The sequence below is a fragment of the Catharus ustulatus genome, chromosome 2 (assembly GCF_009819885.2).
Source record: "Catharus ustulatus isolate bCatUst1 chromosome 2, bCatUst1.pri.v2, whole genome shotgun sequence".
Lineage (NCBI taxonomy): Eukaryota > Metazoa > Chordata > Aves > Passeriformes > Turdidae > Catharus > Catharus ustulatus.
In genome coordinates this window covers 84,018,984-84,268,018 of record NC_046222.1, presented here as the reverse complement: position 1 = coordinate 84,268,018, position 249,035 = coordinate 84,018,984, and the positions used below count along the sequence as shown (strand labels likewise).

At 40.1% G+C, this 249,035-nt stretch overlaps 5 protein-coding genes across 9 annotated transcripts in view; 4 read left to right on the top strand and 1 right to left on the bottom strand.

Annotated features, from left to right (window-relative positions):
- Nucleotides 1–26,627: 26,627 nt before the first annotated feature.
- Nucleotides 26,628–27,879, top strand: LOC116992945 (G-protein coupled receptor 183-like). The gene has a single exon (XM_033053095.1). It carries the CDS (start codon nt 26,654–26,656, stop codon nt 27,716–27,718), a length of 1,065 nt encoding a protein of 354 aa, XP_032908986.1. The 5' UTR covers nt 26,628–26,653; the 3' UTR covers nt 27,719–27,879.
- A 5,542-nt stretch (nt 27,880–33,421) lies between these two features.
- Nucleotides 33,422–150,495, bottom strand: UBAC2 (UBA domain containing 2). 4 transcript variants are annotated; one of them, XM_033051307.2, is made up of 9 exons: nt 127,193–127,275; nt 117,510–117,637; nt 114,337–114,456; nt 113,819–113,925; nt 68,554–68,677; nt 67,055–67,102; nt 56,189–56,433; nt 41,308–41,443; nt 33,422–36,961 (listed from the first exon to the last, which is right to left on the bottom strand). In XM_033051307.2, the coding sequence occupies exons 1-9, from the start codon at nt 127,221–127,223 to the stop codon at nt 36,854–36,856; spliced, it is 1,047 nt and encodes a 348-aa protein (XP_032907198.1). In that variant the 5' UTR covers nt 127,224–127,275; the 3' UTR covers nt 33,422–36,853. The 4 variants fall into 4 exon arrangements, with proteins under 4 accessions (XP_032907198.1, XP_032907197.1, XP_042634919.1 ...); XM_033051306.2 differs by lacking the exons at nt 56,189–56,433; nt 127,193–127,275 and adding an exon at nt 125,768–125,987 and having other exon boundaries at nt 41,308–41,430; XM_042778985.1 differs by lacking the exons at nt 33,422–36,961; nt 127,193–127,275 and adding an exon at nt 150,116–150,495 and having other exon boundaries at nt 41,381–41,430.
- LOC116992100 (G-protein coupled receptor 183-like) lies at nt 76,176–85,648 on the top strand. Its single transcript, XM_033051305.1, has 2 exons — nt 76,176–76,352; nt 84,086–85,648. Exons 1-2 carry the CDS (start codon nt 76,312–76,314, stop codon nt 85,188–85,190), a joined length of 1,146 nt encoding a protein of 381 aa, XP_032907196.1. The 5' UTR covers nt 76,176–76,311; the 3' UTR covers nt 85,191–85,648.
- On the top strand, nt 108,468–112,486 carry GPR18 (G protein-coupled receptor 18). Of its 2 annotated transcripts, none has more exons than XM_033051308.1 (3): nt 108,468–108,550; nt 110,187–110,456; nt 111,203–112,486. In XM_033051308.1, exon 3 carries the CDS (start codon nt 111,247–111,249, stop codon nt 112,210–112,212), a length of 966 nt encoding a protein of 321 aa, XP_032907199.1. In that variant the 5' UTR covers nt 108,468–108,550; nt 110,187–110,456; nt 111,203–111,246; the 3' UTR covers nt 112,213–112,486. The 2 variants fall into 2 exon arrangements, with proteins under 2 accessions (XP_032907199.1, XP_032907200.1); XM_033051309.1 differs by having other exon boundaries at nt 108,520–108,550; nt 110,367–110,456.
- Nucleotides 150,496–158,487: 7,992 nt separating the features above from the next.
- LOC116992265 (dedicator of cytokinesis protein 9-like) overlaps nt 158,488–249,035 on the top strand; it is a 114,970-nt gene continuing 24,422 nt past the window's right edge. The window contains 35 exon segments of the mRNA XM_033051720.1: nt 158,488–158,667; nt 196,286–196,402; nt 207,776–207,865; nt 209,568–209,650; nt 210,746–210,815; nt 214,787–214,882; nt 215,481–215,615; nt 219,174–219,348; nt 220,612–220,679; nt 224,577–224,651; nt 224,744–224,884; nt 225,245–225,445; nt 225,562–225,684; nt 228,050–228,132; nt 228,585–228,707; nt 230,456–230,535; nt 230,621–230,808; nt 230,931–230,996; nt 231,530–231,622; nt 231,880–232,003; nt 232,391–232,512; nt 233,861–233,947; nt 234,543–234,632; nt 235,905–236,020; nt 236,155–236,224; nt 236,364–236,489; nt 236,610–236,681; nt 238,923–239,069; nt 239,768–239,851; nt 240,460–240,571; nt 242,901–243,079; nt 243,858–243,974; nt 244,677–244,797; nt 245,287–245,420; nt 248,572–248,686. Of these exon segments, the coding sequence (XP_032907611.1) occupies nt 158,554–158,667; nt 196,286–196,402; nt 207,776–207,865; nt 209,568–209,650; nt 210,746–210,815; nt 214,787–214,882; nt 215,481–215,615; nt 219,174–219,348; nt 220,612–220,679; nt 224,577–224,651; nt 224,744–224,884; nt 225,245–225,445; nt 225,562–225,684; nt 228,050–228,132; nt 228,585–228,707; nt 230,456–230,535; nt 230,621–230,808; nt 230,931–230,996; nt 231,530–231,622; nt 231,880–232,003; nt 232,391–232,512; nt 233,861–233,947; nt 234,543–234,632; nt 235,905–236,020; nt 236,155–236,224; nt 236,364–236,489; nt 236,610–236,681; nt 238,923–239,069; nt 239,768–239,851; nt 240,460–240,571; nt 242,901–243,079; nt 243,858–243,974; nt 244,677–244,797; nt 245,287–245,420; nt 248,572–248,686 (3,937 nt within the window). The 5' untranslated portion in view covers nt 158,488–158,553.

Genomic DNA, 249,035 nt, shown 5'->3' with positions numbered 1-249,035 from the left:
AAATGAAAGGACATTCCAATTAGAAGTGAAAAATTATTGTGAATAATATTATGTTTAAAATACCATGTAAGATGATGTGGGTAGAACTAAAAGATAATTTTCTTGATCATCAGACTAATGGAGAATTTTTGTGGCTGTTTCTGGGAGAAATCCAGGCCAAAAAAAAATCTTTTTTCTTGTTTTTGTGAATTCTGCATTTCAGATTTATATGCCTTGGGTTTTTTTGTGGATTTTGTTGATTGGGTTTTTTTTGCCCTTTCTTAAGACAACTTTAAGTGTTGCTGGTTCCCTGATGCCACTTTCCTTGGCTTAGGAGAGAAATTCAGCAGCCAAGATGAGAACTACAAAATCAGTATCTGCCTCTGAACACCTGATTGCCTGTTACTGGGGAAGGAAGTGCATTGGTTCAGGGACAGGAGTGCCAACACAGCTTTGAAGTTCCCAGACTCATCTCTTTCCAGTCAGTTACATCACAGGGCTTACTGGGAGCGGGGGACAACACAGAGCCCAAGTGTTTGAGCTGGTTCCTGGCTCCTTGTGGAATTGATTGCATGGGGACAAGGAGTCTGATTGCAGAGCCACAAGCATCCTTCTTTAACTGCAGCGAGCTTATACTTTGAATCCTACGTGCAGGAGGGAATGTGGGAAAGTGATGCCTGTAGGATACACCCCATAGCACTAGAAACTCTGTCCTAGATATGTGTTCAGGAGGCAATTACAATGTGTAGCCCATCCCTGAAGTTTTGTGGATAAAGAGCAGCTTTTTGCTGCAGTGACATGAAGCATGTGCAGCTGTACCTGGTGGCTTGTGGTTTGCTGCTGGTTATAATGTGGGAAAACTGGATGAGAGGCTGCTGCTGCTGAGGAAGGTGATCTGAGTGGAAAAGATCACAAATCAGCAGAGCTCTTGAGTTTCAGGAGAGAAGAGAGCAGAAGCAGTGGACTAATGAACTTAAACCAGACTTCAACACACTCAATGAATTGGTAAATGCAGTCTTGTGGAAAGGAATTTTAATGGGAAAGGGAGCCCTGGAGAGCTTTCAGCTCCTAAAAGAGGCGCTGAAGATGGGATGAGAAGCCACTCTGATGCAGGAGGCTCCCAGCAGGAATGGGGAGAGGCCACCTAGGAAGATGACCTGACAGCCAAAAAGGTGGCATAAAAGGTGGCTTGCAGCAGACAGGCAGTACAAGGAAGGCTCCTGACATTGTCCCACATAACACTGATGGGTAAACTAGGGGCATGTGGTCTTCACTAAACTACTGCAGAGTTGGGCAAAAAGGAGGCAAGGGATCAACCAAGTATGTGGAAGACAGAATTGGAAGAAGAGTGTGGAGAGAGAAGGTGGCACAAAATACCTCCTCTAAGAATAACAAAATAATGTCCAGACTGAAAACTTAGCACAAGATTACAAATCTAGTGTTGTAGTTCCATGCAAATTCCTTTACCTTCTTAGCAATGGTATGTGACTGTAAACAGAACAGGATTTGCTGGATCACGCAATACAAACCTTCCACAACCAGACAAAAATATTAAGATCCTTTGCATGAGGCTTTTTTGTTTTCCCAAGTGAGGGAGAAAAACAAGCAAACCTACTGCAACTCCTCCCATAATTAATTGCCTTTTATATTTTAAAGGGTGGGGTCTCTAAGCACCCAAATTTGAATGATTAGAAACAATCAAGAGGTGCATTTTTCTACTGGGTAGACTGCAAGAGGTGGTTTTGCCAGCTCCTACACACAAACTGGTTTAATAAGGTTATGTGACCTCATTTGCAAATAAACTTCTTTCTTAGGTGCCCTCATTGCCCTTTTCAAAGTGACTTTAGGAGTGCTTAGATATTTCAGGGGAAAGAGTGCACCAGGAGAGGTAGGTCCTCCTATAGACTTTTGTATAAGTTCTCTGCCAAGATAATTTTTAAAGTAACACATGCTTTAAAATTTTTTTGTAAATACGTCCCAGTCAATAACAGGAGGGAGGTTAGTGTAAAACCTAATTAAATTAGCAATCAATGGGATTAGGATGTCAAAAATGGATGTAAGACACCAGGTAGGGGAATTATTCTCTCTGGTATTCTGTATTCTGAATTCATTGTAAACCAGAGGAATGCTGAAAATTTTAAATTACATGCTGATTTATGTCTTCAATATCTCACCAAAGATAATAAGATTATTAAAATACAGATAAGTGCAAAATTGCCTCTCTAATTTATGAGTGGTGGGAAGAACATTGATCAGATGTGAAAAAGTCCATGCATGTTATTTACATAGGAGAGAGACAGAAATGCTAGGGAAGTTTTGGTGAAATGAAGATGGCTCTCTCAGTGACCTTTTCTCTCTGGAAATTACAGCACGTCCCCTGGGAATTTTATTTACCATGCAATGTATGGATCACTGTGCAAATAGGGAGAAGCAGGAAATAGAGGCTGTAATGAAAAGGAACTACACCTGACATGTGAATTTGCTAACAAGGCAAATCTCAGTATACCTGCAATGAAAATCATCTCTAAACACTCCTGCATGGTGGGTAGGACTGAAAAGGTTACGTGGCACTGCTCAGAAAGAGGTGTTTTTCTGCCATTGTTGGCTTTGCATGAGCAGGAATGCAGTGCAGTGCTGCAGAGAAAATGCAAAGTAACACAACCCAAAATCTGTCAACACCAAGAATTTTGCAAGTCAGCTTTCTTAGTTTCAGTAGTCTCCTAAATAGCATGACTTTGCAATATGCAGAACAGTTAGACTCCTAGATTAAAATAATAGAAAATTTAAGTGTGGAAAGGGTAATTACTATTGAAATTACTATTGTAATTACTATTACATGAGGCTGCAGCTGTGTTCATAGATACTGAAACTGGGTGCACTGGCCAGTATGTTGGATGTTGGATGCTTGACAATGCTGTTTCAGCAAGGATTGGCTTCTCTACTGTTCCTCCTTCACATAAATGAGTAAGTGCTGAATGGTAGTCTGGCAGACTGATAATGCATTTGACACAGCAATCTATGGATTAATGTGGATTTTAGGACCTCTTAGTACTATATTTGTGTCTGAAGCATGTCGAGTGCTTCAGGAGTTTTGCAAGCCAAGAAAAAAAAAAGAGCAATCTGAGCTGACTTGGCCTGCCAAAAATGGTGAATCTGGAAGCAATTACAGAACATCAACAGCTGAGTCTGCTAGTGCCTCAGCACCTTGGGTGTGGTGGGAAAAGCTTCATGAAGGACACAATTGTATTTGTGTGATCTGGCTGAATGGAAAAAAACATGCAGCTGAGTATGCAGCCTGTGCATTCATTGATTCAGATGACATGTTTGGATTGCAGCAAGTTGTCTACGCAGTGTTGCGTTGGTTGTTTGCAACTTCTAAAATCCCACCCATGTAGTGAAGTGGGCAGTACCTACACTGATAACTTTTACGTCAAGAAATGAGATCGTAGAAATGTTGGTTGGATGGCACCCTGAAGACCACCCCACTCGCAGCAGGACTACCACCACTGTTAGGTCAACTGTGCCTTTATCCAGCCAAGCTGTGGAAACTCTCCAAGGTAGGAACTGCTACCACTTCCCTGGAGGATCTGGTGAGGAAAGCTTTCCTAATAACAAGCCTGAGCCTCCCCACCTGCCATGTGTGCCTGTTGCCCCTTGTTATATTATCTGAAACTACCAAGAATCTGGATCTGTCATTTTTGTACCTTCTTTTCAGGCAGACATAGGCTGTTGTTCCATCACCATTTGGGCTTCCCTTCGCTGGGAGAAACAAGCCCAGTTCTCTCCCCCTCTCTCATGCTGCATCTGCAGTCCAGACACTGGATAGTGGCACCCCTTAGCTGGACCTTTCCAGTTTATTTCCCATCCCCCTTGAGACAGGAGTCCCAAAACTGGATGCAGACTCCACCTGCAGACTTACCAGGGCCGTGCAGATATCCAGTTCAATCTGCTGGCCACCCTCCTCCCAGCACTCTGATCATGCAATCTGCAGTTAGTTATTTGCAGTAAGATCACATTCTCATACTCCTTTTGTCACCCACCATAGCCCCCAGGTCCTTTCCAGCACAACTCTTACTTCACAGCTTGAGGTTATTCTGTCCCACATGCAGAACTTCCCAATGTCTCCTTGTTGAACTTCATAAGATTGCTGAGATTGCTGCTGTGATAGAGGTACATAGTTCTTGCACTCGCTCTTCTAATTTTTCACATTTTTAGAGAATACTGGTGACACAGCAACTTAGCTCTAGGCACTACCAACACTTTCAGTTGCTCAGAGCCCCCAGAAATCTCCTAGCTCCTACCTTGATCTCACAGGGACACTGAAAATCTCTTTACTTTCTTGATCTCCCAAACCCACCTTTGTTTTTCTTAAGCCTCACCTATTCATCTCCATTCATTTACTTTTTATCCAGATGCTTTGTTTTTTTCCTGAATGGTGCCCACTTCTCTCTGTCACCAGCATGGAGTATTAGTGCTGAAGGTCCCTGGCAAGAGCGGCTCCTGTGGGTGGGGGAGTGCCTGTGGGAGGTCATGGCCATGGCCCACTGTCCTCTGTCCTGCTCTTTGCTCTCTCACCCAGCCAAATAACAAAGCATTTGTTCCTGACAAGCAGATGGGGATGTATTGGCAAGGAGCCCGGATTCCTTATAACTTAATCTCTGTCTACTCAGCTGTAAGTAAAGAGAATTTTGTCTCAAAAGAACATTATTACTTTGGCTTTGCCACCAAATATTTGCTCACTGACATATTTTGATTCTCACACTGTTTTCCTGAGAGAAGAAAAGGGTAGTTAGATTTCCAGCTACTGTGAAAAATGATCTGTGGGTAAGAGAATGGATGAGAGACCATTCAAGAAAAGGCAGGTTACTTCTGATGAGCATATTGTGCCAAGGGTTTTTTTCACTCTATGAAATGCTATCCTACCTCAAATTTTATAACAGAAGGAATTCAAGGCATAGAGAAGCATGGTCTTCCATTTGCTCCAAGGAAATCATGTTGACCTAGACGAGTTGAGGAATTCACACAAAACAATTATGAAGTTTCATGGTAAGCTGCTCTGAGGAGTTTTAGAGGCTACCTAGAATTTTTACTGTATTGTAAAGCCCATTTTGTTAAGAATGGACAAAAAATTAAATTAAGATGTCAAGTGACATCATATTTCAACGTGCAAGAAGTCAAAATCATATTCCTTCACTTAGAATATAGCAACAAACCTTTAAACATCCATAACCTCTTTGTCAGAAAAAGTGCAAACGGTCATTTAGTTTTTCTCCCTTGACTGTCTTTTTTAATTCTTACAGAACTGGGAGAAAGAATGGACACATGTAACTCCTGTAGAAGCTGTGGGTGGGATGTAGCCCAAAATCCACATAGGAGCATGAGATGTCTTCCCTCTTCCCCAGTTGCCCCCTTTTTTAATAAATTGCTGAGTGAAGGGGTAAGCATTGGCTGGCAGTGAGTAATTGGCACTTCCTGCCATCAAGCCAAGGCTGAAGTCAGGAGCCTAATCATACAAGTATATCCGATATTGCCAACATGTCCTGCAAGTTTCCCAGCAAAGGCGATAGTTTTTATTTTACCTGCTTGATAAGATTCAATCCTCCCCTGCCAGGAGCGGAGAGCTCCCAACAGACCCATCCTAGGTAATAAGTGAGAACAACTGCAAAATGAGTCAGGCTTTGAACTCATGGGTTTTACCCATGTTGGCTTCACCAGGAGCCTGGTTTCTCCCAGAAAGGAGTGAGATTTTTTGATCAGGAGTTGATTCAGGAATGAAGGGGAGGACTGCACAGGGCACTGAGGGCTGGCAGGAGCACGGGAGAAACTGGCTCCATTCCTGGGACTACATGTTTTTCCTCTGTGTAGCAGGAAACATGAGATGTAAATTATCTGTGTGTCCCAGGGCTGAGAGCAGAGAGCACCTGGCAAAGTGAAGATCAGGTGCTGGTGCTGCAGGTAGGCAAAGACTCGATCACAGAGGGCACCCACCATCTCTTGCTACTGCTAGTCGGGGCTATATTTAGAAGCTTTGGTTAATGAGTAAAAGATATATGAGGAAATAGCTGCTGCTGCTGTGCACAGAAATGGTGCTTGGTGGCACTCCCGAGGCCTGGGAGCTGCACCTGAGGCTGTCATGCGAGCACCTTGAGCACTGTGCCATGGCTGTTCCCTGCTCCAGCACTGCTCTCCTCCACAGCCCAGCAGAAGGAGAAGGCTTCACCAGCCACCACCCTGCTCTAACCTCGGCAGTGCCCGCTCGGAGCGGAGCAGCCGTGCATGTCCACCCCATGCTACCAGACAAAAGGCTGCCAACTCCCTCCAGACCTTGTCTGGCCCCTGAAGTGGCAGCTGAATGCTCCCTCACTGCCAGTTGATAAGCTTTGGTGCTTTGCAATTCCCCTTTCCAATTACTAGCCCTGCTCCCAGCGCTGGCTGGGCCTGGAGTGTGCCAACAGCCAGGCAGTGATGCAGGGACTGCGGGGCTTAGGGTGGAAAGAGATGGGAGAAACAGTGAACCAGAGCAGGGACTTGCATCAGTCACTGGGAGGGCATCATCTCACAGCTGCCGTCTGCATAAACCCTTGGAGGTGCCTGCTTGACTGAGCATGGATGCAGCCCTTGTCTGGGGGCAGGGAGTCGGTGAGTATCTAGGCAAGGGATGTCGTGGCATGTGAATGTTGAGGCCAGGTGACACACAAATATCTTTCTGAAGTGGCTTGGGTATAATTGATTATTTTGGTGGCATGGAAACAGAGAGGGTGGGCCCTGCTACCCTTTTTTCTTTACCTGCATTGCCATATTGCTAAAAGAAGCTTGGGGGGAATTGTCCACATAAATCTAAACATTCAACAGTTAAATACCAACACTACCATTCTACATATTGTGAGTTTGATGTTTTCCCTTATCATAGGCACATTTTAATTTCTATAACATCCATGTAAAGTGACCTGAAGCTCCAGAACTGACCTGTGACTCTGAGTTAACAGTGATCCTGCAGTCATCAGCTATCTGCTGGCTCACTTCAAAGAGCCACTGACACAGAGCAGTGTTCCCAGTGTGGATGTCTGATGGAAATTCCAGCTGGCATTAGACTGGACCCCCCTCTCATCTCCTCCTGAAGCAGGTAGAGCAATGCTTTTTGCCAGACATCCCTGTGGCATGTTTTGTACCTGAGACTGATTTGCAAGTAGGACAAATCATAGTGCAGTTTGTGCAGACAGAGTTTCTCACGGGGGATGGATGAGCAACCTGTGGAATGCAGAGGGCAAAAGTGGGGAGTTAGCATCTTCATTTCCTCACTTCTCCAAATTCCCTTTGCCTGGGAACTGGGCTCTTCACCTAGGCTGGCACTAGGTTTTATTGGAGTGAGACTGGAATCCAGCTCAGACTGCCACTGCAGGGATTGCTCTTTACAATTAGCTGAGAAGACTGGGCTCCAGAGGGACAAAGGGCTTCTCACCAGGAGAAAGAGCTCTCAAAGTGTCAGCTCAAAAGCAAATCCTATCTAAGTTGAGAACAAAGAGACAGCTGAGACTGCTGGATGGGTTATGATTTTTAATACTCTAAAGAGATACTTTCTGAAAAGATTTTTTTATTAAAAAAAGTTTAAAAAATAAACACAAGTGTGAGCAAATCATGAAGACCCAGTCTTGGCCTAGAAAGAAAAGAGGTAACATGCACAGCCCAGCAACTATCTTAAAACCCCTGTGGCAAGCAATAATCTTGAAAAAGCCAGTGCAAGCTATGTTTTCAATTTATAAATTAAATGTGTTTAAAATTTATGAACTTTGACTGCACGAGTAACTACTTCATTAGACTTTAGGGCTGCATGTTTCCTTGGCTTTTTTCACGGTAAAGTAAAACACATTTCTAATAAACATGGAAAGAGATTCCAAGCTAGAGTCACTACTTTTATGTAAAGGACCCTCCAGACTCATTAAAAAAGTTTACCACCTAAATAAAGCAAGCACATTGTAATTCTTGAACTCATAAAGTTGGTAATATACACAGAATATTAGCCTACTCTTACATGTACACCGCTTGGTGTCCATGAATGACATACAGTAAGGGGTTTACTGTGAGGAAATTAGCATATAAAACTATGTTTTGGTAAGCCTTAGACTGAAAGACGAACTCGAGGACCAAGAGGACGTAAGTTGGGCTCTGCTCTGATTTGCTGAGTAAGCATGGAAAGTTATGCACAGATACTGAGCCAAAGCTGTAGCTGTAACCAAAATCACTCTGTTTCTCCATTTAGTCCCCTTTGACAGTCAGCAGTGGAAATAGGGATGGAGGTACAGTGGTGTCTGCACCATGCATTGGCCCACAACTCGAGGCTGTGGCTCAAACATCTGGCACCATGCACTTCCCTTTCCCATCGCTGGTGCATCCACAGCTGGAGTTCTGGGACTTCTTCCTCGAGGGGAATGTGAAATAACTGGAAAGATCCAGCTAAGGGCTGTCACCATCGTCCAGCATCTGGAGTGCAGATGCAGTGAGAGAGAGATGGAACGAGCTGGGCTTATTTTTCCCAGGGAAAGGAAACTCAGAGCAGATCTGCTTGAAGAGCAGGTACAAAAAGAACAAATCCAAACCCTTCTTAGTCATGTCAGGGGACTTAACAAGGGGCAACAGGCACACGTGGCAGATGGAGATGTTCAGCTTAGCTTTTTCTATCAGATGCTCCAGAGAGGTGATGGTAGCTTAGAGGCTTGAGGTTGCTTGGAGGCTTTTTATGACTTAGCTAGATAAGGCTAATTTAATGGTATGGTGATAGTGGTAGTCCTGTTCTGACAGAAGATTAGGCTAGGTGAGCTCCAGCAGTCTCATGCAGCCAACATTTCTGTGATTCTGCAGTTCTTTTTCCCAGAAAACAGAGAAGCATGTCCCAAACCATCAGCCAGCTCACCTAGTGAGGAGACTGCAGGTCTGCCAGATGCCATCTCCTGAGGGCTGGTCTCAGCCTAGCACTTACAAGGGTGCATTAGTCTATGCTGGGGTTCAGAACCAAGATTGCAAACGAACCTGTCAGCCTTAGCTAGCCAGTGTTTTAAAGTCATTGATATCTGACTTCCATGTGGTTGTGCCTTGCAGTAGTCACAGCTCAATGTATTTGTGCATGTTAAAGTAGAACACTGGCAGAATCTTGGGTCTTCAAAACTCATCTTTCAGCAAAAAGTCACTATATTTTCTAGTCCACTGATGAAAAATCCCTCATCAACTTTTACTCTGCATTAGCAGACACTTTGGCCTTTATGTAAAGCCTTGTATGTGTAATTTGCATTCAGTTCTTCTCCTGCATTGGAATTAGTCAAATGAGAATCACAGGCTTAGCTTTTTCTGGTTGAAACTCTCCTCTGCAGAAGCCTTTTCCTGGCTGTCCTTAGGAAAGTGTCCCTGACCCTTCCATGGTCTCAAAGCCGCCACAGCCAGTTCTCTCCCTGCCTCACAGCTTCTTTCCTTTTAGGCTGCAGGGGCATTGAAAATCACACTGGAAATCTCACTTCACAGTTTCTTGCATGACAGCAAGCAACAGAAACCACCCAAAAGAGCACCTTTTCCTGAACCAGCTCTCACATGTTTGCAAAAAGGGTGGAGTTGCTGAGCAAACAGACCTGTTCCCCCTCTCTGATAACTGTGATACTAAGACCATATGGGCCTCTGAGCTGGTCCCCACTCCCTGGAGCTTTTGTTTGTGGATATTGCATGTTCCTTTGGGGAAAAAAAAAACCAACAAAAACAAGCCTCAATGGTTTTACTAAGTGAAACAAGCAGGTACGGTAGTGCTGCATATGGTGCTAGTAAAATTGTAATAGTGAAAGTTGGCAAGAGTCAAACAGCCTTTGTATTAATTCTCTGGAGCTTCAGGTAGAGCCTAATGTAATTACTTGTTTTACTTTGTAGCATTTTAAGAGAGAAGCGTGTGCTTTAAAAATTATATTTCCAAATAAAGTGGTCAGGTCTGGAGAAGACAAAGTGACTGATTCTGGTGCCTCTGAATTCAATAGCAAAACTGTTGACTTAAATCAGAGAAGGATTATGTCCCAAGTCTAACAGCAAACAGACCTGTGCAATTTTTAAATTCACTGTCCAGGCTACCAGTTTGTAACTTTTCCCTATTTTTTATCCACTTAAGATCCAGAAGGTTTGTCTGTCTTCAGCTCCACTGTCTGCATCTGAATGTTAGAGCTGATTTTTTTTTCACAGGAAGGCAGCTGCTTTGCAGACATCTCAGTGTAAGTGGGTGAGTCCAGAGATCCTGAATCTTACCCACACAAACACAGTGATTTCATTCGAGAAACAATTGTGTCATGCTTTTCATAGAATAATAGAATATCCTGAGTTGGACAGGACTCACAAGGATCATTGAGTCCAACTCCTGGCCCTGCACAGGACAACCCCAAGAATCACACCATGTGCCTGAGAGCACTGTCCAAATGCTTCTTGGGCTCTTCTCAGGCTGGTGCTGTGACCACTGCCCTAGAGAGCCCATTCTGGTGTTCAACCACTCTCTGGATGAAAAATCTTCCTAAACCCCAACCTGAACCTGCCCTGATACAGCTTAATTCCATTCTCCTGAGTTCTGTCCCTGGTCATCAGGGGGAAGAGATCAAAGCCTGCCCCTCTCTTTCCCCTGTTGAAGAAGTTGTAGACTACAAAATGTCAATTATTTCAAAATTCCCCATTTTGTCAAAGTCCCACAAATTTAATTCTCCTGGGTAAATTCAAAAACCCTAAACATTGAAGTCATTGACATTGCTCCAAGAAAATACAATGTTTGAGTGGTTGCTGGGAGGAGCTTTTGATTTTTTCTGTTTATTTTTGTGATCGATTAACTAGGATTACTAGGCATTAACTGGGATTAACTTTCTTATTGACAGCAAGCCTGTGATCTTTAGAACCTAACTCTAATTAATCGAATTCTGTCAACATTTGTTGCTCGCAAACTCTCATCAATAGTTAGGCAAGGCTGAAATAGGTCTTACCAGCAGCCTAACCCAAGCTGCAATTCATAGTATTAGTGAAGACTGACCATTTGATCACCAAATTAGAAAATAACATGAATCTATTGCTTTTATTTCTTGGGTTTGGTATGTAACATATAAAGACAGCACTGGTGGGAGCCATTTTTAACTTGGATATCCAAAATCATCTTATTGTACATTTTTTTCTTTAACTAGCTTGTCATTTAAAACTTTTTCCACAGTGCCTGCTTTCTGGGTACATGTATGTCTTCCTGATTTTCACCTGGTGCCTGAATAGCAAGGCTGAAATGCACCAAGATCCTTGCTTTGCCTAAATGTTGGCTTAAGAATTAGTCCCCAGATCCCCCTCTACAATAAATGGTACATAGAAGGACCCTTCCATGGCCATATGGTGCCAAACAGAGGCTTCTATCAGCTGCAGTTCACCTTCTCCTATGGTTCCTACGAGGAATGGATTTTCCAGCACCTGTGTTTTCTATTCAAGTGTTTATGGTCTCTAATCAGCACCTAACTTGCCTGTACTGGAGTTTATCCCATACCTACAGTGGGGTTGTCCTTAGGGTTTCTCCTGGCCTGCTTTCAATCTCTGGGGTCATGTGTTTCCAGAGATGGAAAGCACATTTTATTAAATGGACAAAATCCCCAGTAAAGCTGCACTGGCTTTTGGTAATTTCAGTCCAGTGAACCACAGGGCTTACAAGTTGAAGGAAATTGTCCTGGACTTGAGGTGGGACCTGTTCCAGCTGAACCTTCACCTGCCTTGCCTTTGTGTGCCCTATCTACTGAGACCTCCTCCACACCTTAGGAAATGCATCAGCATTGACTCTGGCTGTGACATCTGGGGCTCTCCCACATCACATGGGCTCTAATGACAGGAGACCCCCTTAAAAGCCAAACACCCTTAGGTGTCCTCCAGGAACCAGGGCCTCACTGCTCTCAGGGTGTTTTGCTTCCTCCCATTGGTTTCTTTCCTCCCTCCTCCACACCTGGCCTTGTGTAAGGAGAATCATCTCTGAAAACAAATTAAACTGCAGCATGTACACCAGTGCCCTTGTTTTTACTAGGAGCAATATTCACTCCCCTGACGTGTGCCAAGGAGCTGCTGGCAAGCTGGAAGGCTGCACAAGTCCTTGGGAGTGCCTGTACAAACACAAGTTATGATGTGCCTGCAAAACCTTGTGAAATATGTTTTGGGAACATGGAAATGCCTGCTGGTCCCTGGGGTTCAGACAAGAGGAATAGAGGAACATGAGTCCTAAAATATCCTGCAGCAGCATTGTCCCACCCAATCCTTTCACACTGCAGGGCCCTGAACCTCTTTCTCCCTCTCCTGAAAGCCCTGACAGCTGAGTGTCTTGGAAATAGGAGCTTGGTGACTTTTTTACAAGTATATGTAGTGATAGGACAAGGAGCAGAACTGAGGGAGGGCAGGTTTGGATTAAGTATCAGGAAGTAATTCTTCACTGTGGGGGTGGTGAGACCCTGGAACTGTCCCCAGAAAAGCTGTGGGTGCCCCATCGCTAGAAGTGTTCAAGACCAGGTTGGATGGGGCTTTGAGTAACCTGGTGTAGCAGAAGATGGCCCTTCCCGTGGCAAGGGGTGGGAATAAGATGACCTTTAAAGTTCTTTTCATCCCAAACCATTGTGATTCATTCGGTGCTATTTTACAGGCTGCAAAGGATTTGCCTCCACCCAAAGTGCCCACCAGAATTATGGCATCTGCATACAGTGGCAACATCGAGGTAAAACAATTCTGTAAAACCCTTACATCACAAGGAAAATGCATTTTTCGATGGAAAATTTCATGGGAAGAGCTCCTGAGGGCATCACCCTGACAGCCCTGTAGGATGTTGTCATTCATGAGGAAAGATGTTTTATAGTGGCTGCACTGTATTGACCAGGTATTGTTCCCTGACATCGCACACCCATCACTGGCCAAAAATCCTCAGTTCTCCTTCTTGTCTGGTATTTCCCAGTCCAGTGCAGGGCTTTAGGTCCAGGTCCTCCCCAAAAGCCGTGGCACCAGAGCAGCAGCTTGGCGGAGGGTGCGAGCGTGGAAAGTGAGAGTGAGTTTGCTTAATGTCAGTGGTGATTGCTGGCGGCATTTCCGCCAGCTAAATATGGGGGTAGCCACTAAAAACAAATCCTGAAACCGCTGAAATCGAGGGGGTTTTGTCTGGTTTCTAGCAGGAGCAATAGTTGCCAGCATCAGCTCTGAATAATTTCACACTCAGTAAAGACGTGCAACAGTCCAAGGTTTGAGAACATCAGAGTTAGCCCAGAACTTTTTCTCAGTTTTGCTTTGAGGTAGGTTGGTGAATCAGAGCGAAACCTGGCTAAAACCATGATGGTTACTTTTAAACGTTACCCTAGCCAGGAGCTTTTGAGGCACATAAGAGAGCTCTCTGTTCCCAAAGAGGCTGAAATTCAGATCGGGCAGGAGAGCCTGAAGGAATCCAAGGAAGGACATGGAGGAAGCTCTAGGGGAATAGTAGATATTTTACGATACCCTCAGGCAACTTTAACACCTCATTTTCTTAAACGTCTTTAATTCAAACACACTAAGAAGCAAGGATTTTGGTGCAGCAACTCCCATAAAGCCTGGCCGTGGCTGAGACCCCACTTTTGCCCACATCCTCGCTGTTGGGTGAGGTGAGGAAATGTGGAGACGTGTTTGATGGAGGTGCCAGTGTGGGAGACACTTGGCAGTGAAGCTTTTGGGGAAGAACCCCTTCGCGGCGCTGCGGTGGGGAAGGGATGCCGAGGGATGCGCGGGGCCGCCCTCGGTTCGGTCCCTGTTGTGACGGTGACCTCTAGTGGCACCGGGAGCCGCTCCGGGCACCGGGCCCGGCGCTGCCGGCAGCCACCGCTGCAGCTGAGGAAACCGGGGGGAGCGAGATGGACTCGGGGTCTCGACTCTCTGCATCCTGCAGGTGCGCGGACGGCCGGTCCCTGTCATTTGTGCTCGGTGTTCAGTGAGGATTTTCCCCGATATTAAGCCTGCTGCCCCAGGACAGTGGGCAGCCAGATTGCACCTCTGGGTATCCTAAAAAGTAGCATCTGAGGATTAAAATCTATTTTTGCTGTCTCTCCTTTTTCCTTGGTGATTTCTTGTCGTAAATCAACATTTCTTTGGCATCTGTGACTATGGAGAGGATGTGGTTTAGGGCTCAGAAGTTCAGTTTCCCTCCCTGCTCCACACAGGCCCAAAAAGAAGAGTCACGTCCTTGTCCTGCACTTCCCACTTCTTTCCAGCACTCTGCTGGTGCTTTCACACAAGACCAGACCTCTGGGCAAAACCAAGCCTCTGGGCCAAAGTGGGCTGATGTACTCAGCCTCATCTTCTCTCTGGGCATCCTGGGGTAAGAAACCAGTCCCATGTGCCCCTGTCCCATCAACATCTTTCACACAGGGCAAGGAGGCTTCCCACCACCCAGGCCAGCTGCCATCACCTCAGCAGCCCCTGTGGCTGCCTGCTGCATGGAGGAATGCCTGAGCTGGCCTTTGCCGTGCTCCATCTGCACCAAGCAGGACTCTGCAGACTTGTCTCAAGCCCACTGGTGATGTAGGATGACACATTTCCCTGCCTTAGAAAAATCACTTTTCTTCCCTTATATGTGGGGTTTTTCACCAACTCATCCTGCCTTGCCTGCGCAGGGCAGGCTCTGTCATGAGCCCCATACAAGGCTTCACAACTGGTGTGCAGCAGCAATCATGCAGAGATGAGAGCAACCACTTCCTCCCTCCACCACCTCTGTGAACCTGCAGCAGGACCTGCAGACAGCTCTGCACACCCTCCTCAGCTCAAGTCTGGAGAAATGTCCACCATCAGAAATTCAAAAGTCTCTCTCAGCACTTCTTTCCTGCTGCACTATGCACACACAGGAGTGACAGCAAAGTGATTTATCCCCCGTGGTCTCTGGAGCATCTTATATTGTGAGCAGCAGCATCACTGTGGCTTTGGTAGGCTGTGGTTCCTTCCTGTGCCTCCTGGAAGCCCTGGAGGTGTTAACACATCAGCCTGCTCAACCCCGACATCACCCTGCTCAGGGCTGAGTGCCAAGACCCTGCAGGCACCCTGCACCCTCAGGAGGGCAGAGGAAGTTCAGCACCGCCTGAGAAAGGGGGGATTTGCACCTTGGCAAGCTCTCTTCCTCCAGGAGGGCTGTCCCATCCCACTGTGGCATTGCCCATGCCACCTGGCTCCTTGCCTGTGGGCAGGACAGCTGTCTCACCGGCTGCACAGAGCCATGTTACAGAATGTTTGCTTGGAGGAAACAATTCTTAAGTAAACATTTAGGTTGGTCTAAAGACATGGTTTGCCACCTCTTGAGCTAGGCGGCTCAACAGACATCCATTTAACCTGCCCTCTGGTCAGGTTTAACCAGACATTTAACCAGTCTCCAGTGGCCCAGCAGAGAACATGATCTGTCTGCTCAGGGTTATTTCTCTCAGAGAAGCCCACACTCCTTGCATGAATTTGCACTTAATTAGCATTTGTTTAGTGGACCTTACTCAAGGGCCACAATGTTGTGCCTTTCTTTTACCTCGGGACTGGTTTCTGATAAAAACTGGGTCATCCAAGTGTTAAGCACTGTCAAGCTTAGTACATTTTACAAGACCTTCTCCTTCCACGAGAACTCCATGTGAAGGTACGTGAGTCCTGGCCCCAGCCAGCCATGGAGAATCTACCCACAGATATGCTCCACCTCAAAGAGCAGGATGAAGACACTCACATCTCAAGAAGAAAACGTTTTCCTGAGCATAAAACCACCTTCCCCCTCATCCTCACTTCAGTCAGCCGCTACAAACATTACAACTGTTAATCACATTGCCAATACATATCACACCAGAAAAAGTGTCTGTGGTCAGTCATACAAGTCAAATATTGGGAACAAGTGTCTGCAAAATAAAAAGCATGCAAAGCAGTGAAATTAAGAATGATTTGGGTGTTGGGTGATCCAGCAGCACAACACCAGTGGGCAAATGCCCACCTGTGCTGGTGAATCTGGCTTCAGACCTGGCTGCTGAGGGTTTGATGAGTCACCCGTGCCTACAGAGCCTGGAAGTGATCACAGCTTTGGCTGGTGACACGTGGTGAGGCAGTGGGAGCTGAGTGTTGGGAAGCACTGGGAGCCCTGTCTGTCTTTGGGACGATGGCAGGACTGGCTTCCAATGGGCCTCCCTCTGGCAGCCAGGGTGGCATGGCTGGGACCAGACTTTTTGTTCCCTGTTCCGAGAAAGAGCTGGAGACAGAAACTGCTTTTTCACCTCGAGGCATTCTGTCTGCCAGCCGTGGCAAGGCTATTAATTCATGAACCAAGTGTGGGTGGAGAGACTGTGCATATCCTTATCTACACCTTCCAAGGAGTATCAAAGTCAGGCAAGTGAAACTACACTGTCTCCATTTCTAGTAAATAACTAATTGTATTCTTGTCCCTTGGCTGGCATTTAAATCAAATTAGAATGATCACTCTGTTGTCCCAGAGCATTTGAATGTATTAAAAAAAAACACAACCAAAAAACCCCACAACCAAAAAGAAAACCCAAGCAAACACCAACCAAACAGAAAACCCCACTAATAAGACCACAGCAAAGAGGTGACTTTGCTGTTTGTGAACTGTGCAATTAATGGTCAAACCCAACAGAAGTTATCAGATGACTACCACACTGGAGAGATGGGAAATTACTGGTCTCTCTCAAATTTCCCGCAGCTCTTGAAAAAAAAAAAAAATCCCCTTTGTTACTTGGCCTTTTAGAAATATTCTTCCTTATTCCCATTTTCTATCAGCCAAGCTCTAACTCATTCTGACACCAACTATTTGCAACCACTGCAGTCACTTCCCCTCCCAAGCAGGACACTCACGTGATTATAGGGAGCCAGGGACTGAAGACACATTTAAGAAGCAAGCTGAATTCCTGCTCGCCTGAGGGTAACCAGCGGTAGATGATGTGATACCAGGTGTGCAACTAATGTGTGGTGGTACTAAAGAACCAGCAGCACTGCTGTAAGAGCTGGGTAAGGAAGGAGACCTCTTCCTGCACTTGAAAATTATTTCAAAGTAGTAGGATTTTAGACACCTTGGAGCTCAGATTTTGATCGTGGGTGTGAAGAACAAAACACTTCTCTGTGACTGCACATCTCAAGATTACATGTTTTAACAACACCAAAGTACCTGGACTGCTGCAGACAATTAATGCTAGTGGAGAGCCAAACAACAACAAGAAATTGAAAAATAATAATCAGAAACTTGTTTCCACAACATGCAAACATTGCAAGCAAAATACTAGAGGAATAATGAATGAATTATTACAACGCCCCTAAATGTTTCCATCATGGCTCACAGGCAAGGTCCCTCCTTGGGATTTCTGGTTTCATGGTGCTAAACCATACAACTGCAATTTGTAAAGAAACCAGTCTATACCACTTAATTCCCTTCCTTAGATCCCTTCCACAAGTTGCAAATCATTCCTCTGTGTCTCATGGCAGAGGTAAAATCTGTGCAAACCTCGGGTGCTGAGCAGTGGGGATGCTTGGCCCCTGATGGAGGGGAATTATCCCTGCCTCTGCAAGTCCCTGCCTTGGATGTGCTGGGGCTTCCCACTTGTGCAAAGCCTTCTCTATAAGAAGGAGCTTAGAGCCACAGGGCCTTAAAAGCCAATTTCTTTTCCCTCTGTGCTGAGGTCAGGCAGGGGCCTCTTTTGGCCTGGCTGAGCTGTGGTTCACGGCTTTGTGGGGTGGCTGAATGTGGTGCTGAGCAGGCTCTACTTTTATGTGTAAAGGAGGGGGTTGTTTCTTCTCGGAAGCATCTTCTCTTAAGCTAAGATCTGAGCTTCCTTTTTCCTAAAAAAAGCTTTGTTTTGAGGCCAGTTTTCGCTATCTCCCATGTACATAAAAACTCCCCGAACATGCAAAAAAAGCTTGTACCATTTTTTCCTAGTTTTTGCAGAGTGCTTAGAAGTCTCTCCACTTGCAATTATGCTGACAGACCAAACTCTTCATGGTGAAAAATCATTTAAAGCATTAAGCATCACATGAAGCTACAGTACAGCCCAGAGATTCAAGTGTTTTCAATACGCATTAGCAGCTAAAATATTGCAGTCTCCATGAATACATTACAAGTGAGTGAAACCCCAAGAAGCAAAATTTCCTCTATACAGAAATAATTTGGAAAATATATTCCCAGGCAGGTAAGGGAGGAGACCAACCTCAACTTCGACTCAGAAGACAAGACTGGAGAAGCAAAGGGATGTAATAAACACATTAAAACAGTATTTAGCCAACAAACCTTGAAAACTACTATTTAAGGTGGAAAGGATCTGTCTGGTCTTACAAGTATGCCCTAAAAGGTAAAATTTGATGACTGCAAAATAAATTCTTCCGTATAATCCAGACCTTTGAATTTTGGATATGATTTAATGTCATTCAATACTTAGGTTTAAGTCAATCTGCTTTAAGCAGTACATTTTCTTATGCAGACACAAAGAGTTGCAACACAGCAAAGAGAAAAGGAGCAGAAGGTGTGGAGGGTTTGGTGAAGTCCCTTGTCCATTGCAAGTGGAATTCAGGGGAGGAGATCTGCTAGGGAGGGTTGCTGCAGAGCAGTGTAAACCCAGGCCCTATGCAGGGACAAAAGCAACACCGAACATCCTCGTAGAAGTTCTATAAATGAAGGCCTTCCTGCACGAGGAGTGTGTGTCCCAGCAACCCAGGTCCCGTGCAGACATGCTGCACGTGCAGGGTGTGTGACAGCCTTTGGCTGGGTGACTGCTGGCTGCTTCCTCCCGGGACTGCGCCCTGCTCGCTCCACGCCGCGTGGGCCACGCTCTGTGGGTGAATCGTTGCTGTGGTGCCAACAGATTTGTCTCTTTGCTGTGCACTCACCGAGTCCAGGCAGCAACAGACACAAAAGCCAGACTTCACTGTGGACACCACTGCTAAGGGAGGTCTTGGTTAAGAAAGGTTTTCATTAGCAAATGTCTTTATTCCGCAGCAAGCTGGTCCTACCCTTTCCCAAAAGCCACAGGATTCTGCAGGATTAGTGTAGGGTAGAAGAAGGGACAACAGGTGACCTTTTTCCTGAGAAGTCACAGTTGTATGAACTACCGAAGAGGAACGCCTTGCCCTTAATGAGTTGCAGCTTGACTAATAAGGATAAGTGTGAGAAAAGGGCTGAGTTGACTGGTCAGGGGATCTTGGAGGAAGAGGACCTTGAGGAGCCCTGAGGAAGAAGGACTGATTCAGAGAGACACAAAGAACAAAACAAGGAAGAGAGTTGCTGCAGTAAAAGATCTGCTGTGAGGACAGTCTGGGTCTGATGGAGTCAGAGCTGCTGCTGGAGCCTGCAGTCACAGCTGAGCTGGGTGAAAGCTGTGCTCAGAGTCTGCAAACCAGCACTGGGAATCACAGTCCAGCAGGAAATAGCCACGGTCAGAGTCTGCAGTTGGGCCCTACAGCAGGAGCTTCCTGCAGTCAGTCAGGATGGCAAAGCTGTAAAGGAGAATAAACTGGGAAACCCTTTCCATGCTGTTGAATGAGAGTCTGTGTCTTGGCTCATTTCTACCCCTAATGAGAGGTCTGCAACAGATAAATGGTTGAGGAGGTGGAAATACACAGAGGTGCTGAGTGCTTGGGGCTGGCTCTGAACCTATTACAGGCACCCTTTGAGCAAGGTAGAACATACCACTCTGAAAGAAGTGTAGTGCTGAGATCTCCAACTATTCACTGCTCACGTGGCTTCTCTGAGGTTTCCTTTCCCACAATAAAGCACAGAGCACCCTGCCTTCTGTCATGCAAGTGCTGGGTAGATAAATCAGCAGACAAAGCTGAGCCATTGAGGTGGTTTGAAAAGTGCATAGGCAGTCCCAGAGGGTGATGATCAGCAGGACAGGTTCTAACTAGAAGCCAGGGACTCATTGTATGCCCCAGGGGTCAATAACGGGTCCAGTCCTTTACAATATTCTCATTAATGACATGGACAGAGTGGCAGAGGGAACCCTTAGGGGTTTTGCTGGTGACACCAAGCTGGGCAGAGTGGTTGATATGCCCCAGAGTCATGCTGCCATCCAGAGGGGCCCTCACAGGCTGGAGAAATGGGCTGGCAGGAATTTCATAAAGTTTGCCAAGGAGAACTGAGAAATCCTGTGCCTACAGAAGAACACCCCCAGGCAGCAGTACAGGCTGGGGGCCAACCAGCTGGAAAGCAGGTCTGCAGAGGAAAGGACCTCAGGATCCTGGTGGACATCAAGCTGAGCACGAGGCACCAATGTGCCCTTGTGGCAAAGAAGGCCGATGGCATCCTGGAGCCCCTTAGGCAAAGTGTTGCCTGCAGGCTTGAGGAGATGATCCTTGCTTTCTGCTCAGCCCTGGTGAGGCCACACTTGGAGTCCTGGGTTTGGTTCTGGTCCCCTCTGTGCAGGCAAACAGACATGCTGGAGAGAGTCCAGCAAAGAGACACAAAGATTAAGAGACTGGAGCATGACTCCTGAGAGGAAAGGCTGAGATTTGTGACTGTTCAGCCTGAAGAAGAGAAGGCTCAGGGGGATCTCAGTGATATGTATAATTTCCTGCAGGAAGAATGCAAGCAGGACAGAGCCAGGCTCTGCGTAGTGGTGTCCAACGACAGGATCAAAGGCAACAGGCACAACCTGAAACACAGGAGGATCTGTCTGAACATCAAGAAACACTTTTTCACAGAGAGTGCAGCTGAGCACTGGCACATGTTGCCCAGATAGGGTGTGTCTTGAAGATACTCACAAAGTGTCTCGACACAGTCCTGGCTAGTCAGGTCTGGGTGTCTGCTTTAGCAGTGTGGTTGGACCATCTGCCCCCCAGGGGTCCCATCCAGCCTTCCACTCTGTGGTTCTCTGAGGCATTGGTGCATGGAACAGAGGATCCCATGGAAACGCTCATGAGGATGATAGTTTTTGCCATAGGATTTACCTGGTATGTGTGTTAAACATGGCCAAAACCTGGTCATAACATGGCCTAAACATTGACTGCAAAGAATAAATGGAGAAGACTCACAAGTCACAAAATATGAAGGTGCCCTGCCAAAATAAATTGTTATATAGGATTGTAGAGATCTGGACTAAATTAAGATGTACATTTTTGGCACTTTATCACAAACACTCATTTCTGTGTTTTGTGATCATCTTCTGCGTCAATTGTTTTTGCTCACATTGTAACTGTGCGTTACAAATTCGTGCATGCACAAATAGCATTTGTGGCCCTGCCATAAGAAAAAAACAGATAAAAATAGGACCTCAGTTCTCCAAACTTGCCTTATGGTTGTTTTTTTTGAATAAGAGCTTAAACATTGTTTTTAACCACAGAAATCAGATATCAAGAAAACTTTCATCTTATTCCTGCAAAAGCAGAATGGAGTTTCTAAGTCATAGCACAGCGTGGGAGAAGGTGTGTTTCGTGTTCGCTGGAGGAAGTTATTTCAGAATGTGAATTTCATTGGTATTTCTCCTGCTAAGGTGCCCTGACCCTCTTGACTAAGAGCACAGCTACCCCCTCTCTGCAGCCAGGCTTAATGAAGCCCATAGGCACATGGAAATCATGGTGGTTGTGTGGCCCACACACAGGGCTTCATGCCCACATTTTGGGACTGCAGTCAAGGGAATGTGGAAGGAAGCAGCTCCCAAAGCTGCTGCCATGTTGTGCTCCACTGCTCAGGATGTTGAAATGAGCTGTGCCACCCCTCTGACTGTCGGGACTTGGTGCTGCACCATCATTTCCAGAGCTGGTGCTACATGTGCAAAACAAAATCACTCATATAATGCAGAAGCAAATTTCAGATGCTTTGTTGTTCAGTATTTCCGACTTAGATTTAGAGCCAGATCAAGTTTCAAACATATCAAAACTCCAATAATTGTTTTCTTCAGATTTTTATCACAAATTGGAAGGAATCTTTAGATTTTTATTCCTCTACAATCTCCATAATATCAAGTTAAAGCCTCTAAAATATTGTCCTCCCCATGTAGATGCTGTTATTGAATGGACAGATGAATGTCAAAATCAGGGATTCTCCTAATTTCTGCTGTACTGCCAGATGAGTAATGATGACCTAGGATGCAGGGGCTGAGCTGTGGAAAATCCCTTCCTGTTGCATTGAAACTGAAAGCACCTGGAGATTTTTGTGTGTACACCCAAAGCTTCCTGAAAATGTTTTGCACTAGAAGAGAGAAAAGGTAACCAAAGCCAATGGGGAAAGCAAAAAGGGAGAGGCGATGATGATACAATGGAAAGAGGAGGCACAAACTTCCTGCTGTGTCTCTGTGAAGGGGCTGTTACCTCATTTGTTATGCTGCCTAGCCCTCAGAAAGTCCAGCTCCAAATCATCTCTCAACTCTGGGAAATCCCACCAGATGTAAACAGCTACCTGAGGGTGGCTTTGCACCCGAGGAAGCAGCCCTGGAGGAAGCACAGTGATGGATTTCCCAGCACGGGCACGTGCCTGCAGGTGTGGCTCTTTCTGAGCTTTCCTCACCAGCTGCAGCCACCATCATGGCTGGGCTCAGCTGGTGGCCTCAAGGACCTGGTCCCAGAGGAGCTGCAGCCTGGCTTTTCTGCTGGGCTGGGAAGCAGCATCCAGGGCAAGGTCTCCAGCAGCAAAAGGAAGCTGCAGGGAGCCTTCATGGGGTGGCAGAGAGCGGTATGCTCTGAGGATGATGTGAGAAGAGCCACAGTGACTCTGAGGTGCACATCTGTTGTGAAATACCCAACATCTGGCTCTGAAAGTAGCATGTGGTGGCTGCCAGGCAGGGACCTGGCTGGAGACATGCTGTGATTGAGGACCATGATGCACATTTCAAGAGAGAGACCCTCCACGGCAAGTGCTTGCACAGGTCTCCCCCAGAAGGTGTCCCCTGTGCCCTGGCAGCAGGGACACCCCGGGACAGCAGGTCCTGCTCACCCTGGGATGGATACCTGGGCTCTGGGGCTCTGCTTGCTCCCTGCCAGGCCCAAGGAAGTGTCTTTATGCAAACATGAACACAATAGAAGAAAGCCTAGACCCAGTTTTGAGGTTGAACCTCAGTCCTCAGATCCCACATACATTCCACTGGGTTCAGTAAAAGGCAGTGTCTCTTAAATGAGATGGCTGAAAACTGGGGTGGACAGGTCTTCTCTACCCCGTCTGAGGGGAGATCCCATTTCAGCTCATCCAGTGTTGCAGAGGCAGGGAGGGGATCCCCAGAGCTGGGAAGTGGATCCCCTCAGTCCCCAGTCCCATCCAAAGGGGCCTTGCCTGCAGTGCACTGTGCAGCCGTGCTGGGCTTGCTGGAGCCGTGCAAGCGGGTGGAGCTGGGCTGCACTCCTGTAGCACAGCACCTGCTGCACACAGGGCAGGAGCGTGTTTTGCACAAAAGAACCCACTTCCTTTGTTCTGCACTGCAAAAAGAAAAATAAATTCAGGTGGAGAGCATTGCTTTCCCTCTGTCTTATTCCCAAGACACAGTTGTCACCCTGGACACGGCTGTCACCCAGAACTTTGGGCTCTTCCATCTGTTTTCGAGGGTGGTGATGCCACTTGGGCCATCTCCCTCCTCTGCCCACTCTCCTCTATCCAGGCCCCCTCTGACACAGGGACGGCACTGCCCGCTCCCCTGGGCTCCCACGGGAAGTCCTCCGTGCTCCATCCCCAGGCAGGTGGCATCTGCTGGGCCATCAGGACGTGATTCCCCTTCTGGGACCTGCAGCTCTCTTCTCAGTGTCTGTGTGAGCGCAGAGCCCAGGGGACCAGAGGGGCTGTACAGAGGTCTGACTGGTCGGAAAAGTCCCGGGCATGAATTTGCATCACAAACCTCCCCGTCCATCCCTGCCAAGCGCTGGTGATTCTGGTCCGAGGCGCTGCGGGCCCCTGGGTGGAAGCCGATGGCATTTTGCTGATCTTCATCCAGATTTATTCCCTCGACGGCGGTAATTTGTGGAGATAAAACTCCCCTGTGAGAAGCTGCAATGAGGGTGGGCAGGAGCTTTGCACCGCCGGTGCTACAGTGAGCCCCGGACCGATGTGAGCAGAATTTGTTCCAGCTGCTGCTGTTTGTCGTGCAGTGCTTTACGGAGATGAAAGGATCCTGCATCCACTCGCTGGTGTGGGCTCAGGATTTCTGCAGAGGTAACACTTCTCCATTAAATCCATTGGCTGTTTTCACCATCGCAATGAAACAGCTCAACAACATTTGACCCCACACAAGTCTGATTAGCTTAACTCTTGACAGATGAGCAAGTAGACAATCTCTATTTTACTAGGGAATATTTTAAATAATTTACTCAGCAGTTACTCTCTTATTAGCAGACCTTTCCCTTTGTGTAATATAAACCCTCGAGCAACAAAAGTATCTTCATTAACAGATGCTTGTTAGCCAATTTTCACTATTGTTCTTGCTGGGTATCTTCAACTTCTAGTAAATTCATGACAATAATGTGTAATTTCTGTACAGATGACTCACAGTACACGAGTACACAGATTAGTACTGAGTTTAATGTCGCTGTTTTAAAACATCAGAAATGTTATGCAATTAAATAATTAGTTGAGCTTTACAGACCCAGAGGGAAATATATAAGTTTAGCTTCACTGTAATCTTAACCTTTGTATTTCTTGGCTTTCTTGGCTTTTTCAGTAGTATCCCGAACACCCCATGATGGGAATTCCCTGGTTTATTAGGAATTTCTTTGAGGGATGAAACCAGACACCAGCAAGAGCATCACCACCACCACAAAAAAACCCCTGAACCCTAGAACCACTTAAAGAAGCATAAAAATTCCTCTTGGGATTTGAAAACCCTAGTGCTCTCCCGTAAAAAAAGCCACCATGGGGAACACCACCCTGCTGGTCACAGGGCAGGCTGCCCCTCTGCAAACATTTTGGGAAGTGCTGGGAAATAAAGCACTCGGTGCTCTAAGACACAGACATGCAGGGCAGAGGGATAAATCACAGCCCTCCACTGCTCAGCTCGCTGTGGGGACAGAGCCTGCCATGAGAGTTCCAGCTGGGACAAGCGGCTTTGCCCCACGTTCCCCACACAATGCATCTTCTTAATAACAAAAAAATTTAACTGCTGAGGATAAATCGCTTCATTCAACTCAGTCTCTGCCCTGAGGAGCCGTGCCTGGTGATGTCTCTATGTGTGTGTGAAAGGCAAATCTGGGTTTCACCACAGGCACAGTGTGGCTTGCACTGGCCTCAGGCTCAATAAGCTTCCCTGAAGATTTGCCACAAGTTTATTGTAAAGGCTGCCGTGGCCGTGTGTGTGTGCCCGGCGTGAGCACTCTGGACCGCACGTGAACCAGAGCTGAAGCTGTTTTCATTCTTCGGTTGCATTTTGCATCCTTACAGAAGTTTTCAGAGTAAAACCCGAAGTCGATTCAGATGTCGGGAGCGATTGCCGCGCAGGTTACAGTCATTTATCTTCCCCAACGCAGCCACTACTGAGAATATCCCCCGCGGCGGCAGCGTGCCTCTCACATACTGAAAGAAAAAAAAAAAAAAAAAAAAAAAAAAAAAAAGCCCCACCCAGACAGAACACTGCTTTACTAAACCTAAGGAAAAAAAAAAAGCAAAACCAAAAAAACCAACAAACAAAAAAGCCCCAGACCTCATGGGGCTTTTATAACGTGAGCGATTCTCGCGAGGTGCTCACACGGCCGGGAGCCCGCGGGCAGGAGACTCCGCGCCCGGCATCCCCAAAAGTCGGGCGGGAGGAGAAGGACGAGGAAGAGGAGGAGGAGGAGGAGAAGACGGCGGCACCGCCACTCGCAGGTTGGAGACCCTGACCTCCCTTTCGTGCGTGTGGGATTGAGCATCCCAGCCCCTCGGGGGGACAGAGGCAGCGCTGCGCCCGTCCCGTCCCGGTGCCGGGAGCGGGTCCCGGCGGCGGGAGGCGGCATTGTGCGGTGGGGGCGGGCGGGGGGCGCGCCCCGCAGCCCCGCAGCCCCGCAGCCCCGCAGCCCCCAGCCCCGCAGCCCCGCAGCCCCGCAGCCCCCCAGCCCCGGCTGTGCCGTGAGCGCGGAGCCGTGCCCAAAGCGAGTGCCGGGAGGGCGTGCGGGGAGCGCGGATTCGGTGCCGGGGTGCTCGCAACTCCCTGATCGGACGAGCATGTGGCACGGGATTTTTGGGGAAGTTTGGGGTTTTTTCTTGAGGAAGGCTAGGTTTTTTCCTTTCAATTTGTCCGTTTTGTTCCTGCTTTGGTCCTGCCCGAGGGTTGCGGAGGTGCTCCTCAGCACTTCTCTGCCTGGATGACCTCCCGGTCCCCAGCCCCTCCAGTTTTTGGGCATTTTGTCAATGAACCTCCCCATTCCCCTCGCAGTAATGAGTAAATGACATCATTGCCACCAGCTGAGTTTGGGACCTTCCTTGTGTGACAGGCAATTCCCCCTCCCAGCAACTCTAGTCCTTTCTCATATGGATTGGACTTGCAAAAAACCGAGCTCATGCTAAGAAAAGGAGAATGAGTCACAGCCACTGTTAAGATGCTCTCACCAAAATCACAAGAGAGGCATTTTTCCAAATGACTGGAGGTGTGTGCTGCTGTGGGGGGTGGCTAGAGCAGTGGACAGGGCTTTTGCTTTCTGATGAGGGCCAGCTCTAAGGGTGACACTCGTGTTATCAATAAGCTGCAAGTTTCATGTCTGTTCTTATTCCAAGGGAGGGAACAAGAGCTTGTGAAGCACCGTGGAAATGGCTCTTGTGGAGGACGTGTTCCTGCCCACCAACCTCACCTCCAGCAACCAGAGCAGCTGCAACGTGCACAACCACCAGTTCTCAACCAAAGTCACCTTCTCCCTTTTCTACATCATCCTGCTGCTGTTCGGTGCCTGCGGGAATGTCCTGGCCCTCTGTATCACCTTCCAGCGCAGGAAGAAGAAACTCAACTCCACTGACCTCTACCTGGTGAACCTGGCCCTCTCCGACGCCCTCTTCACCCTGGCACTGCCAGGCAGGATCGCCTACTACATCCTGGAGTCTGACTGGCCCTTTGGGGACTGGTTCTGCAGAATCACAGCTTTCATTTTCTACATGAACACTTATGTGAGCATCTACTTCATGACCTGTGTGAGCGTGGACCGCTACGTTGCCGTGGTGCGCACCAGGCACCCCGGCAGGATTCGGAAGATGAGCCGGGCCAGGGGCATCTGTGTCCTCATCTGGTCCTTGGTGTTCCTGCAGACGGCTCCGCTGCTCCTGCGGCCCATGACGCGGAGGATGGGAGACAAGCTGACGTGCATGGAGTACTTCAACTTCGAGGAGATTCCCAATCTGCCCTACCTGCTCCTGGTGGCCTGCACAGTTGGCTTCTTCCTGCCTGTGGGCATCATCTTGGTGTGCTATGTGAGAATCAACCTCAAGCTCTGCCAGACAGCCAAGGAGAACCCGCTGACAGTGAGGAACGGGCACCACCACCGAGCCTTCACAGTCATCCTGGTGGTGCTGCTGGCTGTCCTGCTCTGCTTCAGTCCCTACCACCTCAACATTGTCCAGTTCATGGTCAGGAAGATCCTCTACCAGCCATCCTGCCGTGAGCAGCAAGCCTTTAAGATGTCCCTGCAAGTCACTGTGGCGTTCATGAACCTCAACTGCTGCATCGACCCCATCATCTACTTCTTCGCCTTCCGGGGCTACAAGCGCAGGCTGCTCCGCATCTTCAGGAACAGTGGCTCCCTGGCCACCTCCTCCACTGCCAAGACCCCCTCAGAGAGCAACAGCAACAGCCACAGCCAGCCACCCGGCTCCATCTCCATCTAGCAGCACAAGCCCTCCCTTTTGCCCTGGCCTGTGACTTATGGACCATCCCTGATGGTAGGAGGCAGAGTTGAGCTGCAGGACCAGCGCCTTCAACAGGCTCCATCGCTCCCCTGCCTGGAGCCAGGGGCTCTCACAAAGCCAACCCGGCAGGGACAAAGCCCTGCCTGGCTCTGCATGCCTGGCTCTGCATGCCTGGCTCTGTGCTCAGCGCTGCTGCACCTGCCAGCCTGGAGCATAGAGAGGCAGCACAGAGAGGCACCTTTTCCTCCCAGCCCCAGAGGAGGCAGCTCGTGCAGATGCTCTGACTGGAGGTTTCCCAGCTGGAGGTTTCCCAGCATTGCACTGCACCTCTCTCCCATGCCTGTCCGCATCCCCTGTGGGGCTGGGGCGTGCTGGTAACCACCATGGATGTCCCTCTGCCCCATTCCCTTGCACTACTACAGCAGCATCCCTGCAGGCCTGAGCGCAGACAGCACGGAGGAGATGGACTCAGGGCATTTCAGAGAAAGGCTGGGATATTATTTGCATGCAGAAGATGGCCTACAGCTCCTTCTCCACACTGACAAACAGCAGCTCTGCTCTCTGCCTGCCCAGCATCCTGCTCCTGCACCTGGGCCTTGCATGGGACAAGCAGTAAGTGTGGGGCTTGTGCGAGATGCTGGAAAAGCCCTCGCCCAAGGATGAGCTGTGAGGATGTGAATTTGTAGAGCTCCTGGATGTGCTGCTGCCTCCATTCACCGTTTGGGTGACTGCTTCTTCCCCAGGGTGCCTTTCCTCACACCTGATGGCACTGCAGTCACCCTGGGACCCACTGCTAAGAAGGGAATCGTGGGGATGACCTGGGTCCAAGCCCAGCTCTAGGGCTGTAAACCTTCCCTGGATGTACTCATGGGGCAAACCTTCCCATTAGTCCTTAATTTGAAGGGAGTAGAGAAATAGGGACAAGAGCTGAGGGTGGCCCTATGTGACCTTCACTGACCTTGAAGCTGGTCCCCTGAGGAGTCTGAGAGCCTTGCAAAGGGAGGTTACTCGTGACTATTGCCAGAGCAAGAGGAGGAGCCCTGGGACATCAGGTTCCTGCTCAGATTTGTGCCTCTCAGACGAGGAGAAAGTTGGCAGGAGCCTCCTCACCTCTTTGCTGAAATCACTAGACTATGATAAAAAACCCACCCACAGGATTTCACAGTTCCTGGCATGTCTAGCATTTTGTTTGAAGTTGGAAGGGACAGACATACACAGAGACACGAAAAGGAAAAAAAAAGCTGCTGCATTTTACTGAAAAGGTTTCATAAACAGACACTTTTGATTAATACAAATAATTCTTTAAGATAATAGCCTCTTTTATACCTAGAAAGCTAATAATAGTCACATGCAGCTCTTCATTATTTTAAATGCACTTGAATGAAGTTTTGGACAGCGATGATTTTACTGATGGTATGGGTCTGAAGGCTGAAGGCTGACCTAAGAGGGATGCCTAAAATAACTCAGGTGAGAAAAAGACTCCAGTAGGTCCTTTGTGGAGGCTGAGTCCTTCTCAAAGCAGGTTTAACCTCAGTGCTGACCTGCAGAGAGCCTTTGTCCTGAAAATGATATTGCAATGGACAAGAAAGAGCTGGGATGCAATAATATGAGGATATCAGTGGTCTAGACACCCTTGAAGAAATCTGGCTAGGCTGGTACAGTTATGTTGCCTATTAATATGTCTGGGAAGTGATGGCTGGAAGGGAATCTCTTTATCACCTCATCCAACAGCCCACCCAAAGCACTACTGTGGTTGGCACAATGGCTTCATGCAGACAAGGCTTGGAAACTCCAGGCAAGGAGGGTCCCCTTGTGAGGGGACAGTTCCCACTCTGCACTGCCCTCTGGATAAAAACATTTTTCCCACTGTCATGTCTGAACCTTTCCATCCACAGCTGGTGGTTGCCCCTAGCATCACCTACTCATGCTAATGAAGAGCTTGGCTCTGCTGCCTTTGTAACTCAAATTCCACAGGACTGTGTTGGGGGCTGCCAGTAGTTCCTAGCTATTGGTTTCCATGTGAACACCAGAGCAGGGGTCTGCATCAGCAGCCAACCCTCCTATTCAAGATCAAGACATTGAGATGTTTTGCCAAGCTGCAGCCCACAGCTGAGAAAAAGCCAATCTATGACCAAGCCTTTTCTGGAAAAGGTGGAGTATAAATATAACCTTGTTTGCTCCTTGTTGGACTCTGTTTTTTTCAGAAGTACTTTACTAAAAAAGGTACCTCCACCTCTTGCCACCAGTAGGAGCCTTTGGAGTAGGAAATAGCTGAAGAGTTGGGTGTAGTGCTGCAAAATGCAGGGGGGATCTGGCCTTCCTTCTCTGGATGGACACCAGCCTGGGCTACTTTGCTTCTGAAAGAACCAGTCTGGGAACAGCAGGCAATTAGCTGGAGGTGAGGGAACATCCATGAGATGAAGAAGGAAGGGACTTGGGCAGAGTGGGTAATCCAGGCAAAGGAGAGCTCTAAAGAACCCTGACCAGCTTGCCTACCTGTGGATGCTTCCTGTGTGCTTGAAAAAGGAGCAATTCCCTAAAATTGAAGAGAAACCATGCACTGTCTAGAGGCACAGTAACAGTAACATTTTCCTACACTTCGCCGTTCACTCATTCAGTCCAAGCTCCTCTCATGATTCTCACTGTACCGCACTGGCCCAGCAGCCACTGCCCGCTGCCACGCTTTGACCCACCAGCGATCCCTTGGAATCACAGAAACATAGGAGCACAGAACCATTCAGGTTGGAAAAGACCTCTGAGATCATTGAGACCAGCCATTGACCCAGCACTGCCGAGGCCACCGCTAAACCACGTCCACCCCAAGTGCAGCACCTGCATGTCCTTTAAACACCTCTCCAGCGGCCTTGCGGTGCCTTTGCTCCTGCCTCGCCCCGGGGTCAGAGCCCCGACCCCGGCCGGGTACCCGTGGCGGGGGAGCCCCGGGGGCACCGCGCCCGCCCCGACGGTGCCGCAGGGACCGGGACAGCGCTGGCTCCCGCCGAAAGAGGGAGTCGGAACCTTTGCTCGGCGCTAAAAACACGCCCACGAATGTAAGGAGACGGTGGCAGACGGGGCTGGTGCTTCCCCCACGCGTCTGCTGGCACGCAGGGATGTGGTGCCTTTCGTAAGGCGGGTGCTTGTGGCGTGTTTGGGGAGCGCACGGGGACCGTGCAGAGCTGGAACTGTACAGCATGCGGGTAATTCTTGCTTTTCTGCAGCCTACTGCTGCTGTACTGTCTTTTAAGAAAAGAAGATTGCACTTTTATCTGAGGGCAGAGAGTACACTTTGTGGACACACAACAATAGGTAATTCACGCACAGATATAAAATATGGTATACACTGTCTGCATCAGAAGAATATCCTGGGCTGTGTCAAAGGCAGGTCAAGGGAGATGGTTTTGTCTCCTATACTCAACTTTGGTGAGGTCCCACCTGGAATACCGCATTTGGGGTCCCCAGCACAGGAACAACACAGACCTGTTGGTGCAATTCCAGAAGAGGGCCACCAAGATAATCCAGGTTGTGGAGGAGCACCTCTCCTTCGAAGACAGGATGAGGGACTTGGGGCTGTTCAGTCCAGAGAAGGATCCAGGGACACCTTAGAGCACTGAAAAACGAAGTACCTGAAGGCTGCAAGGCAGCTGGAGAGGGACTTTTGACAAGGGCCTGTAGTAACAGGACAAACTGAAAGAGGGCAGGTTTAGATGAGTTATTAGGACAAAGTTCTTTACTTGGGGGTGGCGAGACACTGGAACAGGTTGCCCAGAGAAGCTGTAGATGGCCCATCCCTGCAAGTGTTCAAGGGCTGGCTTGGATGGAGCTTTGAGCAACCTGGTCTAGTGAAAGGTGTCCTTGTCCATGGCAGGGGGGGCAGGACAGAGCTCAAACAGAACAGCTTTTTTTCCCTTAGCAGTGGTTCCCAACTTACACACCTCTTCAGTCTGTGCTTCAAATTGTTCTGAACTGAAAATATTGCATGTCATACATAGTATTTGTAAGCCATCTTTGTAAGCCAGTAAAATGTTGTAATTTAATAGCGCACATATCTACTAAAAATAAAAGCTTCTCATGGCCAAGTAACAAGCCATAGTGTGATTGATGAGGCCAGCAGATGTGGGCAACTGTTTTCTTCTCAGAGGTGCACATGGGCCTCTGCCCCACTCCCCCTCTCCATCCCAAGCAAATGACCAAAGCAGTGAGGGGCGAGCACAAGCTCTCAATCCACTTCCCTTACACAGCTGGTGTGCTCTCATAGAACAGGGAATTATAAATCACCTTTCACGGGAAAAGTGGCAGGATGTGCGAGGAGCTGTGTCCTTTCTGGAGGAGATCTCCCCACAGCTGGGGTGGAGAGATGCCAGGAGAAGTCAGGTGGGCAGGACTAACTGCATCGGATGCCAGAAGCATCTGCATTCTCACGTATGAGTGGCTCCAGGGTTTGCTGCACTGCCCAGCTGCTGGGAGGGATTACACTGCTTTCTCACTTACCACATGTACCACCTCCTGCAAAACTGACCAAATAAAATGTGAGGATTCCCCTATCAACACCCCTAAAAGAAAAGGAGTGGATTTTCAGTACAAGATTAGCCATAACCTTGCATATTTTCATTTTCCACATGAAATCCTGCAAATCTTTTAAAACTGAACTAAGTGCAATGCAACACTCTATCCCCTTTCTCTCAGCAGATCTTCTTTTTCTGTCATCAGTTCTACTTTGTTCCTCCTTCCTAAACTGTCTGGGTTTGTTCAGTTCCACCTGCCTCATCTCTCTCAACTCCTTTCTTTTGCTAATCTTATGCGACACTTACAGTCCCTACTTATCCTCAGTCAAAAGGTCAGATCCTGCTTTCCTGCCATGACCCTGGAATTTTTCACCCATTTTTAAAGTATGTATATTCCTGCTTTCTCCACTGCAACCATTCAGGCTTAGAAACAGCCCCCTACAAACAGGTATGAGTCAAACTAACTTCTTCTTCCTCTTAAAACTCTGCTTTGGAAAACAAATGATGACAGCTGAACTACCAATGTGTTGAGACTCTCAACAGTCACACCCATTTGGTTGTACCATTCCACTGCTCCCACCACTGGTGTCTCACCTTGTATTAGCACCAAACACTGCTGTAAGCACACACCCTCTCTCAGTTCCAGAGTGGACTTTTTCTGTGGTGAAAGAATCCCTTTATATATGGAAACAAGAGGAATGTAATCCCACTAAAAATTAAACCAGTATTTTTTAGGAAAATGCACACACATTTTACACACACACACACACACACACACACACACATATAAATAAACAAACAAATAAATAAATAAATAATGAATGCATGTGTGAATTCTCATGTAAGTCTCCTATAGTGTTTGTGTGTTCATGTAAGTCTTCTAGTAAAACAGTTCATTTACTCAAAACATGCTCATTTACATAAAATACTGATTACTGTGGCCACACAGTAAAGAAAGCTAATCTCATGTAGGTTTTTCTTGTGGAAGAATCCACAAGAATTTAATTGCACTTTTGTATCAAATCCTTCTATTAGTTCAAATGAATGCTGTGCATTTATTTATCCTCAAATAGATGCAGTCCCCCTCACAGCATGGGAGTTGTAGTTCAGAGTGTTTCCAAAACTTGGTGCCTTTGCAACTGCACAGATAGCCCAAATACACACGTTTGAGAGAGGGGAGTCTTTGAATACAGACTTTAATTTTCTTTAAACATACTCTTAGCTCCACTTAAAGTCATTGAACCAATACATAAATATTCTCACTCACTCTCTGTATATATACACATACATACACACATATATGCATATATATAATCATATATATACATATACATACAAACAGGAGAGCCAGAAATGTTACCTTTTGCCCTCAAAATAAGTTTTTCTGGCTCGTTCTTCTGTTCCAGACAAAAATAACAAGACCTTTTCTCCACCAAGTATTCCAAAAGGCACTGGTAAGTGCTAGACAGAGCAGGCTGGTGAATGAACCAGCTGTGACGGTCCCTGTGCTTGCTCAGTAACAGGCAGCCTTTAACGCTTGTTTTGAGGGAAGAAAACGGTTTTGGTAGTCTTGAGACCAATCAATCTCCATCTTGGCAAAAAGTTAAGGCTTGAGAACCTGAGCCTGGTAGGCGTATCAGGTAGATTTACACAAATATCAACCTCACTGTGGGTGTATATCAAAGTGGCACATAACTGTCTAGGAAAGTCCCCCAGTAAGTTACTCCTTTGCTGTCTCACAAGATGATATTCCCAGTCTAGTAGGGAAATTTTAACACCAGTAACTACTTTTATTTCAAAATATTAAATCTTGGCTTTACTAGAACTAGAGTGAATTTTCTAGGGACTTGAAACTCAGTATGTCGGAAAGTATTCTGCCTTCTTCATGCTGCCCAAAAGATATGGCTTGTGTCACACAAAGATTAGAAACTGTGTGATGAGACATTCAAAACTGTACTAGACAAACTCAGTGTAGGCTGTGAAGAACATGCTCCTCACATTCCCAGAAACAGTTCATAAAAATTTCACCAAGTGGAAACTGAGTTGTTTTCCAGCTCTAGCATGTGAATCTTTCTTCTATGGTTTTTGCATGAAACAGGAACTGTTTTCAGATCCCTTCTTTTACCACTTCTTTTTTCTCTTTTTCTTTTAATTTTTTTTTAAACTGGAAATCATAATCCTGGAAGCATTTTGAACACAAACTTTTCTCACAATCAAGTGGAGTTTTCAACTGACATCAGCAAGACCTGCATTTTACTCTTAGGTTTAACCACGTTTTGCAGAATGCCCAGCAGAATGGGATTTTCCATGGAACCATGACATTTGAATACTCCCTGTACAGGCAACAGTAAGAAAGTATTTAGACACTTACTTACCCCATATGCCACTCAACATGTGTTAAAATTCCAAGGAATGGATACTCTTTGTGCTTGTCTCTATAGCAGACTAATGTCTGAAAAGGGTATGTTTATTTACTCTGGGATAGGTGGACTTTTATTTCCTACAGACAAAATTTGATTTCTGAAGTAATTTACCAGTCTTTATTGCTACTTTTGGATAAAATATCTGCGAAAGAAGAATTAGTGTATTTCAAAATTAAAACCTGTACTTGTTTCAAAACATTTAAGTAGTCTGCTTATACAAATTATGGTAGGACTTCTTTTCCTTATATGTATCCTTTGCTTTCCAAGACAGCAGGTTTCCAGAGTTCCCTGGGTACAGAAGTGTCTGTGTTCTACACACACATAGATTCAGCTTCACACAAACAAAACCTTTCAATTAAAAAGCAAATCCTCCCTAAGTAACATGATCATAGAAACAAGCCAAACCCTGAAGGAGATTGATCAAAGCCCAAGAAAACACATTGTCATTCCAAAACCCCCTTACTTCACCCAATGCAAAATACCAAAGAAATACATACAGAACACTGACTTAATTAAAAATTCTGTCATGTGCTGAAAGCTGAACAAATTTGATGCAATTTCTAGATAAGGACTTGCATGGCTGAAATTATTTTTTCAATTTTATCAGTCAATTAAAAAAGGAAAAGAGAAGTATCTCTAGTATCTCTTTCCCCCCGCAAATCTAGTCCTGTAATTTCCTGGTATGTTTTCCAGGCCAAGTGAGACTGCAAATATCTGTGCTGTTGTACACAGTGTTCATCTGGATTTCCAAAACATCCCCTATGCACCTGTTATTGCCTCTATTACATTTCTTATGACCTATACTTTATTCTAAATGTATGTATGTATTAAATATGTGTGTATATAAATAGACACCTATGCACATGCTATACACACACAAGTACATACAGACACATACATGAAATGCTTAAGATATGTGTGTAGATTTGTTTCATGGAGTTGCACTTTGGAATCTTGTATTCCTTCAGGTAGCTTTTATAGAGATGTTCCCCTCTCTGCACCCCACCTCCTGCAACTCCTGAGGTGCTAATACTGAGCACTTTGGAGAGTCAAGCCAAACAAGCTGACTTGGGAATCAGTCTAAACTTCAAACACAGCATGGCACAAACTTGGCACTTCTGAACTGTTGCCTCCTGTGCCAGCCTGGATTAACCCTAATATTAATGTTCCAGCCTGTGGTCAACACTGAGCTGCTTCAGACAGTGAGGATTCATCAAATGCAGGGCCATCCTCATCTCTGACACTAGAAAACTAGAATTATATGTAGAAAAGTTAGCTTTTTGTAATTTCCTTTTAAGACAGCATGTAGCCATCTGAAAAAAAATGAAAGCAGCACATAGGACACTGCATACATCCACTGTTACAGAAGTCATCTCTGAGTTAGCCATGGAAGTCATTCACATCATTCCAGTTCTGATCTTATTGCATCATTCAATTCACCTTTATTGCTTCCAGTGAGTGTCTTCATGACCCGTATTTGAACAGCAATTCACTCAGTTTGTAAAAATTCAAATTTACAGTGGTCACTTGCCATAGCTCACCATACACACATGAATTTTCTCTTATCCTATCTGTCTATTATGTGCTGAATGACAACTTTTATTTAAAAAGAAATTTGAGAAATAAAATATGACAGGCATTAATAAAACTTTGCAAAGAATGACATAATAGTCCCATAACCCTTTATTGAGTTGAAAATTAAGTGATCTTTAAACCTCTTATTACTGTAATAAAAAATCAAGTACTGTAAAATAAGATTTAAGCTAGAGAAATTAGACTTGTAAATGAAGAAAATATTATTTTTCTTGACAGGTAAATCTAGCTGTTGTAGTTGTTGAAGCCTTTTTTTCCCCCCTAATAATTAATTCTGATAATGTCTAACAAGGATTTACAAGAAAAAACCCACTTATTTTATTTAAAAATAAATTTAGGTGATATCCAGTAACAAGTAGAAACTAAAGTTACTTTGAAAAGGATAACCAGACTAGAAACCACCAAGTGATCCAAAGGCTTGGGAACAGTTCACATCATTTCTTAACATTACTCTGAGTCACTCATCACGCGGAGCCGTTTCTCTCTTCTGACGCTCTTGCGGGGACGACCTTGGTGAGTCTGCCCAGCAGGTGGCTTTGATCCTCTCCCAGGCATGTACAAACCCAGCGGGTGAAGTTCCTTCACACAGAAAACCATCAGTGCTGCAGTAGAAAATTAGTGGCTACATTTAAGTCATTATTTGAAGCCCTCAGAGCTTCTAGAGCATCTCCTCTGGAAAACCCCATTTCCATAAGTCGTGCGACCTGGAAAAGAAATGAAGTAACATCACTTTAAAACCAGAGTTTTATTCACACTGTGTGCACATTAGTCAATAATGTCAGAAATCACTTTTACACTGATCAAAGACCTATCTGGTGCTTCAAAACGTTGCCACAGAGATGACCATGTTCCACCACGTAATTCAAAGCTGACTGCAGAAAATGCCACACCTCTATTCTCCTGGCTGGTCCAGTTTTGAAAGAAGAGTGAAATCCAAAGTCTGGTACCCCACATAACAACTACAGTCTGACCTGGGGGCTTGCTGCTTGAGAACAAGATCTCAAGAAACCAACACAGATCAAGACACAGAATTACAGAGCAGATTGATGCCTTGAGAGGCTAACCTAGAACAGAGGTTGGACAGTGTTAAAGGATTAAAGTAGGTATTTATTAAAAGGCCTTCAAAGGACACACCTTGGGCAGTACAAGAACGTGGCTGTGGCTGCACCCAAGATGGACAGCGTGTCACCAGTTTTCACACTTTTATAAGTTTTGGTCCATTTACATATTGGGGTTAATTGTCCAATTACAGCTTCAGGTTATGAAGTCCCATCCTCCCAGATTACTCTCCTGAATTTGCTGTTGTTTACACTTTTTAGGCCCGAAGCTGCAATGGTATCCTTGGTTCTCAGGCTGAAAAAGGATTGTTTTGTCTAACCAAACTGTGAGGAGAACTTGCTAACACTTTTTATGAAGTTCAGAGTTACATACTAAGGCAGTACAGAATCTGGAAAATATGAAAGCTAAAACGTAAGGCATCAAGATGAGAAAACCTATCCAGAATCAATCTTCAGCTCTTTTCCTTAAAAAGATCTACTTCTCCAGAGGGCATAAATACTCCCCTCAGAAGAACTATTCATTCCAGGCGTTGGGGGTTTTTAAATAAACCTTAAAGTTAGTCCTAAAGTAGAGGCAGTACAATACTTAAATTGGTTTAGTAAAATTCTTGGAGGGCTTCTATATATATATTCAAAAAAGCACTTTTTTTGCTAAAAACTACCGCAAAGCAAAAATCAATGACATCTGATGGAAGAATTGCATGGAAAAAGGCACATTAAGATAGTGATTTTTTAAAATCAATAACCACTGAACCAGTTCTCTTTATAATATCACGCACTTGACACCTAACCTTTGTGCTCTATGTTAACAGATATTCAAAGCACCATGTGTAAAAAGGCAATGCTTACATAGCCAAATACAAGCCGCACCATTTTCACCAAAATTCTGGTGGAAACCCGGAAGTGCGGCTAGTACTCCGGGGCAGCTAATATATTAACAATAGTCTAAAAGCTGCCAACATGGAAGTGAGAGCCCGCGGCAATTCCAAGCCAAGCTGGAGCCCGGCTGGCCCCGGCAGAGGTGGGAAAGCCTGGCAGAGGTGGGGCCAGCGGTGCGGGGGGCGGGTGGCAAAGCCCAAGCCAGCAGGTCGGGGGAGCCCAGCAGAACCGGGGTTAGCAGTGCAGGGGAGCCCAGCAGAACTGGGGCCAGCAGCGTGGGGGAGCCCGGCAGCGCGGGGGCCGGCAGTGCTGGCCAGGGCGAGCAAATGCGGCGGCAGCGGTGCAGGTGGCAGGGGGGAGCGAGCGAGCCCGGCAGCGGCAGCACCGCCCGGCCAGCCCCGAGCGGCCCCGCCGAGCCATGGCGCTGAGCTGGGCCACCCGGCCCCGTCGGCAACCATGAGCGGGCCGAGCCTGCCTGGCCCCGCCCCGAGCCAGTAAACCCCGCTATGCCACGATCCTGTTACTAATTGGCAAATTTGTGAAAGTTGCACACGGATCCTTGCTACGAACGAAAGTGCGGCTGATATTCGGGTGCGGCTTTTTTATTGACAAAGACATAAACATTGTCGATGCACCAGAAGTGCGGCTTATACTCCGTGCGGCTTGTATTCGTGAAATTACTGTACATTTAAAATCTACAGGTCTCACTTTGTCACAATATAACTCATTCACTTTTATAATTAATCTTCCAGAAGTGGAAAAACAAGGTGTGGGAGAGCAGGGTAAAAGTAACTGTGGCCACTGGCAGCATAAAGCATTCCTCATCCTGCTTCAGACGACTTTATGATCAGACATCACAACTCCTGAACCTGAAAGTCCTGGGCTACAGAAGCTGCCAGACAGCTTCTGCTACCCTGCCTGCGTGAGCCTGCAGCAGCAGAGTGAAGCAGGAACACAGAAGAGGCTGCACACATCTCAAGAGTAATCTTCCCAGGGTGCAAGACCAATGTGCAGTAACCAGCACTGAAAGTATTTTTAAAAGAAAGTTGCTACCAGAAGCAGCTTTTCTTTCCTCTAAGACACCTCCAGAACTTTCAGTATTTTTAGTCATCTCTGCTTTGGTGATTTACAGAGAAGTATACAACTGCCAGGTTTGCCCAGAGGCGTGGGTCCTCCTTTTCTTAATATAAATACACCACCACAACACATTTGAGAACAGCTACCTTGGTTGTCAGAATATCAACCTTACAATCCAAGGCTACATTTTTTCACATTCTCGTAGGGAGAGAAATGAATTGTTACTTTCAACACTTCTGTAACAGTAGTTTTAGTCCAAACTCGATTTCATAACCTATAACTCTTATTTTTCATCTAAGATTGTGGTTTTTTATGAGAAAAAGGGCAGGCAGTGGAATAAAAGCTAACCACAGAGACACACTTCTGAAGTAAAGTTTTTATTGCAGTTGCCATGAATTCTAACTTTAAGAAATGGTGGATGGAATTGCAATGTTCCTATTTGCAGAAATATTCATCAAGCATCACTGCGAATAGTAACAACAAAAACCTCTTTTCATCGGAGTGTATTTTAACCACAGAAAATGAACCCAGCTCCAGGAAACAGGGCGTGTAACTGGCGACTACGTAAAGGTGCTAAAACCCCATAAGAAATGCAGAGATTTTTGCACCCTAAGCATTACAAATGCTGACAAACATTACTGTGTCAGTAATATGACCACTTGTGTCATTATTAGTACAGTCTTGAAAAACCAAAGGTACTTCAACGATTTCTTCTTGCAGGGTAACCAGAGAGCCTTGCATATGACAGCAATCAAGTGAGCACTACATCCTCAATGCATCAGAAAATGTAAGTGTACATTGCTTTCATAAATCTGGGCCTAAAGGCCTTGGGTAAGAATCCAGCATAAGTCAGGCTAGTAACTATTTCATCAGTTTCAGCCCCATAAGCAGAATTCCTCAATAAAACAAATAAGTAAGCCAACCCAGCAGGGAAGTCTTTTGGTCCATCCCATACTGGTGCTGAGTAGGCTTTCACAACAGCCAAAACGAAGTTTCTGGGTTTTGTCTCAGAAGGTGCTTTTTGGTGTGGGGTTTTTATTTTTATTTTCTTTTTGTTTGTTTGTTGGGGTTTTTTTTTTTGTTTTGTTTTTTGTTTTTTGTTTTTTTCCCTTTCTAGATGTAGCCCAGGAGGTTTGCAGTCAAAAGTGCAGTTAGAAATTTTCAACATTTTGAATGTAATCTAACATCCACTCAAAGATAAAAATCAGATCATAGGAAAGACTTCTGTTTGGGACAAGTTCAAGTTAAACTGAAAATTACAGTGCTGCTACCAAGTGTTGACTTAAAAAGGGAAAAGGGAAAGAAACATACTCTTGTTCAAGGGCAGCAGAGACCTTACACTATCAAAATGGCCAATACAGCTAACTGCAAGTAGGCTACAACCTGGAGAACTTGACTGTATGCAATAAATCCTGAATGCAGGAACAAGACTAATCTTAAATTCTTAAATTTCTGAGTAAATTATTGTCTCTTTTAAGAATAAAACTATCAACAAAAGTCTAGAAGTCTAAATCTATACTTGATGGAAAGGACATAAACTTCTTCTGTTGCATCAGTATAAGGAATCAGATGACCACAATATTATGGAAAACATCCAAGTTTTAACCCAAGTGTGTTTTGCACTCCACAGATGACATAACACTCTTATATAAAAAACCCCAAAATTACTGCATTGGAAACTTAACCTGGAGACTTCAGCAAAGATGATGTCTACACGACAAATAATGAAATTTATTTATCATTCTTCTTTCCTTAAAACATTTATTTTATCAGATTTGAATAGTTCCCACTACTGAAAACATCAACATTTAAATACAAAATACATGCAGTAATACATAAAAGAAGAAACTCCCAAGTAGCTCTGTAACTCTGGGTGGTAATGACAATACGCTCTCACTGTATTGCGACCATTACCTTATATCCTAATTTTTGCTGCTATATAAACCATTAGAGAAACTGGGTAAGCAGATGATAAAAAATTACTACAGATTAATTCCTAACCATTTTAATGCCATTTTAAAATAGAAAGTGTTTACCTGCTCTTCAGAAACTTCTGTAGGTGGAGGTATGCCTTGTTCAGATGGGCGATGATCTTGATAATTTGCATTATGTCTATGACGTAAAGGAGGAAACAGTCTATTCCAGTTAATCATCCCACCCTGAAAGCAGATACTACTGTCAGTCTTTGCAAAAAGAACTACAAATATTTTAAACAAAACCATCATCTGTACTACATAATATGAAAGCAGATGTTTAAGTAAAATACTTTATTTTAAACAACAAAAACTGCTGTAGTCTGCTATGAAGCAAACATTGGACTGGTTACTACTTTACTAGTTAATTGAAGTAATCACAGCAAACTAAGGAAAATTGCTAACAGAAGGAGGAAAGGATGTTTCAGATCCATTGGGATAGATCTGGTTAAGTGCAATGCTAGATTTCTGAGGCTGAAAGACAGCTGCCTTTACTAACAGGGGTTCGCCTGGCAAAGAGGTGCAACAGCAGGTCCTGCAAGTACTTTACAAAATTGTTGCTGAAGTTAATGAGGGAAAAATAGTACAAGAAATAAGCGAGGGAGAAAAAGCAAAAGGGGCTTCTTAGTGCATCAGTAAAATCACATCAGGAAACTCAGAATAAACACAACCTTCAGGACACCTGGGACTTCAATGCAAGTGACTACTTCTGTGACACTGGTGTGACTTGCAGACCCACCACATTTACCTAACTTCCGTGTATTAAATATTGTTGCAAAACCTGGCCATGTTCCAGTGCCAAAACATCTTGTAACTACATAGCAATAATGCAAATACACAGCAGTAACATAGGTATGGTGCAAATCACAGAACTGAAACTTTCTCTTAACAAACAAGCTTCGACTCTTTTAATAGTAAGACATTTGGAACATACAGAAGCTTTATCATTACAAAAATACAGGCCATTTTATAACTAAAATGCAACCTTTATAATTTTCCAGAAAAAATGAATCATCATTTCATTAACTTAAACGGGCATTTTTGAAGGGATTTTGTATCACACGAAGCCCATAGATCTTGCGAACAGGTAAAAGCAAACCCCAATCTCTCTTTTCTATGGTTTGTTGAAGCATCTTTTGCAAACTGCAAAACTTTCCCTCCTCCCCCTGATCTCCCTGTTACTATGGAGAAGATCCCCCTCCCTTTCTGTTTATATAGGACATGGCCTTCCTTCCTCTAGTTGCTCTATTTTAGTTCTATAACGTTGTTTCTCAGAAGACCTTCCTCTTACGAGAGTTTTTTCTTTTCTTCTCTCAGAGTGCTCTTCCTGCCTTTATGTACCCTTAGAGCATTAAATCCCCTCAGCTCAATCAGATCAGCAACAGCTAAATGTGCTCCTAGACCACAAAAAAACGCATTCCTGGCCTTTCCTTTGTTTCCTTCCTTGCTGTCTAGAGGACACCCAACCAGCCCAGACACCACAGGGGGCAGTACAATGGCACATTTTAAAAAGCATCTGTAGAGTCATGAGGCTTGAAACATCAGCTTGAAAAATAATCTAGTCCCTTCTATACTAGAGTACCTTTTTCCTTGTGAAGATATGAAATAGCCAAAAGCTATAACCCATTTTCAAGACATAGATTCCATTGTTAATGAATTTGAATTTGAAAAATTATGTGTCTACATTTCCCATACAGTATAAAATATTTGCTTAAAATTCATGAGGTTTTGACCAAAGGATTCTGTGTAAGTCTCATGTTAGTCAAATGCACAGCATAGCAAAAAGGAGAACTGGTTTGGAGCATAAGGCTAAGAAGAAAGAGGGATCTCAGAAGTTCCACTGACACCACTGCACTACCTCGTGGTCTTGGGAAATGGAGTCCTGTACTTCCCCACCTATAATTTCCCGTAACTCAGAATTATGTTGAGTTTTAATTCATGAATTTGAATTTCTCACAGTCTACCAAGTTCTACAGTTCAGTGAGGGCACTGCACTAATGCTACTTTACCTGTTTTTATTATTTAGAGATGACTTGAGGAGGAGAAGGTAATGCTGCCACAAGTCATTCACATTGAATTGGTAAAAATAGCAACAGGACACATTCCTTTGAAGCACCATAAGTCATACACAATAACGTATATAAAATATAAAATCTACAACATATATTAATTTACCTTTATCTCAGTGTCTCTGAAGACCAAAATAAATGTACAGTAATTTCACGACCATAAGGCGCACCGGACTATAAGGCGCACCCCCCGGGAGCCGGCACATTTTGCAACTTTGTAGATCAGATAAGGCGCACCGGTCTATAAGGTGCACCGGGTTTTTTTTTGCAGCGAGGCTCCGCCCCCAGCTCCTCCCACGCGCTTGCTGGCCGAGGCCCCGCCTCAATCCGGCAGCCATTGGCTCCCGGGCCTGCCTGTACCCGGCAGGGCCGGGCTATGCCCACCGCCGCTCCGTGCAGCATCCCCAGGGCCCCGCTGTTCCGGGAGTTCCCTGGCGCTCCGGGTGACCCAATGCCGGCAGGCTTGCCCCGTGCCGCCGCTGCCCCGATTCCAGCTGCTTGCCCCCTCCCCGCGTGGCAGCCGCTCCGATTCTGGCGGTTTTCCCCCTCTCCGCATGGCGGCCGCCGTGCTTCCGGCGGTTTTTCGCCCCCCCCGCGCGGCGGCCGCGGTGCTTCTGGCGGCTTTTGCCCCCCACGCGGCGGCCGCGGTGATTCCGGGGGCTTTCGCCCCCCCCCCCCGCGCGGCGGCCACCGTGTTTCCGGGGGCTTTCGCCCCCCCCCGCGCGGCAGCCGCCGTGCTTCTGGGGGTTTTCGCCCCGCCCGCGCGGCGACCGCCGTGATTCCGGGGGCTTTCGCCCCACCCGCGCGGCGGCCGCCGTGATTCCGGGGGCTTTCGCCCCGCCCGCGCGGCGGCCGTCGTGCTTCCGGGGGCTTTCGCCCCGCCCGCACGGCGACCGCCGTGATTCCGGGGGCTTTCGCCCCGCCCGCGTGGCAACCGCCGTGATTCCGGGGGCTTTCGCCCCCCCCCGCGCGGCGGCCGCCGTGATTCCGGGGGCTTTCGCCCCGCCCGCGCAGCAGCCGATCCGATCCCTGCGGCTTTCGCCCCCCCCGCGCAGCAGCCGATCCGATCCCTGCGGCTTTCACCCCCCCCGCGCAGCAGCCGATCCGATCCCTGCGGCTTTCGCCCCCCCCGCGCAGCAGCCGATCCGATCCCTGCGGCTTTAACACCCCCCGCAAGGGAGCCGTCCCAATGTCGGCGGGCCGGCCCCGCGCGGGGGTGGCCCCGAAGCCGGCGGGACGGCCCTGCGCGGGGGAGGCCCCGATGCCGGTGGGGAGGCCCCGAAGCCGGCGGGTCCGCCCCGCGCGGGGGTGGCCCCGAAGCCGGCGGGTCCGCCCCGCGCAGGGGCGGCCCCGAAGCCGGCGGGACGGCCCCGCGCAGGGGAGGCCCCGATGCCGGCGGGGAGGCCCCGATGCCGGCGGGTCCGCCCCGCGCGGGGGCGGCCCCGAAGCCGGCGGGTCCGCCCCGCGTGGGGGCGGCCCCGATGCCGGCAGGGAGGCCCCGATGCCGGCGGGGAGGCCCCGATGCCGGCGGGTCCGCCCCGCGCAGGGGCGGCCCCGATGCCGGCGGGATGGCCCCGCGCGGGGGAGGCCCCGATGCCGGCGGGGAGGCCCCGATGCCGGTGGGTCCGCCCCGCGCGGGGGAGGCCCCGAAGCCGGCGGGCTCTCACTTCCGGGGTGGCAAATGTCGCAACTTTGTAGATCAGATAAGGCGCACCGGACTATAAGGCGCACTTCTGGTTTTGGGGGGAGATTTTAGTCAAAAGGGTGCGCCTTATAGTCGTGAAATTACTGTACCTTTCCAGCAGTGCCCTGAGCTTCAATACTGAGCTGCCTATTCCAGTTTGGTTTTGCATCCTCTCTGTCCTGTGCTCTCTCACTACTACAGACAGACTTGTCTACTTCCTTACCTTAAGCTTACAATACACTTTGCATTAACATACACAGAATTCATTATTTTCAATAAGAATTGCAGTTTCCTTACAAATATAACTATTTAGTTTTGAATGTTTACAGTTGACACCTTAATAAACTACAGATGTTGACTAAAGCACTCCGCAGAGTTTCACGTGAACACTCCTTCCCAGAGAAAACAGATTAGACAAATTAGGTCAAGTAGAGTATTTCAATTACCTTTGGAAACTGTGATAAACATAATCTATCAGTTCTTAAATATATTAATGAGAGGAATATCCAACATTTAATGGCATGTGAACACTGATGGTTAGGATTAATCCCATCATTGTGGTACTCCTTTCATCTGTGTAGTACTCTTAAACTGCAGCAAAACCAGGTGGATTAGGATCAAGCAAGATCAAGAAGATCGTTTCCCTTCACACTCTTGCTTCTAATGAGATGACACACATCCACAAGGTCAGGCTCAAATGAGCAGAGATTCAAGGAATAGCAGTAGGAACTATGGGACTGCTAATGTGGTCAGTCTCATAAAGGTAAGGAAAAACTGGGAAGTGCCGCTAATGTCTTAAAGAAGATGGAGATCAAGGCTACAGACATACAGTATGGATGGTGACTGTGCAAAGATCTTCAGACAACCTTAACTATCACAGCAGAAATACATGAAGATCTGTTTTAAATTGAGCCATACCTAGCACCAAATGATGTCTTAACATTAAGTAAATATAATGTCTTAACATTAAGGAAATATCACAAATTCCAGTTTAAAAAATGCACAGAAGATTTCCAGACCAATATTCATTCTTGCCTCACAGAAATTATTTTTCAGACCTCCCCTTCATAATTTTATGATCATTTCTGTACTGCAGTGGTTTTACATGGTGCTACCAGACTTACTGTGAGAAGTCAGGAAGATTTCACATGAAGATACCCAGTCTGATTAATTTATGTAAGTGTTGCTTCTAAACCATCTGAGACTTCCTCCTGGGCAATCAGCAAACCATATTTAAGCATTTCACATTATACTTGACCCTCACCACCAGCACCCAACAGCACAGAGGAGTTCACATCAATCTCCTCACTCTCCACAGAAGTTTTGTCTCAGATAACAGAGCTCTCTGAAGGGATCCAAAACAATAAGCAGTGGGGATGCTCCAGGATCCACTATGTAAGTTCCTTTCCCGAGCAGCACTTTCAGTGACAAGTGTGTGCCAGTCTAATGCATTTAGTGAAATCAGGCAGTTCTTCTGTGATTCCAGTTGACAGTTTGTTAGAAAAAGTTCAACACTACATGGTTTGGGGGCTGAGACTTAACATGACCCAGGACTAGGTAAGGAGGATGCCTTAAAACTCTTACATCCAGAGCTAGATTCCACAACTGATAGATTTGAGATATCTTGCACTGGGATTATCTCAGGCAATATTTTTTTTTTGGTGTTGGGGAGCAGCCAGTGCAGGTGTACTGCTAGAGAATGAATAGCACTGAAAAATTCTAGACTATGATTCATAAAAATGCTGCACACAATTTGGCGCCTGGGCCCTTATCTCTGCTGACAACTTAGTCTTCAACAAGTCATCAGGAAAAAGATTTGACAAAAGCACTGCTTCATTAATCATCTGACTAGAAGGCTGACAAAACAAACTGAAGAAAGGCCTATAAACCTTTCTCCCCCCTTTATTAGTATGCTGAAATTTTTTAGAAAACGTTTGAAGTTTCCTTTGGTTTAGCAGCACAGACTGGGTAAATCAGTTGATTTTAAGTTCTTTGTTGCTTCCTGATAGGAGACAAACATACCAAGGAAGTAATTTTACTGGTCTCTAATAAATCACTATTGGAAACGGATTATGAGAACACTGGTGATGTTGGAACTTCCGTTTTGGGAAGAATACAAATTCGTCAGAAGTTTAGATGACCAAAGAATGAGATTTAAGAATGGAGCGGACTGAAGAAATGGGAAAATAGCAGCTCCTCATTAAAGGTTTTAAGGAAATGCCACATTGATGATTTACTCCTGGACAGCTGCCAAGGCTTTACGTACAGAAGCTGTGCCTTCTGAGGTCACATCCTTGATTTTTTTTTTAAATTTAGGTTGGTTTTTTTTTCTTTTAGTGGTGCCTGGGACAACTCTGTTTACAAGAAAGAATAAGGAAGAAATATCTAGAGCTAGCAAATGTCTCTGATTGTACAGCCTGCTAAAACCCTAGTTATGCCATTTCTTTTCAGATAATCTCCTTCTCTGTTTTGAAAAACAGCTCAACATGTTTCCCACATACATACCTGCATGGCATATTTTGTAAAAGCACTTATCCAAAGCTTGACAAATACAAGTGTTGTATTACAAACAATTAACAAATATCCAGTTATGTAGCCTTCAGATATGCATACATTTTAATTAGATGAATTTTAAAAGAAATTAAAGAAAAGGCTTTATAAAAATCCTCTTGAAAGTGATGCATGAGGCTAAGATATTTTGATAATGTTATCTCCTGTAGATGGTTAATGCCAACTTGTCATCTGTTTGCACAAACAGGAAGCACCTCCTGATATGTCCTGTTCACCTTTTTTTAACATAGTAACCACAGTGAAAAAAAAGAAAAAGGAAATTGCTTTGCATTTCACCTTTTAAAGTTCCATTTGTAAAACATTCCACTCTGTATTCAAGCCTTTACTTGAGAAAGACATACTGTCCTACTTTTTTCATATAAAGCTTCATAAAAAAAATTACTGAAAACAAAAAACATTGACTTGCTTTTCTGACATAAATTTTTCAACAATGTATTGACTCCAAATTCCACATACTGATAATATAAACAAACAAACAAAAAAGCATAGTCTTGGGTGATATGATATCTGCTGCCCTAAACATTCCATTAGAGAGAAAAATGGTGAAATTTCCAGTACACTTACTCAAAGTCTAGCCTGCCTCTTTTTTTGAGGATAAATTCTTCTGGTTTTTTGGTTCTTTGAGGGGATTTTTTTTTGTGTTTTGTTTTTCTCTTACTTTAATAACTTCCCTCTTTTAAAGAGGGGTAGAAACATAACGGTATTAATGTTGTAAGCATTGTTCTTAACAACAAGAAAGAATTTTTCACCAAGTAAAGCACTCCAGCAATTTCTAATGATATTCTAATTTCCTGGAAATTTATCCTACAGACAAGTCTATTCAGCCAAAAGACTCTGTCTCCAGCTCTCAGTTTCTGCATCCTGAACTTTGATGCCTGCATTGTCCCTGAGGAGCTCATGTGTCACACACGTTCAGAAATCCACATGTGGTCTTTTCTGAAGCCTGATCAGCTATTTCCTTTGAAATCTAGAAGGAACACCTTAATCTGACTTCTGAAGTTGCCTGAGAGACAATGTAAGGGATTTCAACACTGGCATGACACTGGGGGTGTCCAGTGTTGTGAATGCTGAAGGCAGGTCCACCAGCATGACCATGGAGTCTGTACTTGAGGAAATAACTTCAGCTCTGTTTTAGACATTTTGCACAAAACAGAGTCAGTTTTAATCCTTACCCCATGGCTCTTTGGATGTGGACTGGTGACACTGAACTGGTATTAAAGCATGATGATTAGACAGTTCTTCACTCACCTCCTATGCAAACCTTTTCAAAGAGTAGTAAGGAATAAGCAGAGACTAGAACCAAAGTGAAAAACCAGAGTTTTAACATTGTTTTGATCTGACAAGCCGAGATAATAAACTCTTGGCACAAAGGAAACTCAAACCTAAATCCTCCAAAATACTACATAAGAACATTCTTTAGTATATAAAAGGCTAGTCTGTGATGACATAGGGAAAAAAAGAGAGTAGCACGCCATTCTGGGATGTGAAGGTTCAAGTTCTGTCTTGGGCTGCAAATAGGATTATCTTCCATTTATTAACATCTCAAAGTCAATATACAAGGTGTCATATGCAACACTTTGCACCTGTAGCACCTCTGAAGGTATCTGTCCTGATTTCAGCTGGGATAGAGTTAATTTCTTCTCAGTAGCTGCTGCTAGTGCTGTGTTTTGGATGCAGTATAATGTTGGTAACACACTGATATTTTGGGGTTTGCTAAGCTGTATTTATCTTAAGTCAAGGACTATTTTTTGTGTGTCTCATGCTCTGCCAGTGAGGAGGAACACAAAAAAAAAAGGCTGGAAAGTTGCATAGCTGGGACAGGTGACCGGTGAACTGGAAAAAAGGACATTCCATACCACTGAACACCATGCCCAGTATATAAACTGTGAGTTAACCAATAAGAAGGCTGATCTAGGTTAGGGAATGGGATGTGGCCTCTGACAGCCAGTGGTGAGAAATTGTATTGTGCATCACATGCTTGTGGGTTTGTAAAAATTTATTATTATTATTACTACTGCTACTACTATATTTTACTTTGTTTCAATTATTACACTGATCTTATCTCAACCTAGTTTTGATTCACCTCACCACTTCACCAGGGTGGCAGGGGGAGGTGAGAGTGGCTGTGTGGTGCTTAGCTGCTGGCTGGGCTTAAGCCACCACAGCAGCACAATAAGGAACAAAGGGTGGAACCAGCTCACAGTTGTTATGTGCGAGAACCGGAGTTCAAACCAGAAAACCTGAATATTAAGGAGGCCCATGTACTATCTGAACAACAGGCTTCTTTTTTTTACTACATTCTATGGAGAATGGCACTCTAGAAGAAAAATGGTCTGTTTAAGACTCTCCCAGTGCAGACTGGAAGGACAATAGATGCAGACCTGGAATCCAGTAACTGACTGCCCCCAAAACAGATGCCTTATTTGCTCCAAGTTCATTAGAAATGAAGGGACAGGTACACCTAAACCCCCCCCTGCCTTCTGTAAACAGGACTTGATCCAACATCAGGGAATTAAATACTCTGGAAATGTCTCGGGTGATTTATGTCATAAGTTTTTTTATAAGAAATTGCCTCTGGTTAAATTGCCAGAGTAAGGGGATATAGACCAATCACATAGGAGAATAAAAATATTCTATTTCCCAAACAATTTATTCGCTTTGAAATAAAACAGTGTTTTGCTTTAGAAAGCTGTCCAAGCACTGCTTCTCTAGGGAAGATGATTACAAATATTAAACCAAATTCAAAGGCTATAGCTTGAAAGCCAAGTCAAAATGAAAGAGAATTTTGTAATTCCAGTCCAAGAGAAAAAAGGATTGTTCTATATATGAGCAGGGTGCTACCATCGAGTAGGAGATAGAGAAAGTCAATCTTGTGATTGTGACAGCTGGCTGTTAATGAGACACACTCAGCTTATTCTAATTGTACTAGTGTTTGTTGGCTCTAGTTTCTGTCAGCCTGTGGAATTTCCAACTTCTATAAAAAAGACATAAATCTGAAGTTTCTGTGGTAGTCTGCAGAGGAAATAGTCATAAATTGTTCATTACCTGGATCAGGACTCTGGAAATTCAACATTTTTAATTTCACACCTAGGATCTATGAAAGAAGTTATACAGCAAAATAATCCACAATGTCTAAATAGCAGTGGGTTATCAGTTGCTGCAAATACATTATTGAAATGAAACAGTTAAAAAACAGAGTTCAGGCATGCCAGCAGCATAGGCAGTTTTTATACCCAATAACTTCTTTAAATAAATCCAAGTTCATTTTCAACACAAAGAAAATAGTATTAAACAATTACAGAGAATAACCAAGGCCTGAAATGCCAGAAGAGCACAAAAAAAAGCAAAGTTCAAGACAGGTCTGAAGGAAAAGATACTGTTTTCTCTACAAAAACTGAAGTTGTCTTATTTCAAAATGTGTCCACACGTGTACATTGGCATGCAGAGGAAAGGAAGAGTGATGGAATTCTGACTCTAAATTTAGCCACAGTGATTACTGCTGCAGCATACAAGCTTCATGCATGGGCTGAAATGAATCTGTAAATCACTCACTGGTTAACACAATTCTTTAAAAATATGATGTCAAGTCCTGTGCACACATATCCCATGAATCTAGGCACAAAAGATCTTTTATCCTATTATTACCCTATGTATCACTGTCTTTAGAGTTTATGGAATTGTTGCTCAAGGCCGTTTCTATTTAAATAATGTCACAAAAACCCAAAGAAGCTTTAGTAACACAGACTGACTGGAATGGAAACCTAATTAGAGAAAAGGCTTGGTGTGACATTTGTCTGAAAATCTCACCCATTTATTTAGGTAAAGCAGTCTGGTAGTTTCCTTCCCGGCAATTATACATACATTTGTGGAACAAAACTGAAAAGTTGATTCCATCCAAAGTCCTGGCTGTGAGAGCAAGGAGTTTTGTGGATTTGGCAATGTACAAAGGTTGCAGAAGGTCTTCATGGTTCAAAACATCTGTTTGAAGGACTTCTTGTTGGTACTCAAACTTGTGATGTTATTCAAGAAGACTTCACTGAAGTGCCACCTCAGTACCAGTAGGAGAGCTCAAGAATACGCCTGGGTCTAGCTCTTCACTTTGAAAAAGTGGAATTGAACTGTCTAGGAGTATATTCACCAGGGATTTATTTTCTACTATCATGAATGAGGATAACATTCCTGAGGAAGAATTCTTGAGCCAGGAAAATCTTTGCTCCATTAATCTATTTTTTTCCAAGGTCAGAAGTTTATTGCTTAGATATAACCAGAAGGTAAATTACCAACCTGGTCTCACAGTCCTTAGTTAACAAAATATGAAACCTGCAAATTGCTCAGGATATGAGGCTCCCCATAACAATAAAGACACTCAGTGTGCCTACCCAGAGAACATCTCTTCTGTGTCCCAGGAGAAGAATATCTAATGAATGAACAATTAGAGGAAGTCCCTTTGTTAGATAACTCTGGTCTTTGCAAACAGCAGAATCTGATATATCATGAAGATGCGATACACATATGAGATACCATGTGGTATGAATCTAAGGAGAGTCTGGCCTCAGTGAAAATTAATGGCAGTTGGAAGAGAAGAACAAAAAGACAGGAGGGAAAAGACAATATAAGCTTGAAGTGGCCAATAGGATAGAATGACAGGTCATGAAAGGAAGATTTTCATATATGGCTGTAGGCTTGTTACAGTCTGAAGTAAACTGATGGAAGCTCTTCCCTGATCCAATACACTTAAGAGAAGCCAAGAAGAAGGCAATATGATGTCTTTAACATGCTCAGCAAAAATGTTCTGTAGATACGTAACCCATGTTTTCAAGATGAAGGGACTGAGGTTGATACACCATCCATCACAATTGGGCACAGGGAGGAGTGCTCCAAGAAGTTGTATTTAATGCCAACAGAAGGTGCTTCCCACCTTTATGCAACCTTCCACCATCTCCCACATAACAGTCTCTAGTGACATCAGAGTAGCCAATACCACCTAGGCACCGAATCTACCCTATCTATTTGCAATTTGGTTCTCTGCCAGCCTCCCTCCACGTTTCTCAATGGGAAGTGAAAGTCAAGTCGACTCCCTGATACCCACACTGGTGCACAGATGCAGCAGTTGTTTCCCTTTTCCCACCAGAGTTTTATTTTTACAGAAAGATAAACTTTAGAAAAATGCTGAGAAATAAAAGAGATCTGGAAATAGAAACATCAGGAGAGGAAGACCAAAATTTTTATCAATATTACAGTATCGAAAGGATAAAATAGCAAATGATTACTGGTGGTCAGACATAATGGGAGAGAACGTCCCCAAAAGTGAAGAAGCATTTTTTATAGGAGCAAATACAAAGTATGGAAACAAGAGAGATGAACATAAAGAGGTGACAAAAATGTGGGAGGAAAATGGCACAGTGGGGAATGAAAATGTGACAGTGATACAAAGGGGGAAAGAAGATCAGATAATGGTAAATAAAAGAAAAACAGGACTACTATTTACAAAACAGGATAAACAAAAGAATGAAAGAAAAGAACTAAGAAAGTGAAGTTTTAACACCAGTAACAAAATGGGGTATTTTTAGGGAATGAGTACATACGGCACACATTTTATTCTACTGCCTTTAAAGGTAAAGGAAGGTGAGCCTAAGTAATTCATTTGGGACAAGATAATAATTTCTCAGCAATATCCACAGGAGAATATAAAGAACACAGTAAGATCCAGAAAGTTTTCTAGATGAACACTACCATGTGTTTAAGGTATCCACAGCAACTAGAAACCAACACAAAACCAGTCACCATTTAACCACACTCCCCTGAGAAACTACCAACATAACAGTTTCAGACACAGTGCCGACTAAATATTTAGGAACTAAAATGAGGTACATAGAGTAATGAACCTAGTGGGTTTATTTTTAAGTTCTACTACACACTCAATTTACTCATTAACAACCCAGCACACACACACACACACACACACAATTCCATGCTTCAGATTCCTCCGGACCAGAAGATTTCAGCTAGAAAAAGATTGAGAAAGGTAAAGCTCAAAGAATTGCCAGCAATGAAATTCTGGGGTCATTGTTCCTTGCTTTTTCTTTTTTGTAGAAAGCATCCAAAGTAAATTCTGATTTGGATAAACGGGCTTAGTGAACAGTAGGGGGGAGAAAAACCATAAATTTACATCTCAGTATCATAGAGGTACACTATAAAACTTTTGAGAAAGGCTTGTCGCCCCAGTTACTTTCCCCCAGTTTCTTCCCCCCCACCCCTTTTTTTTTTAAATTAATTTTTATATGTTGGTTTGCATAACCTGTCAGGCTCACGTTCTTCAGAATTTCTTCTGAAGACTCAAAGAATAAACTTACTACAAAAATAATCTATTTAAGAGAGGGGCCTCCCTTATGAGTCTGCAAACATTGCCCAGACAATAGAGCCCCATTAAAAGCACTGATCTCCTTCCATAATTCTACCAACATTCAGGGAAACTGCATTGTCTCATTTCTCTAATGGATGAACTGAAGCATAAAGGAGTGGGAGGAATGAACAGAGCACCTTCTAAAGGAGCAGCTGAATGAAATTGTTGCATTATGGCATAAAGAAGAAAGTTAAAGCTCACTTCCCTCACCAAGCAAAGTGGAAAGTGTGAGAGAAAATGTTAATTTATCTCACCTATGGCACACTACTTACAGACAGCATATTGGGACTTCAGAAATCCACACAACATTTCCCCAGAATATAATTCAAAGTCCTATCTGATGACTGAAATGTACTTACAACTTTTATTATTTTCTAATTCACAAAAAAAACTGTCTAAGAAACTGATCTGCATTCTTTATAGCTTCACTCCCACAGGTAAAATTATCATCTAAATTCTTTTCATCTCTAGCATGATCTGTTCTACTCCAGTCTTCAAATTACACCTTGTCAAATTTCTAAAGCCAAAAGAATTGCCCAAGTACAGCAATCCAGAAAATGGCTTTCAACTTTTCAAACATTATTTTGAGATTGAAAACAGTCTGTTTTTCATTTTTACCACTACAAAGGAACATTTGTGAGTGATGCTTTTTCCAATTTAGCTGCTGACCAGTAAATTCTGTGAGTGAGTCATTAAAAAACACCAGGTGGGTCAAAAGCTTTCCGGACACACCTTTTCTGAAGAGCCTCTATGAAACATTAATACATTGATCCTTTTGCCTTCTGATCACTGGTTTCACAGATTAGCACAACCAGTTAAATAAATGCTGTGTTCAAGTTAAAGGCTAAACATGAAGGTAACTTGAAAGTGTTTCAGCAACTTGTAAAGGGAGGCATCTTACTGATGTTCAAACGGTGTTCCTGCATTTTAGTTAAACCCCTCCACCTTTTTAAAAAATTCTATTTGAAGTCAAACATGAAAAGACATTTTTCCACTTTCATTGTTCACAGCCTAGGGGAAGGACAAGATGAGAAGAAAATGTTATCAACAGTTCTTTTATCATTTCTCATTCTGAACTTATTTACCACTTTTTGTAATTAAAGATATATTAGAAAGACTGTCCTTCATAACTGGAAATGGCTTCTTTCTCATGTCTGAAGAAGCTTGGCTTCTTGTAGTCCAACATACGGTTTCAATTCATTTTCTATTACAATGGCAACATTCAAGAATTGACTAATTTCTAGTTCAGTTCTTACGTTAAAACTGATTAGTTTTAACAGGAATAGAGAAAAGTAGATTAGAAGTCTCTGCATGAAGAATAATTTCATCATATTGCAATGTTTAGGAAACAAGAAAAACAGAACGATGTTATCAGGGACTGGAAACAAAGATTCATACTCCAGCTGCAGGCCAAAGCTTTGTGCCATCACACCTCTAATTGTGGGACTGCATTAAGGGTAACACATCTATACCTGTTTGCACTACACCATCCCAACACAAGAAGTAGTGTATCAGTGCAGCGCTGTGTTTCAGGCAAGGAAAACTCAATGGAGACAGAGAACAGACCTAAGATACAGAAATTGAGACACCACCTGCCTTGTTTTGCTGCCCTACAACACAAAGTCTGAGAATATCTGGATTTGTTAGTTTGTATAAAACAGAGAAAATAAAAAGACTCTGCTATTCTGTCCAATAAGGAAATAAATCAAGACGATGAAACATGGCAAACAGAAAGTCACTGGTGGTTTACTTCTGTAAGTTAGAGAATTTAATTTCTGCCCTTAAGAAGCAACCTATACACCTACAAACAAAAGAATTCCATAGAAAATTTTCTACCTTTCTGAAAAGGCTGCTAAACAGCCAGATACTCAGAAGAGTGAGGAGCATTTTGATTTCCTAACTTTACACAATGGCTTTCATGAAAAACCACCAAGAAGCAATCACTTTACCTTTCAGCCTCATTTTTGGTGACACAATGCCAGGAGTACTGACATTCCCACAAGACTGTCTGACATCCTGCTCATACCTTGTGAAGCAGTTTTAACATATAAAGCTATATAAACCCCTTAAATGGCTATCAGCATCAGTGTATGCAAGACTGATGGAGAACAATTAAAAAATACATTACTTTTAAGAAACAGGAATAATGCGAGATCTACGAACCGAAAAAGTGTATTTCCTATAACAACAGAATCCTTAAAGAATGTATAGCAATACCTGCTGCTGTCTTGCCGCCTCATTTGGGCAACCTGAGACATCATGATTTGACGATCCAGTAACTCCATTCTCTGCTGCCTCTGGATGTCAACTGTTGCTCCCATTCCCACTCGAACTTCATTCGTTGGCTCCGCAGATGAGAAGACTGGTTCAAGAGTCCAAGAAAATATCTTTGCTACCCATCTGGGTACACAAAGGATTCGATGAACTTTTAAGATACTGCTATTGTAGCAAATCCCAGAAATCTAGAATCAAAAACGAAATGTTAAAAAACCCCTGAAAACCAAAAAACTTAAATACACCACATTTGCTTTGAATTTGGCTGCAGGTAACAGTTGGTGTTTCTGGTTTTTAAAGCACTATTACTGTATTTACTCACAGTTCTCAGTCAAGAATCAGAGAATGAACAGGGGATTTCTTTACTTCCCTGCAACTACAAACTATTGGTTTTTTAAATCTGTGTGTGCATTGCCTGTGACTCATAAAGTTGCTTGGAGTTTTTTGTTTGTTTGGAATTTGAGCCCAAGCCAAGTGACCTTCCTAAAACTGGTCAAAATTTACTAGAATTTTAATTTCTAGTAAAAAAAAGCTGGTCAGCGTATGCTGCATACTGACCTGAGAAGATTAAGACTGCTCTTGAGGATGCTGAAGCACTCTAAACACTCCTTCAAAAACCCCCAAATCCCCTTAAGGCTTCTGTCCCTACCACCCAAGTATCTCTTTCTAGTAAAAGTAAAAGCAAACCAGTGGAACTGAAGTTAAATCTAAGGACTATGCACATGTTCATTCCAAAATAAACCCATCTACCTTACAGGAGGGAAAAAAAAAACATTTAAAAACCAATTCATTAAAAACTATGACACTGAAAAAGGCAGTTTTTGTGAGGCCCTTCTACCCATAATAAAAAACCACATTCCTTGTGTTCATGCTTGCCTTGGGGCTTTATTTAATTTCATACTCTGCAGGATAAAGAGAAATTCATGTGCCACATAAATGGATTTACAGTCATCACTCAGTCATTATTTTGAATGCCATTGTGAAGCCACAGCACTTGAGCCCAAAGCAGTCCCATCTGGATTCTGCTTTATGCCAAATTTCAGCGTTTGTGATCCTTTATTGTCTGTTTTGCCACAAGAAATATGCTGTCACAGCACAGTGAAATGAACAGGAAGAGATCTGAACTTCAAAAAATCTGTAAATATACCCCAGAAATGAATTATGCTAAAAGCAATGTAGAAATTCTGCATCTGAAGTAATTTATTTATTTATATGGGGCCATTTGTCGTATCTCACTGATCTTTGTACAAAGATACTCAAGCATTGCTGAGTATACCAAGGGAGACAATATAGGAAAAAGCAACATTCTTTAGGAGGGGGGATATTGTTCAGATTATTAACAAGGTTATTGTTAAATATCCAATGAGGTAGTGAGACTTGTAGCAAAAACATTCTGCTTTTGGAAACAATGATTTTTGTTTTATTCTACTTTCATTTTATGACTCGGGGCTGGATGTAACACCAAGCACAGGCTGTCATTCTAAAACAGTTTTAGACTACTATTAACCTTTTCAGTCTTTCAGTTGTGCTGTGAGAAAGGAGGTAAATTATATAAAGGCCATAATCACATCAGAGTGAAGGTTGCCTTTAATAAAAATTTTCTGTACTCAAAGGAAGGTCCTAACCAGACACGGCACTATAACAGAAGCCTTTTCATGACCTTAGATATTCTTTCCTCAGCTCTAGTGAAACTGTTCCAGATGACTGTAAACTCATGACTAAAACCTATGCACATCAACTGGAAACTAAGATATAGTTATAATCGCCAAAGAGTAAGAGGAAGAAAATTCGTACCACTTCTGCAATTCTCCTGGTTTTTTGGTATGTACTACTTGAGATGTCTGCCCAGAAGAAGGTCCCTCAGAAGCTAACACCCTGGTCCTGAGGGAGTTAGGTAGATAGGCCCCTCAATCAAGAAAATCTAGATTGCACAGTAACTAAGAGAACAGTTCTTGGTGAGCGAGAATTACCAATCTGGTTCAAATATTACAAATATTACATACACATTTAATCTGAAGTTTTCTTCAATGCAAAATGCACAAGCAGCACCAGAGGCTACAAATTATCTTCCTTCCTTCCTTCTTCTACACCTTGTTAGGTGTAGGTATAGGTAATATCATTAGGCTGCACAGGCAGGACCCCTCTTTCGTTCCAGGGATTCTGCACACCTGATAGTACAGGTATTAACTAGGCAGGGAAAGAAGTCCCACTCAAAATACTTTGTTCAACATCACACCAACATTCCTTCCCTTCTTTCAAATGTCTCTCCTAGATACTGATCTCTGCTCTCTCTTACCGCCTTTGAAAAGGTCTAATGTTTTCAAAAAACTTGAACAGGTTCAAAAAGTCACAAGAACAAAACAAAGCAAGTGGTGATAGGAAAATCTACGCCTCCTTGAATGTATGACAAATCTTGACACGTGCCTGAACATATTAACCACAAACAGAATCATTATGTATCAAATCAAGATAGAAAATAGAGCAATAACAGCAGCCTATCTTTGGTGTCAGTACTTTGGAACTTGTTTGTCTCAGAAGGGAAGGCATACTGCAAGCACCAATTAGCAGCTTGCATCTAGTTAAAGTAATCTTGCATTTTTCTTAGCAGAGATGGCAGGACATAGAATCATTTAGGTTGGAAACAACCTTTCAGATCATCAAGTCCAATTGTTAACCCTGTACTGCCAAGTTTACCACGTCCTTAAGTGCCACATCTACGTGTCTTTTAAACACCTATAGAGATGGTGACTCAACCTCTTTCTGCCCTGGGTAGCCTGCTCCAGGGCTTGATGAACCTTTTGGTGAGTAATTTTTCCTAACATTCAATCTAAACCTTCCTTTACACAACTTAAAGGACATTTCCATTTATCTTACCTGGAAAAAGAGATTGACCCTAACCTCATCACAATCTCCTTTTAGGTAGTTGTAGAGAGCAAGTCATTCCAGAGCACTAAACCAGAAGAAAAGGCTTTATAAGGCTAAAAGTTTATGGACATCCTAAAATGAAGAGGTATTATATGTAACTTTAAAATGCTGTGGTCAGTTATAACGAATTTTCAATAAGTTTCAATTAGTGAGGACAAGATAGCTTTTTCCATATTTCCAATAAACCCAGCATGGAGACATTTGCAGTTTAAAAAGGTCTTGTGATTCAGTCTGGCTCAGTGTCATACTCTCATCTTAATGTCAAGTATTTCCAAAGAACTTCCTCTATAGCTGGCTCATATGCAGAACTTGATAGATATAATTTAAAAAAACATAAACTTTGACAAAATATAAAGCAACTTTTTACGTTGTTTTTGTTACTGACATTGAGTGAATTTCTAGTGTTTAAGAATGCAAAACAACATTTTTTATTCAATGAGGATAAGGTGATCTGGTTATATTCTAACTTCAGCACTGTACATCAGATTAAAGGGCTACTTCCCCCAACAGAGGAGCCTCCACTGTATTTTAGCCTCCAATAGTCACCACAAAAAGACGTTGTGGTTATGTTCACACTGTTAAAATGGAGAATTTGTGGCTGGCAACATAAGGTGCATCTGAATTTCGGTTAGTCACAGCATCATCCACCATATTCTGAGGCACAGTGCTAAGAAGAGGAAATGGAGGATGCTGGAAACTCTCTGGCACACTACAAAATAAAAGTATGTTTACATATTTTCAGTATCTTAACACTGTTGTTTACTACTGGTTCTTCACATGAAGTTTCCTAACCTCTCCTGCCCCTGTATAAAGCCTAACTTCCCCTTCCCTTCCCTCACGTCCTTCCAAATTTGAACATTTTTAAGAAAAAGGAAGTAGATGTAGTAGTTTCTCCATACATTAGGTAAACCAAACATGGAAGCTCTCCAGTATTCTCCACTGCAGAAACACATATGCTCCACAAGTAGCCAGAGTAATATTTCAAATTTAAATGTTTAAATTCACTGTACTTGATTAACACCAAAAAAAGGAAATCAAACAGAAAAATAGTACACAGACTGGCGTAGTAAATGATGTTGAAAATTATTTTAACTAACAGAACTTCACATCATATACTCAATTATTGTGTTCTGAAAAATGTAAGCACATTCATCATATGTACTCAAGACTTGACTATTTTCAGATACCAACAAATAAAGAACAAATAGTTTTCTTAAGGTGAAGTGACAATTTTATGCCTGTCTAATCCTTAGTATGTTCTGAATTCTATACAACTAGAATCAAAACATGGGTTAAAGTTTGTGTCAGGATTCTGTATTTATCTTCATTAGAGAAATCATTATTCAAACCAAGAGGGATTGTGTGAAAACCACCCAAGAAACAAAACTACCCAACAAATAAACCCACTACATATGTATTTTCAACTTCTGTTACAACTCTAACAGGTTATTCTGTTTGGGTTTCCTTTTTGGAAATTGTTGCAAATACCATAAACAGGGTTTTGCAAGAGTTACCTTGAGAGAAAAATAAGATTATAGTGAAAATAAAATATTTTTCTTCAATTTTGTTTCCAGTTGATTTGGCTTATAAATTTTCCAGACACCTTGAAGCTTTTTTCTTCAGAGTTCACCAATGCTTCACTGGTCAGATGGAAACATTACCAGCTAAAAAATATTGTGTATGTGCAAGCATGACTGTACTGCCATTTCAGCACAGTACAGCTATTCTTAACTTTTACTTGTGTCCTAAGCACAGGTTCCCTTAGTCTCTGCCAGCATTCTGCAGGTGATGATTATCATGTTGTTAATCAAATCTCTTTAATTAAAAGATCAGGATTTGATTAATCTGACCCAACATAGATATCTGTAATTTAAAAGCCTACTTAAGAACTGGCTGTTTAAAGTGGGTGTCACAGTTAACAGAGAGAAATGGGCATTCTTAGGATGTAACTCATCCTTTGGCAGATGTCTCCGAAGTACACACACAGCTAAATTACTCTGATGGATTGTCTCTCTGAAAAAGGGTAACACTGCTGTCAAAAAAACATATGTTTACAGAACAATCTAATTCCTAACGAACCAGTTGGTATAGTTGACCAAATAGACCACATTTTGGACACAGAAACTCTTCCTCAGATCTAAGAGAGAAATTTAGATGTTACATACAAACGGAAAACAATATCCATTTTTCTACAGAAGCCACAGATATCAAAGAGAAAGTACCTTATGATACATTATTACCTTTTCCTGTCCTTTCTCAATACTTTCTCCGTCTTCCAGAGTTGGAAATATCTGCATTTGCCTCCTCCTCAGACAATTACAACTTCACTTCGAAACCAACACTCCTTATATTCCAGATGAACCACCCCTTTGTTTTCTCAGATGCATTAATTGATGCAAGAATAAGTGCTGGTAGCTTAGTCAGTTGTTATGTGTTCATATCTTGATGTGGGCAAGGCATCAAAGCTCCCACCACAGGGGGTATTAAGTCAATAAAGTCAGTAGAATGTAGTGAGACTCATCTCTGACCAAGTCACTTACAATCACTCAGCTTAACACTGAGCATTGTCCACACACAAATACCTCATGTTAATTTTGGGCAGGATTCAGCACACAGGTTAATGTACATATGGGTATCTGCACCTGTCCTGAAGTTAGCATACACACAGACCATGTTTCTTCTTAATTTTCTAATATTTGTTCCTCTATTTCCTTTCCATTTCTTATTTCAGGCTATGACTTCACAAGCTATGCACTGCTGAGGTTGTAGCTGGAGTACTTAGTTCATTTCTGCACTCCCTGGCACGGGATACATGGACTTGCTCGACAAAGTCCAGTGCAAGGCCACAAAGATGATCAAAGGACTGGGAGCATGAGGAGAAGCTGAAAAAAAGTGGGACTGGCCTGGAGAAGGCCAGGGGATTTTTATTAAAGAAATGCCTGAAGGGAAATGAAGAGGATGAAACCAGGCTTTTCTCAGTGGTTCCCAGCAACAGGAAAAGAAGCAATGGGCACAAACTGAAACATGGAAGGCTCCCTCTGAGGATCAGGAAACACTTTTTCACTGTGAGGTTGATTGAACACTAACACAGGTTGCCCAGGAAAGTGGTAGAGTCTCCATCCTTGGCGGTACTCAAAAGCCATCAGAATATGGTCCTGGGGCAAGCTGCTCTGGGCACCCTACCCGAGTGGGGAGGCTGGACCTGATGTTACCTTCAGTGATTCTGTGAACTGAGTACTTGCTCTTTGGTAGGTAGTTCTATCAGCAAAGGGAAATCACATCAGTTACACACAAAACAAATAGTTTTACTTAGGTAAGTACTTAAGCACAGGCAGAATTTTTAATAAGTGAGTAGTCTCACTGATATTAGCAATACTACTGATATTTATACTGTAACACCGATGTCAAATACTTCAGAAATTAACTAAATCTAACATTTAACTAACATTTATCTGAATTCACAAACAATCAGTTACAAAGAGTTAAAAAAAAAAATCACACTTTGACTAAAGTCCTACATGAGACTAAACATGGATGACTGAAGGATATCCCAACTAACTGGAGGATGAAGGACAACGCACAGCAGGACATGAATGTGGAGGTAATTGCATACATTAACAGACTCTGACCAAACATTCTCTTTCAGAAAGCACATATTTAATACTAATTCTAAGTATGTAGGAGGGATGATATTTTAAATGTAAACACTATACTGTGGGGTGAAAAAAATGCTTCTGCACTCCCTTCAAAACATTTTTTACAACAACAAAGAATTCAGCATTAATTGTTCAAAATCACTTAAAAAAATGTGAAAGAGGAAGAAAAACAACAAGAAAACCAATGATTCCTAGGTCTGATCAGATATTAACTACATAATGCTATTTTTAAGACAAGAACTAAACCAATCAATGTCTGGTTTAATTATTTTGCTCCCCAGAGGAATCACATTTTATCCTATAAATGCCAATTCCAAAGGACATGAATTCACTATACAATAACACCTCAGCTGAAGGAATAGCTAACAGAAAGAATGGATAAAGTTCTTAACAAATAGAACTCAAAAATACAATCCAAGTACACTTGGGATCATTTAACAGCAGATAACTGTAGTCTGAAGAAAACTAAGTTATCCACTTCAAAATTATGAATAGTAACTAATGTACTCAAAAAACCAGAACTGAAATTAAACATGCACTCAACACTGTCTGAACTTTCTATCTTAATCTTACGCTATTAAAATACAAGCTCTAAATTACAGTTTCGGTACATCTTCTAATATCTAGATATAAAAAGCACAACTTTTCGTACACTCTGAGAAAAGCAAGTTCCAGTGTAGCACAGTAACAATGCAGAAAATTGTTGTTCAGCTTAGTGAAATTTCCAAGTCAAGCAGGGTTTTAGAAACTTCTCAATTCCAGTTTCCTAAGGTTTGAACTGAACTTTACACAAATTCAAGGCAGCTCAGGAGAGACTTGGTGGGTTCCAGATCTTGAACTTTATGCAGTGCAGGTCATCTTGCAAACAAATAAAAAACCAACACAAGGTAAGAAGAAAGGCTACAACACTAAAATCACAGAAAGGGCCTGAAAGACACTTTCCCCCCATGAAATATTGCCCTAAGCTACTCAGAAAAACCCATGACGTGATCTGTCTGATGACAACACTATTCTAGAAAGTGGAGGGAACTGCATGTCTTCTGCTGGTCACCAACCTCAGTTTACTTCTTTAAGTAGGTGAGCTCTAGCAAGGTAAAATGTAAAGTGGGAATCCAAGAGATTTTAAAGGGGTGGTAAAAAAAGGGAGAGATGTATACATCCAATGAAACATGAATACCACTTCCTAAGGTGTTTTAAATATTTTAAAGAAAAAAATAGTGAAGAAACTGTGTCAAGCCCTCACTAAATGGAGTGATATGCACTACATGGAAGCACTTCTGTAAATAATTACTGAAAGAATTTTGGGCACCTCTAATATGTTTCCTAATTTTATGACACAAACCCCAAAAAACTCTTGTGATAAGAAACAAATTTGGTCTGCATGTGCTAGACAACATATATTCCTGGCAAAATAAATCACAAGAAACTGAATTAGTCTTATCAATCATAAGAACATTACAAATTACTGATTACATCAGATTTGTGAATTTCTCTACAGTCTACTTCTTAAATTCTCTATTCCTTATACATAAGCATCATGTATTTAAACAACGTTTTATACCAGCAACTGACATACCAAAAGTACAATAAATGATTGTCCAGTTTCATGTGGACAGTAAAGAAACTGCCTTTAAGAGTGTATTCCTGCGCTTGTTCAAAATTAGATCTAGCAAGATATACCTTATTACAAAGACAGACCTTTTGTATTCCAATAACAAAACACGAGTTGCAATTTCTGCACCTGAGAAAAAATTCACCATCAAAACTACAAATTGTCAAAAATTCCCTATCACCAGGCACATTACATCAATAACTACCTGTGCACATAGACTCATACACGTCTGTAATGTTTACATCACTCAAAACCACTGAAAAGAAGAACTCAAGTCAGTACAGTTCTCAGTACCTCTACACCCTACCTAGAATTCACAAGAAAGTCTAATGATACTTGCAAGGATGTAACTGGAAAGTCAGATCTCATGTAGTCATGTTCAAATATAGACTGTGAGAATTCAAATAAACCTAAACCAGGAACACAGTGAAGACAAAGGGGAAACTGACAACAACTCAGAAATTGTGCCAGCACCAACCATTTTAATATTCAACATAAGAAGAAGAGCAACAAAAGCTAAATTACAGAACAGCATCATAATACACTCAATATGAGTGTTTAAGTGATCTTCAGTGATAAAAATACAGTAAAGTGTCTACCAGGCAATGAACTAGTGACTAAATATTGCACCTATCTGCCTTGGTGTTCATGCACTTACTCATCCTTTTTGTACGAATACCTGAAAAATTGAGTCCACAAAGACTAAGGTAGGAAGTTAGAAAAATATCAAGAGTAGTAAGAATAGTAAGTGGTAAGAATTACGTAACAGGTTGTCAGAATTACTTAACATTAATTTTATTCCTGTAATTGTACATATACATGTTATTGACTAACTATACTTGTAGTGTAGCTGGCTGAAAGGCACCTTTACAGTGTTGCATATCCTTCTTCAGATCATTCTATGTACTGTGAAACTTTATTCCTTTATCAAGTTTTCTCAAAAGATGCTGAATTATAATTTCTAACAGAGGAGAAAAAGAGAGTGTCTTAATCACAGAAGCATGGCAGATATGCTATGCAAAAAAAGTGGCTGAAAATCTTAACATGAATTTCTATTCAAATTGCAGAATTTATTACAAAGTAGTGGAATGTAGCCCTCTGCTTGCTGCAGAAAAAAATTGAGACTGAAAACACATCATCATTGATAAGACTTAATTCCTGTTGACTGAAGCAATATGAAAACTTGAAATAATTCTTTAGCCTCTCTGTGATACAGAGGTAACTCAATTTAATTCTACAGATTTATACCCAAGTAAAACATACTGTCAACCTGAAATTAAAAAGAAAAGCTAATTTATAAAAAAGGTTATTAAGAAAGTTGAGCAAGTTCCATTACATAGAAGAATAAAAGTTTATATTAAGAAGGAATTAAAATATGAACTGCATAATGTATTATGAAAAAAAGAAGAGCTACTCCTTATATGTCTGTATAATCAAGTATACACAGAGCTTCTGCCATCAGGAAAGAGGGAGATAAAATGCCTTTCCATTTCTTTCTTTTCCTTCCCTCTCTAATGAACACCTGTTTGAAAGGAAGGGCTATTAAAAGAGACAGCAGTGTAACAGGAAGGGTAGTGCATTTGGAGGAAGTCACGATCCTTCAGTGGGCACAGAGGCTTGGGCTGATTTCCAGGGCAGACAGATTCTGGTTTGTTAGTTGCACTGCTTTCACCGGTATTTATAGCAAGATCAAATCATGAACAGACGTCACTGTTTGCCGCTCCACCACCCCTGTTATTAGTTATCCTAGAAACTCACAGAATATTTTGCAACAGTCAATGCAAACGGTAAGAGACCAAACTACTGAGTTGTAGCAGCATTGCCCTCTGAGCTCAACCCAAACTTGAATTAGTAGGTTTTATACAGCAAGGGCATAATTTGACTTCTTGAGACTGCATCAATTTAGTAATGGCTCGCTTGGAAGTGGTGGCACTCCCACTGTTGAAAAAGGTTACAATGTTTTGTAGCTCAGTCTGAGCTCCTAATTTCTAAGTTTGTAAAATTTTAAAATAAGCTTATTAGTATCTAACAATCTGAAAGATTTAGCACAATCTGTTTCAGCACTAAGTGCCCTAGTATCAAGAACAGTTAGAAAGGAAAAAGACAGATCACACCTCCTTTATCTGACTGGTGCGATGAACGTGATTTTGTGCTCTTTCTGCCATTGTCATAGTGAGAAACAGCTTTATTACAGATCTCCTAGGAGAATAGCAAAGCATGAAAAACCCTCACAGCAAAGTTATTAAAACCTGTGAATCAAAGCTTGAGGTTTGCTGCAAACTGAAAAAACAAACCCCAACCTGAGATACACATTTCTACCATTTCCTCAATAATCTCATTTATAGTTGTGGGTGTACAGCTATATCCATGGCAACAAAATTTATCTTATGCAGGGAACAGTGGCACCCTGAAAATATTAACCACCAATTTTGTCGTCTGTCACTTTATCACCCGCTAGTCAGTGCTTTATATATTTGGAAGTTGAAGAGGAAAACTTTCTAGTTACCAACACAAAATGTTACTTAGTAATTTCTGTTCAACTCTAAATATACTGTGCTTATCACATACATAACAGTGTTTAAAGCAACACATGATTTTTATAACAGTAAGACTTACCAATCCACTTAAGGCTAAAATCCAGATGTAGGAACCAGAGGTTAAGAGCTAGAAGACAAAAGCAGTGTTTTACATTTTTATTTTGCAAAATTGTTGCTCTATGAACCACTAAGTTGCAATTTGATATGGGTTATGCACTCATCATGACAATGGGAGACATCAGACTTTTACCTCTGTTAAAATTCAGTTTCACATTAAAAAAAAAAAAGTATTCCAGAAGTAGCAAGTGGAAAAAACACAGGGATCCAACAATTGTTCTCCTTGTACAGAACAATACATTTTATTTTCATATAGCTTACTAAGTATAACAGGATGTCAGTTATAGGCTGCACCAGAAAAACAGGTCTGAAAGACAGACTGAAGCAAAGGAAATGACTCAGCAGCAACAGGAGAAGAGTTCCAAGCAGGCAGGCACTCCAAGTGAAGCTCTCAGACATGCAGTCACAGAAAAAGCATGAGCACCAAAATTAAAGAGATAAAGTTCTTACCTACTGATATATTTGCTGACATGAAATCACAGAAATAAGTTGGAGCAAATTTAAAAAAAAATCCTGATAATCCAACATGGCATCCCATAATTTCTAGCAAAGTATGTGACTAATCACCTGGAGAAGGTTATTACCAACTGGAAAAATGGACTGAAAATGGTTACTAAAATCTTTCGCATGATGCTGACTGAATTATGAGAACACCTTCCCTCTAGAGGTTCTGACTACGGAAAGAGTGACTTGAGATAAGGGCAGAATTTACAAAGCAGAAGGCAAATGAGTCTTTCCCCAGCTTCTATGATGGCAGCAACTGTGAGTGCTCAGCAGGGAGAGATCCTGCAGATATGCAGGGGTCAGTGACAGCACTGATCTGCACTGGAGGTGCTGCACGTACAAAAGCAAAAGGTGAAAGCCACGATGGAAAACAGGCCACACGATATCATGGCTTTCCCAAAGACTGTAATAATAGCGAAATTAATGGGTTCAGAAGAGGGGAAACAAGATTTCTGAAAGATCAAGAAAATAAGGTGCTGAAGCAGAAAGTGATGAAAACCAAACACTGAACAGGAAAGAGGATGAATGAAATGTTCATGTGAAGCACAAGTCAATATTCTGAAATGGACTACTTATTCTAAAATACTCTTTACCACATTTCAAATAACTATGGTGTTTTCCCCATTGCTAATGCCAGAGCTACTTTTAACCCCTAGAACATATAGAAGTGAACCTAATTTTCATAAATTTGCACCTCTCCTATTTCATAATTTCAGGTTGTGACATAAGTGTCCATTCATTTCTAGGTTGTTGGGTTTTGGGGTTTTTTAAATTGTTTTTTTGAATAATTACTGGCTTTCTATACCAAGATATTTTTCCAGTCATATTTCACAGAATACTACATGATGTTGCTGTGCTCTGTGTTATGTGTAAGAATCAAAATTCATAGACAAACAGAAGTACTAACTACTACACTATTAGTTTATTAAAAGATGAACAAGCAAGTACATACCATACCTGTAAACCCAGTATGTAGACCAGAGACTTGTTTGTGATAGAAAAATGGCCCAATACTTGTGTCACCTGCACTCTTGGAATGGAGGAATAAAACGGAACAAACAGCGCAAACACAGGACCCAAGCTGCAAAAAGAAAGACACTGATGGTTATAAGAATCATACTAGCAATAGTAGTGTCAAACTATCAAAGGAGTTAATTTTAAGTACATAACAATCAAAATGCTACACCACCTTGCAAATAAAGGTCTTCCTTGGGAACCAACACTAGATAACTTGCGACATTCTAGGTAACAGATTCATTAGCAAACAAGAACAAGTGACAAAAATTATTTTATTTCCAAACGTGTAGGACTGGAGGCAGAAGACAAGGCAGGATATTTAACCTTATAGCAGATTCTTTCCATAAAGCACAGCATACACAAGAACATCAGTAATCTCCTGCATCAGAACAAAGTAAGATTCAAATGGACAAATGGTAAGGATTTTACCTTTCCCAAAAGATTAAGAAAACCACTTCACTTATGAAGGTAAGCTCCTGCTATTTACCCAGACTTAAGGTGTTGGAGGATTGCCAATAGAATACAGTATCTAAGATGGGAATACTGACAGTTTGACTTAACTTCACTTTGCCAGTGACTCCCATGGCCCTACAAATAAAAATTCCTTCTGGGTCCCCATCTTGATCACAACACAAGATGTTTTTTAAGTTTTTAAACCATCACTGGAAGGATGTTCATAGAACCTAAGACTTCAAGCACTTTTTACAGAGACCGGATGCATAGATTGATGTTGTGAAAATGAACTAATGTACTTCATTCAGACTCTCAATTTTGCATATAATCCTTTTTACACAAACAAAATACACCTGTATAAACACACACAACACATTCTTGGAATAAACTGAAATTATTTAAGTTGTAAGAGTTAAAGAGCTAAAAGAAAGCAACATACAAAAATTATTCTTCATCTGAACCTATTCCATTATAGACAATATTCACTGAATAAATCAGGTTTTATAAATGAAGATAGAAGAAAAACAAAGAAAAAATATATTTTCTCTTCTTAGAAGAGTAATTTTAAATTATTTCCTTGTAACCTGACCAAATTGACTGAGAGAATACCACAATCATGGCATGCTTTTCAGGTTTTATTGATCCTGTGATAAACTGTGACTCAAACACAGATTTCACATGCAAGAGTGCATTCAATCATAAGATGGGAAAGTACAAAAAGGAATTTCCCAAGATTGCAAGTGCATTTTTAAAAGAGATTAGAGAATGCTAAAAAGTTCCCTAAATGTTAGTATTCACCATTTATGTCAACAGAGACCACAGAAATCACCACCCCAGTCCAGAGTACTGATCAGCTTAATTCAAAGCCCAGTGTCTGACACTGCTCAGTACCTAACAACCTAGAGGAGCTGGAGGAAACTTAGTGATGAGCCTGTTCTCCTAAAACAGTAAGTTCATAGGCACCACAGAGGTATGCTCCTAAAGGCACCAGTGTTTGTTTTTTAGACAGAGTTCACATCTAACATAAATAGGTATTACCCAAATATCCATTCAGGTATCTTTTTTTAAAATGTCCAAACTGGCGCCCTTCAAAATGCTGTGTGAAATTCATTTGTACAGGCAACTCCCCAGTGTGAAAATTCATTCCAATTATTTTAAACTTTCACCCTCAACTTTCTTTATATAATTCTGTACTTTGAAATCTTCCCTTAATATTTTTTTTGTTGCCTTCACTATTTTCAACAGTTTACTTATGCCTTTTTTAAGAATATCTATATGGGGATGCTGCTTATCTACAGCAGGTCTGTCAGGGAAGCTATTCACATAATAGCCTAAAATATGGCTGACACAGTAAAGTACAACAAAAGGATGGTTAAGGAAAATGTGGACCCACTGGTGAAAAAAGGAACCCAGTGACAAAAGACAAGAAAAAAGCCAGGGCACTGAATGTCTTTTTTGGGTCAGTTTTCATTGGTTAGTTTTGCCCTCAAACCTTGCAGTTCCTGACCCTCCTGTGGGACTGGAGCATCACCTGCTGCAAAGGAAGACATTTTGGAGGCTCTTGAGCCCACCTGATCGTACAGGAGGCAAAAGGACCAAATTGGTTGGACCCCAGGGTTCTGAGGGAGGTGGCCAATGCTACATCACTGAAAGATCTTGGGCAGGCTCTTCATGACTGGGTAATTGCAAATGTCACACCTATCTTAAAGGAGGGCAAGAGGATGATCCAGGTAGCTACAAGCCTTGCCTCTATCTTTGGGAAAGTTACAGAGCAAATTTTCTAGAAGCCATTGCCAGCTACATGGTGGACAAGGCAGCTGCTAATATCCCACGTGGATTTACGAAGAGTGACTCTGGTGCTGTGGATAAGGAAGGGGAAGATGGCAAATGTACACTCCCACTTTAGGATGGCCTTTGACCTGGTTTCCTCTTCAGCCCTAAAGAAAAGCAGGTAAGATATTCACTGTATAAGCAGATCTGAGGGAATCTGGCTGCACTCTTGGACTCAAAGGGCTCTGATCAACAGCACTAACTTTAATGGCAACCACTTACTAGCAGTTTCCCTTAGGGATCCACACTGGGATGAACATTTTATTGTCTTTATTAAACAACCTGGATGACAGGACAGAGTGCACTCCCAACAAGTGAGTGAAATCAAATCGGAGGAAGCAGTCAATACTTTGGAGAGCAGGACCACATTCAGCTATTCTTTGACGGACTTAAGAAATGGGCTGACATTAGGAATGTTATGGACTTCAACAGAAGCAACTCTGGAGTCTTCCATCTGGGTTGGAACAACTTTGTGCAGTGGCATGGAGTGGCTAAAAAACAGATTTGCAGACAAGGAGCTGGAAGATCCTTTGAGTATTAGTCAGCCTTTGAGTATCTCTTTATCCTTGCGGGACAGGTCCATCACATACAGGGCAGCACTAGCAATGTGTTATAATCAGGCCAAGAGAAGTTATTGCTCAGCACTTCTGAGCCTGAACCTAAATCATTGTGTCCATTTTTGGGCTTCATGGTTCAAGAAAGATATTAATGTGGAGCAAGTTCAGCTGGGATAATGATGGTCTAGTATTTTACCAGGTTGCCCAGAGCTACAGTCTCCATCCTTAGAGATACAGACTGGACACACAGCCCAAAAGAACCCATTCTCGTTGGACAAGTTTCAAACCCACGATTGCCAGAGATCATGTCAAACCTCAGCTACCCTATAGTTCCATAAATAATCAAAGCCTTACTCCTGAAGCTCATGATCACTGGAGGAGTTTCTGTTCCTGAATTTCACTGGACAGGTACAAACACCCATCCATATACTGTAAAAAAAAAGGAACTGGCTCTTAACTCTTTTAGTTATGCTAATTAGTTGTTTGGTAGCACGTATCACATTCAATATCTACAAGGGGAAAATATATTCTTATTGAAGGACTACTTCAGTGTTTTCTTTTCCTTCACTTCTTTCGTATCCTCTTGTTTTTGCTTTCCCTCTCATCTCCTTTCCTGTGCTTTCTCTCCTTTGCCCCAGTCCTTTGCTCATTTAACTATGAGAATATCATGAACATCTTTTCATGCGCCATGATTAATTTCTACTAGAAATCTGTGATGTCTGTGTGCAAAGGGCTATAGACTCAAGCATATTCTGACTCTGAACTGAGTTTTTGCCCACTTCATGTTTAGGAAGTTAATTTTAGTCATGTGGGTTAGAAAATGATTTTTTCCAACACACCAGAAAACTCTAAAACCTGAAAACTGAATTCTGGAGTTTGAACATTACACATGGATACCATGTCCAATGTACTGTAGTAACTGTCTCTGCAGTAATTATCCTCATTTTGAAGAGTATCTTAAATTTCAACATTTGAAGTGCAACAGAAACACAGTTACCAGATGGAAACATTCTACATCATATGAATTGATGAGATTGGTTTTGTACAAAGAAAAAAAAAAGACATACAGAAACAATGCCCTTTAAAAAAGTAAATCAGAGATGCAAAAATTACTGTCAGAGAAGAAAAAATCAGGGGTGGGTACATCTTATAAGAGAAATGCACTACTAAAAGTCTAAAATAGTGACTATTAAATGCAGATTAAAATAAAACATTAGCACTAGCAAATATATGCACAAAACAGAGGAAAAAAGGTTCTAAAATGCATGAACAAAGGGTTAGAAAACTAAATAAGTGTAGCTTCTGCAAAAATACTTGCTGTTGTCAATAAAAGTTCTGTGGGATTAAGTTTGCAGAAATAACCTATTTTATTCAGAGTGACTCACTACACTTACTAACTGCGGTGCTGTGTTTTTCTTCATTTAAGTTCTTCAAAAAACCATTAAACTGACAAATTCCCAACCACGTATTTTTGAGGGGACTAAAAATATCATGCATAAAAAACAGCTGCAGATAATACAAGCACGCAAACAGTGCACTTGCAATTCAAGTTACTAAGTTATTTCAGCGACCTGTGTTCCTACAGTCAGTCCAAACACTGCCATATTACACTTAAGGAGCCACCCTTTATTCTGGACATGCTAAATATTCACAGTAACATTCCTTAAAATTAAGTAACTCTGTGGAACGTGACCACCCTTGATGATGGTGTTGCTCTACCTGCTGGAGCTCTGGACTTAAAGGATCCACCTACTGTATCCAACCCTTTCACTACACATGAGCAGGACACCCCATTGCCTGAGATCTCTCAATAGCAGCAAAAGCATTAGGCTCTGTTACCCATTAGGCTCTGTTACTCTGTTACTAGCTAAGACCAATATTTCACAGGAAAGTAGCAAGAATGCAGAGAAAAATTTTAAAATGTATCTGGAGGTGAAAAGAAAGGTTCCTCCTGTCCATGGATATCTCTGCAGAATCTGTGCAACGTGCAGCTCTTTAAAATTTGAGACTAACCATCTAATCAACACTTTACAATGCCCTCATGAAGGCAGAAGTTAGACACCTATCCTCAAGCAAGTTTTAGTTGTTTATGCCAAGACTATCCAACAATATATTTTGTAACCTCCTTGGTTCCATGTTACTCACCTTGCCTGCCAAAAGCTGAACAGTATTTGCTCATATATGGTAAACACAAATGTATGTCTGCACATATATGGTAAACACAAACACCTTCTGACATCACACAGCAATTTTTAAATTTACATGTTCAAATACTGGAACAGTCAAACAGATATTGGATCAATAGCAGCTGTATCAGAACAGAAAACAAACAGCTAGAAGGCTAAACATTGAAAGAATGCAACTTGTACCATTTAGCTCAAGCAATTAGCATCACATCATGCTAGGCTGGATTGGTAGCTAATATACCAGTGTGACTCAAAGGGTACAATCTAGTACTGTATCTTAATCAAAGGAAGGCAATATTTTATCAGATCAAAGCAGGAAATACATACTGGTGTTATTTTACAATGGTAACACAATTCTGAAACAAATATTTTCTTTAGTAAGAAGCTAGGATACTAATGTCAGCCCTTGAGCAAAGACATGTCTGCTATCTCAAAATTTCCTATTTCTATGACATATTTTGTGTGCTGGACAGGGAACCACGTTGTGGTATTACTTTGCGTACATATGAGCAAGTTCCCCATGCAATTTCCCTTTAAACAGTCCTGAATTCTCATTACTTCATTTAAAGTGATTTTACCCTCTGATGAAGCTGAATAATAAAAATAAATATTCAAAAACAAGTAAGGAAAAAATGCAGAATAAGACTGGTAAGTTTTTCCAAAGACTTTATGAATGTGATGTTAGAAGATGAATGCTCCATTAAGACTGAGGAGCTGAAAGCCCCGACAGAGCCCTTCAGCTCTTTGGCATCTAAGAGGAATCAAGTCATGTGTACAGTGGGAGTTCAACACCGGAAAAATCAGTGCACAGTGTCAACCAAGTGCTCCAAGTAGGTACAAAAGTAGTTCAAAAGGTTCTATGCTCTGCTATAGCAAAAACATTTCCTACAATACAAAGTACAGTAATTTCATGACCATAAGGCGCACCGGACTATAAGGCGCACCCCCTGCGAGTCGGAAAAATTTGCAACTTTGCAGATCAGATTAGGCGCACCCGACTATAAGGTGCACTTTTTTTTTGCAGCGAGTCTCCGCCCCCAGCCCCCTCCGCACGGTTGCTGGCTGAGGCCCCACCTCAATCCGGCAGCCATTGGCCCCCGGGCCCGCCTGTACCTCGCAGGGGCGGCGCCACGAGCCACCGGGCCCGCCTGGACCCGGCAGCCATGGGTCCCCGGGCCTGCCTGGACCCAACAGGGGTGGCTCGCAGGCCCTCAGGCCCACCTCCACCTGGCAGGAGCGGTGCCGCGGGCCTGCCTGGCCTGCCTCCACCCGGCTGCCGCGGCACTGCCGGCTCCCCCCGCGGCTCACGGTTCACACTTCCGGGGTGGCAAATGTTGCAACTTTGTACATCATATAAGGCGCACCAGACTATAAGGTGCACTTCCAGTTTTGGGGGAAAATTTTAGTCAAAAGGGTGTGCCTTATAGTCGTGAAATTACTGTAACTTTACCATTTGAACTGCATTTACTTGAGGCTTTCTGATGAGACGGATGTGCTAGTAGAGATCCTATCTCTCTGCACACCTTCACCACTACAACGTCAACTAACACCTGTACTGTGAACACAGCCCCAACATTTCCAAAGAGGCATCCTACACTCTCCATGGGTTGGAACTGCCAAAAATAGCCTTATCGGGCCTTGTTGGTTGTTTAAAATCATGCCACTAAATGAGATCATGAAATAGTCCTTTGCAGTCATGAATGATTTGTATCAGTTTTTGGGGAAAATCCCAGGTAATTCTTAACCACAGCCTCTAACAGCATATGAAAGGATTTTCCATCTGTCTCTGATCGCCAAAATCCTCTTAACAAACACACAATTTAACTCTTACATTTAAAGTTCTTCACTCAGAAACAAAGTTATTTCAGGTACAAATGGGTTAACGCACAATTTGACACCACACGCCTTTCCTACTCCCTAGCCACTCATTCTTGTCAATATTATTTTAGGGGAATCAGATTTGTGTTTTAGAATATTTTTATCCTTCATCTATTTACATTATTATTATTATTACTGCTTAAAATGTAATAAACAGCTTACAAAGGCAGACATTCTTACTAATTTCTCAAAGTCCCAGAGTTCTTTAACTCCCTCATGTATTTTTGAAAGGCATTTTTGTAAATCCTCATCATTACAGTACTAAAACTGTGCTGGGAAATGTCCACAGGCGTTTGAGACATCTGCTTTAATGCTGCATCTCAGTATGTCTCAGTTTTGAGGTTTCCTTGTGCTGTATCAGATCTCGTCGGTAAGAAGAAGTTCTAAAGCATGTACTGATTACAGAGCTCTTTGCTGGAAATTAAGGTATTTTTAAATGAGATGTATATAAACAAAGTTTTTCACATATGAGAGGGATTTTAGTTGGTCAACAGTTAGTCAAGTAAACCTCTGGGTAAAGTCCCTTCTGCGAAAGTCAGTAGTGCGTAACTTCAGGGGGAGGTAGAAGCGTTGTTTCTAATTACTCTCTTTGAGCAGACTAATTGCAAAAGGATCAAAAATAGATGCTTTCACATCCCATAAAACAGTAGGCAGCAAATCAAGACCGACATACAGTCAGGGCTGGTTTTTTTTAAGCACTTGAAAAAAACCCTACCCCTCCCACAAAAGACTCACGTAATCACTCTTGAGAACAATGTGCAAGAGTAAACCTCCACAGTCAAGCCATCCTGTTAATGCCCTTAACTGCTCAGAGGAGCCAAGAAGCTACAGAGATGTAAGTACAGAAAATAACTAACTTTTTACTTTTTTTTTTGCCACTGAGCAATAGCAAACAATTCCAGAAATATTTCCTTTTTGCATTATACTAGATATTTTCATGTGGTAGTAAGGATAAATGGTCTTTGTATGGGAAAGGCCCATGGAAGATATTCTTTGCTATTTTATATTCTCCTATTAATATGCTGCTAGTTAGTTTCCACTTAAAGAATCTGTTGATCTACAGCATCAACAAGTTATTACAACTCCTTTCTTATAGTACAGCCTTCTGACAATCACAGGGAAACACTTAATACTGCCTTAACTTAGACAATTTTTTAGTAACACTAATTAAATTATACTAATACAGAAAAAACTACTGGGGAAGTAGTAAGGGAAGCATTGAAGCTCTAAAGTCACTGAACCTCACAGAATAATAGTAAGAGAGAGCCTTAAAACAAACCCATAATGTGGTTGTGAATGCATAGCTCGCCTCTATCATATGAGTTCCTTGTCTATGAAAACAGCCTTTATTATCAGCTTGAAAATCCCTCCCTCTTCTCATGTCTGAACATTGCAACAGAGCATTTTAAGAATTCAAAGCTTTATGAGCTAATTCCTCTTTTAACTTCTAGTGCACATTTCTTTCAAGGTTTTTAGAAGGCATTCTTCTTCTGAATTACCATGACCAAACATCTTTTTTCTTATTACTGACCCTTGTGCCACAAAACTGAAGAAATATTACAAGTGGTATGATTTTTATACACCTTGCCAATTTAAAAGGATACATTTTTCCTATTATACTGGTAAAACAAGATAGACTGTTCAACAGACAATAATTCAACTCCCATTTATCTTAAAAAATAAGACAGAGCATGTTCTGTACCTTTGAGCACAGAATAGAAGAGATCTGTCTTACATTTTCATGGCTGTTCCCAAAGAGACAAGGGGATTGAAAATTTACCTGACAATTAGTCTTTAAGAGCTCAAATCTCATTCCTTTCTGGTCAAAGGAAGCATGCATAATAATAAACAATACAGAAGATGTAGTCTGAAGCTGTAAACCCTAACATTAAATACTATACCTGTACGGGTTTCATATAACTCAGAAAAAACCTCCCAAACTCAAAAAGGTGTGCATGTTTTCTAGTACTAAAATACAAATCCTCATTTGACTACTTTTTTTCTTCTGTTAGCAAGAAGGCAATTTGCATTGACTCACAATTTTATTTTGCTTGTTTGCTCTAGTTTTAGGCTCTCTCCTTATTATATTCAGTATACTTAAGCAATAAACTGAAGGGAAGTTAATCACCTTAGAATCAGCACAGTTCTTCATATTATCATGTGTTTTTGGCAGAGATTATTTATATTAGATAGCTCTTACACTTCTTGTAGAACAGACCATCCTTGTAAAGACAGATTCAACAGATAAGAGCAGGGTGTACCCTTCAAATTACTTTCACATTTTCTTTAACTAGTTATGCAGCCCTTCAACTCAACTTCTTTTATTTCCATCTCACTTAGTGTAGTTTCTATTATGTTTTAGCACCAAATATAACTGTCATACAAGAACTGTCATGCAAAATCTATAGTAACAGACAAAAGCGGGACCATAAAGATCCCACAGTCCTGTTCACTTGTATATTCAGAATATTCTAATTCTTTAGAGCCACTGTTAAGACAATTTAATTAATGAAATACATATTTGGGATTCTCTGATGTATGCATTACAAATTTGGGTTGACTATGCCAACAAATTTGGATCTATACCAAAAAGCAATAAAAGCACTAGCCTGGAAACCCTCTCATCAAAATTAGCTGTAGGTTGTGACCTGAGGACTCAATCTTCAGGTCATTGGGCTGACTCACCGGCCTTTAGAACACAAAACTCAATAGCTCATGAAAAAAAATTTTAAAAAGCATTAGAAGTATATGAGTGTTAAAGTGTTAGAAAGAAAGAAGAAGCTTTAGGACATGCCTGTCTCTTGCCTCAGTTTTTATTAAGCTACATGTAGTCTCCAGCTGCCAGTCCACACACCCTATTATGTACCTTATGCATATGTTCTTTGTATTTTAACAAAGCGTTCTACTATGCAACTTAGCACACACAATTTTTAATACACATAACTTAGTTGAATCAAGCCTTTTTCTCAGAGGAAACACTCTATAATAAAGATTATTCATATGGTAAAATAGAAATATAAACAGTAAATATGACTGGTCAACAGAAAAAAAATATTGAGATTAAGGAAAAAATTGAACCTACAAAAACACAGCACTGCATATTTCCCATCTTCTAATGTTTTAAAACAATGAAAGACCTACACAGATTGTGTCTATAGAGGACTGTAAGATCAGGGAACCTTTCAGGAAAGAGAAGTCTCTTTCCTGACCATTCCTTTAAAATAATTTATAAACTTTATGCAAAGAAAAACAACATTAACCCACAAAATTATTTGTTAAAGAAATATTGTCCATCCCACAGTGATTAAACCATACTATGTATACAGAGCCAGGAGAGATCTTTCTAATGAACTGCTGTGCCTTTCCAAGAATATAATTAGTATCCTTAAATTAGCAACTGGACCAGGGACAAATGGACCAGGGATTCATCTTCAAAGAATGAAAACTATGAAGAGACATAGAGAAATTACACATTAAATTACAATACACAGTAAAAGTGTTCTACATGTCCCCTGTTCTGCCAAAAAGACAGATGGTGCTCCTCAGCAAAAGCAGAAAATGAGAACAAGAAGAAATTTCATTTAACATACAGAGAGGGCTTTGTACCACTGCTTGCACACAATCCCAACCCAGGTAATCTAAGATGTAACACAGCAACTGCTGGCTCATGGTTTAGGTCTATGCTTCTTAAATGTATATTACGTAATGTATGTTAAATGTATGTTAAATGTATGTAATATTATGATACTACACGCAAAGCTCATCACACATGAACATGTCTATGAACCAGAGCTTTGGATTATACAGTACTTCCAAATTGTTCATCAAACACCTTTTGCTGTAGGATTAAACACAAAACAAATGTATAAACATAAAACAAATTACTAATGCAAATCAAATGTTCTCACACAACATGAATCTCCTACACAAGCTATTTTTCTTTCTTTAATAAGATGAGAATATTGGTTTAGAAAGACACCTGCACAGATTTCAGACATGCTATATTTTGTAAGCAGCTTGCCATCGTGCTGCAAACTTTTTCCCCAGATGGATGCTATTGCTGTGAAACATCAAGAAGCACAGAGAACAGACGAGCAGCTGCCTAGGTAACAAATCTCATAAGGTAATTGACTGAAGAAATTTGCTGGTCAGAAAGCAAACACAGTGCTAAGCCTTGAAAATGGCAAGAGAAAGAATAATATAGAACAACTTGCACTGGTTGCAAACCTGGGCATAATATATAACAGTAAAATCAATTTTAAACTCTCCCAGGCATAAGGTCCTCACAAGTCAAAGCAGAGAGCAATGGTCATGCCCTTACACTGGCGATATCCTATGACAGAATGAATCAGAGAAATACTCCTGATCACAGTGAACTTCACAAACTCTCAGTGCAATGCTACACAACTCTATCTTGCATACGTAATCCACTGAGCAAAAAAAGAAGGGATTTAGTGGTGAGTTTGCCTCCAGGCACACTAATACCAAGGGGCACCTGGAACCCCAAGTTCTGTGTGGGACACATCTGGGGTTAGAACAGACATCACAGGATTATTTCACCTTGTGGTGAAATACTTGTGAAGCTTACCTCGAATTGCCCAAACCACGAGATTGCGTAAAGAGCCTCAAGGAAAACAACAATTGCAAATTGATTTTAGAGACATTTAAGTAAGAGACACACGATTTTTTTTTAACAGGGAGGTTGACTGACCAAAGACTAGAGTACAAATGGCTGATTTACTTTCTCTTCAGTTCTCCAAGACAAACTTTGAAACTATGCTTTAAATGAAAAGTTACTAGAATTCATACCCAGTAACTAAGATAATATAATCTGAACTATACAGAAGATTACACTAAGTGAGTAAGTGGTCTGTGTCACCAAGTGTTTAGAGACTCAGAAAATGTGAAAACCTGAACAACCTTCTTTACAATACAGATACACATACAGGAATTTTCAATACTTTATACCTTAACATTTTGGCATGTATCTCTAAGCCAAAAACCTCTGGTACTGTTTCCTAAAATTATTTAATTGGTAAAGGAAATTAATATTATCTTTCTTCCAAGTATACATTTCAAAGTAGTATCATTAATAAACCTGGAAAGCCACTGGAAAGGTATTTAATCCAACAATCTAGAAGAGCAAAAGTTTTAGCAGTGCTTCTAGAGGGCAAATTCATTGTTGTGTCTGGGTTTGGGACAGTAGATGGTCATGTTCTCATGAGTTATTCAGGCATATAGCTCACTAAAACAGAGTCATGTCCAGCTTGAGGTTTGCAGCAGTAAGGATGTAACATTCTCCATTTATTCTCCAATAATACAAAACTCACAAAACATATTCAAAATGTTCTTTTTTTAGACAGACATCTGTAGAGGATGTCATATACTGTATGTATAATAAGTGGATCACTCAGGATTGCTGCCAAGAAATAAACAGTAACCTGACACAAGGAATAGGGTTTAAAAAAAACCCCAACATATCTTAATAGTCCAGACACATTTCAGGAAGAAAATATTCTTTTTAATGAAGCCCTCTCCAAGACTGCCAAGAAAATGTGAAATACCTGCTGAGGTGGAGTTCATCCAACAACAATTAGAGTTCAGAGGTGTAAAGAAGTTACCATAGCTTGGGTGATGCACATTAGGGTGGATGGTATCAACTTTATCATCTGTTTGGGCCACAAACCAGATAAAATCTCTCTCTCTCTCTTTTTTATTTTAAATAAATATATTCAGGTACTGTAGCCCTTAGGCACCTTGGTGACTCTCAAAAATGCCCATACACACCTACAGGTAGAGAAAACATTAATACTCATCTACAGCATTGTAAAAAGTGTAAAATAGTTAAAATATTTTGGGGATAACAGAGGATCAAAAAGCTTATTTTCTGCCCCTAGGGCTGACTCCAAAAGCAGGCAGAAGAGCCTGTCAAGGAGCATAGCTTGGCTACTGCACACTGCTCTGGAAGATCCATGAGCTGTGCTCCTCCAGCTTTCTCCTCATCCATTTGTGGCCAGTTTGTCCTGCCGTAGAACTTCTCCCAATATATATCCATGCTAGCCTCATGGATAGACACAAACACTGCCTCAGCGAGGACTCCTCCTCAATATAGCCACAGTTACATGTGAGGATGAACATCCCATTTTGAACAAGTTCTAAATTTATTTATTACATTAAAGATACAAGTTCATAGCACAAAATTAGGCAACATGCAATTTATGAAATTCTATTCTTGATGTAAAAAACGATATATTTTACTGAATATACAGGTTTTTCCTAAACTATAGTTCGATTTGTTTGTATAATAGATATTCTACATTTTACAACTGTTTATAGAAAGACATATGAATGGATGTGACAATTATGTGCATTATTTTTGAACCAAAACTATTACAACTTTAAAGCAAAAATAAAATTATGCACTTAATATGCTGTAGCTAGTTACTGCAATTGAACTGTTTATCACAAATCTTAGATTATCCTTTCCTAAATATGTTGACAAAATTATTTTACCTAAATTTCAAGAAAGACATTAGTAGACGAGAGACATGATGAGTGTGAACAAGAATTAGAAGCATTAAAATATGAGAAACAAAACAAAATACCTCACTGGCTCATATACAGGTTTACACAAACCCACACCATTTTATGCAAAAAGCAGTTGTCACACTTACGTAAAACAAAAGCCATCCTAAACACTTCTACATGGGAAAAGATGGAAGGAAATCACACCAGAACTATCCTCAGGGTAATAACTATTCCATTAATCAATCACCAAACACACTAACATCAAGACACCAAACACACTAACACCAAGACAGCATGAACAATACAGAATTAACTAATATCAAATTACTGACATTTTTAAATCTGCACTAGAGCCGGAGTTGTTATTTACCAGAGTAGTTCCTTTATTTGAGGCACAGGACTCCCACTTCAGATTTGACATACACTCCTGAATGCAGTACTCCCGCCTCTTGACAGACAGTACTTACCTCACTAATATCTAAGAATCAGAACACTGTACATCTTATCAGTCAAAAGTCACTCACCTGGTCTTCCCTCCTGTCTATGGAATGCAGCAAACACAGACTTAATGTATTACCTAGAAGTCAAGTTTCTTCCTTAAACAAGTAATGCAACTAATTGATATATTTTAATACACATCATCCATTGTCTGCAGGTTTACCGTTTACACAGAACCATTAATTGTGAACACCCAGAAACAAATAGAACAATCTCTTCAAATCATGAAAGAAAATACTAACCTTTTAAGGCTTTTACAAGTTAATAAAAGGATAATGAATGCTTTCTAAAATGTGGGGTTTAAGGCCCTTAAAACTGAGGCATATTTCTCAGAAAGACTTTTTGGAAGTGCGACAGGCTACAATTGCTTGTAAATATCGTGTGTTGGATGACAGATCCTCAGAAATAATACAGACATGTTAATTAAGGGTACAAAACAGACTTAAAACTCCAATTGCAACAGCTTTTATCTTCAGGCAGTATTCTTTGTTAAAACAAAAGCAATCTTGTTTTGATTGCTGTATAAATTCATATATGGTGCCTCTAAGAGGCACCCTTTTGTAGAACACCTGCCTGAGGAGTAACATGAGATGTCCCATTCTTTCTCACTTTCATGCTCACACCATACAACTGTTGGGTAACAGCAGACCTAGGAAATGTTTGCACTGCAAGCAGTATCAACAGGACAGGATTCTTTCCATTTCTGAGATTCTGCTGGATCATTTAAAAATATTTTTAAGCCCCCAAAATCACCGCCACTTTGCAATTCTTCTGTGCTACTTATGACTGTATAGAGGAAATAATTTCTAAAATCTGCCAAACTGACAAAGTGTAAAATAGCTCACCTGCACTATCTCTCTTTAGAGTCACTAAAGAGTGATTAAGGTAATAGTCTGAAGAATTTATGTATGTAACAGCTAAAGTCAATTCTTAAAACTAGAATTAAACAAGTTATTATGGATAGAAATCTATGATCTTAAAGGTCTTTTCCCATCTAAATTAATCTATAATTCTATTATCATGTCAATATGGTAAGAACGCCAAGAAAAAAAATGTTTCTCTAAACAGGTTAAAGCATCACAATGTGACCTGTTAGGAACAAAAAATCCCTTAAAATTAACTGAAACACCTTTAAAACATTTTGTCTGCTTGTCTGATCCTGAGGGATTTCATTTGATGTTTTATCATGTGGTTTCTTCAGACTCTTTTTTTACCCTCTCAGGTTGCTTTAAACAGTCTCCCACCTCCTGAGCATCTACAGGCTTCACTTTCCAAACATATTACACCACTGGTTTATTACATTGCCCCATCTGATTTTCTTTATAAGAGAAGCAGTAGGGATCAAAACAAAGACCTCAAAAGAAGGCATCTGTTGGTTTGTTTTCAGATAGAGTCTTGAAAAGTATTTCACAGCAATGAAGTTTCATTTCATTTTTTCAGTCTTATTTTGCAACAGAAGCTGTCCATTGTTACGTAGAAGCAGTTTATCTACATTTCTTACAAAATGTTCCCTTTTGCTGTTTTTTTTTCCCCTCGTGTTAGGTCTACTGAGCTTCCCGCAACAACAGTAGCTGCAGAAATGGACTCTCACACAACCTCTGAGACCAACATTTCCACCTGTGACTTATATGAGCACAAAGACACGGCACGGATATTACTGTCTGTCTTCTACGGCTCCATCTTGATTCTCGGGGTGCTTGGAAACACCATTGCCCTCACCGTCATTTTTAAAAACAGAAAGAAGATCAACTCCACTACCCTCTATTCAACAAATCTCGTCTTCTCTGATCTGCTGTTCTGCATTGCCTTGCCCACCAGGATAGCCTACTATGCCATGGGATTTCACTGGCCGTTTGGAGAAGCGTTGTGCAGAATCACCGCGCTCTTGTTCTACATCAACACCTACGCAGGTGTAAACTTCATGACGTGCCTGAGCATTGACAGGTTCTTCGCTGTCGTCCACCCCTTCCGATACAAGATCAGAAGGATTAAATATGCCAAGGCCATTTGTGTCTTTGTCTGGTTTCTTGTATTTAGTCAAACTTTCCCATTACTTATACAATCCATGTCACACGAAGAAAACGAAAGGACTACATGTATGGAATATCCAAACTTTGAGAAAATAGAACATCTACCATTTATACTTCTTGCTGCCTGTTTAATAGGGTACCTTATTCCCCTGGGGATTATTCTATTTTGCTATTCCCAAATCAGTTGCAAACTTTTTCAAACAGCCAAGGAAAATCCACTGACTGAAAAATCAGGGATAAACAAAAAAGCCATCAATACAATCATATTTGTAATTATAGTGTTCATCATCTGCTTTACTCCTTATCATGTTGCAATCATACAACACATGATTAAGAAACTTCAGCATGAACCCTTGTGCACTGAAAAGAAAATTTTCCAGAAGTCACTCCATTATACTGTATTTCTGATGAATTTTAACTGCTGCCTAGATCCTTTCATCTATTTCTTTGCATGCAAAGGATACAAGAGAACTGTACTGAAAATACTGAGACGACAAGTGAGTGTATCAATTTCAAGTGCTGCCAGGTCACATCATGAAGAAAGCTCACGTGATGCAGGAGAAACACAAATGACGGTACTTCCTAAATCTTCCAATGGAAAACTACCTGAAAAATAAAGTTTGTAGTACAACATAGTGGACCAAGACTAAAAATCCAGGGTCCATAGCAAAAACGGTCAGTGCTCTCCTACAGCAGTTTAAGTAAAATTCTGTTTTCTCAGGATGTCAGGGAATCAAGGAGAGATGGACTGAAAAAGATTTGTCACAGGACAGCAGGAAAACTCAGCAGTATAATCTTTTTGCTGTATCCTTTTGACTGATCTCTTATCTTTTTCAGGAAATATGCACCATTGCGAACATTCAGATTCCATGCTGCACATACATATACCTGGGTGTTACTAACTCAAACAGAGTCAAATCACAGTTTGGGAGGAGCACAAATAAAGCTTACAATTCAGATCAACTACAACCAGAACATCTGAAAATTTCAAGGCCTCTAGCTGAGCTCCAATTACAGCAACAGGTTTTGTTGGCACAGTCACACAAACAGATGAAAAATTTTGAGATAAAATGGATACAACTTCTTTGCTCATTTGACTATGACAAGCAGTCTATAGCTCTTTGGAGATGAAACTGCATTTTACAGTATTTGGAGCACAAATAACGGTTTATTGGACAATGCACATAGAAAACATTGTCAAATATAACACGTGAAAAGCTAATGAACTGTTTGGTTCTCCCCAACACTGAATATCTCCTGTATGTTAAATCACTCATCTTCACATGGTGTATTATTGCTTTACTCCTTTTCCTAAAGGACCACCTTCCTTTCTAGTGTGTATTGTAAAATGTTGCTCTCTACTCCTGTTGTATATAGATTATTTATAAACACAAATTGAAGCAAGAGACTGTAATATGAAAACTGCACAATTTCAGTTAAAAGAACAGTGATATAGTGTTCTTCAGAACTTCTGCTGAAGTCAGACATGGACACAAGACAAACCATTTTGAAACCTGAATAAATGTTCATAGTTGAAACCACCAAAAAGTAAATTAACGGATTAATTCTGATGGTGTGAGATGGCTACCTCTCTTTAAGCACTGTTTACCTGAGAGATCAATAAAATGAGAACAGCAGAATTGGCTGGGAAAGAACAATTTTTCCCATCGTGCCTTCATACAGCATATCTGGGATCCCTTTAGGCGTGCTGAAATTGGCTCAGGAAATAGACCAAATGACTTAAACACATCCTGCTGGAATCAGCTCAATACCAGCTGAGAATCCAGGATGTAAGCCCTGGGTTCCTGCTGATGTGCCCTTCCGTCACGTTTCAGTTTCCTTCCCTACTTTATTCCTGGCCCCCCTATCTTTTCTTTAGTGTTCTATCTTATGCCTTCACTGGCCAACATAACTTGATAACTCAACCAGGAGGTTGTGATGGAAAATTAAGTATTGCCTGATAATCATCAGTAAAAGATATGCCAGATGGCAGAACAAATATTATTTATTTCAGCTGTATCTCTCTGACATTGAGGTTGCACTGAAAGTCAAACAAACATATTACATTGGTCGTCTTTGCAATTCCTTCCTTCCTCACATATTGACCTCTGCCTGCCTGCAAACACGGAAGGGTCATACCTGAAGAGCAGTACGGAAACATTAAATTAACAATTACTTTTTTATGGCAAAGAAAATACAAAACCCCCTATATTTCCTACCACTTAGCCTGCCAAAATTGAGTTTCTAATTCTAAAATACTAATCCTCTCTTTTCTAATTCTAAAAGACACTATGCAGCTTCAGAAAAGCAGTGTAGGAAGAATAACTTTTATCAGAAGTTCTACTAAATTCTGTATGTTCTAATGGTTCTGTTCTTGTCAGCTTTTTAAATAAACTATTTTAAAATATTATTTAAGAATGTGTTCCTATTGAATTAAGCAAATGGTAATCAGATAAAATCACAAACAGATCACTCATGAATACCTAGAAGTGGCAGAAATAAATTATATGTATTGTTAACATCTCACTAGTACAAGTTTATTTTATTCTACTAATGTCTAGGTTTTTTTGGGTTTTAGTATGCATTTCATCTAACTCTGATTATAAAATCTTAAAGACAAGCTTTTTTTATATTTGCCTGTAAAATATAACTTAAATGTATATTAAAACACCACATACTGCAGGTAACTACACTCATCTAAGTGGAAGCAAAGTGAAGATTTCTACTGAACATCTTTCTCTATCCCCATTTTCTCACATTAGCAATTCTGTTATTTTCAATATTGGATTTTGTTTCTAAATCACATCAGCATTCCCAAACAGCTAACTTTACGTAAAAAAATTGCTCTAGTATGAGTCCAGTTAGATACAGGTTTGAGAAAGGCTACTTTATCTCATTATTTAAATGTTTTGCAAATGCTGAAGAAACCAACAAAATAAAAACCTTTAAAAGGTAAGCTCGGTTTCCTGACAAAAGTTCTACAAGCACCAACATACTGATGGACAATGACAATTCACATCTGGGGCAGCTGATGCCACTGCTCCTCCTCACTCCTTGTTAGGATGCACTCTCAGCTCAAGTACACTTGTGTCAATGAGGGGACTTTTCTGTCATCTGCCAAAAGCAGCAGTGGGGGATTCACTTGGCTTGGGACACTGCACTGAAGCAAAACATTTAGAAAGCATCTGTCCTGCTCCTCATACAAGCTGTGGTATGGGGCTGGCAGCCATCACCAGAGAGATGGCAACAACCTCCTGCGTGGGACCAAATGAGAACAGTGAGAGTGAAAAGTTACAGCTATTCTCAAACAACTGGTTTTCTCCATGATGCCCTTATCCATCTTGTGGCTCGAAGTAGAGTGAGCTTTGCAAGAAAAAATAAGTTTTCTCTTTGGGGAAAGCTTTTCATACATTCTAAGCAATGTTCATTTCTGTACGAAAGGCTGGTAAATGCTCACATAGACCTGGGACTCTTTCATGCTTCTCACATACAAATAAAACAGCAATAAATAGCAGTAGGTTCAAATGGCTTGCTCATTGTGAGGATCTGACTGGAGCATTTCAGAAATGCTGGGTCTCTATTTGGAGGGTGAAGTCTAGTCAGGATCTTGAAATGCATGTTCTTGAAGAAACAACAGAATATCTTTTATCTCTACACTGGAGTGTCAGGCTAAGTGGTTGCTAAGAGGACTCCAGCTATGTGGAGTCCCAGTTCTAGTACTAACACTGCATGTCCACTGCTGACATATCTCTCAAGTCTTACCAGATAGGGAATGTGACAGAGCACATAGGAAGTAAAAATTATGATAGTGGTCAAATTACATTTTGTCTGTCTCTCTCCAAGTCCAGAAAAGAAAGTTGGATAGACATCTACTGTCAAACACATGACAAGTAAAAGTGCACCACGTGAAAAATCCTGAAACACACACACTTCCAGCAGAAGAGCATCTAGTACCTTCATCTTTTCTTTCACTGAGAACAGAAAACTAAACACAATAGTGCAAGTACCCTCAGCTGTCTTGCACTTTAAGGTCTTGAAGACTAACTGCAACTACAAAGAATAAAGAAGGCAGTCTCCTGTGGTTTACAGTCCCAGCAGAAGAGGACAGGTATTTCCCAGGGGATTGCTCTCTGACTGTGTGGTCGGTGGCTCTGCAAGCTATATAGATGAGGAACCTGTACGCAGCATGGTCATCTAGCAAAAGACAGTGACAGCAATCGTCTGAAGTTGTAAACATGCCACCACAAATAACACAGTTCTTGGAAGTGGTTAGTGACTCCTCTAAAATCAGCAAACTCGTTAAAAAAAAGTGTAAAAAAAAGGAAGGTTTTGAGCTCTTTTAAACAGATATTCCTTTTAAGAGTAACATTGCTCTGAAATTTAAAAGCTTTTATTTTTAATAAAATGATGAGACAGCCTACAATGTAGGAAAAATAAATTGCATGCAGCTGAAGAGAAAGAGAAGAAAAGCTTTGCCTTATATGACCACTTTTGGAGGAACTGAAAAGCAGTGACACACTGTTCTCTTCTATCACCATTTCTGTGGTACAGAGCAGGGGAACAACTGAAGATAAACTAAGGTTTGTATTCAGCAGTATCCCACTGTGCTGGCTCAATACAGAGCTAGTGTGTCAACAGACACACGAATTACTTGAAAAACAACAAATTCATCTGAGTGCAATATTTCCTAATACAGTCTTGGCTAATCTGCAGCCTGAAGACTAAGACTGTGGTACAAAATAAATACAGAAAACTCTCCAAGCTGCAACCCTTCTCTGAAGAAAAATAGGAATTACTGTTTCTGTAGTAAATGCTAAGATATATTTCCTCAATTTTTTCCCCTCCGAATACTCCCTTTGGCTTCCTGCAATGTCTAACTTTGGACTTCCTGAGGCAGATGTCTCATCTTTGCACATGACAGCCCTCAAATCAATGTTTTCTTCCATCAGCCTGTCTGGTCCCTTTTTGAACTCAAATAAAACGTCTGTGACTGCAGCATTTTGCAGTAAGAAGTTGTACAGGATAACTACCCATGGCATCTGGAGCCATTTTTGTTCACTTGTGACACCTGTTAGTTTCATCTGTCCCTTGCTTCTAATACCAAAAATGAGTGAACATGGTGACTCCCTGTTTACCCTGCCCACAGTATTTGTAATTTTACAGACCTGCATCAAATCCCCTTCCTTCAAGTCATCTTGTCTCTTCTCCTGTGAACAGTCAGATAAAAGCTGTTCACCAGTTCATTCAAACTCTAAAGGAAGGAAAGAAGGTAAGTGTAAATAAAGAATAGGAATCCAGCTGTGTTTGAGCTGCGTGGCAGAAGAGAACAGGGTATCTCTATATACAAGAAATCAACAGCATACTGATCTACTTTTCCTACCATATTAGCATGAAGATTCTCTAAACTAGGAACTTGCCACATGACTTACAAATTTGGATAACCTTGCTTCAATGAAGAACTGGACCTCAATGGGTTGGAAAAACGGACTCACATGAAACTCATGAAGTTCAGCAAGCCAAGCTAGCCAATCAAGCTAGAATAACCCCACACAATAGTGGAGGCTGGGCATGACCTGGTGAGAAAGTAGACTGGCAAAAAAGTGGTGTCCTGGTGGACAAGTTAGAGAGGAGTAAATAGTGTGACCTCATAGGTAAATGTGTTTGTGTTCAAAACTGTGTTCAAAAAGAATCTTTCCCCTCCATTCAGTACTTGTGAAATCATGCCTTGAATTCTGTACCAAGTTTTGGGTTTCCCAGTACAAGAAAGATATTTGGCATACTGGAACAAGCCCAGAAGACTGCCACCAAAAATGTGGAAGGAGCTTGCAGCACAAGTTACCAGAGGAGAGTCAGACGGAAGTGAGATGGTTCAGACTGAGAGATGTTACTCTGATCTGCAACTGCCTAATGGGGAGGGATACAGAAAGGATGGTAACACCCAGTAAGAGGCAAAAGTTGCAATCAAGGAACAATTAAAGATTAAGAAACATTTTTTTCATCATGAGGTTAGTCAGACATTAGGAAAGGTTGCACAGAAAGCCCTGGAAATATGTCCTTAGAGATACTCCAAACTTGATTTGACACAGCCCTGGTGAAATTGGTACTTCCCAGGGCTGGGCAATATAATCCCCAGCAGCTCCTTTCAACCTGCACTCTTTAATGACTAGCAAATTGGTCCAAGTTAGACAGGAAAGCAACATGAAACTCAATGGCCTTGCAGTTAAACCAGCAAATTACATAACTTTAAAATCCTCTGGTCATGTCCTCTACTTATGCCCTTATCAAAATGCTGTCATTAGCATCCTCCTAAAATAAAAGAAAGGTCAAGACATGGCATAGATTTCTTTTCACAAAACTGCATTCATTTTTCCACGCTGCAAAAGTATGAATTTCTCCTCTTCCTCTTTTGTTTCCCTCAGTTGTGACAGATGTTGTGCAAAGGGCTAAACCATAAAAAGAAAGTTTTGCACCTGTTGGAAGGCAGCAACATTGTGGTTGTCCTATCCCCTCCAGAAAAGTATGCATTGTCTTATACCATGCAAAAGCTGTGTTCCTCCCTCTAATCAGCTAAGCTTAGCAGTTTCATCTTTCCTGTGGCATGTAACTTTCAAGGGAAGTTGTGGTTGGTTTAACTCCAAGACAGCCTACTTTAAATATAGAGATGCTGAAGACTGATTATTCTCAACTCACCAGCCTGAAGAGCAGCCAGATAATGTTTCATTGACAGCTACTAATACTAAGACACTAAGTACTAGATACCTTAGTATCACAACTCTGAAGCATGGAAAGTTACAGCAACTCTGTCTAGAAGTAACAATGACAGATCATTGCACCCAGTGGGACAGAGAGAGATGAAGGTCCCCAGCCAGTTGCATATGTGAGGCATTTTTGACAAAAAGGACAACTGAAGATTCCTCAGAAGTTACCAGACTATAAAGACAACTCTGGGTCAATTGTTTTTTTGTCCTTTAAAAAATCAATACAGTATATTCTCAATGCCAGCAATTCAAAACAGCCTGAAAACCCACCAGAACTTTACTTCATTCACTCAGATGGGGGCAAACCAACTATTTTAAATGCAGAAGGAGTAGCTATCAGGATAACCCAGTCATCTGAAATTACTGACATAATAGATTATATTGTATCAATTTAATTAAGCAAAGGTGTTTTGCACTTTAACTCCTTTTAAACCAAAAGCTAGAAGAGAAGCTCTAAAAGTAACATACTTAGATGCCAGCACCAAAACTAATGCCCAAAAAAATCAGGCGTGACTGCAGGATTAACAGCTCACAACCCCAAGTACAGCCAGGGCACCTCTGCCCCTCCTTGCTGTTCTCCTGCTCCATTTCAGCTGTTCAGCCAGCACCCACATCCCAGGCCCTTGGTCATACCCGAGACCACAGGGAGAGCTGCAAACAGCTGGCAAACCTAGAGGCCAAGTTCATGCCTAAGAGCAACCAGCTGAGGACCACTGCAGATGGAGAGAGAGCCTAGGGATATTGAAATGCCTCCTCATGTCTGACCTGGTTTCACTGCCTCCACAAAAGGTCTCTCTATTCCACTGCATGAGGAAGCTGAACTCGGAAAAATTAATTCCTCTGGCTACAGCCCTGCCTTCCTATTAGTATGACTGCTGGTGGTGTGGAGGCACTTAACTGTACAGCTCAGCATCTCTATTCAAGCAGTCAAGCATGACTGCCATCACAATCCCCTTGCAGTGCTTTCTTGGTGCTGCAGCTTGCAAATTCCTGCTGAAATTAAGCCATTAATGATCGGATTTGTAATTTTAAAATGCTCACAAAAAAGATTTTTGGAACAGACATGAATAAAGAGTTAGTACCAAAACATATTTTAACTACACATGAAGTCTCATTTTCATATAGTCCAGATAAGGTCTTCGTTACACAAAAAAAAAAAAAAAAAAAATTTCTCAGAAATCTGATTCTTATGCTATTTCACAACGTGCCACTTTCTAATCCCAAACAAAAACAGGAAGTAAGTGTGCCTCACTGGTCACAGACCCACGAGTAGAAAAAGGTTTTGCTACTCTTTTCAGAGTGTTACTCAACTTTGTAAACATGTCAAAAAAAGGTCTAAGCAACTAAGAACTACGACTAATACTCCATTTCATCTGATGATACAATACAACTGCTCACAGCAGAATTCCTCCATACATAAAATGCTGACAGCACTGGCCTGGGAAGAATGTCAGGGTGTACCAGCAAGACACACCAAGAATTGCAGAGCACCTTAGAACAATAAAGAAAATTTTCTTTTAGTTAAGTGACCTCTGCTTAGAACAGCAATACTTCTTCAATTGAAAAGAAAATATAAAATCAGTTGTATTTTGAATCAAAATGTTGGCAGTTGCAGAAATAACCTTACAAATAATGATTTACCTACTGTAGCAGACAGCAGTGGATGACTATTTTGTGAAGAGGCAGTGACCCACATAACTAGTAGTGGAAGTGCAGGCCTCTGTATCATGCAATCACTACTTAATCAAGATGCACCTAATCAATAGTATAATCAATCACTATATGCACAGTCAGTACATAATTACCCAATGTATAGTCAATACACACTTAAAATTAAGTATATGTGTATAATGCAATGTCTCATGCATATGAACAATTACATGCAACAGTTTTGTTACTACAGCTTTATTAATGAGTGTATATTGCTCAAGGGGGTCTTGAAAGTTATGTCCTTACTCCCTGTTGGGTTCTGTCAGTGACTAATCAATCAGTACTGTGAGAAGACCCTGGAGGCATATAAGTGATGTCAAAGTTGGTGAACCTCACCACAGATAGGATCTGCACTGTGTGCTGCTCCTGATCCGAGGTCGAGCCAGTGCTGTAACATCTTGTGATTCCCAGCATTGGAAAAGCTTTTCTAGGATATTAATGAATGTTATCTGCCTTGCAAGTGCTTGTGCCTTTCTTACAGGGATCCACTCCCTCCTTGGTGCAAAAGACCTCTTCAGTATTTTATTTATCACCTTTCCAACTGCGAATACCAGGAAGATAAGGGAATACTTCTATCAAATCAAAAAGACTAAAGCCACTAAGTTAAAAAACTTGAATTAATTTTTGTTGTGAGCAAAAGGGAAAAAAAACCCCAAATGATAAGGCTTTGTGGGGAATAAAAAAGGAATGAAAACATAAGCAAATTACTAGTTATGGATAACCAAACAGTGAGTGATCTGAAAATCCACGAGAGAGAATTAAGCAGTGCTCCCTCTGAAAAAAACTGTAATCAAGGAGTGGTTGTAAGAAAACAAGAAATTATAATAAGAATTTGAAAAAATTCCCACCTTTTATGGCATAGGGATGGTAAAATCACAAAATTGAAACCACCAATTAATGCTACACAAATTAGGGAAAAAATGGTTAAAATTTTAACGATTCCTGTGTTTCCTACATAAGAGCTTAAATATCAAAAAAATTCACAAACATCTCAGAAGCTAAATAAACATGTGTTTTATTTGTTAAAAAGAAACTGGTGAAACAAAAGGCTCCCTAAATATAAAAATTTAGATCTTACTATTTGAGAACTCTTATCTGTGCGTCTCAAAAACCCCCACCTGCTGGTCTTTGGTAAATAACACCAAGCAAATTAAATACTTTGGGCAACATACTTTCCTCTCCCCATTTGGTTTCAGTTTTAAGCTTTTAATACTTTTCAATAAGCAAAGATTGCCAGCAGAGTGGTTAAAATCCTCTTCAAACTAATGTTTTCCACTCTTAATATATACCTACATCTTACAAAAACTGTCTCTATGGAGAAACAGTTTCTGACTAAAATTTTGGGTTTTTCTTTTAGGAATATTATTGCAGAAAAAGTAATGTCTACTTTTATTTTTTAAGGTTTTGTTAAAATACAAAAGATAGCAATTTATCTTTTCCTTTCTTTCAATTTTTTTTAATAAGTTCACAATGGTGGGACACTGTACAACTCTCAGTAGCAGCACCCTTCCCACAAGCCAACTCAACCCAAACTTCATTACCATTTGTTTGCTCACACATAACAAGAAAAAAATCAAAATTGCCTCACCAAAGCACATTTCCCTCTAATTTGCTACCCTGATTTTAACAGACAAATACTAAATTGCTCAGAGATGCAAAATCATAATATGCTTATTGTGGAGTTTCTTCATAACAACTACTGCTTCTAAAAGCCCTTGTTTAAAATTATCCAGTGCAGAAATCCAATTACAGCTCATTTAACTTCAAAAAGAGTTAAGACAGTTGGCATTATTTAGCCAGGTTGGCAGAGACACATGTAATGCTTACCTTCATAAGATGCTTGTAGAGTACTGACCACAGAGATTAATCCAGCTACAAGGCATACAAGGCAGACCAGTTTCCAATCTCAGATCTCTAACAATGCTTGGTACTTTCCATTTAACAAAAGCAACTAAACAGTAAGTGTGAAAGTGGTGAGTGCCTGCAATTACAAATGCCACTCAATACTCCGAATTTTAAAAGCACAGCTCATTCAGGGAAGCCCTTCGAAGATATATCACCTTGCTTCCAGACATATTCAATCATTGGTAAAATATTTTGATTTTTTGTCAAATTACCTCTCACTGCTTTCATCCTCTAAATACTGTCACTGAACATGAGCGTGCCTGAGAGGTGCAATAGCAGATAGACTTCACATCCCAGCTGCAAGGCAGAGGTAAGTATCCTAATTAATGTGAAAATGGAGCACTGCCACATTTCAAGACCACCCTCAAAATCTTCAGCAAATCTTGACACCACTTTAAAAAACACCTGATTATGCACTTGTTATTATATCTGATATCTTGAAGGCACAACTTGATATACAGCAAAGCTTTTGGATGATAATGACTCCTCTTAAAATTACTAAAATCAAGGTTTGTGATAGATCACAGAGAACCCCAGGTTAGAGGTTATGATCTTCTGCCTCATCTACCCTCATCCTCTGTCAGAGGTGACTGACTCTGCAGCAATGCATGTCTTAACCTCAGACACTCGAAGGTGTAGTGATGTCATCAACTGTGAATCTTGTGGTACAGAGCAATAGAAATAGAAAGTCCTGTTCCACCTTCCAGCTACATGTTTCCATTACTTTCCTTGCTCTGGTGTTGGTATGCATCCACCTCAGAAATGAGCAGGTTTAAAAATCTAAGCTGATGGGAAATGATCCCTGATAAAACTTAAGTGCATATGTGTTTCATTTTCAAACAATTATCTCTTGATAACCACTGCCTGTAAGAAGTCAGATGACTCGTGCTGCAGTGGTAGATAGGAAAGTACAGGAAAGAGCCAACTGGTTGCTTTGTAAGCAGCAGCCTACACTTCAACCAGCTCAGCCCTGCTACAAAACTGCACCTTCAGCAGGTGAAACCAAACCACATGTGCTTGTTCTTGCTGCCTCCTGTGCAAGGCATTGGCAGAGAAGTGGAGAACATGGCTGGGAGCCATGGTTATGGTTTGAACGAACATCACTTTTCCATCAGCTGAATGTGAGTCAGAGCCCTCGGCTCAGGTGCCTCAGACTTCCTTACACTGACCAAGTGTCACTTTGCATTTGATATGGGTTTTTTTTGTCTACCATTGCTCTGTCTTTTCCACCCCACATGTTAAGATCTTCCTATTTCCCTCAAGAGTCGAAATACATTTGGTCTCGTTTTCTGGACCTGTCTCCTTACTTTTTCAGCTCTTTTCACAATCACTCCTGTATTAAGTAGCAATTACACTAATTTCACGATTACAAGCTGTACTGACTATAAGCCGCATTTCTAGGTGGTGGCAAACATTTCGTTCTTTGTCCATACATAAGCCTCACCCAATTACAAGCCGCTTTGTCGTTCGCAGCGAGGACCGGCGTGCAACAAAGTTGCCAAATAGTTACAGAATCGCTGCATGGCAGGGTTTACTGGTTCGGCTCGGGCTGTGAGGGTTCGACCCACTCAGGGCTGCCGACAAGGCCAGGTGGCCCGGTTTGGCGCTGCCGCTCAGCGGGGCCACTCGGGGCCGGCTGCCGCTGCCGCTGGGCTTGCTCGCCCTGGCCCAGCGCTGCGCCACGGTGGCAGGGGGGCACGGAGCCCGCTGGCACCCACGGTGATGATGGGAGGCGGGGATGGAGCCCCCCCGTTCCCATGGCGGTGGTACATGGGGACGGGAGTCCCCTGCCTCCCCCCAAGCCGCGGGGCCAGCAGGAGGGAGGCCCCATCTACTCCCCCGGGCTGCGTTGCCTGAAGGAGGGAGCCCCCCTGCCTCCCCACCCCGTGCTGCCTGCATGGAGCCCGGCTCCACCTGCCGCAAAACAGAGTAACCAATTTGCAATAATCGCGTAAATGCCGGATTTTACTGGCTGGTGCTCGACTTGGCACCTCGGTTTGCACTTCCGGGATTGGAAATGTCAGAAAATTATTCACATATAAGCCGCTCCTGAGTGTAAGCCGCATTTCTGGTGTGGGAGTAAAATTTTGGTCAAAACGGTGCGGCTTGTAATCGTGAAATTACTGTACTTTAAATGAGTCCCTGTTACACATATTTGGTGCAAGTTTTTTTTTTTGATGGGATAAATCAGTCACAGTCTGGAAGTGCATTACCTAAGCACTTAAGGACAAAGATATTTCAGCTTAATGCCAGAAAGGTGGACTCTTGTCTTCTCCCTTTTTTGGTTGACAAGGGACGCAAGTAAAACACACCCTATCTTTTCCATTTTCTTATCTCAAACTTCTGACACACAGAAGGAGCTCACAAGTAGATGTGAAGATAGAGATATGCATACAGATAGTATATCCCTGTCTCCAGTTACAAGCAAGAAGTCCGTTTATTCCTTTGAATGAATATTTGCAGGAACATTTACTGGGATTATTGCAAACACTCACTTCTCTTAACCACAGCCCAAAAAAAAGTTACTTGAAGAAGGAACACAGTGATTCTACTGTGGGGCCCCAGCCCTGTGTTTGCTTCGAGTTTCCTTGTCACTTCACATTCTGCTTTTTACTACAATGGTCTATACAGAGACAGTTATTGCACTGAAGAAGCAAGAAACACTCCTGAACAACCTTCAGAAATATAAAAAGAAGAAAGTACATGATGTCCAGGCAGTAAAGAAATGCCCCAGTTCTAAAAAAAGGAGGGTTTAAATGAAACACCAGCAGGTTGATTTTCTGACAAGTGAAACAAGAATGTGGGATGAATTCCTGAGGAGAATCTTAAAAAAAAGAATAGAGGAAAAGCACAGGATGTTCTACTGTTTCAGCCACACAGGCTTCAGTCTTCTTTCAAACTTGTGGCAGAGCACACAATGACCAAAACACTATCAATGGCTGAAAAATGTTGGTGACCACCAGCTCAAAGAGCTGTAGTGTGACGAAAGACTGCAACAAAGAAACATCTCACTAAGAAAAAGGATCATTAAACGAAGCAAAACAAACCAAAACCACCTGTCATCAAGCCCTTGCTAAAACCCCTGGTGACAAGAAATAGAAAAACTCTCCACAGAAAAGCACAAAGATTACTGCTGAATATCCCTTCATGGTACTGATTTTATTTTCTTGTGTCTTGTACAAGACACAGAAATAAAAAGTCATAAAAACAGAACAAAAGTTTTAAAATTGAGAAACATATTTTGTCTCATACCAATGGGAAATCAGCTCATTTATGAACCGCAAGGGTGTAAGTGCTTCTTCTTGACTGTTTCTCACTTAAGGATTTAGTGGACATACTTTACCAAGCCCAAAAGCTATCCCCAGGCTAGGAAAAAAAGACAAAAAGCAAAGAAGTAGATGTGGTGTGGCTGCATTGTTAGCTCAGATAGTCCTGAACAAAAGTTCCCTCTCAGAGGGAATGCTGTCATCACTAACTCATCTACATCTTGATCAATCTCTCTGTATCGTCAGAAAACTGGAAAAGGTGTCCATATGTCTGACAGGCTGCAGAACAGAGGAAAACATTTTAAAAACAGCTCTGAGAAACTGTCTCAGATTTCCTGCTCATTACACACCCAACTTAAGCACTCAAAATCCCACTCAATAATTTGTCAACACATAAAGTCAGTTCCACCAAATGATCGATATCCCTAACCAGAGCAGGGATAAATGCCTGTGTAATACACCATGGTACTGTCAGCTTTGAGTAAGCTGAACCTGGATGGACAAAGGGGCCACCCAGCCTGAAGCTGCTGCCTAGCTGATAGACAGACAGGGAAATTAAAGACACAAGGTCTCTGTTTCTCAAAAGATGTCAGAGGAGGTTCTTGATTTAGGCCATAGAAATCTGTGACTACATACCTGGTAATGATGACAATAGACTATAATCCCAAGGGCACAGGTGTTACCACCACTGTACACTCTCTCTCTCAAACTATGCCTATGTGCAAGGTAAGCAATGAGCAAAGCATCATGTATGGATACACTGCCAAGGGGCTCACTGAAGGTACTCGCTGTCTTGGGGTGATGTTATGGTGCTTGTATCCCCCAGTTGTGTGTTCTGTTTAAGTGAAGGTTTGTTTTGTCTACTTATCAGTTGGCTCCCCTCCCCCATCGTCTGTGCTTCGGGGAGGCTAGGTTTGCTGGCTCGGGCTGGCTTTTGCTTGCTTGCTTGGTTTGCTGGCTTTAGCTTTGCTGGCTTTTGCTTATTAGACAGTTTAGTTCTGCAGTCTAATCTCTTTCCCTGGACTGTTTTTTTTTTTTTTTGTTCTTTCTTTCTTTCCCTTTCTGTATACCATCTGAACCTGTTCCAGACCGGGACCTGGGAAACACCAAGGAACACCGGGAGTCTGCAATTTGTGATCTGCAGCAGTCATCCCCGGCACCAGAGACTAATACCACTCGCAGGAGAGATTTTCTGAGTTTGTCATCCTCTCAGAGCGGTGTTGTTCATTTTCTTTTCTTGTGTTGGGGAGTGTTTTGTTTGTTAAATAAACAGGTTTTTTCCATTTTTCCTCTGAGGAAATTCTTCCTGAACTCAGTGGTGGGGGGAGGAGTCGTGGGGGTTTTGTTTTCTGGGGGTTCCTTCTGGAGGTTTTCCCCCAAATTTGCCCTGAACTAGAATACTCACATACAGAGGGATGTGAGGCTACACAGCCCAGCCTGAGTGCTTGCCCTGCAGGCCTGGACACGGAGATCTGGAAGCAAACTCATGCTTCTATGGGGGACAGCCAAGCCTTTTATAATTTTTCTGAACCTCAAGTGAGCTGCCTAGCAGATCTTAAGGATCTTGACACTTACTCTGGTAAACTGCCATTTGTGAAGCACTCTACTGAATCAAGAAGAGTGGTAACTTCATTTAAGATAAGCATCTACTTCAAGAGGCCCTTCAGACACATATAACCTCAGAAGTGGAACCTTAGATTGGAAATGATCCAACTTGTAATGGAGATTAGCTTTTAACTCTGAATCTAATATATATTTTTTATTCTGCAAACTTCTTGCCTTAGAGAAAACAGAATTTGTAAGTAGTGATCCAAGATGTGATCCATGTTACACACCTGAATTTCAAGGGTTATGATTTCATCAACTTGCTTTTCGACATTATTAGCTTCATAGTTGTTCTTCACCTGAGAAATATTTTCAAAACATGCAGATGCTACCTGAACTTATGGTTCCCATAACTTCGCCTGTTTAATGTTTCTGGAGGAAAGGAAGTGCAGAGGAGCACCTGGGTAGCATCAGTCTTCCAGAATCCTTTGCACCAACAAATCTGGTTGCATGACAACTGCTTGTGCTGGGGAGGGAGAGGTGGGCACCACACATGAATGAGAGCTGTAGCCTTTTCTACCATCTCTTGATATCTGATCCTCTATTGTACTATAAGCTCCAACATTTCAGCACAGAAACCCTGCTTCTCTCCACGCTACTGATCCCACAAATCACCCAGATCAACCAGCCTACATCTCAGTATGTGATGGGATGAAGAGGGTCTTCACCCCCAGCTGCCATCTGACACAAGCATTAAATTATCTTATCAGGATCTGTATTTAGCATAATGTTTGGGCAGAGTGGAGCCAAAGGATGGCAATTAATGTTGACCTACATGGCAAAGCACACAATCTATTTTTGCCTCATTTATTATGACCTATTTTCATGGTAGAGACAATAAGCTGGAGCTAAATACAGAATGTGACTCATATATCCCCTGTTCAATATTTTAAGCATAATTCTGTACAACAGTTGAGTTACTGGCTCAGTCCTCTTTTACTGTAAATATTATTGGTAAATGTTGTGCTATTTTTTTGGCTGAGCCATTTTTTTAACTACTTTTGTATTGTTGGTAAAAAAATCAAATTTCTTCTAACCACATTATGATGAGGATATTGTAACAGACATCATAACGTATCTTCAAAGGCTGAAGACTAGTAAAGGGAGGTTTTAACGTTTCTCTTATTCACACAGTTTGGCTTACTTCACAATACTTGAACATTAAAATGCTTCCCACCATTTTAGAGCTTTTTGGTCATGAGACCATTCACACCTCCTTGTGATTCATGGTTGTAGCTCGACTTTTCCAATGAGTAAGTATTGTAAGGCACAAATTGCAGGCAGGAAACTCTTCAGCTTGTTCATGATAAAACAGAAACAAAAAAGAAAAGCTGTAGCAGAGAAGTGATTTCTTTGCAAAACAAACTTCCCCATTAAGACCACCATATAACCCTTTTTCTCAACTAGAGACCAAGGTATTTGAAACAAAGTGCTGGCTAAACAAAAGGAGAGTATGCAGTAAGCATAAAATAAAAGCAAAGAGGAAATTTTAAAATATCTTGTTACTTATACAGAAAGTCTTCAAGGTCATTTAACTTTGAAAAAGAGGCATTTTTATTTCTAAGTTCTTTAGCAAAACAATTGCAGTACTTTTTTTACTAATTGTACACACTGTCTTCTGTTTCAGGCACATCTGTTTTTGTGAAGTTTTCATTACCTCCTCATCAGTCCTAGGAGAGCAATCATACACTCTGTTTTGCAAAGGCTACAACAGGCAGAGTATCTCCTCACACTAATGATGTCTCCAATTGCTCTGAAGAACTACTCATTCATTTTTCTTCCTTCTTCCTCCACTGCAGTCAAATAATTAACTGCCCTACAAATACAGAGGGAGGGAAGAGATACATAGAACATCACTGAAATGGAAGCAGTTCGTTCTGTGATGGAGGAGGATATAATTTATATGCAAAGATATCAGATCCTTAAAACAAAAACGTAGCAATCAATGCTGGTAGCAGAACTTCTACAGATAGGAGACAAGTGATGTTTCTAGGATGCAATGACTCCTTTAAGCTTGTTTCCCTTCAGATCAAATGATAGAGGGCACTGCAGTGAGCCAACTTGCAAACAATAGCTGAAATGATTGTACAGAATTGTTTGGCACAGACATCTACAATTAGACACAGGATTTCCTTTTAAATTCCACAGGGACTTCCACATCCCTGTCTTTCTTTACTATGGTTGAACACGAGGAACAAACAAGGTGTTCCTAACTCCGGAAAGAGGAAGAGAGGGGAAAAAAACCCCAAGCTGCCAGTAAAGACATAAAGAAAACTTGATCATGCCCACGTGGACTGAAAATAACCTTCAAGGGTCAACTGCTAAGCTAAAAAGGAGACCCCTATTCCCACATAGGAAAGAAGACATTGTTTATTCTCATGAAATAATTTAATCATTTAACTTTCAGAACACTCCTTCTGAGAAACGGAATGCTGTGCAAAGAAAGTCGTTGTTATTCTGTCTGATAAAGACATATCAGACAAATAAAACAACAAAATCAGGAAGAGGGTTGCTTAAAAAACAGAGTTGCTGAATTTCTATTACAAGTTTTTATCCTTGTGCTATATAACAAAGCCAAAAGAAGAACGGTAAATGTTGTTTCCAGTCTTTCTTCTCTTCCTCCACTAGGTGTCTTCTAATTCTTCACTTTTTCAAGGTAAATTCAGACTATGCACAGTAAGAAAGTCTTTGCTTACAACTCATTCTCAGAATTGTATCTTAATGTACAAACAGAAATGTGAAGGGGAGACCTGTATGAAAAGTAACTATTTGAGCAGTAACAGAATTTGAAGTTCCATAACTTCAGGAACAATCACAGCTTCCATGTCACATGGTATGTCCCTTCCATAGGAGAGACAAAGTGGCTTTCACTCTTTATAATCAGTTTTCCTGAAAAACTGGCTGAGCAGTACTGGTATAAAGGAATGAAGCCATCAACCATTTCTGCTGTTCCAGAGATGAGTTGTTATGCTTGCTAAAGATCCACAGATGGCAGCATTGATGCAGTAATTAGTCCTCACCATAGCAGAGGTCAAAACCATTTCATTCAACTGTTTCTTATTTGAGACTAAACCCCATTTTCCAGAGTCAGAGATCTTAGCAGCAGGCAGTACTAGCACTGGGTCAGGAATTGTCGGGCAGTAAAGAGAAGCCAGATCCAGGATCACTACTACAAGACACTGTGTCAATCACTGACTCAATAACAATGACAGGTTAGGCCCAGTTATTTTGGAAATAAACTAGACAGTAATGAGTGCTGTGAGCCATGGGCTGCTGGTACAGTTCTTATGGTTACCTTCACATGCTGCCAAATTTGAAAGAAGAAGGAATACAGAGATGTCCAACATCCTGGCACTTTTATTGCCCTTTCTTCTCTCACTGCTCCTTGTTTGCACAAGCTTTGCACTCCCTCTCATTTCCGCTGTTTGGGTAAGTGATGTGAATTTGGTGGTTCCGATCATCACATAGCATATGGCTCAGTTACAAGCAAACGAAGGCAATGTCCCAGATGTTCAAAGACTAAAATAAGAAATTATTGACAGGCAGTATGATTTGGAGGCAAAGGATTAAAGTGGCAGAGTATACAGAATACCCAAGTCCCAGTTCAGTTTTCACCAATCCTTCCTATCTTAAACCCAACTTAACCAATACAATGTCTGCAGAAGGAAAACAGCTGCTTAAATTATTGAACTTCAGATCTATGCCTGACTTACTCTCCTAGGCTTCTTCTCATGACAAAGCTCAGGATTTTCAGCTCCTTCCCTTTAATGTGACTCTGTGTGTGTCTGTGTGTGTGTGTAAAATAGATACAATTTTTGTAGTGCACAGTTGGTTGGGAAATACAGAGTCCACTGACTGGACCCAGCTCCACACCTGAATCTGAAACCACCTGCTTGCAGCCAGCTCTGCTGTCCACCATAGCCAGCTCAGAGCACAAACTGGCCTAGTCCTGTGCTCTGGTGCACTGAGCACACTCATACTCAGCTGCTCTTTCATTTCCCTCCAAGGACAATGCTGAGCCTGCCCAGCAGAGCTTCTAACCAGTCAGATTCACTGCCACGCAGCAGGCACCAGGCTGCTTTGTCCCAGTCTGGATTATGCCAGCCCCTTTATCATCCTGATGCTCCCTCTCATGTCACCTCAACTCCACCATAGCACACCAAGCTCCACAACCCCAATGCACTGCTGCTTGCTCATCTGCGCCAGGGACAGGTGGCACAGACAGAACAGCTTTAGAAGATGTCACTTCCACAAAGCAAGCCACCTGCCAGGGCTGGGCAACACACTGCAAGGCACCCTTGAATCTCAAGTGCTTATTCTAATTTCACATAGCCCACTCTCACTTCAGGCACTTTTGATTAAACCCTTCACTAGTCTGCTAAAGCCTATGTAGCAATTTTTAATTGTTTAATTTCTGACAACATATACCTGGCCTAGGTACTGACAGATCTTGTCCAAACTCCTGAACTCTGGAGGAGTCAGAACAATTTTTCCCTACTCGTGCACTTGACTTCAAAGGAATCTGAGTACACGCAGCTCCAAATAAAGACATTTCTTTTGAAACACTATTCCTGGGAGGCATATCAAGTTTCAGAAAAATACTTCTTATGCACCTGAGACTTTTAAGAGCAGTTTAATAGTAAAAACATCACATACCTAGTAAGGAAAAAGTATTGGAAAAAAACTCTCCTAGACACTTCCAAACTGGAACAACTAACTAGATCCTGACAATGCAGATTTTAAAAAAAGAAAATAAGGAAGTTGATGCTCAACTCATGCAGGTTTTAAAAATCTATGAAATATCTGTCATGATAAATGTGTACTTTTTGCATTAAAAAAGCTGCTTCCTAACAAAACAGAACACAGGAACGCAGAGCAGACCCAGAAGTTTAAGAAATTTGCCAAAGGCAATGTGGGTTAATCAACAAGCATAGAGCTGTGTTGGTATTTGCCATGAACTAATATTAGACTCCGGAGACTCTTGAGATTGTTGGTGTGTAAAAGACCACTGTTTCTAGACCACTAGCCCACTGTCATAGCCATCTCAGAAATGCAACTTTCATTTTAATTAATTTTTGAAATATTGTTTCTTTCAAAGGCTGACTGACAGTGATAAACAGAAGAACTACAGGCCAGATGCATTGTATATTTTTTAGGCTATTTAGTGACACAGGGTGTGTCCTGGCTGTTTTGAGAGATGATGCAGGGGGGTAGGGGAAGGGAGGAGGGGTAGGAAAAAAACCCAAATGAACCCAGGAGAAACATGGAATGTAGTGGGTTTTTTTAAAGGGAAAAAACAAGAGCTCCTTCCTCAAACCATACCACGTACTAGCAAAACAGGGAAGAGAAAGCAAAATATGACAGTAAATAAGACATATCAGGTACAGCTAACTAGCTCTCTTAAGCTGCTCCCTTTTCCATCCTTTCATCTGCCGCACACCGCATTTATAACCTCTCAGACAGACAAGAGGGAGAAGAGGGACAGCTATGCCTTGACACAGCGTCTAACAACCCATGGCAAAACTGGAAACCGAAATAACTTTATGCATTCAGTACCATGACAACTTTTAACCAGTAGTTTATTCTTAAGTATTCGCTATGGTGAACACAGTATGGGAATAAAAATGAAGCCAGTTTTCATCAAGGTTGAGAACAGTGACCCAAAACTGCATGTGAACTCACCCACAACAGTAAGCTGGTAAGGTAACAAACTGACATGGGAGAGTTGCTTCCTGCACCACTGATGCAGTGAACCATGCAAGAAGCTTCAGTTCTTTCTTTTCAATAGATCCAAAAGGTGAAAAGTTGGAAAGAAGAAGACCTCAAGACAGCTCCCTACCAAACTGAGGCAGAGAGCAATCCTTCTGTCGCACTGTGTGCAGAACTTCTCTGTATCCGCTGGACAAAGCTTATATTACACAGTAAATGAACAGGAAAAACAGACTTTTCTGTACCATGACTAAACCACTGAAAGACCCAGCAGTATATTAATTCTGCAAAAGCAACAGCACGAAGGCAATCTCTTCAGTGCTGCACTTCGAGGTTGTTGCAAGCTCATTTCTTCCGAGGCTTACTGCCAGTTGGTGAAGGCACCATAAGAGACCACATGCACTTTGCCTTATCCTCAGACAGGAAATACATTGGCTTAGCTTTTAACTACTTAAAACCAGCTTAAGCACAACATAATACAACTACAATTACCTTGTCTACTGCTCAAACTTCAGAATAGCAGAACACCCCAGATGGAAACTGAGCATTTAATTCAGTAGAAGCTGGAGCAGAGGAAGTACTCACGCATCTGAGGGAAACCAATGCAAGGCACTCATTTCTAGCTGATAAAACAGCAAATGAAATAAAAATAGAGCCAGGTGCTTCCTACAGCAGAAACCAAAGTAACAGGGGAATGTGGCACTGCAGAGCAGCCCATTGCCTCTCACAAACCACAGGCAGTGCAACTTCTGACTTGGGTGTTCACCTCCAAATGCTTATCACCCTGCAGCTGCAGCCAGCTGAGCACCTAGACAAAGAGTGTGCAACTGCTGGTACTTCGAATACCTCTTTTCAGCATACTGCTGCCAAACAGAGCTACCCCCTTCAAGCCTGGGGGAAGGCCTGCCAGCCTACAAGCAGCAGAAAGGTTTGGCTGCCTCCTCTCCACCACGAAAGCTGTGAAAAGCCTGAGTGAAAGCACAACACAGACTGACATGTTGCAGCAAACCAGATGGATGCGTAACCTGCCAGCAAACTCAACTGGGCTGCTGTTAGTCACCTGTGCAAACTGTGGGATTTATTCCAGCTGCCCTCACAAGGCATGACTTCCCTTGCAGGCCACCCTCCAGACAAAATGACAGCTAGAAGACGTCACACTTCCCACCCTCCCTCAAAAAGACAAGTCAAGAGACAACTCACAGCATATTGGTTCTCTGATCCCAAACTCAACATCTGCCTGTTTTCCATTTAACCCACAAAATCACTTTAGCACTTTCTCTTTTGCTAAGGGAGGTACTAGCTGTCCACTTGCCTGTTTTGGCACATTCACAGTGCACTTCAGCTTGGAAGGTGCCTCCACACTTCTGTATGTTTTCCCAAAATAAAGTACTCTTGCCTAGGAGAGTTCAAAAGTCCAGTTCTTCCCTTCCAGAAGATATACATATGGCACTGAATTTCACTGAACTTTTACTGAACAGCTGAAAACAGCACTTTGTTCTGTTGAAGCATGCTCTGGACTTGCTTTACTAATGATAAAGCCACTGAAGAGTTTTCAGCACTGGTTAGTCCTTTTAAGACACTCCTCAGCCTTAAAATATTAAGTACTATATTTTTCAAGGGTGACCTGGGTAGGATTTGCAGCTCACTGCATTCAAAAGGCCTTTGGAATGATGAAAAAAAAGCAAGTTTCATATTAGTTTACCTAAACAGGAAAAAATGAAATATTTAAAGGTAATCTACATACCAAAAATCATCTCCAGGTCCCTCCCTCTAATTACTTTAACCATCACACTGACTTAGGCAGACACCTACATGCTAACACAAACCCATTTAGCTGAGATAAATTACATGACTCCAGTAGAGAGGGGCTTCTTTCACCAGAAGTTATCTTGAGCACTAAGTGAGGATCACCTACCTACACTAGTTTTACAGTCAGTGAAGAAAGATGTTCTCACAAACCTGCTTCTGGCTATTTCTGAACTGCAGGTCTTTGCTGTTTCTGGCACCAAGTGAACACCCTGGCAAATTCCCGATGACATGTCAGGAGGAGATGAAAACATTATTGCTCCACGCTCAACACAGAGCTCTCTGCTACCCCCTCCCAAAATTTGCCAACCAGAGACCTGAAACCACAAGCACTCTACAGAGAATACGGAATGAGCTCCTTCTCTGAATGGCTTTTCTAAAGGGTTGATCTTTTTTCAAGCTGACAAAGAGGAAACACAGGAAGTTAGTCTTCTTTACCTACAATCCTTTGTGAATACTCCCATCCCTCTAAGATGTCTGTTGCAATGACACAGCTGAGAGATTTTACTCCGTTTTTACACAGGCTAAAACCTCTTTTCATACAGCATTTTTCAACAAAGCTCTTGAATAAGCATGTTATTAATTTAGACAGCAAATAAAATACAGAAATATTGGTGCTGTGTTAATGAAATGTTCTAAGTACAGGCATAAACACAGTTGTGTATTCAAGTGAATCAAACTTCTCATTTCAAATGCAGTGACTTTCTGTCACTTTCAGACTGACTACTATCCAAGGCAATATAAATAAAATGGGGATTTCCACAAAAATCCATCAGACTATGCTCTACTGAAAACACATTTACACTGTGCTTGTTAGAAACTTATGCATAACCAACATGTGTACTCTTGCAGATACCTTTTTACGGAAACTTTAACATAAAATATGCTTTTATTATATCACAAACATTTAAAAGTTGAAAAGATATGTAGTACAACAGCCCAACCCAGTCTGACCACACTGGAAATATTATAAAAGTTTGACTGTTGAAAGGTAATAGAAATACCAGCTCACACACACCACACCTATGTAAAATAGTAACTTTTAAGTATGACCAATAAAAAAGCTCAAAACTAGCGAGATTACGTCATTGTTTCCTGCCTGTGAAGAAAAGCTATTTTAGCTAAGTGAAGCTGAGAAAAGAAGAGGAAGTCTAAATCTTCTACAGATTTGGGGCCATGAAAGAAGCATCTCTGAAGAGGTTTTGTAGAGCACAAAAGGTAAGTAATGATCCCTTATACCATGCTAACAAAGTAACTTGGATGTTCATACATGTTGCTAAGTGACTTCTTTGTTCAGAAGCCAAACACAGCCATTAATGTTAGAACTAATGAAAAGATTTAATTTTTTAATGCATTTTCAAAATATCAGTAGCATTCTATAAATAATATTTAAAGAAAAAATAATCACATTTGTAAAAGTATAGTACTATAAATACTGTTGTTCAGGATTTTAAGAAATATTTTAGAAGTATGCAATAAATGAAAACATTAGTAAGTAAATTTATCACTATAAGAAAAATGTTTGTTTTCATGAAACTAAAACCAGGAGATTGTGTTACTTGGTATCTCTGTGCTTCACTGAAAGCCATGGTCTCCTTGGGGAAATGCAAGCAAATATAAGGGATAGATAAAGTAAAAAGGGGGAATGGAAAGAGAGACATACACATGGGCCTTTAAAGGAAGCACTGGATCACACCAGATTCAGCTTCCTCTCTTCCCATCAACATCAGGCTACTGGTTATTTCGAAAACATGACCTGATCAGAAACAATTACAGTCATTGCAAGTCCAAAGGAGACAAGAGCAAAACCAAAATTAAAATCTATGATGTTTCTTAATAGTCAAGTGAATTTTTCCACCTGTCTTATACATCACTAATCAATTCACCTGCCAAATCACTCAGGATATTAAGCTTGGTAGTTCTGCACTGTCATACACAATCACTAGCAAGAGAGAAAAAAAACAGAACAAAAAGAGAAAAAAACCCCACTTAAAATGTGCAAGGGCAGGGGGGAGGTATTAAGCAACATTTGGACAACTTTGCGCAGCAGTAGTGAAAGTGGAACAGTGTGCCAATAATATTTTAACTGTGCTGCCAGCACATGCACAACATTTTTTAGCATATGCTATTTAACTTTCAATAAGGTTTTCTAGCATTAATTCTTTTATTTTTCTTATTTTTAAAGTTCTCAACACAATGAGGAATTTGAGAGGTATTCATACAGATGTCCTCCAAACCTGTTTTGCATTACATACACAGCTTTTCCCATACAAAACATAAATTCTGTTTTATGTTCTAATGTCCCTATCTGTGGCAGAAAAACACACCTTTTTTTTGTTTTGTACAGCTGAAAAAAAAGACCTTGAGTTAAGGACTAAATATTTCTATGCATAACTTTTTTATAGATCTGTAAACTGGAGAACTGTAAGAAAATTAGAAGCCCAAACTTCATACTTCAAGGCAGAAACATAACTGTATAAAGATTTAACAGATCATATTTAAGTTAGTTACTCCATGGATACTCTTCTCAAAAGCAGCTGGTATTTGCCAGTGTCAAACCAGGATGCCAGATTAATGAACACTGGTTCAATCCCCTATGCATTCCAGTAGCACTGAGAAAGTCTTTGGCAACATTACAGAGAAAGCATTAACCACATGGGCAGTAACAATAAACCTGGTTTTCAATGCATTCTTCATTTCTGGAGATAAAACACAGAGGAACTATGTACCCTTCTGCTCTTGAGAACAATTCTGGTGCCTAACAGATACTGTAGAACTTCGTTGGCTGTTTGTCACAAGTGGGAGGATCAGACAAACAAGTAATTTGTTCCTTCTCCTCCTCCTCTTCACAAAGCTGCCACAGGCTGTGTAAAAGGCCAGACAAGAGGAACCCTCCCACATAAAGTCATGAAACTGTGACCACAGCAAGAGCCGGGAAAGTGCTGGGGGTGAGGGTTAAACAAAGCACACAAATACCAGGTAAGGTCTGCCATCCTCATGGGCTTCACAGCAAACTAGGTATCCTCTCCTTCAGCTCTCATCACCTGAGCCTGCACAGTGACACTTCAGATGTCCAACTCCTATGACCAAGAAGCTGGATGAAGGAACATAATTGTGTTCCGGGGTAGGTGGCTACTAGACAGCAACTTTTCCCCCCAAACAAATACTGTTCCCCTATGGCCTGGCTGGAGACTGTGCTGCTTCCGTTCTTTTTACTATTTTAAACGGGAAGTCTATTAATCTATTCATTTTATTCATATGTTGGGTGGGTGGTTCTGATGTCCTGGGATTCAACACTGTATTAGAATCTATGTAGATACTCAAACAGTTTTTTTGGTGTCTTTTATGAACAAGCACCTGTTCTTTTGGGAGTTAGGTCCTACACAGATAAAAGGCAAAGTCAATACTCTTTGCATATCCAAATGTCACTACATGCTGTGCTAACTTGTTTCTATTCATAATTAGTTTTAGTCAAGATTTTTTAATAGAGACAGCTCGAAGAAAGAGTTTCTTCAGAAAATAGCTCTGGTAGCTCAAAACCAAGTATTTCAATCTAATTATCAGCTATTGATGCACACCTGAAATGTCAATATTGACTTTTTGATCCCTTATATCAAAAGGTCCCTTAGGTAATTAAAGTACTTTATTAAAACATGCTTATAAACACTATTTTCACAAGTCCGACAATATGCGTATTTCCCTCAGAGGATGATAATGTATTTGCAGTTAGAAAAAGCAACAAGCTAGGACATTTCAGAGCTAAACAATAGTTTTATCACTAAACACCATCCTAAAACAATCTTCCTGTTTGATTTTAAAGACAGATTTTACTTGACTGAGAATAACTTCCCATATTTTATCTAATTTTAGGGTATTTATGGAGTGCAACAACTATTCCTAAATTCAATTAAACTATGACGCCAGAAAATCCCCACCCAGAAGAATACAGGATTGCATCACTGGTATTCTACAGCTTTGTGTTCACAGTGGGATTGTTGGTGAATGCCACTGCACTATGGGTGTTCAGCTGCACTACCAAGAAGAGAACAACTATAACTGTATATATGATGAATGTCGCATTACTTGACCTAGTTTTCATATTTTCTTTGCCTTTTCGGATAGTCTACCACGGGACAGAAATGTGGCCTTTTGGAGATACATTCTGCCGGATCCTCGGGGCTTTCACTGTGTTTTATCCAGCCATTGCTCTGTGGCTGCTCGCTTTTATCAGCGTAGACAGATTTATGGCTATTGTTCAGCCCAAACATGTCAAAGAGCTAAAAAATACAAAAAAAGCTGTGCTGGCTTGCACCGGAATCTGGATAATGACCCTCTCAACAACATCCCCCTTGGTGTTTTTACGATCTGATCCAGACCAAGCCTCAAATTTCACCACCTGCATGAAAATGCTTGATATCATCCATCTAAAGGAAGTAAATACCTTGAATTTTTGTCGCTTGATTTTTTTCTTTCTGATCCCCTTGTTCATTATGATGGGGTGTTACCTAGTCATTATTTATAATTTTATTCACGGCAAGACTTCCAAACTGAAGCCTAAGGCCAAGGAGAGATCCATAAGAATTATAGTCACTCTGATTGCTCAGGTACTCATCTGCTTTGTACCTTTCCACATTTGCTTTGCCTTCCTGATGCTGCAAGATGAAAATACAAGTTACAATCCCTGGGCAGCCTTTACCACCTTTCTCATGAATCTCAGTACATGCTTGGATGTTATACTGTACTACATTGTTTCCAAACAATTCCAGGCAAGAGTCATCAGTGTAATCCTTTATCGCAATTACCTTCGAAGTGTGCGCAGGAAAACTTTTCGAACTGGAAGTGTAAGATCACTCAATAATATGAACAGTGAAATGATATAAAAAGAGAAATAATGTCAGGGGACTTTTACAATGTAAGCAAGTCTTTTTTTTTTTCCAAATTCTAGCACTTGGTTACACAGAAAAATGTTCTATAACCAAAGGTAACATATATATTTGTTGCATTGTAAATATGACATAAGCAGAATAATAATTTTTCTCTCTTTTTATTTGCTCAACATCTTTTGTTGTTTCACCTGAAATGAACTAAAACCTAGCATCAGTGTTAAACTTTCCAATGCTTTTATCACCTCAAATGACTGACTAGCGTCAGATGTGAACGCGACTATTAATATAATAAAGTAGACAACACTGAAGAATTATGACGCAATGCATATATTAATTTTTTATATTTGCATAATCAAATGCTCCTGAAACTACTGTATATCCCATACTTCCAAAATTACCTTCATTCTCTCAAGATGAAATTCATTATGACTTAATGAGAAGGTATATGTAGGTAAAATTCATATTTTACTTAATTAAAAACTTCTTTGATGCAGATTTCTTATAACTGACTACATTATGCAGTCATAAAAATACCATCAAAGGGTACAATAGTAAAACTGTTAATTACCTACCTGTGGGTATGATGTGCACATTTATGACACCTTACTTTCGCAAAAAGTACCTTTTCACACATAGGAAAATACTAATTTCTCCAGACATATTAGCAGCCTATGTCCTAGCAGCAAACTCTAGATAACAAACACAAGAAACTGCAGTAGCTACTCAAGCTTTCAACTTCATTTGAATACTCACACGCTACAAAAAATGTGTCTTTATAATATCAAACACATGCTTTTTGTCCCTTATAAATCAGTCTTTAGATACTTTCACCATATGCTCTGAAAAAGTAGAAATAAAAATAGCCTAATATGGTATTTAATATTAAAAAGTCATACTCCAAGAGCTTTTATTAATTACCTCAGTTTGTGCGACACATGGAAACTCAAGTCTCTGTGATCTCACCTGCCAAAAGCTTAACCACAAAGGGTTGCAAGCTCTGTATATGTAATATGCATATCTTTTATTACACGCAGAAATCTCAAACAGAGGTCATGTAAAACCGAAGCACTGAACACCTTAAAGCTGTAAGAATTTCAGGTGCAACCATGAAATGGAGCAACAAGCTCTGGCACTCAATTTTTGAAAAACATACAAAATACCAATATGAAATGCATATGCATTTAAAAGTGAACATAAAGCACGACTTACAGTACTGTTGCATTTCTGATTTATGGCAGAAATCAGCACAACCTGATTCTAGTTTTTACAAATTGAATGGATCCAAACAATTTAGACAAACAAATACAGCAATAATTTGTGCGCTGCAAGCCATGTTGTAATAATGTTAACAGAGAAAATGAGACTAATAGATTGGCAACTAATCATTGTATGGATAAATAATAAATTAAACACCAAACACAGCTAAAATATACATGTTGGAAATTACAATCGTTGTGCCGAGAGCCTTTACACTTCAGTGCAAAAGAGGACTAAATTAATTTGAAGTATTACATGAAGAAAGGTTTTTTAAAATAAAATCTTCAGAAAACATTCCCTTGAAACCATATCTAAAATAACCAATTCATTAGAAGCTACTTACAAACCAGAAGGCAAGCTGTTGATGGTGATGCCAAATATATACTGAGTGATTTCTACAAGGAGAAGATCAAACAAAGCTGACAGCATCCAAGCGCCCAGTAAAAAAGACTGGAAAGAAAAAAGTTAATTTGAATGAATTCAACAGTTTCAAAATAAGGTTTTAATATACCTATAAATATAAGAAAAAATAAGAAAACCTCTACACTAATTCAATTAAGACGTAATTAATAACGTAATTCCAGGTTTGATTGAAGAATCAAGAGTAAGATTGTTTCCAAAATTAAATTCAATGGGTCTGATATCTTACAACTGATACAGCTGCAAGCTAATAAAAAAAATCCACTGACTGCAAGATATTATCAATATAAATTTATATTTATTAAAACCACATTATCTCTAAGACACTTTAACATGCATTTCTATACAACATGCTAGAAACAAAACTGCAGTATTCAGGAGTACAAAAGTAAACTGTACAGAAAAGTTTCTATTAAAAAAACCCTCAAAACTGGAACTTACTGAAAATTTTCTGCTGCCATATCTTCTTTCAAATATTCTGAAGTTGTAAATGAGCAGACTGCTGCAGAATGTGTCTTTCAAATCAAGACATATTGTTCTTCCACATACAAGTCTCCAAATCTGGAAGATTAATGATAATCATGTTAAGCAACTCCTCCTTCAAGGAAATTCTTTACAGAATTTGTGCTCAGAGGGAATGCAATACTAGAGTCAGATAACACAAATGCAGTTGAGGAGGGAAATAGAGTAGAATGTTATGAAGAATTCAAGAGATCTCTTTAAAATATTTTCAAGGCAGATGTCTAACTGTTGAAATACATAAACAATTGAAATTAACTCAAACACACTTTCAGGTTACTAGTTTACATTTACAAATAAAAATCTAAATCACAACCCTAGTGAATTTAGAATTATAAAAAAATAATTTTGAAGCAACCTCAAGATACAAACTATTACAGTGTAACTTTTCTAAGAAGGTCTAATCAGATCAGCTTGCTCAGGGCCATGTGGAGTCTTGAATATCTCTAAGGATGGAAACTGTTCCTCTATTCCATCAGTCTTACAGTAAAAACGTTTCTCTTTAAATGGAATTTCATGTATTTCAATTCATGCCCATTGCCTCTAGTCCTTTCACTGCGCCTGGCTCCACCTTTTTTGCTCCCTCACATTAGGTATTTACACACACTGGTAAGATCCACCCTAAACTTTCTCTTTCCCACGTTAAACAATCAGCCTTTCCTCATAACACCAAATGCTCCAGCCCCTGATCAGCCTGGTGGCCTTCCACTGAACTCTCTGCAATATGTCAAGGTCAATTTTGTACTCAGGAGCCAAGCACAAGGGACAATACTTCAGACTGCTCTTACTGAGACTGAGATGATCACCATCCAGGCCTCCTTGTGAGGTTCTTCCTAATGCAGCCCAGGATGCTGTTGGGCCTCTTAGTCACAAATGTTGCATTGCTGGCTCATGTTCAATTTAAGCATCCATTAGCACCCTCAGAGCTTTTCTTGTAAAGTGATTTCCAGCTGCTCACCCTGTACTGGTGCATGGTGTTACTCCTCTCTGATGCAGGAGTTTGCATTTGCCTTTGCTGAACTAAGGATCCTACTGACCCTTGTCTCCCCCTCTCAATGGCTGCAGAACTAACAGATGCAACAACTACAAGTTTTACATCACCCACAGGCTTGTTGAGAGAATGCTCTGTCCTACTGTCCAAGTTATAATGAAGACACTAAACAGTGTTGGCCCCAATCCAGTTCACTCACCATTCTCAATATCCCATGTCAACACACCCAATTTTAAATGGTAGCCTGATTACCACCCCTCCTGAAGTCCAGACTGGCAGGGCTATGACCTTGCAGCTGAATATTGCATGACACACACTAACTGAGCAGCCCTCCCACAGACTATGAAAGGCTTCTAGACTTACTGCTCTTTGCTTTAGAGCTGGTTTAAAAAATACATAGATACGATGTAATAAAGATCTGTCACGCACAGCATCTTCCCTGCTCTTAGGGGCCTTCCAAATGAAATGTACTCATCTTCAACTGTAAACTAATTTGTGTGCTCTCTACCAGTTTTAAGAAGTGTTAAAATCCAAAATCCAAAATGTTTGTTCAGCTCCTGAAAAGATTCCTTTCCATTAAACACATCCTTGCAGGTGAATTTTTTCTAAACAAATTCTTTTAAGAGTTCTCATTTCAATATTAGCACCAGATAGGAGTCAAACAATCTGCTTTCTCTGATCTCAGAGGTACACGATATAGTATATAGCTTGCTCCAAAGGCTGTGGCAATAAGTGAAACAACCTAATGAAATAAAAAAATCCAAACTTACAAAGCACCACAATAAAAATGTCATAGTTTTCACAGATACTTGCAAGTGTTTATAATTAAGACACAGCAGAGATGTTTTCTTTGAATAAAATGCAGCTACTACTGTTTTTCAGCAGATCAAACACATGAAAAGACAGAATTCTTCTGAAGACAAATCACAAAACAAACAAATAAACAAATCCCAAACCCACACAATTTCCATTTAAAACTTGAATAGTTTCTCAGACTTTTTCATTCCCTTCCCCAAACACTCGCCTGTAACTTTTTAAAAGGCAGACATCATTCATGTATTTTCACTGCACAGCATCAGCAAGACACTTTGAAAATATGAGTAGTCCTCTTGCAGAGTTGTAATTTATTATTACAATAAAGCTCTTGTTCTTGACAGGAAAGATTACAGAGAGTGCAATAGCACAAAGCATCACTGGCTAGGTCTAATAATCTTCTAAAGCTTACAGGCTACAGCTGGCATCCTCAAATACATTAATTTGATTACATACCTTTTGTTTGATGCAATTGTAAAATCTGTGGGGTAAGATAAACACAAACGCATTTGCTGACCCTTCTCAATTGAGCAGTAGTTTGCCACTTCCAAAATTTAAAAACATCCAAAAACAAATACCCGCAAAATTCATCTAATCTTTTTTAAGTGCATTGTTTCAACATTTAGAGCTGATACTGTAGGATCCTCAATTAAATTTAAAATAAAACCTTACCAGATACAATACCTAAAAGATAGAGCATCTTAGTTTGAAACAGGAATGACTAAGAAATTAACCAATTCAACCAATTACTGATGAGCAGGACAAAACTCCCCCATCACCTGGAATTTTCAATTTAGAAGCAGCAGTTCTATTCAACAGGCAAAGTTTAGTTTTCCACAACTAACTACAACAGTTAGTTAGAGAATGCAAGTTGTGGCCTCCATTGTTAAAATAAATAATTTATAATCAGCATGCCTAATCAAAATAGCCCTCTTCAGCCTCAAAAATTAGGCACAATAGGACACTGACATTCATATCAAAATACTTGTATTATTGAATGTGCTAAGTCACACTTCATTCACAGCAAGCTTCCAAATGCCAATACGTGAAAGGAAAAACGACACAAACCAATTAATTTCCTAAACAAGAAAAAGAAGTGAAAAGCTATGTTGATTGTTTCAGAGCAGTTTTTCTCATGTTTTCCAAAAAGTAGCATACCGGAGTGACATAAAAAAGGTATGACCAAGCTGGTCTACAGCAGTGAACAAAGGGAAAGAACCAGAGGACAAACAGACTGTGGGGAAAAATTGCATAGGAAATCACAATTTGCACAAAGTGAGCACACTCTTACCTGAAAATCCTCTTTTACAGCTTGTAGGTTATACGCAAAGAACTTCTGATAGTGTTGGAAGAGCAGAGTCAATAGAATCGAGATGGCACTTGGGACTAGTAACAAACTCTTTGACAAAGGCGCTTTATCTTAAAGACAAAACAAATAAACAATCAAACCACTTTAGAGAAAAGTCTTTCACATTCAAAAAGTGACATATTTAAACAGGTGACTGGAAGACATAATAGCAGTGACATCGCCTTGACTTTTTAGCTCAACAACTTCCCAAGTTCTCAAAAACTTCTGAATAGATAGGAAGAACACGCTAATCAAAGGAAATGTTTAGAGATACTACTGACAGTTAAATATTAACCAGACATTTTGTTTCCAACATTGTCTCATGAAATTGGCTACAATTAATCCTAAATTCTTTGCACCTACAGAGGTCACGTCCTCCTATCTAAGGCTCAATCGCACTTCAGGAAATAAAATAATCACTCTTTTTTCTTGCAAAATATGCACACACATCTAGTTAAACACTTCTGTTTCCTTTGCATTAGGGATTAAGATCAGCTTTTTCTTAGAGGCTATGAAGCAAGAACCATTTGAATAAACAGACTTTCTCATCACTCCACTTAGATCCACCATTCAAGGAAACATACCTAAGTCAATTTACATGATATTCATCTTCCTTCTATTCAATCATTACAATTATTCATAAATAAATTACTAGATGAGGATGTTTGTGAAATCAGAACTTCTTTCCCTCTAGGGGCATGACTTTCAGAAAGGACACTCAGAAGACAGCAAGCAAAAACCAACAAAATCTGCAATATACATTTCATATTTACTAAAACCTGCCAAGTAGAATATCCAGCAGGAGCATAGCCAGCAATTCACTCTAACCTGTTTGTGCAGCTGATGCAAAAAAACACAAACTCTTGCCCAACAACTCAAGCCAACACAGAGACTGTGAAATATTGTTTATTCTATGACTTTTTTTCCTTTTCACATATGCAACCTGAATCACATTTAATTCCTTTCCAAACACCTCAGCTATGGCACAGAATCCATTCATTTTCAGACAACTCTTTTTGCAGGGTATTACAAAAATCCATAGTTCTGTTGTCAGTCTTCTTAACATAATAAAAGGAACAATCAGATTACTTTAAAAGTACTAATGGGGAGTAAAGAGCAGGAGCACAGAAGGAACAAAACTGCATGAAACAGTGTAATACAATAAACGTTTACTACCTGTCCAGATTAAAGTGAATACCATGGAGGATTTTTTCAACATCTGCTGCACACTAGAACAGTGAACTGCTAGAAAAAGCAGACAGCACCAAAGAAAATATTTTAATTATGGCACAATCCCACTGCCATTGAAAATATGGCTCATAGTTTAGGCATGATCCTCATCCAAGTATTAATTGATGACTTCAAGAACAACTTTGATGGGCACTGTTAGTTATTCACCACCTTGAAGTCTGCAGTCTTCTGATGTTCATCATGGGAAGAAAACATCTCTGTGTCTATCATAATGAAAACTTCTACTTAAAACTATTAATTCAGTCCACACCCATACCTTTTTGAGTTAATTATTTAAACAAGCAGTTTCATTTAAGCAAGTATAGCCTTGAAGAACTATCCTTTTATAGAAAGGCAGTGACTTGGATTGACATAGGTTGATGATACTGGGCTAAATATAAGCTCTACTTTTATGATTGTATGAGACACCCAGGCGGAAAGTCTGGCTGATTCTTTTTTTTTTAATGCAAGAAAACTGCCCGCATTCCAATCTAAGCACCTTTCTTTGGGTTTTGGTGTTTTTTACCTCTCCAAAAATAAAGTCTATACTCTTTAGACATTGGGTTTTTTAAATTATTCATTCCTCTGACTCAGTTGAGCTTTTCAAACCATCTGAAGCCATCAGAGTCCTGTACAACACTGGGGAGAAAAAAGAAGCTGGAGCTTCCTGAAAGCTACTAAGCAGACAATGCACATACATATTAATTTGAAACCTCAAGCAATACTCCTTCAGTTAACTTAGTTAAATTAACATTTCTTATCGTGAAAAGGTCAATTTTATAATCAGGATACAGATTTTTGAAACTAGGAAGTACAGCCTAACTCAGAAGAATTGTAATAATCACAACAGTAAGTATTTCTAAATCAAAGCTCGATAAAATTATTTTACTATCAAATGCATTTATGTTATTTCATGAATTTTCAGAAATTTTCACAAGAACTAATTAAACCTGTAAAACATTTTACATAAGGATCACATTACCACAGAGACACATGACAACAAAGTCTCTAGATATCCCAGTGTGACTATATTTTTCTATACAGGTTTAATAGGTAGATTTTACAATTTTTTATTGGTAGATAATTTTTACATTATAGGTAATATACACTTGAAACACTTTCTCCTTTCAAGTTAATTCCTAATTTGAATGCTTTCAAAAATAACCAACCAACAGAACCTGTTTTCTCCAGAAGTGTGAACACACATTTTTATTAAGAGCCTCCTTTTAGCTTTCAGCATAGACACTTTAAACCCTGATACAGAGGAAAAGTACTTATTATTAGATGTGTCATCAAGTGAAAAACCACAGAAGCAACTAACCCATGAATCTGATTGTCACCCACAGGGAACATCACGTGAGTGATGGAAACTTCTACTCTCCAGTTTCTCATAATGCCATCATGGTTGAGAAGCTCATTCTTGTCTAGTGAACTTGAAAAATATAATAATGCATCCTCTTGAAATTCTTTTTCCAAGTGTTTCACTGCACAGTGTAGCAGTTTTGCTTTGTCCCTCAACAGCATATAGATCCTTCTCAAGGACTACTGTGAGGTCGCAGGGAAGGAGCAACCTTCCCACTACTATGGAATGCCTCAACTGTGTCAGACCAGAAATGACAAACAATGCCAGATTTTGCACAACTGGGCATTCAAGTCAAATTCCTTACTTACAATGCTAAGGTAAAATTTAGAAAGCAGAATTCTAATTCAATGAATGTGCAACCATTGTGAGATGTGTGAGATGGAAATAGTTACCACAAGTCTACCAGGGCACCAGTCTGCTGGCAGCACCAATGCAAATGTGCACAAGAAAAAAAAAAATCACAGTATCTTTATACCACATAAAGAAAGAAGAATGAAAGGATAAATACTCATTTTGACCTTGAAAGTTAAAATATATCAAATACTGTCTTCAAAGATCTTGGAATAAATTTGCAAGCCCAAAGTGCTCCTTGAGTGGCATTTCTTTCAAACAACAGTCAGTTATAGCACTGGTGCTGCAACACATCTACTGAGTGCACACCTAAGCACACAGATAACTTTTGTTAATAGCCAGCAGAATATGCCTATGCTATGATGAAGAGCAAAGAATTAGCTTCCACGACTGAACTTTGGTTCCTCCTGGTGCAACGGAAGAGTTCTACCCCAAAACTGCCCTCATAATCTCATGGGCAAATGTCCCAACATTCACACTACCAACCGTGCAATACAAAGCAGATCCTAAAATGTGACATAAATGAGAAAAATTCTTCTAAGCCTCTACATTTCATCACTGCACTTATTACAAAGCCCACAGATTCTCCTCTTCCACAAGCTATGACTCTGCTGGTTGCCAGTGCCTCTTTTAAAGGACAAAGAGTGAAAGATACAAGTGTCCATCTGTCACAAACAGGGAGATTTATGGCACAATTGCCTGAGCTGCAGCTTCAGAAATCATCCCAGCACTAATGGCAAGAATGAGAAGCTGCAGCAACAGCTACAGTTTTTGAAATTATTTCCTGTTCCTGCCTGCTCACTACTCGCAGGTGAAGAGACAGCAGATGGGCAGAGCAAAACAGGCAGCTAGAGCAAGCTACTGTTGCAGAAGAGCTCTTGCAGGAACAACTCCACCCCCTGGACTGCTATTCAAGGCTCAAGAATCAAGTGTTGACTTAGGAGACGACCTCATTGCCAGCTGATGTGATGAGCCAGCTGATGAGCAGCGGCTGCAGAAGCTCAAATTAGCTCAGGGCAATTTCTGTGGGGATCCCTACTGAGCTTACACCACAGCTGCAGACAAAACATGCTGTGTAACAACTCTTTTTTCCCACTATCATCGGCAACTCTCCCAAACCCAGCTGCTATAAGGCAGGCATGCCACTTTCAAACAGGCAATTAACTTCTGGGGGCTACTATAATGGCACCAAATACCCACAAACCAGTTTTTAAATGCTTATACACAAGATCTGTAAATTAAACCGTAACTGATACACATCTGAGTGCACAGTATTTCCCAAACACACTTATGGAGTCTGCACTTTGGGTGACTGTATTTCCTGCATTCAACCACCATGTAGATATGAATCTACTGTATTCCAAGACCTGTCCAAAAATCTGCAGTGGGCTCACCAACCAGCAGTGATGTTTGTTTGCAAGTGAAAACAGTATCACTGCAGGAATAGTTTATCACCAAATGCTTCTAAATTCCAGAAGCTGAGAGGTGAATAATATTAGTATTAATAAAGTTAATAGAGAAACTTGTGATCATGCTTTAAGTCTATTTTTCAAAGGCACAGGTAAGAGTGTAATCACTTTTCTATACATTTACTGTTTAGAAAACTGCTAGGTGTAGCCTAGATCACAAACTATTAAAAAAAAAAAAGAAAAAAGAGAGATGCGAAAAGAAAAAAAAAAGGAAAATCTGTTTCTAAAAGCAACACTTGAAATAGAAACAGAATCAGGTTGAAAATAACAAAAATATTCACCCCGTTCAGCAAACTTTTTTTTTCTTCCGACCAGAGAGCCATGTTACCGTACTACTTTCAGTATACACTGTCAGAAATATCAGGTTTGGCTACACCACAAGACCATGTGGACATCCCCACATAAGCTTGAAATTAAATGAGCTAGCTCTGCAAAAGCAGAATAGCCACAGTTTTGTGGCCTTCAATGCTATGCTGCTCTGAGGGCTCAAGCTAACCAGGCTGCACTGTGGCATGCTGATGTACAAGCTAATTTGCTTTCCCTTATAGTACTGTACTGCATAATACTGCTATGCACAAAAGTCTTATGTATTCAGTACATGCTTCATTTTTCCTTCAGTCATACCACAAAGCATTAATTTACATAGCTTTATTATTTTCCCGACGCCTCTGCACAACAGAGTTCAGTTCTGCCAGTTATGCAAGCAGAGGAACACAGAGATCCCTTCTTGCCTTGGGGATTTTTAACAAATTGCTAGCACTGCACTACAAGGTTCACAGAGGCAAAAGCCTAAGTTGCACTAGCGAGTTCAAATGATTCTCCCCACTCCTACTACAAGAAATAGCTTGTGTGCAGTAGTCTACATAGTCAAATACTTTCCAGATGTAACAAGTGTATATGGTTTAAAAGAAGGACTCAATTTTTACCTTAATAATGAATAACTCTTTACAGGCTTTCCTATTAGACTCCTGTGTGGTACATGAACAGCATGAAGAATACTGGGAGGCGCTATTACAATGTCTACAGAAAGGTTTTGTGTTGGACTAACTGGTTTAAACTACTGGTAAGACATTTGCATGTTAAAATGGAAAGCCTTCCTGTGTATCATATTTTGCTCCTGGGATGCAGCCTCTTGGCAAACTAAGCAGCATTACAGTAAAGCAAACAGTCCGGCCATTCACACACTCATGTGAGTGAAAACACTTTGCAGAACTGCTCAAGTGTTTCAGCAGCATTGTTCACTGGACTGAAGCACCAGCAGACTGCAAGACAAGTAACCAGTCTGGGTATGACACCACAGCCCACCTCTCCAGCACACCTAAAGCCAGGTGCGCCAGGATGCCCTCTGAACACACTGCAATGCTCTTTGACAAGTCAGCTCAACTTGTTAGTGTTCTGATAAGCCATTTGCATGGCTTATCATCTGTGCTGTGTCTCCTACTAGTACCCACAGCCACTGGTTCTTTTTCCCAGAGAATACCAGCTCCTCCAATATTTCACATAACAGAAACAGTTTCCATAGCAAGGGCAAATTGTCCTTCTAAAAGGTGCTGTCTTTTGTTTCCTGGCTTCCCTATCTCATGGTTGCACCATGTACCAGGTATGTTTATTTTTACATTTACATCTCCTCATCTCAACATTATAGATGTTAATCAGTCTGTCAGAGATGGCACAGCAGGCTGCAGGAGCCTTCAGTGTGACCTGGCACAATCATTGCTATTGCTGCTGAACCAGGTGTCCACTTCTTTTATTCAGGGTCACTGACACAGGTCCCATTACCCACAGATACTGCCTTCAGCCAGAGGTTGCCAAGCTCCAGGAGCAGAACACACATATACAGTTCCCTGGTGCAACACCAGGCACCAATTCATTAACTACCTAAACCATCAGATTCTGTGCATCAGTGACAGAATCCCACACACCTGCTGCTACTGCAGCAACTTCTGCTACACACAGAGAAACAAGTCCGAGGGCACAGGGACACCTGAAACTGCCACAGTCTGCCCTAGGTGAGCATATATCACTGCACCTAAACCCATGCCTCTACTGGAGTCTGTCAGTGTACCAGCCAGGTCTTATTGTAAAAACCCACTTTAGGTCAACAGGGAAGTTCAGTTATATTCGTTTCTAAGAAGGAAAAAAAAAAAGTACAGTAATTTCAAGATTATAAGCCGCACCATTTTGACTAAAACTTTGGTCTGAACCCGGAGTGCGCTTTATAATCAGGTGGGGCTTATATATGGACAAAGAATGAAAAGATGCTGTTTTAGTTTGGAGGACAGGTGTCTGCTGAAAAAGGCAGGCGCTTCTGTTTGAAATGGAGAATGTAAACCCCCTCTCTCCAAATTATTATAATTTTGAAATCAAGGGGCTTTCAGGCAAAGACATGGGAATTAGGAATAACAGTTCTTTTCTAGGGAAATTAAAATAGAAATACAGTACTACAAAGAAACAAACTCCAAACCCTGACAAAGTCAGAGTACAACCTGACACCCTGTCAGGCAGGGTGTTGGTAGCAGTCCCATTAAATGGTGGCTGCATCCTCCTGCAGTGACAGATGTGATTCAGTTGGAGCAGTGCTCCTGTAGAAGGTGCAGTTTCCCTCTAAAGGTCCAGTGGTGATGTAGAGAAATCCAGTTTTCCTCTGGATTCCAGTGGAGAAAGGGGCTACCTTAGTGTCCCAAAACCTCTGTTTTTATCTTGGTAAGAAATGCTGGGCTCTTCCCCCTGGCTGGAGTAACTTCCAATGGGATGCAGTAATTTTATCAGTCCCACAGTGGGACTCGATGGGCCATTAGCAGAAAATGACTCACTGGAGCAAGGATGGGTTGTGAAAAGATAACAATGCCCCACCTGGTTTCAATGGATGGCCCACTAGCAGAATATCTCCCACAGAGATAAGGATCACTGCCCCCACCCTCAACAGATGGTGATAGAACAGATACCTTTTATCACACTCTGTATTGTAATGCGCGGCTTATAATCAGGTGTGACTTATGTATGGACAAAGAATGAAAAGTTGCTGGCACCCGGAAGTGCGGCTTATACTCAGTGTGGCTTATAATCGTGAAATTACTGTACATCATTGGGTATGAAGCTGTGTCAGGGAAGGTTTAGGTTGGAAAGGTTCTTTAGTGAGTGACCAGGCACTGGAACAGGCTCCCCAGTGAGGTGGTCACAGCACCAGCCTGACAGAGTTCAAGAAGCATTTCGACAGTGCTCTCAGGCTCATGTTGTCATATTTGGGCTGTCCTGTGCAAGGCTAGAAGTTGTACTTGATAATCCTTGTGAGTCTTTTACAGATCAGGATATTCTATGATTCTATGATTTTCTTTCTTTCTTTCTTTTTCCCTACCATAAATATGTTTCTTATGACAACCATTTCCCACTCATCCTTCTGATGGACCAAACCTGGAAAACCTGTAAACTTGTAAATATTGACCATGACATTCTACCCATTCAGTCTAACAAGGATACCTTTGTTCCTACATTCTTTCTTGTACAATTATACACAGACACATGCCATTGTAAAGTCCCTACATTATCTATTGGGGGACATGGGGAGTGATGAAAAACCAGGAGTTTCAAATCAAGGTACAGTATTATCAGATCCATCTGAAAAAACACTCTTCCCTTCCCTGGATTCCTCATACAAAATACAGCTACAACTAACACCCCTTTTAAAATGCTGGAATTATTCCCCCCTAGTCATAGGATACTTTCACACTCAAATGGATTTCACAGAATCAATTAAGCTGCAAAAGACCTCTGAGTTCATCAAGTCCAACCTGTGACCAAACTGTCGACCATGTTGTCAGCACGACCACGGCACTGAGAGCTACATTCCAGTCTTTTCTTAAACATCTCCAGGGATGGTGATTCCACCACCTCCTCGGGCGGCCCATTCCAGTATCTAATGATCCCTGTGAAGAAATTCCTCCCAATGTCCAACCTGAACCTCCCGTGGTACAGCTTGAGGCTAAGTCCTCTCATCTTGTCCTGTCACTGGTTACCTGGGAGAAGAGGCACTTTGCGTCCTTTCAGGTATCTGTAAAAAGTGATAAGATCACCCCTGAACCTCCTTTTCTCCAGGCAAAACAACCCCAGCTCCCTCACCCACTCCTTATAGGACATGCACTCCAGACGCTTCATCAGCTCCACTGCTCTTCTCTGGACATGCTACAACACTCCAACATCCTTCCTAAACGGAGGGGTCCAGAACTGGACACAGTACCCAAGGTGTGGCCTCACCAGTGCTGAGTACAGAGGGACAATCACTGTCCTGGTCCTGCTGGCCACAGTATGGCTGCTACAGGCCAGGATGCCATTGGCCTTCTTGGCCACCTGGGCACACTGACTCATGCTCAACTGGCTGTCAACCAGCACCAGGACATTTTCCTCTGGGAAGTTTTCCAGCCACTCTTCTCCAGACCTGTAGTGCTGCCTGGGGTGGTTGTGACCCAAGCGCAGAACCCGGCACTTGACCTTTCTGAACTTCATACTGCTGGGTCTTGGCCCATTGACCCAGCCTGTTCAGACACCCCTGCAGAGCTTTCCTGCCCTCCAGCAGACGGACACCCCCACTTGTTTTGTACGGAGCACGCAGTTAGTCAGCAAAGCTTTGACTTATCATTTGTCCTCGCCTGCTCTTAGGACTGTGGTGCCCAAGTCCACACCGCAGCCAGGTCAGCTCCTCACTGCTGCTTCCAGACGCTGCAGATTCTGTGCCCTGTAAACAGGCTCAGAGCCAACCCCAGATACCTGTGAAGTCATTTCAGCAGCACCCGGACATGAAATTATTTACACGTGCTGTGCGTAAAAATAAAGCTAAGCAGAGATAGAGACACGTTAGTCTTTACGTCTGCATTCTCGATAGACTGTTTTTTTTTTAATATAAGTTTAATTTCACATTAAGAAAAGAGGATTTTTTTTGCATTTTTCTGATAAGTATCTTGACATGGAGGTCTATATCGACGTATGCAAACACATATAAACACACAGAGAGACACAGACACACACCGACATGCAGACACATACACAGGCAAACACATACACAGACACACCCGCGGCTCCTCCCGCCGTCACGCAGTTTAAAAGTCCAGCCAAGAGGGGACCGAAGCCAGCGGCTCCCCCGGGGCCGGAGGCGGCAGCGCCGCCCGCGTTCCCACCCCTGGCCGCCGCCCTCCCCGGACCGCGGCGGGGCCGGTACTCACAGAACCCGTTGGAGCCGGTGCTGGTGAACATGGCAGCGGCCCGGCCCGGCCCGGCCGGCGGGCGCGGCTGGCGGAGCCCCCGAGCTCGGGCAGCCCCCGAGGAGCCGCGGCGGGCCGGGGCCGGGGCCGGCGCTGGGAGGGTAAGGCGGCCGCGATGGGCCAAACTCCGCCGCCAGGCGACCGGGCGGCGCCCCCTGCCGGGCCCGCCGGGGGGCGCGGGCGGCGCTGCGGTGTGCCGGCCTTGTCTGTAATTACTCCTGTCTTCAGAAATGGACAGAACTTCTTTCCCATGAGGGTGGCGGAGCACTGGGACAGGCTGCCCAGGGAGGCTGTGGGGTCTCCCTCTCTGGACACGTCCAAAACCCACCTGGACACGTTCCAGAGTCACCTGCTCCAGGTGACCTTGCCTTGGCGAGGGCGTTGGACTAAACCATCTCCAGAAGCCGCTTCCAGCCCTAACTGTTCTGTGATTTCGTGATTCAACGCGATTTAAATTTTAAATTGGTAGGTGCCTGGAGGAAGCCTGACTCCTTACACTTTGGAAAACTCTGTCCCTCGAGGCTCAGCCTAATCTGGGGAGCCCGGCAGGTAAATGTCTCGTTGGGAGCCGTGGGTAGGCTGTCATTACAGCTAATGGAGGCAAAGTCCATACAGAGTTTGGAGAGCTTCTCAGGTGCCAAATGAAGGTGCCTGCTTTAGGATCAATTTAATTGCTCCCCAGGCCCCCCCAAGGGACCACATCGCACAGACCACCACGAGCTCTAATGGCACATCAGACTCCAGCTCTAACACCCTGGTAGGCACCCCATTATGAGGTGAGCCAAATTCCCCATTTCATAGGAGATATGGTTATCTTATGATACTGAAACTAAATTTCACTGATATTTTCAATGAAAATGTAGAAATCACACTTCAGCGAAATAAGTCATACCAGGCATTTAAAAAGGTGACAGTGCTTAGCAGCACAAGGTGTGTGTGCTTTGGGTTTGTGGGGTGATGGAACTGTGGGCCTCAAAGTCCCATTTATCTTATTGCAATACAAGACTGAAAACAAATGTTTGTCAGCTAGGTAACAATTTTTGAGTATTAGTAACCAGTAGTAAAATAGTAAAAAATTTTAGGTAAGTCATATATTTCTTATATTCTATAAATTTTGTTATATACCATAAAAAAGCATTTTAATATTTGCATTCAAATGCGACTTTTAGCTAGCACTCAGAAATGCTGAGTTCTTGAATCTTTGTAAACATAATCTCTTAAACACTGCCAAGGGGACATAAAAAGACCTTATGCTTTGGTCCACAAAAACTTCAGCTAAAATCAGCATATTAGCAAGTATTTTTAAAATGGCCAATTTCCAGCACTAACTTCAGGTTTTTGTTGCTCACTTATCCTCTCTGTACAAGGCCGGCATCAGGCAGGTGGGATTAGGATTTACAATCCGCTCACAGAGCAGGAGGTATTGTCTAAACCAGCCAGGAGGAAGAGACAAAGAGATAGAACATTGGAAATCCTGACTTATCCCAAGCTGAGGTTCTTTTCAAAAAGAATCTAAGTTGGATTCACAGCATGAAACCCATCGTGTACTTTGTGTCTTTGGCTACAGACAACCAGCTCACTCTCTGCTGTTAAAGCACAACTGGAAGAAATGATTTGCTACAGAAATTTTCCTTCTTTCTTTCAAATGCAAATGACTCTGGCTGCTGTATGCTACATATGCAAACTCTGTCTTGCCAATGCACTGCTGAATGGCTGTAACCACACAAAAGTAACAGGCAACCCTCATTTCTAAGGAATGGAAGGTAAATAAGGAGGTGCAAAGCTTGTAATAGTTCCTGCGTGAAACCTCTTTGGGAAAAGCTTGGGTGCCTCCTGAAGCTTTAGGGATCTAATGAGGTACTCATGGCTTAATTAATTAACATTTTGAACTTTTTTGACTAACCTCCACTTAAAGTAATTAAGCCATTTTGTCGATCTGGCTTTACTATAGGTGAGGATAAAACCTGAAAACTTTTCCAGTATTGCCTGTGTAATAGGCTTAGGAATGTTGTTTCAGTGCTGAAGATAAACATTGCTTTTATTTCTTTTCACAGTCTCACAGAATTGAGTGGCAGAACAATCATTATTTAGAAGTTTACAGTCCTAAGAGCCAAGACCTAGTGTTTTTCTGTTTTACAGGCTATGTTTTGATGATTTCCCTAGATTGATGTCCTGTAAGGTAATCATATTAGAGGGATTCTCCTCTGCAACGTCAGGTGCTGGAATTGGATTCAAGTCATAATCACTGAACATACTAGAGACTTAGGCATGTATTCCACTGAATGAGGATGCATTTTGGAAATGTTTAAGGGCCATATTGAAAGCAGCTCTGTGGACTTGTTATTATTGACCAATACAGCAAAGCTGAATGAGTAGCAATAGCTGGCAAGCTTCTCCCAACAGCAAACCAAAACTCTTGCAGATTTGTCAATACTGCTGGAATGCAGGGAGCTGTCAATCTATTTGCTGCTATATTATAAATGTCTACAAATACATTACAGAGTCTGAGAAACCCCTGATGCTATCCCTTGTTTAAAAAAAATATTTATTATTATGTCAGTACTTTTTGGATTAGAGCAGATGAGATCCACTATGTATTTTTGAGAAAACTGCACATCTCTTGCTAATAATTATAGTTTAACATGCTGATTGAATAGTAGAGGAAATGTAGTTTTTGCCCTCAGATGGAGTGCCAAGCAGAGAAATATCACAACACCATCGCTGTCAACTGGTAGCATGTAATAAGAATTAAGCAAATTATTTGCATTAAGTATACAGTGCTGACTGCTTTGGAGTTAAATGAAACCATCAGTCCTCAGGCTTGCCTTGGAACATATCCCAGAATAGGAAGGCTAGCACTTATCTACTAATCTACTCAGAACAAGCTTAGAAGGCTTTGACACTGCTCAAATGTCAGCTTGAATATCACCCATTTGTTTATTACATCTAGTTAGTGGGGTCAATGTGGTATGGCCAAAAGAAAGTTGTTTGAATTTCATGCGCAAAAAAAAGTCTCAGGAGACTGGAATTTAGATTTCTAACTGTTTTCTAACATGATTAGGTTGCTTTCTTCTCTGAACTTGTGGTGTTTCTGAAGCAACTCTGAATTACTAATTAATCTTCAACAGTCAGATGCTCCTCTGGTATACAGAATGAAGGACAGCATCAGAGTAAAACAGAGTAGAAATGTAACACCTCACTTAGGAAGTTTCTGAGTAAACTCAGCGCAGGTTAATGATTCTGCAGGTTAATTGCAAGTATTCTCTGTCTCTTTGGCATCTAGGGTTTCCATGGCACTCATGGTAGCGCTTGCAGTTATGACAATTACAGTAATTTCACGACTATAAGGCACACCGGATTATAAGGCACACTTCCGGGTGTCGGCAAATTTCCAAACTTTTGCTGATATATAAGGCACACCGGACTATAAGGCGCACTTTTTTTTTGCAGTGAGGATCCGCCACCGGCTCCCCCCGTGCGGTTGCTGGCCGAGGCCCTGCCTCAGCCCAGCAGCCGCAGCACCACGGGCCCCCGGGCTCACCTGTACCCGGCAGTCGTGGCTCCACAGGCCCCCCGGGCTCACCTGCACCCAGCAGCCGCGGTGCCGCAGGCCCCCCTGCACTCGGCAGCCGCAATGCCACGGGCCCCTGGGCCCACCTGCACCCGGCAGAAGCGGCGCCACGGGCCCCTCGGCTCGCCTGCACCCGGCAGCCGCGGCCCTGCTGGCTCCCCCTGTGGCTCGTGGCTCACACTTCCGGGTTGGCAAAATTTCTGATTTTTGTCCATATATAAGGCGCACCGGACTATAAGGTGCACTTCTGGGTTCAGGCCAAAATTTTAGTCAAAAGGGTGCACCTTATAGTCGTGAATTTACTGTATCTGAAATATTAACAGATACATAAAGAGACGTTAATGGTAAATTTAATGCTTTCAGTAACTTCTCCCTACAGTTTCTAACCTTTGTGTTCAGTTACAGAAGATGTTAAGGAAAACACTGTGCAACACACATGCCCTGCAGAAAAAAATTCAGTAGCAGTGCACCTTGCTGATAGCAATTTGCATAGGAACAGGACGAAGGACAGAAGGCAGAGACTTGCTGGGCTGGAATCAGATTGATTTGACCTGTACATTTCCAAAAGTAGTGGATTTCTCCACTCTTTCAGAAGTGAACAAAACTTTATACTGCAGCAGAAATGCTGTCCTCCTAAACTCTAGTGTGATCATTTTATTACATAGTTTTGGGGCTTTTAACTGTAGCTAGAGGATACAGAATAATAAGGAGCAATTGAGTGGCTGAAGGAGTATTGGGCTTTGTCGGTTATTTTTGCAATTGATTTTGCACCACACTATTACAAAAATATTTAGAATACTCAAACATGTTCCATTAGTTAAGGCTCTAGCCATGTGATTTTTGCAAAACTTAAAATGCCATGTTAAACCTGAATGCCATGTCAATGTCTGGCAACATGAATGTGGGTAACTATTGCTTCAGTAACTCAAACACATCACTGTCTTGTTTTTCAGCTTGAATGTCAGGCAATGACAATGCAGTACCAGTTTAAGGTACTGGCTTGTCTGGAGCTGAGTGACACACACTTTTACACTGCAGGTCTTAACCATTGCTTCCCTTTTAACCATTGATCTTGTCATCCTAAGCATTGGTACCAAATGGCATCTTTCTGTTCAAGGTGCAGCACCAGGTACTTGATCAGCAGCTTGGTCTCTAAGTAATTGCAGAACACTGCCTAAAGGTGCTTAAATTCTGTGTCATATTTATTTTCAATAAATTTTTTTCAATAAAGGTTGAGATCCTGTGAAAAACAAGAACATATGGCAGGCATAACCAGGAACCAGAGCCTAATACAAACATATTGGGAAAGCAAGGCTAAGATAGAATATTAAAACCTCAGATTAAAATCAAGAATTAAGTAGCATCAGAATCAATCTGCCTATGTTCATGTTTTATTTCACTTAGATGAGACTTCTTGTGAGAATTAAAAATATACTGGTCCAGCTGCCCTTGTTTGAGCAGCTGTCGCTGACTTTTAGATCATTCATTTGAAGGCCATTAATTTACTGCAAGGTAAATTGTGAAACATAGTAAGCATTAGCAAAATGATAATGTTTAAGCATAGTGCTCAGAAGACCCAATTAAGGAATCCATTAGGAGGGCAAATAATTATGTATAGCATTGCATAACACAATGTACTTTGCATATCTGTGTTCTCTGATGCATACAAGAGATCAAGCACTAGTCATCTATTTCAGACTGAATTTATGTCAAAGAGTACCTTTGAGATCTGGAGCATATGCAAAATTGCCCAAGATAACTGTCAGTGATAGCGAAAACACTTGAGCCTTTGAGATGCAGAAAGTTATTGGCATTGTTCCACACAGGTCCGACTGTGCTGAAATTGCCTATGTTAGATGGTATTTATAAGGATTTTAAAGGCCTTCCTTCTCCCTGATACCTCCCCATATTTCTCTGTTTCTCAGATATCCTCATCCTCTTGCTTCACATCCATATTGTAATGCTATCTGTGTATCTCCACACAGTGCAAAGATTATTAATCACCTCTGTTTACACTTGGAGGCAAATCTTTGTTTAAGGGAATACCTGATGAGCCACATCATGATGTTATCAGGCCTGTAGCATAACACAGCTAAAAGATTAAAAAAACCAATAAAGCTTTAAGCAGTTCTCATTATCTTGTTTGTAGTTGAGTTAAATTTGAACGTGAAGGAATAGTCTTGTCTTTTTTTCACCTAATTATTGAAATCAGAAGAAGTTTGTGTTCATATAATTTTATTGAAATACAATGAGCTCTCAGAAGAACTCACAAAAATTTAAAGGATGTTCACCCCAGAAATGTACTTGCACAATTTTTGTGATAGAAATATGTATACCTACAGGAAATAAGCATTCCCAGTTTGTTTTTTTTTTTCCTCCTCCATAAATGTTGGTAATGGCAAAGTTAGGTGTCAAACAGCTTTAGCATACAAAAGTGTAAAATTTTGCCCAGAAAACCAAGCTGCTTTCCATTATCAGAAAGAGGAACTACTGTAAAAACAATCAGTGTATTCATAAATAATGTTTAAGTACAGTAGGGCTATTAAAATCACAAAAAATATGGTTTGTTACAATTATTCTTGATTCTATGCTATACTCTTTCCAGTATGGACCATTATGTGTTTGCTGCTAAAGACATTGTAATGCTAGGTAGATTTTTACAACTAAAGATTGGATCTAGTCAGAGACTGAAATATAAAACTAATTAAATGCAATTAATTACTGTTCCTTTAGCTGCCTTGTCTGCACATAGGAAGTATTTCTTGTTTTACTTGGTGAACACAATTTAATATACTTAATATATTTTTAAAATACCATGAGTGCTTTATAAATTGGGATACTACAAAAATTTGTGGTGGTGGGGCTAGTTGCAGTAGAAATTACCAACAGTGGCAGGGAAATCTTTGCTGGCATGATGACTCACTCAGCTGCCATTCTGGGCTCTTCCTCACCTCACCCAAGAGGTGGGACAGTGTCACTTTCTGGTCAGCTGGCGCCACGGTGAGAACAATTTGCCATTGAGCTCTCAGGACAGACTTGACTGTAGTGTTAAACCAGAGAAACAAGCACCTATATTTCATGTCGCCACAATTTTTGAAGTTAACCCCAAAATGCCTGGGTGATGAAGCTTCCAGGGGATCTTCCCACATGGCCTTCAGCCTGGACAGACCTGCTGGGCTGCAAGCCTCACTGCTCTTGAGTGGCTCCTCTGAAGTAAATGCAGCTGCACTGAGGAAAAATGAGACAGCAATTGGGAATTCATTGCAAAAGGAGGACCTGGAAGGCCCTATCTGAAGAGGTGTGTAAAACACACCATTAATCTTTTCTATTTTACATGTGCTGGAGCTCTTGCCACAGACTCCTCTGGGAACACAGACAGTGTTGGGTAGCTGGAGCCTAGAGATGTCCTGGCTCATATAATAATCTGGCAGTTATGATAAAGGTTATGTTGAGGCCATTTTTGGCCCATAAGAAATAGTTTTGAAATACTAAATCTGCTCATAATAAAGCTCAAGTTTGAGCTTTGTTCCTATTGTAAACTAAGTCAGCAAACTTTTCAAGTGGGAGGAAAATAAACCAGCAAAGTCAATACACACCTTTATATGTACCAGACATGTATTCACTGCAGCATTTGTTCCTTAAGTATGTATTTGCTGAATATTTATATTAGTAATTATGTATTTTCCATGTAAGTCATATTACACAGGTGACAGGAAAGAGTTAGTACACACACTTCATGAGTACTGGACAGGACACTGCTGTTCATTAATTTTGTATGTGAAGGTGTATTGTAAAGAAAGTTTTCTCAGCCATTCTCCTATGGTTTTTATTCCAGATTTCGCAGCAGTTAGTCCTTCCACAGCAGCATGGTTGAAGTCTCAATAAAAAATAATCTGAACTTATTGTGCAGTTAACATGAATAAGAACTGATATGTTTGTGTATACAGGAGAAGCAGCTTTTCAGCTGAATTCAGCATCAATAATTTTGGTGGTGACATGTAGATTTGGGGGCAAAAATTAAGCATTTGTATCTTAGGCTGCCTCATACAAGTCCCAGAAATTTTGCTGGCTTGTAAGTTAACTGCTTTCTTCTGAAGGTCATTGTGTAGATTGACACCATGCCCAGGAAAAGCACCAATCTGGGGCTGAAGCATCTGCATTTGATGCAACACTTGAGATGTGTCAGTACATTTTGCTGTAAAACAGGAAAGAAAAAAAAAAAGCAACAAAAAAAGAGCATGTCAGCCCCAGGTGATTTATGGCCTGATTCACAGTGCCCTGAATTCGTCAGCCAGAAGCCTGCTATGTTTTCAGCAGACTTTGGCTCAGATGGGTGCACTTTAAACTTCCAAACCGCAGACAGTGCAGCAGCAAGCTGGGGCAGATGGAAAGTGGCCGTCACAGCCGGGATGATTCAGGGAGCAGATGGGCTCTGCCGGCTTTGTTTGGAGAAGGGAGCGGGAGGATACAGCGCTGACATCCAGTGGGAGGCCGCCTTTGCTCTACATGGATGGCATGAATGGAGATACTAGGGCGAGAACATAAAGACAGAGGAAGGGAGCGGTCCGAGAGGAAGGCTGGGTGGAATGTGCGGAATTAGCACAGGGTGGAGCAAGAGGCAGGAGAAAAAAACAGAGGCACACTTTGGGGTTATGCAATTTGGCAGGTCTTAACCCCTGACACAGGCGGAGGAGGGATCCATAAAAAGCTCTGAGGAGGAGAAATGGTAAGGGGGATTGGCAGGAAAGGTAACACCTATAGCATGGAGCCCAGGTGGTCTGTGCAGGGTGGCACGATGACTTAAAAAAAGAGAAAGAAAAGATGAAAAAGAAAACGAGATAAAGGAAAATACTAAAAGAAACATTACTGAATTATCTTGAAGAATTCTGGTTGCTTTGTATGTGGTATCCACTCAGTCTTTATTTTCTGTGAATTCAGGGTTTTCTGAGCTGCCCTGACTAGGGTGTTCTGTATTCTGAGGAGCTTCACGTTCCACACAAGGTACAAAAGAAGTGCAAAAAATGTCTTTCCTGTGTAAAATGCAAATATTATAGGACCTTATGAGTGTGGGTGTAGGCAACACACAGCAAAACCTTCCAAATAATGTGCAGGTAGGTAACTTTTCTTGGAGAGTACTTGCCAGTAAATGTTTCATGTACGTGCACACACAGAACCAGAATACACAATCCATAATCTGCACGTTAAACGAAGGAGGTGCTGGGGGGCTGCTAAAGAGATCAGGGTACTGCTCCAGCAAAAAAACCCACAGTTTAAAAAGTAATTTTGCCTACTATTGGTACTTCTGTCATAGGAAGTGCTTAATGAAAACCTAGGCTGATCAGTGACTATGTCATAGCAATGGCGCGTGATAAAAACCCCTATCAGCAGCTTCAGCCTATGAGAATGAAACCTTCCCTGATATGAGCTGAAAATGGGAAGAGATCTCATTGTGCTATGTTAGAAAAAAATCCTAATATAATTTAAAACTAGATTGTATAGACTTTGAACTGAAATTTAATGACTCACCAGTGTTTGGGTGATTACAAGAACCCTTAAGGAAGTTTCAAAGTTAATTGCAAGTCAGAGGCTAATACTTTCTAAATTCAGGGAGCATGAAACTTGGCTTGTCCCTTCTCTGAAAGAAGCACAAGGAAGAAAATCAGTAAATGGATCACTTAATTCAAGTGACATTGTGCAACCAGCTATGGTAAGAATGTGGGGTGGGGCCTGAGAAACACTACTGATGTGGAAAATTATAAAAGGTATGTGTCTTTCATCACGTAATAGATTTCTTCATTTTGTCTCGCTGATATAGTAACAACAAAGATGATCTTCTCAGACATAGCCATAATTAAAAAGACATTGGCCTGGATTCAAGATAAGAAGGTTTTAGACTTTGAGAACAGAACTGAGATCCAAAGGGGTAGTATATTAGTCACTGCAGAATTAAGAACTTCAAGATTTGAATTAGAGTGTGGAGAAAAAAAATTGTATAGACTTTCACAGTGGGTAGAGGTAAAGGTGGAGTATTTTCGATTTCCTGGGTTGTCACATCTGAGAGGTAAGCTGAAATCATGAGAAAGAAACAAACAATGATGCCAAAATCTAGGTACTAATATTGTCTTGGCTAAAATACAGCAATTATGGTGCCTCTGTCAGCACCCTGCCCGGCTTTCCCACAGATCTGAAGAATGAAAGAGATTTGAATAAATTCAAAATAATAACTTTGAAAAAAAAAAAATGAAGTATGTTTGTAAGGAACTCTAGATTTTGGCCTATTTGAGAAGATGATTAAACAACAGATGTTCCTGTCTCTTACAAAGCTTTATTGACCAATAACCCTGCCCCCTTAAATCACAGTGTACAAATGAGTGTCTTAGTTTTTATTCACAGTATGATAACAAAATGGGGTAGTCTGACTGATAAATCACTTCTAGGCCTAGGAATCTTTGCAAACAGCTTTCATAATCAAACTGTTTTCAGACCCAACAGGGATTATTTAATCTCTTTCTTGCTGTGACAATGCTCATAATCTGACTATTTGGTTCTGCATATTCCCACTGCCCAAACATGAGGGAGCAGGCTGCTAATATGGCTCTGTCACAGTTTCTTTGCACCTTTGCACCTGGTCCTTTAAGCAGCTGTGCTGCTTTATGGCAATAGGGAACTCTAATTAAATTTAAATTATGTGGGCTCAAAAGAATGAAAATGGAGGTGTGACCTCAGATGCTTATACCACTTAGACACACATAAATTTATGAGGCCGGATGGGATCCACCCAAGGGCACTGAGGGCTCTGGCAGAACTTGTCACCAAGCCATTTTCCATCATTTACCTGCAGCCCTGGCTGAGTGGAGAGGTCCTGGTTGACTGGAAGTCAGCAAATGGGATGCCCTAATTACTAAATGTAACACCCATCTACAAGAAGGGCTGGAAGGAGGATCTGGGGATTACAGGCCTGTTAGCCTGACCTCAGTGCTGGGGAAGGTCATGGAACAGTTCATCCTGAGTGCTGTCATGGGCTATTACATAATTAATGTTGGTGTTCTCCCTTGCTCCCCTGCAGCAGCTTGTTACAATCTCTCTGGTGATGGCTGACAGCACCACAGCACAAATGCTAGAAGAAACATGTAGGTTGGCTATTAGGAAAATTTTCTCCACAGAAGGGTTTGTCAAGCACTGGAACAGGCTACCCAGGGAAGTGGTTGAGTCACCATCCCTGGAGGTATTTAAAAGATGGGTAGACGTGGCATTTAGGGACATGGTTTAGTGTTGGACTTGGCAGTGCTGGATTAATGATTGGACTCAAGGATCTTAGAGCTTTTCTTCAACTTGAACGATTCCATGATTTTATGATTCTATGATTCTATGATTCTATGAGTCTATGACTTAAATGAGAGAAGCCAAATGTCTCATCCACTCTCCTCCTATGTCAAGTGGCTTTTTTTTTAAGGCTTCCTATGTGGAAACTCTTGTGCAATAGCTATGAGACATGATTACAGTTTAATAATTATTTAATATCTGCCCTCTGCATGGACTTTTCTATTTTACAAAAAAAGCTGTCTTGAGGTTTAGCATAATCTAACACAGAATAATTTTTGCACAAAAAACACCAGCAAAAGACTCAGTAAATCACTTGGTGCATAGCATCTTTCTAGCACTTGTTATTTCAGGCTTTTCCTTCATGTAAACACATTTGACAGAGTTTTTCATAACTTGTGCTCACCAGTCAAAAAGATGCTGGGAACAAGGCAGTCATGGTAAAGAGACTGGTCTCCAGCCCGAGTTTACAAGTAGAAATCAAATGTGGGGCCAAAGTGCTCACTCACCCAGTCTACCATGACTTCCATCAATACTACCTCCAAGAGAAGTGTCACCTTGCACAGGAGCTGTCCTGCTCAGCTATTTCATGTCTTACACCACATGACCCGTGAATATAGCACTCAAATGGGCTTATTTCTGCATCCCAGGTCAAAAGCTTGCATGATTATGCGATAATTTCTCCTTGTCTGTTAGCCCCATAACTAGATTATGTGCAGATTGTACTTACTTCCTTTCCAGTTTTGGATGTCCTGTGTGTAGACAAGTAATGAAAGGTTATTCCAAGGTAAAGGTTTGATTGTTCTCTCATGTTAATGTGATTTTAGATTATGTTTTTATACATACATATATATATATATATGCACATGCATATATTTTTCTCATCAAAATGTACAGCCTTGAAGCATAGAAATATTTGTTTGGAGAACATGTACAAACAAGCTGGTAGTAGTGTCTGTTTCAGTACCTGCCTTTGCCATTCTGCCTTAGTACTGCAGGCACTGCAAAATAGAAAAGCAGTCCAGATGTATTACAGCATCCTGTAACTTTTTAATGAGATTTAGTACCTTCTCTGATCCTCTTTTATGTGAAATCCAGATATTTTCAGAGAATTCTTGCTTTTATTTTTCCAAAAGAAAGGTTTTGAGGCCTTGATATTGCAAAGAAAGATTTGAAAAATGTGATGCAAGTTTGGCCCAGAGATTCAGAAAGAAAATACCGAAGTTAATAAAAGATACTTTATTATCTCTGGAGGCTTACTTGTGTTTTGGGAAATGCAATTAGCAGTATTTTGTAGGGTCATCTCCGCCCTACTTCACCTATGCAAACACTTATACCAAAAATAATAATAATAAAGCATAATTTACTTTTGCAAAAGTAGCAATGCTCTCTCACTCAGACCAGCTATGCAAAGGATAGAGCAACGATTCTGTTCTGTTCTCTTAAAATTCTTGGGCAAACTGATAGTGATGTTAAAACACAGCTGACACAGCTCTTCTTTGGGGAGATCAGAAGGAGTCAGAAGCAGCAAATCAGAAAATTATTAATTTTAAGAAATTAATTATGGCTGTGTACATTCAAAATAGCCTTAAATATGCAGTAACTCTGTGCTCAGATGCTCACTTCTCTAGGTGTTTTGGGCAACATCATCTAGCCATTGTCTTGGTGTGCACAGCTGACATCCTGCTTTCTGTGTGCCCCTTCTTAAATGGAGGCAGAGAGGCAAGAACTCTTCAGAAACAATGAAGATGCCCCCATAGGGGCCATTCACTTAAGAGTTGAACTTGAGGATCCTGCTGGATCCTTTCCAACTTAGAATATTCTATAATTTTTTCCATGATTCTGTGAAGCAATTCAGTTTGGATAAAATGTCAAAAGGATTAGGTACTTTTAAAACAAACCCACGAGCCTCACAGGATTAAATACTGAATGACTGGAACAGAGTGAAGAATTGTTCTATGACATGGAAAATGAAACAATGCAACAAATCTAATTAAATTGGCCAACAGTTTCTTTAATGCGTAAGCAAGATTGCTTTCAAAACAGCCATTCTCTCCCCACCTGTCAAAATTAATTTCAGAGCTGAAAGTCTCATGTGTTTGAAGTTGATCATTAGATTGATTTTAAAAATTAGCTCCATCCATTCATTCCCTTGAACCAAAATCACTTTATTGCAGTTGAGGTTTTGCCCTCTTTCTCCTCCAAAACTGAGAAAATATATTGCTTCCACTTATCACTTTATACAAAAACCATCTCACAAGATGTGTCAGTTTTTTTCACTGTGTTAAAGTTCATTTTGTTTAGGCACGCAAATCTCTTTCCTGAACACAAACAGCATGCACAGCTTTAATTTTCCTTGCATCTAATTCACCCTCAGAGTTGTGGGTAATTAAATGTCTTTACCACATTTGATTGGCAGAGAAATAAGCACTTTAAAAATGTCTTCTAATTGGGCTTTGGGTGTTTTTTTGTCTAGCCTTGTTAAAAGCTTAGTTACCTTGCTTGGAACTGACTTCATGAACACACTAACTAAATACTTCTCTGAGTTGTTTTGTTAAGCACAGCTAATTAATGCAGTGAAATACAACTGAGTTAAGTAGAAGAATCACAGCTCATAAATAAAGATAAGAAAATTATAAGAGGTATGACTGATATGCATGTAATTACCTGCTCGGGAGGCAGCCTGAACTGGAAGAACCTGAAGAGATTTGGAAGGCAGGAAATCCTGTTTTATAATCCTCATTCCACCCATGACTTGTGCTGCCACAGGCAAGTTGCTCTGCCTCTCCTTCCCCAAAAGATTGTCACTCAGTGACAGTCATGTAAAGATTTATTAGCAGAATAGACAAAGCAGCTGAAACCCTCAAAGTGTGATTTTGGTATTTGTGAAAATTAGAATCATGGAATAGTTGGGTTGGACGTGACCTTAAAGATCATCAAGTTCCAACACCCTGACACGAGCAGGGACACCTTTTGCTAGACGAGGTTGCTCAGAGTCACATCCAGTCTGACCTTGAATACTCCCAGGAACGGGACATCCCTAATGTCACTGGGCAACCTGTTCCAGTGCCTCACCAGCATCAGAAAAAAGAATTTCATTCTCAAATCTAATCTAAATCTACCCCCCTCCAGTTTAAAGTAGTTCACCTTTGTCCTATAACTACAGGCCCTTGTAAAAAGTCCCTTTCCAGTTCTCTTGTGCCCCCTTTTAGGTACTGGCAGGCCACTACATGACCAGAATCTTTTATCCTCCAGGCTGAACAGCCCCAACTCTCTCAGCATGTCTTCATAGAAGAGATGCTCCAGCCATCTGATCCCATTTGTAGTACTCCTCTGTACTTGCTCCAACACTCTTCTCACCTTGGGGACCCAGAGCTGGATGCAGTATTCCAGCTGGGATCTGACCAGAGCAGAGTAGAGGGGCAGAATCACCTGGCCACACTGCTTTTGTTGTAGCCCAGGATATAGTTGGCCTTCTGGGCTACAAGCCCATATTGAGATCTCATTCATCAGCACCCCCAAGTCCTTCTTCTTCAAGCTGCTCCATATTAAAGGAGCTGCTCCAAATTTTCTTGCACCATTCCTCGTATCTTATCCAGAAGTGAGGAAACAGTGGTTACTCCTTGAACGTTAAACAATTCTGACTTTTGTTACTCCAAATCATGATCATGAACAACATGAAGCAGATTGCAAGAAAGTAATATTCATGTTAAGGTGCATGATCCTGAAGAGAGTGTTGCTAAAGACTTGTCAATAGCACAGAATCAAGATTTTATGTCTTTAAAAAAACATAAAAGAAAAAGAAAATTTAATGTCTCAGTTATTGCCAATTAATAACCAATAAATCTAATTTTATAAATCTATGTTAATCCAGATTTTTACTCAAAAGCAATGTTTATAAAAGGATCTCAATTCCTGTTTTGTAACATTTCACTCCTACGATAGACAGAGGAAACAAAATCTGAAGATGTGGAAATCCGAGAGGAAGTAAACTGGAGGTTGAGCCAACACTGTAACCTTGCAGTCAAAGGGTAGATGTAAAATCCTGAAATGCACACATCTGCTTCAATGAGCTCTGCTGATCCCAATCCACATGCATTTTGACAGGTGAGGGAGATTCCAGTCATTTCTACAGCATGCCTCAATATTCAGATCTTGCTGTGTGTGAGGTGTCTTGCAAACAGCTGGAACATCTGTGTTTTCCCTTGTTACAAAGCAACTACCAAGTTGTAATACTGTCTATATTGTCTCATTTAGTAACACTTTAAATCTGAAAACATCACCTTTCTAACCTGTTAAGGTTTAGTATGGACCTGGAGAGAGGATTCCTGCGTGAGCTCCTTCCAGGAGTCAGTACACAGGTTTTAGGGCACAGGAGGAGGAGAAAAACCTTTTCAGGTTCCTTGCAGCACAATCTGTAAATGCTTTCTCTTTTCAGTGTATTTAATTCAGGGAAGATTTTTACTTCCACTCAATTAATCTAATTTATTTCGTCCAAGTCACCTTGCATACGTGCCAGGCCTTGGCACAGGGGCTTCTCTTGCCGCTGCAACTCTGTAACATTCATTCACAAAGAAGTCTTGAATTTCCTGTAGGGGTGGATAACTGCACCTTTAGAAGGCTGGGAAGCAAATACGTTGACCTCTTTTATAGTTTTTTGTTCTGAGTCATCACTGAGTAAACAACACTGTAGTGTTGTGTGTGAAGAAACCAAGAAAATGTCTGAGCAGGACAGAGAAGCTGCATATTGGTCCCCAAATGCTGAAAATGTCAGGAAATGTAGAGGATAAGCAAGGACGTTTTTGACCTTCATCTGAGAGGACAAACCAGAGAGGTGTCTGTAAAAAGTCAGGCTAATGAAAGGTATTTTGCCTTTCTTGCTACAAAATTAATCTCACTCAGGTACTTGAAAGATAATGACTAACAATACTACAGCTGCAGCAAAATGGAAACCTGCCAGGTCCTGGCTTTATTTCTGGCAAGGAGTGCTTTAACGCACTTTGTACCTTTGATACTGTTCCATAAAACCAGGGGGAGGAATCATGAAAGGGTATTACAAAATGTGAAAATGCAGGAGTTAAGCATTTAAAAAAAAAGCTCTTTTCATCAGGAGATAGGTAAAGAGGGTAAAAGATAGGAGAAGGTTGACTGATCTCAGGCTGACTGTTTTGAACAATTGACTCAGATGAAGCAAGGCTATTTGGATCAGGAACATAAGACTGGAAGACTTGAGTTAAATGCTATCGAAACAACTAGAATTTCTGAAAGAGGAAATTACCTAGCCCAGCTAGAAACATACAAGAGGAAGGACAAGAACCTTCCACAGATGCCAGACACTGAGATTTCAGAGCTCTCCAGCAGAAAAACTGAGAACCAGAAAGACAAGCATGGATCAAATTTCAAATCCTTTGGGGGGAAAAAAATTAAGGAGCCATACACATTGTAACAAACAACATGAGCCAACACAATATCTGGCATCAGGATGGTGGCGTAAGATCTGCCCAGGATTACATCACTCTGCAAGAGCTTGCCAGCAGTAGCAGGTTGCTCTCAGCAAGCTCTGAGGGATGACAGCAGCCCTGCCGGCTCACAGGAGTGCTTTGTGCTGTACAGCATGCCAGGGGAATGAATGAGTGAGCAAAGCAAGGGAGGAAAGAAGGAAGCATTGTTTGGAGAACAAATGGGATATTTGCACTCAGGTGTGTGAGCCAGTGTGATGCCAAAGACGACTGGTACTCAGGAACATCTTCAGCAGTAAAAGGTTGGCAAGGGAAAGAAAACTGTTCCTACCCTGGCTAGCTGGTCATCCATAGAAGGGATGCACTACCTTGAGGAGAGTAGCTTGGCAGAGACTCAGCCAGGACTATAGGATGGTTGTAGCAAATCCAAGTCCCTTTCCTTGCAACAAGGACTGCAACACTGAAAAGCTTTAAGCAGGACACCAGTGGTGTGCCTATTGATTTTTGCTGTTCACTCTCTCTCTAGGTGAATTGGGAGCTGGGCTAGAACAGAAATATTCAGTAATCTTGGGAAGACTGACCACAGATTCCTGAAGGGAATTTTCCTACTTGCTGCTGATGGCTTTGCAAGCATCTGCAAAGGTGAGGGTGGGCAAGAGGGCTGAATCCAGGGACTGAAACCAAAATTGGAAAAGTACAGAATTACCTCCAGCAAGAGGGAAATGCATAAAATACCTGCCATGAGAAAGGTGCTTTTATCGAGGTTGGTGAGACTACAGTGGCGGTGGTGGGCCCAAGCCCTGAGTGATACTAATCAGCCAGGGCTAGGACTGCTGGAGACTTTACAGGATCTCTGGCATTGCTCTGGGCAAGGTGTGGCATCTTCTGTATTGCAGAGCAGCTGGCAGCTCTTGGGGACTGTCAGTAAGCGGCTTCTGCACCTAAGTGGATAAAGTACACAAGTCATACCAGCAATATTACATTCAGCCAACCACATGTTATGCACTGTGTACCTGACCTGTGCAAGCCCTGTAGCCTTGTAGCCGCCCAGATTGGCTCTCCATCCCAAGGCCCTCAGTTAGCCAGGCTCAGTGTTCATGCATGCTGTGTGGACAATCCACACATCCTACAAGGCAGAGTGAATAAACATTCCCTTCATGAGTCACTGCGCATCCCAAGAATGGAATCTGTGGAAAGCTTTTCAAAGACCCACAGTTATTGCAAGAAAAGCAAAATAACTCTTTGGGATTTTTTTTTTTTTCTGACCTCATCTGGATGTGGATGTGACCAACCCTGGCTTCTGTCCAGTGTTGCCTGAAACAAAACTATTTGTCCCATGAAGCCCTGTCCAAACTATTTCTATCACAAGTATGACAGCAAACATTTTAAACCACATTTGCATTCATTCCTTTGACATACCCTTGGACTCTGTTGTATCAACTGCTCACAGAGTCAAGGACCTGACACCTGTCTGGAGGTGGCTTTCTTGCTTTATTTTTTTTAATTTTTACTATTTTAGTCACCTACTAATATCAGAGCTGCTAACCAAGCAGATGGGATTGTCTCAGCTGTCATCAGGATGGAAGTGGCATTGTAAATAACAGGATCCAGACCACGTAGCACTTTAAAGATCCAATTGCAACAAGTCAATATACAAGTAGTGACAAATAGGAAGCCCATTGCAGCCTTTCAAGCATCAAGGCAGAGCTCTCACAAGGATTATCACCATTGTCAGCTATTTCATTCATATGTCTGAGTACCATCTTACATAGAGTGTGCTGCAACAGCTCCTTCTCAAAGCTGCATGTTCAGCTTTAATGAGAAAAGGAAATGGTAGGCAGAAATAAAGTAATTGAACTGCCACAATTATGGCAACCCTAAGAGCATCTGAATCAATGAGAAGGGGAAAAGTGTACTGAGCGTAATGAAGACTTCCAAAAGGAAGAATGTCACTGAGAAGGGCAAGGTTAGAAAAGTATCATTAAAGCTAGATATAAGGGTATTAGCAAAGCTTTGGTCAGCCTGAAAGAAATTATCTTCACAGAATTAAGCCTATATTTAATTTAACCTCTAAAATAGCTTGCACTTAAGGAGTTTTCCAGTATGAATAGCAGCTGCTCTTATCACAGCACATATCCTCTGAAACTTTGTCTCAGGGTCCACTGTATGTCAACCAACCTGTCTACAGAAAACAGTTCTTTTAACGAAATCATTGTGGTTTTGATATCTAGAGAAATTAAATAGAACATGCATTTCACATATCTTTATATATTTACAGGTGACTGATGCCTACAGCTCATCATCTGTTGAAAAGAGAGTGTTCGAACAGCCAATTTATTTTATATTTGGACATACAATGTTAAGTCTGATTGTGCTAGCAATTCTAATACCCAAATGTTGCAGTTTTTAGGATTCTTACCATATTTTCCAACCAGAATTTTCATCTCAAGGGGGCTTTTCAGAAGCACAGTGTCTTTTTTGCCAAGTAAAACTGGCAGCACTCTTAAGAGAGACATTAACAGTAATGAAATCACTGATTTTTCTAGATGTCATTGAACATTATATGATATTTTATTAATTTATGTAATAATTTACAGTTTATTTTTCCATGTCATGTTAAAAACTGTAAATTGAAGTACTGTTAGGTTTTTTATGTGTTTATTAGAATCAGAACTAGTTCTGATTTAAGTCATTCTTTGACACTTCCGTTAAAAGCTTATCGACAATAAAATGTATTATATGAAATCCTGTTTTATTTTACCCGTAAAATACTTCAGAGCCTAATGTTATTAAACCGTACAAAATATGTCAACAATCCACAGAATCCTTTTTAAAAGTGTATGAAATCCAGGCCTAATCTAAGGACTGCCAAAGACTACATGACAAGGGTGTGTTGTTCATGTGTATTTCTGAGTAAAAAACAGAAGAAAGTTTATTCTAGTGTGCATCTCCAAATGAAAAGTACAGAAAAAATCAGTTAGAAGTACCAAAGGAAATTACTACACAGGAGGACTTCATACCACAATCCTGTGTTTGTATTGAAAGGAGCATGGGTTAGTTACATGCACTCTGCTGACTTCATTGACACAACTTTATCAAGAAGAGGAGCTACCCTCAGATTTTAAAATTCATTTTGATTGCATGGTATGAGCATGTCCTATCAGTATCCCTGCCAAGGTTTCAGTTTCACACTTTTGTCCTCCTCAAGCTACAGCTTGGGAGGGAATCTCACATAGGAGAGTGGAGGGGAGGAAAGTTAGGTATCTAAAAGATGGATGTCTGTATCTATACCAGTTGCATTTGGCTTCCTTTAGCACTGATGGTCAGAAAGGGTCACCTACAGAGAACAGCTCATCTCACTCTAAGGCAGATGGCTGAGGTAGATCCAACAAAGTGCCCTCTGGAGATACTTGTGTCCCTTATGTACATGGTGGGGTTTAGGCAACTATTTAGGTGTTGAATTTTATGTACCCCAACTTCAATGTCTACGTTGTTTTAAAAACATAATCAAGCCATCTAATCTGCTTAGGTCTTCGCCCCGTGGAAGTCACATGCAAAGCCTCTGGTGGGATCCCAAGGTTACTGGAAATTTGTAGCTTCCTCAAGACTGCAGATGTAGCTCTCCAGGACTCAGCATAGACCCAGAGAAGCTCACATCTCTTCTAGCATACACCTGACTATTGTCAGAGCCAAGATGGGTACTCTGATGGGGCATGACAAGGGCATTCTGCCAACTCTTTGCCACCTGAAAATAGTTTTATGATAATAAAAGTCACAGCTCTAACAGGCTTTGTTATCCATTTGTATGAAGACAACTCACCTAGGCTGTGGTAGAATCCAGTGTCTGAAGTTCAGATTTTGCAGTATCCAACCACCACAGTAGTTTCTCCTCAACATTTTTCAGAAATACACCGTGTCTGGCACACCCCAGTGCCTCTTCCATGTGTTGCTGCAGACCAAACTGACTTTTCCACACTAGAGTTTACACTGGCATTGCCACACATGGAGATGACACAAGGTATGGCTTAAGGGGAGCTCAGCCTGTGGAAAGGCTACTGGAGAGCTGTCTGGGAATGACATACTGCTGGGGTGGCAGCTGGGGGCTGTACAATGGGGGAAGGATGTTGTGGGGCTGCCCTGGAGTGATACTCACATCCGTGCTCAGGGAGCTGGCCACTAGATATTTCATTAGCTCCTTTGGCTTCTGGAACAAAATATTCTCCTGTGTGGAAAGGCACAGCCTGTTTTCTAGGACATTCATGCTGCTTTTTGAATCAAAGTTATTCACTCTTTCCAGTCTAAATCAATAAAGAGTTGGGGACAAGGGAAGAGTTAATTTTCAAAGCAGAGGTGACACAGGGCAGTAGTACTATAACCATTTACCTTGATTCACTGGAGCTTTAAAATATGCATTGTGATATGGTATTATGAAAAATGGACTAAATTCAGATTTCAAGTTCATTTTAACAGTGCATAAAATGTTTGGCTTGCAAAACTGGCCTTTCTGTAGGCTGAATGTGCTTCCGTGCTAGCAGCTTCCAGGAAACTCTTAGGTTACAATTACAAGAAGTTAAAACTGCAGCAGCAGGATTGTTAACTGGAAGTCAGAATTTCCTTTACACTATTCCTCTTATGCTTAGTCCTAAAGCTAGCTTAAATACTTTCTTTCTTTTCCTTTGCCATTCCATTGTTTTGGTATATTTGCCACTCAGTTTTTTTGTTTTGTTTTGTTTTGTTTTGTTTTCTTTCTTTCTATTTGATCCTAACCTCTAACTGTTCTTTGGTCTGTTTCTTTCACCTTACACTGGATTATCTACCTAAAGCAGCATTTTCCAACAATCCTTCCAGGTAATTTTCTTTTAAATTTATTATAAATGTGTCCAATTCCTGTAACAGGTAAAAATATATTTTGTACTCATTTCCAGGTTTCCTAATTACATGGCCAGTAATAAAAAAAAAAAAAGAATGTAAGCAGGAAGGGCAGTGATAAGAGCAATAAAAATAGCATTTGTTCTAGGGAATGAAACTGAAATACATTTCATAAACTAAAGGAAGAGAAGAAAAGGAGATAATGTAGGGATTCAGTTAAAAGACACAGGGATTTTTCTTAAAATGATATTTTAGACAATTAAAATCTATGAGTGAAGATAACTAGAGCATAATAGAAAATCTAAGGAAACTGAGGCATGATTTAGTAAGTCGCAGCAAACAAGGAATCTAGGGATGATGCTTTAGGACAGATGGTATTCCAAACTGCTCTGTGCTCTACAAACTTACATGACCCCTTTTCTTCAAATTAAGATGCAAGGAGATGACCCTGAGAAAGTGAGAAAGTGAGAAAGTGGGAAAGGACAGGGCTGGAATGCTGACTGAATGAGCCACGGGGACAGAGGACAGTTTGTTGGATCCTCTCTGTCTGTTACTTGAACATAGATCTAAAAGATGATAAAGGCTGAAGACATTGCCAAACACTTTAGGGGTTTTTCTGAAAATAAAAGCAAAGCTTGTTGAAAGCAGGAGCATTTTTATGTAGTGGAGTTTTACTCACTGTTACAGGATTGAGCAACAATGCTGAGAATGGAAACAAAAGAAACAAAAGAAATGACAAACACAAGGCTTTATATTTGCTTACTTATTATATATGTAAAATATAAAAATAGCATATTTGTTTATATGGTTGCTTACATCACAAATGTGAGTTTTACAGACAGTTTATCACTGCTGCAGCCCCTGGAATGTGCCAGTAAATCTGTGACCCTGTGTCTCCTTACAGCTGCTTTTGTATTTGGAATATAAGCCATGTTAACTCCTGAAGGATTTATCAGTTTAGAGGACAGCTGCGAAGTGTTTAGGAGAGAACCTAAGGACAGCATGGCTCCAAAATAAATCTGGGTTTGGCTGCTCCATCTTCTGACACGTGAGACTTTTCTACAGAGAGAAAAACTTCCGATGGAGGAGACAGAGCCTTCCAGGGACCTCCAGCAATTACTTCCCCACTCTACACCACAGGCTTTGAAGGCTTCTTCCTGTGATTTCTCTTGTCTAACAGAAGGAAAAAACCATAGTACATTGGTGGATGAATGGATGGAATATGTATTATTAAAAAGCAGCCAGAACATTCCAGCAGACACACATTTTTCCATGAGTGGAAAAAAAAAAACCAAAACCAAAACAAACCCAAACAAAAATGTATTACTCACATTGCCTAATAGGCTTCTGGAAGGCTCTTAGGTTTTATGGTTGCTACAGATACTACTACACATAACAAGACAGCTGTAGGTTTCAAACAGACAGTAACCCAATCATTTTGTTGACAGCTAATTTTGATCACACATGCAATTAAAATCAAATGCAAGGTCTGTTTTTTGGGGGACAGAGAAGTAACATCTAAGTGATGTAAATCCTATATAGCAAGCAAGATCAGTTTTAAATGTAAATTTCTTTTCAGGTTGTTTGTTTGCTTTTTTTTGGAACAGCATAAATATATATTAAACAGTTAATCAGGAAAATCTAGGAAATCAAACTTAAAATTACCTTTTTCCTTTGTCCTTGGAAAGGAAGGCTGACAAATCCTCATGAGCTTCCATTCATCATGTTTCATAGGAAAATAGGAGACAGTAGAATCTGACTGATTCATTCACAGGGATCTTCCTCCAACACTAATGTGTGTAACAACTAAACAAATTTCAACTGTCCTAGGAAATCTGATTTTTATTCTAAGTCACATTGACCACTGGTCACATTAGAAAGGTTTTGAATAAGAATTTGAATTATTATCTTGATTAGGAGATGTGGCTCTTAGGTGTTATTGCACCAGATTATAAATTCAGTCTGTCATATAGTCCATATAGTCATATAGTCCATATAGTTAATTGATTATGAAGTATTTAACTTTCTTAGTATTTATATTTCCTAGAAAGATGTCTGACTTTTCCCCTTCTGTTATGTACTAGTCATGATAATTCCAGCATTCCATTTTACAATTTTCTTATTTACACCACATCCACAAATTCATTCTTGCAGCTGTTCCTCATGTGATTATTTCTAGTAGTGTCATTGTGGTTCCCCATGTGAATAAGGCTTATTGTTGTGGTATACCATCATAGGCTACAAATATGCAAAAATTATAAAGGGACAGGAAACTTTCAAACCGTTTAAATATTTTATTTTGGTTTTGGATACATACTGTTTTTCAGGTTTGCTTGGATTTTTTCTGTTTTGTTTAATTTTGTTTTAATATTTCCCTGCAGCTATTTAAAAGTTGCTTTAAAAATTTTAAAAACTGCTTCCACCAAGTTACTTTACATAAGCCAACCACAGCAAGCAGTTAGCAAGCAGTTTCAAAATCTGCCAAACCAAATCCTTAGCCAGTAGAAATTAGCAATTGTGCAGTTATTTTTAATAGCTGTATGTTGTATTAAAATACAAATCTTTACAATAAAATATTCCACGATAATTTTATTTTACAACAGTATACGCATTTATTTGTGACAGTGTTTCTTATTGTGACTATGTTTATTATAAATGACAGCCAGAAGAACTGGCAAGGAAGACAGCACAGGAACCAAAGCCTAGCATTTTAGAGTATATATTTATACCAGAGAAACAAACTCCTAAATACACTACTTGAACAGATACTGGACAGGCATGCAATATACAAAAAAAAAAAATAAGTGTTTTCCTTTTCTTGTGAACATCATATGGTGAAAACTGTTCCCTGGTGCCAGCAAAGATTTCTGCTGCATCCATCCCTCTGCCATGGAGGTAAGAACTGTGAGCTTTAGGACTCACCTATAGTGTAAGCAATCACTGCTCAGACACTTTGCTGAATACAGATCATGTCCTATTATTTATTTCTCAGATCATGTCCTCAAACTATATCTAAATTGACCTTGAAACAAGGAGCACTTATCCAAATTCTTTGAGTAGGAAGAAGTTACCTACTCAGAATGGAAGAAATGTGAGCTATGTTGAACCAAGGGAATGAGCAGACAAGTCAATAAAGGAGGATTTGTGTTCACACAGACTACTTTGAATTACAGTGTCTGCGGGAGACCTTGTCAGTACTTTCATGTGTTAAGAGGTTATCAGCTGTCTCCTCTATGCTGCTCTTAGTTTAAAGTGGGTGGGGAATCACAAACATTAACACTGCAAGAAATGTATTACTGATCTGTAGTAATACAAATTTGTAGCAAGGGACGTAGTCTCATAATAATAAATACTTCACATGAACACTGATGAAGTATTAGAATTATTCTGCAGTCTTAATGGAAATATCTTTGACAACATCAAAGAAAGACTGATTACAGATAAGAAATCCGGGAATCAGCATATGGTCTGGCTTAGCTGGAAATCTCCAACCCTACTGAGAAGAGAAATCCTCTTCTAAAGGTTTCAACAATCCTTATGCTGATGATAAAAGAAAGATGTATCCCATGGTAGGCTCTTAAGCAGCTGCTGGTGGTCATGGCATGACTAAAACATCTCTTAGAAGTACACAGCAATCCTAAACAGCAGTTAATGAAAAGCTGTGAAGGTAAATAAACATTTTTAATTGTAAAAGTTAATCTCTAAATAATTTAAAAATATGGGTTTGATGGTACAAAACATTATGCATCTATTTTTATTTTTGTTAAGTGTAGGCTTTATTAACTTGGTCCAACAAAAAGTATCTAAACTAAGTTTAAATTGAGTTAGACAAACCAAAATAAACTAAAACAAATTCAGAGCAGCCACTCAGAAGTCCTGCACCAATTTTCCATCAGGTTTAAAATCACACAGTTGTCATCCTCCATTGGATATAGAAGAAAATTATGTGGAACTCAGTTCATATTGCATGATTAACTCTCCAAAAGATGTTAGCAATACTCATGGGTAGATTCTACAACTAATGCTGAAGAAGGAATACTATGCCAGAAGCCTGAATGAAACTGATTGACTGATAAACTGAAAGAAGTGTTATAATTGTCTTAGGAGTCAGTAGAAAAAACAGAAAGTGAATTATTTTGTATCCTCGTGAACTTGCATAGGAATCTATTTACATAGTACTATAGTTACCCTGGTTGTAGTTCAGCCAGGTCATGGAAGGCAACATCACCTCTGCTTTTAAGAAAAAAAGAAGCTGTGCATCAGTGTAGAGAAAGATTTTGTTTGCTTATATTAATTCTGTAATACCTCTGCTGAACATGAGAAATAAAATTGGAAAAATGAGCTTTTCAGATTGCACATGAATGGGTAGAAAGATCGTGGAATATCCACTTGGTCCTTCCTCAAGTTTCTATTGGCAGGGTTACAAGAACTAAGCCTAAAACACACAATTACACTGACATTAATTACATCATTCTGCAAAGCAGGCAATGGGTGTAGTTTTCTGAACAGTAACATTCTGGAAATTATGGAGAAACTTTCACTGAATGCTCCTTCTTTTCACCTCTTGATATAGCCAGATTTTCAGGTAAGGAATGAACAAAAATAACTTTTGCATTTCCATTTATGAGCAGCAGAAACATGTATGTGCTCTTTTTTACTAATATAATCAAAGGAAACAACCTCCAAGTAATTTATGGTATATCTTCTCAGTGGAAATACATATTTATTCTACCTTACACTAATCAGCTGTTTTCAGGTATTTGCATTTAGGATGAACTTTGTAGACCTGTGGACACCATCTGATAAAAAAAAGGTGTTTTCTTAAAAAGGCATATTATGGATTTCATGGGGGAGAAGAGATCAGTGCTGTCTAATCAAAGCAATTTTTAAATGCTTGTACCTTTCTGTACATAAACTTTGGCACGCTCTTATGTTCCGCTGGGGGCGATGGGGAAGAACTAAATGCTGCTATTCAGAAATATCTGTGTGGACTGCTTGTATAATATTTGGAAGGGTAGATTAGCTGTATCTGGGACAAAGTCAGTCTTAGCCAGATGCAGCAAAAACACTCCATTACTCTTTTCAGGCTTTGTGAGAATTTTAGAAAGGAGCTCAAATGAACCTACTCCAGCACATCACTGAAGGGGTTAGTATGTTAGAAGATGCTAAGAAAATCTACATATCAGCAGTATTATTTTAATTTAACTTTTACAAGTATAGAAAACTAGTAACTAATTTAAAATTACTGATAAAATGCTATCAAAACGTAGCTTTCTATGCTTCTGCCTTTTAGACCACCAAAAACCCCCAGAAAACCCCCTACATCATCTCAGGATTTTAACATCTATTCTTAAGTTGTTTATTATTTGCAAAACCTCCAGACTGCTTTGCTAATATTTAGGGAGTACACCCTTGCTTCCTTGGATCTTTTAGCACCTACTCTGGCCATACCACAGAAAAAGCTGAGTTCCCTTCCCTTGTGGGAAGGGACCCACAAGGACCATCAAGTCCAACCTCTGGCCCTGCACTGGACTATTCCCCAAGAGTCACACCATGTGCCTGAGAGCATTGTCCAAACACTTCTTGAACTCTGTCAGGCTGCTGTGACCTCTCCCTGTGGAGCCTGTTCCAGTGCTCAAACACCCTCTGGGTGGAAAACCTGATATCCAACCTAAACCTCCCCTGACTCAGCATCATGCTGTTCCCTCAAGTCCTGTCACTGATCACAAGAGTGAAGAGATCGGTACTTTCAGTGACCTTTAGCTCAACAGCTCTTTCTCAACTGAAAGGATTTTCAGGACAGATAGGTTATGATCATCTTGACCTCCACAGCAACAAAAGCCAAGGAATTTTATAATGTGAGCCTTGCTTTGAGTCCATAACTTGAGGGATGACTTAGATCACAGGATTTAGAAAAGCTATTGAATCTTAGTTTAGAAATTGGGAAATAGAGCTTGGTGGCTCCTTAGGGATAATACCAAATAAGTCCTCTTGTGGCTAAAAGAGAAGGATGTTACTCTACATGAGTGTAATTTCACCTGCCATTTATTGGTTCTCACTGTCATCTTAGCTGACAGATTAAAGAGACTTTTAATATTTGAAATTCTTTTCCAAATCCTAGTACATTATGATCAAGGTTTTGTGTAAGCTAGACAGATGCTTCTTCATTTTCTCACTGCAAGGCAGATTTTCCTTGTTTTTCCAGTCTGTCAATCATTTGTGGTGAAATGCAATACCACTGTTTCAGTAAAAGTTTAATGAGTGCCGTATAAAACATCATCATTACTACTTCTTAATATTCCTTCACTTTTAAATCCAAAGTTTGTACCATAAGCATGAATGTTTTTGAGTTTTTCATAACCACACTATAACACCTCTATACTTTGACTTTAAAATATTCTTTGTACTTAGATGCCTTTCTTTCCTATAAATATTTATATCTGCATCTATTTTTTCTCAGATAAAGCTATGCTGCAAGTTTTGTACAAAATTATTTTAATAGACTATTAGAATAGAATGTACCATAATGTTTTCATAGAAACTCATAATTATACAGTGACCCTTGCCAGGTAAAATACCAATCCCATTAAGCAACAAGCCTAAATATCAGCAAATCATATTGATATTGGAAACTCAATGATTCTTTAATTCCTACACATGATTCTTCGTTTTGACTTTAATTATTTTGCAAAAGATTTTTGTCATATTATTTTAGTTTCAAGCCCCCTTTGCTTTACACTTCTAATGGACACCACAGAAGTTTCTCATCTTCATTTCTGGAAAAAACACAGGTCGATTATTACCGTGAATGATTTAGAATCCCATAAAATTCTTAGTTGCCCTTGAAAGTTCAAACATTTTAACCTTTACCGGCTGGTATTTAGCATCCTTACTAAGTACTGGTTGAATAAATAATTTACAATTACATTCATGAAGTATTACTGCATTATCCAGGTTTCTATTAAAAAATTAATATTTTTATGCATTAACATTGTTACTGAAAGTTGTGTATTTCAAATTAGCAGGGAAACCATGCCATTGTCTAGATTTTTTTCTTTCTTGATCCTGATATTTAAAAAAATTTATTCCCCCTGCCCTTTAGGCAATGATCCAAGACTTTTCATTCCTTTATTTAGCTACTAGTAGTCATTCTCATTGTTTTACAACTGTAATTACCCTTTCTGCTTATCAGCTTCCATAGTTTTCCTTTTGTTTTATACACAGAATTGTCACTTTCTTTAACTGAATGTGTTTAGCTGAAAAGCAACTCTGATGATTGTCATAACCTCATTTTTGGGGTATTTTGTATGGTTTTCTTAAGTAAACTATACCTATTTTTCCTATATATCTGTACCTATACAGGTGTCATTCAGAGTTTTTTCAGACTTGGAACACTGTCTCTTTTCCAGGAAAATGCATAATATACAGGAGAACTATTTATAGATAACAAACATAGTTAAATTACGCAAACATTGTTTAATTATGCCATTTTACATTCTAGCAACTGCTAAAATCTCTAGAGTAGATTCTAAAAAATTTTGGTCATAACTGAAAGCACCTGAGAGCTCTGAAAATAACAAATTATTTAATTTTAGAAAATAATCATCTATTATTTATATAAAATCTAGGGCATGTTTACTTGTGGATGTTTGAGATCCAGACATATCCTACAGACTGAGATACAAAAATTAAAAAGATGATCGTTAAGATAGCTCATTCTAGCTAAATGTTTACATAGCTGCTCATCCAGTTCTGTATTCAGATAATCTCTCTCACCAGTATGCAATTTTCTGATTTATCAGCCTAAACATTGACTCATAAACACACTGGGTCTTGGACTCGAGAAAACAGAAACTCTAGTGATCTTTACTGAGCCTGGCAAGTCATACTGTCTGCACATTATGTCTGTCTTAAGGTATAAACTAGTTTGAACAGTCAAGTTGTGACAGACATCCTACTAAAAAATCCCAGCTTGTGCATTTGAACAAATGAGCCTTTGATGCAGGTCTGAAGAGCATCTGTAGGAAAGATCCTTCAAGGACAAAAACTCTGTGTAAGATACAAATTTGTGCATTTGAACATTTTTAATACTCTGTCTTTCTGAAGGAATTACCTCAATTACTTGAATCTTATTAGTTACAGATGTATCTGTGAAGCAGCCAAAAAAGTAGGCCCTTTATCCAGCAGTATGTGCATCCTCATACACAAACACTTGGTGCTATTCTTTTTCCACCTGAAAGCCCCCTTACCCCTTGTCCACAGCACTCAGTCTCTCCCTCGATCAGTGGTAAGCTGTATTTCAGTGTAGAGAAGTGTTGTTAGTTTATATAAAAAGGTGCTTAAGAAGATAAAGGTGCACAAGCTCTAATGCTCTCAAATGCTCCAGGCATTTAAATGTGTCTAATGCCTGCATACCTTCCAGCAGTGCTGCTAGCCAGGCTCTCAGCAGGAATTAATGGTAATTAAGCATGCTAGAGGCATCCCCACTTCTAAAGATTCACAGAATCAAATTCTTAGGGTTGGAAATGACTACTGGAACTCATCTAATCCAATCCCCTGCCAAGGCAGGGTCACCTGGAGCAGGTGACCTTCCTCGGCAGCCTGCGCTAGTGGTCTGCCACCCTCAATGGAAAGAAGTTCTCCCTCATCTTGAGGTGGAAATTCTTGTGTTTATGGCTATTGCTCCTCGTCCTTTTGCTGGGCACCACTGACATCTGCATTTGAGACATTTATACACATTGATGAGATCTCCTTGCAGTCTTCTCTTTCCTAGACTAAATAGGCCAAACTCCCTCTTTCTCTCCTCCTAAGAAATGCTCCAGAGCCCTCATCACCTTTGTGGTCCTTACTCAAATAAGGACACATGTGCAACTATACCTACAAATAGATACTATTTGAAAGGAAAGCCTCAGGGAAAAAGGTGGATGCATGAGCAGCACAGACGCTCATACCACACTGTGGGTGCTGCAGCTGCAGCACCCATTTCCCAAGGTTTTGGACACTTTCACTTGTACAGCTCCATGTGCATGTATGTGCATGTGTGTCTACAGGTACAGAATCACGTAATGAACAAGGTTGGAAAGGACCAAGTGGGACATCAAGTCCAACCTCCCTGCTCAAGCCGGGTCATCCCAGAGCACACGGCACAGGATTGTGTCCAGGAGGTTCTTGAATCTCCAGTGAGTGAGAATCCTCAGTCTCTGTGAGTAACCTTTTCCAGTGCTCGGTCACACACACAGTAAAGAAGTTCTTCCTTATATTCAAGTGGAACTTCCTGTGCACCAGTCCCTGCCCTTTGCCTCTTGTCCTGTTGCTGAGCACCACCGAGCACAGCCTGGCTCCATCCTCTTGGCACCCTCCCTTCAATACTGATACACATTGATGAGGTGTCAGAAGAGTTGTTTCTTCTCCAGGCTGAACAGACCCAGCTCCCTCAGCCTTTTCTCACAGAGACATGCTCCAGTCTCTCATCATCTTTGTTCCCCGCCGCTGGACCCGCTCCAGGACTCTCCTGCACTGCACTGGACACAGCACTCCAGATGCGATTTCACCAGGGCTGAATAGAGGGGCAGGATGACTCCTTCCCCTGTGCAGGTACAACCAGGAGCAGCAGGTACAACCAGGAGCAGCAGCCGCCGCCGGGGCACAGCGCGGGCAGGCACAGCCCGGCCGAGGCACCGCGACGGAGCCGCGGCCGCCGCCACTCCCGGCGGGGCGGGGCCGCGCGGCAGGCGGTGACTTCCGGCTCGGGCCGGCCCCGCCCCACCGCGGCCCCGGGTGCGCGCCGGGCCAATGAGGGCGCGGAGCCGCAGCCGGGCAGGTAACCCGGCGGCCAATCAGAACGGGGCTGCGGGAACAGGTGGGCACGGCGAGGCCCCGCCCCCCGCCCCGCTGGCGGCCGCGCCAATCGGGGCAGGGAGGGAAGCGGGGAAGGAGGGAGGCGAGCGGGTAGGGAGGGGCTGCCCGCGGCGGCGGCGGGGCTGCGCTCCCTGCCCGCCCCCCGACGGCCACCCCCGGCTGTCCGTCCATCCGTCCGTCCGGCGGCCGCGCCGGGAGGGCTGCGGCGGCCCCGCGCCGAGGGAGGGAGCGCGGAGGCAGCAGCCATGGCACTCGTGGCTCCGGAGACTCGGAAGTTCACGCGGGCGCTGAGCAAGCCCGGCACGGCGGCCGAGTTGCGGCAGAGCGTCTCCGAGGTGGTGCGCGGCTCCGTTCTCCTGGTGAGTGCGGCGGCGGCCCAAGCGAGGCTCCGGCCCGGGGCCTCGCGGGGCTGCGGCGGTGGCCCCCGATTTGGAGCCGGGCCCTTTGATCCCTGCCGGGCTGTCAGGGCGGCGGGCTTTGATGCCTCGCGGGCGTGCGGCTCCTGGCTGCCCCGGCGGCTGCTGCGGCGGGCCGAGGTGCGGTGCAGCCGCAGGCGGGGCGGGCGCTCCCGGCCGCGGGGGGAGCGCGCCCGCCGCGGGATGCGGCGCCCGGCGGGCACGGCTGGGCGCTCCCGCTCCCCGCAAACTTCACCTGTGGAGCGAGCGGCTGCCGCCCGGCCTGGCCGCGCCGAGTCGCTTTCGCGCGTGTCGGAATAGCGGTGCGAAAGTGATTTTTCATCTTTTCATCTCTGCTCTCTTCACAACTAAGATGCAGTTTTTTGTTGTGTCGTGCGGAATGGAAGATGAGCGCTGGCAAGTGCAGCAGGAATGTTTTAGTGTGTTGTTTATCCCGGCTGTCCTGTACCGTGCTGGCACATGGCTGCTGCTCTCTCCAGCGCACGGTTGGGCGCGTTCATTTAATTTAAACTGCTGAAAGTAAATCCGTGTGAATAGTTGTCTAAACCAGGTGTTTTAGTCTAGAGAAGGCTGAGAGGCGATCTCATCCGTGCATATAAGTATCTCAGAGGCCGGTATTAGGAGGATGGTGCCAAACTCTTTTCAGTGGTGCCCAGTAAAAGGATAAGGAGCAATGACCGTAAACACAAGAACTTGCACCTCAAGATGATGAAGAACTTCTTTCCCTTGAGGGTGGCAGACCACTGAAACAGGCTTCCCAGGGAAGTAATGGAGTTTCCCTCTCTAGAGACATTTGGAACCCACCTGGATGTGTTCCTGTATCACCAGGTGACCCTGCCTTGGCAGGGGTTTTGGACTAGATGATCTCCAGAAGTCCTTTCCAACCCTAGCAATTCTGCTATTCTGTTGGATGCTGAGGCAGCAGGTGATGACATCTTAAACAGGCTCAGTGAGACTTTATAGTGTTTTTCTCTTGGGACTCTTATTCATGGTATGAATTTGTTTTCTTTGTGGTTTTGTTATCTCCAATGGGAATGTTTCAGTAAGCATTTAACTGTGCAAGCGAAGAAGTTTTGGTGCTGGGATTCCTGATACTGGAAGCTGATCTGTCCTTTGTTCTTTGCTCTTGCTAATGCTGAGTATGATCTTGTCTTTTTTTAAACCTCCTGTTGGGACAGTGTCTTGTCATAGCTGTGTGTTGAGAGTAACAAATGCTGTAGCTGTGATTGAAAGACAAATGCCTTTCTTTTAAAAAACAATGGCTCTAGAATTAAATTGCTCTTTACTTGTCTATGGATCACAGAATTTATAAAAGAACTAGTATGCAGAGTTTGGAGTCTACCTGGATACTGACAGCTTTCCACAAGGTGCTAACACATATACATGAAAATCTGAATATGTTAACACTTCTCCAGGGATCAAGTACTTACTTTGAAGCTGTGGAAGAAGAGTATATGTGTTTTAAAATATTTTTTGTTTCAGGGGAGCACAGAGGAGATTTAGGTATTTTCATGATGTGAATGTTTCTTTTGCAGTAGTCTGCAACCCTGCTATTCCCTTCTCCACCTTTAGAAGGTTTTTCCTTAGTTCACTTATGACTAGTGTCAGTGAGTTGGAAAATATTTATGTGCATCTTTAATTAATTCAGGTTGACCAAATACATAATAGGGTGATAGGCCCTACAATCCCAGGTGTTTTTATGCTGTCACAACAGCATGTTCTGCAGAATTTTATGGAGATTAAAGAAGTGATGGTACAAAGTGGTGTACTGTCTTGATCTTATTCTGGATAAAGTCTTCATCAGCATTTTAGAAAGCAAAATGAGTGACTTGCTATTCATGGTGACTTAACATTCATGTCAGGTTTTTGATCCTTTTATGTTAGCTTGATGCATGAAGCTGAATCCCCATCTCTCTCACATACAGTCTTGTGCTGAAGTTCACCTTCCCTTTTCAGCTGTATTCTGCTCCAGCTGCTGTGTCTCTGTTACAGTAAATGCTGATCATTTTGTCACTGAACCCCACAATGTTCTTGTGCAAACACTGTTTAAATAATGAAGGCTAGTAATTGCAGGTCTACATTTACATTTTCTTCCTCCTCCTCTTAATACACTGTAATGCTTTTTGTTGAACGTCGATGTTTGGAATGAAATAGTACTTTTTTAAAGGAGAAATTTAGGTGGGATAGTATTTTTTTTGCTATAAAATACTTAAAAAAATATTTACATCTGTAAGTTTGACAGATTGACCTATTTCTTATCTGTTGGAGTTTCTGGTCTTTGTTATCTGGAAAATCTTTCAGGCTGACCTGGTGAAAATAGGAGTCTTACCAGTGTTAGAGTAGTTGTGGGATAGTCTTTTCAGATGTGGACTTTAAAGTAAAGGAGACCCACTTTCCTTCCAAAGCTGCCTCTCTTTAGTATAGCACTTTCCCAGGATTTTTTCAACTGAATTGTCAACAAATTGACTTTCTTAAAACATAGTTCAACTTTAGTAACTAAAAGGATCTTACTGTCATAGCTTGCTCATGAGCAAGTGCTGAGGTTTTCCAGTACTAAAAGGCTGCTGAAGCTGTTTGCCATTGACTAATCATGCTGTGTAGAATCTGGAGGTAGGAAAGAATTAATTCAAACTAGTAGTTCATGGTGGATAATCTGTCCAGCTTTTTACAACCAACTATTGCTTTAGACTGTATATCTCTGCAGCAGAATGTACTGAGCAGTGATGCAAATCATCTAGTCATTACTTGCAGTAGCAGATAAATGGGAACTACAAATACCTCTGAGCTTGAGTAGATTCTATAGGTTGCTATTGTGGCTACTGTTTAACAGTTCCATCCATTTGTACAATCAAAAATGTATGGCTAGATTAAAAAGGGAAAAGCTTTGTCTATCTTTAAATGAGATTTATTAGATCACATTACTAAAATATCCTTATTTTTTTTCCGCTTTATTAATTTCTTTGAGATTATATTGATGAAAGAGAACTGAAAACAGCATGTCAGTAGGATAGTGTGGTATATCTTAAATTTTCAGATTGTTCTTCACTGAATCTAAAAGCCAGACTTTCAGCCAGCTGACAGGCTAAATAACTTCACTGTGTAGTAAAAAACATAAAGCAGATGTGGTTTGCCAAACTAGTTTTCATCACAGAATGAAGCAAGTTCTCTTGTCAGCATTTGACATCTCATACGTTCTCTCTGTTAGATGTAGTTTGCTGAACCAACAAGTACAGTTTGGTTGGCTGAAATGAAATCTTGTTATTTGGCAATCAGCTTTTCCCTGTGTAAGGCACATAATGTATTTCTTGATTATTTGTGTTCCGTTTTTACTATTTTCTGCTTGACAGTAGCATCCTTGCTGAATATCCTCTTGTGCATTGTTGATGTTGTTTTGACTTCAGACTTGTCATGTGACTTAATTTGATGCCTCTGGCCACCCAAATACGTTTATGTCTGAGAGGGAAGATTATGGGGATGACAAGTGTGTCTCTTAAACCAGCAATCTTGCCAAGAGCAGTTTTCAATGCAGTTTTAGTATTATGCGTAATTGAAAGCGATGTTTTTAAGTAATGATGAGTTACTCAAAGCATGTTGCATACAGATCAGTGTCTTGTTCAATAGTGTGTTAAATGATAACTCATCTCAGTGACAAAATTATGCTACATTAGGATTATTTGTGATAACATACCTATATTAGAGCTGACATTTAAGGATCATAAGCAATTAAGATGTTTGTCATATGAAATTTGATCTGCTTTTGCCTAGCTGTAAATAAAATTCCTTTGTCAAATATGCAGATAATGAAAATGTTTAAATATGTATGCCAAATAATGCAGCGAGAGTTGTTTTCCCCATGTCAAAATTAATACTGTACAGAAGAAACTTGTGATATGGGAAAATAGGATGAAATCTGAGAGATTCCCAAATTGCTCTATACAGTTCTTTTTGATTTGAATATGTAAAATACATTTTGATAATTGGAAGGCTTTATTTTGATTTTTATTTTGATTATTTGAAGAAGAACTCTATCTTAAGAGTCTTGGGCCTTCATACATTAAGTTCAGATACCTGGTAGAGCTCTTGAGTTCTAAAACTCTTCCAGAAATTCAACTGTTCAGACATTGTAGAAAATCAGTATATCACAAAGACAATGCTTGGATCTCCTACTGAATCTCTGATCTCAAATTCACTGGTATTCTTTCTTTTCTTTATAAGAAAACTTATGTCAATTTTGTCCTTCCAATCCTGATCTCTGCTTCCTGTGAATCTCAGCTCCATAAGAAAAGATGGAGAGGTGCACTCTCTGCTGTATTATCTCCAAGTTTTTTAATACAGCGTTTCTCCAAAAACACTGGGAAGATGATGTAGTATTTATTTTGGGTTGGCATTTTCCTTTCTGACTCCTATATAATTTCATATACCCTGTGGACCGAGGGCTTGTGTGCTTCTCTCCAAAGCAGCTTCTCTGTATGTGATGAGCAGAGTATTTGGATCCTCATTAGCTGCCAGATTTCAGTTGTAGTGTGTCCAGAAAAGAGTCGATGGCTTCCTTTAGGAAAGTAGTAATTCAAAAGTGGTATGTAGTGCTAAAGGGATGAGAGAGGTCTTTTAATGCTGATGGGTACAGAAAAGCTGGAAACATGGATGAAGCTTGAACTTTCTCTACATGGAATGTGAAATTGTACATGTAAGGAATTTGGAAGCAGCAAATTGTTATGAATGGATGAGTGAAAGCAGGGAGATAAGAACTGACTATCAAGGTTTTAAAGGAGAAATCGTTGCTGGCAATGAACATCACCATAACATATTTCATCTTGTAGGAACGTGCTAAAAATTGTGATGTTAATTCAGTCACTCTGAACTGCTGAACTTTCTTTACCTGGGGGAAAATGCCTAGTACTTGACCCCAAGAAGTTAGTTTATGGTATGTACTGCTTACCTTTTGTAAAGGAAATAAAAATTCTCAGAGAATAAGATCTTTTTAATAAAGGTGCTGATTTTATTTTTGCAAAGTGAAATATATCAACCTTTTTGATTGGATACTAAATAGTAGTTAAAAAACTTATTTCTGGGAAGTCTCATACTGCAAAGAGGACTTATTGGGTACGATGGACATTTCTGTGGCTGTAAAGATTCAGAAGCTGGACTACAGTAGTAAAGTTTCTATTAAGAAATACTATTAAACTTATTTGAATTTTAAAGTTCTTGCTCAGGGAGGCAATTTGAGAGACAAAATACAGGACAGTTGAGTTTCTGTGTGAAAGGTAGACATTTAAACTTTAAACAACATTAGGTCATTATTGTAAGTTGCAATTTCTTTCTTTATTATTTTCTGGAATTTTTTCTTTCCTGCTAGATAAGGATAATTAAGATAGAAGAATAAGTGCTTTATAAGTAGTTGTTCCTAATACAGCAAATGTCAGATGCACGTGATGCTGGTTTGGGTTTTCCGTCTTATGCAACACGGGATACCACAGCATACCTTATCTTTCTTCTCTTCCTCCTACTCATGCCCTTTAATCCTCAATCAGAATGTTTGTATCTCAATGGAAGTAGAACTCGTTACACCTACATTTAAACTTGGGACTTTCACAACTGTGATTGTTTTCTTAGGAACCTATGCAATAAACTTAAAAGCCTGTATCTCACTTAAAGCCATTGGCTATGCTACATTGTGCTTCAATGCAAATACTTCAAAAAGATCTGTAACCACTTACCTTGAGAACTAGACCCTGAGTGTAAACTGTTTTTTCTTTTGCATAGGTGTGAATGCTCAAGTGACTTTTAAGCCTATGTGGTCATTGGGCTCTCCTGTGAGTAGTGAGTGCCTGAGATTAGATGAAAACTTCAGAGAAATGGATGTGTGTGCAAGATCAACCATTTGTGAACTTGTCAATTTTGCCCAGTATTTGTATTTTTGAGGTAACTTGGAGATTCTGCCAAATTCATGTGGGTCAGCTCTAAAATAATGAGAGGTTATTCATTTATTGTTGAAGCAAATAAGGGGAGTTCAGTTTTCAGGACAGCAAGAAGCTTGATTGTGGCCTCCTAAGAAATGCAAAGCCTATATTTCTTTTATTTAAGAACTTTTGTATTTGTTAGAGGTGTTTTGATGCCACTGGTTCTTTATGGAGATAAAAGGTGTAACAACATCTTACATGCTGGTGTCCAAAAAGCTCTCATTTAGACCTGAAGTCTCATGGTGGCAGAAGAACTTACTAATGCAATGACTATAAAAGATAATATGTATTAAAATAATATATGTGTAAAACTTCTTTACTTAGCTAGTGTTTATTTTTGATTTTGAAATGGAACAGTCTCAAGTACTTCATTGGACTTGGGTACTCCATCATTTTTATGAGTGTAAAGACAAATGCATTTTCCCTTGCCCCTCTTTAGATTGTCTGTGTCCATGAAAATCATTAATTATGCAAGGCAGAAAAGTTGCACAAGTAGTCCATGAATTACACAATGCTTTTCTCATTGAAGTATTTTTGAAATAACTTATTTCCAAAGACAAGTAGATATTCCAATAATTCTGATCATGTAGCTTATTCAAGACCATAATTTAGAAGATAGGTAGATGGTTTTTTAAAAAATGGTTTACCATGTGTCTTAGTCCAGAGACACTGACATCTTTGGTCTCTTAACTTTAATAATCTATGAGATAGTGTTAGGTATTTGATCTTGAGAACACTATGGGGTTTTTAAAAATTTTATTTTACTTTACAGTATTTTACTGTAAGTGAAGTTCTTTTTGTGAGGATGAAAGTGAGCATGTATTATCTCAAGATAGAGATTTCTTCTGGCACTAAAAATGCAATAAATTAACACACATTAAAACCTAATCCTTTTAATACTATGGACTAGATTTCTTGTATTAAGCAAGAACTGGAATTTCATTGGTGGAAGGGACTCTGCTTTGGAAAAAAGTATGCTAGGTTGTCTGAAGGTCTTCAGAAAGTTGGTCAGAAGCTCTGAATGGGCTTTTATGAAGAAAACTCTTGTGGACCACAAATGTTTGGTCAGAGAAATCCAACATCTGTTGCTGGTGTTGTCTTGTGCTTACACTCCCATTGTGACCAACTGGGAGAAATAGCAGCTTTACTGCAGATGAGTTAAGGAAATAAAAAGTATTAATCTGACTACAAAGAATAAGGGATGGGATTCTTTGTTAGTGTAAGGGTGGATTGCTGCATCTGTTAGAACAGTTTGTCATCTCCTCATCTGTGCCCAGTGAATCAGATATAAGAGGAGTAATGGGGAATCCAGGCACTGTCTTCTACGTTCTCCTGCTGTGTCCAGAGCTTCCTGGCAGTTTAAGTGAGGGGAAAAATCAGGAAGAAGACAGTAAAAGCCTTTGTTAAAAAGTCTGGATCTGGCACCTCAGGCTGGTGAAATGAATCATTCCATTCTGTGATTCGGGCTCCATGTAAGGCAGTGTTACCTTAGGCCTAGTGGTGAATATCGGGGGGGGGGGGGGGGGTGCAGAAAAAGAGGCAGATCTCTTCAAGGGGTGGGATGGGAAGGAGTGTCATGGTTCTGTCACACAGTCCCAGGCTGTCTGGGCCTGGAAGGGACCTTTGGAGGTCATTTGGTTCAACCCCCTGCCTCAAGCAGCATCGCCTAGAGCCAGTTGCCAAGGCTGTGTCCAGGGGGCTTTTAAGTATCTCCAAGGATGGGGACTCCGCAACCCCTCTGGGCAGCCTGTGCCAGTGCTTGGTCACCCTCACAGTGAAAAAGTGTTCCCTGATGTTCAGAGGGATCCTCCTGTGTTTGAGGTTGTGCCTGCTGCCTCCAGCCCTGTCACTGGGCATCACTGAGCAGAGCTTGGCTCTGTTCTCTTTGCACCCTTCCTGCAGGTATTTACATTCATTGATGGGGTTCTCCTGAGCCCTCCCCAGGCTGAACAGTCCCAGCTCTCTGATTGTCCTCATGGGAGGGGTGCTCCAGTTCCTTAATGATGTTTATGGCCAATTGCTCATCCTGGCTCACGCAGATTGCAAGCTGTTTCAGACTGGAGTGCTTGTTGGTGTCAATGTTAATGGAGGCTTTTTCTGGAATTCTAGTTTTAAACCTCTGGGTCCAGGCCAAGTTTTGGGTTGAGGCCCTCTCTGAATAGGAAGAGAACCACTAGAGAGCTAGAGTTTTTTTCAGCTCTGTAGCTGATGAAAAGGATGCCAGGTAGCTTTAGAACAAAAATTGTAATTCAACCCCTGCAACTGTGTAAAAAAACAAACAAACATGAAAGTTCTGGATCATTTTTCAATCTGGAGACTGGGAGGAGGAAGAAATAAGTCAGCTGAGGCTGCACATTGCCTAAAAATTCAGATTCACAGTATTTCTGTGGAAAGGTTAAATGCAAAGCAGACCTTGTTTTGTGCAACATTCTCAATAACGATAGTTCAGAAAGAAAGTATCAGCTTTATAATCCTGAACAAATCAAGGAAGCACATTTAGACTGGCTTTTTTCCCTTCTAACTGTATTTATAATACTCACGGAAAATTTCTTCTTGTAACAATTTTAGGAAAAAATATTGAAAAATAAAAAATATGGGATCTACAAAAAATTTACAAAAGTAGTCACTTTTCAAAATGATACCTTACTCTTATAAACTTGTTTAAAATTTTCAGGGAAGGATAAATAGTGTTAGGGTCTTTACAAGTCAAAATCAAATAGTCCCTTCTGAAGTTTCTTCTGCAAAGAAACATATTTGTTTGTGCAGTGGAAATACCAAGTGGCCTCACATAAAATTAGCAACCTAAATATGCTTTATAACATAACTTTTCCCCAAACCCAAAGAAAACAAGAGAAACAATGCCAAACCAAGAAACGAGGAAGGTGAACACACAAATGTAGTCACAACAAACCTGAGAAGGAGTAATGCTGATCCATAGCTGCTAGGTTTCAGAGAAGCCTGTAATATAGATCCATCAGTGTAAATAAATAATCCTTAGCTGCTGCTTTGTGTACTTCTGGGTGCTTTTTGATACTCAGGTGTAGCTATTGACTTAAAAAGAAATGGCATGTTGACAGATACTGATCTGGGTTTGGAAATTTGAGGCATAGATGGAACTGTTTTTAGTGCTTCCAGGTACTCTGTGGGTGGGGAGGAGTTGCTTGTTGAATTCAGAGATAAGACAGAAGCTTATATTTTGACTACTATAAAATTATTCTCCCAACAGAGAGTGGGAGAGTTTAAATGCGAATAGATAATGCTTGCATAATTTGAAGTAGAGAAAGCATTTAGAGTTACATCAGTGCAGGATGTAATAAATTTCACTTGTTATAACACCCAAATTGTAATGTAGTTAATTTCAGGAGCCTGGAGTTCAGTGTGGCTGAGTTTAAAGACTTAAAATTTGGTTTCAGCCTGCAAATCCAGAGCCTCCACCGCCTTTGAACGCTTTAGTTTTGGCATAGAGATATATGATCTTGCTACCTTACTGGTTACCCAATGCACAGCTGCCCTTCATAGGTTGTAAGGAGTGCTGAAACATACATGGATGAGAAGGTGGATGCTCCACAGAAAGAGCTAAGAGTTTTCCATTAAGAGGTAAAACTATCAGTAAGATAGTTCTTGTTCTCATTTTAACAGGTTTGCCAAGAAATCAAAAGTTAAATGGAAATGCTGTGAGTATCAACATATAGAAAAGAGGCTTCAGTTTTAAGGTGATGGAAGGATTGTCATCCATTTTCCAGTTTGATTGCATTGACAATGCTATTTCACACGCTGTTCTTTAATGTTGCACAATGGTCTTTATGTCCCTTGGTTTCAGAAGAAGTCCTGTTCTTCACCAGGGCACTGATTCTGACAGGGAATCTGCGTGCCCTTCGCTTGATGCCTTTCTGGGCTTGTTAGTAGCCATGTTGGTAAGAGTCTACAGCCAGGCAATAAAATGATACAGAATTGAAGGTTTGTGAAAATAAGATAGAAAGTGATCTCACCTAGCCCATGTCTCATTTTTCACAGTACAGTGATGTTGTCAAGTGGTATTTCAGGTGTCTTTCTGCCAGGCATATTTGCACCCACTTGTGCTGGCACATATATGTGCAATGTTATGTCTGAATTGGTAGGTGGTTTCTGTGAAAATTGCAGTAGTATGTTTGTCTTTAAGGGGTGTTCAAGGAGGCCACACTCTCACTGTTTGCTAGTCCAAAAGGGATTTTAAATCTGTGTTGGTCCTCAAACGTCAGTGAGTTTATAAAGAGCATTCAGGTTAATGAATAGACGACACACATCATAATTATTTGAAGGATGCTATTCTGGTTTCCTTCAGAAATTGTCCTGGGATTCTTACTTGCCAGGCTTGTTATCACTTTGGAGTTATTTGCCTGGTATTGTATATGGCTTAATATGGTTATTATATTAATTTCTTCCCAGCCAGAGCATGCAACATGATCCAATAAGTTTTTCCTCACATTAAATGTGACGTTCCTAATATGAAAGAAAAATCAAATATTCCTGCTGTATGCAGTCTTGCTGATAAAGTTCAAGGGACAATGCATCCAGCATAATATTTTGGCAGCAAATCATCTCCTGTAGGGGAAGTTGGAACTTGTTCCTGGCAGAACTCGGAACAAAGGAAAAGAGAAAGACCTGAACCTGTATGACCTTGTTAGCCAAATTAAATGTAAAAAAAGGATGTCTGAGCCTGAAGTTTCTTCTGCTCATACCTCAATACAGTAAGCTTGCTAAAAAATGCAGTTTTTTTTCCCCTAGTCTGCTGTATTGTTGACCATTATTTATTCCATCATAGTTTTCATCAGTGTTTCTAAAATAATATCCTATAATTACTATCTTGGTTTGTAGCCCTCTAATGATAATAATAATTTTCTGTTATGATTATTGTATCAGTTACTTAAAATCCCAGAATAATCACTACAGAAAGCTGAAAGTTATGTGACCACTAGATGGAGTCCAGTGAGCATATTTCAATATCAGAAATCCTGTGCTATGGCTTGCAGTGTTAAAAGGTGTAGGTGTTTTGTGTCTCATGTTTAGCAATAAATGCTCAGTTATTCAGTTTAGATTGGCTTGGACAACTTCCCAGAGTTCTTTGGCTTGTTCTTGATATGTGTATCCTCAAGGTGTATTTGAGTTAAGTTTGAACTTAAGGCACACAACTGGCAGATCCCATTGCTCATCTGTGGATCAAAGTGTATTGTTACTCATGTGACACTGGACCTGTGAGAAAACTGAGCTTTCTGCAGCTCTCAGGTATGAAACCTAAAACTATTAGGTAAGATATTTAGCATTTTGCAGCTAGCAGGGCTATAAATCTGTGTGCATCTCTCCATCAGTGCCTATGTAATACCTGTCGTATGTGTATGTAAGGTTTGAAATAACATTTCTTAGATTGCTTCATTTATACCTCCTCATTTCTCTAAATATGTAAAAGGCATAATAGACACAAAAAATGCCTTGTCTGGGTAGGACAGACTAAATCTTGCTCCAATTTTCAGAAGCATTTCCTTTTACTTTTGATGTTACCTTTGACATTTTTGGCATCTATTATGAGTGATAAACTGCCTCTGGTTTTCAGCCTGGTGTTATACTCGGTATTTCTAATGTCATGGTAGCTTTTTGTTTCTGTTGGATGAAAATCTCTTCTTAGGGTCTTGCTGAGTGCACAGATGCTCAGCCAAAATTACTGAGCATTTAACCATGCTGTTCTCAAGACTGCCTCTTGGAGTAACTATACTGGCTTTCTTCTGAAGGACAGAATTCTATTGGATGTTTTATCTTTCTCTGTTTCAGTGGTTAGTGTGTGGCTATCCAGTGTACCACGACAGAATCATGGAAATGCACTGGCTGAAATGCAGGTCTCTGGAAGTTACCTAGGGGCAATCCCCCTGCTTAAAACCTATCTTGTTAGAGCAGGTTGCTCAGAGACTGTGACAGTCTGGTTTCAATATCCACTAAGATGGAAATACTTTAACCCCAGCAGCTGTCAGGCTGTCAGGCTTTGTGGTAAAAAAAAAAAAAAATCCTTTTATGCAAATGGAGTATTCTGTGTCTGTTTCTTCTTGTTCTGTGACTGTATCTTCAAGAAGAGTCTGGCTCTTCTCTCTAGCTTTCCATTAGGTGTTGTAGCAGCAATAAGATTTCCTTTTAGCCTTCACTTAGGGCTGAACTATACAAGATCTCTTAGATTTTTCTCATATGTGAATCACCATGATGGCCCTCCATTAGACTCAGTCCAATATGTCAATATCTTTCTTATACTGAGAAGCCTGCTCAACATCTTCAACACGCTATTCAGCAGGATGTCATCCACTCATCCATCCATATCCACTCATCCAGACCACATCTAACTAATTGAGGTACAAGGATGCTATGGGAGACTGTCAGAAGCATTCTTTTACTAACAGTGTTCAGTGTCCAATGCCATCTCCTAGTCCACAGAACTAACCATCATATCACAGAAGACAAACAGGCTGGTCAGGCATAATTTGTCCTCAGTAAATCCATGAGGTCTACTTGGAATATACATCTCTTACTCTTTATATGTCAAGAAATTTCTTCCAGGAGGGTTTGCATCATAATTTTTCTGGAAATTGCAGTGAATCTGACCAGCTTGTAGTTTTCTATACCCTCCTTAGCATTTTGGAGAGCAAATATGAAGGATACTAAGGATAATCTGTATTCGAACACATCCTCTCCACTAGTTTTGACAAATCACATGCTTAAGACTAAGACAAAATGAAATTTACTGTTTTGGCCACAAAGAAACTTCTAGCATAGTTTCTTCTTTCTGAAGAAACATTACTTCTTGAAAAGAATTACCTGGTAAAACTCTTCAGTGAAATCTGCATGCAGCAATCATTGCAGAAACAGTTTTTGCAAAAGGAATCAGCACCTGAACTTTCTGGTCCTATGAACACTCCTATTAAGTATGAAGTGTTTTATATACATATATGTATTTAATATATTCTTTTTAATCTTGCAAGGCTATTGGTTCTTCAGTCTTTTCTGCAGCCCAGCTTTTTTAGGCAGAAGCAAGTATATTGCCTTTGAAATACTGTCATTGCATTGTTAAGGCAATCAAAACCAAGTGATGTTGGTTTTCACCTCTGGGCTGAGGAGACTCTAGGGCCCTATCTCTAGTATTCTGAGCCAATATAGAGGCAGCTGCCAGATGAGAGGTAGTGCTCCACCTACAAATACTGTCATGTTTTGTGAAAAGCAGAATTCAGTCAGGACATGTTAAGATCTCTAAGGAACCAGAGATTCAGTCTTGTCAAGATGGCATTAATTTGGGCATATGAAATGTCATGGACAACTTTCTAGGTCAAAATATACAGTAATTTCATGATTATAAGCCTCACCATTTTGACTAAAATTTTGGTCCGAACCCGGAGTGTGGCTTATAATCAGGTGTGGCTTATATACGGACAAAGAACAAGAAGTTGCTTTTTAGTTTGGAGGACAGGTGTCTGCTGAGAAAGGCAGGAGCTTCTCTTTGAAATGGAGAATGTAAACCCCCTCTCTCCAAATTATTATAATTTTGAAATCAAGGGGCTTTCAGGCAAAAATATGGGAATTAGGAAAAACATTTCTTTGCTAGGAAAATTAAAATAGAAATACAGTACTACCAAGAAACAAACTCCAAACCCTGACAAAGTCAGAGTGCAGCCTGCCACCCCATCAGGCACGGTGTTGGTAGCAGTCCCATGAAATGGTGGCTGCATCCTCCTGCAGTGAGAGATGTGGCTCAGTTGAAGAAGGTGCAGTTTTCCTCCGGAGGTCCAGTGGTGATGTGGAGAAATCCGGTTTTCGTCTGGAGTCCAGTGGAGAAAGGGGCTCCCTTAGTGTCCCAAAACCTGTTTTTATTTTGATAAGAAATGTTGGGCTCTTCCCCCTGGCTGGAGGAACTTCCAATGGGATGAAGTAATTTATCAGTCACACAGTGGCACTCAATGGCCATTAGCAGAAAATGACTCGCTGGAGGAAGGATGGGTTGTGAAAAGATAAAGAACAATGCTCCACCTGGTTTCAATGGATGGCCCATTAGCAGAATATCTGCTGTTGAGATAAGGATCACTGCCCCCACCCTCAACAGATGGTGATAGAATAGATACCTTTTATCACATCCTGTATTGTAACCCAAGACAGTTGTCGACACCCAGATTTATAATCAGGTGAGGCTTATAATTGTGAAATTTCTGTAATTTACTGTAATCAGAGGAGTGGTTAGGCTCTTAAAGCAGGTTTGTTTTTTGGAAGGAAACTAGAACTTCTTTATTACTTTTTACTAAACCATGAAACCATTTCACTTTGAGACGTGATACTGAAGTGAATAGTATCACACTGTGCCACATTGCTGCCTGGATGGTCACTGCTTGTGTAGTGTGGTTACTCATTACAATTCAGGGAATCTCCTTAATGAAGATGGAAACTTGCACTTTGCACCAAATTAATACAAGTCTACTTGTTGGCAGACTTCTTTGCATTGTATACTATTCACATTTCTCCTGCTCCCTGTGGTCCCTGTGGCCAACTCCTGGCCCTGCACTGGACCATTCCCGAAAATCACACCATGTGCCTGAGAGCAAACGCTTCTTGAGCTCTGTCAGGCTGGTGCTGTGACCACTTCCCTGGGGAGCCTATTCCAGTGCCCAACCACCCTCTGGTTAAGGCAAACCTTTTCCTGATATCCAATATAAACCTCCCCTGAACTTCAGGCTATTCCGTCAGTCCTGTCACTGTCACCACAGAGAAGACTTCAGTGCCTGCCGCTCCCCTACCCCTCCTGAGGAAGTTGTAGACTGTGTTGAGGATGCTTTTCATGGTGGTGTTACCATCGTGTTGATGTCACTTTCAGTTGCTGTTTCTAAAATACTGTAAAAATATGATGCTAAATTTATTCAAGATATAGGTGGAATTAAATTTTCTCTTAATTGGTTTTGAATTAGAACACCTCTCAGGGTCGTTTCCAACCTGAGTATGACTATGATGTTTGTCTTTTCAAATTAAATTTTGTCTTCCTGTTTCTTTGTAACCTACCTAGTATTTTACAAGTAAGGTAATTTTCTAGACATTTGGAAGAACTGTCTAGTGCATGATAACTTGTTGTTAACTGACCTGTTTTTCTCATATTCTCTTAAGGCGTAAGATACTTTTTTTTTTTTTTGCTAGAGACATTTGCTATTATGAAGTCTTTGAAATTGCATGGAAAACCCTCTAAGTAGTGCTTCCTTTAAATAATTTCTATACTTTTGAAACAATGTTTGTAACCTGAACATTGGCAGGTCTCTGTAAGACTACATTTCAGATGGGAATGATGGGGCTTCTGCACTAGAAACAGTTAACTTCAGTGTATTTTTGGGAATGCCTTCTGTGGTAATTCCCATGACTGTTTTCCCTTGCATGTTTGCAAGGATGTCTTTATCCAGCCTTAATGAATGGAGCACAGCATTTCCCTCACTGACCTACTTACTACTTCTTTTCAAAGAGGGTGGGACAGGTAGGGAGACATTGCTGTGCAGGGTTCATGGTTATGTATGAAGTATTTGCCCTTCAAAGTAGAATTTATGCCAAATTCTTCGCCATTACCTCCTTTGTTCTCCCTCATAGTAAAACTGTTAATTATTAGCAGAACTGCCTTAAAACAATTGGTATTTCTCCCAATATGAGAAGTGATCTAACTTCTGCCTTTGTGAATGTGGGACTGGCGGGAACTACTTGGATCACTGTCAAATATTGTTGGGTTTTTGGGTTTGTTTTACTGATGTGTCTGCATGTTATTATGTTTTATCTAGGTCAGAAATGTAATGAGGAGCATACTGACATGTATTAGCTAGGCAGATGTTAAGGAAAAATGTTATTAAGTCTGAAATATTTCTTGTGAAGTATCATAGCTTGCAGATATTTCCTTGATAAGAAAATTTGCATGGGGACAAATCTGTGGCTGACATATTGAATCTGTTTATTCCCTTCCTCTATGCTTTTAATTTAGCTTGTTTTAACTCCACTGCAACAGTTGTGATTTTGTAAAATCACTTTTTCATCCAGTTTTACAATTTGTTTAGTAAATAAGTGAATACATCCCAGTGCTTTCAGTTTAGCAGAAACATAAAACGCACCAGCACTCTCTGTCAGGGTGATATGGCACTCTTGTCATGTGGATTGGGACAGTTATTTTTTGCAAATTACTTGCCTTTAAAAGTAGTTTTAAAAATTTAACATTTCTTCTCAATGTCAGCAAAAGATATTTATGTACTTGTACAACAGATACTGGTGCAGTATGTGAATTAGTATCCCATAGTGATAAATTCAGTCAGTACAGGTGTGAGTCACTATAAAATCGAGAAATGTATGTATTTTAAATTTCATTCTGCATTTTTGTTTTAGAGGTGGATGTTGATCTGAACTAGACAGTTTTTGGCTTTTTTCCTTTTATGACTATTGATTATTTGCAATCAAGGACTAATAAATTCAGCTTTTGGCAGGTGGGAGCTGGCAGATCACTTTGCATGCAAGAAAGAAAGGAAAAAGTGAAGACAGTCTTCAGCTCCCTTGTGGTTTACCTGAACTGATAATAGCATGCTCTGACATACAGATTTGTTTGAAAGAAGTGTATATGGCATGCTGTTTTCTTTGTGTAACAGCAATGATTTAAGAATTTCCTCCTCATATTTTCAGTTTTTATACTGAAACTTTTTGTTTCAAACATTAAAAAGCACATATAGGTCAAGTAAAGAAGTGTTTGCCAGTACGAACTCTGTGCTAAGCATTCTGGGAGACTGCTTTTCTTGCAGCAGATGAGGATTCTTTGTGGCTGGCAGCAGAAACTGCAGCAGTATCTTTGCAGTTTCCTTTCATCTTTGATTGTGTTCTGAGGATCTCTGAATATAGGAGCTCTTTCCATACCCCCTTGGAATACCTTTTCATCTCTGTCGTGGAGTACAGCACATGCTGAAAGCCTCCTATCTTCTACAGCTGAGGTATCCTTTGCTTTTCATCGCCCTCTGATTTTTTGTCTTCAGCGGCTGGATTTTTGCAGTATTTGGCTTAAGCAAATAGGATTACATTTCAGTAGCTGATGGTTTCTAGTCGAGGAACATAATAAATGTGGGACATAATGAGGATTGTACAAAGAAATATTTCTGCAAAGCACAGGAAAATTACTCGAGTCGAGCAACGGAAGAAGACATTCTGCAAATGCAATCAGGGCTGCTAGAAATGCAAAATTCAACAGATTGGGAATGGGTTGCACGACAAGTGTGATTCTGTTTAAAGGCATTCGTACAGTTTTTGAGAGAAACTGTGGATATATATGCAAACAGCAAGGGGAAAACAATGCCCTTGAATACACAGCATTCAGCTTGCCAGATGAAGATTCAGAAATATTGATTCATTCATTCCTGGTAAATAAAAACTTGTTTCATTAATAATCTTATCTGCTAATTAAAGCTAAACTAAAACCAGAATAGCATGTTTGTTTAACGTCTGCTATGTACAGACATGGATATATATCTTGTCCTGATATTGTAGGATGTTAGTGCATGCATGTGGCATGTTATGTATGTGTGCATGCAGCTGTAATGTTAAAGCTTAAGATTCATATTCCTTATATTATTTAGATTTGTATTGATATCTCTGAGCAGTTTCCACTCTGTAATTGTTACAGAACATTGTCTGCTGTTAGATCTTTCTAAACATACTCTTGGAATGTATTTGGCACTTGGACTGAGGAACAACTGATGATTATGTTATTTGGAAAATACTAAAGAAGGCATTGTTGAGGAAACAGTAACCCAGCATTTAAGGTTTATTTTTTTCTTATGGATTTGAGAGTATTTTTTTTCTCTGAAACCATTTAACTGTTGTATTTCTGTTTAACTTACTGAAAGGGATACAGGAGCATTCTAGAAGATAAAAAAATTGTTAATGGGAGCAATAACTGTTTCCTCAAACTGCTTTGCTCTCAAAGGCCTTTTTAGGTGCTTCTGATGCAAAGAAACCAGGCTTTAATGTGAGACTGTGGTCTTTTTACCCCCCAGGTTAATGACGTTTTTTTGCGTCAGGTGTATTACTTTTAGGCTTGAGGAGGTGGAATTGCAAGAGCTAACTAATGTGCAAAGCTTGCTTCACAATTGGGCTAGTTGAGGATTTAAATATTAATTCAAACCAATTTGAGTTTACTTGCTAATTGCTTTGTCACTGGCTCGGTAGTTGGGATGAGAGGGGCGTGGTACACTGAAATAGCTGGACAGATTTTGAGCTTGTTATCTTGCTGGCAAACCCATGCTGTGCAATTGCAGCTATGGAAAGTCTCTAGAAATTTCATAAGGCTTTTGTTGCCTTTGGCTATTCAGGTTCTTTTTTTGCTGAACTGAAATTTAAGGGAAAAAAATGTGTGTGGTTGCACATATGTGTGAATCTATCTGTGTACACATGTGTATATGTATGCACACATATATGTATATTTCTATACATGGATACACACACAAGCTTCTAGGAGAGAATGCAGAATAATCTGAACTGTCTTTAGCTGCTTAAAGTAATTTATAGTATGTATATTACCCTTCATGATAGCATTGCATTTGCTTAATATGGTTTGATATTACAAATAAAATGGCCTCCTCTGGGTATTATAAGCCTTTTTACACTGTTAGCCATTTTTAAGTTAGCCTTATACAGAATAGTTAGAAATGTGTTACATTCTCTGTAATGAATACTTTCAATAACTTTGGTAACCCATTGAATTTAAGACCTAACATTCTTACTGGCCTGGAATGGTACATATAGTTGGGTGAGTGAATGAAGAAATACTTTTTTTAATGGAATATGACTTACTATGACTTGGAGTATGCAGTGACATTTTTTGGTATATATTTCTTCATTGTTTCACATGGTACTGTCCCAGCAATAATTTTTCTTTAATTTAGTCCTACCAAATTGGTACAGACTGGCTAGATTAAGCACAAAATATTCTTAATCTGCCATTTACAACTAAAGTTCCAAATCTGTCTCTTAGGGGGTTGGATTTTTTCCAACTCCAAAATGTCTAGATGCTTTTAAAAATATTATTTTTTTCGAATTTTCCTGTATGGCTTTGTTAGCTTGGTTTAACTGGAAGTAGTGGATTAAAGTATTTTTCCAGGAAAAATACCTGAAGGTTAGTACAGAGGAGTGTGCGCAATTGGGGGGTCAGAATGACTTCCTGTTCATTGTGCTGGACCAGTGTCGTCCATAAGAATAAAAGTCAGGGTTTTACAAGAAAAACCCAGGACTTTGTTTAAAGGTCATGCTCTTGATAATCAGTGCTGGCACTGGCTACTGCTTTCTTAGGGAGCAATTGCCACAGACTTAGCCCTGAAAATTGGGAAGTGGGATTTTCTGAAGAAGGGTAAAGATACTGCAATCCTGGGCAACAGTGACGAGTGATTTTATGGAACTCGTTGAAGAACATAAGACATATATCTCTTCAATTACATGATGTCTGTACTGTTTGTTATGAAAGCTTGCTTTTCTGGTTCTTTCCATTCCAAAGTGGTGGCTTTCAGGGGGAGAAATTAATGCTGCTCCTCATTGAGAAACTGTGCATGGAGGTGAAGGCTCCTGGAATCTCATCTCTGAAGAGATGTGCAGCCCAGACCAAAAGAGTGACACCAACAGCAGTGTCACTTGCTTGTGTTGCTTTTTATTTTGGTGATAGTTGCAGCAGATGCAAGTGGGTGTGTAGTTTCACCTCTTTGTGCTGTAACACATACCTGAGCTGCAGTTTCTTAGCTCAGCGTGTTTGGCTGTATCTCCTGTCAGTCTGTTTAGCCACTTCAGATCAAATATCTCCTGATACAGGGCTGTTGTCAAAGCACCAGTGAATTCCAGGGAGTCCTTTCATTTAATAACACATTGATCCTCTTGTAAAATCACTATTGAAAACTTGAAAATTTCCACTAAAAAGGAAATTCTCAGGAAGTAACTTCCCTTCAAGGAAAATCACCTCCTCTGAGAAGAAAGTAAGAAGGCAGAAGCAGTTGATTTAACATACGTTTTTCTTATTTACTCTTTAACCTAGATGTCAGGAGGTTAAGTCTGTAGTCTAGTTAAATGTAATTACAGTTTTATCTTAAGAGGGCCTGCTCTTTTGATGCTTGAAGGAAGGATAAAATAAAGCCCATGTGAGAATGTCGTCTCGGGAGTACAGTTTATTTCTGTCCATCTCATGTCATTCACACTTGCAGTGAAAATGCTGTATCTCAACTTCAGGATCTTTCATAACCTACCACTTTGTATTGCTAGAACACGGGATCTCGTGGTGTCTTCAGGTCTACATGGATAATGATCTTTATTTTAATAAAAGATTATAAATTTAGTTTGAGATGCTGTTAAAAGTTGCATCAAAATTAATGAAATTATATTTTCCCCAAATGCCTATCTTGGGCATATTTATTTTTGGCAAGTGTAGAGAAAATATTTTAATGTGCTTTATTTTGTGGTAAGTTGAAGGATATAGTTTCAGAACACTAGCTTGGATGCTTATCTACTTTAGTGAATTTGTCTTAATTTTTCTGTGATTTTTTAAAAAATAATTTTCAGAATGATATTGCATGTTATTTTTATGTTAAAATTCTTCTCTTTTTAAAATTGCTGTATAAGCATACATTATCTCAGAGTCAAATGTTAATGTACAAGTTAGGTCCTAAACAGCTGTTTTGGGTGGTTGACAAAGGTGGAAAATGAGCAAGGGTGAATGATGTGATAATAGAACAAGCAAAATTTAGGAAGTTTGAGGCTTGCTAACAAGCCCTTTGAAATATTCAGTGATGGAAGAAGCTGGGGTGATTGGGCTACAAGCACCTATGGAAGAGCTAGAAAATTCTGAAGTGAGAGACTGTGCTGAAGGGCATTAACATTTCTTAAAATAGATTTGTCTGAAAATTGCAGAAAACAACTCATTTTTTTCCTATGCTTGAAATGCTTTCTGCTCAGTTTGCCTCTAATGGCCTATTCAGCGCTGTCATTTCTCTCATGAAGCTTTAGAACCTTGTAGTTTGGTAAATGTGCTTAAGGTAGCCTGACAGCTGTAGCAGGTGCAAGATGGGGCCTAATAATTTTAAGTAGTCTTTAAATTTGTTATGTCTGATGTGGAAAACATCTGTTACTTAAATTGTGCTTACACGATTTCTGAGAAGAAATACAGGGCATTTTGAAATAGTACCTGTACTAATAGGGTAGATTTAGGTGTTGGCTGGAAACAGAACCTGCCATGTTGTAGTAGCTGCAGTGCCCTAGTCTGTGTCACCAGTTGACTTGACAGCAGCGTCATCATTAGGTGTTCCTGAGATTTTTGGTGACTGCTTTTCCTGTGCTGCTCATGAGTCATTTGGTTTATTAATAAACGGTGACATATTTAAGATACACCAAAGTCTGGGCACGTGGGAAGATTGACTAATGACAGAAGTGTGCTACATCATTCTGGAAATAATTCCACAGAAGACGTTCAAGTTCCAGATATTTTGATTTCAAAATAAACTATATATGTATCCATAATTTAGAATAAAAAAGATTCTCCTTAATTAGTGCTGTGCTTTGAATAAATTTTAAAGCCTTAATTTACTAAACAGGTTAGTTATATTAAGGTGTGTTCTTGCTGTCTGAATTTGTAAATTAACATTAACTTGTTTATATAAGGTAGAAAGGTTTAGTAGAAATAAAGTAGAATTATAAAAAAAGAGAGTTCTAAGGAAGTAATTGTGCTGAGTAAGTGGAAGTTGTTTTATTTTAATATGCTCAAAGAGCTTATGCAGCAATTCTGTAATGGTGTGCAGACAATTTGTATGGGTTAGTCTGTTGTTACATTCTCATAACTTGCTTCAACTTGTAACTGTATTACGAGTGGCTTTTATTCATCAGCAGCAGGAGCATTAGGCTTCATTAGGTCTCTTAATGAGGAAGAAATAGATATGTATGAGTACAGCGTCTAACTGTGGCATGGTGTTTTTCCATGGGTCACTTGAATTACAGCACTTATTTTATCTCCTTTCATCTTACCGCTCTGACTGAATAAAAACCTGGCGTCTGATATGCTGACTTGTAGTTTTGGCTAAAGCTCCTGATGGTTTCTGTAGACTTTTTTTGCTTTGACCTTTCATTAGATTCCTTTGGGAAGAATGCTTGAATGTCCATCTCCTCATATCCCTCTGCCCTCTCAGCAGGGGAAATTGCAGCACATACTCACCAAGCGCGTAGTTCCTACATCAAATACACGTCTTTGAAAGATTCATGAGAGGACTACCAGAAACAGATTGGCAAGCACTCAGTGCACTGGCATGAGGAAGACAAGATTAAGCATTTTATCTTCAGGAAAAGAATCTTTAGGATTTTATCTGGGGATAAAATTAGGATAGTTGGTCAAGTCTACATGTGTAAACTGTTGTTCATCCATGACAATATATATTGGACTAGCACAGAAAGATATCCAACCCAAAAATATGATGCCAGTTTACATCCAGGTGGAAAACATGTTCCCTTTGAATGTAGCAGAAGGGCATCTTGTGCTGAAAGAAGTCAAAATGTGTGGAGCTGCAGAAACACCCAAAGAACAACACACCCCCCATCAAACAAACAAAAAACCCCTAACGAAACCTAACCCTAAACAAAAAAACCCAACCTCCCCATAAAACCCAAACCATCCTAAAAACCCTGTTAAAAAAACCTCCTGAAACCCCCCTGTAAAGTTTTATATGCGTTTGAGGAATGAGAATAAGACTTCTGTGGTGGAGAAGCTGCACAGGTGGGGCTTTTAAGACCCGAGGTTAGACTTAATAAGCACATGGAGAGGAGTTCACATCTCTGCTCCTCTTTCTTAATACTTTTATCTACTTGCTTTAGGAACAGCCTGAAGTGCTAATTTGATTCATCTACAGATGTAGGTATCCTATTCTATCATGAAGTGAAATGCAATTAAAGTAGGTCATAGAATCATGCAATTGTTTGGTTTGGAAGGGACATCTTCTGCTAGTGGGTTGTTCAGAGCCTCATCCAACCTGGCCTTGAACACCTCCAGGCATGGAGCATCCAAACTTGTCTGGGCAACCTGTGCCAGTGCCTCACCACCCTTGCACTAGTGAATTTCTTGCTAATATCTCATTTAAGCCAACCCTGCAGTTTAAAACACATTCCCCCTTGTCCTATCACTACAGGCTCTTGCATAAAGTTGGTCTTCAACTCTGTCCTTGGCCCCCTTTAGGTACTGGAAAGCTGCTTCAAGGTCTCCCTAGAGCCTTCTCTTCTCCAGGCTGAACAGTCCCAGCTGTCTAAGCCTGTCAGAGTGATGCTTCAGCACTGTGGCCCTCCTCTGGACCCACTGAACAGCTGCATCTTGTGCTAAAGACCCAAAGCTGGGAGCCACCTGCTAACTCTTGCAGCATTCTTAAAACTCCCCAGTGTGAAGTCCAAGACACTTCTGTATTTTGGTTGAGGGGCAAACAAAAGTGTACTCTTACTTCAGCCCAAGGAGAGATGTGAATTAGCATTCTCCTCTAGGAGCACATTGTTCTTGGAAAAACTCATGTAAAATTAGTGCTACACAGTGCAAAGATACGTCCTCCCCGGCTTTCTTGGCACAGAACTACTTCCGTTTGAGAGATGAGGATGTGATCCACTTTTTGTGTGTCTGTTCTGTCCTGTTAGTTTCTGATAGTCAGGAGGTCATGTCCAGTTAGGAAAAAGCCATCTTTAGTCCAATACTGTTCTCACAGTCCGTCTGCTTGTGTATGTCCTGTCTGTAAGGATATAAGTCAGGACCATAGTTAATTCAGAAGGGCAGTTTTAAGCTTGAAATCTCCTATACTAAACTCTACTGTTTTGTTTTCTTTATTTTTTTCCTCTGGGAACTTAACGAAGTCTGATTTTGCCCAAAAATGGATTCCTACTAAGATGGTATGAAATTAATTGCATCACAAGTTGATACTTCATAGATAATGGTATGCAGATATGTGACACCGACAAAAGTGAATCTGTATTTTGTTTAGCTCTGCTGTGATTTTACACTTGTTTTGGTTTTTATTTGTCACAGTGTAAGAGAGTCCAAACTAAGCTACTGTATAATGAGATATGCCATGTTTGTGTTGACAACTTTAGCCACATTCTTATTCTGTGAAATAAAGCTTTTAAAAAATGCATTATATAAAATCAGTATTGATAATTGGAATAATCCTTTAACTTCATACTGCTACTAAAAGAAAGGCTTTTTTTATTTTAGCTTCTTGAGTGGTAGTACTGACCTGTACATGGTGTTACCTTTTTTCATTGATGCCATCTACTCATGACTGAGATCTCCTCTGTGTAGTATCTCAGCATCTCTGTCCTATTCAGGCTACTTAACTCTCTCCTTAAAAATAGTGTTTTGAGAGTAGTTTAGTTTTACGTGTACTACAAAATTTAAGATTTTATCATTCATACTGATTGAGAGATACCTCTACAAAGAGGGATTGTTGTTCTCCCTGTTACAAAATAGGCTTATTTCTTGCTTTGCCAAAGAAAGCGGACATGAAAAGTTGCATTATCTGTAGCACACTTATATCTGTGTTTTATGCATTTTCTTTTGTCACCCCTGTTTCCAGTTGAGAGTGTTCTCTTTATTGGTGGGATTGCACATGGCATGTTTGCCATGTTTGCCATAGAACAGTCTTCCTGAGTTTTGTATGACTTTTTCTGTTTCACGTGAGCGTAGCATGGATGGCAGGGAATTGCCAGGTGAATTACATGCTGCATTCCATCTGCTATCAGGCTGTTTCTTGAACTTGTGAATGTGTTCTTCCAGGGAAGCACTTATCTGTTGGTCACTTGTGAAACTTGGCAGCATTAAGATATGTATAGCTGCAACGCTGAATCTTCCACTGACTTGTGAAATGTTAGCCTTGAGTACATCTGTAAGGCGGGCTGCCAAGTGTGGGAGGGCAGTGTGGAATATCTTGTACTGATACAGATGAGAGCAAGAAGTACTGGCTTTTAATGGTCCTTGTCACTCCACTAAAGTGGGTCCATATTTTCAGATGAGCCACTGCCTTAAAAATCCAGTCCAAACAAAGCAAAGCAGCAACCACCCTCCAGTTATTAATCTATCTCATTTTTGAATTACAGTAATTTCATGACCACAAGGAGCACCGGACTATAAGGCGCACTCCCCCCACCCCCCCACCCTCCCCCCGAGTCAGCAAAATTCGCAACTTTGTAGATCAGATAAGGCACACCGGACTATAAGGCGCACTTTTTTTTGCAGCGAGGCTCCCCCCCAGCTCGCCCCACACGGTTGCTGGCCAAGGCTCCGCCTCAACCTGGCAGCCATTGGCCCCCGGGCCCACCTCCACCTGGCAGGGGCGGTGCCACGAGCCACCGGGCCCACCTTCACCCGGTGGCCATGGGCCCCCAGGACTGCCTGGACCCGGGAGGGGGGGTGCCGCGGGCCCCCAGGCCCACCTTCATCCGGCAAGGGCGGTGCCTCCGGCCCCTGGGCCTGCCTCCAACTGGCTGCCGTGGCACTGGCTGCTCCTCCCACGGCTCACAGCTCTCACTTCCAGTTTGGCAAATTTTGCAACTTTATACATCAGATAAGGCGCACCGGACTATAAGGCGTGCTTCCGGGTTCGAGGGAAAATTTTAGTCAAAAGGGTGCGCCTTATAGTCATGGAATTACTGTATTTTTCAAAAGATTCTGAGTTACCAGCGAATTTAGAGCCACAAGGTAGAGCGTGTAGCCAGAGAGCAGGTGTAGGGTTTTAGCAAATAGTATCAAATCCTTCTGTTTTCCCATAAGGATATGTAAATCTACAGCAATATTATTTCTTCTACTCCTCCCAGTTGCTACAGGTTAAGGACAGGTCTTTCCTTTGAACCGCTTACAGAGGAAATTTGATGGCCTTAATTATAGCTGGGTTTGGTGATCTTGAGGCAGACTGTAAGTAGGAGCTGAAGCAAAGGAAGGCCATTAAACTGAACTACTCAGATTTTAGATTGTTCCTACAGGGAGGCTGGGTAGTCATCTTCTCTTCCATTGAAGTTCAAAGGAGATTCTCATATGCTGCCTGTTCCTTTACTATCACTCACTTTTTATTATGCGATGTGCATTATCTAAGTAAGTTCTTGAAGTGAAAAGTGATTTGAAGGAATGAGAGAGTGTATGTGAAGAACTTGTCTTTTGGGCAGCAAATTGGGTGGATGAATCACTGGGGTATGCCAGAAATGCTGAGAACTTTGTTACCTATGTACAGTAATTTCACGACTATAAGGCGCACCCTTTTGACTAAAATTTTCCCCCGAACCCGGAAGTGCGCCTTACAGTCCGGTGCGCCTTATCTGATGGACAAAGTTCAGAAATTTGCCTACCCGGAAGTGAGAGCTGCGAGCCGCGGGGGGAGCCGGCAGGGCCACGGCTGCCAGGTGGAGGCGGGGCGGAGTGGCGGTGGGCATGCCCCGGCTCCGTGGAGGCGGGACGGCCCCTCCACCAGCACGGCCCCTACACAGGCACCCCCCGGCCCCGTAGAGGTGGCACGGAGCAGCGGCAGGCATACCCTGGCCCCGCCGGGTCCAGGGGGGCCTGGAGGCCCGCGGCACCGCCCCTGCCGGGTACAGGCAGGCCCGGGGGCCCATGGCTGCCGGGTTGAGGCGGGGCCTCGGCCAGCAACCGCGCGGGGGGAGCTGGGGGCAGAGCCTCGCTGCAGAAAAAAAGTGCGCCTTATAGTCTGGTGTGCCTTATGGTAATGAAATTTTGTAATTACTTAGGCTGTTCCTTAAGAGTATGTGATACAAGAAGGGAGCCAAAATATTTGGCTCTTGGAAGTGGTGTGAAAACTATTGTTGCTAAAAGTACCACAATGCTTGTAAGCCACATTGTTTGTAAAAAGACGAATTGCATTGTTTCCATAATAATGTGAGTTATTTTGCAGATAGGTCTCTAGCTAGTAATTTCCCACAACTTTGGGAGACATATTGGAAATGCAGTCAGTTTTTTTACAGTTACATTTTTTGTGTGTGCGTTGTTTTCCTGGATTTTCTGTTGGTCATTATTGAGGTAACTAACGGAGAGATGCAACAAATTGAGTTTTTTTTTTGTAATTTCTTTTTTATTTTTAATTGCAGTTAAGGAGGTTAAAACTACCCCCTTATGATGATAAGATGCTAAAAGTTTTATTATGTGTTAAAGTTCTGGTTTTCATCTTTTATTTTTTGAATTTTAATGTGTTATTGGTAAATTGTTTCAGTACACTACTTCATTAAAATAGCTTAAATATTTTGAATGTGTGATGCCTGGATAAACAACATCTCCTGGGATTTTGTTTCTTTGGTTTACTTTGATATTTTTGCTGTTTTTTATTTGTTTTCCCCCCTAAGTATTTTTAAATGAATTAAATTCTTGAGGTAATCAGTAAGTCCTCAGCAGAAAACAAATATTGGAATTATACATCAATTTGGCAGTTTAGGTATATTTTATGCAGAGTTCCAGAGGTACTACCTCACGCTTCTGTTTTTGTTAAATGAAAGAAGCTTTTCTAACAGTGTATCTGTGAGTGAAATGCAAGCTAGAGCTTACATTAGTCATTCATAAGGAAAAAAGCTTCTATATCTTTAAACTGATATTATAAAATTGTTAGACTTTTGGCTTTCTTTTTGTTCCTCATCACGTTTTGAGAAGAATAGGAAGAATGACAAAGAAAATCACATTTATACTGAATTAAAGTAATCCAGATGCATTCAGGAGAACTACTTGACCAGGATAAAATCATGTTGCCATTTAGAAGAAGAATCCTTTGTTAAATTAAGCAGAAGAAATGCTACTTACAATGTATATAATGTCATAGTTTTTATTAGTGTATGTGTTCACAAATGCCTTTTGCATAAAAAGGTTATGCATTTCTGGTTGCAGTTAAGTATAATTGCAGACCAACTCAATGAAACAAATTCCTGTTTGGCAGCTGCATCCTCAAGTAATGGTGTAATTTAGTCTAAGCTGTTCTGTGCTTCCGTTCTCTGAAAACAAAGGGGGCTGGTGCAAAATAAAAAGTGTAACTAAATGTTCTTGAACTATTGTCTACCTTGCTTTACACAGGAAGATCTGTTTTTTAAATTTGACTAAACTGCTGGTTTCCTTCTTAACTCTTAATGAAGCTTCATAAAATACTGTTTTCTGGAGTTTGGTTTCTCAGTGTGAGAGAGACAGCTTTAAAAGTACATGGATTGAACTTGCATGTCCTAGAGAAAAAGTCAGAAACATTAAATCATTATTGTCTGGACTAAAATGTTATTATTCCTTTCAGTCCATTCTTTAGAAATGTACTTGCATTGTGGATGGGAGGGCAAACTCATGTTCAAACTCAATTTCACGAGTGCAGTAGGAGTTTGTTACACAAGTGTGAGAGTGGAGAGAAGGGGAAGAGGAAGGGATATCATCTTAGGTCTGAAGAATAAGAAACCTGTGCCTTAAGTTGTGCCTTCTTAAAAATACTAGCAATAAAGGAGGATATTTGTGCTTCTCCACAACTTCATCTGCTTTCTGCAGTTTAAGGTGATTTTCTCTTCTATTAGAGAATAGATAAAAGTTCATGTCAAGTTAAATTTAGGAGGTGAGTTATATAGAAGTGAGATAACTAACTGTCCCAAGAGAACTGAGAATTGAATGAAGGAGGTGCCTTAGTTTCCACAGCTGTCTGGTTCCTTAGTAGACAGAGTCTAAAATAAGGATGTGTTTCTCTGGGGAGCTGAATTTTCTCTCAGATGTATTTTTGCTTGGTAAATACAGCTACTGAGGTTTGTGAACTTGGAGGTTGCAACTCGTTAGTGTTGAAAAGAAACAAAGGGAAAACCAAAATATTCCTCTCAAAACCTGGAGAAAACTGCTCATCGCAGTTCACTCTTTTTTTCCCCCAGGAGGAACTTAGCTTAAACTACTATGTAGGGAAGCTGGAGTAGTTAAAAAATTGCAAGAATGTCAGCTAGATTGCATACAAAACTGCTTTGCAATTGCACAGAAATTATTCCAATAAAATTGCTCCTTCTTACTTTGCCACCATATGTGTGTGCTGAGCAGTGTCTGTAAGTAGTGGTATGGTAAGAGAGTAGGTTGGGTTAAAAAAGCAAAGTTGAAGCATGACTTGAGTTTATGTTGTAATTAAGGATTGGAATGGAGAGAGCAGCCACTGAGCACTGTTGTAGCCTGGATATCTTGAGGCCAAGAGATGCTTCTGCAAGCTGTTCACAAGGCAAGGGTGAAACCCTGAAGGTTTTTCTACTGACCAAAGGCAATGAGTGATGGCTGGCTGGTCTTTGTGGCTGCAGAAGGTTCTCCCAAGTGTCTTCTCTCAAAACGTGTGAAGGTTTTGTTGCATTGTCTTCTTTGTGTGTTTTGGATGCTGATCAGTCATGGACACCTGCAGTGTTGAAGGGTTGTGAGGAGCAAGGAATGAGCACAAATAATGTGCAATACAGAAGTGAACTGAAGGGAGGAAAGAGGCAGAGGGATACTGGTAGTTGTAGAGTTAAGTTTTTTGCATTTTATTTTAAGTTAGTATCTTTGAAGAGCATGCAGGATTTTTACTGTGATGGCAATTTGGTATTAAGTGAAACTTTTAATACAGATTAAGCTCTAAGATAAAAAAGGTCCTGCCCTCTCTACTCCAGTAAAAAGCAATGTATCTGTCAAGGCATTGATCATGGAGAATATGTTGGTTAGTGGTAGATTGTTGATAGCACCTGAGTAAATGACGTTAGTGCAAAAAATTTTAAAAGCACAATACTTAGGGTTTTATACTTCTAAAAAGACACAGCTGTCAATAAGTGACTAATTCTTGCACTAAAAATATTTTTTAATTATTAAAACCCTGATTTTATACTTACTGTAAAAGACTCAGCCTGTTTTACATAGTAATTTTAGATACACACATTCTCTTTTGTGTTTGGCTCATAACCTTAAGGCGTTAAAATGGATCCACCTTTTTTTTTTTTTTCCCTTCCCCAGAGGAATACAGCATGCTTAGGGGCTGGCCTTTGTCTGTCATGCATTCCCACCATAACAGATTTAGCAGACTGCAGCTGAAGTTAGACTAGTTTGTACTTTGTGCTGCTTGTGCCAGGGGAAAAGCTTTTGTTTTCACTGGATCACTGGCATGTCGATGACTTTGATGCCAGAAAACATACAGTTTTGCTGCTGTCTGTATCTTCAATGAAAGAATGCAGGCAAGAACAAACAGAAATCCTAAGAAAGAGCTTACTATAGACTCTCCGCAGAAGGGCAAGGATGCAGGTCCTGGTGAAGTGCAAGCGGAGAGTCCTGTGCCTGTGCTGGTAAGAATTCTTTAAACAAGCTGCCTCTTCCCTTTCATCATTTCAGTTCTCTCTGTCAATGAAAAACTTCTTCATCTGATGCTGGTGGGAAGTTCCAGCATTCTTAGTTGTGAATAATTTGCATTTGAGATTTAGGTTTGTTTCTTTATGTGTTGTCTGCCTCTTTAATTGATTTTTACTGTTCTAGTTTACCAGATCTTTGGTTCCCCTTGAGTGTGACTTTGGAATTTGGCTTTCAAACGAACTGTTTTAGATTCTCTTTTGTCTAGCGTATTTATGCAGCACTTTGAAGCTAACATGAAAACTACATAGGTTTTAAAACTCTTTCTAGCTTCTCTGTTTTTTAATTGCCCGGCATATCTTCCAGTTAATGTATCTTTGAACTTCCTAAAGTGTGTGTAACAGTTAAATTTTACTTAAATGATCAAAGAACTGTCTAAATAATTAATGATTACTTCTGTTAAAGTATCTATCTATTTGTTAAAGGTCTTATTTTTAATTCTCTCAATGCACATTGTTTAGGAATTTAAAGTTTTAAAATAGCTTCCAGTGAAGGAAGAGGGATTTTTGTATGTATGGGGAAAATAATCAAATGAGAACTATCTTGTCTGAAACACTGCTAGACACTTAGTTCTGTTGAAACCTTAATAGTACAGCAAGAGAACATAGTAAGTGAACTGTAATGAATCCACCAACTCTCTTCAGAGGAGGGTTGGTAAATTAGTGCATACATATGAGTAGAAAGAACTACTTTGATAGTTCTTACTAAAAATTTCAACTTTATGTAGTATTGTTTCATGCTTAATTGCTGCTGCTGATGTCCTGTCTTTGCCTGTAGTTGAAGTTAGTGGGATGATCCTCAAATTATGGTGTTCCCCACCACTCCCCCCTTATTTGAGCTTCCCACTATGCATTTAAGAATTAACTAAAACATTTTAGCCATCTGTATTTGGTAATACTCATCTGTAGCTTTTTGAGAATTGTTACTGTGTGTAACTGAAAGCTTGCATTTGTGCTAGTAAGATGAACTTTCTTTTCCTTGTCACTGTTTTTTTTAAGTTTTGTTCTATTCAGAGAGTTGTTAGTAAAATGTGGGGGTTTTTTGGATGGGTGTGTTCTGATTTCTGGTCCAGATTTTCATCAGTACAATATGAGCTAATCTTGTGTGTGCTTTCCTGCCTTTGGAATGTTTAACTTTATTTAGAATTGTTTTTATTCCCCCATGAATACTCGGAGAGGATATTAGTGTTTCTGCAGATACTTGGAGTACTGCAGCTAATCAGCAAGGCACATATACTTATTTAAGAGAAAAAAAAAAAAAGAAACATTACTGTGGTTACTTATCACCATTTATTAAGTACCTCCTTTTAATTTTTCAAATACTACTTAATTACATGTTCATGGAGTAATATACCTGCAGTGTTTGCTCTCATTTTTTCATTTTTGGCTGAAGTGCAGGCATTCAACACAAAGGTCAATATTTAAAGGGAAGAGCATTGAGGTTTTGCATAGATCACATTAAAAATGTCTTCACTGTTATTTCAGTTGCTATTTTGGTAATAATCTATATATATATTTATATATATATATTCACAAGTGTATATATAGTATAATTATAGATCCCTTTTGTCTAGTTGTTGAGGAAAGCTAGATGAAGCAGTGCAAGTAACCTGCAGCAAGTGTACTGCCAGGCACAAAGCAAAAAGTAAGGTGATATCTTTCATTTGACATTGACATCTGGGTCCATTTTTATTTCATTGGGCTGTGATATTGCACTACATTTTTACTGGCACAGTGAAGGCAGGTTCCCTGTCATTGGTGCAGGGTGCAGTAAGGTAATAACTAAGGCTGACAAAGTTGCTAGTTGCTGTAACAAATTCTAAACAGCAGAATTTCTTGTTTCTTGGGTTAAAAATCTGGGAATTACGTTAGATAGCAATCCTCAAAAGCATATGGAACGGTAGGCTTCTGGTTTACTCTAGTAATGCTTCTCATGGACTTTATCTAAAATATTCTTTCAAACATGGATGTATTCCTTTTGTGCAAATATGATGTGATTTGCCTAGCACTCAATTTAAGTATTCTTTATAAAGATGAGATAGAATCAGCTGTCAGGAAGCAACAGGTTTTTTTGTCATATTAATTTGTCATATTAATTTAATTTTTAAAAATATAGTTCATTGGGAGTCTGTTGGAGTATTGAGGGAACTGGGTATTTATAACTGAAAGCATCCCATGTGTTATTGAAACAGTGCTATTTGATTGAATGCTGTGCCTGAATTAACTTTTCTTGATCAGGTGGGTGAGTTCACAGAAAGAGTCATCTATCTGCTGCTTTCAGTACCAGTATGTCAGCATGTGTGCTCTTTTGTGTCCCTGTGATTTGAATTACATTGTGTCATAACTTTACTCTGGAGGTTAAAGAGCCCGTGGAAGAAGCATTTAGATTTTCCAGGTGGTGCCTCAAAACCCTGCTTGGGACAGGCTGTTGTTGTGCTAGCTGTTGTAGAAGTTACTGAATGAGTATGCCTGCTGACCAGCTGCGTTTTGATAGTCACAAGTAGTAACTGCTTATCAAAACAGATGATCTTTCTGGGAAGTTGGATCTTTTGGAGGTCATCTTTCTGCTTGGAAACTTGCTGGCAGTATAAAATGTAATAGTTAAGAGTAAACTCTAGGATACAAATAGTTTATTTAATTAATTTTTAAAAACTCAACCTGGGCAATTTATTTTATGTTTATTGTGGGACAATAAGATACATGGAGCTGTTACCCATGTTTAGTATTAAATAATCTTATTGTATGTCCACATTGGCTTTCCTCAGGCCACTATTGAGAAATACATAGCACCTATTCATCTATTTATATACTGCTTCCTGCTAGTTCATACAGCTCCATTTTACTCCTCATGAGAACTTGTTAATTTGCAGATGTATATGCCAAACATGTTTTTATAAGGTAAATAATATTTTGTAGCAGGAGGCTAACAATATTCAGTGTGCTTAGCCTTACCATCTTTTGTTTTCTGAGAACTGGACAATAACAATTGTCTCCATTTAAGCATGCAAGAAAAACGTGGGAGTTTTTTTGGGTTTTTTGGGTTTTTTTCCCTGTAATATATAATGTAGGCAATCACTGAACTCTTAGCTTAAAATTTATTTTATCTGATAAATTTTGACACTGCTTGTCCAAGTATGTTAACTATATTCGGATAGATTAAAATGCTTACTGTGTGGGTGTCATGACTACTGTTCTGAAATATTTCTTACTTTTGATAAGTTTCCATGCTTATAATACTCAGACAAAACCCAAAGTGGTACAGCAGAAAATTTGCTCTTTTATCTTTCAACTAATATAGCATTGGCTGGCTCGAGACCAACCATGAACCCCTATGCTCTTAGCATTTTCGTAGATTACAGAAATAAAATGTTGTTGGCTGCAGATTAATAGGAAAAGTTAAGCCTTATGGGAAAGACTGACTTTTAGTGCCTATAAATTTGATGTTGCAGTTTTAACTGGGCTGAGTTTTATCTGTATCTGCTGGTCCATAAATTGTATTTAACAATCGTGTAACTACCCATCATATTTTTTTTATATTACATGAAATAATAGACCAGATTTTTTTTTTTTTATGTAGAAGAGCCTGAGAGAGAATCTGCTTCCTTGCACTGTTTTATGTCTGGCTAAATGCCAGTATCAGTGTGTTGTTTATTGTTTTCTTTTTTCATATCTGGTCCAAACTGATAAAATATCCTCTTCCTTTTTAAACTGACACATGACTAAGAAAAAAACTAGCAACATTTAGGAGAAACCTAAGGAAGAAAATTCTTAATTAATTTTTACATAAATGATATTTTGGCAAATCAAGTACCTTTACTGATTAAATAGGAGAGGTCTGTGTTCAAAGACCTCAGCTACAGTGAGCTTTAGATTGTTTAAAAGCTTTCCATGAGGTAGAATTCTTCTTTTTTTTAATCTTGTGTTTACAGCATTCAAAAAAAATGCAAGCAAATCTTACATGCTTTTAAGATTCCTTTTAATAAATGTTATAGTTGTGGTGAACCATTTTTGTGACTGCAGGGCAGAGAGAGGCATTTGCAATTCATTGAATGATTTTTAAAGCTGCAATATACGTATCTTTGGATTTTGAATTAGCTGTGCTAAACAAGGGTGTGTGTGTGTGTTTTTGCATGTCTGTGAAATATTTTTAGTTGACTTTAAAAGTAATCCTTTGGTTCCAAATCCTTTGGTTTTGCTGGTGAAATGAGAGAAATCAGAACTGGAAAGTTTTCACCTGTCACTTTCCCAAAAGAATTAACAGGAGGATGGACATAACTCTTCAGCACCAGGGAGAAGAGGATGAGAGTGCTGACCATGTGCAGCACCATGTAAAAATCCATTACCCATCTGAGATGACAGCTTTCCCTTGCTACCAGGCTGTGATCTATCCACGTGCTGGTTCAGATAGTAGATGTCCTGGATTGTGAGCTTTCTGACAATGTTGACCATGCACGTGTTTATTCTTTCCAAGTTGCCACAAGTGGTCACACAGCCATCTGATCAGCATTTCAGACAGAATCTGAGGAAGGCCCCTGGTTGGAAAGAGCTCTCTCAAGCCAGATCACCTCCTCTAGCTCAGTTGATGGTCTTTGTGTGAGAAGGCTCAGAAATGTGGTGCAAGAGAGGGGAAGGGTCCTTCTAGTGTCAGCCCCACTTTTAATTAGTTTAAGCCAATTGTGGATCCAAACCTTTTTAAGCTAGCTGCAGAGACTGACTATATACCCAAATTAAAGGTCCTTCTCTGCTGGTCATTTTTTAGGCACAGTTTAATTTGCAGTTTTTATTTTTGTTTCTCCTAAAGGTCAGTCATCCTGCACCACTCGCAAACCAACCTGTCACTGCAGCATGCTGTGTATAATTTCTCATGACAAACTCTTGAGAAGGAGTGGTCATATGGGAAAGGCAAACTTCACCAAACAGAGTGACTGGGCCACATTGATTTAGTAGTCTCTAAACCTTGCTTTAACTTAAGAAAGAGTGTAATTGCTTCAGAGATCAAGCTCAGTGGTTGGCAGGTGTGCATCTTTTTTGCCTGGATAGGTAGAGAGAGAGATGTTACACTGAAAGTGCGAGAAAGATGAGCAAAGGGTCTTTTGTTTTCTGGCTGATGTGTTACCTTGTACTTCATTTATAGACCAGTAAAGTTTGAGATGCTCTTTGTATTCTGTTATCTCCATCTCTGCTTAAGGAAGAAAATTTGCAGTGGACAGTTACTGCCTTAGTGAAGACTTGGAAGAGGTGAAGTTACTGTAATTCATTTGGAATCAGAACTGGTTATGACAATTTGTTAGAATGGGACTGCTCAACCTGAAATTTTGTAAAGGGGTAATATTGCAGTGTCAGTATGTAGGAAATGTTCGGGTAATTGGGTGGACAAGGTGTTAAGGAAGTGTGGAGCACATAATTTTATTAGCTTGGTATTCACTGCAGCTGTCTGAACACTCAAATGCAAACTTGCAACCAAAATATTTTGTCTAATTAGTACATTAGAGAAAATGTAATCTTTTCTTAGGTTGTGTTTGCCTTATGCTTTTCTGAGCTAAATTGTCCAACCATTTCAGCTACAGATGGGTGCATGAACATTAACTTAAACCTTTCCTGATAGACACTGACATTAGTTCTTGGCTTTGTGGTAACTCATGTTCATGAATGACAGGAGAAGTTGAGGCAGTAGCTGGGGTTCAGGTGACAAGCTCTCAAAATGTGTCAGAGTACAACATGGAGTGAACTGAACAGCCCTTCTCCACCTCATCTGAGGAGAAAGATGTCAAACTCAATAATCATGCCTCTTTGAAGTATTGGTCTGTGCTGAGTATGTTGTTATTTAGCTAATTAACTTCCAGTAATTCCTTCCTGTGTATTGTAAATGGTAGCTATTTTTCTTAACAAAGCTACATTTTGTTCATAATTTTTTGTAGATTTTTCCAGACTTTGCTTTTTTGCCTCTTTAACTCTTATGCTTTCTGTGTTCCCACATTTTTCTTGCCAATAAAATTACTGTGTGGTACGTATGAGGGAAATCTCAAATAGCTTTTGAGTAGCCTGTGAACTAAGCCTGAAAACTTTGGTAACTTTCTCTGACCAAACCTTTACTAATTCCTTGAAAATCAAATTTGATTGATTCACTTTTGGATGAATAAAACACCTGTAGGGTTTCTCAGGAATATTATAATATACTGGTGATTAACAACAGTTACTGATAGAGATATTTGTCCTGTGTAGGACAATTAGAATTTGGAAGGTTATTGTCATGAGTTATACAAAACAGTATATAAAGTTTGTCTTGTCATTTTACCTACAATGATGATAGAAGCTGGTCTTGCTGCTAGAGTTATCTTTAATATAACTTACCTCTAAATTAGTACTGCTGATCTTAAGAAAGTATGATTTGTAAAGTCTCTTGTAATTGCTGATTGTAAAAAAAATGTAATTTTATATCTGGTACTGTGATGCTAAATTTTAGTTGCAGAAAATTCAAACTAGATTGTAGCCCCATCTTTGCATTAGTTTGCACACTGCAAGGCAGAACTGCCTTGTTCAGAGCTCTGTCTAAACCTGCTTTACCATCTGACCACTTAACAGAATGCTTGGCAGGGTGAAGGTTTTTCTATGTCTGATTGTACAGGGGCAGCTCTAATGCCTCATCTGTGGAAAGGGTTTTTAATGTGGAATCAATGCAGTTACTGAGGAAAGCTACTTGTGCAATTAAGAGGGAAGTAGATGGCCTATGGGAATTTTGAAAAAAAATATAAAGAAGGTGGAATGTCAATTAGCCTGCTCCTGCTGCAGGTTACTGCTGAATTAAAACACAGCTCGATCTTCGAGCTAAGGTTGTTTTCATTCCTGTTAAACCCAGATCAGAGCTTTCTGTATCAAGGAAAGGCAACCATCAACATAAGAGACTAGTAATTTTTTAATATTTTTTTTGCAGTGAGAATGCATATGTCATTATGCTAATAAACTGTGGCTTGCTGGATTTTGTGAAATAGTTCTGAGGCAATCAGCATGCTTGTCTCTAATTGTCACTTGCACTTCACCATATGGTGTAATATGACAAAGTCTGCATTTTGAATATTTTATGTTTTTGGTGTGGATGCAATATACTCCTGTCATCTTTGAAAGAGTAATTTCTGAAATAAGTTAACAATTGTAGGTTTTTTTCCTCAATATACCTGAATTTATTTTGATTTTTTTCTTTTTTCCTGTAGGCAAAACCAAAGCTTATAGAACCAATAGACTATGAAAATGTTATCGTTCAGAGGAAAACACAGATTTTGAATGATCCTCTACGTGAGATGCTACTGTTCCCTTATGATGACTTCCAGGTAATTTAATCTACAGTAGTTTCACGAATACAAGCTGCACGGATTATAAGCCGCACCCCCGGTGCCTCGACAATGTTGCTGTCTTTGTCAATAGATAAGCCGCACCCCGAATATTAGCCGCACTTTCGTTCGTCGCGAGAATCCGTGCGCAGCTTTCACAAATTGGCCAATTAGTAACAGGATCGCAGCATAGCGGGCTTTACTGGCTCGGGGCGGGGCCAGGAAGGCTCGGCCCGCTCATGGTTGCCGACGGGGCCGGGTGGCCCAGCTCAGCGCCACGGCTCGGCGGGGCTGGCCGGGTGGTGCTGCCGCCGCCGGGCTCGCTGGCCCCCCTCTCCCGTTAGCACCGCCCCGCTGCCGCGTTCGCTCGCCCGGCTGGCAGGGCTGCCGCCGCCGGGCTCGCCGCCCGCCCCGCTGCCGCTTTCGCTCGCCCCGCTGCCGCTTTCACTCGCCCTGCGCCGCGCCTCGCGAGCGCCGCGCCCGCCCCGCGGCGCTTTCGCTCGCGGCGGCGGCGAGCGGCGGCGGCGAGCGGCGGCGGCTCGCGGCGGCGCTTTCGCGAGCGGCGGCGGCTCGCGGCGGCGCTTTCGCGAGCCGCGAGCGGCGGCGCTTTCGCGAGCGGCGCTTTCGCTCGCCCCGCCGGCAGGGCTGCCGCCGCCGCCACCAGGCTCGCCGGCCGCCCCCTCCCGTCTGCACCGCCGCCGCGTTTCCTCGCCCTGGCCGGCACTGCAGGCCCCCGCACCGCCGGGCTCCCCCACGCTGCTGGCCCCGATTCTGCTGGGCTTCCCCCGCTGCCAGGCAGCCCCACCCGCCGGCCTTCCTGCTTCTGCCATGCTCCCCTGCACTGCTAGCCCCAGTTCTCCCGGGCTCCCCCGCCATGCTGGCTCAGGCTCTGCCGCCCTCCCTGCCCCGCCCTGCTGGCTCAGGCTCAGCCGCCCGCCCCCCACACTGCTGGCCCCGCCTCTGCCAGGCTTTCCCACCTCTGCCGGGGCCGGCCGGGCTCCAGCTTGGCTTGGGGCTGCCGCGGGCTCTCACTTCCGTGTTGGCAGCTTTTAGAATTTTGTTAATAGATTAGCCGCCCCGGAATATTAGCCGCACTTCCGGGTTTCCACCAAAATTTTGGTCAAATTGGTGCGGCTTGTATTCGTGAAATTACTGTACTCTGTTTTTGTTGGGATTTTTTTTTGTTTGTTTGGGGTTGGTTTTCTTTTTAGGTTTTTAGCAGTAGTAGCCATGAGGTGATAACTTCCTATTTCTTTGTTTCTTAACTCTCTTTAGTTCCAAAAATCCCCACAAATTTGCCATGAGTCCCATTACCCTGTTTGATTTATTCTTTTGGATACAGAAGAAATAGCACAATTTCCTCCTCTGTCCAGGTTATAAGATGTTCTTCTGCAACTCAACAGTTTTACTGCCTTTTGAAGTAGATGATGAGTCACTTGTAGATGTTCCCCCTCCCTTTCCGATGTAGGAGATTATGTGATGTGTGTTTGAAAAACCATCTACTTTCCTTAATTCTTAAACTGATTTTTTCCCCCATTCTTAATAGTGAAGGACATGAACCTGTTCAAATGCAGTCTGCTACTCTTAGCTGCATCATCCCAGCCAAAACTAGCAAAATTCCCCTTACATAAGAGTTTCTGACTTGATTAAGCCAGACTTAACCAAGTTTTGTGATAATCTTTTAACCCTTTAACCCTGTTCAGTTTTCCATAGCCATATTTACAGGTTTGAAATCACTAGTCATTATATAGTTGCCAGTATAATTTAAAAATGAAGGCATATTTTCTGTGTTTGCCAATCAGCTTTGCATGTGTTTTTTAAAATCCTCTTTCTTAACTTATGGCTGTCACTCAGTGTGTGAGCAGTTCTTGGGTAATCTTGTTATATTTTTTTAAATGACCATGTTTATCTAAATAAATCATTTATTTAAGTACCTTTAAAAAAAAATCTACTCATAGATCTAGTTAGGATAACTACCAACCATCTTAGAGACTGGAGTTGGAGTAAATGGTGAGGAAATTGTCTTGTCCACATGCCCATACCTGCAGTCAAAATGTCTATTTGAAAAGTATGCAGACATCTGAATAGTCTGTAAATTAATTTTATTCAGCCAAGTAGTTGAAGCTAAGTTTGCTTACCGTGGGGAAAATGGATGATGAGTTGGTATTACATGTTGAATTTTAGTGAATTTTCTCTGGCCTATTAGAGTGTTTACCTGAATGCAGCTGGACTCTCTTTTTAATACAGTCTGGGGGCTTCTTTTTCAGTAATTCTGACATCAATAACTCTTCTTGTAGCTTTCACACTCTGAGCTAAAGAATTTGAGTTTTGGGAAGCTACAGTGATTTAGAGACGAGTTTTGACTATGTGTTCACAGCCACATGTGGAAGTTTATAGGATGGAAGAAAGACTTCTTGAAAAGGATATTGTACTGATAGAAGTTTTTGAATATGGAGTCACTCAGGATGATACTCTACACCAGGTGTTGGCTTTGGGACTGAAAAGCATGACTAGGCTACACCACCAAAATCTCCTTCTGTAGTATGTCTCTTCAGAATCACAGATCAAGAGAAATCCAGGTTACTTCTGCTGTGTGCTCTTATCTGATCCACTAGTTCACTTACCAGGGTGAACAGCTCTGAATTATCAATGGAGAAGAAACAAACCTATTAGGAATATCCTCAGGTGTTTTGTCTGAGCAGTCTGTGGGTATGGCTGAAGTGTTTAACTGCAGTTCTTATCCTCAGGCCTGTATGAGTGAAGCTGGGTCATAGTTCTCAGTCTCATCCTTCAAAAGGAATGACTGAGTTTTGTCATAAGTTGTAATGTCTTTTGTCATCCTTTGTTTGGATTCTGTCATCGGATTTTCATCAAGGTAGGCATTAAAGTGTGTGTTACATCAGAAGATTTCCTTCAGAGTCTCATTTTATATAAGATTTGTATGAAGCTTGGTTTGTACTATCAAACCGTATTATCAGACTTTTATTTCCTTGGAAGACTTGCTGGCACAAACTGACTCCAAATATTTTTGTTGTGTACAAAGCTCTTCTGTACTACTTTGATCTATCTAGCTTGTTTTCAACAGCACAAAGCATTTAAATCTGTCATTCAATGTATTAAGAAAATATTCCCAAGTCAGAGAATAGAAAATCCTTAAGTGCTTATTTTTATTTGAAAGCTATACCTTTTAACCCTATTCAGTTTTCCATAGCCATTTTTACAGGTTTGAAATCACTGGTTGTTATATAGTTGCCAGTATAATTTGAGTAATTTTTTAAAAAATGAAGGCATATTTTCTGTGTTTGCCATTCACCTTTGCATGTGTTTTTTAAAATTCTCTTTCTTAACTTATGGCTGTCACTCAGTATGTGAGCATTTCTTGGGTAAGCCATGGCTCAAATGTTTGATACTGGCCTCATCCCCCTCAAGAAAAATTTAAAATAGTGAGCTAGAGCATTTAGAACTACCTGTAAACACACTTAGAACTGTTTATAGGTGGAAACGCCTACCATTGTCTAGAAACCTGTTCAAGCTATTTCCTTTCAGAACATTCAGTTTTTATCTTTACAAAGTTCTTCCTCACACTTAGATTAAATTGATGACAATCTAAAAAACCCTTGGGAAGGAAGCCCAGCAGAGTTAATTTATAATGACATTAAGAGTAAGACTATTTTGTTCAGCATGGCCCTAAAACTAGCACTTAAAATGGCACAGAAAATACTTATCTTGCTGTACTAGATATCACTTCTAGGATTTTTGGAAGATTACAGAAGAAGCTGCATCTTTTCAAAGAAGCACCACTGATGATGCCACCGTTGAATTTCTGTTAAAGTTTAAATTATTTAGAGAGAAATTGGAAATAAATATTCGTGCTTGATTTGGATTTTTTTCTTTTTCAGGTAATGCAGTCAGATAAATGAAATGTAATTTATTAGGTGTGAGAAGCCAGTATTAAAGGACAACCAATATTAGTTTTTAATCCATATCAGACATGAAAAAGCACAGCAACTGGCTTTTTTTTGATCATATATAGCTCTCCTCTCTTCCTCTCTCCTGATGAACATTATTTGTCAAGTGAGGGAAAGGGGTGGGGGGGAAAACAACACAAAGTGGGAAAATAACTCTTTTTCTCTTCAGGTATGACTGTTCTCTAAACATGCTGTCAGAAACAGCTCTAAGCTCAAATCAATACCAAAGAAACATTTAAGCAAAGATGGAGCAGAAAATGTTTCAGTCATGGTAAACTCATAAAGTTTGAAGGATTGTTCTTCAGCCAGCTATCTAGTTACAGGAACCTTTCCAGATTTCCACTTAACTGTATTTACCATTGTCCCAAATGTGGTTAGCTGAGCTTATGAAACATACTTTCTCTCTTTTTATATATGTTCGGTAGCAATTCGTTTACTTTTCAGAAGAGCATTATTTCTGTTCTGCTTTATGCAGTGCTTCAAATCCAAAAAAGTAGGCTTGTAATTTTTTTTTTGAGTTTTTTTTTTTTCCTTCATGCTAATATATCTAAATAAGCAGGATTTGCTTTTCTGTAGTTACTAGAAGTGCTCTTAATCAGTAATTTTGTCTCCGTATATTGGGTCTTTTTTAATTTACCACCTGAAGGTTGTTTCAACTGCTTTTCAAAAACTCAAGCTCTGAGTTTTCTGCACTGAATTCACTTATCAGGTTACTCCCTACCTTGTTCCCAACAAATTTATGGAGGCAGACGTGTTGTCTTTGGAGACGTGTTTAGCTGTTGGCATCACTTCTTAGTGAGTGGGGTGTCTAAACTTTCTTCATGCTTGTAGCCTTCATTTTTAGCTGCATTTTTGTCCTCTTTTTCATAATGTTCCCTATACAATGTGTTTGTTAATTATGATGATAGAATCACTTTTCTGCCACCCATTGGGACATCTATGTTAATGTTCTTGCTACTCTCAGTCCCAATACTGCCAGGTTTTTTTGTAGCCTCTTGGTAGGAAGAACCATCTCCTTTGTAACAGTGAATAACTATATCCATTGGATACTCTTGTATTCAAGTTTGTGCCTCTTCATGGCTTATTGTAAATTTGTCACCTGAATTTCAGTAATTTGCTCAATAATGAAATGGCTTCATAACTAAATAGCATTAGTTTAAAATAGGCCACCTTCATGGTGGTGGTGACGTTAAAGTCATATACTCAATGACTGCAAAATTGGTGATATTTATGTTAAACACACAGTGGGTAAATTATTTAAAGCAGTACTAGTGTCTACTTGGCAAAAAGTCACCCTTTAGATAAAGACTTTTTCTTTCAAAATACCTAACTTTTGAGTACTACCTCAATTTTTAAAGGAAATAATAGAACCATGGAAGAGTTTGGGTTGGAAGCAACCTTACAGATCATCCTGTTCTAACCCTCTGCCACAAGCAGGAACACCTCCTGCTGGAACAGCTTGCTCAGAGCCCCATCCAACCTGGCCTTGAACATCTCCAGGGCTAGGGCATCCACAGCTCCTCTGGGCAACCTGTTCCAGTACCTCACCACCAGTAAAGAACTTTTTCCTATTATCTCATCTAAACCTGCTTGCTTTCAGTTTGAATCCATTCCCCTTTGTCCTGTCAAATAATGCAAATGTAGGCTTAATGTGCTTGTAGCAAATAAAATGTGAGTGCATTCCTACCCATGTTAAATTTGTCTTTGCAAAGTTACCACAGTGTTACTTTTAAGGCAGTTTGGTGCTTAGCTTAGGCATCATTTCACCTTTGTTATTTTTGGGTTTGAGCCATATGGATTTAACATACTTTCACTTAAAGCTCTTAGCTTTTATTTAATGCAAATTGAGTACTTCTCAAAATAGATGATATACCAGCTTCTCAGATGTAAAACTAAATCCAGGTCATTCTATGAGAAGGCACGCCTTCAGCAGGGGAAAAGGAAAAAAAATCCAAGCAGTGTCCTCATTTTAGAGAGCAGAAATTAAACTGGTCAAATAACTAATTTTGGGTTTTTCAAAACAATTTCTCTATTACTTTTTCCCTTTAAAATATTTTTTTGTGTTTTTCCTGAAGTCTTTAGCCAACTGTTCTAAATCTACAGTAATTTCACGATTATAAGCCGCACCATTTTGACTAAAATTTTGGTCCGAACTCGGAGTGCGGCTTATAATCAGGTGTGGCTTATATATGGACAAAGAACAAGAAGCTGCTGTTTTAGTTTGGAGGACAGGTGTCTACTGAGAAAGGCAGGAACTTCTCTTTGAAATGGAGAATGTAAACCCCCTCCCTCCAAATTATTATAATTTGGAAATCAAGGGACTTTCAGGCAAAAATATGGAAATTAGGAATAACAGTTCTTTTCTAGGGAAATCAAAATAGAAATACAGTACTACAAAGAAACAAACTCCAAACCCTGACAAAGTCAGAGTACAACCTGACACCCCGTCAGGCAGGGTGTTGGCAGCAGTCCCATTCCATGGTGACTGCAGTCCCCTTGCAGTGACAGATGTGATTCAGTTGAAGCAGTGCTCCTGTAGAAGGTGCAGTTTCCCTCCAGAGGTCCAGTGGTGATGTGGAGAAATCCGGTTTTCCGCTGGAGTCCAGTGGAGAAAGGGGCTACCTTAGTGTCCCAAAGCCTCTGTTTTTATCTTGGTAAGAAATGCTGGGCTCTTCCCCCTGGCTGGAGTAACTTCCAATGGGATGCAGTAATTTTATCAGTCCCACAGTGGGACTCAATGGGCCATTAGCAGAAAATGACTCCCTGGAGGAAGGATGGGTTGTGAAAAGATAAAGAACAATGCCCAACCTGATTTCAGTGGATGGCCCATTAGCAGATTATCTGCCATTGAGATAAGGATCACTGTCCCCACCCTCAACAGATGGTGATAGAACAGATACCTTTTATCACACTCTGTATTGTAACATGCGGCTTATAATCAGGTGCGGCTTATATATGGACAAAAAAACAAAAAGTTGCTGAAACCCAGAAGTGCGGCTTATGCTCAGTGCGGCTTATAATCGTGAAATTACTGTATTTACTTTGGAAATTACAGTAATTTCACGACCATAAGGCGCACCGGACTATAAGGCGCACCCGCCGGGAGTTGGCAAAATTCGCAACTTTGTAGATCAGATAAGGCGCACCGGACTATAGGGCGCACTTTTTTTTTGCAGCGAGGCTCCGCCCCCAGCTCCCTCCGCGCGGTTGCTGGCCGAGGCCCCGCCTCAACCCGGCAGTCATTGGCCCCCGGGCCCGCCTGTACCTGGCAGGGGCGGTGCCACGGGGCCCCAGGCCCGCCTGCATCCGGCGGGGCCGGGGCATGGCCGCCACCCCTCCGTGCTGCCTCTCCGGGGCCGGGCTATGGCCGCCACCCCTCCGCGCTGCCTCTCCGGGGCCGGGCTATGGCCGCCGCCCCTCCGCGCTGCCTCTCCGGGGCCGGGCTATGGCCGCCGCCCCTCCCTGCTACCTCTCCGGGGCCGGGCTATGGCCGCCGCCCCTCCGTGCTGCCTGCACGGGGCCGGTGGGTGCCTGTGGAGGGGCGGCTCCGCCTCCACGGGGCCAGGGGGTGCCTGTGGAGGGGCGGCTCCGCCTGCACGGGGCCGGGGGGTGCCTCTGGATGCGCGGCTTCGCCTGCACGGGGCCCGGGCGTGTCTCTGGAGGGGCCGTCCCGCTTGCACGGGGCTGGAGGATGCCTCTGGAAGGACGGCTCCGCCTGCACGGGGCCGGGGCGTGCCTGTGTAGGGGTGGCTCCGCCTCCACGGGGCCGGTGGGTGCCTGTGGAGGGGCGGCTCCGCCTCCACGGGGCCGGGGGGTGCCTGTGGAGGGGCGGCTCCGCCTCCACGGGGCTGGAGGGTGCCTGTGGAGGGGCGGCTCCACCTCCACGGGCCGGGGGGTGCTTGTGGAGGGGCCGTCCCGCTTGCACGGGGCCGGGGGGTGCCTCTGGAGGGACGGCTCCGCCTCCACGGGGCCGGTGGGTGCCTGTGGAGGGGCGGCTCCGCCTCCACGGGGCCAGGGGGTACCTGTGGAGGGGCGGCTCCGCCTGCACGGGGCCGGGGGGGTGCCTCTGGATGCGCGGCTTCGCCTGCACGGGGCCCGGGCGTGTCTCTGGAGGGGCCGTCCCGCCTGCACGGGGGCTGGAGGATGCCTCTGGAAGGACGGCTCCGCCTGCACGGGGCCGGGGCGTGCCTGTGTAGGGGCGGCTCCGCCTCCACGGGGCCCGGGCGTGCCTGTGGAGGGGCGGCTCCGCCTCCACGGGGCCGGTGGGTGCCTGTGGAGGGGCGGCTCCGCCTCCACGGGGCCGGGGGGTGCCTGTGGAGGGGCGGCTCCGCCTCCACGGGGCTGGAGGGTGCCTGTGGAGGGGCGGCTCCACCTCCACGGGGCCGGAGGGTGCTTCTAGAGGGGCCATCCCGCCTGCACGGGGCCGGGGTGTGCCTCTGGAGGGACGGCTCCGCCTGCACGGGGCTGGGGTGTGCCTGTGTAGGGGCAGCTCCGCCTCCACAGGGCCCGGGCGTGCCTCTGGAGGGGCGGCTCCGCCTCCACAGGGCCGGGGCGTGCCCGCCCCTGCTCCGCCCCACCTCCACCTGGCAGCCATGGCCCTGCCAGCTCCCCCCGTGGCTCGCAGCTCGCACTTCCGGGTAGGCAAATTTTTTGAACTTTGTAGATCAGATAAGGCGCACCGGACTATATGGCGCGCTTCCGGGTTCCAGGGAAAATTTTAGTCAAAAGGGTGTGCCTTATAGTCGTGAAATTACTGTACTTTCTAATACAGGTTCTGACACTTCCCATACGAAGGATCTGACACTTCCCATGCAAAGGTTAAGTCACTTCTGACACATGGTTCTTTTAAGGGCAGGATCTTACATGCAGCTTACCATCCTTTCCACTGAGTTTTTTAGAACAATTTCTGTCTCTGCAGCTGGAGCATGAGCCTCTGTGGTTACAAGTCTCACTGGCAAGCACAACCTTGTGGCAGAAAGAACATCCATTGCAACTTGCACGCCTTGTGGTCAGGTTCACTATCCATATTCCACCAGGTTTCAGGTAGCGAGTATTCCTTGGTGCACTTGCTGAAATGTTCTTGCTGCTGTGGCCTATTCTGAGACCTCAACATACCCTAAATCCCTGGGACTCAGTCAGAAAGTTGTGTCAGTAGAAGAGTGTTAGCTGTTTGCTTCAGTAAGTGCGTGTGAGTCCTGGCTCGTGTTAAAAGTGGCCTTCCTTAGTTTTGACAGCAGACTAATTGAAAGGGTTTTTTAATTTTCTTTGAGAGTGTGAGACAAACACTTTGTGGTTCCTGATGCTGCCATAAATCAAATGATCACTCAAACCCAGAGAGCTGAAAAAACAGTTCATCCAATGTAGTTGTGAAGAGAGTTTGTTGAGAAGACAATCCTTTTTTCCTAATTTTTCCTTTGGGAATATAACATGTATTTATGTGCATGCTTGCTTTTCAAATATTGTGGTGCTGCTTAAGTGATTATTTTTAGGAATTTACTCTAAATCACAGTGCCTCACTCATTGCATTTCCTGACTGTTTGATGCACTACTGCTGCTGATGGATGTGCTGACAAGGAGACGCATGCATTAAGACAATTACTAACATGAACAAAATTGGCAAGTCAGATTCTTCTGTTTTGTCACCAATATTGATGCAGTACTAAGATAAAACTTTTATGTGTGAACAACTAGAAAAAAGCCCTTACTATTGTATTGATAGTTGTGTAACAGGGTAACAGCAGCAGATGTTGTAAAAGTATGTTTAGCAAATTCAATTTTACCAAATTATGCTACAGTGTTAAAATTTGATTGATGAGTTCATGGGTTTCCCATGAAAAGTGCCTGGTAAGATGCCACCTTAGTCTCTGGTTTGTCTTAAAATAATATTTTTTAGGAAATCACAGTATAATAGTATGCTTGTAGAATATATATATAAATGCTACATGTAATATTTATATATTACATGAAATATAAATAATTTCTCATCAAATATCAGACTATTTCTTTGGAATAGTACCTAGAAATTCTGGTCTTAAGGTAATTTATTACTCTTAATAGAAGTTTTTATTTCCATAGCGTGTGAAAACAAATACTTGATATGATTTGAAGATATTTCTAGAATTAAGAAAACTTCATTTTTAAAAACTGTTAGCATATAAATGTATATCTTCTTGCAGTTTGTTTTTCGTTTTTTAACTGTGGTTTGCAAAGCTTCTTGTTACCATAAAATATTTTAGGGTTTGTGGTATTGGGTTTTAATACCTCCCACCTCTCCCACCCAAGGAGTTAGCATTGTCAGTTTTAGTGCGCTAGACTACTTGAATGAGTTGACCGTGACTATGGATTTTTTTTTTTTTTTCCCTTTCAATCTTTACTGTAATTGAATATTCGTACTTAAATACTCTCCCCAGTTAAAGGAGTGAGGCTTTGGTAATGACCAAGATAATCAATCACCTTATGGATCAGACTCTCAACAGAGATAAGTTAAAGTAATGTACTTATGCACCCTTTTTTTTTTAACATAACATGTGGAGTTTTTTCTTGTTGCATTTTTATCTGATCCTTCCTGGATGTGTGGAGTCCTGTAACTAACAGGTGAGGGACAGCAGGGCCTGGCTGTGTAAACTCTTATTCGCCTTTGGTGGCCTAAGTGATGAGATCCTTTCCACACAGTGCAAAACCAAGTTCTGTTGCTGTGTGGTTACTTTCATTTGTGGTCCAGAAGATTTTGTTAGGTTTTCATGTTTTTCACTTTACAAATGTGAGGTATCCTAAAGCTTACTTCAGCACAGGTCTGAGAAGCAGAATTTCACAGTCACAGAGAGGTGTCCTGCTCTCTGGCAGCCTTTCCTGTGCCTCTCTGAGTTCTGGCATAGGGTACGAGTAAGTTCTGACTTGGTAGGCTGAAGTGTGCATATACTTCAGTCATCTACACCTGCTCTCTAAACCTGCAGTTAAACAGTGCTAGTCTTTTTTTTTTTGTCACTTGAGATCTGCAATTGAATTACTCTTTTATTTTGGTGTTGTTCTCTTACCTTCCTTGAATAATAGTTTTTATGTGTAGTAATAATACTACCTTAATGTCTGTCTTCAAAATGTTGGAGCTATGTTGTCATGGTGGAATTATTTTTTTTTCTAGTATTTTCTTCTGCATATTGAAAATATAGTGGGAAAAAAATTATGGCGTCTATTTCTTACTGATTCTGATCTTGCCCTTATTGTGAAAGAAGGAGCATGTTGCTTGAATGAAAGCAAATTCTCACTAATTGGCTATTCTGAAACATCACGTTCATAGGATGTTTTCTGCTGAGCTTTTCTTCATTATAGTGGTGTAACTGAGTGTGGCTGTAATGTGTCATCTACCCTTTAATTGCAAGTTTCATTAATTGCTTTTGTTGTTTATCAGACAGCATTACTGCAACGGCAGAGTCGATACATTCGTTCAACAGTTCCTGAAAATGCAGAGAAAGAAGCTCAGAGCCTGTTTGTAACTGAGGTAATACTGAAGTTGCATGTGACTATGTACAATAACAATATTATACCTGAGTTGTTTTTCTTCTTCATCTAACGTTTAAAACAAACAGAAAAATAAGCCCTGGGAAAAGAATTAAATATTTATTGCCACTTACTTGTCAATTATTTCAAGGCAAAAATTCTAGGAAAACCCAGTATTTTTTCCACTGGTACCTGGAAAAGAAGTTTTACAGGATGGCTTTTAATTATTTTGTTTGCATCATTGGCTTTTGCAGATGGTTCTCCCCCGCCTTCATTACGCTTTAGGCTTTTCCAGATGAACGTGGGTGATTTCAGTACATAATGTTGGATCCCCTAGTAAATCTGGAATGAATCATTGTGACTTGTTATTTCTGATAAAGTCTCACACCAGCCATTCTTACTTTGTTCGTGATAATCTTGTACAGATTGCTGGAACAGAGGTATTCAGAACTGTAACACTTGTGGAGGCCAAAATTCATCATGACTGTTAAACTTGTATGCTCCATGTAGGGTAGGAGGAACATCCTCAACCCTAAAGTTTCTCAGAACTGTTTGCTTTTGTTGGCATTCCTTTGGTTTTGTGTGGTTGGTCTTCATTTATTGTCTTGTTGAAGCCTTTCAGGAATTAAACGTTCAATTGTTTTTCCTTCTTTTTGGTATTATCTACTGGTTTTCTACTGATATGCTTTAAGCTGGTCTTTTAATATCTGAAACAAGTCTGTTGTAACTCCAATAAAACTGAAGGAGCGTCAGATAGCTGAATCTACATCAAAGTGATTTATCCACACTGTTACATACCCTTAATATGTAACCTAAACATTTCTGAAATAAATTTGAAGAGGATAGACAAGAGGAGGGAGGAGTGTTAGTGGTAATTCATGAAGTTTAATGAGTTTCTGCTGGAACAATTGCTTGGCAAGTATTAAACTTGTGTTTTGAAATATAAAGAAAATATTTACGATTTATTGGATGCTGTGTTTGTGTATATGTAGGTTTCTTGTGTAACATAAAATTTTGCATTGAATGGTTTCTGTCAACAGATTTTGTCAGTTTTATGTTACTTAGTTCAAAGCCAAGATAAATCAGTACTTTTATGTTGTAACAATATGGGTGGAGTAAAATGGTATTTCCTGTGATCTAGATCAGAACTTAATGACATAATTGCTTTTCAACCACTGCAAGCATACTGTTTAAATTTAAGTATTCATTTAATTACACTGGAGGTATAAATTACAGAAAAAGTATGTTTTTGACTTTCTGTATCAGTATGTGCACAATTGAATACTCTGTTTTAATAAGGTGTCCATTTTTGTGCTGAGTTGTCTAAGGGCTCAGTCATGTTTTCAACTTCAGATGAGTTTTGTCCTAAAGGCTTGGCCATGTTTTCAGCTGCAACAAAAGGCTGGTTTAACTTTTTGGATGACTGAAGATGGTTAATCCAGATGCTGAGTGCATTCACCATTTTCTGGTTTTATTAAATACATGTCTAGCAGATGATAACATTCATTTGAAACTTGTTCCAAAAAGCTATATTGCATTAGACTATTGCAAAAGAAAGGAAGCTTACAGAATTTTCAGAGATTGATATGTAACTATAATAATTCATAAATAGACATATCTTAAGAGGATTTCTTGTGCTGTGTCCATTTAATGCTTTTAATCCTCTTCCAACTAATATTGATACATGGTTTTCATTTAAACAGTGCATCAAAACCTATAATTCAGACTGGCATATTGTTAACTATAGATATGAAGATTACTCAGGAGAGTTTCGACAGCTTCCAAAGTAAGTATGTTATTTAGTTTATTTAGTGGTATGATAAATTGAAATTGTGAAGGAACTTTGCATTTAATATAGACTTATTTATTAGAGAAGTATTTAAATATGTGCAATATGTAATCTGAAATAGGCTATATCCACGTTTAATGGTCAGTAGAGATGATGAAGACTTGCTGGATGGAATTGATAAAAACTTGAATGTATAATACAGTGTTAAATAATTTTCTGGGAAGGTACTGTACTAACATTGCCTTGTTAACAGACAAGTCAAAACAAGACATTGTATCATTGACAATGTGAATTTAAGTATGATAACTAAAACAGGCTAATGTTTAGATGAACCTAAGATGGTAATATCCTGTTTTCATTGCTTCAAAGGCAGCTTTTGGAACTCCCTTAGGAGCTTGGGGAGTAGAACTGAACTGAGATGGTTAGAGCAGGTTTTCACAGGATGATTCAATGTAAAAGCCTAACTGACATCTGCTACAAACTTTCTAAACCATCTGCTAGAGAAATGTTTTTCCACTTTTTTAAAATTTTCTAGGAGGAGTATGGAGATTAGAACCTTAATTCAGAATGTCTGAGAGTAGCTAAATGCTCGGAATACCCCAACTCTGGAAGATCTGTGTCTTCCCTAACTGCTCTCCTGCATCTATCAGCTAAGAAATAGTTACCTTGCCCTGTGGAAAGTTCTGATCTACTCACAGGTTTTGTACAAGTCAGTACATAGTTTTCACTTGCCCTGAACAGAAACCACAGTAGGAATTTTAAAAAGTGCATTGTCCTGCGAGGAGCCAGGGGTTGCAGGTATGAATTCTTACTCCTAAGATATTAGGAGTGCAGTGAATGAGAAGGCATTTTTTCTCTTCAGTTACACATTAGCACAGTAAAAAGCAAGACAAAAAGGGACATGGCAGCCAGATGTACAAATGAGGAAAATTGCTTTCTAAGAAATAGAATTAATGAAAAATGCATGCTTTTACTTAGTTTTTCTTGGGCTTTTTCCTCTTCAGTAGGAAAACAACATGTTGGTTTTTGCATCAATAAAATATGTAACTAATCGCAAAATTCCTAGTACTTCAGAAACTTTTTCTTTTGTAGTAAAGGGACAAAGCCAGACAAGCTTCCTGTTCATTTATATGAAGTGGATGAAGAAGCAGATAAAGATGAGGTGAGTTAATAGCAATTCCTTGCTTTCTCTTGTTTTCATTAAAGAATGTTGGGTGTGTAGAGGTTATGAATTCGGTTAAGTGTTGATGTCAGTACATGAAAACAGAGATTAGCTTGAACCACCTTATTGGGAAACAGATTAGTTATTTTTCCTGTCTCCTTTCAAATAGTCTTGTTCTCTGGAAATCTGTCAGGTGAGTTAGAAAAAGTTTTGACAGATAATAAAATTGATGTTTTAGTACTTGGTGACATATAATCCTTCAACTGTCATAAAATCTGTTTGATACTGTGTCTATGTAGACAGGTTTCCAGAGAGAAGTGTTTCCTGCAGTTTAATCATGGGATTGAGTAAAATCATAGGTGAATCTGTTCCAACACAACAATACCACACACACTTCAGCATACATGACAGTATATTGTGAGCTAAAATCAATTCATCACAAATTTGAGTACAGGATAAGACTTGGAGAGCTGTCATGGAAACAAAAGCTTAGGAAATTGACTGAAACTCCAAGATATTTACTCTTGTGTCATGAACTTAGGGAAAGGAGAGATGTATAGCATCAAGCTATTTTCAAGTATATTTCAAATGCCAAAGACTTTTTCAGCAACTGCCTCTGTTATTTTTGTGATATATTTCTTTTTTAACACACCATGTTGCAAGATACATTTTTAAATGCCACTATTACCTTTTCTTACAGGTACTTGAATGCTTACATCTCAAACAAGAATTAAAATAATTTTTCTCTTGTGTTTTTTACCTCTTGACAATTACTTTGCTTCTAAATTCCTGGTACTCTGAACTGCTGCATATGAAATGAAAGGATTAAATGTGAAGATGTTGTTTGGGGGATTCATCTGAGTAGATAGATTTGCAATCATAGAGTCTCAGGCTGTCATTTATCCAGCACTGCTATTAATCTGCACTGTGATATTTGGACAAATATCACATCTGTATGCAAATATACATCTGTATCCAAAACTTCTTATTTGTAGGATGGGACTATATTATACTGACATTTAAAAGACTTGACATTATTTGCTGTGATAATATTTCTAACAACAAAAGAGTTTTAGAAAACAGAGAGTTAAACACTAAAAAATTAAATAGATATATGATTGACTATAATTCTTACCAGGAAATACATTATGAGTAGATGTGGTTAAACACTGAAAAACTGTAATTTGGCTATTAGCAGGTAGTATGTGTTTTACCAGGAAGTGTAAGTGAAGAGGACTGCCTGTGTCCTGTAAGAATAGGCAGGAGCAGGGTGTCTCTTTCAGAAGTACAATCACTGCAGGAGAGGTCTGCTGCTTTTTGAGGAACTTGGAAAATAAACACAAGAAAAAGACATGCTAGGAGGGAAAGGGAAGTTAGTGGGACAATAGAGTGGGGGGGCCATAGGTTCTTTCATCAAGGGAAGACTTAATGGAAGAGGTGTTTCTTTCAGACATTAATATCTTTCTATGCCAAAAAACACAGATGCAAACCTTAGATTGAAAGTTGTTTGGTTTTTTTTATTTCACTTTTGTTTGTCTTTGAAGAAAGCTGATTTATTAAGAGAATGATAGCAAACAAAAAGCTACAAATGATTAAAAATTAGAGGAAAACCTGATAAAGATTAGTTTAAACATGGATCATTAAAAAGGAGAAAATTACCTATCCAGAACTAATTTGGGCCATCAGGTTGATGTTTACAAATGGAATTTTTCAATCTGGTGTGGGATCAAGATAGGGGATTGTTTTTGTTGAAACAGTTGGTGTTGAAGTAAACTTTGGAGCCGAGTTTGTGGGAAAGATCACTTTAAAAAGTGCAGCACAGTGTGCAGCAGTTATGATAAAAGTGAGGAAATTACCTTACCAGTTGGAAACAGGAAGTATGTTTTCAGTGTAAGAGTTGTGTGTTAACAACTGGATCCCTGATTCCTTTGTATTAACAGATGGTCAGCTGGAAAGATTCAGTAGCTTTTTGGCTCTGTAGGCAGGAATTCTGCCTGATAGAAAGACATGGTGTGACTAGAGAGGCCCGAATGACACTCAGTTTTATTGCTAGAAAACAGCATGCAGCTCAACAGAGTTGGGAAATTGTGCACCTCAGAGACTGGGAACTGGAGTCTTAATAGAGCTAAATCTTAATTTTTGTTAATGCAGGTAATGAATGAATTTTAGTCACATGAGGTGATCCTATGCATGGTTTGTGCAATTAAAGAAAAGCATCGGTTGTTTTGTGCCAAGTTTTGGTAATAACTTATCATCTATTCATCACCTTACACTTGTAAAGGTGATTTAAACCCACCTTTTCCTTGGGGATAACTCACACCAGGGGAGGGGAAGAGTCATATAGAGTCATATTTGGAAACACAGTATTTTAAGTTTTGTCTGTATTCTTGTACAAGAAAAATAATTATCTAGGTAGTAGAAGAGCAGTGGAGTCTAATGACTTGAAAATAAGAAAAAAGGATGGCTGTGCTGTGACAGTGAGAGTCTTTGGGACAAATGAAAATTTACTGAGTATTTCTGGTCTGTGCCTTTGGGCTGTTATATCAGATGCTCTGATAGTTGATGACCATGTCATCCTTACTGGGCCTAACTTCAATAGTACCAAGCTGACTATAAATTTTTAAAGATGAGATTGATGCAAAAGATGAGATTGATGCATCTTTTGCCTTCTGTTCACAGTTTTTTGAAGTTCACATGTGCATATGCTTATTAGTATGCAAGCTACACAGACTAAATAAACTGTAAATAAATTACCTAGTAACTTTTTACAGAATGTTCCTTGATTCACTTCCAGAAACAAATTCCTGTTATTCCAAGATTTGGTTTAGTGTTCATTTGTTGAACTATTGACTCTCTCCTCCTTAAATAATCACATTTTGTTGCATGTTTTCTTAACAGCCAAAAAAAGGAATTAGAAAATGTACTTGAGGTACTCAAGGATGTTTTGTGATTTTTGTTTTCAGCTGGATGCTCAGATAATTTTGAATGTTTCAATAAAAACTTACCAGGAGTAATTCTCCTCTAGATAGATCAAAGTCCTCCTATATGTCTAATTCATTAATAGTTCTGTTTCAACATCAACTGGAAACCTTGGTAATGCAGCTTCATAGTACTCTAAAAGATTACTTGGAACTGGTAACTTAATATTTGTTCTGTGGCAGTTGTAAATCATCTTTTTGATCTGTTTTGATGGAAGAGTGCTGCTTTTTGGTAGTTGTTAACATTCTAAGGTTTTTGATGCAGCCATTCAGTTCCCTCCACTGGCAGATGGATGTGGTGTACAGGCAGTGGGTGTAATGTGTGATGCTTGCATTGGATCTGCTGTTTGTTAACTTGCCTAGCTGCCAAGTTCAGTCTTGTTCCCTCTGCAAAGCTTTGATTCTGATCTGTGGAAGGGCAGATCCAATACAAGAATTAATTCTCTATAAATTCTTAAGAAGGTCATGTCTTTGAAGTACTGCATGCTAAGCAAAATGGTTTGAGAAATCTTGATTGAAGTTTTGCATAAGCATGTGTTTGCATTGTTCTTTTTGGCAATAGAAATTGGTAAAAATTCTTATACTCTGTGTAAAAGCTACAAGGTAAATGTAAGTAAATGTTTTAAGTTTTGACTGTTTGCTTATTCCCCTGTTTCATTGGCATTTGTCTTGACTAACATTTAGCTATCTATAGGCTGGATCATCCTGTTCTCTGTAGATAAAGCTAGTAGAAGTGGCCAGATTACATATTAAAAGTTAGATGAGGTCAATCTCATCCCAGGTCTTTAAATAAAATAATGGAAAAGCTATAGAATTTCAGCAGGGACTTATGGTACATTATTATTATGTTATGAACATAGTTATTCCAACTTCTAAAATGACTTTTGAAAATATTGGTAAATGCTGCATGGATTGTGATGCAAAAGTTTACCTTTTAATTTTTCTTCTTTTTTTTCTTTCTTCCTTTCCCCATATTTCTTTCTTCATCTCCAGGATGCAGCATCTCTTGGGTCTCAGAAAGGTGGAATAACAAAACAAGGATGGCTGTACAAAGGGAACATGAACAGTGCAATCAGTGTGACAATGAGAGTAAGTTTAAGAATATCTTGAATATGACAAAAATATTAAATATCCCTGTGCCTTGGAGAGGGTCAGTTTGTGGTATGTGGTATAGTTCTAAAAAAAAATTGCATGCAAAGAAAGAGGGAAGCTTGTATATACTTCATATATCTGAAACCTTGCTATTATTTTATCATATGTAAATCACAAAAAAAAACCCCTAGAAAAATCTAGGGGGAGTTAAATTTTCCTAACTGTGCCCTGGTGTGAATTTAGTGGCAAAGGGACTGTGTAGTATGGGGGGGGGGGGGGGGGTGAGGAGGTGGGGTGTGTTGGTTTGTATTACTGTATTTTATATAAAACTGTAGTTTTAAAATTTATCTCTTTAAGAGTCAGTTTTAAATACCTTTCAATAGGTCAAAGATACTGTCAAATGATATAGTACAATCCTGCTGCAGGTATCATAAGTTAATTTTTTTAAATTAATGATTTCTGTTTTCTGCAGATACTGATTGTTATCTATAAATAAAAGCTTTTTTTTCTATTGCCCACTCTGTGAATAGCACTTATGAGTATATAATATGAATAGTGTTGTCACTGTTCTTCTTCCCTCCTTTCTTTTCACTAGTCTTTTAAAAGAAGATTTTTCCACTTAATCCAGCTTGGTGATGGATCCTATAATCTCAATTTCTACAAAGATGAAAAAATATCAAAAGAACCTAAAGGATCAATATTTCTAGATTCGTGCATGGGGGTGGTTCAGGTAATTATAATTATTCTGCCTGTTTGCTAATTAATTCTGCATTTATTAGCCAGTAAAATTTTATTTAAGATCTAGATTAGTGTTGTTGAATTTAGATAAGTACCTATTATGCAGAGGAATAAACAGACAAACTGCAACTTGCTAAAGCAGTGAACAAGATTTCAAAGGGCAGGAGACTGAATTTTTGAAATCTTTCTGAAAAGAACATAAATTACTAGTTTGTGTCAAGTATTTAGCAAACCAAATTCTAAGGCAAATGCACAAAGAGCCCCAAACTTGGCAAAGTAATGACAGCATAAAATTGAAGTTTATTTCAGTTAGATTTTGTGCTTGCATGAGGTGTAAAATGTTTTTCATAACTTCTTGTGTGGGATTTTTGTTGCGGGAATTGTATTGAATTCAAACACCCTTCCAGATGCTTTCGTTTGACCTTTATGGTGTTACTTTTCTGTGCTTTTCTTTATTTTGAAAAGTTAAGAGCTTTGGTAAAATGTTTGTCAGTAGCAAGTGCCAAAGAAAAGATGATTTTTCTTTTTTTTTGTGATTCTGCTATGTATTTATAGTACAGCATGTAACTATTCTGTTAGGCACAGCATACCTGGAAAAACCCCATGGGTCTTAGGAGGTTTTTTAACTTCTACAGAAATAGGCGAAGTTTAATAAAAATGTATTGCTTAAATAATGTTTTTGTAGCATAAAGTTCTTTGAAGATTTACACAAGAGGTAAAACAGCTTTACAGAGGATTCGCTGCCCCCAAAATATTGTAGTATTGTGTTTTGGATGCACATTTAATAGGTAACTCCTATGAATATCTTATAACTGTAGTAAATTTTATCATATTGCAAGTTCTATATATAATTTTCCAGGAATTATTTTACCTTAGTGATACAATTCTGACCAACTCCACTGAAATGGATTTAATTTGTGTTTTTAAAACAAGCCAACAAACATAAACGTGGTTCCTAAACATGGCTGTAGTCTCATATACAAATACTGATGGTGGGTGCAAAGAGAACAGAGCCAGGCTCTGCTCAGTGACACCCAGTGACAGGGCTGGAGGCAGCAGGCACAGCCTGAACCACAGGGGGGTCCCTCTGAACATCAGGGAACACTTTTTCACTGTGAGGGTGACCAAGCACTGGCACAGGCTACCAAGAGAGGTTGTGGAGTCTTCATCCTTGAAGATCCTCAAAAGGTCCTTGGACACAATCCTGTGCTAAATGACTCTGATTGGCTGTGCTTGAGGAGGGAGTGTTGGATGAAATGACGACCAGAGGCCCTTTTTAACCTCTAACCATTCTATCATTTTGAGATTTAAAACCTGAAAATCTCTTTTCCTCATACATACTTTCATACTGTTCCACACTTTCTGTTCTGTCAGTTCAATCCAATTAACCTCAAGTTTCCTCAGACTCTGCCAGAAGCTTGCTTTTTAAAACAAACAATGTTTCTTTTGTTCTTCTGCAAGTAGGGCTGGTACAGTCGTCTTAAGTAAAACTGTCCTTTGGATGCTTTAAAATGTATAGTTGACTGTGCCTCTAATGCTATACTGTATTGTACAGTACCCCCAGTGTTCATCTTGGCACCTGGTCTTCAAAACTGCATGTAGAAATTTGAGACTAGTTATGATTTAGCATCAGGTGCAAAATCAAAACCGATTAATGCTCACTTCCAGGAAACCAGGTAGAATTCAGTGGCTAGAATATAGGGGTTTGGAAATAACTGTTTTCTTCACTTGAATTTTTAATGGGGGGCAAGTAAATGCTGATTTAAACTATCAAATATTAAACATAACATCTCTATTGCAGATATGTAGTTTCATTATCTTGTATTATGTCCTGTATCCTTTCTGGCTGACCTTATTGTTTTACTGTTACTTACTGTTGGTATTGAATTAGCATTTAAAAAATAATATGGGAAAAAGTGATATCTACACAGTAGAAATTGCACTTCCATTTAACAGAAGAGGAAAGCAAAGGAAAATATCTGTAAGGATCCCAGCCATATCACTTTGAAATAGTCTGACATGGAATTCATAGAAATGGTTTTTGTTAGGTAGTTATGCTTACAAACTTTTGTTCTCAGAATGAAACTACTTGTTTCAGAGTCATTATTTTTAGTGAGGGGAGATAAGTTCCTGTTGCATTGCTGTAACACTTTTCTGGTTTGTGTTCAGTGCATTTGCTTCCTTATTTTTTCAAAGACAGTAGATGCCCGAGAAAAAAATACTGGCTTAATTAATAGATGCAGTAAGACCAGAATATGTTTCTTCATCAGACCTTGTATCAAGAGAAATGCTGAATTTGTGCAGTAGAGGGATTTTATTTGGTTGGGGTTTTTGGTTTGAGTGTTTTTCTTTTGTTCCCCAGACTTAAGTAAAGAGACTGGAATTCCTGGAATTCTGTTTGGTGTTTTTGGATTTGGTTTTGTTTTGTTGGGGTTTTTGTTTTAATACTAAATTATATAGAGACTTTTCTGATCAGAGATGTGGAGTGCATAATATAGGCAGTGTATGTATTCACACATCCAACCATATGTACAGATATAGCTGCTCTAATTCAGAGTTTTGTGAAAGCTGAGATCTGTGACATCTACCGCCTGTGTATAAGGTTTTATACTGTGAAATGTAGAGGTTACTTTTCTCAGGATTTTTCATTTATTTCAGCACTGATTCCAACTGATAAGATTGCCTTGGGTCTCCAGTCCACACTTTTGTTGGTATGCTTGACAGAAGCAATTTTGGTAGAAAGCTGACTGTTTTGTCAACAAGTAGTTAGTCTGTTAATTAAAGAATCTGAGATACAGTGAAACTAATATGTAGTTTGGCATTTAATTTAACTTATACAAAAAATCCCCCAGCCATTAAGTCTGTCATACTGTTTATTCTAATATTTATCTAATGCATTTTCAATTTGTAAAACTAAACTGATGATAATATAGAAGTTTCATTTAAGACTTCTGAATTCATTCCCAGAAATATGAGTCAGGCTGAGTAGCATTTGAAACACTGGTTTAATATGTGCAGAGAAGGATGAAAGAAATGGTTGAGGAAAAAAGGAGGAACTGACTACCTACTTTATGTATATCTATATGACTAACAATATGAGGGCATTTGGGGTTGATGTTGGTTATAGTTTTATCTCCAGTATAAAATCCCAGTCTGCAAACAGGTGTCACTCAAATATAATAGCGTTTTGTGCTTTTTGTTCCCTTTTTTTTTTTTAGTAGACCTTAGTTAGCTTCATTTTTTAGGTGACCTGAATACATTAAGAATTGATATTTTGAAATTGGATTTTTTTTGTTTTTTATAAAATGACTGAAAGCAGAATGGTGACTGAAAACTGGAAGACAGGCTGTTCTCTTTCCTACTTGCATTTGTTGCAGTGCTACAAATAACTTCAAAAGATCAGATGTCAGAGAGCAAGAAGTGTCATGATACATATTTTCAAAATATCAAACTGTATTTTTTGTACAGAATATCTGAAATATGTGTAACTTCCTTTGATGGGGGTTAGACAGTATGTGAAGTGCTACACAGATCTTTTATTTTCTTATAGAACAATAAAGTCAGACGTTTCGCATTTGAGCTCAAGATGCAAGACAAGAGTAGTTTCCTTTTAGCTGCAGACAGTGAACTTGAAATGGAGGAGTGGATAAACACTCTGAACAAAATCCTTCAGCTTAACTTTGAGGCTGCAATGCAAGAAAAAAGAAATGGCGAGTCCCACGAAGGTAAGCAGGGTTTTAGCAAACTAATGTTACGCGACCATGTCTTCTTACATGCATTTTGGAAACAAAGGCTTTGATGTGGCTAATTTTTTTTTCCTTTGGTCATAAAAACTACAGGCCTTTTTACTGTCCACTTCAACTGGTGAGCATTTTGACCTTTTGGGCATTAAAACAGTACTATTCTGTATTGATTCCAGTTGAGTCAAGTCTAGAAGATAATTTTGAGACTGATGAAGTCTAGAAAAGTGGAACCCAAAATGTAAAATCAAGACTGAGGCAGTTTAAGGAATAAAAGAAACTCAGGATGGAGTTGTTTTGAGATGTATAAAATGCTGCTGAAAGTGAAATAATCTGTTCTGTGGTTACTGTAGGTAGAAATCATAGTTACAGTGCGGGGCTTAAATTTAAATATAATTCCCTTGACCACAAATATTTCCTGCAAGTATTGAAATAGACTGCTTGGGTGTAGAATCCTTTCTGTTGGAGCCCTTTAAGAATAGGTAAGACAGGTATCTGTAAGGAATGCAATGTATGTCACCAGTGTTTCAGTGACAAAAGGAGGGTGTAGATGTCCTCTCATTCGCTTTTCCTCTTGAATGTGGATGAGGAAGGAAACTGGTGTGAAACCAACAATTGTATGCATATCCAGAAGAACCTGGATGATATTATAAAAGGTTGATTTTTTGGAGATAGTAGAAAGTACCAAAAGGGTTTATTAGAGCTTAAAATGAGATATCATGGTATTCAAAGACTGTCAGAATTTATTGTGACATTTGTAACAAAAGCAAATCTTAAAAGGAGAAGCATCCAGCTCTGGGAAAGACATTTTTTTCTGTGGTCCTTAGTTGACCTTAGCACTGCAAGATGTTTATAGCTAACTGAATGGCTGCTTTGTAAACCCAGTAACTGTTGTTGAGTAGAGCTGGGAACTAATGAACAGAGAGAACTTGTTTTGAAATCAAGTTACAATGCTTTGTGGAAAGAGTAATGTAAAGTTTGTGCACTGAGTGACTGCTTGCCCCATGCAGATGTCAAAATTAAAATTAAGGATGTGTTCTGGTACTTTAATGATTTTTGTAACCAGTTACATCTTTGGAGAAATCACTGTATCAAAATGACGCAGTTGTCCACAACCTATTTATGTTAACAGTTGTCATTTTTGGGGGGGGTAGGAGATTAAAAAAGATGAAGTTCTTTTGCTGTGGAGTTTTGTGAGCACTTTTGCAATTTTGGTATTTATTTTAAAATGAGGTTTTATAATTTCAGATGATGAACAAAGCAAACTGGAAAGCTCATCAAGTAGTTTTGATAACTACTATCCTGAAATTGCCAAGGTAATATATATTGTAAATGTCAACTTGGGATATAAAGTACTAAACATAAGGTTAGCCTCATGAACTTTCAGTAAAGGTAAGGCATTGGCTTGTAGCTTCCAGTCAGTTTGTGGTGTTTGGAAAGCTTAGAAGCTCTTTTGTGAATAGGTGTGGTTATTTAGCTTCTTTTTCTGCTTTTGAAAGGAGACAAGACACTATCTTGAAGTTTCCTATCTAAATCTTAATATGCTGTTTAATTACAGCATGTCTTATTATTGTATTATTTTATTAATTCATTATATTTTGTATTGGTTTGTTGCATTCAGGTAAGTGTTAAAGTGTCCCTGTAGAAATCTACTTACACTGAAGTCAAGTTTTATTTTTAGACATAAAAATTCAGAGCAGCTTAATGAGGCACTGATGAAGTGAATGTATTTTAAGATGTTTGTGTTTATAATGTACTGGCAGGTCCATGGATGCTTCCTGTGTTGCCATGGTTCTGGCTTTTCAATTTTTTTCTTAGAGAAGTGTGATAGAAACAAGCATGGAATAAAACAACCAAATAGAAAATCACAGTAACTCTTCCTCAGCCCACTTGCAGACTTTATTTCAGTTAAATCCGTGAGTTGTGTGTTGCAGTTGGTTTTGTGAGTTTTGAAAGGGAGAAATTTTTGTTAAATCACCCAAGAACTGAAAGTGGTGACCTTTTTTATTGAAGCTGTAGAATCCCAAGTCCTTTCTGTGACTTCCTTACTCTTTTTTTCTGTGTGGAGCAGCCTGGAGTATTGAAACTTTTCTGCTTAACCATTCTCTGGAATGCTCTCCCTTTCTTCTCTGAGGATCTGTCTAACCTACTGACTCCTCCTGAAGATAGTGCAGTTTATGAACTGACAATAAGCAAACCAAATTCTGTCTACTACAGTAGCTAACATATCAAAGGATCCAGTCAGAATAGATTAACAAGCTTTTAGCACCCTAATTGGTTGGCTGACTTAATTCTTTCTGTTACTGCTTTGTAATCAGTTTAGCACATGAACACAAAAAGCTGTTATGTGATAATGTAGCTCCAGCTATAACTGTACTTGGAAATTAATTAGGATTGTGGTGCATATAATCAAGGCGTCCTTGGAAGGGCTGTAAGCATCAAACAGCATATTTGCATGAGACTATGAAAATCTATTTCAGCAATAAATACTAAATTAGATTATTATGTTGAAGATTTTTCTTTCTTTGTCATCAGCTATTGCAATGCTTAGGGTCTGTATTCCTTCCAGAAGGGACTTTACTTCAGGGATGTAGCACCTGCATATAGTTTTAGTCCTACAGTTGCCATTTCCTGTTTCCATAACTTTTGGATCGGAACTATGCAGCTCTTAAAGCTCATTATTTCTTACTATATTATTCTTTCTTAACTCTTCAAGCACTGACATTTATTATTATTATTATTATTATTTATTCCATTATTATAACCCATTTACATTTCTGTTTCCTTCAAAATACTTTTTTAAAATTTCCCCTTCTAATTCACCTTTGCTAAACACTGCCTTTCAAAATAATTTGCTCTAGTGTATTTTCCTAGCCTTTTTTCCCATGAGGATAATTACAGGGAAAACTGCCCATTTGCATTATCCTTTGTGTCTTAATTTGATTGCTTTATATAAATGGGGTTTGTTTGGAGGACTTTTTTGTCCTTTATTCTTTCTTGCCTTGTCTTTTCAGCTGTTGTTTGGATTTGGTTCTTTTTTCCCCAGTGGAAGCCTTGCAAGGCATTGGGCTTTCTTTTAGAATAGTTTCTAGCTGCTCTATTATTTTTGTTGCTTTTAGGAGGAGAATTTCACAATAGCTGACCTCATATCCTTATGAGGAGAGAGAAATTCCTTCAGGGGTGATTGTAGAGCACCTGACAGTAGGGGAAAAAACAGACTTCCTAGGAAAGGTTTAACCCTTGTGGGTACATAAATCTCCAAGCCTTCATTTTTCTATCAATAGCTATTAGCTTATAGTATAAACTAAGTACGATGCTATTTTGCACTTCAGTGAACAGATGTGCACACATCTGTCTCAATCTGTCTTTCCTGCCTATTTCATGTTCCATTTATCTGTAATTTAACTACCATGAGTGAATGAATGGGTTTTGTAGTAGGGTTTTTTTGTGGTTGATAAGGGTTGTTTGTTTTTTGTTGTGGTTATTAATCTTAAAATAAATTAGACCACTGAAATAGCTGTGATTGTCATGATCAGTGTGCTCTAGCACCTCCTTAACCCATACTGGTCCCAGAATACCTTGAGGTGGGAAAATATTGTCTCAGTTTTACGGGTGAGGAAATTATTGTTTTACAGATGAGGAAATAAAAGCGCAGAGCCACTGCTCTTCTGTAGACAGGGTTCATGGTAACATGCATTTTCAGTTCTTGAGTTCTGACAACTGCTCCTGATCTGTCAATCAGAAATGCATATAATCATCTGGTCTTCATGCACAAAATGTAAAGGATGTAAAACTATTCAAGTTGCTTTAGCTGAAGCAGTTTCTGTCTAGCTCCTGTGGCTAAGTAATCTTCATCCTCCGTTCTTGCTACTAAATACTACCTTAGCAAAATATGCACACAACTTTCTTGCCATCCTTAAACTTTTTCACTTTTCCTGTATTTCTCAATTATATCAATTGTTCAACAAAGCTAATTCTGCCAGTATTCTGCTGGTATTGAGTATCTGGGTCGTCTCTTTCACAGCAACTCTTCTCTTTTCTTCTTCTTGTGTTAAAGTTAACAAAGTAAAGTAAATGAAAACCATTGGAGCATTTATATACAAAACAGCACTTGAGAAGTTTCTCTTCTGTAATACATCTTTTAAGCCACATTCTTTTTTTTAATTCCTGTTATCAAACTAAAAATAGGGTTATGAACTCTATTTGGTTTTGGTTTTTTTTTTCTTTCTCTTGAGACATAGTAGAAGTTGCTTCAATCTCCAGCAAAGCAGATGTAGACAGTAGATCATTTCCTGCTGATGGTCAGTGATGAGCATTTTGGGTTTGTAACTTCTTTTAACCCGTACAGGCTGATCCAAAAAGAAACACCTGCTTGCAAAGTAATATTTTGTATCCTTGTTTAGCCAGCTGCTGCTTTAAGAATGACATTTCTCCTGCATGGGTAATTTTGGTACATGCATCTGTTCATTTGTCATGTCCTGTGACTTTAAATATCATTGGATGCTCTTTAAATAATACCTTTTTCAAACGAAGGTAACCTATGTATATAATCAGTTTGCACATTCTATTTTGTTCCACTTCACTTTTTTACTGTTAATAGGTATCCACAAATCCCAGACAGTGTACAGTGAACTCTGCAAAGTAACTTTTAAATGTGAGGGCTTTATCTTTTGGAAGTTTTTGGGTTTTCTCTAGCTACCCACAGGAAAACCACTTCTTTGGCAGTAGAGCTCAAGAAAAGTTTAAAAAAAAAAAAAAACAAGGAAAAGAAAAAAGAAAGCGAGCTATGGTGGTGTTTCTTAATTTAGGAAATCTGTTGTTTCCTGATGAGTCTTATGGCCTCAGGATAGCTCTGAGCTTTAACCTGCAGTCATACTATGTATTTTTATTTAAATAAAACAGGATTATGAAAGTTATTGTTTAAGGAGGCAGACATATAAATTACACTGCAGTGTACTTCCCATGAGCTTTAGAGGTTATATGTTACTGGTTTTATACTTGTAGGGCTGGAAAAAAGCATTAGGAGAAGAGGGTCTCACTTCGTGCTTAGTCGTGTTTGATCAATGTAAACTGAGGTGGTACAAAGTGCACTAAGGGAGAAATGAATGCATGAATCAGAAGTGTGTGAAGCTTTGAACATCACAGAAAAATGCATGAAATTAAAGCCCGCTTTAATAATATGATACCAAGACTTCTTTTCTTATCTTGAACAGAGTACCAGAGAAGCAGAAATCAAGCTGAAAACTGAAAGCAGAGTTAAACTTTTTGCCTTGGATCCAGATGCACAGGTTAGACTTCTTACAAGGAAGCAGGGGTATTTTATGTTGATCCTTTTGACATGAAAGCAACTTACCTTAATTTTTCTTTTCTCTTTTTAAAGAAACTTGACTTTTCTAGTATTGAACCAGAAGTGAAGCCATTTGAAGAGAAATTTGGAAAAAAAATTCTTGTAAGGTGTAATGATTTATCTTTTAATTTGCAAAGCTGCGTTGCAGAAAATGAAGAAGGACCGACAACAAATGTAAATAATTAATTACGTTCTGTTAATTCAGAAATGAATGTCCTAATGTTTGGTTGGCACTATCCTTAATGGCAGGGATTCCTTGCTGTGATTGAGAAATTTATATAGTGGGGATTTTTACTCTTTTAAATCAAAATGAAGGCCTAAATCATACGAAAAGTAACTTTGCTGCTAATATTTTTGTTGGGTGGTGAAGAGAAATTTTTCTTTTACTATCTTTTATGTGTTGTCAGTAATACCTAGGGTCATGGCCATATGTGTGCATGAAAATATTACTTATCTTTTTTTCATACACATTTTTACAGTGATCTAGCTGCCAGAACTGACACTTGACTATTTATTTTTTTACAAAATGTATAGGTAGAACCTTTCTTTGTCACACTGTCACTATTTGATATTAAAAACAACAGGAAGATTTCAGCAGATTTCCATGTTGATTTGAACCACGCCTCAGTAAGACACATGCTGTCCAGTGCATCTCAACAAATGATGAATGGCAGTGGTGATAGCTTACACAGAATTCAGGACATCCATGAAACTGTCTTGCAATATCCAAAGCAGGTAAGAACTAGGAGCTTAAGAACTAGTAGGATTTCCTACATTATTTCGTTGGCTTTCTGTTATGTGATGTAAAATGTGCATTCTCCTTCTATATTTCTCTCTTGTTTTATTTCTAGGGAATATTCTCAGTCACATGTCCTCATACTGACATTTTCCTTGTGGCTAGAATAGAAAAGGTATTACAGGGAAGTATTACACATTGTGCTGAACCGTATATGAAAAGTTCAGATTCGTCAAAGGTATGTTATTTTCCTCTGTGGTGTGAAAAAAATGCTGAGCCAAACCAGATTGATTTCAAATTAATAGTTATTAATTTAAATCTTAGTTGTTTAACAGTAAATTCATATACCTGAATAATTTGATTTAGTAAGTTGTTGTTATTTCTAGTAACTATTATTATAGATAAAAGAACATTTTATTGGAAACATTTATTTCACTTTTTAAAATTGTGACAATGTGATTTTTACAATGTCTTTAAGTGAACTGTTTTGACAAAAGAATATTGGACTTCAGTGTGAAAATTGAGTTGAAAATTGTTGAACAGTGAAATATTAAATAATGGTTATATCTGTATGTCTCTCTTAGTTAATGCATCTTACTTAGTGTAACATAGTTGACATTTTCTTTGTCTCACTTTTTGGTGACAATACTTTACTGTAACTTTATCTGCATTCTTGCTGGTTTTTTCCTCTGGAACCACTGTGATCATTAAGCTTCTGGTTTTCTGTATAAAATGCTTTGCAGATTTGGTAGAATCCCAAATCACTTCTGGAAATAATCCACTGGAAAATCTTAAGTTTCTAGGAATCTAGGATAGCATAGCATTTTGATGTTCTCTGAAACATATCTACAGAAAGTTTTGTTAGTTGTTACTTCTTGTTTGTCAGTGAAGAAACAGAGGTTCAATTTTTTTGGTTTACAGTTATGCTTAAATAGCCAAACCAAGAAACAATAGAAAAGTGTTTTTGTAAGCCGTGTCAGCTGCTGTTGACATTCTGCCTGTTTTCAGCCAAGAAGAAACAGTTAACTTTCACTCTCTGCAGGGCAACAGTGTTCTTCCCTACAAATCTGATGCTGACTAAGCTGCATGTAAAAAACCATGTATTTTTCACTTGGTCTTAATATAGATCAACCTACTGATTTGTTTTTCCAGGAATATGTGAGTTATTTTTCTTTGTCCCAGCTGTTGTTGGAAAACAGCAGCTTTGTATTTTAGGAGTCTGGTTTTGATGTTGACTGTTACTGAGTTAAAATAAACCTGAACTGAGTGTAGGTGATTTTGGTGTCCTTGGGCCTGAGCCATGTGGGGAGTTTAAGTAAGCCCAGGTGTTCCCACATTTGATGCTGAGATCTGGACTTGTAGTTGCCCTGTGCAATGGGAATAGATAGTAGGAATGCTCATGGTTATATTAACTTATGCTTTCTGGCATTCAGTTGTTTATAATTTTATACAAATGAACATTTGGGAATTTTTCTTCTGTTCTTGTTCTCAGGGACTACACTGTATTAGTTGAAACAAAATAGAACAGTACAAACCATATAGGTCTCTGTGTGGACAATGCAGGCAGCGAGTTCCAGTTCCCTGCAAAATTACTGCTCTGGACAAGAAAAAGGGAAAATGGAAGCAGCAAATTCTATAGTGCAAGAAAAAAAAAATCACCTTTTCTCCCCTTAAATGTTGAATACAGTGATTTAATACTCATTACTTACCAAAGCTTTGTGTTATTTCCCACTTTTTACAGGAAAGGGTAATGGAGAGTTCTCTCAAGCACTCTAATACAATCAGCTTTTTATTGTATCAACAGCACAGATCAGGGATAGTATTCAGAAAGTTTTACTCTGTAGGTGGTTTTGCCTCTGGCAAAGAATTTTGCTGTATGTGTACATGGGGAAAGCTGATTTCTGGAAAAGAGAAGCCCGGGTGGTTCAGCTCAGTGTTGAACATCTCAAACCAGTGGGTTTCTAACTATGATTGTTGTATGTGTTGGTTCTGTATAATAGAGTTATTTGTTCATTTAAAATTTAACAAAATCAAGAATTTAAGCTTTCAGTGAGAACAATGTTGTAATGTCCATACATAGGCCGGTCCATGTGATGTTCATACAACTCTTTCCCGTAGTCTTTGTGTATTTGTAGTACGAGTCTTCCAGGTTATTGTACTACTTATTCTGCAGGAATGTGTTCTGGTACATAGGGTGAGCAGTGGATATAGGCAGGGGAACAAGTAAGACGGAAAATGTAGGGGTTTTTTTTGGAGTTGGAGTTTTGTTTTAAAAAACAGTTTAATTTTGCTCTAGCTTTCTATCTATATTCTGTATATAATAATATTTCTCTTACTTAATGAAGTATTTCTTATCAGAAGTGTAGATAAGTCTGTTTCCACCCACTAAATGCTGTGAAATCAGCAAGCTGTGCTTAACCTGAAATGAGTAGTTGAGGCATTACCAACTGTTTTTCCCCTCACATACTTAGGATTAATCTATAATTTTCTAAAGAAGATTTTCTAATTCATATCAGTGTCAATATGTGAGTTTTTCCCTTGTGCACTAATGGTTTAGAAAAACGTAGCATTTCAAATACGGCTATTTCTTACATCCCTTGTAGGTTGCACAGAAAGTTTTGAAGAATGCTAAGCAGGCATGCCAGAGATTAGGTCAATACAGGATGCCTTTTGCCTGGGCAGCTAGGTGAGGACAAATCTTGTCAATCTGTATTTTTTGCCTAACTTTTCTCTAATGTGGTTTTTTTGCATCTCCCTTCTTGTAAAACTTAACATGCTATTGAAATTATTTCTTGTTTTGCTTTGAATTAACCAGAGATTTCCAACAAACTTGCACTTCAGGTCTGTAGAAGGAAAAGAGTTATAAACATTCCTTACATTATTATTCAAACTGTTGATATTGCCAGCTGTTTTCTGTTGTCAATATTTTTTATGTTAATTAGGATGAAGTGGTTCACACTTGTTTGTTAGACTGAGCTACTTATGTGTTAAACTCCCCTACAATGTCAAGAATATGTAATGCTTAATGAACATTAATGAAGGATAGTGCAGAATATTCCAATTTGTAATTAAAAAAACTCCTGAAATGAATTTCAGGACTTTCATAAACTCAGCTAAAAGCAAGATTTTTACTTTCAGGACATTGTTTAAAGATGCCTCAGGAACCCTGGACAAAAATGCAAGGTTTTCTGCTCTCTTCAGACAAGACAGTAATAAGCTCTCAAATGAAGACATGTTGAAATTGTTAGCAGATTTCAGGAAGTAAGTCTGATTTCCCCACTTGAAAAAAGAGAAACAAGCCAACCTAAAACCCCTTACTCTAACCCTGAACCACACCCATATTTTGTTATGGCACGAACTGGAATGTCCAATATTTTGATGTATATATAAGATGTAATATGATGATATATGTATGTCTTTCACATAAAATGTAGAATCTGTATAAATATAACTGAGGCATTCAAACCAGCTACAGATCTTTTTCTTACAGGATTTGGGGGCTACAAGCAGGACTGAAGTATAATCCCACATTGTAACATGCAGTCAGCATCATATCCTGAAGTATCTCTGTGCTAGGAGTTATGTTTGCACAATATGCTCTTTTGTTTCTCAAAGGAAAACAAGTATGAGCGTAAATCATCTGTTCCCTGACCTTGGACAGGGGATGCTGGCTCTCAGAGAAAGGGATTCAAGCAAGTCTCCAGTTCACCTTCCTTGGGAATGTGTCTCAGGATACCTAAATAACAGAACAATAACATCGGTTGTCTTTTTTTCCAGAGTATTCTTAAAGACTTCATCAGTTTGTGTGCAAGGCTTACGGGTATATAACTGACAGATGACCATCTTCATGAAGTTTTTCATCCCCTTATTTAACAGGATGTAAAATAATAGAGCAATGTCTGCTGCTTTGCAAAGAAGTTCCCACTTCTGTTACAGCACAGTTAGCAGGAGCGGTGTTAACTTGAACAATCACTGAGCACGAAAGCTATAACACACTAAGCACAGGCTATAGTTTCTTTCTTCTTGCTTAGCAAATCTGATAAGGAGATGAGGTTTGTTACAGGTATTTTAGCTCACTCCTAGCAAGCGGCTGAACCTTTTGTTGAACTTGATGCAGCACGGACATTGCTCTGTATACTGATACTCCTTGCCATAAAGACTATTACTGGAATTGAAACAAACAGTAACTTAACCTGCCACACTGCTTTGTAAGTTAAGGAAGTGCTTTTGGTTGTTTCAGCATCCTGTCAGTGGAACCCTGTACGGTATTTCACAGGAATTGCAGTAAGAAAGGGGTTCTAATGTCTAAGGCATATCTATTGGAATTAGAATCCCAACTCCAACCAGAAGTTTACTTCACAGCACGGGATTCTTTTTGGGAAAACTTTGCATCCATTTGCTGTGCAATAATTTTAAAAAATCATGCTGCTGACTGTGTTTACTAATAAAGGGTTGTGCATGATTTTGGCATGGAAAATACTTGTACTTCATGTTTCTGAAATAGCTATACCGTAACATCTGTACTTGGTGGGTTTTACAGGGTGAATTTTTAGTCTAGAACAAGGAGGAGATAGAAACCTGCTGATTTCTCTTCCCCCAGATTTATCGTACTACCATGAATGCTTATCACTGGCCACTGAGATTTAAAACTTCCCTCTTTGCTGCAAGTGATAGTGAGTTACTACATGGCAAAACTTGCCTTTGACAACGTGTTTCATTTTGATTTAAAGAAAGAAAAAGTCATGCTTTTCCATGACCTTTGACACACTTGTGTGTCAAATATTTTGTTTTGGTTTTTTTTTTCCCTGAGAATTTAAAGGAAAAGAAAACTGTGTAGCTAGGCAAAAAGCAAGACCAGATCAGTCATGCACCCTCAAACCACCTTTCCTCTCATACTCCTATTTCAGGATATTACTTTTGCTTCTGTTTCCTATTATCTTTTTTTGCTGGCATCTGATTTGCTTTTAGCCTGACTTTGAGGGCTTTTTTTTTTTTTTTCCTTCCTACAGACCTGAAAAGATGGCCAAACTTCCTGTTATTTTAGGAAATCTGGATGTTACAATTGACAATGTGTCACCAGATTTTCCAAGTAAGTGTTAACAAACACTGTTAAATGGACATTCAGACTTCTTCCTCTTCAGTTCTTTATTTGTTTTTTTTCAATGTATTTTCAGATTACGTTAACTCATCATACATTCCCATGAAACAGTTTGAAAACAGTACCAAGACACTCACAGCATTTGAAATAGAGGAGTTTGTTCCCTGTATACCGAAATGCACTCAGCCTTTTACCATCTACAACAATCATCTTTATGTTTATCCAAAGCATTTAAAATATGACAGTCAAAAGTCTTTTGCAAAGGTGAGTAGAGAAAACCTGTGCCACCTTCTTTCTCAGGTTTAGTTAAGATTGTTTACATGTTTATTTCTGTGATGAACCTTATGATTAATTGTTTGGGTTTATTTTTTTAACTGCTGCTTTAGGCTAGAAATATTGCAGTGTGTGTTGAGTTCAAGGATTCTGATGAAGAGGACTCTTTGCCTTTGAAGGTTGGTCTTTTCATTTTTGTGGCTGATAGAAGTAAACAGTGAGCATTTAGCTAAGTAACACTAGTACTAGATTAATTGATCTAATTTGGTATGGGCTTGAGAGTAACTTCTGGATGGCTTGTTTGTTTCTGATAAAAGAGATTTCTAAAGAGTCCTCAGAGCATTTAATGTCTTTAATATTTTTTACTAAAATTCCAGGAATAAACTTGTTGCAAGCAAGGGTAGCTTATACCTGCTCCCCAGTAAGTTAAAACATTAAAGATTTTTATCAACTGCAGAGCCAAACTCTATTTTATGAGCTATTGCAGTGTATAAAAGGTGCCTAGAAGAACAGGTGTATAGGAATTTAGAGACATCCTGAAGTGAAATCACAGTGTAAGCTCTAATGCACAGCAGGCAGACTAAATGTCATGTAAAGAAACCATGTTAAACACAAGTTAATATATTTCAAATTCTGGGTGAGACATTCTAAGCTGAGAGTAAAAAAGAATCACAGGGTCTTTTTGTTCTTTTTTCCTTTTGTCTATTCTTAGTGTATCTATGGTAGGCCTGGTGGACCAGTATTTACTAGAAGTGCATTTGCTGCTGTTCTGCATCACCATCAAAATCCAGAGTTTTATGATGAGGTAAGCTGCCTTTCTGAAGAAACTTTTGCCAGGTCAGGTACTAAGTAAGTTTCAAAATACAAGAAAGTATTGGAGGATTGCAAAGTTCTCAGTTGAATCAGGTCACCTTTCTAAGGACTTCTTTTAAATTTTTTGTGTTTGATTTGTGGTCTAGCTTCAAATAACACACAACCTGGAATTACTTTTTAAATGTGGAACCACTAACACATGTCAGTGCTGTAGCTGAAAACTTCTAGAGAGATTTCTTTGCCTTTCAGATTAAAATAGAATTGCCCACTCAGTTACATGAAAAGCACCATTTGTTGTTCACCTTCTACCATGTGAGCTGTGATAATTCAAGCAAAGGGAGTACAAAGAAGAAAGATGTCGTTGAAACACAAGGTTTGTGCACTAATGCTTTATTTTCGGTAATTACTAGGGAATTTTCTTGAAGTATGCTTATCTGGTAACTCATAATTTTTGTTATCCATATAATGCTTTCTTATTACATAGTACTGACTGAAAGATTTAATAAAATATTTCTTCTAATTTAAATGTTTTAAATTTTGGTTTGGAGTGTCCATCAAATATACAGTGTTTTTCAAAATCATTGACATTACTTTGTGCTTTCAATGTTTTATAGTTGTTTGAGTTCAAATCATTTGGCCTTTACAGTAACATTTTCTATTTCATGAATTGCATGTCAGAATTACTTGGTAAGATTTTTGTTGTAAGGGTGTATGTGAAGTTTCATAATATTTAAAATTACTTGCCTTTCATATTCTGTAGTTGGGTATTCATGGCTTCCTTTGATAAAAGATGGAAGAGTGGTCACCAATGAGCAACAAATCCCAGTGTCAGCAAATCTTCCATCGGGCTATCTTAGTTATCAAGAAGTGGGTGTTGGAAAGGTATGTTGTAGAAAATGACTCTAATCTTAAAAAAGAACCCAAATATTGGGGAGAGAAGGTTTGGTTGTAATTCCCCAGTAGGATGATAAGATTTAAGTAATTTTCTAGCAGAATTTATATTCTTTTATAGTTGAAATTGAATGCTTGTCTGACTGAGACAAATCCGAAGAGTCATGGGAGACAAAAGAAAAAAAGTATTAGGGCAGGTTGAGTCAAATTCTTGTAAAAGTCAGAAAGTTAAGTTGTTACATACTTACTTCTGTTGTTATTTAGCTCATATAATTAAGAAATGCTTAATTTTCATTTTCTGTGGTAATAATTAACTAGAAGTTACAGTAATTTTTAAACATTTAAAATTATTTTGAGTTTATGAAGGTATGCAAATAATCTGAAGTCCTTTACTAAATTTTTTTTAGCATTTCATGCTGTCTCCTTTCAGTAAGTCCTTTATTCCTGAACAAGTCTTATTCTCACATCTTGATTTTTGTGATCTCTATACTTCACAAGTAAAATTTATGGTTGTATTTTTCAAAGCAGAAAGCTTGCATAATTTAATAATAAAAATCATACCAAGGAGCATACAAAACAAAAATGTGATAGGGAATTTGACAAAGAGATTGAAATGCAGAGACAAAATTGACTAATTTTGGAGGAAGAGACGTAAAATCAACAGCAAGAGGTTGCTCTCCTCCTGTTCTACCACCTGGTCTTTTTTAAACTCTGCTGTAAGCTTTCCAGTCATCATTTCCTCCACATCTTTCATCTTCTCACGTTGTAGGTGTATTCTTTATGCCTCTGATGTTTGTCTCTGCTCATGCCCATGGGTAGAAGGTTAGGACCAATATGACTACTTGCAGATTTAGCAATAATATCTCTCCCTAACTGGCTGTCAGGGTCGGCATTCTCATTCTCAGTTCTTTGGAAATGGGATGAGAAGAAAGGACTGGCTGCTATGTATCAGTGACACATGTTAAGTTTTAAACCTTGTGAGTATCTGTGGAAATTCTTGTGTTATTTTTCTGAGAAAACTAGTAAATATTTCTCTCTAGTCAGAAGTTTCTTTCTAGTTAGAGTTGTAGGGGAAACACAATCTGTGACTCACAGAGAATCAGTTTTAGCCATCAAGGAAAATACTGTGGGACTTGTAAAAAAACATTTTAAGCTTCATAAATGCTTTTGGAAATATTGCCTGCATAATTTTGCTTTTTTTATGACTTTATTCATTGCACCTTGCATTTCTTCGGCCTGTTTTTTTCTTTTTGAAAAAAGTGTTGTTAATGGCACTGCTAACTGGTTTACTTTAATATATTGCTACATTATTTTACTTTTCCCCCTCGTGTGTATGCAGCATTCTGGTCCTGAAATTAAATGGGTAGATGGAGGCAAACAACTGTTAAAAATATCCACTCATCTGGTGTCAACTGTGTATACACAGGTGAGTTATAAAACAAATTTAATTAGAGAACCTTTCAGGAATTATGTGCGTTTATAGTATGCATAGATATATGGGAAGATTCTTAAACTCAGTATGCTCATTTCATTTTTGTCTCTTGGGCTTTTCTCATGGTCTCTTTCTTTTACATCAGATGTGAAAAACAGATCTTAAATGGAAGCTGTTCAAACCATGAGCTTTTTTCCTCCTGTCATCCATTCTAGTCTGACTTTTCCAGTTAGAGCAGGGGTCATAGTTGTCTATAAGCTCTTTACTGGCATGTCTTCAAAGCAATGAGCTATTAGACCTTTTCATAGCAAACATATTATGATTGATTGGGATAATTGAGTATGCTATTTTCTGCATGTCAGTAGGAAGCAAATATAGGTAGAATTTTGTATAAGGATATTCAAAAAAACCTCGAAATTTCATTTTAAAAAATAAGACTTAAGTCTTCAGAATAGTCACTTCAACTTTTGTTTTTGAAAATTGAATCTATGGACAAAGATATATATTTATGCATATAAATATAAATATTTTTAATGGATAGTAATGTTAGATATTGTTTGTAATTTGTTGTTCTTTTTGTCTTTGACAGGACCAGCATTTACATAATTTTTTTCAGTACTGTCAGAAAACAGAGTCTGGAGCTTGCGCACTGGGAACTGATCTTGTAAAATATCTTAAGGTATGAAATGGCAGTGAATAACCGATTATATAATTAATTTATTCTTTTGCAAAGCCTTGGAGCTTCAGGCATTTTATAGGTCTCACTTTTCAGTATGAGAATTAGTATTGTGGCTATGAGTTGTACTAATAGAATATGCTGTGGAAAAAACCCACAAAAATACTTTCTGCCTTAAATAAATGTACAATTGCAATGTAAGAGGAAATCACAAAGAAATTATGAGACAGTATTGGTCAGCCTGATGAGTGGTGATTTCAAACACTAATGGCTCAATTTGTCAAAATAATCAAATTTAACTGTGGATGGTAATTGGGAGGAATCACAATTCTTTATTCTTCTAAAATTTTGCTTAGAAGGTCATCATTGTCATGTCTTCAGTTCTCTTTCAGAATTAGATCAATAGGGTGCATGATTTTCACTTCAGTTTTTTCTGATACAGATCACTTAGGGAGAAAGACCATCTTGTCTTCTGAGTAGTGTGGATGTGCAGGCAAACAGTCAGAGACAAAACAACTTCTTAACACCTAACACTAAATGGAAATGTTTGACATTTGTTGTCTGCATGCATGTTCAGCAAATACATTCTTTTTGTCAAATTCCCTTTAATTCCCGGGAATTTTGTGGCATAATACTTCATAGGATTAATTGCCTACACTGCCTTTTCTGTGAGGGTGGTTATGTCTGTAGGATCTTTTGCATGTGATGGAATGCAAAGGCATATCAGGAAGAAATTGTCATTAATTCACTGTCTCCAATTTCCATTAAGTAGTTAGGGATTTTAGTTCATCCTGGGTTTTAACGTAGTTGCTAGTTTATTGTTTAGTTGTAGGTGGTATAATTAGTATTGCACGTAGCACAGGTAAGAAATCTTCATGTTTTTGTGGAACTTCTATTTTCTAAACTAAATGTCTGCATTGGTGGATGAAATGCCAAAATATACCAGTCTCAACGTGCTGTTGGGCACAGACTTTTCACTGAATCATTACCTAGAGTGCATTTCAGTGGAAAAGTACAAGTAAGTACTTCCAAAATGCTGTTAATAACAGCTAATTTATATCTATAATTTATTTTCCTGTAGAAAACATTTACTAAATATTTATATTGGAAAATAGCCTCAATTGCTTTCTATGCCATATTTTTGTTATTAAACACCAAATGGTGCAAGCATTTTATATTTTGGGAAAAAGACTTGCAATAAATTTTATGGTTTCAGAATTTGTGATTTAAATGCTGTTGATTCACAGGAGTGACAGTATTACTACTCTCTTTTAGAGCCTTCATGCTATGGAAGGCCATGTGATGATAGCTTTCCTGCCAACTGTTCTAAACCAGTTGTTCAGAGTTCTCACCAGAGCAACTCAAGAGGAAGTTGCTGTCAATGTGACAAGGTAAAGAATTTTAAGAGGTTCATAGAGTCTATGTGATGACTGGGTTATCACATAAATCTCCACCTCAGTAGCATTTTTGCTGTTGCAATCACAGCTTTCTTTATACGTTTACTTGTTTTCTGACTTCTCTTTAGGGTTATTATCCATATTGTTGCTCAGTGTCATGAAGAAGGCCTGGATAGCTACCTGAGATCTTATGTGAAGGTAGGTAAAAGTAAATTGGATATTTCTCTTTTTTATTTCCCTAAGAAAAAATATATTTAAATTCAGTTGCATCTGTAGAATTTCAATTCTTTTGTATTATGCCATAATTTCATATTTAATTCTGTTTTTCCTCCCCAAGTATGCATATAAAGCAGAACCCTACGTTGCTTCTGAATATAAGACAGTACATGAAGAGTTGACAAAGTCAATGACAACAATTTTAAAGCCATCTGCTGACTTTCTTACGAGCAACAAGCTGCTTAAGGTATGTGTTGAACTGTTCTTTTTTACTATATGTGCTTATCTAGTAGTAACTGAAGAACAGGAACTAAGTTATTGAAATATGCATGTAGTGATCTTACTGAATGTTTTCTTTTCTCTGCAGTATTCATGGTTTTTCTTTGAAGTTCTGATAAAGTCAATGGCTCAACATTTGATAGAAAACTCTAAAGTGAAGGTATGTCAACTTTTGCAAAAAAGTATTCAAAGGAAGATCTATGTGGTCTCTTCTTTTTCCAATCACATGTTTCAGAAAGGGAGAGAAAGAGGCAGTAGGAGAAATCAGTTGGAATATTAAATAGTAAAAACTGCAGGGCTGGATTCAACATTAATATAAAAGAATAGAAACCTTTAAAATCCATGTAGAGCAGTCTGTGTAAATCGTCAGACTCTCTATTAGGATTTTGTATTCTTGTGGTACAAAGAAGTTGAGCAGTAGATAACACTGTGGCATTTGGTATAAGCACTATCCAAACAAATGTGGGCTTTTTCCCAAGCAATACTGTAGCTGTGATATTAAATGACCATGAGAACAGCAAGTCATGAACTTCACAGTCTTCTGTATGTAGTAAGAAGTATCAATATTTAATTTTGTGTTATTTCTTACACTGGAAGGAGAATGCTAAAACTTTAGAAATGTGGTTTTCTACAAGCTTAGCCTGTAAGCAGTATTTTTTTGCATTGGTGACAACTTTTTAATTTATTTACTTTTGGATTAAAGTAAGTCTTGAAAGTTTCAAGTAAACAACATAGTCTCAACTGAGTAACATATCAGGTTGTTGTGATACTGTTATCACTATTTTCACTGTGCATTTAGAATATAACTGGAAGTCTGAAATACATGAGGGAGAAAGTTATTGTACAATAACCAGGAAAAAATTTTATAGTTCTACACTTAAGACTTTGTGGTATGACCAGTGGAGTTTTGAATCCCAGTTTGACTAACCTCATTGTCACCTTCTCTGTAATGTGAACGAGAGAGGTGCAAAACTTGCTACAATTTGCAAGTGTTCTCACCCCTGAACAATGTTGCTTGATTTGCAAGCTCCTTAAATATAAATTATTTAGCGAGGTTTTTTTCTGCCTTACTAGATAATGTCATAAATGCAACATGCACTCAGATACTTCCTGCTTATGATATCTGATAAAAAGATGCATTCCTATGTGCAGCAAATTTATTTCTATAACAAGAATTATGTTTAATTACTGCCCAACAAAGACTGAGCTACAAGAGCATTGTAGGACACCGACATACTCACCAACACAATCTTTGGTTCTTATTTGTTTTTTCATGCATAAGTACTGTTTATATTTATAAAGGGATCTTTTTCAGCCTAAATGTCTATTTTTAAATTTTTTGAAAACTAGAGCTGGAGGTTTTGCACCACAAATCAAACACAAAGGAAGCAAATTTTCTAATCATTGATTTATGCAGGGCCTTGACAATGACTTGTTCTGTCTAGGAATGTTGCTTTTAATGTAATTCAAAAAACTATTTGAATAAAAGTACTTAGACTACTTGGATGTTTTGATTTCAGTTTTCAAAAACAAAAGACATAATGACTGTACAATTGAAACAATTTTTGCCAATGTCATCTACCTCACACCACATGTCATTAAGTCTCTTCAGACAAAAGACAGACTCTTTAGTAAAGGTTGTAAGATGCATAGAAATAAGAGACTGCAGTGCCAAAAAGCTGAAGAGCACTTACTGACCAATATTCGTCAGTGTAAAAATTCATTGATGAAGACAATATGGGTAGTGAGTGGAAAGAAAGAAATTATGAATGAAGAGGAAATCTTTTAAGCTAATTGGCAAACTACCAAAAAGTAAGAGAAGAGAGTTCTGATTGTGGAAACTTAAAAACACAGAGTAAGATTCTCATACCTGAAGAGCTGAGATTTTGAGGTTGTTGAGGAGTAAGAGAGAGAAAGAAGCATGGATGACAATTTCCTCAATGGTGAAAGCAGTTATTATCAAGATAGTTGCAGAACAGCAAAAAATGGGGTTTTTTTCAAGACAGAAATAACTATCTGATAATGTAGTTAGTATATGTGAACCAGCTGGTGTCTGCTTTGGAGAGGAAGATGGGTAAAATTAAAAGATTCCCTCTTATTCTTAAACTTGTGTTGTTTATTGAAGTATATAAAAATATTAATGCATTATACTTAGAAGCTTTTATACATGTGGTTTATGTCATCAAAGACTGCCTTGCTTGAATTTCAGTAAGAGAAGCTAGTCCATGTTATATTTTCTTCTAAACAAATGATCCTTCTCCCATTTCAGTCTAGAAAATGAGAAAGTTCAAAAACTGTTTCTTCTCTCCCTGTCAGGTTATCTATATGTTATCAAAATAAGGTTTTTATATATTCTAGTGTTATGAACCATATTTAATATTGCATCTGAATTAATTTGTAGCTGTTGAGAAACCAGAGATTTTCTGCCTCCTTTCATCATGCAGTGGAAACGGTTGTTAATATGCTAATGCCACACATCACTCAGAAGTACAGAGACAATCCAGAGGCCTCAAAAAATGCAAACCATAGCCTGGCTGCCTTTATTAAAGTAGGTACAGAAGAGATTTGGACTCCGTGGTTATTCTTTCAATAATATTGCTTCTGTATGGATTTTACAGAATCTTAAAGCCAACTCATATAAAGCTGAATATGCATGAAACCTTTTAAATATAATTTTATGTCCATGTTAAAATGCATTGAAGTTTAATTTACATCTTCTGTAATCAAGATGACATCCATTCAGAAATTTGGTAATTTAAGAAATGAATTTATATTTTATTCAAAATGTATTTTGGTTTTTCTTTTTATTTTTTTCCTTTAAAAATACCATCTGGGTTGCCTTCAAATCTTGCAAGTTTTCAGTAGTGCTTTATTTGCATACATGTTATGTGGGAAGACTTTCAGTGCCTTTCATTTTTCAGCCAATAATATCTACTAGGGAGAAAAAAGGATGGGAACTGAAATACTAGATAAAAATTCTAGTGGTATTACATTTTCATTTCTGTCAAGATAGAGTTCTTTTCAAACTGCTTTTTGTTTGTGATTTAAGATCAGCAGTCTTAAGGGAAAATTTAATATTCATATATGTACACATATGTTTGGTTTGCATGTTTTATTTTTTTTGTATTCAAACAGAAATGTCAATAATGTGTTTGGACAATAGACTTATTAAATACAGAAATATAATTACTGAATGCAGGGACAGTAGTAAATCAATTCTATCTTGGTTTTACTTGTTCTCCCCAGAGGTGTTTCACTTTTATGGATAGAGGCTTTGTTTTCAAGCAAATCAATAACTACATCAGCTGCTTTGCCCCAGGAGATCCAAAGGTACTCAGTGTTTTTAAACAAGCTATTTTTAAGTGTTGTCTCTTCTTGATGCATGGGGATAAAGTCCTGCATTAAGTCTTTTCCCAGTTGCATTAGAAGTCCCTGCTCTGTGCCTAGAGCATTTTTTCCCATCAAACCACCGTTTCCTATTTTGATTCATGCAATTTTGCCCCCCTAGAGTTCGGGAATCACAGAAGTAGTGGGGTGTGGGGGTGCAACACTAAGCAGAAATTTTAAGCATGAGTGCAAGAAGTCTGAAGTTGGAAGAGTTGGTATTGAATATCTTAAGCTACTCTTAACTGGAGTGGGGAAAGCATGTATCAGATGCCCAAAGAATTCCTGCTGTGTGTCCAAAGTTTTCTTACATCAGTACATAATAGGATTGTAAATTTTGGACAATGTGAATAGTAAATAGGACCAGTTGTTAAGTAACAGTTTTTAAGTAACAGTTACTCTGGATTTATTATGTGCTGACGTGGAGCTTTGACAGGTCTATATCCAACATGGTGCAAGACTGAAATGAATCACCCTTTTGTGTTAAAAATTTGTTTTTAATATGTTATTCAAATCACTACATTAGTTGTTTAATTTATACTATATTTTTTCAGGCTCTTTTTGAATTCAAATTTGAATTTCTTCGTGTAGTCTGTAATCATGAACACTATATACCTTTGAATCTACCCATGCCATTTGGAAAAGGCAGAGTTCAGAGATACCAAGGTAAGTTCTTCTGAAGTAGTGTATGGCACATTTCTTGTATGTCAGCTTTTTATTATTAGATGTGTACGTCTAACTTCAGGTCTGTGAGATGATGGAAAACTTGAAATTGTTAAATAGAAGTCTAAAGTTTCAGTCCTTTCACTGAAAGTTAAAGGAAGTGCCTTATGTAGCAGAGTAATCTTTCCAAAGAAAGAAATGGTAAACTTTTTTTTCATGTAGTTGATTTAAAGGAACTTGAGTAGGTCTGTATCCCAATTTTCTGCTTTGATCATGTCAGGCCTTCCTTTCTCTAGAAGTGCTATTCCTTCCACAGCTGGTGCCATTGCAGGAAGTTTGTTCACCCCAGGTGCAGAATTTTGTATTATTCCTTGTGGAACTTGATTACCGTTTCTGTGGAATCTAGATTCTTCTGAAATGCAGCTCTGCCTTTTGAGCAAGTGGACTGTACCTGTCCACAAACTTCATGGGGCTCTCCATTTTCAGGTTGTTGATGAAGTAGTATTAAGTAGGAGAGTCCTTGGGAAATTCCTCTTGCAGCTGTCTCCAAATAGAGTACAAACCATTGATCTCCAGCTTTTGAGCCCAGTGATCCACATAGTTATTTTTCACATTTGGGTGTCTCTTCACCTAGAGTGAAATGTCCCAGCTTGGATACAATGACCATGGTGACATCTGCTATTCTGCCCTTAAAACAGACCAGTCTTAAAACATTATTTACCCTGGGTAAATTTATTTTGGCTATTCCCAGTCACACTCTTTCACTTGCTAAGAAATGACTTCACCATGGCTTAACAAAGGTGATAGTGAGCAATCTTCTAATGGTGCCAGTTAACTCTCTGTGTCTCATCTGGTGGTGGGGATTTGCATGACTGGAGGTCTCTCAGGGGATCTCTGAGCTGATCCTTATCCACTGGCAGTAATTGTCTTTCTTGAAGATAGTTTTTGTACTATTAAGGCCTGGAGTCATGTCAGCAAAGGATAAAGTAACAAAGTTATGGAGTACTTCAGCCTCACCCAAGCCCACTGTCTCTAAATCACAGTCCCCATTTAGCAAATATCCCATGTTTTCCTTATTCAGGGGTTTAATGCTAATGTAATGGTAAAAGCTCTTCTTGTTATGATGTCCATTACCAGTTTCAGCTGTAGCTAAGCTTTGGCTTTCCTGGCACTCTTCTCTGAATACTTCTGTATTCCTCTTTTGTAGCTTGTTCTTGCTTCCACTTTGTGGTTCTTTTTTTTCTTTTTTTTGGTGTGTGTAGGAGCTCAGTCATGAAAATCCTGTGTAGCCCAGCTGGGTTCCTGGTACATCCAGTCTTGTGCCAAAACAAGTCATATGCTAGCTATTGCTTCTGTGGCTGTGAAGACACATTAATTTCTTCCAGGCACTGAACTACAGCAGCAATTACTAAATAGAGGCAAGGAAGGTGCTTTTTACAAGGAATACCTAAACCTATTTTTGTAGAATAGGCGCTTCTTTTGGAAATATTTATTCAGTAGATTCTGCTAGTTGGTAAAGTTGAATATCACTAATTCACACTTCCATCAAGGTAGAGCAAGATAAAGCAAGATTTGAGATCATGAGCAGAACAGCTGCTTAGAACTTTTTTCTGTCTTTGGCTTTTTCAGCCTTTGGGAGTGTCTTGGATAATAACACTGCATAAATATTTTCATAGAAAAGAGACTATGAGCTGCTGGCTTAGGGAACCTTAAAAATAGCAAAATCAGAGAAGGCAGTGTTCCTGATGGCACAATAAAGAAGAGTATGAAGTGCTCCCTGGGAACTAGGAGTTCAGCCAGGAAAGAAGACCTTTATCAGAAGTGGTTTTGGCTCTGTTTTGCTTTGTTGAGCAAAAGATATCTCAGGTGATGTGGCTGGCTCTTAAGTGAGTTACAAGAATGCCTGTAGAATGTCTGTGTAATGGCTGTGCTGTCTCAGATATACTTCTTTCTGACTTGAGGGATTCCTTTACTGAGAGAGATTTATTTGGAAAATGAAACTGCTTTGAGATTAGCATCTGGTTTTTGATTACTGTATTGAGCAATGAGAGTGAACATGAGGAGCTCTAGGACACCTCAGCTAATGTTGTAAATATACACGTTCTAATAAATTCAGTTTGTTAGAGCCCTTCGAACTGAAGTTCGTCTTAAGATGTCAAAAATTCAGTACATAAATGGACTGGGTTCTTTTATTACATGAAAAGTACTTAGGAGAGGGAGTAGTTTGGCTTTACTGTGTCTCATGTGCTGGGCTTTACTTCAACCTTGAGCTGGTTGATAAAATGATTTAAATAAAACCATTCCTTATGTGAAATTTGTATTTTGCTTCCAGACCTTCAACTGGACTATTCATTAACTGATGAATTCTGTAAAAATCACTTCTTGGTTGGACTGCTTCTAAGGGAGGTGGGCAATGCCTTACAAGAGTTCAGAGATGTGCGGCAGATTGCCATTAGTGTGCTCAAGAATTTGATGATAAAGCATTCTTTTGATGATAGATATGCTACCAGGGTAAGTCTATTGCTATGCTAGTAGTACAAAAGCATAAAGATTTTGCACACATACAAAAACTTTTTTCGTTATTAGAACAAACCCTTGTTAATTTTCCGCAAAATTATTTCTGCCCAGACTGTGATGAAAACTGTATCAAGACCAATCTGCATGTTCCATCTTCTGACCAAATGAAATGACAAAGCACCTTTTAATATAATTATATGTGGGTTTGCATTTTAGCACAGCGTACTCTAACTGCTGTGCTTAAATTAATCAGATTTTTTGAGCATGTTTTAAGCTCTTCATTTCATTAAATATTAGCTCTTAATATTTGGCAACTGCCCTTCTATCTATTATTCATGAAATTGGTATAAGAAAACTAAAAGTCATGGTGGTAAATTCGAGTGATTTTTAATTTCTGACTCCTGTTGACATCAGTGATGCTGTGGAGAAACCAAAAAAATTGTAATGAAAGGTGTCATTAAGTCATCAAACTAACATAATTTTAATTTACTTGGTTGGTTTTAGCTGAAATGACATTAATTTTGGAGGTTTTTTGCATTATATTCAGACAGTAAATCCAATTTGCTGATCTTCTGTAAATTAGAATGAAATACAGTGATGATGACTGCATTTGCCATTTATGAATTTATAAACTTGAACTCTGACTTGGCAAATATTTATTAAGTGCTCTTATTTTATTTTTTTTTGTAATTTAGGAGTGAATAGATTAAAACTAGTCAGTGATTAAAAATTAAAACTGTAATTTTTTAATGAACTGTTAAACTCTATTTAGGGCCATCAGGCAAGAATAGCCACCATGTATTTGCCACTCTTTGGTCTGCTCATAGAAAACGTTCAGCGGATCAATGTGAAAGATGTGTCTCCATTTCCTGTTAACCCTTCCAGCAATGTGAGTGACAATTTCTGTTTGGTCTTCTGAATTGTTTTTATCATAATTTATTGGTAACATGTATGGGAAACATTGCATACTCCATGCAAAGAAGGGGCTTCGTAAGCTTCGCAATTCTGCAATTTTTCATCACAGTCCAAGACTGAAACAAATGGACCATAAAAAGATTGTTAATTTTCTAGAAATTTGAGAAGAACTTAACCCTGAAGGAGTGTGACTTTGAAAGAGCTGTAGTGCAAGAGGGCTACAGGAAAATTATTTAAAATTTAATTTGTGAAGGGTATATATTGATATGGTTGAACACAGTTTTTAAATGTGAGGTTTAATTATTTATGTATTTTACTTTTGTCCTCATCTTGTTGTGTTCCATTTAGTATTAAGAAAGAAAATCTCCCAAACTCTTCCAACAAGATAAATATTTGGGTGTTTGAAATAAAAGTAATGTGAGTCTTTTTGAAATACCTCTTTTATAGTGTTTAAAATTCAATTGAATACTCATTTCTTCAATGTTTCCTGAAGTGTCTTAAGTTTTAGGGGATCCCAAGCTTTGCAAATATGTGAACATCTCTGCTCCTTTGAGCATATTTATAGAAATTAAAATTTAAGGAAGAAATACTTTGCAAATATTTCTCTAGAAGATGTCATATTCACAAAGTCCGTAATATAGGAAAATAATCATATTTTCTTCTTTTTTCCAAACAGAGCACAAAGGATGATGCGCAGATTTTGCCAACTGCAAGTCAGTTAGTAACACCACAAAAATCAGGAAACACATTGGATAACAATCTTCCTAAAGATCTATTTGGTGTTATCTCTGGCATTGGTAAGCACTTAAAAAAAAGTAAAATAAAATAATTAAAGAGGAACTCTTGAATTTTTTCAGTCTGTACATGAAATCTGTCTTTTGGGCTCTTTTGGGATTTGTTCTTCTATATGAAACTAAAGCTATTTTCTGGAGCAGGACTGCTTTTTTTCCCTGTGAAAGATGATGCTTAAGATATAAAAAATCACGGTGGGGTTTTTTTATGAAATAGATATGCTTCTTCGTAGAAGTGTGTAAGTATTGCTACATATGTTTTTTATGCATGTATCTACATAGTTGTACATAAGTCTGTATGTTTGTGCTTATGTATATACTTTGCTGGAATTCTAGAATAAGTTTGTCTTCATTCAAAATAACTAAATGGAATTAATTATTTGCCTTCTTGAAAAATATATGGTGATTTTAAGTCTGACTGAACTATAGATTAACTTGTATGTATTGTTTGAGATTTTTATGTTGTTTGGGGTTGTGGTTTTATTTTTTTTTTAGCTTCCCCATATACCACATCAACTCCAAATATTAATAGTGTGAGGAACGCTGACTCAAGAGGCTCTCTTATAAGCACAGACTCAGGAAACAGTCTCCCAGAAAGACACAGTGACAAGAGCAATTCTCTTGACAAGGTAAAAAAACCCAACAAAAACAAAGCAAAAAACAAACCAAGATAAACCCTAAAAGTGTATTTCTAAAATTTCATCCTAAATGTTATAGAAGTTAAGTACTCTGATCTCCATTGTCAATGGGCTTTCTAGAATGACTTCAAAGCAGTATTTTATATAAGTCTTTTGCAAAATAATTATCTTGTGAACTGCTTTTGCATTGCATTTACTGAACTGTTTCACAAAAAATGCAAACAGGTTTTCGATGTAGAGACAAAAGCATGCAGTTGTTTCCTTTGCTAGAGAAAGGCACTGGAATAAGTATATTGAATTTTGCTTGAGAGGATTTAATTCCAGTTAGAATAGCTTCTTTGATTTTGTGGAGACCATCATTCCATCCCTTTCTATGCTCAATATACTTAGAATTTTTAAACTGTTGAAAAAAATAGTTGTGCTTTCTCCAGGTGATTTCTTTATCTTAGTTTGACTTTTCTGAACCGTTTCACTTTAAAGCTGTTACAAATTAGGAGCTCTGGCTGCAGTAGCTATGAGGTATTCAGTCCTGTCTTTCTAGAGTTTGTGTCAATACTGATCACTTTTCATTTTCTTAGCTCTGGTTGTGCTAGTCACAACATGTTAACTTTTTCCCCTTGACTCTGACATGCCTTCGTGTGGCAGAGAGAGAAGCTTCTCAGAAGGCACTCTGCTCATGCTTTGCGCCCTAACGGAGAAGAAGAAGAAAATTATCACCCTCCAAAGAAAAACCGTGTTACTATGGATTTTTCACTTCTGACAGTCCCAGCTTTGCCCGAGAAAATTTTGCATACTACTTTCTCTCTTCAGTTTCAAGAAGTATCTGGTTTTTGTGCTTGGTATAGTTGAGCTTCTGAGTGAAGTGTGTGGTCAGTAGTTTTGCCGCTTCTTTGCAACAGTTGGATCTCAAACCCAATATATATTGCAATTTGACCATGTAAAATATGTTCAAAGGTCAAACTTGGAGTGCATGCATGTGATCTAGTTTAAGTATAAAAATTCCAATCAGTTTAAATAACTGCAGAATTTGAGTCTTGGGGTCTTTGATAGAACTGAATGTTCTTTTTATGTATGGACCAAGGTAATAAAGAAATATCTTGGTATACACTGTTGCTAAATGGCAATGCTGTCATCTATTACTTAGTTGTCATGTTGTTAATTACTAATGTGTAGTGTTTTCACCAAGTAAAAGGGTTTTCAAAGGAGTCAACATCCTTTGAAAATTCTACTCTGGTCTGCCAATTTAGGTAACACAGGATTTATGTTTTGCATGCTGTTGATATTTTCCCGAAATAATACTTAATCCTGGCTTCTTATTTGTTGCTTTCTGAACTTTCTTTCTAGTAGATCAGTTGTCCAGTGCATGTTATCTCCAAGTTTTTGCTTATTGCTTGGTATCAATATAGTGAAGAGCTGTGTTTTTGTTCTAATTTTCTTTTGGAATAATGTATAGGATTATGCTTGTGGAATCAGAATAGACTGGAAGTATATCAGTTTTTATTTCAATATGTGCATACTTTATAGGTTATTGACACGATTTTAAACTAAGCCTCTGAGTAGCCATGGTCCTATTTTACCCATGTATGTGTTCAACAGTCTTAGTGGAATATTATTTAGTGTTCTGGGCAGTTTCTAAAAGTGTAGAAAACACAAATTCTGTTTCTGCTCCATCATCTGTTGATTGCTGCTCTGTTATAGCATGCAAAAACCTGTAGAGTAGCACCTCCTTGTACACCAGAGATATTTCAAAGGTAAACGGTTTTGAGGTCTTTAGAATCTGCAATAATTGGGCTTATAGAAGTGTCCCCCTCCTCCTAAATTACAGTAACTTCTGGCTAGCATTCATCATAGTTTCACATTCAGTTTCACTATGCACCCATTCCATGACTACTATGTGATTTACTCATTTACTGGTGTCAGATTTACACAAATTGTTTTATGACAGGCATTCTTTAATACGACAGAATAAGGAGCATAAAAAGGGCTCAGCAACCAATGGTTGTGATTGCTGTGAAGTGTTCCTTCATGGCTCGTATGTCTCCTGCTTGCAGTTAGGAGTATTCCAGGGAGCGTTGTTCTCTTGTCACTTCTTGCTTTGTTTGTGAAACCAAGTGCTGTTATCCCTTGAGTCTACCTTTGTATTTGTAAATTTTTTATAGTAAGAATTGTACAGATCAATTATACCAGACTATTGACTTTATAGAAACCTTATTAAATGTCTGGTTCGTTTTCCATTTGCATAAGTGGCATATTGGTTGTGAGAATTAGGCACTGTAAAGGACATAATTTTTACTTTTAACAAAAATTTATACAGTATATCTATAAAAGCTTCAGTCTGAGGATTTTGTAACACTTGACTGTGTGGAAATTGTTCTTTTACAAGTCTTTGCTCAAAGTTAAATTTGTATATTTTTATGATTTTTATTTTTCCATTTTGTTAGCTGGCATACATTTTGAAAGACAATTAAAGAGATTTTTTTCTTTTTGCACAGATGATGATTCTGTGGGTTGCTGATAAACTTCCCTCAAGTGTAGGAATTACAATAAAAAATGCAACAGGAAGAGGGTTTTGCGCTTGTTTGGTTTGTTTGTATGTTAGGGGAGGAGGGGAGAGCAACAACAAGTTACATAGTAGTAGTTATTTCTTCCAGAATGCATATTATTGCCCTTCATATATGTTTTTCTTGAGGTTCTTACATCTTTAAATGGAACAGTTTTTGTAGAGGCAGTCCTGTCTACAGTCTCTTGAAAAGCAAAGGAGCATATATGTATTACCTAAGTAACATTTGGTTTTTCAAGTATTCCATCTAAGCAGAAGAGGCAGTCTTGATTTCTACAATGTGAGTTCCTAGGTATAATTAACTTGGTTAGTAATCACTCTTAAGTAACTTTTCCTTTTGCTCTTAGGGAAAAAAAAAAATTATACCTAGAAGGAATTAAAAACAAGCAAAGCAAAGAGGCTTAATTTGGTATACTTCGTGTGTGTAACGTGTGTTTTAGTGACTGATCTCTACATGAAACATTTTTGTCTCCATTTGGAGATCCTTTTTCTGTTGCAGGAGTTACTAAAGCATTTGAAAACAATTGAGTTTGTTATCAGTTTAAGAACTCTTCAGCCAAAATGTATCTGTTTGCTTTTCAGAACCAACAGAGCAGCACTTTAGGAAGTTCTGTTGTTCGATATGACAAACTTGACCAAGCAGAGATCAAAAGCCTGCTCATGTGTTTCCTTCATATTTTAAGAAGCATGTCAGATGGTAGGTAATTCCTCCTGCTTTTTATAAATTCAAAGTACAGTAATTTCACGACCATAAGGCGCACCGGACTATAGGGCGCACTTTTTTTTTGCAGCGAGGCTCCGCCCCCAGCTCCCTCCGCGCGGTTGCTGGCTGAGGCCCCGCCTCAACCCGGCAGTCATTGGCCCCCGGGCCCGCCTGTACCTCGCAGGGGCGGTGCCGCGGGGCCCCAGGCCCACCTGCATCCGGCAGGGCCGGCTATGGCCGCCACCCCTCCGTGCTGCCTCTCCGGGGCCGGGCTATGGCCGCCGCCCCTCCGTGCTGCCTCTCCGGGGCCAGGCTATGGCCGCCGCCCCTCCGTGCTGCCTCT

Coding starts and splice junctions, on each gene's coding strand:
- LOC116992945 (XM_033053095.1), top strand. CDS start 26,654: ATGGCTCTTGTGGAGGACGTGTTCCTGCCCACCAACCTCACCTCCAGC.
- LOC116992100 (XM_033051305.1), top strand. CDS start 76,312: ATGCCCTTAACTGCTCAGAGGAGCCAAGAAGCTACAGAGAT. Junction 76,353..84,085: donor AGCCAAGAAGCTACAGAGAT/GTAAGTACAGAA, acceptor CCCTCGTGTTAG/GTCTACTGAGCTTCCCGCAA.
- GPR18 (XM_033051308.1), top strand. CDS start 111,247: ATGACGCCAGAAAATCCCCACCCAGAAGAATACAGGATTGCATCACTG.
- UBAC2 (XM_033051307.2), bottom strand. CDS start 127,223: ATGTTCACCAGCACCGGCTCCAACGGGTTCT. Junction 113,926..114,336: donor ATGGCAGCAGAAAATTTTCA/GTAAGTTCCAGT, acceptor TTTTCTTTCCAG/TCTTTTTTACTGGGCGCTTG. Junction 67,103..68,553: donor TCTACATACTGGGTTTACAG/GTATGGTATGTA, acceptor TTTGTCTTCTAG/CTCTTAACCTCTGGTTCCTA.